Genomic DNA, 221,417 nt, shown 5'->3' with positions numbered 1-221,417 from the left:
GTTTCTGTCCAACACCAATCTTCATTGGTTTCCTGTGAGGTGTTTCGGATCCCCATCTCTTGCTATGAACTGACAAAACAGCAGAATCCCCTTGACAATCTTGATTTCTCAAGGGAAATGGGAGAACACTATACACCATCCAAGATATTAAAATATTGTCAAGGCCGAACACTGATGAATACTCTGAGGAGATGGCCTGTGAGGCGCCGCCTTTCAACTTTTCCTCCTTTGTATGGTGGTCAGTAACATGCGGGAGACTGCGGAGGGGGTCATTTTTTTAATTGTGAACTGATGTGCTTTTACTCAATTCGGGAACCTCACAAGCCAAATTTGTAGTATTTTGCACGAATTGCAAGAGATGTTTGAATGTTGAAGGTTGAAGTGGAAGCTCGTATTGAGCTTGCTAGAGACTGATTTGCCAAGCCTTCGATATCTCAGTTGGTAGAGCGGAGGACTGGTAAAACAGGCATCCTTAGGTCGCTGGTTCAAATCCGGCTCGAAGGACTTTTGCCAAATGCACATTTTATTGAATACTTGGAAAGTAAAATACTTGGAAAGTAAAATAACAGACAATTTATAATTATATTATATTTCATCACTGAAAATAGATGCCTTTTGCTTTGAGGCTGTGACCACGTTGTTTTAATGTCCAAACGAATCTTCATTGGTTTCCTGTGAGGTGTTTTGGATCCCCATCTCTTGCTATGAACTGGCAAAACAGCAGAATCCCCTTGACAATCTTGATTTCTCAAGAGAAATGAGAGAACACTATACACCATCCAAGATATTAAAATATTGTCAAGGCCCAACGCGGCTGAATACTCTGAGGAGATGGCCTGTGAGGTGCCGCCTTTCAACTTTTCCCCCTTAGTATGGTGGTCAGTAACATGCGGGCGACTGCGGAGGGGGTCATTTTTTTAATTGGGAACTGATGTGCTTTTACTCAATTCGGGAACCTCACAAGCCAAATTTGTAGTATTTTGCACGAATTGCAAGAGATGTTTACAAGTCGACGGTTGAAGTGGAAGCTCGTATTGAGTTTGCTAGAGTTGCTTTGCCAAGCCTTCGATAGCTCAGGTGGTAGAGCGGAGGACTGTAGTGGTAAAACAGGCATCCTTAGATTGCTGGTTCAAATCCAGCTCGAAGGACTCTTGCCAAATGCACATTTTATTGAATACTAGGAAAGTAAAATACTTGGAAAGTAAAATAACAGACAATTTATAATTATATTATATTTCATCACTGAAAATAGATGCCTTTTGCTTTGAGGCTGTGGCCACGTTATATTTCTGTCCAACACGAATCTTCATTGGTTTCCTGTCAGGTATTTTGGATCCCCATCTCTTGCTATGAACTGGCAAAACAGCAGAATCCCCTTGACAATCTTGATTTCTCAAGGGAAATGAGAGAACACTATATACCATCCAAGATATTAAAATATTGTCAAGGCCCAACGCGGCTGAATACTCTGAGGAGATGGCCTGTGAGGTGCCGCCTTTCAACTTTTCCCCCTTTGTATGGTGGTCAGTAACATGCGGGCGACTGCAGAGGGGGTCATTTTTTTAATTGGGAACTGATGTGCTTTTACTCAATTCGGGAACCTCACAAGCCAAATTTGTAGTATTTTGCACGAATTGCAAGAGATGTTTACAAGTCGACGGTTGAAGTGGAAGCTCGTATTGAGTTTGCTAGAGTTGATTTGCCAAGCCTTCGATAGCTCAGTTGGTAGAGCGGAGGTCTGTAGTGGTAAAACAGGCATCCTTAGGTCGTTGGTTCAAATCCGGCTCTTAGGACTCTTGCCAAATGCACATTTTATTGAATACTTGGAAAGTAAAATACTTGGAAAGTAAAATAACAGACAATTTATAATTATATTATATTTCATCACTGAAAATAGATGCCTTTTGCTTTGAGGCTGTGGCCACGTTATATTTCTGTCCAACACGAATCTTCATTGGTTTCCTGTCAGGTATTTTGGATCCCCATCTCTTGCTATGAACTGGCAAAACAGCAGAATCCCCTTGACAATCTTGATTTCTCAAGGGAAATGAGAGAACACTATACACCATCCAAGATATTAAAATATTGACAAGGCCCAACACGGCTGAATACTCTGAGGAGATGGCCTGTGAGGCGCCGCCTTTCAACTTTTCCCCCTTAGTATAGTGGTCATTAACATGCGGGAGACTGCGGAGGGGGTCATTTTTTTAATTGTGAACTGATGTGCTTTTACTCAATTCGGGAACCTCACAAGCCAAATTTTTAGTATTTTGCACGAATTGCAAGAGATGTTTGAATGTCGAAGGTTGAAGTGGAAGCTCGTATTGAGCTTGCTAGAGACTGATTTTCCAAGCCTTCGATAGCTCAGTTGGTAGAGCGGAGAACTGTAGTGGTAAAACAGGCATCCTTAGGTCGCTGGTTCAAATGCGGCTCGAAGGACTTTTGCCAAATGCACATTTTATTGAATACTTGGAAAGTAAAATACTTGGAAAGTAAAATAACAGACAATTTATAATTATATTATATTTCATCACTGAAAATAGATGCCTTTTGCTTTGAGGCTGTGACCACGTTATTTTTCTGTCCAACACGAATCTTCATTGGTTTCCTGTCAGGTATTTTGGATCCCCATCTCTTGCTATGAACTTGCAAAACAGCAGAATCCCCTTGACAATCTTGATTTCTCAAGAGAAATGAGAGAACACTATACACCATCCAAGATATTAAAATATTGTCAAGGCCCAACGCGGCTGAATACTCTGAGGAGATGGCCTGTGAGGTGCCGCCTTTCAACTTTTCCCCCTTAGTATGGTGGTCAGTAACATGCGGGCGACTGCGGAGGGGGTCATTTTTTTAATTGGGAACTGATGTGCTTTTACTCAATTCGGGAACCTCACAAGCCAAATTTGTGGTATTTTGCACGAATTGCAAGAGATGTTTACAAGTCGACGGTTGAAGTGGAAGCTCGTATTGAGTTTGCTAGAGTTGTCTTGCCAAGCCTTCGATAGCTCAGTTGGTAGAGCGGAGGTCTGTAGTGGTAAAACAGGCATCCTTAGGTTGCTGGTTCAAATCCGGCTCTTAGGACTCTTGCCAAATGCACATTTTATTGAATACTAGGAAAGTAAAATACTTGGAAAGTAAAATAACAGACAATTTATAATTATATTATATTTCATCACTGAAAATAGATGCCTTTTGCTTTGAGGCTGTGGCCACGTTATATTTCTGTCCAACACGAATCTTCATTGGTTTCCTGTCAGGTATTTTGGATCCCCATCTCTTGCTATGAACTGGCAAAACAGCAGAATCCCCTTGACAATCTTGATTTCTCAAGGGAAATGAGAGAACACTATACACCATCCAAGATATTAAAATATTGTCAAGGTCCAACGCGGCTGAATACTCTGAGGAGATGGCCTGTGAGGTGCCGCCTTTCAACTTTTCCCCCTTAGTATGGTGGTCAGTAACATGCGGGCGACTGCGGAGGGGGTCATTTTTTTAATTGGGAACTGATGTGCTTTTACTCAATTCGGGAACCTCACAAGCCAAATTTGTAGTATTTTGCACGAATTGCAAGAGATGTTTACAAGTCGACGGTTGAAGTTGAAGCTCGTATTGAGTTTGCTAGAGTTGATTTGCCAAGCCTTCGATAGCTCAGTTGGTAGAGCGGAGGTCTGTAGTGGTAAAACAGGCATCCTTAGGTCGTTGGTTCAAATCCGGCTCTTAGGACTCTTGCCAAATGCACATTTTATTGAATACTTGGAAAGTAAAATACTTGGAAAGTAAAATAACAGACAATTTATAATTATATTATATTTCATCACTGAAAATAGATGCCTTTTGCTTTGAGGCTGTGGCCACGTTATATTTCTGTCCAACACGAATCTTCATTGGTTTCCTGTCAGGTATTTTGGATCCCCATCTCTTGCTATGAACTGGCAAAACAGCAGAATCCCCTTGACAATCTTGATTTCTCAAGGGAAATGAGAGAACACTATACACCATCCAAGATATTAAAATATTGACAAGGCCCAACACGGCTGAATACTCTGAGGAGATGGCCTGTGAGGCGCCGCCTTTCAACTTTTCCCCCTTAGTATAGTGGTCATTAACATGCGGGAGACTGCGGAGGGGGTCATTTTTTTAATTGGGAACTGATGTGCTTTTACTCAATTCGGGAACCTCACAAGCCAAATTTGTAGTATTTTGCACGAATTGCAAGAGATGTTTACAAGACGACGGTTGAAGTGGAAGCTCGTATTGAGTTTGTTAGAGAATGATTTGCCAAGCCTTCGATAGCTCATTTGGTAGAGCGGAGGACTGTAGTGGTAAAACAGGCATCCTTAGGTCACTGGTTCAAATCTGGCTCGAAGGACTTTTGCCAAATGCAAATTTTATTGAATACTTGGAAAGTAAAATACTTGGAAAGTAAAATAACAGACAATTTATAATTATATTATATTTCATCACTGAAAATAGATGCCTTTTGCTTTGAGGCTGTGGCCACGTTATTTTTCTGTCCGACACCAATCCTCGTTGGTTTCCTGTGAGGTGTTTTGGATCCCCATCTCTTGCTATGAACTGACAAAACAGCAGAATCCCCTTGACAATCTTGATTTCTCAAGGGAAATGGGAGAACACCATACACCATCCAAGACATTAAAATATTGTCAAGGCCCAACACGGCTGAATACTCTGAGGAGATGGCCTGTGAGGCGCGCCTTTCAACTTTTCCCCCTTAGTATGGTGGTCAGTAACATGCGGGAGACTGCGGAGGGGGGCATTTTTTTAATTGGGAACTGATGTGCTTTTACTCAATTCGGGAACCTCACAAGCCAAATTTGTAGTATTTTGCACGAATTGCAAGATATGTTTGCATGTCGACGGTTGAAGTGGAAGCTCGAATTGAGCTTGCTAGAGAGTGGTTTGCCAAGCCTTCGATAGCTCAGTTGGTAGAGGAGAGGACTGTAGTGGTAAAACAGGCATCCTTAGGTCGCTGGTTCAAATCCAGATTGAAGGACTTTTGCCAAATGCAAATTTTATTGAATACTTGGAAAGTAAAATGCTTGGAAAATAAAATAACAGACAATTTATAATTATATTATATTTCATCACTGAAAATAGATGCCTTTTGCTTTGAGGCTGTGGCCACGTTATGTTTCTGTCCGACACCAATCTTCTTTGGTTTCCTGTGAGGTGTTTTGGATCCCCATCTCTTGCTATGAACTGACAAAACAGCAGAATCCCCTTGACAATCTTGATTTCTCAAGGGAAATGGGAGAACACTATACACCATCCAAGACATTAAAATATTGTCAAGGCCCAACACGGCTGAATACTCTGAGGAGATGGCCTGTGAGGCGCGCCTTTCAACTTTTCCCCCTTAGTATGGTGGTCATTAACATGCGGGAGACTGCGGAGGGGGTCATTTTTTTAATTGGGAACTGATGTGCTTTTACTCAATTCGGGAACCTCACAAGCCAAATTTGTAGTATTTTGCACGAATTGCAAGAGATGTTTACAAGTCGACGGTTGAAGTGGAAGCTCGTATTGAGTTTGCTAGAGAATGATTTGCCAAGCCTTCGAAAGCTCAGTTGGTAGAGCGGAGGACTGTAGTGGTAAAACAGGCATCCTTAGGTCACTGGTTCAAATCCGGCTCGAAGGACTTTTGCCAAATGCACATTTTGGAAAGTAAAATACTTGGAAAGTAAAATAACAGACAATTTAGAATTATATTATATTTCATCACTGAAAATAGATGCCTTTTGCTTTGAGGCTGTGGCCACGTTATTTTTCTGTCCAACACGAATCTTCATTGGTTTCCTGTCAGGTGTTTTGGATCCCCATCTCTTGCTATGAACTGGCAAAACAGCAGAATCCCCTTGACAATCTTGATTTCTCAAGGGAAATGAGAGAACACTATACACCATCCAAGATATTAAAATATTGTCAAGGCCCAACACGGCTGAATACTCTGAGGAGATGGCCTGTGAGGCGCCGCATTTCAACTTTTCCCCCTTAGTATGGTGGTCATTAACATGCGGGAGACTGCGGAGGGGGTCATTTTTTTAATTGGGAACTGATGTGCTTTTACTCAATTCGGGAACCTCACAAGCCAAATTTGTAGTATTTTGCACGAATTGCAAGAGATGTTTACAAGTCGACGGTTGAAGTGGAAGCTCGTATTGAGTTTGCTAGAGAATGATTTGCCAAGCCTTCGAAAGCTCAGTTGGTAGAGCGGAGGACTGTAGTGGTAAAACAGGCATCCTTAGGTTGCTGGTTCAAATCCGGCTCGAAGGACTTTTGCCAAATGCACATTTTGGAAAGTAAAATACTTGGAAAGTAAAATAACAGACAATTTAGAATTATATTATATTTCATCACTGAAAATAGATGCCTTTTGCTTTGAGGCTGTGGCCACGTTATTTTTCTGTCCAACACGAATCTTCATTGGTTTCCTGTCAGGTGTTTTGGATCCCCATCTCTTGCTATGAACTGGCAAAACAGCAGAATCCCCTTGACAATCTTGATTTCTCAAGGGAAATGAGAGAACACTATACACCATCCAAGATATTAAAATATTGTCAAGGCCCAACACGGCTGAATACTCTGAGGAGATGGCCTGTGAGGCGCCGCCTTTCAACTTTTCCTCCTTAGTATGGTGGTCAGTAACATGCGGGAGACTGCGGAGGGGGTCATTTTTTTAATTGTGAACTGATGTGCTTTTACTCAATTCGGGAACCTCACAAGCCAAATTTGTAGTATTTTGCACGAATTGCAAGAGATGTTTGAATGTCGACGGTTGAAGTGGAAGCTCGTATTGAGATTGCTAGAGACTGATTTGCCAAGCCTTCGATAGCTCAGTTGGTACAGCGGAGGACTGTAGTGGTAAAACAGGCATCCTTAGGTCGCTGGTTAAAATCCGGCTCGAAGGACTTTTGCCAAATGCACATTTTATTGAATACTTGGAAAGTAAAATACTTGGAAAGTAAAATAACAGACAATTTATAATTATATTATATTTCATCACTGAAAATAGATGCCTTTTGCTTTGAGGCTGTGACCATGTTATTTTTCTGTCCAACACCAATCTTCATTGGTTTCCTGTGAGGTGTTTCGGATCCCCATCTCTTGCTATGAACTGGCAAAACAGCAGAATCCCCTTGACAATCTTGATTTCTCAAGGGAAATGAGAGAACACTATACACCATCCAAGATATTAAAATATTGTCAAGGCCCAACACGGCTGAATACTCTGAGGAGATGGCCTGTGAGGCGCCGCCTTTCAACTTTTCCCCCTTAGTATAGTGGTCATTAACATGCGGGAGACTGCGGAGGGGGTCATTTTTTTGATTGGGAACTGATGTGCTTTTACTCAATTCGGGAACCTCACAAGCCAAATTTGTAGTATTTTGCACGAATTGCAAGAGATGTTTACAAGTCGACGGTTGAAGTGGAAGCTCGTATTGAGTTTGCTAGAGAATGATTTGCCAAGCCTTTGATAGCTCAGTTGGTAGAGCGAAGGACTGTAGTGGTAAAACAGGCATCCTTAGGTCGCTGGTTCAAATCCGGCTCGAAGGCCTTTTGCCAAATGCACATTTTGGAAAGTAAAATACTTGGAAAGTAAAATAACAGACAATTTAGAATTATATTATATTTCATCACTGAAAATAGATGCCTTTTGCTTTGAGGCTGTGGCCACGTTATTTTTCTATCCAACACGAATCTTCATTGGTTTCCTGTCAGGTGTTTTGGATCCCCATCTCTTGCTATGAACTGGCAAAACAGCAGAATCCCCTTGACAATCTTGATTTCTCAAGGGAAATGAGAGAACACTATACACCATCCAAGATATTAAAATATTGTCAAGGCCCAACACGGCTGAATACTCTGAGGAGATGGCCTGTGAGGCGCCGCCTTTCAACTTTTCCCCCTTAGTATGGTGGTCATTAACATGCGGGAGTCTGCGGAGGGGGTCATTTTTTTAATTGGGAACTGATGTGCTTTTACTCAATTCGGGAACCTCACTTGCCAAATTTGTAGTATTTTGCACGAATTGCAAGAGATGTTTACAAGTCGACGGTTGAAGTGGAAGCTCGTATTGAGTTTGCTAGAGAATGATTTGCCAAGCCTTCGAAAGCTCAGTTGGTAGAGCGGAGGACTGTAGTGGTAAAACAGGCATCCTTAGGTCGCTGGTTCAAATCCGGCTCGAAGGACTTTTGCCAAATGCAAATTTTATTGAATACTTGGAAAGTAAAATACTTGGAAAATAAAATAACAGACAATTTATAATTATATTATATTTCATCACTGAAAATAGATGCCTTTTGCTTTGAGGCTGTGGCCACGTTATGTTTCTGTCCAACACCAATCTTCATTGGTTTCCTGTGAGGTGTTTCGGATCCCCATCTCTTGCTATGAACTGACAAAACAGCAGAATCCCCTTGACAATCTTGATTTCTCAAGGGAAATGGGAGAACACTATACACCATCCAAGATATTAAAATATTGTCAAGGCCGAACACTGATGAATACTCTGAGGAGATGGCCTGTGAGGCGCCGCCTTTCAACTTTTCCTCCTTTGTATGGTGGTCAGTAACATGCGGGAGACTGCGGAGGGGGTCATTTTTTTAATTGTGAACTGATGTGCTTTTACTCAATTCGGGAACCTCACAAGCCAAATTTGTAGTATTTTGCACGAATTGCAAGAGATGTTTGAATGTTGAAGGTTGAAGTGGAAGCTCGTATTGAGCTTGCTAGAGACTGATTTGCCAAGCCTTCGATATCTCAGTTGGTAGAGCGGAGGACTGGTAAAACAGGCATCCTTAGGTCGCTGGTTCAAATCCGGCTCGAAGGACTTTTGCCAAATGCACATTTTATTGAATACTTGGAAAGTAAAATACTTGGAAAGTAAAATAACAGACAATTTATAATTATATTATATTTCATCACTGAAAATAGATGCCTTTTGCTTTGAGGCTGTGACCACGTTGTTTTAATGTCCAAACGAATCTTCATTGGTTTCCTGTGAGGTGTTTTGGATCCCCATCTCTTGCTATGAACTGGCAAAACAGCAGAATCCCCTTGACAATCTTGATTTCTCAAGAGAAATGAGAGAACACTATACACCATCCAAGATATTAAAATATTGTCAAGGCCCAACGCGGCTGAATACTCTGAGGAGATGGCCTGTGAGGTGCCGCCTTTCAACTTTTCCCCCTTAGTATGGTGGTCAGTAACATGCGGGCGACTGCGGAGGGGGTCATTTTTTTAATTGGGAACTGATGTGCTTTTACTCAATTCGGGAACCTCACAAGCCAAATTTGTAGTATTTTGCACGAATTGCAAGAGATGTTTACAAGTCGACGGTTGAAGTGGAAGCTCGTATTGAGTTTGCTAGAGTTGCTTTGCCAAGCCTTCGATAGCTCAGGTGGTAGAGCGGAGGACTGTAGTGGTAAAACAGGCATCCTTAGATTGCTGGTTCAAATCCAGCTCGAAGGACTCTTGCCAAATGCACATTTTATTGAATACTAGGAAAGTAAAATACTTGGAAAGTAAAATAACAGACAATTTATAATTATATTATATTTCATCACTGAAAATAGATGCCTTTTGCTTTGAGGCTGTGGCCACGTTATATTTCTGTCCAACACGAATCTTCATTGGTTTCCTGTCAGGTATTTTGGATCCCCATCTCTTGCTATGAACTGGCAAAACAGCAGAATCCCCTTGACAATCTTGATTTCTCAAGGGAAATGAGAGAACACTATATACCATCCAAGATATTAAAATATTGTCAAGGCCCAACGCGGCTGAATACTCTGAGGAGATGGCCTGTGAGGTGCCGCCTTTCAACTTTTCCCCCTTTGTATGGTGGTCAGTAACATGCGGGCGACTGCAGAGGGGGTCATTTTTTTAATTGGGAACTGATGTGCTTTTACTCAATTCGGGAACCTCACAAGCCAAATTTGTAGTATTTTGCACGAATTGCAAGAGATGTTTACAAGTCGACGGTTGAAGTGGAAGCTCGTATTGAGTTTGCTAGAGTTGATTTGCCAAGCCTTCGATAGCTCAGTTGGTAGAGCGGAGGTCTGTAGTGGTAAAACAGGCATCCTTAGGTCGTTGGTTCAAATCCGGCTCTTAGGACTCTTGCCAAATGCACATTTTATTGAATACTTGGAAAGTAAAATACTTGGAAAGTAAAATAACAGACAATTTATAATTATATTATATTTCATCACTGAAAATAGATGCCTTTTGCTTTGAGGCTGTGGCCACGTTATATTTCTGTCCAACACGAATCTTCATTGGTTTCCTGTCAGGTATTTTGGATCCCCATCTCTTGCTATGAACTGGCAAAACAGCAGAATCCCCTTGACAATCTTGATTTCTCAAGGGAAATGAGAGAACACTATACACCATCCAAGATATTAAAATATTGACAAGGCCCAACACGGCTGAATACTCTGAGGAGATGGCCTGTGAGGCGCCGCCTTTCAACTTTTCCCCCTTAGTATAGTGGTCATTAACATGCGGGAGACTGCGGAGGGGGTCATTTTTTTAATTGTGAACTGATGTGCTTTTACTCAATTCGGGAACCTCACAAGCCAAATTTTTAGTATTTTGCACGAATTGCAAGAGATGTTTGAATGTCGAAGGTTGAAGTGGAAGCTCGTATTGAGCTTGCTAGAGACTGATTTTCCAAGCCTTCGATAGCTCAGTTGGTAGAGCGGAGAACTGTAGTGGTAAAACAGGCATCCTTAGGTCGCTGGTTCAAATGCGGCTCGAAGGACTTTTGCCAAATGCACATTTTATTGAATACTTGGAAAGTAAAATACTTGGAAAGTAAAATAACAGACAATTTATAATTATATTATATTTCATCACTGAAAATAGATGCCTTTTGCTTTGAGGCTGTGACCACGTTATTTTTCTGTCCAACACGAATCTTCATTGGTTTCCTGTCAGGTATTTTGGATCCCCATCTCTTGCTATGAACTTGCAAAACAGCAGAATCCCCTTGACAATCTTGATTTCTCAAGAGAAATGAGAGAACACTATACACCATCCAAGATATTAAAATATTGTCAAGGCCCAACGCGGCTGAATACTCTGAGGAGATGGCCTGTGAGGTGCCGCCTTTCAACTTTTCCCCCTTAGTATGGTGGTCAGTAACATGCGGGCGACTGCGGAGGGGGTCATTTTTTTAATTGGGAACTGATGTGCTTTTACTCAATTCGGGAACCTCACAAGCCAAATTTGTGGTATTTTGCACGAATTGCAAGAGATGTTTACAAGTCGACGGTTGAAGTGGAAGCTCGTATTGAGTTTGCTAGAGTTGTCTTGCCAAGCCTTCGATAGCTCAGTTGGTAGAGCGGAGGTCTGTAGTGGTAAAACAGGCATCCTTAGGTTGCTGGTTCAAATCCGGCTCTTAGGACTCTTGCCAAATGCACATTTTATTGAATACTAGGAAAGTAAAATACTTGGAAAGTAAAATAACAGACAATTTATAATTATATTATATTTCATCACTGAAAATAGATGCCTTTTGCTTTGAGGCTGTGGCCACGTTATATTTCTGTCCAACACGAATCTTCATTGGTTTCCTGTCAGGTATTTTGGATCCCCATCTCTTGCTATGAACTGGCAAAACAGCAGAATCCCCTTGACAATCTTGATTTCTCAAGGGAAATGAGAGAACACTATACACCATCCAAGATATTAAAATATTGTCAAGGTCCAACGCGGCTGAATACTCTGAGGAGATGGCCTGTGAGGTGCCGCCTTTCAACTTTTCCCCCTTAGTATGGTGGTCAGTAACATGCGGGCGACTGCGGAGGGGGTCATTTTTTTAATTGGGAACTGATGTGCTTTTACTCAATTCGGGAACCTCACAAGCCAAATTTGTAGTATTTTGCACGAATTGCAAGAGATGTTTACAAGTCGACGGTTGAAGTTGAAGCTCGTATTGAGTTTGCTAGAGTTGATTTGCCAAGCCTTCGATAGCTCAGTTGGTAGAGCGGAGGTCTGTAGTGGTAAAACAGGCATCCTTAGGTCGTTGGTTCAAATCCGGCTCTTAGGACTCTTGCCAAATGCACATTTTATTGAATACTTGGAAAGTAAAATACTTGGAAAGTAAAATAACAGACAATTTATAATTATATTATATTTCATCACTGAAAATAGATGCCTTTTGCTTTGAGGCTGTGGCCACGTTATATTTCTGTCCAACACGAATCTTCATTGGTTTCCTGTCAGGTATTTTGGATCCCCATCTCTTGCTATGAACTGGCAAAACAGCAGAATCCCCTTGACAATCTTGATTTCTCAAGGGAAATGAGAGAACACTATACACCATCCAAGATATTAAAATATTGACAAGGCCCAACACGGCTGAATACTCTGAGGAGATGGCCTGTGAGGCGCCGCCTTTCAACTTTTCCCCCTTAGTATAGTGGTCATTAACATGCGGGAGACTGCGGAGGGGGTCATTTTTTTAATTGGGAACTGATGTGCTTTTACTCAATTCGGGAACCTCACAAGCCAAATTTGTAGTATTTTGCACGAATTGCAAGAGATGTTTACAAGACGACGGTTGAAGTGGAAGCTCGTATTGAGTTTGTTAGAGAATGATTTGCCAAGCCTTCGATAGCTCATTTGGTAGAGCGGAGGACTGTAGTGGTAAAACAGGCATCCTTAGGTCACTGGTTCAAATCTGGCTCGAAGGACTTTTGCCAAATGCAAATTTTATTGAATACTTGGAAAGTAAAATACTTGGAAAGTAAAATAACAGACAATTTATAATTATATCATATTTCATCACTGAAAATAGATGCCTTTTGCTTTGAGGCTGTGGCCACGTTATTTTTCTGTCCGACACCAATCCTCGTTGGTTTCCTGTGAGGTGTTTTGGATCCCCATCTCTTGCTATGAACTGACAAAACAGCAGAATCCCCTTGACAATCTTGATTTCTCAAGGGAAATGGGAGAACACCATACACCATCCAAGACATTAAAATATTGTCAAGGCCCAACACGGCTGAATACTCTGAGGAGATGGCCTGTGAGGCGCGCCTTTCAACTTTTCCCCCTTAGTATGGTGGTCAGTAACATGCGGGAGACTGCGGAGGGGGGCATTTTTTTAATTGGGAACTGATGTGCTTTTACTCAATTCGGGAACCTCACAAGCCAAATTTGTAGTATTTTGCACGAATTGCAAGATATGTTTGCATGTCGACGGTTGAAGTGGAAGCTCGAATTGAGCTTGCTAGAGAGTGGTTTGCCAAGCCTTCGATAGCTCAGTTGGTAGAGGAGAGGACTGTAGTGGTAAAACAGGCATCCTTAGGTCGCTGGTTCAAATCCAGATTGAAGGACTTTTGCCAAATGCAAATTTTATTGAATACTTGGAAAGTAAAATGCTTGGAAAATAAAATAACAGACAATTTATAATTATATTATATTTCATCACTGAAAATAGATGCCTTTTGCTTTGAGGCTGTGGCCACGTTATGTTTCTGTCCGACACCAATCTTCTTTGGTTTCCTGTGAGGTGTTTTGGATCCCCATCTCTTGCTATGAACTGACAAAACAGCAGAATCCCCTTGACAATCTTGATTTCTCAAGGGAAATGGGAGAACACTATACACCATCCAAGACATTAAAATATTGTCAAGGCCCAACACGGCTGAATACTCTGAGGAGATGGCCTGTGAGGCGCGCCTTTCAACTTTTCCCCCTTAGTATGGTGGTCATTAACATGCGGGAGACTGCGGAGGGGGTCATTTTTTTAATTGGGAACTGATGTGCTTTTACTCAATTCGGGAACCTCACAAGCCAAATTTGTAGTATTTTGCACGAATTGCAAGAGATGTTTACAAGTCGACGGTTGAAGTGGAAGCTCGTATTGAGTTTGCTAGAGAATGATTTGCCAAGCCTTCGAAAGCTCAGTTGGTAGAGCGGAGGACTGTAGTGGTAAAACAGGCATCCTTAGGTCACTGGTTCAAATCCGGCTCGAAGGACTTTTGCCAAATGCACATTTTGGAAAGTAAAATACTTGGAAAGTAAAATAACAGACAATTTAGAATTATATTATATTTCATCACTGAAAATAGATGCCTTTTGCTTTGAGGCTGTGGCCACGTTATTTTTCTGTCCAACACGAATCTTCATTGGTTTCCTGTCAGGTGTTTTGGATCCCCATCTCTTGCTATGAACTGGCAAAACAGCAGAATCCCCTTGACAATCTTGATTTCTCAAGGGAAATGAGAGAACACTATACACCATCCAAGATATTAAAATATTGTCAAGGCCCAACACGGCTGAATACTCTGAGGAGATGGCCTGTGAGGCGCCGCATTTCAACTTTTCCCCCTTAGTATGGTGGTCATTAACATGCGGGACACTGCGGAGGGGGTCATTTTTTTAATTGGGAACTGATGTGCTTTTACTCAATTCGGGAACCTCACTTGCCAAATTTGTAGTATTTTGCACGAATTGCAAGAGATGTTTACAAGTCGACGGTTGAAGTGGAAGCTCGTATTGAGTTTGCTAGAGAATGATTTGCTAAGCCTTCGAAAGCTCAGTTGGTAGAGCGGAGGACTGTAGTGGTAAAACAGGCATCCTTAGGTCGCTGGTTCAAATCCGGCTCGAAGGACTTTTGCCAAATGCAAATTTTATTGAATACTTGGAAAGTAAAATACTTGGAAAATAAAATAACAGACAATTTATAATTATATTATATTTCATCACTGAAAATAGATGCCTTTTGCTTTGAGGCTGTGGCCACGTTATGTTTCTGTCCAACACCAATCTTCATTGGTTTCCTGTGAGGTGTTTCGGATCCCCATCTCTTGCTATGAACTGACAAAACAGCAGAATCCCCTTGACAATCTTGATTTCTCAAGGGAAATGGGAGAACACTATACACCATCCAAGATATTAAAATATTGTCAAGGCCGAACACTGATGAATACTCTGAGGAGATGGCCTGTGAGGCGCCGCCTTTCAACTTTTCCTCCTTTGTATGGTGGTCAGTAACATGCGGGAGACTGCGGAGGGGGTCATTTTTTTAATTGTGAACTGATGTGCTTTTACTCAATTCGGGAACCTCACAAGCCAAATTTGTAGTATTTTGCACGAATTGCAAGAGATGTTTGAATGTCGAAGGTTGAAGTGGAAGCTCGTATTGAGCTTGCTAGAGACTGATTTGCCAAGCCTTCGATAGCTCAGTTGGTAGAGCGGAGAACTGTAGTGGTAAAACAGGCATCCTTAGGTCGCTGGTTCAAATCTGGCTCGAAGGACTTTTGCCAAATGCACATTTTATTGAATACTTGGAAAGTAAAATACTTGGAAAGTAAAATAACAGACAATTTATAATTATATTATATTTCATCACTGAAAATAGATGCCTTTTGCTTTGAGGCTGTGACCACGTTATTTTTCTGTCCAACACGAATCTTCATTGGTTTCCTGTGAGGTGTTTTGGATCCCCATCTCTTGCTATGAACTTGCAAAACAGCAGAATCCCCTTGACAATCTTGATTTCTCAAGAGAAATGAGAGAACACTATACACCATCCAAGATATTAAAATATTGTCAAGGCCCAACGCGGCTGAATACTCTGAGGAGATGGCCTGTGAGGTGCCGCCTTTCAACTTTTCCCCCTTAGTATGGTGGTCAGTAACATGCGGGCGACTGCGGAGGGGGTCATTTTTTTAATTGGGAACTGATGTGCTTTTACTCAATTCGGGAACCTCACAAGCCAAATTTGTAGTATTTTGCACGAATTGCAAGAGATGTTTACAAGTCAACGGTTGAAGTGGAAGCTCGTATTGAGTTTGCTAGAGTTGATTTGCCAAGCCTTCGATAGCTCAGTTGGTAGAGCGGAGGTCTGTAGTGATAAAACAGGCATCCTTAGGTCGTTGGTTCAAATCCGGCTCTTAGGACTCTTGCCAAATGCACATTTTATTGAATACTTGGAAAGTAAAATACTTGGAAAGTAAAATAACAGACAATTTATAATTATATTATATTTCATCACTGAAAATAGATGCCTTTTGCTTTGAGGCTGTGGCCACGTTATATTTCTGTCCAACACGAATCTTCATTGGTTTCCTGTCAGGTATTTTGGATCGCCATCTCTTGCTATGAACTGGCAAAACAGCAGAATCCCCTTGACAATCTTGATTTCTCAAGGGAAATGAGAGAACACTATACACCATCCAAGATATTAAAATATTGACAAGGCCCAACACGGCTGAATACTCTGAGGAGATGGCCTGTGAGGCGCCGCCTTTCAACTTTTCCCCCTTAGTATAGTGGCCATTAACATGCGGGAGACAGCGGAGGGGGTCATTTTTTTAATTGGGAACTGATGTGCTTTTACTCAATTCGGGAACGTCAGAAGCCAAATTTGTAGTATTTTGCACGAATTGCAAGAGATGTTTGAATGTCGAAGGTTGAAGTGGAAGCTCGTATTGAGCTTGCTAGAGACTGATTTGCCAAGCCTTCGATAGCTCAGTTGGTAGAGCGGAGGACTGTAGTGGTAAAACAGGCATCCTTAGGTCGCTGGTTCAAATCCGGCTCGAAGGACTTTTGCCAAATGCACAATTTATTGAATACTTGGAAAGTAAAATACTTGGAAAGTAAAATAACAGACAATTTATAATTATATTATATTTCATCACTGAAAATAGATGCCTTTTGCTTTGAGGCTGTGGCCACGTTATTTTTCTGTCCGACACCAATCTTCGTTGGTTTCCTGTGAGGTATTTTGGATCCCCATCTCTTGCTATGAACTGACAAAACAGCAGAATCCCCTTGACAATCTTGATTTCTCAAGGGAAATGGGAGAACACTATTCACCATCCAAGATATTAAAATATTGTCAAGGCCGAACACTGATGAATACTCTGAGGAGACGGCCTGTGAGGCGCCGCCTTTCAACTTTTCCTCCTTTGTATGGTGGTCAGTAACATGCGGGAGACTGCGGAGGGGGTCATTTTTTTAATTGTGAACTGATGTGCTTTTACTCAATTCGGGAACCTCACAAGCCAAATTTGTAGTATTTTGCACGAATTGCAAGAGATGTTTGAATGTCGAAGGTTGAAGTGGAAGCTCGTATTGAGCTTGCTAGAGACTGATTTGCCAAGCCTTCGATAGCTCAGTTGGTAGAGCGGAGGACTGTAGTGGTAAAACAGGCATCCTTAGGTCGCTGGTTCAATTCCGGCTCGAAGGACTTTTGCCAAATGCACATTTTATTGAATACTTGGAAAGTAAAATACTTGGAAAGTAAAATAACAGACAATTTATAATTATATTATATTTCGTCACTGAAAATAGATGCCTTTTGCTTTGAGGCTGTGGCCACGTTATTTTTCTGTCCGACACCAATCTTCGTTGGTTTCCTGTGAGGTGTTTTGGATCCCCATCTCTTGCTATGAACTGACAAAACAGCAGAATCCCCTTGACAATCTTGATTTCTCAAGGGAAATGGGAGAACACCATACACCATCCAAGATATTAAAATATTGTCAAGGCCGAACACTGATGAATACTCTGAGGAGATGGCCTGTGAGGCGCCGACTTTCAACTTTTCCTCCTTAGTATGGTGGTCAGTAACATGCGGGAGACTGCGGAGGCGGTCATTTTTTTAATTGGGAATTGATGTGCTTTTACTCAATTCGGGAACCTCACAAGCCAAATTTGTAGTATTTTGCACGAATTGCAAGAGATGTTTGCATGTCGACGGTTGAAGTGGAAGCTCGAAGTGAGCTTGCTAGAGAACGGTTTGTCAAGCCTTCGATAGCTCAGTTGGTAGAGGAGAGGACTGTAGTGGTAAAACAGGCATCCTTAGGTCGCTGGTTCAAATCTGGCTCGAAGGACTTTTGCCAAATGCAAATTTTATTGAATACTTGGAAAGTAAAATACTTGGAAAATAACATAACAGACAATTTATAATTATATTATATTTCATCACTGAAAATAGATGCCTTTTGCTTTGAGGCTGTGGCCACATTATTTTTCTGTCCAACACCAATCTTCTTTGGTTTCCTGTGAGGTGTTTTTTGATCCCCATCTCTTGCTATGAACTGGCAAAACAGCATAATCCCCTTGACAATCTTGATTTCTCAAGGAAAATGAGAGAACACTATACACCATCCAAGATATTAAAATATTGTCAAGGCCCAACGCGGCTGAATACTCTAAGGAGATGGCCTGTGAGGCGCCGCCTTTCAACTTTTCCCCCTAAGTATGGTGGTCATTAACATGCGGGAGACTGCGGAGGGGGTCATTTTTTTAATTGGGAACTGATGTGCTTTTACTCAATTCGGGAACCTCACAAGCCAAATTTGTAGTATTTTGCACGAATTGCAAGAGATGTTTACAAGTCGACGGTTGAAGTGGAAGCTCGTATTGAGTTTGCTAGAGACTGATTTGCCAAGCCTTCGATAGCTCAGTTGGTAGAGCGGAGGACTGTAGTGGTAAAACAGGCATCCTTAGGTCGCTGGTTCAATTCCGGCTCGAAGGACTTTTGCCAAATGCACATTTTATTGAATACTTGGAAAGTAAAATACTTGGAAAGTAAAATAACAGACAATTTATAATTATATTATATTTCATCACTGAAAATAGATGCCTTTTGCTTTGAGGCTGTGACCACGTTATTTTTCTGTCCAACACGAATCTTCATTGGTTTCCTGTGAGGTGTTTTGGATCCCCATCTCTTGCTATGAACTTGCAAAACAGCAGAATCCCCTTGACAATCTTGATTTCTCAAGAGAAATGAGAGAACACTATACACCATCCAAGATATTAAAATATTGTCAAATATTTACAAGTCGACGGTTGAAGTGGAAGCTCTTATTGAGTTTGCTAGAGAATGATTTGCCAAGCCTTCGATAGCTCAGTTGGTAGAGCGGAGGACTGTAGTGGTAAAACAGGCATCCTTAGGTCGCTGGTTCAAATCCGGCTCGAAGGACTTTTGCCAAATGCAAATTTTATTGAATACTTGGAAAGTAAAATACTTGGAAAGTAAAATAACAGACAATTTATAATTATATTATATTTCGTCACTGAAAATAGATGCCTTTTGCTTTGAGGCTGTGGCCACGTTATTTTTCTGTCCGACACCAATCTTCGTTGGTTTCCTGTGAGGTGTTTTGGATCCCCATCTCTTGCTATGAACTGACAAAACAGCAGAATCCCCTTGACAATCTTGATTTCTCAAGGGAAATGGGAGAACACCATACACCATCCAAGATATTAAAATATTGTCAAGGCCGAACACTGATGAATACTCTGAGGAGATGGCCTGTGAGGCGCCGACTTTCAACTTTTCCTCCTTAGTATGGTGGTCAGTAACATGCGGGAGACTGCGGAGGCGGTCATTTTTTTAATTGGGAATTGATGTGCTTTTACTCAATTCGGGAACCTCACAAGCCAAATTTGTAGTATTTTGCACGAATTGCAAGAGATGTTTGCATGTCGACGGTTGAAGTGGAAGCTCGAAGTGAGCTTGCTAGAGAACGGTTTGTCAACCCTTCGATAGCTCAGTTGGTAGAGGAGAGGACTGTAGTGGTAAAACAGGCATCCTTAGGTCGCTGGTTCAAATCTGGCTCGAAGGACTTTTGCCAAATGCAAATTTTATTGAATACTTGGAAAGTAAAATACTTGGAAAATAACATAACAGACAATTTATAATTATATTATATTTCATCACTGAAAATAGATGCCTTTTGCTTTGAGGCTGTGGCCACATTATTTTTCTGTCCTACACCAATCTTCTTTGGTTTCCTGTGAGGTGTTTTTTGATCCCCATCTCTTGCTATGAACTGGCAAAACAGCATAATCCCCTTGACAATCTTGATTTCTCAAGGAAAATGAGAGAACACTATACACCATCCAAGATATTAAAATATTGTCAAGGCCCAACGCGGCTGAATACTCTAAGGAGATGGCCTGTGAGGCGCCGCCTTTCAACTTTTCCCCCTAAGTATGGTGGTCATTAACATGCGGGAGACTGCGGAGGGGGTCATTTTTTTAATTGGGAACTGATGTGCTTTTACTCAATTCGGGAACCTCACAAGCCAAATTTGTAGTATTTTGCACGAATTGCAAGAGATGTTTACAAGTCGACGGTTGAAGTGGAAACTCGTATTGAGTTTGCTAGAGTTGATTTGCCAAGCCTTTGATAGCTCAGTTGGTAGAGCGGAGGACTGTAGTGGTAAAACAGGCATCCTTAGGTAGCTCGTTCTAATCCGGCTCAAAGGACTTTTGCCAAATGCACATTTTATTGAATACTTGGAAAGTAAAATACTTGGAAAGTAAAATAACAGACAATTTATAATTATATTATATTTCATCACTGAAAATAGATGCCTTTTGCTTTGAGGCTGTGGCCACGTTATTTTTCTGTCCAACACGAATCTTCATTGGTTTCCTGTCAGGTGTTTTGGGTCCCCATCTCTTGCTATGAACTGGCAAAACAGCAGAATCCCCTTGACAATCTTGATTTCTCAAGGGAAATGAGAGAACACTATACACCATCCAAGATATTAAAATATTGTCAAGGCCCAACACGGCTGAATACTCTGAGGAGATGGCCTGTGAGGCGCCGCCTTTCAACTTTTCCCCCTTAGTATGGTGGTCATTAACATGCGGGAGACTGCGGAGGGGGTCATTTTTTTAATTGGGAACTGATGTGCTTTTACTCAATTCGGGAACCTCACAAGCCAAATTTGTAGTATTTTGCACGAATTGCAAGAGATGTTTACAAGTCGACGGTTGAAGTGGAAGCTCGTATTGAGTTTGCTAGAGAATGATTTGCCAAGCCTTCGAAAGCTCAGTTGGTAGAGCGGAGGACTGTAGTGGTAAAACAGGCATCCTTAGGTCGCTGGTTCAAATCTGGCTCGAAGGACTTTTGCCAAATGCAAATTTTATTGAATACTTGGAAAGTAAAATACTTGGAAAATAAAATAACAGACAATTTATAATTATATTATATTTCATCACTGAAAATAGATGCCTTTTGCTTTGAGGCTGTGGCCACGTTATGTTTCTGTCCAACACCAATCTTCATTGGTTTCCTGTGAGGTGTTTCGGATCCCCATCTCTTGCTATGAACTGGCAAAACAGCAGAATCCCCTTGACAATCTTGATTTCTCAAGGGAAATGGGAGAACACTATACACCATCCAAGATATTAAAATATTGTCAAGGCCGAACACTGATGAATACTCTGAGGAGATGGCCTGTGAGGCGCCGCCTTTCAACTTTTCCTCCTTTGTATGGTGGTCAGTAACATGCGGGAGACTGCGGAGGGGGTCATTTTTTTAATTGTGAACTGATGTGCTTTTACTCAATTCGGGAACCTCACAAGCCAAATTTGTAGTATTTTGCACGAATTGCAAGAGATGTTTGAATGTCGACGGTTGAAGTGGAAGCTCGTATTGAGCTTGCTAGAGACTGATTGGCTAAGCCTTCGATAGCTCAGTTGGTAGAGCGGAGGACTGTAGTGGTAAAACAGGCATCCTTCGGTCGCTGGTTCAAATCCGGCTCGAAGGACTTTTGCCAAATGCAAATTTTATTGAATACTTGGAAAGTAAAATACTTGGAAAATAAAATAACAGACAATTTATAATTATATTATATTTCATCACTGAAAATAGATGCCTTTTGCTTTGAGGCTGTGGCCACGTTATGTTTCTGTCCAACACCAATCTTCATTGGTTTCCTGTGAGGTGTTTCGGATCCCCATCTCTTGCTATGAACTGGCAAAACAGCAGAATCCCCTTGACAATCTTGATTTCTCAAGGGAAATGGGAGAACACTATACACCATCCAAGATATTAAAATATTGTCAAGGACGAACACTGATGAATACTCTGAGGAGATGGCCTGTGAGGCGCCGCCTTTCAACTTTTCCTCCTTTGTATGGTGGTCAGTAACATGCGGGAGACTGCGGAGGGGGTCATTTTTTTAATTGTGAACTGATGTGCTTTTACTCAATTCGGGAACCTCACAAGCCAAATTTGTAGTATTTTGCACGAATTGCAAGAGATGTTTGAATGTCGACGGTTGAAGTGGAAGCTCGTATTGAGCTTGCTTGAGACTGATTTGCCAAGCCTTCGATAGCTCAGTTGGTAGAGCGGAGGACTGTAGTGGTAAAACAGGCATCCTTAGGTCGCGGGTTCAAATCCGGCTCGAAGGACTTTTGCCAAATGCAAATTTTATTGAATACTTGGAAAGTAAAATTCTTGGAAAATAACATAACAGACAATTTATAATTATATTATATTTCATCACTGAAAATAGATGCCTTTTGCATTGAGGCTGTGGCCACATTATTTTTCTGTCCAACACCAATCTTCTTTGGTTTCCTGTGAGGTGTTTTGGATCCCCATCTCTTGCTATGAACTGGCAAAACAGCAGAATCCCCTTGACAATCTTGATTTCTCAAGGGAAATGAGAGAACACTATACACCATCCAAGATATTAAAATATTGTGAAGGCATAACACGGCTGAATACTCTGAGGAGATGGCCTGTGAGGTGCCGCCTTTCAACTTTTCCCCCTTAGTATGGTGGTCAGTAACATGCGGGAGACTGCGGAGGGGGTCATTTTTTTAATTGGGAACTGATGTGCTTTTACTCAATTCGGGAACCTCACAAGCCAAATTTGTAGTATTTTGCACGAATTGCAAGAGATGTTTACAAGTCGACGGTTGAAATGGAAGCTCGTATTGAGTTTGCTAGACAATGATTTGCCAAGCCTTCGATAGCTCAGTTGGTAGAGCGGAGGACTGTAGTGGTACAACAAGCATCCTTAGGTCGCTGGTTCAAATCTGGCTCGAAGGACTTTTGCCAAATGCAAATTTTATTGAATACTTGGAAAGTAAAATACTTGGAAAATAAAATAACAGACAATTTATAATTATATTATATTTCATCACTGAAAATAGATGCCTTTTGCTTTGAGGCTGTGGCCACGTTATGTTTCTGTCCAACACCAATCTTCATTGGTTTCCTGTGAGGTGTTTCGGATCCCCATCTCTTGCTATGAACTGGCAAAACAGCAGAATCCCCTTGACAATCTTGATTTCTCAAGGGAAATGGGAGAACACTATACACCATCCAAGATATTAAAATATTGTCAAGGCCGAACACTGATGAATACTCTGAGGAGATGGCCTGTGAGGCGCCGCCTTTCAACTTTTCCTCCTTTGTATGGTGGTCAGTAACATGCGGGAGACTGCGGAGGGGGTCATTTTTTTAATTGTGAACTGATGTGCTTTTACTCAATTCGGGAACCTCACAAGCCAAATTTGTAGTATTTTGCACGAATTGCAAGAGATGTTTGAATGTCGACGGTTGAAGTGGAAGCTCGTATTGAGCTTGCTAGAGACTGATTGGCTAAGCCTTCGATAGCTCAGTTGGTACAGCGGAGGACTGTAGTGGTAAAACAGGCATCCTTAGGTCGCTGGTTAAAATCCGGCTCGAAGGACTTTTGCCAAATGCACATTTTATTGAATACTTGGAAAGTAAAATACTTGGAAAGTAAAATAACAGACAATTTATAATTATATTATATTTCATCACTGAAAATAGATGCCTTTTGCTTTGAGGCTGTGACCATGTTATTTTTCTGTCCAACACGAATCTTCATTGGTTTCCTATGAGGTGTTTTGGATCCCCATCTCTTGCTATGAACTGGCAAAACAGCAGAATCCCCTTGACAATCTTGATTTCTCAAGGGAAATGAGAGAACACTATACACCATCCAAGATATTAAAATATTGTCAAGGCCCAACGCGGCTGAATACTCTGAGGAGATGGCCTGTGAGGTGCCGCCTTTCAACTTTTCCCCCTTAGTATGGTGGTCAGTAACATGCGGGAGACTGCGGAGGGGGTCATTTTTTTAATTGGGAACTGATGTGCTTTTACTCAATTCAGGAACCTCACTTGCCAAATTTGTAGTATTTTGCACGAATTGCAAGAGATGTTTACAAGTCGACGGTTGAAGTGGAAGCTCGTATTGAGTTTGCTAGAGAATGATTTGCTAAGCCTTCGAAAGCTCAGTTGGTAGAGCGGAGGACTGTAGTGGTAAAACAGGCGTCCTTAGGTCGCTGGTTCAAATCCGGCTCGAAGGACTTTTGCCAAATGCAAATTTTATTGAATACTTGGAAAGTAAAATACTTGGAAAATAAAATAACAGACAATTTATAATTATATTATATTTCATCACTGAAAATAGATGCCTTTTGCTTTGAGGCTGTGGCCACGTTATGTTTCTGTCCAACACCAATCTTCATTGGTTTCCTGTGAGGTGTTTCGGATCCCCATCTCTTGCTATGAACTGGCAAAACAGCAGAATCCCCTTGACAATCTTGATTTCTCAAGGGAAATGAGAGAACAGTATACACCATCCAAGATATTAAAATATTGTCAAGGCCCAACACGGCTGAATACTCTGAGGAGATGGCCTGTGAGGCGCCGCCTTTCAACTTTTCCCCCTTAGTATGGTGGTCAGTAACATGCGGGAGAATGCGGAGGGGGTCATTTTTTTAATTGGGAACTGATGTGCTTTTACTCAATTCGGGAACGTCACAAGCCAAATTTGTAGTATTTTGCACGAATTGCAAGAGATGTTTACAAGTCGACGGTTGAAGTGAAAGCTCGTATTGAGTTTGCTAGAGAACGATTTGCCAAGCCTTCGATAGCTCAGTTGGTAGAGCGGAGGACTGTAGTGGTAAAACAGGCATCCTTAGGTCGCTGGTTCAAATCCGGCTCGAAGGACTTTTGCCAAATGCACATTTTATTGAATACTTGGAAAGTAAAATACTTGGAAAGTAAAATAACAGACAATTTATAATTATATTATATTTCATCACTGAAAATAGATGCCTTTTGCTTTGAGGCTGTGGCCACGTTATGTTTCTGTCCAACACCAATCTTCATTGGTTTCCTGTGAGGTGTTTCGGATCCCCATCTCTTGCTATGAACTGGCAAAACAGCAGAATCCCCTTGACAATCTTGATTTCTCAAGGGAAATGAGAGAACAGTATACACCATCCAAGATATTAAAATATTGTCAAGGCCCAACACGGCTGAATACTCTGAGGAGATGGCCTGTGAGGCGCCGCCTTTCAACTTTTCCCCCTTAGTATGGTGGTCAGTAACATGCGGGAGAATGCGGAGGGGGTCATTTTTTTAATTGGGAACTGATGTGCTTTTACTCAATTCGGGAACGTCACAAGCCAAATTTGTAGTATTTTGCACGAATTGCAAGAGATGTTTACAAGTCGACGGTTGAAGTGAAAGCTCGTATTGAGTTTGCTAGAGAACGATTTGCCAAGCCTTCGATAGCTCAGTTGGTAGAGCGGAGGACTGTAGTGGTAAAACAGGCATCCTTAGGTCGCTGGTTCAAATCCGGCTCGAAGGACTTTTGCCAAATGCACATTTTATTGAATACTTGGAAAGTAAAATACTTGGAAAGTAAAATAACAGACAATTTATAATTATATTATATTTCATCACTGAAAATAGATGCCTTTTGCTTTGAGGCTGTGGCCACGTTATTTTTCTGTCCGACACCAATCTTCGTTGGTTTCCTGTGAGGTATTTTGGATCCCCATCTCTTGCTATGAACTGACAAAACAGCAGAATCCCCTTGACAATCTTGATTTCTCAAGGGAAATGGGAGAACACTATACACCATCCAAGATATTAAAATATTGTCAAGGCCGAACACTGATGAATACTCTGAGGAGATGGCCTGTGAGGCGCCGCCTTTCAACTTTTCCTCCTTTGTATGGTGGTCAGTAACATGCGGGAGACTGCGGAGGGGGTCATTTTTTTAATTGTGAACTGATGTGCTTTTACTCAATTCGGGAACCTCACAAGCCAAATTTGTAGTATTTTGCACGAATTGCAAGAGATGTTTGAATGTCGAAGGTTGAAGTGGAAGCTCGTATTGAGCTTGCTAGAGACTGATTTGCCAAGCCTTCGATAGCTCAGTTGGTAGAGTGGAGAACTGTAGTGGTAAAACAGGCATCCTTAGGTCGCTGGTTCAAATCCGGCTCGAAGGACTTTTGCCAAATGCACATTTTATTGAATACTTGGAAAGTAAAATACTTGGAAAGTAAAATAACAGACAATTTATAATTATATTATATTTCATCACTGAAAATAGATGCCTTTTGCTTTGAGGCTGTGACCACGTTATTTTTCTGTCCAACACGAATCTTCATTGGTTTCCTGTGAGGTGTTTTGGATCCCCATCTCTTGCTATGAACTTGCAAAACAGCAGAATCCCCTTGACAATCTTGATTTCTCAAGAGAAATGAGAGAACACTATACACCATCCAAGATATTAAAATATTGTCAAGGCCCAACGCGGCTGAATACTCTGAGGAGATGGCCTGTGAGGTGCCGCCTTTCAACTTTTCCCCCTTAGTATGGTGGTCAGTAACATGCGGGCGACTGCGGAGGGGGTCATTTTTTTAATTGGGAACTGATGTGCTTTTACTCAATTCGGGAACCTCACAAGCCAAATTTGTAGTATTTTGCACGAATTGCAAGAGATGTTTACAAGTCAACGGTTGAAGTGGAAGCTCGTATTGAGTTTGCTAGAGTTGATTTGCCAAGCCTTCGATAGCTCAGTTGGTAGAGCGGAGGTCTGTAGTGATAAAACAGGCATCCTTAGGTCGTTGGTTCAAATCCGGCTCTTAGGACTCTTGCCAAATGCACATTTTATTGAATACTTGGAAAGTAAAATACTTGGAAAGTAAAATAACAGACAATTTATAATTATATTATATTTCATCACTGAAAATAGATGCCTTTTGCTTTGAGGCTGTGGCCACGTTATATTTCTGTCCAACACGAATCTTCATTGGTTTCCTGTCAGGTATTTTGGATCGCTATCTCTTGCTATGAACTGGCAAAACAGCAGAATCCCCTTGACAATCTTGATTTCTCAAGGGAAATGAGAGAACACTATACACCATCCAAGATATTAAAATATTGACAAGGCCCAACACGGCTGAATACTCTGAGGAGATGGCCTGTGAGGCGCCGCCTTTCAACTTTTCCCCCTTAGTATAGTGGCCATTAACATGCGGGAGACAGCGGAGGGGGTCATTTTTTTAATTGGGAACTGATGTGCTTTTACTCAATTCGGGAACGTCAGAAGCCAAATTTGTAGTATTTTGCACGAATTGCAAGAGATGTTTACAAGTCGACGGTTGAAGTGAAAGCTCGTATTGAGTTTGCTAGAGAATGATTTGCCAAGCCTTCGATAGCTCAGTTGGTAGAGTGGAGGACTGTAGTGGTAAAACAGGCATCCTTAGGTCGCTGGTTCAAATCCGGCTCGAAGGACTTTTGCCAAATGCACAATTTATTGAATACTTGGAAAGTAAAATACTTGGAAAGTAAAATAACAGACAATTTATAATTATATTATATTTCATCACTGAAAATAGATGCCTTTTGCTTTGAGGCTGTGGCCACGTTATTTTTCTGTCCGACACCAATCTTCGTTGGTTTCCTGTGAGGTATTTTGGATCCCCATCTCTTGCTATGAACTGACAAAACAGCAGAATCCCCTTGACAATCTTGATTTCTCAAGGGAAATGGGAGAACACTATTCACCATCCAAGATATTAAAATATTGTCAAGGCCGAACACTGATGAATACTCTGAGGAGATGGCCTGTGAGGCGCCGCCTTTCAACTTTTCCTCCTTTGTATGGTGGTCAGTAACATGCGGGAGACTGCGGAGGGGGTCATTTTTTTAATTGTGAACTGATGTGCTTTTACTCAATTCGGGAACCTCACAAGCCAAATTTGTAGTATTTTGCACGAATTGCAAGAGATGTTTGAATGTCGAAGGTTGAAGTGGAAGCTCGTATTGAGCTTGCTAGAGACTGATTTGCCAAGCCTTCGATAGCTCAGTTGGTAGAGCGGAGGACTGTAGTGGTAAAACAGGCATCCTTAGGTCGCTGGTTCAATTCCGGCTCGAAGGACTTTTGCCAAATGCACATTTTATTGAATACTTGGAAAGTAAAATACTTGGAAAGTAAAATAACAGACAATTTATAATTATATTATATTTCATCACTGAAAATAGATGCCTTTTGCTTTGAGGCTGTGACCACGTTATTTTTCTGTCCAACACGAATCTTCATTGGTTTCCTGTGAGGTGTTTTGGATCCCCATCTCTTGCTATGAACTTGCAAAACAGCAGAATCCCCTTGACAATCTTGATTTCTCAAGAGAAATGAGAGAACACTATACACCATCCAAGATATTAAAATATTGTCAAATATTTACAAGTCGACGGTTGAAGTGGAAGCTCTTATTGAGTTTGCTAGAGAATGATTTGCCAAGCCTTCGATAGCTCAGTTGGTAGAGCGGAGGACTGTAGTGGTAAAACAGGCATCCTTAGGTCGCTGGTTCAAATCCGGCTCGAAGGACTTTTGCCAAATGCAAATTTTATTGAATACTTGGAAAGTAAAATACTTGGAAAGTAAAATAACAGACAATTTATAATTATATTATATTTCGTCACTGAAAATAGATGCCTTTTGCTTTGAGGCTGTGGCCACGTTATTTTTCTGTCCGACACCAATCTTCGTTGGTTTCCTGTGAGGTGTTTTGGATCCCCATCTCTTGCTATGAACTGACAAAACAGCAGAATCCCCTTGACAATCTTGATTTCTCAAGGGAAATGGGAGAACACCATACACCATCCAAGATATTAAAATATTGTCAAGGCCGAACACTGATGAATACTCTGAGGAGATGGCCTGTGAGGCGCCGACTTTCAACTTTTCCTCCTTAGTATGGTGGTCAGTAACATGCGGGAGACTGCGGAGGCGGTCATTTTTTTAATTGGGAATTGATGTGCTTTTACTCAATTCGGGAACCTCACAAGCCAAATTTGTAGTATTTTGCACGAATTGCAAGAGATGTTTGCATGTCGACGGTTGAAGTGGAAGCTCGAAGTGAGCTTGCTAGAGAACGGTTTGTCAAGCCTTTGATAGCTCAGTTGGTAGAGGAGAGGACTGTAGTGGTAAAACAGGCATCCTTAGGTCGCTGGTTCAAATCTGGCTCGAAGGACTTTTGCCAAATGCAAATTTTATTGAATACTTGGAAAGTAAAATACTTGGAAAATAACATAACAGACAATTTATAATTATATTATATTTCATCACTGAAAATAGATGCCTTTTGCTTTGAGGCTGTGGCCACATTATTTTTCTGTCCAACACCAATCTTCTTTGGTTTCCTGTGAGGTGTTTTTTGATCCCCATCTCTTGCTATGAACTGGCAAAACAGCATAATCCCCTTGACAATCTTGATTTCTCAAGGAAAATGAGAGAACACTATACACCATCCAAGATATTAAAATATTGTCAAGGCCCAACGCGGCTGAATACTCTAAGGAGATGGCCTGTGAGGCGCCGCCTTTCAACTTTTCCCCCTAAGTATGGTGGTCATTAACATGCGGGAGACTGCGGAGGGGGTCATTTTTTTAATTGGGAACTGATGTGCTTTTACTCAATTCGGGAACCTCACAAGCCAAATTTGTAGTATTTTGCACGAATTGCAAGAGATGTTTACAAGTCGACGGTTGAAGTGGAAGCTCGTATTGAGTTTGCTAGAGACTGATTTGCCAAGCCTTCGATAGCTCAGTTGGTAGAGCGGAGGACTGTAGTGGTAAAACAGGCATCCTTAGGTCGCTGGTTCAATTCCGGCTCGAAGGACTTTTGCCAAATGCACATTTTATTGAATACTTGGAAAGTAAAATACTTGGAAAGTAAAATAACAGACAATTTATAATTATATTATATTTCATCACTGAAAATAGATGCCTTTTGCTTTGAGGCTGTGACCACGTTATTTTTCTGTCCAACATGAATCTTCATTGGTTTCCTGTGAGGTGTTTTGGATCCCCATCTCTTGCTATGAACTTGCAAAACAGCAGAATCCCCTTGACAATCTTGATTTCTCAAGAGAAATGAGAGAACACTATACACCATCCAAGATATTAAAATATTGTCAAATATTTACAAGTCGACGGTTGAAGTGGAAGCTCTTATTGAGTTTGCTAGAGAATGATTTGCCAAGCCTTCGATAGCTCAGTTGGCTGGTTCAAATCCGGCTCGAAGGACTTTTGCCAAATGCAAATTTTATTGAATACTTGGAAAGTAAAATACTTGGAAAGTAAAATAACAGACAATTTATAATTATATTATATTTCGTCACTGAAAATAGATGCCTTTTGCTTTGAGGCTGTGGCCACGTTATTTTTCTGTCCGACACCAATCTTCGTTGGTTTCCTGTGAGGTGTTTTGGATCCCCATCTCTTGCTATGAACTGACAAAACAGCAGAATCCCCTTGACAATCTTGATTTCTCAAGGGAAATGGGAGAACACCATACACCATCCAAGATATTAAAATATTGTCAAGGCCGAACACTGATGAATACTCTGAGGAGATGGCCTGTGAGGCGCCGACTTTCAACTTTTCCTCCTTAGTATGGTGGTCAGTAACATGCGGGAGACTGCGGAGGCGGTCATTTTTTTAATTGGGAATTGATGTGCTTTTACTCAATTCGGGAACCTCACAAGCCAAATTTGTAGTATTTTGCACGAATTGCAAGAGATGTTTGCATGTCGACGGTTGAAGTGGAAGCTCGAAGTGAGCTTGCTAGAGAACGGTTTGTCAAGCCTTCGATAGCTCAGTTGGTAGAGGAGAGGACTGTAGTGGTAAAACAGGCATCCTTAGGTCGCTGGTTCAAATCTGGCTCGAAGGACTTTTGCCAAATGCAAATTTTATTGAATACTTGGAAAGTAAAATACTTGGAAAATAACATAACAGACAATTTATAATTATATTATATTTCATCACTGAAAATAGATGCCTTTTGCTTTGAGGCTGTGGCCACATTATTTTTCTGTCCTACACCAATCTTCTTTGGTTTCCTGTGAGGTATTTTGGATCCCCATCTCTTGCTATGAACTGACAAAACAGCAGAATCCCCTTGACAATCTTGATTTCTCAAGGGAAATGGGAGAACACTATACACCATCCAAGATATTAAAATATTGTCAAGGCCGAACACTGATAAAAACTCTGAGGAGATGGCCTGTGAGGCGCCGCCTTTCAACTTTTCCTCCTTAGTATGGTGGTCAGTAACATGCGGGAGACTGCGGAGGGGGTCATTTTTTTAATTGTGAACTGATGTGCTTTTACTCAATTCGGGAACCTCACAAGCCAAATTTGTAGTATTTTGCACGAATTGCAAGAGATGTTTGAATGTCGACGGTTGAAGTGGAAGCTCGTATTGAGCTTGCTAGAGACTGATTTGCCAAGCCTTCGATAGCTCAGTTGGTACAGCGGAGGACTGTAGTGGTAAAACAGGCATCCTTAGGTCGCTGGTTAAAATCCGGCTCGAAGGACTTTTGCCAAATGCACATTTTATTGAATACTTGGAAAGTAAAATACTTGGAAAGTAAAATAACAGACAATTTATAATTATATTATATTTCATCACTGAAAATAGATGCCTTTTGCTTTGAGGCTGTGACCATGTTATTTTTCTGTCCAACACGAATCTTCATTGGTTTCCTATGAGGTGTTTTGGATCCCCATCTCTTGCTATGAACTGGCAAAACAGCAGAATCCCCTTGACAATCTTGATTTCTCAAGGGAAATGAGAGAACACTATACACCATCCAAGATATAAAAATATTGTCAAGGCCCAACGCGGCTGAATACTCTGAGGAGATGGCCTGTGAGGTGCCGCCTTTCAACTTTTCCCCCTTAGTATGGTGGTCAGTAACATGCGGGAGACTGCGGAGGGGGTCATTTTTTTAATTGGGAACTGATGTGCTTTTACTCAATTCGGGAACCTCACAAGCCAAATTTGGAGTATTTTGCACGAATTGCAAGAGATGTTTGAATGTCGACGGTTGAAGTTGAAGCTCGTATTGAGTTTGCTAGAGTTGATTTGCCAAGCCTTTGATAGCTCAGTTGGTAGAGCGGAGGACTGTAGTGGTAAAATAGGCATCCTTAGGTCGCTGGTTCAAATCCGGCTCAAAGGACTTTTGCCAAATGCACATTTTATTGAATACTTGGAAAGTAAAATACTTGGAAAGTAAAATAACAGACAATTTATAATTATATTATATTTCATCACTGAAAATAGATGCCTTTTGCTTTGAGGCTGTGGCCACGTTATTTTTCTGTCCGACACCAATCTTCGTTGGTTTCCTGTGAGGTATTTTGTATCCCCATCTCTTGCTATGAACTGACAAAACAGCAGAATCCCCTTGACAATCTTGATTTCTCAAGGGAAATGGGAGAACACTATACACCATCCAAGATATTAAAATATTGTCAAGGCCGAACACAGATGAAAACTCTGAGGAGATGGCCTGTGAGGCGCCGCCTTTCAACTTTTACTCCTTAGTATGGTGGTCAGTAACATGCGGGAGAATGCGGAGGGGGTCATTTTTTTAATTGTGAACTGATGTGCTTTTACTCAATTCGGGAACCTCACAAGCCAAATTTGTAGTATTTTGCACGAATTGCAAGAGATGTTTGAATGTCGACGGTTGAAGTGGAAGCTCGTATTGAGCTTGCTAGAGACTGATTTGCCAAGCCTTCGATAGCTCAGTTGGTACAGCGGAGGACTGTAGTGGTAAAACAGGCATCCTTAGGTCGCTGGTTAAAATCCGGCTCGAAGGACTTTTGCCAAATGCACATTTTATTCAATACTTGGAAAGTAAAATACTTGGAAAGTAAAATAACAGACAATTTATAATTATATTATATTTCATCACTGAAAATAGATGCCTTTTGCTTTGAGGCTGTGACCATGTTATTTTTCTGTCCAACACGAATCTTCATTGGTTTCCTGTGAGGTGTTTTGGATCCCAATCTCTTGCTATGAACTGGCAAAACAGCAGAATCCCCTTGACAATCTTGATTTCTCAAGGGAAATGAGAGAACACTATACACCATCCAAGATATTAAAATATTGTCAAGGCCCAACGCGGCTGAATACTCTGAGGAGATGGCCTGTGAGGTGCCGCCTTTCAACTTTTCCCCCTTAGTATGGTGGTCAGTAACATGCGGGAGACTGCGGAGGGGGTCATTTTTTTAATTGGGAACTGATGTGCTTTTACTCAATTCGGGAACCTCACAAGCCAAATTTGTAGTATTTTGCACGAATTGCAAGAGATGTTTACAAGTCGACGGTTGAAGTTGAAGCTCGTATTGAGTTTGCTAGAGTTGATTTGCCAAGCCTTTTATAGCTCAGTTGGTAGAGCGGAGGACTGTAGTGGTAAAATAGGCATCCTTAGGTCGCTGGTTCAAATCCGTCTCAAAGGACTTTTGCCAAATGCACATTTTATTGAATACTTGGAAAGTAAAATACTTGGCAAGTAAAATAACAGACAATTTATAATTATATTATATTTCATCACTGAAAATAGATGCCTTTTGCTTTGAGGCTGTGGCCACGTTATTTTTCTGTCCGACACCAATCTTCGTTGGTTTCCTGTGAGGTATTTTGGATCCCCATCTCTTGCTATGAACTGACAAAACAGCAGAATCCCCTTGACAATCTTGATTTCTCAAGGGAAATGGGAGAACACTATACACCATCCAAGATATTAAAATATTGTCAAGGCCGAACACTGATGAAAACTCTGAGGAGATGGCCTGTGAGGGGCCGCCTTTCAACTTTTCCTCCTTAGTATGGTGGTCAGTAACATGCGGGAGACTGCGGAGGGGGTCATTTTTTTAATTGTGAACTGATGTGCTTTTACTCAATTCGGAAACCTCACAAGCCAAATTTGTAGTATTTTGCACGAATTGCAAGAGATGTTTGAATGTCGACGGTTGAAGTGGAAGCTCGTATTGAGCTTGCTAGAGACTGATATGCCAAGCCTTCGATAGCTCAGTTGGTACAGCGGAGGACTGTAGTGGTAAAACAGGCATCCTTAGGTCGCTGGTTAAAATCCGGCTCGAAGGACTTTTGCCAAATGCACATTTTATTGAATACTTGGAAAGTAAAATACTTGGAAAGTAAAATAACAGACAATTTATAATTATATTATATTTCATCACTGAAAATAGATGCCTTTTGCTTTGAGGCTGTGACCATGTTATTTTTCTGTCCAACACGAATCTTCATTGGTTTCCTGTGAGGTGTTTTGGATCCCCATCTCTTGCTATGAACTGGCAAAACAGCAGAATCCCCTTGACAATCTTGATTTCTCAAGGGAAATGAGAGAACACTATACACCATCCAAGATATTAAAATATTGTCAAGGCCCAACGCGGCTGAATACTCTGAGGAGATGGCCTGTGAGGTGCCGCCTTTCAACTTTTCCCCCTTAGTATGGTGGTCAGTAACATGCGGGAGACTGCGGAGGGGGTCATTTTTTTAATTGGGAACTGATGTGCTTTTACTCAATTTGGGAACCTCACAAGCCAAATTTGTAGTATTTTGCACGAATTGCAAGAGATGTTTACAAGTCGACGGTTGAAGTGGAAGCTCGTATTGAGTTTGCTAAAGTTGATTTGCCAGGCCTTTGATAGCTCAGTTGGTAGAGCGGAGGACTGTAGTGGTAAAACAGGCATCCTTAGGTCGCTGGTTCAAATCCGGCTCAAAGGACTTTTGCCAAATGCACATTTTATTGAATACTTGGAAAGTAAAATACTTGGAAAGTAAAATAACAGACAATTTATAATTATATTATATTTCATCACTGAAAATAGATGCCTTTTGCTTTGAGGCTGTGGCCACGTTATGTTTCTGTCCAACACCAATCTTCATTGGTTTCCTGTGAGGTGTTTCGGATCCCCATCTCTTGCTATGAACTGGCAAAACAGCAGAATCCCCTTGACAATCTTGATTTCTCAAGGGAAATGGGAGAACACTATACACCATCCAAGATATTAAAATATTGTCAAGGCCCAACACGGCTGAATGCTCTGAGGAGATGGCCTGTGAGGCGCCGCCTTTCAACTTTTCCCCCTTAGTATGGTGGTCATTAACATGCGGGAGACTGCGGAGGGGGTCATTTTTTTAATTGGGAACTGATGTGCTTTTACTCAATTCGGGAACCTCACTTGCCAAATTTGTAGTATTTTGCACGAATTGCAAGAGATGTTTACAAGTCGACGGTTGAAGTGGAAGCTCGTATTGAGTTTGCTAGAGAATGATTTGCCAAGCCTTCAAAAGTTCAGTTGGTAGAGCGGAGGACTGTAGTGGTAAAACAGCCATCCTTAGGTCGCTGGTTCAAATCCGGCTCAAAGGACTTTTGCCAAATGCAAATTTTATTGAATACTTGGAAAGTAAAATACTTGGAAAATAAAATAACAGACAATTTATAATTATATTATATTTCATCACTGAAAATAGATGCCTTTTGCTTTGAGGCTGTGGCCACGTTATGTTTCTGTCCAACACCAATCTTCATTGGTTTCCTGTGAGGTGTTTCGGATCCCCATCTCTTGCTATGAACTGGCAAAACAGCAGAATCCCCTTGACAATCTTGATTTCTCAAGGGAAATGAGAGAACAGTATACACCATCCAAGATATTAAAATATTGTCAAGGCCCAACACGGCTGAATACTCTGAGGAGATGGCCTGTGAGGCGCCGCCTTTCAACTTTTCCCCCTTAGTATGGTGGTCAGTAACATGCGGGAGACTGCGGAGGGGGTCATTTTTTTAATTGGGAACTGATGTGCTTTTACTCAATTCGGGAACGTCACAAGCCAAATTTGTAGTATTTTGCACGAATTGCAAGAGATGTTTACAAGTCGACGGTTGAAGTGAAAGCTCGTATTGAGTTTGCTAGAGAACGATTTGCCAAGCCTTCGATAGCTCAGTTGGTAGAGCGGAGGACTGTAGTGGTAAAACAGGCATCCTTAGGTCGCTGGTTCAAATCCGGCTCGAAGGACTTTTGCCAAATGCACATTTTATTGAATACTTGGAAAGTAAAATACTTGGAAAGTAAAATAACAGACAATTTATAATTATATTATATTTCATCACTGAAAATAGATGCCTTTTGCTTTGAGGCTGTGGCCACGTTATGTTTCTGTCCAACACGAATCTTCATTGGTTTCCTGTGAGGTGTTTTGGATCCCCATCTCTTGCTATGAACTTGCAAAACAGCAGAATCCCCTTGACAATCTTGATTTCTCAAGGGAAATGAGAGAACACTATACACCATCCAAGATATTAAAATATTGACAAGGCCCAACACGGCTGAATACTCTGAGGAGATGGCCTGTGAGGCGCCGCCTTTCAACTTTTCCCCCTTAGTATAGTGGTCATTAACATGCGGGAGACTGCGGAGGGGGTCATTTTTTTAATTGGGAACTGATGTGCTTTTACTCAATTCGGGAACCTCACAAGCCAAATTTGTAGTATTTTGCACGAATTGCAAGAGATGTTTACAAGTCGGCGGTTGAAGTGGAAGCTCGTATTGAGTTTGCTAGAGAATGATTTGCCAAGCCTTCGATAGCTCATTTGGTAGAGCGGAGGACTGTAGTGGTAAAACAGGCATCCTTAGGTCGCTGGTTCAAATCCGGCTCGAAGGACTTTTGCCAAATGCAAATTTTATTGAATACTTGGAAAGTAAAATACTTGGAAAGTAAAATAACAGACAATTTATAATTATATTATATTTCATCACTGAAAATAGATGCCTTTTGCTTTGAGGCTGTGGCCACGTTATTTTTCTGTCCGACACCAATCCTCGGTGGTTTCCTGTGAGGTGTTTTGGATCCCCATCTCTTGCTATGAACTGACAAAACAGCAGAATCCCCTTGACAATCTTGATTTCTCAAGGGAAATGGGAGAACACCATACACCATCCAAGATATTAAAATATTGTCAAGGCCGAACACTGATGAATACTCTGAGGAGATGGCCTGTGAGGCACCGCCTTTCAACTTTTCCTCCTTAGTATGGTGGTCAGTAACATGCGGGAGACTGCGGAGGCGGTCATTTTTTTAATTGGGAACTGATGTGCTTTTACTCAATTCGGGAACCTCACAAGCCAAATTTGTAGTATTTTGCACGAATTGCAAGATATGTTTGCATGTCGACGGTTGAAGTGGAAGCTCGAATTGAGCTTGCTAGAGAGTGGTTTGCCAAGCCTTCGATAGCTCAGTTGGTAGAGGAGAGGACTGTAGTGGTAAAACAGGCATCCTTAGGTCGCTGGTTCAAATCCGGCTCGAAGGACTTTTGCCAAATGCAAATTTTATTGAATACTTGGAAAGTAAAATACTTGGAAAATAACATAACAGACAATTTATAATTATATTATATTTCATCACTGAAAATAGATGCCTTTTGCATTGAGGCTGTGGCCACATTATTTTTCTGTCCAACACCAATCTTCTTTGGTTTCCTGTGAGGTGTTTTTTTGATCCCCATCTCTTGCTATGAACTGGCAAAACAGCATAATCCCCTTGACAATCTTGATTTCTCAAGGGAAATGAGAGAACACTATACACCATCCAAGATATTAAAATATTGTCAAGGCCCAACACGGCTGAATACTCTGAGGAGATGGCCTGTGAGGCGCCGCCTTTCAACTTTTCCCCCTTAGTATGGTGGTCAGTAACATGCGGGAGACTGCGGAGGGGGTCATTTTTTTAATTGTGAACTGATGTGCTTTTACTCAATTCGGGAACCTCACAAGCCAAATTTGTAGTATTTTGCACGAATTGCAAGAGATGTTTACAAGTCGACGGTTGAAGTGGAAGCTCGTATTGAGTTTGCTAGAGAATGATTTGCCAAGCCTTCGAAAGCTCAGTTGGTAGAGCGGAGGACTGTAGTGGTAAAACAGGCATCCTTAGGTCACTGGTTCAAATCCGGCTCGAAGGACTTTTGCCAAATGCACATATTGGAAAGTAAAATACTTGGAAAGTAAAATAACAGACAATTTAGAATTATATTATATTTCATCACTGAAAATAGATGCCTTTTGCTTTGAGGCTGTGGCCACGTTATTTTTCTGTCCAACACGAATCTTCATTGGTTTCCTGTCAGGTGTTTTGGATCCCCATCTCTTGCTATGAACTGGCAAAACAGCAGAATCCCCTTGACAATCTTGATTTCTCAAGGGAAATGAGAGAACACTATACACCATCCAAGATATTAAAATATTGTCAAGGCCCAACACGGCTGAATACTCTGAGGAGATGGCCTGTGAGGCGCCGCCTTTCAACTTTTCCCCCTTAGTATGGTGGTCATTAACATGCGGGAGACTGCGGAGGGGGTCATTTTTTTAATTGGGAACTGATGTGCTTTTACTCAATTCGGGAACCTCACTTGCCAAATTTGTAGTATTTTGCACGAATTGCAAGAGATGTTTACAAGTCGACGGTTGAAGTGAAAGCTCGTATTGAGTTTGCTAGAGAACGATTTGCCAAGCCTTCGATAGCTCAGTTGGTAGAGCGGAGGACTGTAGTGGTAAAACAGGCATCCTTAGGTCGCTGGTTCAAATCCGGCTCGAAGGACTTTTGCCAAATGCACATTTTATTGAATACTTGGAAAGTAAAATACTTGGAAAGTAAAATAACAGACAATTTATAATTATATTATATTTCATCACTGAAAATAGATGCCTTTTGCTTTGAGGCTGTGGCCACGTTATTTTTCTGTCCGACACCAATCTTCGTTGGTTTCCTGTGAGGTATTTTGGATCCCCATCTCTTGCTATGAACTGACAAAACAGCAGAATCCCCTTGACAATCTTGATTTCTCAAGGGAAATGGGAGAACACTATACACCATCCAAGATATTAAAATATTGTCAAGGCCGAACACTGATGAATACTCTGAGGAGATGGCCTGTGAGGCGCCGCCTTTCAACTTTTCCTCCTTTGTATGGTGGTCAGTAACATGCGGGAGACTGCGGAGGGGGTCATTTTTTTAATTGTGAACTGATGTGCTTTGACTCAATTCGGGAACCTCACAAGCCAAATTTGTAGTATTTTGCACGAATTGCAAGAGATGTTTGAAGGTCGAAGGTTGAAGTGGAAGCTCGTATTGAGCTTGCTAGAGACTGATTTGCCAAGCCTTCGATAGCTCAGTTGGAGTGGTAAAACAGGCATCCTTAGGTCGCTGGTTCAAATCCGGCTCGAAGGACTTTTGCCAAATGCACATTTTATTGAATACTTGGAAAGTAAAATACTTGGAAAGTAAAATAACAGACAATTTATAATTATATTATATTTCATCACTGAAAATAGATGCCTTTTGCTTTGAGGCTGTGACCACGTTATTTTTCTGTCCAACACGAATCTTCATTGGTTTACTGTGAGGTGTTTTGGATCCCCATCTCTTGCTATGAACTTGCAAAACAGCAGAATCCCCTTGACAATCTTGATTTCTCAAGAGAAATGAGAGAACACTATACACCATCCAAGATATTAAAATATTGTCAAGGCCCAACGCGGCTGAATACTCTGAGGAGATGGCCTGTGAGGTGCCGTCTTTCAACTTTTCCCCCTTAGTATGGTGGTCAGTAACATGCGGGCGACTGCGGAGGGGGTCATTTTTTTAATTGGGAACTGATGTGCTTTTACTCAATTCGGGAACCTCACAAGCCAAATTTGTAGTATTTTGCACGAATTGCAAGAGATGTTTACAAGTCGACGGTTGAAGTGGAAGCTCGTATTGAGTTTGCTAGAATTGATTTGCCAAGCCTTCGATAGCTCAGTTGGTAGAGCGGAGGTCTGTAGTGGTAAAACAGGCATCCTTAGGTCGCTGGTTCAAATCCAGCTCTAAGGACTCTTGCCAAATGCACATTTTATTGAATACTTGGAAAGTAAAATACTTGGAAAGTAAAATAACAGACAATTTATAATTATATTATATTTCATCACTGAAAATAGATGCCTTTTGCTTTGAGGCTGTGGCCACGTTATATTTCTGTCCAACACGAATCTTCATTGGTTTCCTGTCAGGTATTTTGGATCCCCATCTCTTGCTATGAACTGGCAAAACAGCAGAATCCCCTTGACAATCTTGATTTCTCAAGGGAAATGAGAGAACACTATACACCATCCAAGATATTAAAATATTGTCAAGGCCCAACACGGCTGAATACTCTGAGGAGATGGCCTGTGAGGCGCCGCCTTTCAACTTTTCCCCCTTAGTATAGTGGTCATTAACATGCGGGAGACTGCGGAGGGGGTCATTTTTTTAATTGGGAACTGATGTGCTTTTACTCAATTCGGGAACCTCACAAGCCAAATTTGTAGTATTTTGCACGAATTGCAAGAGATGTTTACAAGTCGACGGTTGAAGTGGAAGCTCTTATTGAGTTTGCTAGAGAATGATTTGCCAAGCCTTTGATAGCTCAGTTGGTAGAGCGGAGGACTGTAGTGGTAAAACAGGCATCCTTAGGTCGCTGGTTCAAATCTGGCTCAAAGGACTTTTGCCAAATGCACATTTTGGAAAGTAAAATACTTGGAAAGTAAAATAACAGACAATTTAGAATTATATTATATTTCATCACTGAAAATAGATGCCTTTTGCTTTGAGGCTGTGGCCACGTTATTTTTCTGTCCAACACGAATCTTCATTGCTTTCCTGTGAGGTGTTTCGGATCCCCATCTCTTGCTATGAACTGGCAAAACAGCAGAATCCCCTTGACAATCTTGATTTCTCAAGGGAAATGAGAGAACAGTATACACCATCCAAGATATTAAAATATTGTCAAGGCCCAACACGGCTGAATACTCTGAGGAGATGGCCTGTGAGGCGCGCCTTTCAACTTTTCCCCCTTAGTATGGTGGTCAGTAACATGCGGGAGACTGCGGAGGGGGTCATTTTTTTGGAACTGATGTGCTTTTACTCAATTCGGGAACCTCACAATCCAAATTTGTAGTATTTTGCACGAATTGCAAGAGATGTTTACAAGTCGACGGTTGAAGTGGAAGCTCGTAGTGAGTTTGCTAGAGAACGATTTGCCATGCCTTCGATAGCTCAGTTGGTAGAGCGGAGGACTGTAGTGGTAAAACAGGCATCCTTAGGTCGCTGGTTCAAATCCGGCTCGAAGGACTTTTGCCAAATGCACATTTTATTGAATACTTGGAAAGTAAAATACTTGGAAAGTAAAATAACAGACAATTTATAATTATATTATATTTCATCACTGAAAATAGATGCCTTTTGCTTTGAGGCTGTGGCCATGTTATTTTTCTGTCCGACACCAATCTTAGTTGGTTTCCTGTGAGGTATTTTGGATCCCCATCTCTTGCTATGAACTGACAAAACAGCAGAATCCCCTTGACAATCTTGATTTCTCAAGGGAAATGGGAGAACACTATACACCATCCAAGATATTAAAATATTGTCAAGGCCGAACACTGATGAATACTCTGAGGAGATGGCCTGTGAGGCGCCGCCTTTCAACTTTTCCTCCTTTGTATGGTGGTCAGTAACATGCGGGAGACTGCGGAGGGGGTCATTTTTTTAATTGTGAACTGATGTGCTTTTACTCAATTCGGGAACCTCACAAGCCAAATTTGTAGTATTTTGCACGAATTGCAAGAGATGTTTACAAGTCGACGGTTGAAGTGGAAGCTCGTATTGAGTTTGCTAGAGAATGATTTGCCAAGCCTTCGATAGCTCGTCGCTGGTTCAAATCCGGCTCAAAGGACTTTTGCCAAATGCACATTTTATTGAATACTTGGAAAGTAAAATACTTGGAAAGTAAAATAACAGACAATTTATAATTATATTATATTTCATCACTGAAAATAGATGCCTTTTGCTTTGAGGCTGTGGCCACGTTATTTTTCTGTCCGACACCAATCTTCGTTGGTTTCCTGTGAGGTATTTTGGATCCCCATCTCTTGCTATGAACTGACAAAACAGCAGAATCCCCTTGACAATCTTGATTTCTCAAGGGAAATGGGAGAACACTATACACCATCCAAGATATTAAAATATTGTCAAGGCCGAACACTGATGAAAACTCTGAGGAGATGGCCTGTGAGGCGCCGCCTTTCAACTTTTTCTACTTAGTATGGTGGTCAGTAACATGCGGGAGACTGCGGAGGGGGTCATTTTTTTAATTGTGAACTGATGTGCTTTTACTCAATTCGGGAACCTCACAAGCCAAATTTGTAGTATTTTGCACGAATTGCAAGAGATGTTTGAATGTCGACGGTTGAAGTGGAAGCTCGTATTGAGCTTGCTAGAGACTGATTTGCCAAGCCTTCGATAGCTCAGTTGGTACAGCGGAGGACTGTAGTGGTAAAACAGGCATCCTTAGGTCGCTGGTTAAAATCCGGCTCGAAGGACTTTTGCCAAATGCACATTTTATTGAATACTTGGAAAGTAAAATACTTGGAAAGTAAAATAACAGACAATTTATAATTATATTATATTTCATCACTGAAAATAGATGGCTTTTGCTTTGAGGCTGTGACCATGTTATTTTTCTGTCCAACACGAATCTTCATTGGTTTCCTGTGAGGTGTTTTGGATCCCCATCTCTTGCTATGAACTGGCAAAACAGCAGAATCCCCTTGACAATCTTGATTTCTCAAGGGAAATGAGAGAACACTATACACCATCCAAGATATTAAAATATTGTCAAGGCCCAACGCGGCTGAATACTCTGAGGAGATGGCCTGTGAGGTGCCGCCTTTCAACTTTTCCCCCTTAGTATGGTGGTCAGTAATATGCGGGAGACTGCGGAGGGGGTCATTTTTTTAATTGGGAACTGATGTGCTTTTACTCAATTCGGGAACCTGACAAGCCAAATTTGTAGTATTTTGCACGAATTGCAAGAGATGTTTACAAGTCGACGGTTGAAGTGGAAGCTCGTATTGAGTTTGCTAGAAAATGATTTGCCAAGCCTTTGATAGCTCAGTTGGTAGAGCGGAGGACTGTAGTGGTAAAACAGGCATCCTTAGGTCGCTGGTTCAAATCCGGCTCGAAGGACTTTTGCCAAATGCACATTTTGGAAAGTAAAATACTTGGAAAGTAAAATAACAGACAATTTAGAATTATATTATATTTCATCACTGAAAATAGATGCCTTTTGCTTTGAGGCTGTGGCCACGTTATTTTTCTGTACAACACGAATCTTCATTGCTTTCCTGTGAGGTGTTTCGGATCCCCATCTCTTGCTATGAACTGGCAAAACAGCAGAATCCCCTTGACAATCTTGATTTCTCAAGGGAAATGAGAGAACAGTATACACCATCCAAGATATTAAAATATTGTCAAGGCCCAACACGGCTGAATACTCTGAGGAGATGGCCTGTGAGGCGCGCCTTTCAACTTTTCCCCCTTAGTATGGTGGTCAGTAACATGCGGGAGACTGCGGAGGGGGTCATTTTTTTAATTGTGAACTGATGTGCTTTGACTCAATTCGGGAACCTCACAAGCCAAATTTGTAGTATTTTGCACGAATTGCAAGAGATGTTTGAAGGTCGAAGGTTGAAGTGGAAGCTCGTATTGAGCTTGCTAGAGACTTATTTGCCAAGCCTTCGATAGCTCAGTTGGTAGAGCGGAGGACTGTAGTGGTAAAACAGGCATCCTTAGGTCGCTGGTTCAAATCCGGCTCGAAGGACTTTTGCCAAATGCACATTTTATTGAATACTTGGAAAGTAAAATACTTGGAAAGTAAAATAACAGACAATTTATAATTATATTATATTTCATCACTGAAAATAGATGCCTTTTGCTTTGAGGCTGTGACCACGTTATTTTTCTGTCCAACACGAATCTTCATTGGTTTCCTGTGAGGTGTTTTGGATCCCCATCTCTTGCTATGAACTTGCAAAACAGCAGAATCCCCTTGACAATCTTGATTTCTCAAGAGAAATGAGAGAACACTATACACCATCCAAGATATTAAAATATTGTCAAGGCCCAACGCGGCTGAATACTCTGAGGAGATGGCCTGTGAGGTGCCGCCTTTCAACTTTTCCCCCTTAGTATGGTGGTCAGTAACATGCGGGCGACTGCGGAGGGGGTCATTTTTTTAATTGGGAACTGATGTGCTTTTACTCAATTCGGGAACCTCACAAGCCAAATTTGTAGTATTTTGCACGAATTGCAAGAGATGTTTACAAGTCGACGGTTGAAGTGGAAGCTCGTATTGAGTTTGCTAGAGAATGATTTGCCAAGCCTTTGATAGCTCAGTTGGTAGAGCGGAGGACTGTAGTGGTAAAACAGGCATCCTTAGGTCGCTGGTTCAAATCCGGCTCGAAGGACTTTTGCCAAATGCACATTTTGGGAAGTAAAATACTTGGAAAGTAAAATAACAGACAATTTAGAATTATATTATATTTCATTACTGAAAATAGATGCCTTTTGCTTTGAGGCTGTGGCCACGTTATTTTTCTGTCCAACACGAATCTTCATTGGTTTCCTGTCAGGTGTTTTGGATCACCATCTCTTGCTATGAACTGGCAAAACAGCAGAATCCCCTTGACAATCTTGATTTCTCAAGGGAAATGAGAGAACACTATACACCATCCAAGATATTAAAATATTGTCAAGGCCCAACACGGCTGAATACTCTGAGGAGATGGCCTGTGAGGCGCCGCCTTTCAACTTTTCCCCCTTAGTATGGTGGTCATTAACATGCGGGAGACTGCGGAGGGGGTCATTTTTTTAATTGGGAACTGATGTGCTTTTACTCAATTCGGGAACCTCACAAGCCAAATTTGTAGTATTTTGCACGAATTGCAAGAGATGTTTACAAGTCGACGGTTGAAGTGGAAGCTCGTATTGAGTTGGCTAGAGAATGATTTGCCAAGCCTTCGAAAGCTCAGTTGGTAGAGCGGAGGACTGTAGTGGTAAAACAGGCATCCTTAGGTCGCTGGTCCAAATCCGGCTCGAAGGACTTTTGCCAAATGCAAATTTTATTGAATACTTGGAAAGTAAAATACTTGGATAAATAAAATAACAGACAATTTATAATTATATTATATTTCATCACTGAAAATAGATGCCTTTTGCTTTGAGGCTGTGGCCACGTTATGTTTCTGTCCAACACCAATCTTCATTGGTTTCCTGTGAGGTGTTTCGGATCCCCATCTCTTGTTATGAACTGGCAAAACAGCAGAATCCCCTTGACAATCTTGATTTCTCAAGGGAAATGAGAGAACAGTATACACCATCCAAGATATTAAAATATTGTCAAGGCCCAACACGGCTGAATACTCTGAGGAGATGGCCTGTGAGGCGCCGCCTTTCAACTTTTCCCCCTTAGTATGGTGGTCAGTAACATGCGGGAGACTGCGGAGGGGGTCATTTTTTTAATTGGGAACTGATGTGCTTTTACTCAATTCGGGAACGTCACAAGCCAAATTTGTAGTATTTTGCACGAATTGCAAGAGATGTTTACAAGTCGACGGTTGAAGTGGAAGCTCGTATTGAGTTTGCTAGAGAACGATTTGCCAAGCCTTCGATAGCTCAGTTGGTAGAGCGGAGGACTGTAGTGGTAAAACAGGCATCCTTAGGTCGCTGGTTCAAATCTGGCTCGAAGGACTTTTGCCAAATGCACATTTTATTGAATACTTGGAAAGTAAAATACTTGGAAAGTAAAATAACAGACAATTTATAATTATATTATATTTCATCACTGAAAATAGATGCCTTTTGCTTTGAGGCTGTGGCCACGTTATTTTTCTGTCCCACACCAATCTTCGTTGGTTTCCTGTGAGGTATTTTGGATCCCCCTCTCTTGCTATGAACTGACAAAACAGCAGAATCCCCTTGACAATCTTGATTTCTCAAGGGAAATGGGAGAACACTATACACCATCCAAGATATTAAAATATTGTCAAGGCCGAACACTGATGAATACTCTGAGGAGATGGCCTGTGAGGCGCCGCCTTTCAACTTTTCCTCCTTTGTATGGTGGTCAGTAACATGCGGGAGACTGCGGAGGGGGTCATTTTTTTAATTGTGAACTGATGTGCTTTGACTCAATTCGGGAACCTCACAAGCCAAATTTGTAGTATTTTGCACGAATTGCAAGAGATGTTTGAAGGTCGAAGGTTGAAGTGGAAGCTCGTATTGAGCTTGCTAGAGACTGATTTGCCAAGCCTTCGATAGCTCAGTTGGTAGAGCAGAGGACTGTAGTGGTAAAACAAGCATCCTTAGGTCGCTGGTTCAAATCCGGCTCGAAGGACTTTTGCCAAATGCACATTTTATTGAATACTTGGAAAGTAAAATACTTGGAAAGTAAAATAACAGACAATTTATAATTATATTATATTTCATCACTGAAAATAGATGCCTTTTGCTTTGAGGCTGTGGCCACGTTATATTTCTGTCCAACACGAATCTTCATTGGTTTCCTGTGAGGTATTTTGGATCCCCATCTCTTGCTATGAACTGGCAAAACAGCAGAATCCCCTTGACAATCTTGATTTCTCAAGGGAAATGAGAGAACACTATACACAATCCAAGATATTAAAATATTGTCAAGGCCCAACACGGCTGAATACTCTGAGGAGATGGCCTGTGAGGCGCCGCCTTTCAACTTTTCCCCCTTAGTATAGTGGTCATTAACATGCGGGAGACTGCGGAGGGGGTCATTTTTTTAATTGGGAACTGATGTGCTTTTACTCAATTCGGGAACCTCACAAGCCAAATTTGTAGTATTTTGCACGAATTGCAAGAGATGTTTGAATGTCGACGGTTGAAGTGGAAGCTCGTATTGAGCTTGCTAGAGACTGATTTAGCAAGCCTTCGATAGCTCAGTTGGTAGAGCGGAGGACTGTAGTGGTAAAACAGGCATCCTTAGGTCGCTTGTTCAAATCCGGCTCGAAGGACTTTTGCCAAATGCACATTTTATTGAATACTTGGAAAGTAAAATACTTGGAAAGTAAAATAACAGACAATTTATAATTATATTATATTTCATCACTGAAAATAGATGCCTTTTGCTTTGAGGCTGTGGCCATGTTATTTTTCTGTCCGACACCAATCTTAGTTGGTTTCCTGTGAGGTATTTTGGATCCCCATCTCTTGCTATGAACTGACAAAACAGCAGAATCCCCTTGACAATCTTGATTTCTCAAGGGAAATGGGAGAACACTATACACCATCCAAGATATTAAAATATTGTCAAGGCCGAACACTGATGAATACTCTGAGGAGATGGCCTGTGAGGCGCCGCCTTTCAACTTTTCCTCCTATGCATGGTGGTCAGTAACATGCGGGAGACTGCGGAGGGGGTCATTTTTTTAATTGTGAACTGATGTGCTTTTACTCAATTCGGGAACCTCACAAGCCAAATTTGTAGTATTTTGCACGAATTGCAAGAGATGTTTACAAGTCGACGGTTGAAGTGGAAGCTCGTATTGAGTTTGCTAGAGAATGATTTGCCAAGCCTTCGATAGCTCGTCGCTGGTTCAAATCCGGCTCAAAGGACTTTTGCCAAATGCACATTTTATTGAATACTTGGAAAGTAAAATACTTGGAAAGTAAAATAACAGACAATTTATAATTATATTATATTTCATCACTGAAAATAGATGCCTTTTGCTTTGAGGCTGTGGCCACGTTATTTTTCTGTCCGACACCAATCTTCGTTGGTTTCCTGTGAGGTATTTTGGATCCCCATCTCTTGCTATGAACTGACAAAACAGCAGAATCCCCTTGACAATCTTGATTTCTCAAGGGAAATGGGAGAACACTATACACCATCCAAGATATTAAAATATTGTCAAGGCCGAACACTGATGAAAACTCTGAGGAGATGGCCTGTGAGGCGCCGCCTTTCAACTTTTCCTCCTTAGTATGGTGGTCAGTAACATGCGGGAGACTGCGGAGTGGGTCATTTGTTTAATTGTGAACTGATGTGCTTTTACTCAATTCGGGAACCTCACAAGCCAAATTTGTAGTATTTTGCACGAATTGCAAGAGATGTTTGAATGTCGACGGTTGAAGTGGAAGCTCGTATTGAGCTTGCTAGAGACTGATTTGCCAAGCCTTCGATAGCTCAGTTGGTACAGCGGAGGACTGTAGTGGTAAAACAGGCATCCTTAGGTCGCTGGTTAAAATCCGGCTCGAAGGACTTTTGCCAAATGCACATTTTATTGAATACTTGGAAAGTAAAATACTTGGAAAGTAAAATAACAGACAATTTATAATTATATTATATTTCATCACTGAAAATAGATGGCTTTTGCTTTGAGGCTGTGACCATGTTATTTTTCTGTCCAACACGAATCTTCATTGGTTTCCTGTGAGGTGTTTTGGATCCCCATCTCTTGCTATGAACTGGCAAAACAGCAGAATCCCCTTGACAATCTTGATTTCTCAAGGGAAATGAGAGAACACTATACACCATCCAAGATATTAAAATATTGTCAAGGCCCAACGTGGCTGAATACTCTGAGGAGATGGCCTGTGAGGTGCTGCCTTTCAACTTTTCCCCCTTAGTATGGTGGTCAGTAATATGCGGGAGACTGCGGAGGGGGTCATTTTTTTAATTGGGAACTGATGTGCTTTTACTCAATTCGGGAACCTGACAAGCCAAATTTGTAGTATTTTGCACGAATTGCAAGAGATGTTTACAAGTCGACGGTTGAAGTGGAAGCTCGTATTGAGTTTGCTAGTGTTGATTCGCCAAGCCTTTGATAGCTCAGTTGGTAGAGCGGAGGACTGTAGTGGTAAAACAGGCATCCTTAGTTCGCTGGTTCAAATCCTGCTCAAAGGACTTTTGCCAAATGCACATTTTATTGAATACTTGGAAAGTAAAATACTTGGAAAGTAAAATAACAGACAATTTATAATTATATTATATTTCATCACTGAAAATAGATGCCTTTTGCTTTGAGGCTGCGGCCACGTTATTTTTCTGTCCAACACAAATCTTCATTGGTTTCCTGTCAGGTATTTTGGATCCCCATCTCTTGCTATGAACTGGCAAAACAGCAGAATCCCCTTGACAATCTTGATTTCTCAAGGGAAATGAGAGAACACTATACACCATCCAAGATATTAAAATATTGTCAAGGCCCAACACGGCTGAATACTCTGAGGAGATGGCCTGTGAGGCGCCGCCTTTCAACTTTTCCCCCTTAGTATAGTGGTCATTAACATGCGGGAGACTGCGGAGGGGGTCATTTTTTTAATTGGGAACTGATGTGCTTTTACTCAATTTCGGGAACCTCACAAGCCAAATTTGTAGTATTTTGCACGAATTGCAAGAGATGTTTACAAGTCGAAGGTTGAAGTGGAAGCTCGTATTGAGTTTGCTAGAGAATGATTTGCCAAGCCTTTGATAGCTCAGTTGGTAGAGCGGAGGACTGTAGTCGTAAAACAGGCATCCTTAGGTCGCTGGTTCAAATCCGGCTCGAAGGACTTTTGCCAAATGCACATTTTGGAAAGTAAAATACTTGGAAAGTAAAATAACAGACAATTTATAATTATATTATATTTCATCACTGAAAATAGATGCCTTTTGCTTTGAGGCTGTGGCCACGTTATTTTTCTGTCCAACACAAATCTTCATTGGTTTCCTGTCAGGTATTTTGGATCCCCATCTCTTGCTATGAACTGGCAAAACAGCAGAATCCCCTTGACAATCTTGATTTCTCAAGGGAAATGAGAGAACACTATACACCATCCAAGATATTAAAATATTGTCAAGGCCCAACACGGCTGAATACTCTGAGGAGATGGCCTGTGAGGCGCCGCCTTTCAACTTTTCCCCCTTAGTATAGTGGTCATTAACATGCGGGAGACTGCGGAGGGGGTCATATTTTTAATTGGGAACTGATGTGCTTTTACTCAATTCGGGAACCTCACAAGCCAAATTTGTAGTATTTTGCACGAATTGCAAGAGATGTTTACAAGTCGACGGTTGAAGTGGAAGCTCGTATTGAGTTTGCTAGAAAATGATTTGCCAAGCCTTTGATAGCTCAGTTGGTAGAGCGGAGGACTGTAGTGGTAAAACAGGCATCCTTAGGTCGCTGGTTCAAATCCGGCTCGAAGGACTTTTGCCAAATGCACATTTTGGAAAGTAAAATACTTGGAAAGTAAAATAACAGACAATTTAGAATTATATTATATTTCATCACTGAAAATAGATGCCTTTTGCTTTGAGGCTGTGGCCACGTTATTTTTCTGTCCAACACGAATCTTCATTGCTTTCCTGTGAGGTGTTTCGGATCCCCATCTCTTGCTATGAACTGGCAAAACAGCAGAATCCCCTTGACAATCTTGATTTCTCAAGGGAAATGAGAGAACAGTATACACCATCCAAGATATTAAAATATTGTCAAGGCCCAACACGGCTGAATACTCTGAGGAGATGGCCTGTGAGGCGCGCCTTTCAACTTTTCCCCCTTAGTATGGTGGTCAGTAACATGCGGGAGACTGCGGAGGGGGTCATTTTTTTAATTGTGAACTGATGTGCTTTGACTCAATTCGGGAACCTCACAAGCCAAATTTGTAGTATTTTGCACGAATTGCAAGAGATGTTTGAAGGTCGAAGGTTGAAGTGGAAGCTCGTATTGAGCTTGCTAGAGACTGATTTGCCAAGCCTTCGATAGCTCAGTTGGTAGAGCGGAGGACTGTAGTGGTAAAACAGGCATCCTTAGGTCGCTGGTTCAAATCCGGCTCGAAGGACTTTTGCCAAATGCACATTTTATTGAATACTTGGAAAGTAAAATACTTGGAAAGTAAAATAACAGACAATTTATAATTATATTATATTTCATCACTGAAAATAGATGCCTTTTGCTTTGAGGCTGTGACCACGTTATTTTTCTGTCCAACACGAATCTTCATTGGTTTCCTGTGAGGTGTTTTGGATCCCCATCTCTTGCTATGAACTTGCAAAACAGCAGAATCCCCTTGACAATCTTGATTTCTCAAGAGAAATGAGAGAACACTATACACCATCCAAGATATTAAAATATTGTCAAGGCCCAACGCGGCTGAATACTCTGAGGAGATGGCCTGTGAGGTGCCGCCTTTCAACTTTTCCCCCTTAGTATGGTGGTCAGTAACATGCGGGCGACTGCGGAGGGGGTCATTTTTTTAATTGGGAACTGATGTGCTTTTACTCAATTCGGGAACCTCACAAGCCAAATTTGTAGTATTTTGCACGAATTGCAAGAGATGTTTACAAGTCGACGGTTGAAGTGGAAGCTCGTATTGAGTTTGCTAGAGAATGATTTGCCAAGCCTTTGATAGCTCAGTTGGTAGAGCGGAGGACTGTAGTGGTAAAACAGGCATCCTTAGGTCGCTGGTTCAAATCCGGCTCGAAGGACTTTTGCCAAATGCACATTTTGGAAAGTAAAATACTTCGAAAGTAAAATAACAGACAATTTAGAATTATATTATATTTCATTACTGAAAATAGATGCCTTTTGCTTTGAGGCTGTGGCCACGTTATTTTTCTGTCCAACACGAATCTTCATTGGTTTCCTGTCAGGTGTTTTGGATCACCATCTCTTGCTATGAACTGGCAAAACAGCAGAATCCCCTTGACAATCTTGATTTCTCAAGGGAAATGAGAGAACACTATACACCATCCAAGATATTAAAATATTGTCAAGGCCCAACACGGCTGAATACTCTGAGGAGATGGCCTGTGAGGCGCCGCCTTTCAACTTTTCCCCCTTAGTATGGTGGTCATTAACATGCGGGAGACTGCGGAGGGGGTCATTTTTTTAATTGGGAACTGATGTGCTTTTACTCAATTCGGGAACCTCACAAGCCAAATTTGTAGTATTTTGCACGAATTGCAAGAGATGTTTACAAGTCGACGGTTGAAGTGGAAGCTCGTATTGAGTTGGCTAGAGAATGATTTGCCAAGCCTTCGAAAGCTCAGTTGGTAGAGCGGAGGACTGTAGTGGTAAAACAGGCATCCTTAGGTCGCTGGTCCAAATCCGGCTCGAAGGACTTTTGCCAAATGCAAATTTTATTGAATACTTGGAAAGTAAAATACTTGGAAAATAAAATAACAGACAATTTATAATTATATTATATTTCATCACTGAAAATAGATGCCTTTTGCTTTGAGGCTGTGGCCACTTTATGTTTCTGTCCAACACCAATCTTCATTGGTTTCCTGTGAGGTGTTTCGGATCCCCATCTCTTGTTATGAACTGGCAAAACAGCAGAATCCCCTTGACAATCTTGATTTCTCAAGGGAAATGAGAGAACAGTATACACCATCCAAGATATTAAAATATTGTCAAGGCCCAACACGGCTGAATACTCTGAGGAGATGGCCTGTGAGGCGCCGCCTTTCAACTTTTCCCCCTTAGTATGGTGGTCAGTAACATGCGGGAGACTGCGGAGGGGGTCATTTTTTTAATTGGGAACTGATGTGCTTTTACTCAATTCGGGAACGTCACAAGCCAAATTTGTAGTATTTTGCACGAATTGCAAGAGATGTTTACAAGTCGACGGTTGAAGTGGAAGCTCGTATTGAGTTTGCTAGAGAACGATTTGCCAAGCCTTCGATAGCTCAGTTGGTAGAGCAGAGGACTGTAGTGGTAAAACAGGCATCCTTAGGTCGCTGGTTCAAATCTGGCTCGAAGGACTTTTGCCAAATGCACATTTTATTGAATACTTGGAAAGTAAAATACTTGGAAAGTAAAATAACAGACAATTTATAATTATATTATATTTCATCACTGAAAATAGATGCCTTTTGCTTTGAGGCTGTGGCCACGTTATTTTTCTGTCCGACACCAATCTTCGTTGGTTTCCTGTGAGGTATTTTGGATCCCCCTCTCTTGCTATGAACTGACAAAACAGCAGAATCCCCTTGACAATCTTGATTTCTCAAGGGAAATGGGAGAACACTATACACCATCCAAGATATTAAAATATTGTCAAGGCCGAACACTGATGAATACTCTGAGGAGATGGCCTGTGAGGCGCCGCCTTTCAACTTTTCCTCCTTTGTATGGTGGTCAGTAACATGCGGGAGACTGCGGAGGGGGTCATTTTTTTAATTGTGAACTGATGTGCTTTGACTCAATTCGGGAACCTCACAAGCCAAATTTGTAGTATTTTGCACGAATTGCAAGAGATGTTTGAAGGTCGAAGGTTGAAGTGGAAGCTCGTATTGAGCTTGCTAGAGACTGATTTGCCAAGCCTTCGATAGCTCAGTTGGTAGAGCAGAGGACTGTAGTGGTAAAACAAGCATCCTTAGGTCGCTGGTTCAAATCCGGCTCGAAGGACTTTTGCCAAATGCACATTTTATTGAATACTTGGAAAGTAAAATACTTGGAAAGTAAAATAACAGACAATTTATAATTATATTATATTTCATCACTGAAAATAGATGCCTTTTGCTTTGAGGCTGTGGCCATGTTATTTTTCTGTCCGACACCAATCTTAGTTGGTTTCCTGTGAGGTATTTTGGATCCCCATCTCTTGCTATGAACTGACAAAACAGCAGAATCCCCTTGACAATCTTGATTTCTCAAGGGAAATGGGAGAACACTATACACCATCCAAGATATTAAAATATTGTCAAGGCCGAACACTGATGAATACTCTGAGGAGATGGCCTGTGAGGCGCCGCCTTTCAACTTTTCCTCCTTTGTATGGTGGTCAGTAACATGCGGGAGACTGCGGAGGGGGTCATTTTTTTAATTGTGAACTGATGTGCTTTTACTCAATTCGGGAACCTCACAAGCCAAATTTGTAGTATTTTGCACGAATTGCAAGAGATGTTTACAAGTCGACGGTTGAAGTGGAAGCTCGTATTGAGTTTGCTAGAGAATGATTTGCCAAGCCTTCGATAGCTCGTCGCTGGTTCAAATCCGGCTCAAAGGACTTTTGCCAAATGCACATTTTATTGAATACTTGGAAAGTAAAATACTTGGAAAGTAAAATAACAGACAATTTATAATTATATTATATTTCATCACTGAAAATAGATGCCTTTTGCTTTGAGGCTGTGGCCACGTTATTTTTCTGTCCGACACCAATCTTCGTTGGTTTCCTGTGAGGTATTTTGGATCCCCATCTCTTGCTATGAACTGACAAAACAGCAGAATCCCCTTGACAATCTTGATTTCTCAAGGGAAATGGGAGAACACTATACACCATCCAAGATATTAAAATATTGTCAAGGCCGAACACTGATGAAAACTCTGAGGAGATGGCCTGTGAGGCGCCGCCTTTCAACTTTTCCTCCTTAGTATGGTGGTCAGTAACATGCGGGAGACTGCGGAGTGGGTCATTTGTTTAATTGTGAACTGATGTGCTTTTACTCAATTCGGGAACCTCACAAGCCAAATTTGTAGTATTTTGCACGAATTGCAAGAGATGTTTGAATGTCGACGGTTGAAGTGGAAGCTCGTATTGAGCTTGCTAGAGACTGATTTGCCAAGCCTTCGATAGCTCAGTTGGTACAGCGGAGGACTGTAGTGGTAAAACAGGCATCCTTAGGTCGCTGGTTAAAATCCGGCTCGAAGGACTTTTGCCAAATGCACATTTTATTGAATACTTGGAAAGTAAAATACTTGGAAAGTAAAATAACAGACAATTTATAATTATATTATATTTCATCACTGAAAATAGATGGCTTTTGCTTTGAGGCTGTGACCATGTTATTTTTCTGTCCAACACGAATCTTCATTGGTTTCCTGTGAGGTGTTTTGGATCCCCATCTCTTGCTATGAACTGGCAAAACAGCAGAATCCCCTTGACAATCTTGATTTCTCAAGGGAAATGAGAGAACACTATACACCATCCAAGATATTAAAATATTGTCAAGGCCCAACGCGGCTGAATACTCTGAGGAGATGGCCTGTGAGGTGCCGCCTTTCAACTTTTCCCCCTTAGTATGGTGGTCAGTAATATGCGGGAGACTGCGGAGGGGGTCATTTTTTTAATTGGGAACTGATGTGCTTTTACTCAATTCGGGAACCTGACAAGCCAAATTTGTAGTATTTTGCACGAATTGCAAGAGATGTTTACAAGTCGACGGTTGAAGTGGAAGCTCGTATTGAGTTTGCTAGTGTTGATTCGCCAAGCTTTTGATAGCTCAGTTGGTAGAGCGGAGGACTGTAGTGGTAAAACAGGCATCCTTAGTTCGCTGGTTCAAATCCTGCTCAAAGGACTTTTGCCAAATGCACATTTTATTGAATACTTGGAAAGTAAAATACTTGGAAAGTAAAATAACAGACAATTTATAATTATATTATATTTCATCACTGAAAATAGATGCCTTTTGCTTTGAGGCTGCGGCCACGTTATTTTTCTGTCCAACACAAATCTTCATTGGTTTCCTGTCAGGTATTTTGGATCCCCATCTCTTGCTATGAACTGGCAAAACAGCAGAATCCCCTTGACAATCTTGATTTCTCAAGGGAAATGAGAGAACACTATACACCATCCAAGATATTAAAATATTGTCAAGGCCCAACACGGCTGAATACTCTGAGGAGATGGCCTGTGAGGCGCCGCCTTTCAACTTTTCCCCCTTAGTATAGTGGTCATTAACATGCGGGAGACTGCGGAGGGGGTCATTTTTTTAATTGGGAACTGATGTGCTTTTACTCAATTTCGGGAACCTCACAAGCCAAATTTGTAGTATTTTGCACGAATTGCAAGAGATGTTTACAAGTCGACGGTTGAAGTGGAAGCTCGTATTGAGTTTGCTAGAGAATGATTTGCCAAGCCTTTGATAGCTCAGTTGGTAGAGCGGAGGACTGTAGTCGTAAAACAGGCATCCTTAGGTCGCTGGTTCAAATCCGGCTCGAAGGACTTTTGCCAAATGCACATTTTGGAAAGTAAAATACTTGGAAAGTAAAATAACAGACAATTTAGAATTATATTATATTTCATCACTGAAAATAGATGCCTTTTGCTTTGAGGCTGTGGCCACGTTATTTTTCTGTCCAACACGAATCTTCATTGCTTTCCTGTGAGGTGTTTCGGATCCCCATCTCTTGCTATGAACTGGCAAAACAGCAGAATCCCCTTGACAATCTTGATTTCTCAAGGGAAATGAGAGAACAGTATACACCATCCAAGATATTAAAATATTGTCAAGGCCCAACACGGCTGAATACTCTGAGGAGATGGCCTGTGAGGCGCGCCTTTCAACTTTTCCCCCTTAGTATGGTGGTCAGTAACATGCGGGAGACTGCGGAGGGGGTCATTTTTTTAATTGTGAACTGATGTGCTTTGACTCAATTCGGGAACCTCACAAGCCAAATTTGTAGTATTTTGCAGGAATTGCAAGAGATGTTTGAAGGTCGAAGGTTGAAGTGGAAGCTCGTATTGAGCTTGCTAGAGACTGATTTGCCAAGCCTTCGATAGCTCAGTTGGTAGAGCGGAGGACTGTAGTGGTAAAACAGGCATCCTTAGGTCGCTGGTTCAAATCCGGCTCGAAGGACTTTTGCCAAATGCACATTTTATTGAATACTTGGAAAGTAAAATACTTGGAAAGTAAAATAACAGACAATTTATAATTATATTATATTTCATCACTGAAAATAGATGCCTTTTGCTTTGAGGCTGTGACCACGTTATTTTTCTGTCCAACACGAATCTTCATTGGTTTCCTGTGAGGTGTTTTGGATCCCCATCTCTTGCTATGAACTTGCAAAACAGCAGAATCCCCTTGACAATCTTGATTTCTCAAGAGAAATGAGAGAACACTATACACCATCCAAGATATTAAAATATTGTCAAGGCCCAACGCGGCTGAATACTCTGAGGAGATGGCCTGTGAGGTGCCGCCTTTCAACTTTTCCCCCTTAGTATGGTGGTCAGTAACATGCGGGCGACTGCGGAGGGGGTCATTTTTTTAATTGGGAACTGATGTGCTTTTACTCAATTCGGGAACCTCACAAGCCAAATTTGTAGTATTTTGCACGAATTGCAAGAGATGTTTACAAGTCGACGGTTGAAGTGGAAGCTCGTATTGAGTTTGCTAGAGAATGATTTGCCAAGCCTTTGATAGCTCAGTTGGTAGAGCGGAGGACTGTAGTGGTAAAACAGGCATCCTTAGGTCGCTGGTTCAAATCCGGCTCAAAGGACTTTTGCCAAATGCACATTTTGGAAAGTAAAATACTTCGAAAGTAAAATAACAGACAATTTAGAATTATATTATATTTCATTACTGAAAATAGATGCCTTTTGCTTTGAGGCTGTGGCCACGTTATTTTTCTGTCCAACACGAATCTTCATTGGTTTCCTGTCAGGTGTTTTGGATCACCATCTCTTGCTATGAACTGGCAAAACAGCAGAATCCCCTTGACAATCTTGATTTCTCAAGGGAAATGAGAGAACACTATACACCATCCAAGATATTAAAATATTGTCAAGGCCCAACACGGCTGAATACTCTGAGGAGATGGCCTGTGAGGCGCCGCCTTTCAACTTTTCCCCCTTAGTATGGTGGTCATTAACATGCGGGAGACTGCGGAGGGGGTCATTTTTTTAATTGGGAACTGATGTGCTTTTACTCAATTCGGGAACCTCACAAGCCAAATTTGTAGTATTTTGCACGAATTGCAAGAGATGTTTACAAGTCGACGGTTGAAGTGGAAGCTCGTATTGAGTTGGCTAGAGAATGATTTGCCAAGCCTTCGAAAGCTCAGTTGGTAGAGCGGAGGACTGTAGTGGTAAAACAGGCATCCTTAGGTCGCTGGTCCAAATCCGGCTCGAAGGACTTTTGCCAAATGCAAATTTTATTGAATACTTGGAAAGTAAAATACTTGGAAAATAAAATAACAGACAATTTATAATTATATTATATTTCATCACTGAAAATAGATGCCTTTTGCTTTGAGGCTGTGGCCACGTTATGTTTCTGTCCAACACCAATCTTCATTGGTTTCCTGTGAGGTGTTTCGGATCCCCATCTCTTGTTATGAACTGGCAAAACAGCAGAATCCCCTTGACAATCTTGATTTCTCAAGGGAAATGAGAGAACAGTATACACCATCCAAGATATTAAAATATTGTCAAGGCCCAACACGGCTGAATACTCTGAGGAGATGGCCTGTGAGGCGCCGCCTTTCAACTTTTCCCCCTTAGTATGGTGGTCAGTAACATGCGGGAGACTGCGGAGGGGGTCATTTTTTTAATTGGGAACTGATGTGCTTTTACTCAATTCGGGAACGTCACAAGCCAAATTTGTAGTATTTTGCACGAATTGCAAGAGATGTTTACAAGTCGACGGTTGAAGTGGAAGCTCGTATTGAGTTTGCTAGAGAACGATTTGCCAAGCCTTCGATAGCTCAGTTGGTAGAGCGGAGGACTGTAGTGGTAAAACAGGCATCCTTAGGTCGCTGGTTCAAATCTGGCTCGAAGGACTTTTGCCAAATGCACATTTTATTGAATACTTGGAAAGTAAAATACTTGGAAAGTAAAATAACAGACAATTTATAATTATATTATATTTCATCACTGAAAATAGATGCCTTTTGCTTTGAGGCTGTGGCCACGTTATTTTTCTGTCCGACACCAATCTTCGTTGGTTTCCTGTGAGGTATTTTGGATCCCCCTCTCTTGCTATGAACTGACAAAACAGCAGAATCCCCTTGACAATCTTGATTTCTCAAGGGAAATGGGAGAACACTATACACCATCCAAGATATTAAAATATTGTCAAGGCCGAACACTGATGAATACTCTGAGGAGATGGCCTGTGAGGCGCCGCCTTTCAACTTTTCCTCCTTTGTATGGTGGTCAGTAACATGCGGGAGACTGCGGAGGGGGTCATTTTTTTAATTGTGAACTGATGTGCTTTGACTCAATTCGGGAACCTCACAAGCCAAATTTGTAGTATTTTGCACGAATTGCAAGAGATGTTTGAAGGTCGAAGGTTGAAGTGGAAGCTCGTATTGAGCTTGCTAGAGACTGATTTGCCAAGCCTTCGATAGCTCAGTTGGTAGAGCAGAGGACTGTAGTGGTAAAACAAGCATCCTTAGGTCGCTGGTTCAAATCCGGCTCGAAGGACTTTTGCCAAATGCACATTTTATTGAATACTTGGAAAGTAAAATACTTGGAAAGTAAAATAACAGACAATTTATAATTATATTATATTTCATCACTGAAAATAGATGCCTTTTGCTTTGAGGCTGTGGCCACGTTATATTTCTGTCCAACACGAATCTTCATTGGTTTCCTGTGAGGTATTTTGGATCCCCATCTCTTGCTATGAACTGGCAAAACAGCAGAATCCCCTTGACAATCTTGATTTCTCAAGGGAAATGAGAGAACACTATACACCATCCAAGATATTAAAATATTGTCAAGGCCCAACACGGCTGAATACTCTGAGGAGATGGCCTGTGAGGCGCCGCCTTTCAACTTTTCCCCCTTAGTATAGTGGTCATTAACATGCGGGAGACTGCGGAGGGGGTCATTTTTTTAATTGGGAACTGATGTGCTTTTACTCAATTCGGGAACCTCACAAGCCAAATTTGTAGTATTTTGCACGAATTGCAAGAGATGTTTGAATGTCGACGGTTGAAGTGGAAGCTCGTATTGAGTTTGCTAGAGAACGATTTGCCACGCCTTCGATAGCTCAGTTGGTAGAGCGGAGGACTGTAGTGGTAAAACAGGCATCCTTAGGTCGCTGGTTCAAATCCGGCTCGAAGGACTTTTGCCAAATGCACATTTTATTGAATACTTGGAAAGTAAAATACTTGGAAAGTAAAATAACAGACAATTTATAATTATATTATATTTCATCACTGAAAATAGATGCCTTTTGCTTTGAGGCTGTGGCCATGTTATTTTTCTGTCCGACACCAATCTTAGTTGGTTTCCTGTGAGGTATTTTGGATCCCCATCTCTTGCTATGAACTGACAAAACTGCAGAATCCCCTTGACAATCTTGATTTCTCAAGGGAAATGGGAGAACACTATACACCATCCAAGATATTAAAATATTGTCAAGGCCGAACACTGATGAATACTCTGAGGAGATGGCCTGTGAGGCGCCGCCTTTCAACTTTTCCTCCTTTGTATGGTGGTCAGTAACATGCGGGAGACTGCGGAGGGGGTCATTTTTTTAATTGTGAACTGATGTGCTTTTACTCAATTCGGGAACCTCACAAGCCAAATTTGTAGTATTTTGCACGAATTGCAAGAGATGTTTACAAGTCGACGGTTGAAGTGGAAGCTCGTATTGAGTTTGCTAGAGAATGATTTGCCAAGCCTTCGATAGCTCGTCGCTGGTTCAAATCCGGCTCAAAGGACTTTTGCCAAATGCACATTTTATTGAATACTTGGAAAGTAAAATACTTGGAAAGTAAAATAACAGACAATTTATAATTATATTATATTTCATCACTGAAAATAGATGCCTTTTGCTTTGAGGCTGTGGCCACGTTATTTTTCTGTCCGACACCAATCTTCGTTGGTTTCCTGTGAGGTATTTTGGATCCCCATCTCTTGCTATGAACTGACAAAACAGCAGAATCCCCTTGACAATCTTGATTTCTCAAGGGAAATGGGAGAACACTATACACCATCCAAGATATTAAAATATTGTCAAGGCCGAACACTGATGAAAACTCTGAGGAGATGGCCTGTGAGGCGCCGCCTTTCAACTTTTCCTCCTTAGTATGGTGGTCAGTAACATGCGGGAGACTGCGGAGTGGGTCATTTGTTTAATTGTGAACTGATGTGCTTTTACTCAATTCGGGAACCTCACAAGCCAAATTTGTAGTATTTTGCACGAATTGCAAGAGATGTTTGAATGTCGACGGTTGAAGTGGAAGCTCGTATTGAGCTTGCTAGAGACTGATTTGCCAAGCCTTCGATAGCTCAGTTGGTACAGCGGAGGACTGTAGTGGTAAAACAGGCATCCTTAGGTCGCTGGTTAAAATCCGGCTCGAAGGACTTTTGCCAAATGCACATTTTATTGAATACTTGGAAAGTAAAATACTTGGAAAGTAAAATAACAGACAATTTATAATTATATTATATTTCATCACTGAAAATAGATGGCTTTTGCTTTGAGGCTGTGACCATGTTATTTTTCTGTCCAACACGAATCTTCATTGGTTTCCTGTGAGGTGTTTTGGATCCCCATCTCTTGCTATGAACTGGCAAAACAGCAGAATCCCCTTGACAATCTTGATTTCTCAAGGGAAATGAGAGAACACTATACACCATCCAAGATATTAAAATATTGTCAAGGCCCAACGCGGCTGAATACTCTGAGGAGATGGCCTGTGAGGTGCCGCCTTTCAACTTTTCCCCCTTAGTATGGTGGTCAGTAATATGCGGGAGACTGCGGAGGGGGTCATTTTTTTAATTGGGAACTGATGTGCTTTTACTCAATTCGGGAACCTGACAAGCCAAATTTGTAGTATTTTGCACGAATTGCAAGAGATGTTTACAAGTCGACGGTTGAAGTGGAAGCTCGTATTGAGTTTGCTAGTGTTGATTCGCCAAGCCTTTGATAGCTCAGTTGGTAGAGCGGAGGACTGTAGTGGTAAAACAGGCATCCTTAGTTCGCTGGTTCAAATCCTGCTCAAAGGACTTTTGCCAAATGCACATTTTATTGAATACTTGGAAAGTAAAATACTTGGAAAGTAAAATAACAGACAATTTATAATTATATTATATTTCATCACTGAAAATAGATGCCTTTTGCTTTGAGGCTGCGGCCACGTTATTTTTCTGTCCAACACAAATCTTCATTGGTTTCCTGTCAGGTATTTTGGATCCCCATCTCTTGCTATGAACTGGCAAAACAGCAGAATCCCCTTGACAATCTTGATTTCTCAAGGGAAATGAGAGAACACTATACACCATCCAAGATATTAAAATATTGTCAAGGCCCAACACGGCTGAATACTCTGAGGAGATGGCCTGTGAGGCGCCGCCTTTCAACTTTTCCCCCTTAGTATAGTGGTCATTAACATGCGGGAGACTGCGGAGGGGGTCATTTTTTTAATTGGGAACTGATGTGCTTTTACTCAATTTCGGGAACCTCACAAGCCAAATTTGTAGTATTTTGCACGAATTGCAAGAGATGTTTACAAGTCGACGGTTGAAGTGGAAGCTCGTATTGAGTTTGCTAGAGAATGATTTGCCAAGCCTTTGATAGCTCAGTTGGTAGAGCGGAGGACTGTAGTCGTAAAACAGGCATCCTTAGGTCGCTGGTTCAAATCCGGCTCGAAGGACTTTTGCCAAATGCACATTTTGGAAAGTAAAATACTTCGAAAGTAAAATAACAGACAATTTAGAATTATATTATATTTCATCACTGAAAATAGATGCCTTTTGCTTTGAGGCTGTGGCCACGTTATTTTTCTGTCCAACACGAATCTTCATTGGTTTCCTGTCAGGTGTTTTGGATCACCATCTCTTGCTATGAACTGGCAAAACAGCAGAATCCCCTTGACAATCTTGATTTCTCAAGGGAAATGAGAGAACACTATACACCATCCAAGATATTAAAATATTGTCAAGGCACAACACGGCTGAATACTCTGAGGAGATGGCCTGTGAGGCGCCGCCTTTCAACTTTTCCGCCTTAGTATGGTGGTCATTAACATGCGGGAGACTGCGGAGGGGGTCATTTTTTTAATTGGGAACTGATGTGCTTTTACTCAATTCGGGAACCTCACAAGCCAAATTTGTAGTATTTTGCACGAATTGCAAGAGATGTTTACAAGTCGACGGTTGAAGTGGAAGCTCGTATTGAGTTGGCTAGAGAATGATTTGCCAAGCCTTCGAAAGCTCAGTTGGTAGAGCGGAGGACTGTAGTGGTAAAAGAGGCATCCTTAGGTCGCTGGTTCAAATCCGGCTCGAAGGACTTTTGCCAAATGCAAATTTTATTGAATACTTGGAAAGTAAAATACTTGGAAAATAAAATAACAGACAATTTATAATTATATTATATTTCATCACTGAAAATAGATGCCTTTTGCTTTGAGGCTGTGGCCACGTTATGTTTCTGTCCAACACCAATCTTCATTGGTTTCCTGTGAGGTGTTTCGGATCCCCATCTCTTGTTATGAACTGGCAAAACAGCAGAATCCCCTTGACAATCTTGATTTCTCAAGGGAAATGAGAGAACAGTATACACCATCCAAGATATTAAAATATTGTCAAGGCCCAACACGGCTGAATACTCTGAGGAGATGGCCTGTGAGGCGCCGCCTTTCAACTTTTCCCCCTTAGTATGGTGGTCAGTAACATGCGGGAGACTGCGGAGGGGGTCATTTTTTTAATTGGGAACTGATGTGCTTTTACTCAATTCGGGAACGTCACAAGCCAAATTTGTAGTATTTTGCACGAATTGCAAGAGATGTTTACAAGTCGACGGTTGAAGTGGAAGCTCGTATTGAGTTTGCTAGAGAACGATTTGCCAAGCCTTCGATAGCTCAGTTGGTAGAGCGGAGGACTGTAGTGGTAAAACAGGCATCCTTAGGTCGCTGGTTCAAATCTGGCTCGTTTTATTGAATACTTGGAAAGTAAAATACTTGGAAAGTAAAATAACAGACAATTTATAATTATATTATATTTCATCACTGAAAATAGATGCCTTTTGCTTTGAGGCTGTGGCCACGTTATTTTTGTGTCCGACACCAATCTTCGTTGGTTTCCTGTGAGGTATTTTGGATCCAGCTCTCTTGCTATGAACTGACAAAACAGCAGAATCCCCTTGACAATCTTGATTTCTCGAGGGAAATGGGAGAACACTATACACCATCCAAGATATTAAAATATTGTCAAGGCCGAACACTGATGAATACTCTGAGGAGATGGCCTGTGAGGCGCCGCCTTTCAACTTTTCCTCCTTTGTATGGTGGTCAGTAACATGCGGGAGACTGTGGAGGGGGTCATTTTTTTAATTGTGAACTGATGTGCTTTGACTCAATTCGGGAACCTCACAAGCCAAATTTGTAGTATTTTGCACAAATTGCAAGAGATGTTTGAAGGTCGAAGGTTGAAGTGGAAGCTCGTATTGAGCTTGCTAGAGACTGATTTGCCAAGCCTTCGATAGCTCAGTTGGTAGAGCGGAGGTCTGTAGTGGTAAAACAAGCATCCTTAGGTCGCTGGTTCAAATCCGGCTCGAAGGACTTTTGCCAAATGCACATTTTATTGAATACTTGGAAAGTAAAATACTTGGAAAGTAAAATAACAGACAATTTATAATTATATTATATTTCATCACTGAAAATAGATGCCTTTTGCTTTGAGGCTGTGACCACGTTATTTTTCTGTCCAACACGAATCTTCATTGGTTTCCTGTGAGGTGTTTTGGATCCCTATCTCTTGCTATGAACTGGCAAAACAGCAGAATCCCCTTGACAATCTTGATTTCTCAAGAGAAATGAGAGAACACTATACACCATCCAAGATATTAAAATATTGTCAAGGCCCAACGCGGCTGAATACTCTGAGGAGATGGCCTGTGAGGTGCCGCCTTTCAACTTTTCCCCCTTAGTATGGTGGTCAGTAACATGCGGGCGACAGCGGAGGGTGTCATTTTTTTAATTGGGAACTGATGTGCTTTTACTCAATTCGGGAACCTCACAAGCCAAATTTGTAGTATTTTGCACGAATTGCAAGAGATGTTTACATGTCGACGGTTGAAGTGGAAGCTCGTATTGAGTTTGCTAGAGAATGATTTGCCAAGCCTTTGATAGCTCAGTTGGTAGAGCGGAGGACTGTAGTGGTAAAACAGGCATCCTTAGGTCGCTGGTTCAAATCCGGCTCAAAGGACTTTTGCCAAATGCACATTTTGGAAAGTAAAATACTTGGAAAGTAAAATAACAGACAATTTAGAATTATATTATATTTCATCACTGAAAATAGATGCCTTTTGCTTTGAGGCTGTGGCCACGTTATTTTTCTGTACAACACGAATCTTCATTGCTTTCCTGTCAGGTGTTTTGGATCACCATCTCTTGCTATGAACTGGCAAAACGGCAGAATCCCCTTGACAATCTTGATTTCTCAAGGGAAATGAGAGAACACTATACACCATCCAAGATATTAAAATATTGTCAAGGCCCAACACGGCTGAATACTCTGAGGAGATGGCCTGTGAGGCGCCGCCTTTCAACTTTTCCCCCTTAGTATGGTGGTCATTAACATGCGGGAGACTGCGGAGGGGGTCATTTTTTTAATTGGGAACTGATGTGCTTTTACTCAATTCGGGAACCTCACAAGCCAAATTTGTAGTATTTTGCACGAATTGCAAGAGATGTTTACAAGTCGACGGTTGAAGTGGAAGCTCGTATTGAGTTGGCTAGAGAATGATTTGCCAAGCCTTCGAAAGCTCAGTTGGTAGAGCGGAGGACTGTAGTGATAAAACAGGCATCCTTAGGTCGCTGGTTCAAATCCGGCTCGGAGGACTTTTGCCAAATGCAAATTTTATTGAATACTTGGAAAATAAAATAACAGACAATTTATAATTATATTATATTTCATCACTGAAAATAGATGCCTTTTGCTTTGAGGCTGTGGCCACGTTATGTTTCTGTCCAACACCAATCTTCATTGGTTTCCTGTGAGGTGTTTCGGATCCCCATCTCTTGTTATGAACTGGCAAAACAGCAGAATCCCCTTGACAATCTTGATTTCTCAAGGGAAATGAGAGAACAGTATACACCATCCAAGATATTAAAATATTGTCAAGGCCCAACACGGCTGAATACTCTGAGGAGATGGCCTGTGAGGCGCCGCCTTTCAACTTTTCCCCCTTAGTATGGTGGTCAGTAACATGCGGGAGACTGCGGAGGGGGTCATTTTTTTAATTGGGAACTGATGTGCTTTTACTCAATTCGGGAACGTCACAAGCCAAATTTGTAGTATTTTGCACGAATTGCAAGAGATGTTTACAAGTCGATGGTTGAAGTGGAAGCTCGTATTGAGTTTGCTAGAGAACGATTTGCCAAGCCTTCGATAGCTCAGTTGGTAGAGGGGAGGACTGTAGTGGTAAAACAGGCATCCTTAGGTCGCTGGTTCAAATCCGGCTCGAAGGACTTTTGCCAAATGCACATTTTATTGAATACTTGGAAAGTAAAATACTTGGAAAGTAAAATAACAGACAATTTATAATTATATTATATTTCATCACTGAAAATAGATGCCTTTTGCTTTGAGGCTGTGGCCACGTTATTTTTCTGTCCGACACCAATCTTTGTTGGTTTCCTGTGAGGTATTTTGGATCCCCATCTCTTGCTATGAACTGACAAAACAGCAGAATCCCCTTGACAATCTTGATTTCTCAAGGGAAATGGGAGAACACTATACACCATCCAAGATATTAAAATATTGTCAAGGCCGAACACTGATGAATACTCTGAGGAGATGGCCTGTGAGGCGCCGCCTTTCAACTTTTCCTCCTTTGTATGGTGGTCAGTAACATGCGGGAGACTGCGGAGGGGGTCATTTTTTTAATTGTGAACTGATGTGCTTTGACTCAATTCGGGAACCTCACAAGCCAAATTTGTAGTATTTTGCACGAATTGCAAGAGATGTTTGAAGGTCGAAGGTTGAAGTGGAAGCTCGTATTGAGTTTGCTAGAGAACGATTTGCCAAGCCTTCGATAGCTCAGTTGGTAGAGCGGAGGACTGTAGTGGTAAAACAGGCATCCTTAGGTCGCTGGTTCAAATCCGGCTCGAAGGACTTTTGCCAAATGCACATTTTATTGAATACTTGGAAAGTAAAATACTTGGAAAGTAAAATAACAGACTATTTATAATTATATTATATTTCATCACTGAAAATAGATGCCTTTTGCTTTGAGGCTGTGACCACGTTATTTTTCTGTCCAACACGAATCTTCATTGGTTTCCTGTGAGGTGTTTTGGATCCCCATCTCTTGCTATGAACTTGCAAAACAGCAGAATCCCCTTGACAATCTTGATTTCTCAAGAGAAATGAGAGAACACTATACACCATCCAAGATATTAAAATATTGTCAAGGCCCAACGCGGCTGAATACTCTGAGGAGATGGCCTGTGAGGTGCCGCCTTTCAACTTTTCCCCCTTAGTATGGTGGTCAGTAACATGCGGGCGACTGCGGAGGGGGTCATTTTTTTAATTGGGAACTGATGTGCTTTTACTCAATTCGGGAACCTCACAAGCCAAATTTGTAGTATTTTGCACGAATTGCAAGAGATGTTTACAAGTCGACGGTTGAAGTGGAAGCCCGTATTGAGTTTGCTAGAGTTGATTTGCCAAGCTTTCGATAGCTCAGTTGGTAGAGCGGAGGTCTGTAGTGGTAAAACAGGCATCCTTAGGTCGCTGGTTCAAATCCAGCTCGAAGGACTTTTGCCAAATGCAAATTTTATTGAATAATTGGAAAGTAAAATACTTGGAAAATAAAATAACAGACAATTTATAATTATATTATATTTCATCACTGAAAATAGATGCCTTTTGCTTTGAGGCTGTGGCCACGTTATGTTTCTGTCCAACACCAATCTTCATTGGTTTCCTGTGAGGTGTTTCGGATCCCCATCTCTTGCTATGAGCTGGCAAAACAGCAGAATCCCCTTGACAATCTTGATTTCTCAAGGGAAATGAGAGAACAGTATACACCATCCAAGATATTAAAATATTGTCAAGGCCCAACACGGCTGAATACTCTGAGGAGATGGCCTGTGAGGCGCCGCCTTTCAACTTTTCCCCCTTAGTATGGTGGTCAGTAACATGCGGGAGACTGCGAAGGGGGTCATTTTTTTAATTGGGAACTGATGTGCTTTTACTCAATTCGGGAACGTCACAAGCCAAATTTGTAGTATTTTGCACGAATTGCAAGAGATGTTTACAAGTCGACGGTTGAAGTGGAAGCTCGTATTGAGTTTGCTAGATAACGATTTGCCAAGCCTTCGATAGCTCAGTTGGTAGAGCGGAGGACTGTAGTGGTAAAACAGGCATCCTTAGGTCGCTGGTTCAAATCCGGCTCGAAGGACTTTTGCCAAATGCACATTTTATTGAATGCTTGGAAAGTAAAATACTTGGAAAGTAAAATAACAGACAATTTATAATTATATTATATTTCATCACTGAAAATAGATGCCTTTTGCTTTGAGGCTGTGGCCACGTTATTTTTCTGTCCGACACCAATCTTCGTTGGTTTCCTGTGAGGTATTTTGGATCCCCATCTCTTGCTATGAACTGACAAAACAGCAGAATCCCCTTAACAATCTTGATTTCTCAAGGGAAATGGGAGAACACTATACACCATCCAAGATATTAAAATATTGTCAAGGCCGAACACTGATGAATACTATGAGGAGATGGCCTGTGAGGCGCCGCCTTTCAACTTTTCCTCCTTTGTATGGTGGTCAGTAACATGCGGGAGACTGCGGAGGGGGTCATTTTTTTAATTGGGAACTGATGTGCTTTTACTCAATTCGGGAACGTCACAAGCCAAATTTGTAGTATTTTGCACGAATTGCAAGAGATGTTTACAAGTCGACGGTTGAAGTGGAAGCTCGTATTGAGTTTGCTAGAGAACAATTTGCCAAGCCTTCGATAGCTCAGTTGGTAGAGCGGAGGACTGTAGTGGTAAAACAGGCATCCTTAGGTCGCTGGTTCAAAACCGGCTCGAAGGACTTTTGCCAAATGCACATTTTATTGAATACTTGGAAAGTAAAATACTTGGAAAGTAAAATAACAGACAATTTATAATTATATTATATTTCATCACTGAAAATAGATGCCTTTTGCTTTGAGGCTGTGGCCACGTTATTTTTCTGTCCGACACCAATCTTCGTTGGTTTCCTGTGAGGTATTTTGGATCCCCATCTCTTGCTATGAACTGACAAAACAGCAGAATCCCCTTGACAATCTTGATTTCTCAAGGGAAATGGGAGAACACTATACACCATCCAAGATATTAAAATATTGTCAAGGCCGAACACTGATGAATACTCTGAGGAGATGGCCTGTGAGGCGCTGCCTTTCAACTTTTCCTCCTTTGTATGGTGGTCAGTAACATGCGGGAGACTGCGGAGGGGGTCATTTTTTTAATTGTGAACTGATGTGATTTTACTCAATTCGGGAACCTCACAAGCCAAATTTGTAGTATTTTGCACGAATTGCAAGAGATGTTTGAATGTCGAAGGTTGAAGTGGAAGCTCGTATTGAGCTTGCTAGAGACTGATTTGCCAAGCCTTCGATAGCTCAGTTGGTAGAGCGGAGGACTGTAGTGGTAAAACAGGCATCCTTAGGTCGCTGGTTCAAATCCGGTTCGAAGGACTTTTGCCAAATGCACATTTTATTGAATACTTGGAAAGTAAAATACTTGGAAAGTAAAATAACAGACAATTTATAATTATATTATATTTCATCACTGAAAATAGATGCCTTTTGCTTTGAGGCTGTGACCACGTTATTTTTCTGTCCAACACGAATCTTCATTGGTTTCCTGTGAGGTGTTTTGGATCCCCATCTCTTGCTATGAACTGGCAAAACAGCAGAATCCCCTTGACAATCTTGATTTCTCAAGAGAAATGAGAGAACACTATACACCATCCAAGATATTAAAATATTGTCAAGGCCCAACGCGGCTGAATACTCTGAGGAGATGGCCTGTGAGGTGCCGCCTTTCAACTTTTCCCCCTTAGTATGGTGGTCAGTAACATGCGGGCGACTGTGGAGGGGGTCATTTTTTTAATTGGGAACTGATGTGCTTTTACTCAATTCGGGAACCTCACAAGCCAAATTTGTAGTATTTTGCACGAATTGCAAGAGATGTTTACAAGTCGACGGTTGAAGTGGAAGCTCGTATTGAGTTTGCTAGAGATGATTGGCCAAGCCTTCGATAGCTCAGTTGGTAGAGTGGAGGTCTGTAGTGGTAAAACAGGCATCCTTAGGTCGCTGGTTCAAATCCGGCTCGAAGGACTTTTGCCAAATGCACATTTTATTGAATACTTGGAAAGTAAAATACTTGGAAAGTAAAATAACAGACAATGTATAATTATATTATATTTCATCACTGAAAATAGATGCCTTTTGCTTTGAGGCTGTGGCCACGTTATATTTCTGTCCAACACGAATCTTCATTGGTTTCCTGTCAGGTATTTTGGATCCCCATCTCTTGCTATGAACTGGCAAAACAGCAGAATCCCCTTGACAATCTTGATTTCTCAAGGGAAATGAGAGAACACTATACACCATCCAAGATATTAAAATATTGTCAAGGCCCAACACGGCTGAATACTCTGAGGAGATGGCCTGTGAGGCGCCGCCTTTCAACTTTTCCCCCTTAGTATAGTGGTCATTAACATGCGGGAGACTGCGGAGGGGGTCATTTTTTTAATTGGGAACTGATGTGCTTTTACTCAATTCGGGAACCTCACAAGCCAAATTTGTAGTATTTTGCACGAATTGCAAGAGATGTTTACAAGTCGACGGTTGAAGTGGAAGCTCGTATTGAGTTGGCTAGAGAATGATTTGCCAAGCCTTCGAAAGCTCAGTTGGTAGAGCGGAGGACTGTAGTGGTAAAACAGGCATCCTTAGGTCGCTGGTTCAAATCCGGCTCGAAGGACTTTTGCCAAATGCAAATTTTATTGAATACTTGGAAAGTAAAATACTTGGAAAATAAAATAACAGACAATTTATAATTATATTATATTTCATCACTGAAAATAGATGCCTTTTGCTTTGAGGCTGTGGCCACGTTATGTTTCTGTCCAACACCAATCTTCATTGGTTTCCTGTGAGGTGTTTCGGATCCCCATCTCTTGTTATGAACTGGCAAAACAGCAGAATCCCCTTGACAATCTTGATTTCTCAAGGGAAATGAGAGAACAGTATACACCATCCAAGATGTTAAAATATTGTCAAGGCCCAACACGGCTGAATACTCTGAGGAGATGGCCTGTGAGGCGCCGCCTTTCAACTTTTCCCCCTTAGTATGGTGGTCAGTAACATGCGGGCGACTGCGGAGGGGGTCATTTTTTTAATTGGGAACTGATGTACTTTTACTCAATTCGGGAACCTCACAAGCCAAATTTGTAGTATTTTGCACGAATTGCAAGAGATGTTTACAAGTCGACGGTTGAAGTGGAAGCTCGTATTGAGTTTGCTAGAGTTGATTTGCCAAGCCTTCGATAGCTCAGTTGGTAGAGCGGAGGTCTGTAGTGGTAAAACAGGCATCCTTAGGTCGCTGGTTCAAATCCGGCTCGAAGGACTTTTGCCAAATGCAAATTTTATTGAATACTTGGAAAGTAAAATACTTGGAAAATAAAATAACAGACAATTTATAATTATATTATATTTCATCACTGAAAATAGATGCCTTTTGCTTTGAGGCTGTGGCCACGTTATGTTTCTGTCCAACACCAATCTTCATTGGTTTCCTGTGAGGTGTTTCGGATCCCCATCTCTTGCTATGAACTGGCAAAACAGCAGAATCCCCTTGACAATCTTGATTTCTCAAGGGAAATGAGAGAACAGTATACACCATCCAAGATATTAAAATATTGTCAAGGCGCAACACGGCTGAATACTCTGAGGAGATGGCCTGTGAGGCGCCGCCTTTCAACTTTTCCCCCTTAGTATGGTGGTCAGTAACATGCGGGAGACTGCGGAGGGGGTCATTTTTTTAATTGGGAACTGATGTGCTTTTACTCAATTCGGGAACGTCACAAGCCAAATTTGTAGTATTTTGCACGAATTGCAAGAGATGTTTACAAGTCGACGGTTGAAGTGGAAGCTTGTATTGAGTTTGCTAGATAACGATTTGCCAAGCCTTCGATAGCTCAGTTGGTAGAGCGGAGGACTGTAGTGGTAAAACAGGCATCCTTAGGTCGCTGGTTCAAATCCGGCTCGAAGGACTTATGCCAAATGCACATTTTATTGAACACTTGGAAAGTAAAATACTTGGAAAGTAAAATAACAGACAATTTATAATTATATTATATTTCATCACTGAAAATAGATGCCTTTTGCTTTGAGGCTGTGGCCACGTTATTTTTCTGTCCGACACCAATCTTCGTTGGTTTCCTGTGAGGTATTTTGGATCCCCATCTCTTGCTATGAACTGACAAAACAGCAGAATCCCCTTAACAATCTTGATTTCTCAAGGGAAATGGGAGAACACTATACACCATCCAAGATATTAAAATATTGTCAAGGCCGAACACTGATGAATACTATGAGGAGATGGCCTGTGAGGCGCCGCCTTTCAACTTTTCCTCCTTTGTATGGTGGTCAGTAACATGCGGGAGACTGCGGAGGGGGTCATTTTTTTAATTGGGAACTGATGTGCTTTTACTCAATTCGGGAACGTCACAAGCCAAATTTGTAGTATTTTGCACGAATTGCAAGAGATGTTTACAAGTCGACGGTTGAAGTGGAAGCTCGTATTGAGTTTGCTAGAGAACAATTTGCCAAGCCTTCGATAGCTCAGTTGGTAGAGCGGAGGACTGTAGTGGTAAAACAGGCATCCTTAGGTCGCTGGTTCAAATCCGGTTCGAAGGACTTTTGCCAAATGCACATTTTATTGAATACTTGGAAAGTAAAATACTTGGAAAGTAAAATAACAGACAATTTATAATTATATTATATTTCATCACTGAAAATAGATGCCTTTTGCTTTGAGGCTGTGACCACGTTATTTTTCTGTCCAACACGAATCTTCATTGGTTTCCTGTGAGGTGTTTTGGATCCCCATCTCTTGCTATGAACTTGCAAAACAGCAGAATCCCCTTGACAATCTTGATTTCTCAAGAGAAATGAGAGAACACTATGCACCATCCAAGATATTAAAATATTGTCAAGGCCCAACGCGGCTGAATACTCTGAGGAGATGGCCTGTGAGGTGCCGCCTTTCAACTTTTCCCCCTTAGTATGGTGGTCAGTAACATGCGGGCGACTGCGGAGGGGGTCATTTTTTTAATTGGGAACTGATGTGCTTTTACTCAATTCGGGAACGTCACAAGCCAAATTTGTAGTATTTTGCACGAATTGCAAGAGATGTTTACATGTCGACGGTTGAAGTGGAAGCTTGTATTGAGTTTGCTAGATAACGATTTGCCAAGCCTTCGATAGCTCAGTTGGTAGAGTGGAGGACTGTAGTGGTAAAACAGGCATCCTTATGTCGCTGGTTCAAATCCGGCTCGAAGGACTTTTGCCAAATGCACATTTTATTGAATACTTGGAAAGTGAAATACTTGGAAAGTAAAATAACAGACAATTTATAATTATATTATATTTCATCACTGAAAATAGATGCCTTTTGCTTTGAGGCTGTGACCACGTTATTTTTCTGTCCAACACGAATCTTCATTGGTTTCCTGTGAGGTGTTTTGGATCCCCATCTCTTGCTATGAACTTGCAAAACAGCAGAATCCCCTTGACAATCTTGATTTCTCAAGAGAAATGAGAGAACACTATACACCATCCAAGATATTAAAATATTGTCAAGGCCCAACGCGGCTGAATACTCTGAGGAGATGGCCTGTGAGGTGCCGCCTTTCAACTTTTCCCCCTTAGTATGGTGGTCAGTAACATGCGGGAGACTGCGGAGGCGGTCATTTTTTTAATTGGGAACTGATGTGCTTTTACTCAATTCGGGAACCTCACAAGCCAAATTTGTAGTATTTTGCACGAATTGCAAGAGATGTTTACAAGTCGACGGTTGAAGTGGAAGCTCGTATTGAGTTTGCTAGAGAATGATTTGCCAAGCCTTTGATAGCTCAGTTGGTAGAGCGGAGGACTGTAGTGGTAAAACAGGCATCCTTAGGTCGCTGGTTCAAATCCGGCTCGAAGGACTTTTGCCAAATGCACATTTTGGAAAGTAAAATACTTCGAAAGTAAAATAACAGACAATTTAGAATTATATTATATTTCATTACTGAAAATAGATGCCTTTTGCTTTGAGGCTGTGGCCACGTTATTTTTCTGTCCAACACGAATCTTCATTGGTTTCCTGTCAGGTGTTTTGGATCACCATCTCTTGCTATGAACTGGCAAAACAGCAGAATCCCCTTGACAATCTTGATTTCTCAAGAGAAATGAGAGAACACTATACACCATCCAAGATATTAAAATATTGTCAAGGCCCAACGCGGCTGAATACTCTGAGGAGATGGCCTGTGAGGTGCCGCCTTTCAACTTTTCCCCCTTAGTATGGTGGTCAGTAACATGCGGGCGACTGTGGAGGGGGTCATTTTTTAAATTGGGAACTGATGTGCTTTTACTCAATTCGGGAACCTCACCAGCCAAATTTGTAGTATTTTGCACGAATTGCAAGAGATGTTTACAAGTCGACGGTTGAAGTGGAAGCTCGTATTGAGTTTGCTAGAGATGATTGGCCAAGCCTTCGATAGCTCAGTTGGTAGAGGAGAGGACTGTAGTGGTAAAACAGGCATCCTTAGGTCGCTGGTTCAAAACCGGCTCGAAGGACTTTTGCCAAATGCACATTTTATTGAATACTTGGAAAGTAAAATACTTGGAAAGTAAAATAACAGACAATTTATAATTATATTATATTTCATCACTGAAAATAGATGCCTTTTGCTTTGAGGCTGTGGCCACGTTATTTTTCTGTCCGACACCAATCTTCGTTGGTTTCCTGTGAGGTATTTTGGATCCCCATCTATTGCTATGAACTGACAAAACAGCAGAATCCCCTTGACAATCTTGATTTCTCAAGGGAAATGGGAGAACACTATACACCATCCAAGATATTAAAATATTGTCAAGGCCGAACACTGATGAATACTCTGAGGAGATGGCCTGTGAGGCGCCGCCTTTCAACTTTTCCTCCTTTGTATGGTGGTCAGTAACATGCGGGAGACTGCGGAGGGGGTCATTTTTTTAATTGTGAACTGATGTGCTTTTACTCAATTCGGGAACCTCACAAGCCAAATTTGTAGTATTTTGCACGAATTGCAAGAGATGTTTGAATGTCGAAGGTTGAAGTGGAAGCTCGTATTGAGCTTGCTAGAGACTGATGTGCTAAGCCTTCGATAGCTCAGTTGGTAGAGCGGAGGACTGTAGTGGTAAAACAGGCATCCTTAGGTCGCTGGTTCAAATCCGGTTCGAAGGACTTTTGCCAAATGCACATTTTATTGAATACTTGGAAAGTAAAATACTTGGAAAGTAAAATAACAGACAATTTATAATTATATTATATTTCATCACTGAAAATAGATGCCTTTTGCTTTGAGGCTGTGGCCACGTTATTTTTCTGTCCGACACCAATCTTCGTTGGTTTCCTGTGAGGTATTTTGGATCCCCATCTCTTGCTATGAACTGACAAAACAGCAGAATCCCCTTGACAATCTTGATTTCTCAAGGGAAATGAGAGAACACTATACACCATCCAAGATATTAAAATATTGTCAAGGCCCAACACGGCTGAATACTCTGAGGAGATGGCCTGTGAGGCGCCGCCTTTCAACTTTTCCCCCTTAGTATAGTGGTCATTAACATGCGGGAGACTGCGGAGGGGGTCATATTTTTAATTGGGAACTGATGTGCTTTTACTCAATTCGGGAACCTCACAAGCCAAATTTGTAGTATTTTGCACGAATTGCAAGAGATGTTTACAAGTCGACGGTTGAAGTGGAAGCTCGTATTGAGTTTGCTAGAAAATGATTTGCCAAGCCTTTGATAGCTCAGTTGGTAGAGCGGAGGACTGTAGTGGTAAAACAGGCATCCTTAGGTCGCTGGTTCAAATCCGGCTCGAAGGACTTTTGCCAAATGCACATTTTGGAAAGTAAAATACTTGGAAAGTAAAATAACAGACAATTTAGAATTATATTATATTTCATCACTGAAAATAGATGCCTTTTGCTTTGAGGCTGTGGCCACGTTATTTTTCTGTCCAACACGAATCTTCATTGCTTTCCTGTGAGGTGTTTCGGATCCCCATCTCTTGCTATGAACTGGCAAAACAGCAGAATCCCCTTGACAATCTTGATTTCTCAAGGGAAATGAGAGAACAGTATACACCATCCAAGATATTAAAATATTGTCAAGGCCCAACACGGCTGAATACTCTGAGGAGATGGCCTGTGAGGCGCGCCTTTCAACTTTTCCCCCTTAGTATGGTGGTCAGTAACATGCGGGAGACTGCGGAGGGGGTCATTTTTTTAATTGTGAACTGATGTGCTTTGACTCAATTCGGGAACCTCACAAGCCAAATTTGTAGTATTTTGCACGAATTGCAAGAGATGTTTGAAGGTCGAAGGTTGAAGTGGAAGCTCGTATTGAGCTTGCTAGAGACTGATTTGCCAAGCCTTCGATAGCTCAGTTGGTAGAGCGGAGGACTGTAGTGGTAAAACAGGCATCCTTAGGTCGCTGGTTCAAATCCGGCTCGAAGGACTTTTGCCAAATGCACATTTTATTGAATACTTGGAAAGTAAAATACTTGGAAAGTAAAATAACAGACAATTTATAATTATATTATATTTCATCACTGAAAATAGATGCCTTTTGCTTTGAGGCTGTGACCACGTTATTTTTCTGTCCAACACGAATCTTCATTGGTTTCCTGTGAGGTGTTTTGGATCCCCATCTCTTGCTATGAACTTGCAAAACAGCAGAATCCCCTTGACAATCTTGATTTCTCAAGAGAAATGAGAGAACACTATACACCATCCAAGATATTAAAATATTGTCAAGGCCCAACGCGGCTGAATACTCTGAGGAGATGGCCTGTGAGGTGCCGCCTTTCAACTTTTCCCCCTTAGTATGGTGGTCAGTAACATGCGGGAGACTGCGGAGGCGGTCATTTTTTTAATTGGGAACTGATGTGCTTTTACTCAATTCGGGAACCTCACAAGCCAAATTTGTAGTATTTTGCACGAATTGCAAGAGATGTTTACAAGTCGACGGTTGAAGTGGAAGCTCGTATTGAGTTTGCTAGAGAATGATTTGCCAAGCCTTTGATAGCTCAGTTGGTAGAGCGGAGGACTGTAGTGGTAAAACAGGCATCCTTAGGTCGCTGGTTCAAATCCGGCTCGAAGGACTTTTGCCAAATGCACATTTTGGAAAGTAAAATACTTCGAAAGTAAAATAACAGACAATTTAGAATTATATTATATTTCATTACTGAAAATAGATGCCTTTTGCTTTGAGGCTGTGGCCACGTTATTTTTCTGTCCAACACGAATCTTCATTGGTTTCCTGTCAGGTGTTTTGGATCACCATCTCTTGCTATGAACTGGCAAAACAGCAGAATCCCCTTGACAATCTTGATTTCTCAAGGGAAATGAGAGAACACTATACACCATCCAAGATATTAAAATATTGTCAAGGCCCAACACGGCTGAATACTCTGAGGAGATGGCCTGTGAGGCGCCGCCTTTCAACTTTTCCCCCTTAGTATGGTGGTCATTAACATGCGGGAGACTGCGGAGGGGGTCATTTTTTTAATTGGGAACTGATGTGCTTTTACTCAATTCGGGAACCTCACAAGCCAAATTTGTAGTATTTTGCACGAATTGCAAGAGATGTTTACAAGTCGACGGTTGAAGTGGAAGCTCGTATTGAGTTGGCTAGAGAATGATTTGCCAAGCCTTCGAAAGCTCAGTTGGTAGAGCGGAGGACTGTAGTGGTAAAACAGGCATCCTTAGGTCGCTGGTCCAAATCCGGCTCGAAGGACTTTTGCCAAATGCAAATTTTATTGAATACTTGGAAAGTAAAATACTTGGAAAATAAAATAACAGACAATTTATAATTATATTATATTTCATCACTGAAAATAGATGCCTTTTGCTTTGAGGCTGTGGCCACGTTATGTTTCTGTCCAACACCAATCTTCATTGGTTTCCTGTGAGGTGTTTCGGATCCCCATCTCTTGTTATGAACTGGCAAAACAGCAGAATCCCCTTGACAATCTTGATTTCTCAAGGGAAATGAGAGAACAGTATACACCATCCAAGATATTAAAATATTGTCAAGGCCCAACACGGCTGAATACTCTGAGGAGATGGCCTGTGAGGCGCCGCCTTTCAACTTTTCCCCCTTAGTATGGTGGTCAGTAACATGCGGGAGACTGCGGAGGGGGTCATTTTTTTAATTGGGAACTGATGTGCTTTTACTCAATTCGGGAACGTCACAAGCCAAATTTGTAGTATTTTGCACGAATTGCAAGAGATGTTTACAAGTCGACGGTTGAAGTGGAAGCTCGTATTGAGTTTGCTAGAGAACGATTTGCCAAGCCTTCGATAGCTCAGTTGGTAGAGCGGAGGACTGTAGTGGTAAAACAGGCATCCTTAGGTCGCTGGTTCAAATCTGGCTCGAAGGACTTTTGCCAAATGCACATTTTATTGAATACTTGGAAAGTAAAATACTTGGAAAGTAAAATAACAGACAATTTATAATTATATTATATTTCATCACTGAAAATAGATGCCTTTTGCTTTGAGGCTGTGGCCACGTTATTTTTCTGTCCGACACCAATCTTCGTTGGTTTCCTGTGAGGTATTTTGGATCCCCCTCTCTTGCTATGAACTGACAAAACAGCAGAATCCCCTTGACAATCTTGATTTCTCAAGGCAAATGGGAGAACACTATACACCATCCAAGATATTAAAATATTGTCAAGGCCGAACACTGATGAATACTCTGAGGAGATGGCCTGTGAGGCGCCGCCTTTCAACTTTTCCTCCTTTGTATGGTGGTCAGTAACATGCGGGAGACTGCGGAGGGGGTCATTTTTTTAATTGTGAACTGATGTGCTTTGACTCAATTCGGGAACCTCACAAGCCAAATTTGTAGTATTTTGCACGAATTGCAAGAGATGTTTGAAGGTCGAAGGTTGAAGTGGAAGCTCGTATTGAGCTTGCTAGAGACTGATTTGCCAAGCCTTCGATAGCTCAGTTGGTAGAGCGGAGGACTGTAGTGGTAAAACAGGCATCCTTAGATTGCTGGTTCAAATCCAGCTCGAAGGACTCTTGCCAAATGCACATTTTATTGAATACTAGGAAAGTAAAATACTTGGAAAGTAAAATAACAGACAATTTATAATTATATTATATTTCATCACTGAAAATAGATGCCTTTTGCTTTGAGGCTGTGGCCACGTTATATTTCTGTCCAACACGAATCTTCATTGGTTTCCTGTGAGGTATTTTGGATCCCCATCTCTTGCTATGAACTGGCAAAACAGCAGAATCCCCTTGACAATCTTGATTTCTCAAGGGAAATGAGAGAACACTATACACCATCCAAGATATTAAAATATTGTCAAGGCCCAACACGGCTGAATACTCTGAGGAGATGGCCTGTGAGGCGCCGCCTTTCAACTTTTCCCCCTTAGTATAGTGGTCATTAACATGCGGGAGACTGCGGAGGGGGTCATTTTTTTAATTGGGAACTGATGTGCTTTTACTCAATTCGGGAACCTCACAAGCCAAATTTGTAGTATTTTGCACGAATTGCAAGAGATGTTTGAATGTCGACGGTTGAAGTGGAAGCTCGTATTGAGTTTGCTAGAGAACGGTTTGCCACGCCTTCGATAGCTCAGTTGGTAGAGCGGAGGACTGTAGTGGTAAAACAGGCATCCTTAGGTCGCTGGTTCAAATCCGGCTCGAAGGACTTTTGCCAAATGCACATTTTATTGAATACTTGGAAAGTAAAATACTTGGAAAGTAAAATAACAGACAATTTATAATTATATTATATTTCATCACTGAAAATAGATGCCTTTTGCTTTGAGGCTGTGGCCATGTTATTTTTCTGTCCGACACCAATCTTAGTTGGTTTCCTGTGAGGTATTTTGGATCCCCATCTCTTGCTATGAACTGACAAAACAGCAGAATCCCCTTGACAATCTTGATTTCTCAAGGGAAATGGGAGAACACTATACACCATCCAAGATATTAAAATATTGTCAAGGCCGAACACTGATGAATACTCTGAGGAGATGGCCTGTGAGGCGCCGCCTTTCAACTTTTCCTCCTTTGTATGGTGGTCAGTAACATGCGGGAGACTGCGGAGGGGGTCATTTTTTTAATTGTGAACTGATGTGCTTTTACTCAATTCGGGAACCTCACAAGCCAAATTTGTAGTATTTTGCACGAATTGCAAGAGATGTTTACAAGTCGACGGTTGAAGTGGAAGCTCGTATTGAGTTTGCTAGAGAATGATTTGCCAAGCCTTCGATAGCTCGTCGCTGGTTCAAATCCGGCTCAAAGGACTTTTGCCAAATGCACATTTTATTGAATACTTGGAAAGTAAAATACTTGGAAAGTAAAATAACAGACAATTTATAATTATATTATATTTCATCACTGAAAATAGATGCCTTTTGCTTTGAGGCTGTGGCCACGTTATTTTTCTGTCCGACACCAATCTTCGTTGGTTTCCTGTGAGGTATTTTGGATCCCCATCTCTTGCTATGAACTGACAAAACAGCAGAATCCCCTTGACAATCTTGATTTCTCAAGGGAAATGGGAGAACACTATACACCATCCAAGATATTAAAATATTGTCAAGGCCGAACACTGATGAAAACTCTGAGGAGATGGCCTGTGAGGCGCCGCCTTTCAACTTTTCCTCCTTAGTATGGTGGTCAGTAACATGCGGGAGACTGCGGAGTGGGTCATTTGTTTAATTGTGAACTGATGTGCTTTTACTCAATTCGGGAACCTCACAAGCCAAATTTGTAGTATTTTGCACGAATTGCAAGAGATGTTTGAATGTCGACGGTTGAAGTGGAAGCTCGTATTGAGCTTGCTAGAGACTGATTTGCCAAGCCTTCGATAGCTCAGTTGGTACAGCGGAGGACTGTAGTGGTAAAACAGGCATCCTTAGGTCGCTGGTTAAAATCCGGCTCGAAGGACTTTTGCCAAATGCACATTTTATTGAATACTTGGAAAGTAAAATACTTGGAAAGTAAAATAACAGACAATTTATAATTATATTATATTTCATCACTGAAAATAGATGGCTTTTGCTTTGAGGCTGTGACCATGTTATTTTTCTGTCCAACACGAATCTTCATTGGTTTCCTGTGAGGTGTTTTGGATCCCCATCTCTTGCTATGAACTGGCAAAACAGCAGAATCCCCTTGACAATCTTGATTTCTCAAGGGAAATGAGAGAACACTATACACCATCCAAGATATTAAAATATTGTCAAGGCCCAACGCGGCTGAATACTCTGAGGAGATGGCCTGTGAGGTGCCGCCTTTCAACTTTTCCCCCTTAGTATGGTGGTCAGTAATATGCGGGAGACTGCGGAGGGGGTCATTTTTTTAATTGGGAACTGATGTGCTTTTACTCAATTCGGGAACCTGACAAGCCAAATTTGTAGTATTTTGCACGAATTGCAAGAGATGTTTACAAGTCGACGGTTGAAGTGGAAGCTCGTATTGAGTTTGCTAGTGTTGATTCGCCAAGCCTTTGATAGCTCAGTTGGTAGAGCGGAGGACTGTAGTGGTAAAACAGGCATCCTTAGTTCGCTGGTTCAAATCCTGCTCAAAGGACTTTTGCCAAATGCACATTTTATTGAATACTTGGAAAGTAAAATACTTGGAAAGTAAAATAACAGACAATTTATAATTATATTATATTTCATCAATAAAAATAGATGCCTTTTGCTTTGAGGCTGCGGCCACGTTATTTTTCTGTCCAACACAAATCTTCATTGGTTTCCTGTCAGGTATTTTGGATCCCCATCTCTTGCTATGAACTGGCAAAACAGCAGAATCCCCTTGACAATCTTGATTTCTCAAGGGAAATGAGAGAACACTATACACCATCCAAGATATTAAAATATTGTCAAGGCCCAACACGGCTGAATACTCTGAGGAGATGGCCTGTGAGGCGCCGCCTTTCAACTTTTCCCCCTTAGTATAGTGGTCATTAACATGCGGGAGACTGCGGAGGGGGTCATTTTTTTAATTGGGAACTGATGTGCTTTTACTCAATTTCGGGAACCTCACAAGCCAAATTTGTAGTATTTTGCACGAATTGCAAGAGATGTTTACAAGTCGACGGTTGAAGTGGAAGCTCGTATTGAGTTTGCTAGAGAATGATTTGCCAAGCCTTTGATAGCTCAGTTGGTAGAGCGGAGGACTGTAGTCGTAAAACAGGCATCCTTAGGTCGCTGGTTCAAATCCGGCTCGAAGGACTTTTGCCAAATGCACATTTTGGAAAGTAAAATACTTCGAAAGTAAAATAACAGACAATTTAGAATTATATTATATTTCATCACTGAAAATAGATGCCTTTTGCTTTGAGGCTGTGGCCACGTTATTTTTCTGTCCAACACGAATCTTCATTGGTTTCCTGTCAGGTGTTTTGGATCACCATCTCTTGCTATGAACTGGCAAAACAGCAGAATCCCCTTGACAATCTTGATTTCTCAAGGGAAATGAGAGAACACTATACACCATCCAAGATATTAAAATATTGTCAAGGCACAACACGGCTGAATACTCTGAGGAGATGGCCTGTGAGGCGCCGCCTTTCAACTTTTCCGCCTTAGTATGGTGGTCATTAACATGCGGGAGACTGCGGAGGGGGTCATTTTTTTAATTGGGAACTGATGTGCTTTTACTCAATTCGGGAACCTCACAAGCCAAATTTGTAGTATTTTGCACGAATTGCAAGAGATGTTTACAAGTCGACGGTTGAAGTGGAAGCTCGTATTGAGTTGGCTAGAGAATGATTTGCCAAGCCTTCGAAAGCTCAGTTGGTAGAGCGGAGGACTGTAGTGGTAAAACAGGCATCCTTAGGTCGCTGGTTCAAATCCGGCTCGAAGGACTTTTGCCAAATGCAAATTTTATTGAATACTTGGAAAGTAAAATACTTGGAAAATAAAATAACAGACAATTTATAATTATATTATATTTCATCACTGAAAATAGATGCCTTTTGCTTTGAGGCTGTGGCCACGTTATGTTTCTGTCCAACACCAATCTTCATTGGTTTCCTGTGAGGTGTTTCGGATCCCCATCTCTTGCTATGAACTGACAAAACAGCAGAATCCCCTTGACAATCTTGATTTCTCGAGGGAAATGGGAGAACACTATACACCATCCAAGATATTAAAATATTGTCAAGGCCGAACACTGATGAATACTCTGAGGAGATGGCCTGTGAGGCGCCGCCTTTCAACTTTTCCTCCTTTGTATGGTGGTCAGTAACATGCGGGAGACTGTGGAGGGGGTCATTTTTTTAATTGTGAACTGATGTGCTTTGACTCAATTCGGGAACCTCACAAGCCAAATTTGTAGTATTTTGCACGAATTGCAAGAGATGTTTGAAGGTCGAAGGTTGAAGTGGAAGCTCGTATTGAGCTTGCTAGAGACTGATTTGCCAAGCCTTCGATAGCTCAGTTGGTAGAGCGGAGGACTGTAGTGGTAAAACAAGCATCCTTAGGTCGCTGGTTCAAATCCGGCTCGAAGGACTTTTGCCAAATGCACATTTTATTGAATACTTGGAAAGTAAAATACTTGGAAAGTAAAATAACAGACAATTTATAATTATATTATATTTCATCACTGAAAATAGATGCCTTTTGCTTTGAGGCTGTGACCACGTTATTTTTCTGTCCAACACGAATCTTCATTGGTTTCCTGTGAGGTGTTTTGGATCCCCATCTCTTGCTATGAACTTGCAAAACAGCAGAATCCCCTTGACAATCTTGATTTCTCAAGAGAAATGAGAGAACACTATACACCATCCAAGATATTAAAATATTGTCAAGGCCCAACGCGGCTGAATACTCTGAGGAGATGGCCTGTGAGGTGCCGCCTTTCAACTTTTCCCCCTTAGTATGGTGGTCAGTAACATGCGGGCGACAGCGGAGGGGGTCATTTTTTTAATTGGGAACTGATGTGCTTTTACTCAATTCGGGAACCTCACAAGCCAAATTTGTAGTATTTTGCACGAATTGCAAGAGATGTTTACAAGTCGACGGTTGAAGTGGAAGCTCGTATTGAGTTTGCTAGAGAATGATTTGCCAAGCCTTTGATAGCTCAGTTGGTAGAGCGGAGGACTGTAGTGGTAAAACAGGCATCCTTAGGTCGCTGGTTCAAATCCGGCTCAAAGGACTTTTGCCAAATGCACATTTTGGAAAGTAAAATACTTGGAAAGTAAAATAACAGACAATTTAGAATTATATTATATTTCATCACTGAAAATAGATGCCTTTTGCTTTGAGGCTGTGGCCACGTTATTTTTCTGTACAACACGAATCTTCATTGCTTTCCTGTCAGGTGTTTTGGATCACCATCTCTTGCTATGAACTGGCAAAACGGCAGAATCCCCTTGACAATCTTGATTTCTCAAGGGAAATGAGAGAACACTATACACCATCCAAGATATTAAAATATTGTCAAGGCCCAACACGGCTGAATACTCTGAGGAGATGGCCTGTGAGGCGCCGCCTTTCAACTTTTCCCCCTTAGTATGGTGGTCATTAACATGCGGGAGACTGCGGAGGGGGTCATTTTTTTAATTGGGAACTGATGTGCTTTTACTCAATTCGGGAACCTCACAAGCCAAATTTGTAGTATTTTGCACGAATTGCAAGAGATGTTTACAAGTCGACGGTTGAAGTGGAAGCTCGTATTGAGTTGGCTAGAGAATGATTTGCCAAGCCTTCGAAAGCTCAGTTGGTAGAGCGGAGGACTGTAGTGATAAAACAGGCATCCTTAGGTCGCTGGTTCAAATCCGGCTCGGAGGACTTTTGCCAAATGCAAATTTTATTGAATACTTGGAAAATAAAATAACAGACAATTTATAATTATATTATATTTCATCACTGAAAATAGATGCCTTTTGCTTTGAGGCTGTGGCCACGTTATGTTTCTGTCCAACACCAATCTTCATTGGTTTCCTGTGAGGTGTTTCGGATCCCCATCTCTTGTTATGAACTGGCAAAACAGCAGAATCCCCTTGACAATCTTGATTTCTCAAGGGAAATGAGAGAACAGTATACACCATCCAAGATATTAAAATATTGTCAAGGCCCAACACGGCTGAATACTCTGAGGAGATGGCCTGTGAGGCGCCGCCTTTCAACTTTTCCCCCTTAGTATGGTGGTCAGTAACATGCGGGAGACTGCGGAGGGGGTCATTTTTTTAATTGGGAACTGATGTGCTTTTACTCAATTCGGGAACGTCACAAGCCAAATTTGTAGTATTTTGCACGAATTGCAAGAGATGTTTACAAGTCGACGGTTGAAGTGGAAGCTCGTATTGAGTTTGCTAGAGAACGATTTGCCAAGCCTTCGATAGCTCAGTTGGTAGAGGGGAGGACTGTAGTGGTAAAACAGGCATCCTTAGGTCGCTGGTTCAAATCCGGCTCGAAGGACTTTTGCCAAATGCACATTTTATTGAATACTTGGAAAGTAAAATACTTGGAAAGTAAAATAACAGACAATTTATAATTATATTATATTTCATCACTGAAAATAGATGCCTTTTGCTTTGAGGCTGTGGCCACGTTATTTTTCTGTCCGACACCAATCTTTGTTGGTTTCCTGTGAGGTATTTTGGATCCCCATCTCTTGCTATGAACTGACAAAACAGCAGAATCCCCTTGACAATCTTGATTTCTCAAGGGAAATGGGAGAACACTATACACCATCCAAGATATTAAAATATTGTCAAGGCCGAACACTGATGAATACTCTGAGGAGATGGCCTGTGAGGCGCCGCCTTTCAACTTTTCCTCCTTTGTATGGTGGTCAGTAACATGCGGGAGACTGCGGAGGGGGTCATTTTTTTAATTGTGAACTGATGTGCTTTGACTCAATTCGGGAACCTCACAAGCCAAATTTGTAGTATTTTGCACGAATTGCAAGAGATGTTTGAAGGTCGAAGGTTGAAGTGGAAGCTCGTATTGAGTTTGCTAGAGAACGTTTTGCCAAGCCCTCGATAGCTCAGTTGGTAGAGCGGAGGACTGTAGTGGTAAAACAGGCATCCTTAGGTCGCTGGTTCAAATCCGGCTCGAAGGACTTTTGCCAAATGCACATTTTATTGAATACTTGGAAAGTAAAATACTTGGAAAGTAAAATAACAGACTATTTATAATTATATTATATTTCATCACTGAAAATAGATGCCTTTTGCTTTGAGGCTGTGACCACGTTATTTTTCTGTCCAACACGAATCTTCATTGGTTTCCTGTGAGGTGTTTTGGATCCCCATCTCTTGCTATGAACTTGCAAAACAGCAGAATCCCCTTGACAATCTTGATTTCTCAAGAGAAATGAGAGAACACTATACACCATCCAAGATATTAAAATATTGTCAAGGCCCAACGCGGCTGAATACTCTGAGGAGATGGCCTGTGAGGTGCCGCCTTTCAACTTTTCCCCCTTAGTATGGTGGTCAGTAACATGCGGGCGACTGCGGAGGGGGTCATTTTTTTAATTGGGAACTGATGTGCTTTTACTCAATTCGGGAACCTCACAAGCCAAATTTGTAGTATTTTGCACGAATTGCAAGAGATGTTTACAAGTCGACGGTTGAAGTGGAAGCCCGTATTGAGTTTGCTAGAGTTGATTTGCCAAGCTTTCGATAGCTCAGTTGGTAGAGCGGAGGTCTGTAGTGGTAAAACAGGCATCCTTAGGTCGCTGGTTCAAATCCGGCTCGAAGGACTTTTGCCAAATGCAAATTTTATTGAATAATTGGAAAGTAAAATACTTGGAAAATAAAATAACAGACAATTTATAATTATATTATATTTCATCACTGAAAATAGATGCCTTTTGCTTTGAGGCTGTGGCCACGTTATGTTTCTGTCCAACACCAATCTTCATTGGTTTCCTGTGAGGTGTTTCGGATCCCCATCTCTTGCTATGAACTGGCAAAACAGCAGAATCCCCTTGACAATCTTGATTTCTCAAGGGAAATGAGAGAACAGTATACACCATCCAAGATATTAAAATATTGTCAAGGCCCAACACGGCTGAATACTCTGAGGAGATGGCCTGTGAGGCGCCGCCTTTCAACTTTTCCCCCTTAGTATGGTGGTCAGTAACATGCGGGAGACTGCGGAGGGGGTCATTTTTTTAATTGGGAACTGATGTGCTTTTACTCAATTCGGGAACGTCACAAGCCAAATTTGTAGTATTTTGCACGAATTGCAAGAGATGTTTACAAGTCGACGGTTGAAGTGGAAGCTCGTATTGAGTTTGCTAGATAACGATTTGCCAAGCCTTCGATAGCTCAGTTGGTAGAGCGGAGGACTGTAGTGGTAAAACAGGCATCCTTAGGTCGCTGGTTCAAATCTGGCTCGAAGGACTTTTGCCAAATGCACATTTTATTGAATACTTGGAAAGTAAAATACTTGGAAAGTAAAATAACAGACAATTTATAATTATATTATATTTCATCACTGAAAATAGATGCCTTTTGCTTTGAGGCTGTGGCCACGTTATTTTTCTGTCCGACACCAATCTTCGTTGGTTTCCTGTGAGGTATTTTGGATCCCCATCTCTTGCTATGAACTGACAAAACAGCAGAATCCCCTTAACAATCTTGATTTCTCAAGGGAAATGGGAGAACACTATACACCATCCAAGATATTAAAATATTGTCAAGGCCGAACACTGATGAATACTATGAGGAGATGGCCTGTGAGGCGCCGCCTTTCAACTTTTCCTCCTTTGTATGGTGGTCAGTAACATGCGGGAGACTGCGGAGGGGGTCATTTTTTTAATTGGGAACTGATGTGCTTTTACTCAATTCGGGAACGTCACAAGCCAAATTTGTAGTATTTTGCACGAATTGCAAGAGATGTTTACAAGTCGACGGTTGAAGTGGAAGCTCGTATTGAGTTTGCTAGAGAACAATTTGCCAAGCCTTCGATAGCTCAGTTGGTAGAGCGGAGGACTGTAGTGGTAAAACAGGCATCCTTAGGTCGCTGGTTCAAAACCGGCTCGAAGGACTTTTGCCAAATGCACATTTTATTGAATACTTGGAAAGTAAAATACTTGGAAAGTAAAATAACAGACAATTTATAATTATATTATATTTCATCACTGAAAATAGATGCCTTTTGCTTTGAGGCTGTGGCCACGTTATTTTTCTGTCCGACACCAATCTTCGTTGGTTTCCTGTGAGGTATTTTGGATCCCCATCTCTTGCTATGAACTGACAAAACAGCAGAATCCCCTTGACAATCTTGATTTCTCAAGGGAAATGGGAGAACACTATACACCATCCAAGATATTAAAATATTGTCAAGGCCGAACACTGATGAATACTCTGAGGAGATGGCCTGTGAGGCGCTGCCTTTCAACTTTTCCTCCTTTGTATGGTGGTCAGTAACATGCGGGAGACTGCGGAGGGGGTCATTTTTTTAATTGTGAACTGATGTGATTTTACTCAATTCGGGAACCTCACAAGCCAAATTTGTAGTATTTTGCACGAATTGCAAGAGATGTTTGAATGTCGAAGGTTGAAGTGGAAGCTCGTATTGAGCTTGCTAGAGACTGATTTGCCAAGCCTTCGATAGCTCAGTTGGTAGAGCGGAGGACTGTAGTGGTAAAACAGGCATCCTTAGGTCGCTGGTTCAAATCCGGTTCGAAGGACTTTTGCCAAATGCACATTTTATTGAATACTTGGAAAGTAAAATACTTGGAAAGTAAAATAACAGACAATTTATAATTATATTATATTTCATCACTGAAAATAGATGCCTTTTGCTTTGAGGCTGTGACCACGTTATTTTTCTGTCCAACACGAATCTTCATTGGTTTCCTGTGAGGTGTTTTGGATCCCCATCTCTTGCTATGAACTGGCAAAACAGCAGAATCCCCTTGACAATCTTGATTTCTCAAGAGAAATGAGAGAACACTATACACCATCCAAGATATTAAAATATTGTCAAGGCCCAACGCGGCTGAATACTCTGAGGAGATGGCCTGTGAGGTGCCGCCTTTCAACTTTTCCCCCTTAGTATGGTGGTCAGTAACATGCGGGCGACTGTGGAGGGGGTCATTTTTTTAATTGGGAACTGATGTGCTTTTACTCAATTCGGGAACCTCACAAGCCAAATTTGTAGTATTTTGCACGAATTGCAAGAGATGTTTACAAGTCGACGGTTGAAGTGGAAGCTCGTATTGAGTTTGCTAGAGATGATTGGCCAAGCCTTCGATAGCTCAGTTGGTAGAGTGGAGGTCTGTAGTGGTAAAACAGGCATCCTTAGGTCGCTGGTTCAAATCCGGCACTAAGGACTTTTGCCAAATGCACATTTTATTGAATACTTGGAAAGTAAAATACTTGGAAAGTAAAATAACAGACAATTTATAATTATATTATATTTCATCACTGAAAATAGATGCCTTTTGCTTTGAGGCTGTGGCCACGTTATATTTCTGTCCAACACGAATCTTCATTGGTTTCCTGTCAGGTATTTTGGATCCCCATCTCTTGCTATGAACTGGCAAAACAGCAGAATCCCCTTGACAATCTTGATTTCTCAAGGGAAATGAGAGAACACTATACACCATCCAAGATATTAAAATATTGTCAAGGCCCAACACGGCTGAATACTCTGAGGAGATGGCCTGTGAGGCGCCGCCTTTCAACTTTTCCCCCTTAGTATAGTGGTCATTAACATGCGGGAGACTGCGGAGGGGGTCATTTTTTTAATTGGGAACTGATGTGCTTTTACTCAATTCGGGAACCTCACAAGCCAAATTTGTAGTATTTTGCACGAATTGCAAGAGATGTTTACAAGTCGACGGTTGAAGTGGAAGCTCGTATTGAGTTGGCTAGAGAATGATTTGCCAAGCCTTCGAAAGCTCAGTTGGTAGAGCGGAGGACTGTAGTGGTAAAACAGGCATCCTTAGGTCGCTGGTTCAAATCCGGCTCGAAGGACTTTTGCCAAATGCAAATTTTATTGAATACTTGGAAAGTAAAATACTTGGAAAATAAAATAACAGACAATTTATAATTATATTATATTTCATCACTGAAAATAGATGCCTTTTGCTTTGAGGCTGTGGCCACGTTATGTTTCTGTCCAACACCAATCTTCATTGGTTTCCTGTGAGGTGTTTCGGATCCCCATCTCTTGTTATGAACTGGCAAAACAGCAGAATCCCCTTGACAATCTTGATTTCTCAAGGGAAATGAGAGAACAGTATACACCATCCAAGATATTAAAATATTGTCAAGGCCCAACACGGCTGAATACTCTGAGGAGATGGCCTGTGAGGCGCCGCCTTTCAACTTTTCCCCCTTAGTATGGTGGTCAGTAACATGCGGGCGACTGCGGAGGGGGTCATTTTTTTAATTGGGAACTGATGTACTTTTACTCAATTCGGGAACCTCACAAGCCAAATTTGTAGTATTTTGCACGAATTGCAAGAGATGTTTACAAGTCGACGGTTGAAGTGGAAGCTCGTATTGAGTTTGCTAGAGTTGATTTGCCAAGCCTTCGATAGCTCAGTTGGTAGAGCGGAGGTCTGTAGTGGTAAAACAGGCATCCTTAGGTCGCTGGTTCAAATCCGGCTCGAAGGACTTTTGCCAAATGCAAATTTTATTGAATACTTGGAAAGTAAAATACTTGGAAAATAAAATAACAGACAATTTATAATTATATTATATTTCATCACTGAAAATAGATGCCTTTTGCTTTGAGGCTGTGGCCACGTTATGTTTCTGTCCAACACCAATCTTCATTGGTTTCCTGTGAGGTGTTTCGGATCCCCATCTCTTGCTATGAACTGGCAAAACAGCAGAATCCCCTTGACAATCTTGATTTCTCAAGGGAAATGAGAGAACAGTATACACCATCCAAGATATTAAAATATTGTCAAGGCGCAACACGGCTGAATACTCTGAGGAGATGGCCTGTGAGGCGCCGCCTTTCAACTTTTCCCCCTTAGTATGGTGGTCAGTAACATGCGGGAGACTGCGGAGGGGGTCATTTTTTTAATTGGGAACTGATGTGCTTTTACTCAATTCGGGAACGTCACAAGCCAAATTTGTAGTATTTTGCACGAATTGCAAGAGATGTTTACAAGTCGACGGTTGAAGTGGAAGCTTGTATTGAGTTTGCTAGATAACGATTTGCCAAGCCTTCGATAGCTCAGTTGGTAGAGCGGAGGACTGTAGTGGTAAAACAGGCATCCTTAGGTCGCTGGTTCAAATCCGGCTCGAAGGACTTATGCCAAATGCACATTTTATTGAATACTTGGAAAGTAAAATACTTGGAAAGTAAAATAACAGACAATTTATAATTATATTATATTTCATCACTGAAAATAGATGCCTTTTGCTTTGAGGCTGTGGCCACGTTATTTTTCTGTCCGACACCAATCTTCGTTGGTTTCCTGTGAGGTATTTTGGATCCCCATCTCTTGCTATGAACTGACAAAACAGCAGAATCCCCTTAACAATCTTGATTTCTCAAGGGAAATGGGAGAACACTATACACCATCCAAGATATTAAAATATTGTCAAGGCCGAACACTGATGAATACTATGAGGAGATGGCCTGTGAGGCGCCGCCTTTCAACTTTTCCTCCTTTGTATGGTGGTCAGTAACATGCGGGAGACTGCGGAGGGGGTCATTTTTTTAATTGGGAACTGATGTGCTTTTACTCAATTCGGGAACGTCACAAGCCAAATTTGTAGTATTTTGCACGAATTGCAAGAGATGTTTACAAGTCGACGGTTGAAGTGGAAGCTCGTATTGAGTTTGCTAGAGAACAGTTTGCCAAGCCTTCGATAGCTCAGTTGGTAGAGCGGAGGACTGTAGTGGTAAAACAGGCATCCTTAGGTCGCTGGTTCAAATCCGGCTCGAAGGACTTTTGCCAAATGCACATTTTATTGAATACTTGGAAAGTAAAATACTTGGAAAGTAAAATAACAGACAATTTATAATTATATTATATTTCATCACTGAAAATAGATGCCTTTTGCTTTGAGGCTGTGGCCACGTTATTTTTCTGTCCGACACCAATCTTCGTTGGTTTCCTGTGAGGTATTTTGGATCCCCATCTCTTGCTATGAACTGACAAAACAGCAGAATCCCCTTGACAATCTTGATTTCTCAAGGGAAATGGGAGAACACTATACACCATCCAAGATATTAAAATATTGTCAAGGCCGAACACTGATGAATACTCTGAGGAGATGGCCTGTGAGGCGCCGCCTTTCAACTTTTCCTCCTTTGTATGGTGGTCAGTAACATGCGGGAGACTGCGGAGGGGGTCATTTTTTTAATTGTGAACTGATGTGCTTTTACTCAATTCGGGAACCTCACAAGCCAAATTTGTAGTATTTTGCACGAATTGCAAGAGATGTTTGAATGTCGAAGGTTGAAGTGGAAGCTCGTATTGAGCTTGCTAGAGACTGATTTGCCAAGCCTTCGATAGCTCAGTTGGTATAGCGGAGGACTGTAGTGGTAAAACAGGCATCCTTAGGTCGCTGGTTCAAATCCGGTTCGAAGGACTTTTGCCAAATGCACATTTTATTGAATACTTGGAAAGTAAAATACTTGGAAAGTAAAATAACAGACAATTTATAATTATATTATATTTCATCACTGAAAATAGATGCCTTTTGCTTTGAGGCTGTGACCACGTTATTTTTCTGTCCAACACGAATCTTCATTGGTTTCCTGTGAGGTGTTTTGGATCCCCATCTCTTGCTATGAACTTGCAAAACAGCAGAATCCCCTTGACAATCTTGATTTCTCAAGAGAAATGAGAGAACACTATGCACCATCCAAGATATTAAAGTATTGTCAAGGCCCAACGCGGCTGAATACTCTGAGGAGATGGCCTGTGAGGTGCCGCCTTTCAACTTTTCCCCCTTAGTATGGTGGTCAGTAACATGCGGGCGACTGCGGAGGGGGTCATTTTTTTAATTGGGAACTGATGTGCTTTTACTCAATTCGGGAACGTCACAAGCCAAATTTGTAGTATTTTGCACGAATTGCAAGAGATGTTTACAAGTCGACGGTTGAAGTGGAAGCTTGTATTGAGTTTGCTAGATAACGATTTGCCAAGCCTTCGATAGCTCAGTTGGTAGAGCGGAGGACTGTAGTGGTAAAACAGGCATCCTTATGTCGCTGGTTCAAATCCGGCTCGAAGGACTTTTGCCAAATGCACATTTTATTGAATACTTGGAAAGTGAAATACTTGGAAAGTAAAATAACAGACAATTTATAATTATATTATATTTCATCACTGAAAATAGATGCCTTTTGCTTTGAGGCTGTGGCCACGTTATTTTTCTGTCCGACACCAATCTTCGTTGGTTTCCTGTGAGGTATTTTGGATCCCCATCTCTTGCTATGAACTGACAAAACAGCAGAATCCCCTTAACAATCTTGATTTCTCAAGGGAAATGGGAGAACACTATACACCATCCAAGATATTAAAATATTGTCAAGGCCGAACACTGATGAATACTATGAGGAGATGGCCTGTGAGGCGCCGCCTTTCAACTTTTCCTCCTTTGTATGGTGGTCAGTAACATGCGGGAGACTGCGGAGGGGGTCATTTTTTTAATTGGGAACTGATGTGCTTTTACTCAATTCGGGAACGTCACAAGCCAAATTTGTAGTATTTTGCACGAATTGCAAGAGATGTTTACAAGTCGACGGTTGAAGTGGAAGCTCGTATTGAGTTTGCTAGAGAACAATTTGCCAAGCCTTCGATAGCTCAGTTGGTAGAGCGGAGGACTGTAGTGGTAAAACAGGCATCCTTAGGTCGCTGGTTCAAATCCGGCTCGAAGGACTTTTGCCAAATGCACATTTTATTGAATACTTGGAAAGTAAAATACTTGGAAAGTAAAATAACAGACAATTTATAATTATATTATATTTCATCACTGAAAATAGATGCCTTTTGCTTTGAGGCTGTGGCCACGTTATTTTTCTGTCCGACACCAATCTTCGTTGGTTTCCTGTGAGGTATTTTGGATCCCCATCTCTTGCTATGAACTGACAAAACAGCAGAATCCCCTTGACAATCTTGATTTCTCAAGGGAAATGGGAGAACACTATACACCATCCAAGATATTAAAATATTGTCAAGGCCGAACACTGATGAATACTCTGAGGAGATGGCCTGTGAGGCGCCGCCTTTCAACTTTTCCTCCTTTGTATGGTGGTCAGTAACATGCGGGAGACTGCGGAGGGGGTCATTTTTTTAATTGTGAACTGATGTGCTTTTACTCAATTCGGGAACCTCACAAGCCAAATTTGTAGTATTTTGCACGAATTGCAAGAGATGTTTGAATGTCGAAGGTTGAAGTGGAAGCTCGTATTGAGCTTGCTAGAGATTGATTTGCCAAGCCTTCGATAGCTCAGTTGGTAGAGCGGAGGACTGTAGTGGTAAAACAGGCATCCTTAGGTCGCTGGTTCAAATCCGGTTCGAAGGACTTTTGCCAAATGCACATTTTATTGAATACTTGGAAAGTAAAATACTTGGAAAGTAAAATAACAGACAATTTATAATTATATTATATTTCATCACTGAAAATAGATGCCTTTTGCTTTGAGGCTGTGACCACGTTATTTTTCTGTCCAACACGAATCTTCATTGGTTTCCTGTGAGGTGTTTTGGATCCCCATCTCTTGCTATGAACTGGCAAAACAGCAGAATCCCCTTGACAATCTTGATTTCTCAAGAGAAATGAGAGAACACTATACACCATCCAAGATATTAAAATATTGTCAAGGCCCAACACGGCTGAATACTCTGAGGAGATGGCCTGTGAGGCGCCGCCTTTCAACTTTTCCCCCTTAGTATGGTGGTCATTAACATGCGGGAGACTGCGGAGGGGGTCATTTTTTTAATTGGGAACTGATGTGCTTTTACTCAATTCGGGAACCTCACAAGCCAAATTTGTAGTATTTTGCACGAATTGCAAGAGATGTTTACAAGTCGACGGTTGAAGTGGAAGCTCGTATTGAGTTTGCTAGAGAATGATTTGCCAAGCCTTCGAAAGCTCAGTTGGTAGAGCGGAGGACTGTAGTGGTAAAACAGGCATCCTTAGGTCGCTGGTTCAAATCCGGCTTGAAGGACTTTTGCCAAATGCACATTTTATTGAATACTTGGAAAGTAAAATACTTGGAAAGTAAAATAACAGACAATTTATAATTATATTATATTTCATCACTGAAAATAGATGCCTTTTGCTTTGAGGCTGTGACCACGTTATTTTTCTGTCCAACACGAATCTTCATTGGTTTCCTGTGAGGTGTTTTGGATCCCCATCTCTTGCTATGAACTTGCAAAACAGCAGAATCCCCTTGACAATCTTGATTTCTCAAGAGAAATGAGAGAACACTATGCACCATCCAAGATATTAAAATATTGTCAAGGCCCAACGCGGCTGAATACTCTGAGGAGATGGCCTGTGAGGTGCCGCCTTTCAACTTTTCCCCCTTAGTATGGTGGTCAGTAACATGCGGGCGACTGCGGAGGGGGTCATTTTTTTAATTGGGAACTGATGTGCTTTTACTCAATTCGGGAACCTCACAAGCCAAATTTGTAGTATTTTGCACGAATTGCAAGAGATGTTTACAAGTCGACGGTTGAAGTGGAAGCTCGTATTGAGTTTGCTAGAGTTGATTTGCCAAGCCTTCGATAGCTCAGTTGGTAGAGCGGAGGTCTGTAGTGGTAAAACAGGCATCCCTAGGTTGCTGGTTCAAATCCGGCTCTAAGGACTCTTGCCAAATGCACATTTTATTGAATACTTGGAAAGTAAAATAACAGACAATTTATAATTATATTATATTTCATCAATGAAAATAGATGCCTTTTGCTTTGAGGCTGTGGCCACGTTATATTTCTGTCCAACACGAATCTTCATTGGTTTCCTGTCAGGTATTTTGGATCCCCATCTCTTGCTATGAACTGGCAAAACAGCAGAATCCCCTTGACAATCTTGATTTCTCAAGGGAAATGAGAGAACACTATACACCATCCAAGATATTAAAATATTGTCAAGGCCCAACACGGCTGAATACTCTGAGGAGATGGCCTGTGAGGCGCCGCCTTTCAACTTTTCCCCCTTAGTATGGTGGTCAGTAACATGCGGGAGACTGCGGAGGGGGTCATTTTTTTAATTGGGAACTGATGTGCTTTTACTCAATTCGGGAACGTCACAAGCCAAATTTGTAGTATTTTGCACGAATTGCAAGAGATGTTTACAAGTCGACGGTTGAAGTGGAAGCTCGTATTGAGTTTGCTAGAGAATGATTTGCCAAGCCTTCGAAAGCTCAGTTGGTAGAGCGGAGGACTGTAGTGGTAAAACAGGCATCCTTAGGTCGCTGGTTCAAATCCGTCTCGAAGGACTTTTGCCAAATGCACATTTTATTGAATACTTGGAAAGTAAAATACTTGGAAAGTAAAATAACAGACAATTTATAATTATATTATATTTCATCACTGAAAATAGATGCCTTTTGCTTTGAGGCTGTGGCCACGTTATTTTTCTGTCCGACACCAATCTTCGTTGGTTTCCTGTGAGGTATTTTGGATCCCCATCTCTTGCAATGAACTGACAAAACAGCAGAATCCCCTTGACAATCTTGATTTCTCAAGGGAAATGGGAGAACACTATACACCATCCAAGATATTAAAATATTGTCAAGGCCGAACACTGATGAATACTATGAGGAGATGGCCTGTGAGGCGCCGCCTTTCAACTTTTCCTCCTTTGTATGGTGGTCAGTAACATGCGGGAGACTGCGGAGGGGGTCATTTTTTTAATTGTGAACTGATGTGCTTTTACTCAATTCGGGAACCTCACAAGCCAAATTTGTAGTATTTTGCACGAATTGCAAGAGATGTTTGAATGTCGAAGGTTGAAGTGGAAGCTCGTATTGAGCTTGCTAGAGACTGATTTGCCAAGCCTTCGATAGCTCAGTTGGTAGAGCTGAGGACTGTAGTGGTAAAACAGGCATCCTTAGGTCGCTGGTTCAAATCCGGTTCGAAGGACTTTTGCCAAATGCACATTTTATTGAATACTTGGAAAGTAAAATACTTGGAAAGTAAAATAACAGACAATTTATAATTATATTATATTTCATCACTGAAAATAGATGCCTTTTGCTTTGAGGCTGTGACCACGTTATTTTTCTGTCCAACACGAATCTTCATTGGTTTCCTGTGAGGTGTTTTGGATCCCCATCTCTTGCTATGAACTTGCAAAACAGCAGAATCCCCTTGACAATCTTGATTTCTCAAGAGAAATGAGAGAACACTATACACCATCCAAGATATTAAAATATTGTCAAGGCCCAACGCGGCTGAATACTCTGAGGAGATGGCCTGTGAGGTGCCGCCTTTCAACTTTTCCCCCTTAGTATGGTGGTCAGTAACATGCGGGCGACTGTGGAGGGGGTCATTTTTTTAATTGGGAACTGATGTGCTTTTACTCAATTCGGGAACCTCACAAGCCAAATTTGTAGTATTTTGCACGAATTGCAAGAGATGTTTACAAGTCGACGGTTGAAGTGGAAGCTCGTATTGAGTTTGCTAGAGTTGATTTGCCAAGCCTTCGATAGCTCAGTTGGTAGAGCGGAGGTCTGTAGTGGTAAAACAGGCATCCTTAGGTCGCTGGTTCAAATCTGGCTCTAAGGACTCTTGCCAAATGCACATTTTATTGAATACTTGGAAAGTAAAATACTTGGAAAGTAAAATAACAGACAATTTATAATTATATTATATTTCATCACTGAAAATAGATGCCTTTTGCTTTGAGGCTGTGGCCACGTTATATTTCTGTCCAACACGAATCTTCATTGGTTTCCTGTCAGGTATTTTGGATCCCCATCTCTTGCTATGAACTGGCAAAACAGCAGAATCCCCTTGACAATCTTGATTTCTCAAGGGAAATGAGAGAACACTATACACCATCCAAGATATTAAAATATTGTCAAGGCGCAACACGGCTGAATACTCTGAGGAGATGGCCTGTGAGGCGCCGCCTTTCAACTTTTCCTCCTTAGTATGGTGGTCAGTAACATGCGGGAGACTGCGGAGGCGGTCATTTTTTTAATTGGGAACTGATGTGCTTTTACTCAATTCGTGAACCTCACAAGCCAAATTTGTAGTATTTTGCACGAATTGCAAGAGATGTTTACAAGTCGACGGTTGAAGTGGAAGCTCGTATTGAGTTTGCTAGAGAATGATTTGCCAAGCCTTCGATAGCTCAGACTGTAGTGGTAAAACAGGCATCCTTAGGTCGCTGGTTCAAATCCGGCTCGAAGGACTTTTGCCAAATGCAAATTTTATTGAATACTTGGAAAGTAAAATACTTGGAAAGTAAAATAACAGACAATTTATAATTATATTATATTTCATCACTGAAAATAGATGCCTTTTGCTTTGAGGCTGTGGCCACGTTATTTTTCTGTCCGACACCAATCTTCGTTGGTTTCCTGTGAGGTGTTTTGGATCCCCGTCTCTTGCTATGAACTGGCAAAACAGCAGAATCCCCTTGACAATCTTGATTTCTCAAGGGAAATGAGAGAACACTATACACCATCTAAGATATTAAAATATTGTCAAGGCCCAACACGGCTGAATACTCTCAGGAGATGGCCTGTGAGGCGCCGCCTTTCAACTTTTCCCCCTTAGTATAGTGGTCATTAACATGCGGGAGACTGCGGAGGGGGTCATTTTTTTAATTGGGAACTGATGTGCTTTTACTCAATTCGGGAACCTCACAAGCCAAATTTGTAGTATTTTGCACGAATTGCAAGAGATGTTTACAAGTCGACGGTTGAAGTGGAAGCTCGTATTGAGTTTGCTAGAGAATGATTTGCCAAGCCTTTGATAGCACAGTTGGTAGAGCGGAGGACTGTAGTGGTAAAACAGGCATCCTTAGGTCGCTGGTTCAAATCCGGCTCGAAGGACTTTTGCCAAATGCAAATTGTATTGAATACTTGGAAAGTAAAATACTTGGAAAGTAAAATAACAGACAATTTATAATTATATTATATTTCATCACTGAAAATAGATGCCTTTTGCTTTGAGGCTGTGGCCACGTTATTTTTCTGTCCGACACCAATCTTCGTTGGTTTCCTGTGAGGTGTTTTGGATCCCCATCTCTTGCTATGAACTGACAAAACAGCAGAATCCCCTTGACAATCTTGATTTCTCAAGGGAAATGGGAGAACACCATACACCATTCAAGATATTAAAATATTGTCAAGGCCGAACACTGATGAATACTCTGAGGAGATGGCCTGTGAGGCGCCGCCTTTCAACTTTTCCTCCTTAGTATGGTGGTCAGTAACATGCGGGAGACTGCGGAGGCGGTCATTTTTTAAATTGGGAACTGATGTGCTTTTACTCAATTCGGGAACCTCACAAGCCAAATTTGTAGTATTTTGCACGAATTGCAAGAGATGTTTGCATGTCGACGGTTGAAGTGGAAGCTCGAATTGAGCTTGCTAGAGAACGGTTTGCCAAGCCTTCGATAGCTCAGTTGGTAGAGGAGAGGACTGTAGTGGTAAAACAGGCATCCTTAGGTCGCTGGTTCAAATCCGGCTCGATGGACTTTTGCCAAATGCAAATTTTATTGAATACTTGGAAAGTAAAATACTTGGAAAATAAAATAACAGACAATTTATAATTATATTATATTTCATCACTAAAAATAGATGCCTTTTGCATTGAGGCTGTGGCCACATTATTTTTCTGTCCAACACCAATCTTCTTTGGTTTCCTGTGAGGTGTTTTTTTGATCCCCATCTCTTGCTATGAACTGGCAAAACAGCATAATCCCCTTGACAATCTTGATTTCTCAAGGAAAATGAGAGAACACTATACACCATCCAAGATATTAAAATATTGTCAAGGCCCAACGCGGCTGAATACTCTGAGGAGATGGCCTGTGAGGTGCCGCCTTTCAACTTTTCCCCCTTAGTATGGTGGTCAGTAACATGCGGGAGACTGCGGAGGGGGTCATTTTTTTAATTGGGAACTGATGTGCTTTTACTCAATTCGGGAACCTCACAAGCCAAATTTGTAGTATTTTGCACGAATTGCAAGAGATGTTTACAAGTCGACGGTTGAAATGGAAGCTCGTATTGAGTTTGCTAGAGAACGACTTGCCAAGCCTTCGATAGCTCAGTTGGTAGAGTGGAGGACTGTAGTGGTACAACAGGCATCCTTAGGTCGCTGGTTCAAATCCGGCTCAAAGGACTTTTGCCAAATGCAAATTTTATTGAATACTTGGAAAGTAAAATACTTGGAAAATAACATAACAGACAATTTATAATTATATTATATTTCATCACTGAAAATAGATGCCTTTTGCATTGAGGCTGTGGCCACATTATTTTTCTGTCCAACACCAATCTTCATTGGTTTCATGTGAGGTGTTTTTTTGATCCCCATCTCTTGCTATGAACTGGCAAAACAGCATAATCCCCTTGACAATCTTGATTTCTCAAGGGAAATGAGAGAACACTATACACCATCCAAGATATTAAAATATTGTCAAGGCCCAACGCGGCTGAATACTCTGAGGAGATGGCCTGTGAGGTGCCGCCTTTCAACTTTTCCCCCTTAGTATGGTGGTCAGTAACATGCGGGAGACTGCGGAGGGGGTCATTTTTTTAATTGGGAACTGATGTGCTTTTACTCAATTCGGGAACCTCACAAGCCAAATTTGTAGTATTTTGCACGAATTGCAAGAGATGTTTACAAGTCGACGGTTGAAGTGGAAGCTCGTATTGAGTTTGCCAGAGAATGATTTGCCAAGCCTTCGATAGCTCAGTTGGTAGAGCGGAGGACTGTAGTGGTAAAACAGGCATACTTAGGGCGCTGGTTCAAATCCGACTCGAAGGACTTTTGCCAAATGCACATTTTGGAAAGTAAAATACTTGGAAAGTAAAATAACAGATAATTTAGAATTATATTATATTTCATCACTGAAAATAGATGCCTTTTGCTTTGAGGCTGTGGCCACGTTATTTTTCTGTCCAACACGAATCTTCATTGGTTTCCTGTCAGGTGTTTTGGATCCCCATCTCTTGCTATGAACTGGCAAAACAGCAGAATCCCCTTGACAATCTTGATTTCTCAAGGGAAATGAGAGAACACTACACACCATCCAAGATATTAAAATAATGTCAAGGCCCAACACGGCTGAATACTCTGAGGAGATGGCCTGTGAGGCGCCGCCTTTCAACTTTTCCCCCTTAGTATGGTGGTCATTAACATGCGGGAGACTGCGGAGGGGGTCATTTTTTTAATTGGGAACTGATGTGCTTTTACTCAATTCGGGAACCTCACAAGCCAAATTTGTAGTATTTTGCACGAATTGCAAGAGATGTTTACAAGTCGACGGTTGAAGTGGAAGCTCGTATTGAGTTTGCTAGAGAATGATTTGCCAAGCCTTCGAAAGCTCAGTTGGTAGAGCGGAGGACTGTAGTGGTAAAACAGGCATCCTTAGGTCGCTGGTTCAAATCCGGCTCGAAGGACTTTTGCCAAATGCAAATTTTATTGAATACTTGGAAAGTAAAATACTTGGAAAATAAAATAACAGACAATTTATAATTATATTATATTTCATCACTGAAAATAGATGCCTTTTGCTTTGAGGCTGTGGCCACGTTATGTTTCTGTCCAACACCAATCTTCATTGGTTTCCTGTGAGGTGTTTCGGATCCCCATCTCTTGCTATGAACTGGCAAAACAGCAGAATCCCCTTGACAATCTTGATTTCTCAAGGGAAATGAGAGAACAGTATACACCATCCAAGATATTAAAATATTGTCAAGGCCCAACACGGCTGAATACTCTGAGGAGATGGCCCGTGAGGCGCCGCCTTTCAACTTTTCCCCCTTAGTATGGTGGTCAGTAACATGCGGGAGACTGCGCAGGGGGTCATTTTTTTAATTGGGAACTGATGTGCTTTTACTCAATTCGGGAACGTCACAATCCAAATTTGTAGTATTTTGCACGAATTGCAAGAGATGTTTACAAGTCGACGGTTGAAGTGGAAGCTCGTATTGAGTTTGCTAGAGAGCGATTTGCCACGCCTTCGATAGCTCAGTTGGTAGAGCGGAGGACTGTAGTAGTAAAACAGGCATCCTTAGGTCGCTGGTTCAAATCCGGCTCGAAGGACTTTTGCCAAATGCACATTTTATTGAATACTTGGAAAGTAAAATACTTGGAAAGTAAAATAACAGACAATTTATAATTATATTATATTTCATCACTGAAAATAGATGCCTTTTGCTTTGAGGCTGTGGCCACGTTATTTTTCTGTCCGACACCAATCTTCGTTGGTTTCCTGTGAGGTATTTTGGATCCCCATCTCTTGCTATGAACTGACAAAACAGCAGAATCCCCTTGACAATCTTGATTTCTCAAGGGAAATGGGAGAACACTATACACCATCCAAGATATTAAAATATTGTCAAGGCCGAACACTGATGAATACTCTGAGGAGATGGCCTGTGAGGCGCCGCCTTTCAACTTTTCCTCCTTTGTATGGTGGTCAGTAACATGCGGGAGACTGCGGAGGGGGTCATTTTTTTAATTGTGAACTGATGTGCTTTTACTCAATTCGGGAACCTCACAAGCCAAATTTGTAGTATTTTGCACGAATTGCAAGAGATGTTTCAATGTCGACGGTTGAAGTGGAAGCTCGTATTGAGCTTGCTAGAGACTGATTTGCCAAGCCTTCGATAGCTCAGTTGGTAGAGCGGAGGACTGTAGTGGTAAAACAAGCATCCTTAGGTCGCTGGTTCAAATCCGGCTCGAAGGACTTTTGCCAAATGCACATTTTATTGAATACTTGGAAAGAAAATTCTTGGAAAGTAAAATAACAGACAATTTATAATTATATTATATTTCATCACTGAAAATAGATGCCTTTTGCTTTGAGGCTGTGACCACGTTATTTTTCTGTCCAACACAAATCTTCATTGGTTTCCTGTGAGGTGTTTTGGATCCCCATCTCTTGCTATGAACTGGCAAAACAGCAGAATCCCCTTGACAATCTTGATTTCTCAAGAGAAATGAGAGAACACTATACACCATCCAAGATATTAAAATATTGTCAAGGCCCAACGCGGCTGAATACTCTGAGGAGATGGCCTGTGAGGTGCCGCCTTTCAACTTTTCCCCCTTAGTATGGTGGTCAGTAACATGCGGGCGACTGCGGAGGGGGTCATTTTTTTAATTGGGAACTGATGTGCTTTTACTCAATTCGGGAACCTCACAAGCCAAATTCGTAGTATTTTGCACGAATTGCAAGAGATGTTTACAAGTCGACGGTTGAAGTGGAAGCTCGTATTGAGTTTGCTAGAGTTGATTTGCTAAGCCTTGGATAGCTCAGTTGGTAGAGCGGAGGACTGTAGTGGTAAAACAGGCATCCTTAGGTCGCTGGTTCAAATCCAGCTCTAAGGACTCTTGCCAAATGCACATTTTATTGAATAATTGGAAAGTAAAATACTTGGAAAGTAAAATAACAGACAATTTATAATTATATTATATTTCATCACTGAAAATAAATGCCTTTTGCTTTGAGGCTGTGGCCACGTTATATTTCTGTCCAACACGAATCTTCATTGGTTTCCTGTCAGGTATTTTGGATCCCCATCTCTTGCTATGAACTGGCAAAACAGCAGAATCCCCTTGACAATCTTGATTTCTCAAGGGAAATGAGAGAACACTATACACCATCTAAGATATTAAAATATTGTCAAGGCCCAACACGGCTGAATACTCTCAGGAGATGGCCTGTGAGGCGCCGCCTTTCAACTTTTCCCCCTTAGTATAGTGGTCATTAACATGCGGGAGACTGCGGAGGGGGTCATTTTTTTAATTGGGAACTGATGTGCTTTTACTCAATTCGGGAACCTCACAAGCCAAATTTGTAGTATTTTGCACGAATTGCAAGAGATGTTTACAAGTCGACGGTTGAAGTGGAAGCTCGTATTGAGTTTTCTAGAGAATGATTTGCCAAGCCTTTGATAGCACAGTTGGTAGAGCGGAGGACTGTAGTGGTAAAACAGGCATCCTTAGGTCCCTGGTTCAAATCCGGCTCGAAGGACTTTTGCCAAATGCAAATTTTATTGAATACTTGGAAAGTAAAATACTTGGAAAGTAAAATAACAGACAATTTATAATTATATTATATTTCATCACTGAAAATAGATGCCTTTTGCTTTGAGGCTGTGGCCACGTTATTTTTCTGTCCGACACCAATCTTCGTTGGTTTCCTGTGAGGTGTTTTGGATCCCCATCTCTTGCTATGAACTGACAAAACAGCAGAATCCCCTTGACAATCTTGATTTCTCAAGGGAAATGGGAGAACACCATACACCATCCAAGATATTAAAATATTGTCAAGGCCGAACACTGATGAATACTCTGAGGAGATGGCCTGTGAGGCGCCGCCTTTCAACTTTTCCTCCTTAGTATGGTGGTCAGTAACATGCGGGAGACTGCGGAGGCGGTCATTTTTTAAATTGGGAACTGATGTGCTTTTACTCAATTCGGGAACCTCACAAGCCAAATTTGTAGTATTTTGCACGAATTGCAAGAGATGTTTGCATGTCGACGGTTGAAGTGGAAGCTCGAATTGAGCTTGCTAGAGATCGGTTTGCCAAGCCTTCGATAGCTCAGTTGGTAGAGCAGAGGACTGTAGTGCTAAAACTGGCATCCTTAGGTCGCTGGTTCAAATCTGGCTCGATGGACTTTTGCCAAATGCAAATTTTATTGAATACTTGGAAAGTAAAATACTTGGAAAATAACATAACAGACAATTTATAATTATATTATATTTCATCACTGAAAATAGATGCCTTTTGCATTGAGGCTGTGGCCACATTATTTTTCTGTCCAACACCAATCTTCTTTGGTTTCCTGTGAGGTGTTTTTTTGATCCCCATCTCTTGCTATGAACTGGCAAAACAGCATAATCCCCTTGACAATCTTGATTTCTCAAGGGAAATGAGAGAACACTATACACCATCCAAGATATTAAAATATTGTCAAGGCCCAACACGGCTGAATACTCTGAGGAGATGGCCTGTGAGGCGCCGCCTTTCAACTTTTCCCCCTTAGTATGGTGGTCAGTAACATGCGGGCGACTGCGGAGGGGGTCATTTTTTTAATTGGGAACTGATGTGCTTTTACTCAATTCGGGAACGTCACAAGCCAAATTTGTAGTATTTTGCACGAATTGCAAGAGATGTTTACAAGTCGACGGTTGAAGTGGAAGCTCGTATTGAGTTTGCTAGAGAACAATTTGCCAAGCCTTCGATAGCTCAGTTGGTAGAGCGGAGGACTGTAGTGGTAAAACAGGCATCCTTAGGTCGCTGGTTCAAAACCGGCTCGAAGGACTTTTGCCAAATGCACATTTTATTGAATACTTGGAAAGTAAAATACTTGGAAAGTAAAATAACAGACAATTTATAATTATATTATATTTCATCACTGAAAATAGATGCCTTTTGCTTTGAGGCTGTGGCCACGTTATTTTTCTGTCCGACACCAATCTTCGTTGGTTTCCTGTGAGGTATTTTGGATCCCCATCTCTTGCTATGAACTGACAAAACAGCAGAATCCCCTTGACAATCTTGATTTCTCAAGGGAAATGGGAGAACACTATACACCATCCAAGATATTAAAATATTGTCAAGGCCGAACACTGATGAATACTCTGAGGAGATGGCCTGTGAGGCGCTGCCTTTCAACTTTTCCTCCTTTGTATGGTGGTCAGTAACATGCGGGAGACTGCGGAGGGGGTCATTTTTTTAATTGTGAACTGATGTGATTTTACTCAATTCGGGAACCTCACAAGCCAAATTTGTAGTATTTTGCACGAATTGCAAGAGATGTTTGAATGTCGAAGGTTGAAGTGGAAGCTCGTATTGAGCTTGCTAGAGACTGATTTGCCAAGCCTTCGATAGCTCAGTTGGTAGAGCGGAGGACTGTAGTGGTAAAACAGGCATCCTTAGGTCGCTGGTTCAAATCCGGTTCGAAGGACTTTTGCCAAATGCACATTTTATTGAATACTTGGAAAGTAAAATACTTGGAAAGTAAAATAACAGACAATTTATAATTATATTATATTTCATCACTGAAAATAGATGCCTTTTGCTTTGAGGCTGTGACCACGTTATTTTTCTGTCCAACACGAATCTTCATTGGTTTCCTGTGAGGTGTTTTGGATCCCCATCTCTTGCTATGAACTGGCAAAACAGCAGAATCCCCTTGACAATCTTGATTTCTCAAGAGAAATGAGAGAACACTATACACCATCCAAGATATTAAAATATTGTCAAGGCCCAACGCGGCTGAATACTCTGAGGAGATGGCCTGTGAGGTGCCGCCTTTCAACTTTTCCCCCTTAGTATGGTGGTCAGTAACATGCGGGCGACTGTGGAGGGGGTCATTTTTTTAATTGGGAACTGATGTGCTTTTACTCAATTCGGGAACCTCACAAGCCAAATTTGTAGTATTTTGCACGAATTGCAAGAGATGTTTACAAGTCGACGGTTGAAGTGGAAGCTCGTATTGAGTTTGCTAGAGATGATTGGCCAAGCCTTCGATAGCTCAGTTGGTAGAGTGGAGGTCTGTAGTGGTAAAACAGGCATCCTTAGGTCGCTGGTTCAAATCCGGCACTAAGGACTTTTGCCAAATGCACATTTTATTGAATACTTGGAAAGTAAAATACTTGGAAAGTAAAATAACAGACAATTTATAATTATATTATATTTCATCACTGAAAATAGATGCCTTTTGCTTTGAGGCTGTGGCCACGTTATATTTCTGTCCAACACGAATCTTCATTGGTTTCCTGTCAGGTATTTTGGATCCCCATCTCTTGCTATGAACTGGCAAAACAGCAGAATCCCCTTGACAATCTTGATTTCTCAAGGGAAATGAGAGAACACTATACACCATCCAAGATATTAAAATATTGTCAAGGCCCAACACGGCTGAATACTCTGAGGAGATGGCCTGTGAGGCGCCGCCTTTCAACTTTTCCCCCTTAGTATAGTGGTCATTAACATGCGGGAGACTGCGGAGGGGGTCATTTTTTTAATTGGGAACTGATGTGCTTTTACTCAATTCGGGAACCTCACAAGCCAAATTTGTAGTATTTTGCACGAATTGCAAGAGATGTTTACAAGTCGACGGTTGAAGTGGAAGCTCGTATTGAGTTGGCTAGAGAATGATTTGCCAAGCCTTCGAAAGCTCAGTTGGTAGAGCGGAGGACTGTAGTGGTAAAACAGGCATCCTTAGGTCGCTGGTTCAAATCCGGCTCGAAGGACTTTTGCCAAATGCAAATTTTATTGAATACTTGGAAAGTAAAATACTTGGAAAATAAAATAACAGACAATTTATAATTATATTATATTTCATCACTGAAAATAGATGCCTTTTGCTTTGAGGCTGTGGCCACGTTATGTTTCTGTCCAACACCAATCTTCATTGGTTTCCTGTGAGGTGTTTCGGATCCCCATCTCTTGTTATGAACTGGCAAAACAGCAGAATCCCCTTGACAATCTTGATTTCTCAAGGGAAATGAGAGAACAGTATACACCATCCAAGATATTAAAATATTGTCAAGGCCCAACACGGCTGAATACTCTGAGGAGATGGCCTGTGAGGCGCCGCCTTTCAACTTTTCCCCCTTAGTATGGTGGTCAGTAACATGCGGGCGACTGCGGAGGGGGTCATTTTTTTAATTGGGAACTGATGTACTTTTACTCAATTCGGGAACCTCACAAGCCAAATTTGTAGTATTTTGCACGAATTGCAAGAGATGTTTACAAGTCGACGGTTGAAGTGGAAGCTCGTATTGAGTTTGCTAGAGTTGATTTGCCAAGCCTTCGATAGCTCAGTTGGTAGAGCGGAGGTCTGTAGTGGTAAAACAGGCATCCTTAGGTCGCTGGTTCAAATCCGGCTCGAAGGACTTTTGCCAAATGCAAATTTTATTGAATACTTGGAAAGTAAAATACTTGGAAAATAAAATAACAGACAATTTATAATTATATTATATTTCATCACTGAAAATAGATGCCTTTTGCTTTGAGGCTGTGGCCACGTTATGTTTCTGTCCAACACCAATCTTCATTGGTTTCCTGTGAGGTGTTTCGGATCCCCATCTCTTGCTATGAACTGGCAAAACAGCAGAATCCCCTTGACAATCTTGATTTCTCAAGGGAAATGAGAGAACAGTATACACCATCCAAGATATTAAAATATTGTCAAGGCGCAACACGGCTGAATACTCTGAGGAGATGGCCTGTGAGGCGCCGCCTTTCAACTTTTCCCCCTTAGTATGGTGGTCAGTAACATGCGGGAGACTGCGGAGGGGGTCATTTTTTTAATTGGGAACTGATGTGCTTTTACTCAATTCGGGAACGTCACAAGCCAAATTTGTAGTATTTTGCACGAATTGCAAGAGATGTTTACAAGTCGACGGTTGAAGTGGAAGCTTGTATTGAGTTTGCTAGATAACGATTTGCCAAGCCTTCGATAGCTCAGTTGGTAGAGCGGAGGACTGTAGTGGTAAAACAGGCATCCTTAGGTCGCTGGTTCAAATCCGGCTCGAAGGACTTATGCCAAATGCACATTTTATTGAATACTTGGAAAGTAAAATACTTGGAAAGTAAAATAACAGACAATTTATAATTATATTATATTTCATCACTGAAAATAGATGCCTTTTGCTTTGAGGCTGTGGCCACGTTATTTTTCTGTCCGACACCAATCTTCGTTGGTTTCCTGTGAGGTATTTTGGATCCCCATCTCTTGCTATGAACTGACAAAACAGCAGAATCCCCTTAACAATCTTGATTTCTCAAGGGAAATGGGAGAACACTATACACCATCCAAGATATTAAAATATTGTCAAGGCCGAACACTGATGAATACTATGAGGAGATGGCCTGTGAGGCGCCGCCTTTCAACTTTTCCTCCTTTGTATGGTGGTCAGTAACATGCGGGAGACTGCGGAGGGGGTCATTTTTTTAATTGGGAACTGATGTGCTTTTACTCAATTCGGGAACGTCACAAGCCAAATTTGTAGTATTTTGCACGAATTGCAAGAGATGTTTACAAGTCGACGGTTGAAGTGGAAGCTCGTATTGAGTTTGCTAGAGAACAGTTTGCCAAGCCTTCGATAGCTCAGTTGGTAGAGCGGAGGACTGTAGTGGTAAAACAGGCATCCTTAGGTCGCTGGTTCAAATCCGGCTCGAAGGACTTTTGCCAAATGCACATTTTATTGAATACTTGGAAAGTAAAATACTTGGAAAGTAAAATAACAGACAATTTATAATTATATTATATTTCATCACTGAAAATAGATGCCTTTTGCTTTGAGGCTGTGGCCACGTTATTTTTCTGTCCGACACCAATCTTCGTTGGTTTCCTGTGAGGTATTTTGGATCCCCATCTCTTGCTATGAACTGACAAAACAGCAGAATCCCCTTGACAATCTTGATTTCTCAAGGGAAATGGGAGAACACTATACACCATCCAAGATATTAAAATATTGTCAAGGCCGAACACTGATGAATACTCTGAGGAGATGGCCTGTGAGGCGCCGCCTTTCAACTTTTCCTCCTTTGTATGGTGGTCAGTAACATGCGGGAGACTGCGGAGGGGGTCATTTTTTTAATTGTGAACTGATGTGCTTTTACTCAATTCGGGAACCTCACAAGCCAAATTTGTAGTATTTTGCACGAATTGCAAGAGATGTTTGAATGTCGAAGGTTGAAGTGGAAGCTCGTATTGAGCTTGCTAGAGACTGATTTGCCAAGCCTTCGATAGCTCAGTTGGTATAGCGGAGGACTGTAGTGGTAAAACAGGCATCCTTAGGTCGCTGGTTCAAATCCGGTTCGAAGGACTTTTGCCAAATGCACATTTTATTGAATACTTGGAAAGTAAAATACTTGGAAAGTAAAATAACAGACAATTTATAATTATATTATATTTCATCACTGAAAATAGATGCCTTTTGCTTTGAGGCTGTGACCACGTTATTTTTCTGTCCAACACGAATCTTCATTGGTTTCCTGTGAGGTGTTTTGGATCCCCATCTCTTGCTATGAACTTGCAAAACAGCAGAATCCCCTTGACAATCTTGATTTCTCAAGAGAAATGAGAGAACACTATGCACCATCCAAGATATTAAAGTATTGTCAAGGCCCAACGCGGCTGAATACTCTGAGGAGATGGCCTGTGAGGTGCCGCCTTTCAACTTTTCCCCCTTAGTATGGTGGTCAGTAACATGCGGGCGACTGCGGAGGGGGTCATTTTTTTAATTGGGAACTGATGTGCTTTTACTCAATTCGGGAACGTCACAAGCCAAATTTGTAGTATTTTGCACGAATTGCAAGAGATGTTTACAAGTCGACGGTTGAAGTGGAAGCTTGTATTGAGTTTGCTAGATAACGATTTGCCAAGCCTTCGATAGCTCAGTTGGTAGAGCGGAGGACTGTAGTGGTAAAACAGGCATCCTTATGTCGCTGGTTCAAATCCGGCTCGAAGGACTTTTGCCAAATGCACATTTTATTGAATACTTGGAAAGTGAAATACTTGGAAAGTAAAATAACAGACAATTTATAATTATATTATATTTCATCACTGAAAATAGATGCCTTTTGCTTTGAGGCTGTGGCCACGTTATTTTTCTGTCCGACACCAATCTTCGTTGGTTTCCTGTGAGGTATTTTGGATCCCCATCTCTTGCTATGAACTGACAAAACAGCAGAATCCCCTTAACAATCTTGATTTCTCAAGGGAAATGGGAGAACACTATACACCATCCAAGATATTAAAATATTGTCAAGGCCGAACACTGATGAATACTATGAGGAGATGGCCTGTGAGGCGCCGCCTTTCAACTTTTCCTCCTTTGTATGGTGGTCAGTAACATGCGGGAGACTGCGGAGGGGGTCATTTTTTTAATTGGGAACTGATGTGCTTTTACTCAATTCGTGAACGTCACAAGCCAAATTTGTAGTATTTTGCACGAATTGCAAGAGATGTTTACAAGTCGACGGTTGAAGTGGAAGCTCGTATTGAGTTTGCTAGAGAACAATTTGCCAAGCCTTCGATAGCTCAGTTGGTAGAGCGGAGGACTGTAGTGGTAAAACAGGCATCCTTAGGTCGCTGGTTCAAATCCGGCTCGAAGGACTTTTGCCAAATGCACATTTTATTGAATACTTGGAAAGTAAAATACTTGGAAAGTAAAATAACAGACAATTTATAATTATATTATATTTCATCACTGAAAATAGATGCCTTTTGCTTTGAGGCTGTGGCCACGTTATTTTTCTGTCCGACACCAATCTTCGTTGGTTTCCTGTGAGGTATTTTGGATCCCCATCTCTTGCTATGAACTGACAAAACAGCAGAATCCCCTTGACAATCTTGATTTCTCAAGGGAAATGGGAGAACACTATACACCATCCAAGATATTAAAATATTGTCAAGGCCGAACACTGATGAATACTCTGAGGAGATGGCCTGTGAGGCGCCGCCTTTCAACTTTTCCTCCTTTGTATGGTGGTCAGTAACATGCGGGAGACTGCGGAGGGGGTCATTTTTTTAATTGTGAACTGATGTGCTTTTACTCAATTCGGGAACCTCACAAGCCAAATTTGTAGTATTTTGCACGAATTGCAAGAGATGTTTGAATGTCGAAGGTTGAAGTGGAAGCTCGTATTGAGCTTGCTAGAGACTGATTTGCCAAGCCTTCGATAGCTCAGTTGGTAGAGCGGAGGACTGTAGTGGTAAAACAGGCATCCTTAGGTCGCTGGTTCAAATCCGGTTCGAAGGACTTTTGCCAAATGCACATTTTATTGAATACTTGGAAAGTAAAATACTTGGAAAGTAAAATAACAGACAATTTATAATTATATTATATTTCATCACTGAAAATAGATGCCTTTTGCTTTGAGGCTGTGACCACGTTATTTTTCTGTCCAACACGAATCTTCATTGGTTTCCTGTGAGGTGTTTTGGATCCCCATCTCTTGCTATGAACTGGCAAAACAGCAGAATCCCCTTGACAATCTTGATTTCTCAAGAGAAATGAGAGAACACTATACACCATCCAAGATATTAAAATATTGTCAAGGCCCAACACGGCTGAATACTCTGAGGAGATGGCCTGTGAGGCGCCGCCTTTCAACTTTTCCCCCTTAGTATGGTGGTCATTAACATGCGGGAGACTGCGGAGGGGGTCATTTTTTTAATTGGGAACTGATGTGCTTTTACTCAATTCGGGAACCTCACAAGCCAAATTTGTAGTATTTTGCACGAATTGCAAGAGATGTTTACAAGTCGACGGTTGAAGTGGAAGCTCGTATTGAGTTTGCTAGAGAATGATTTGCCAAGCCTTCGAAAGCTCAGTTGGTAGAGCGGAGGACTGTAGTGGTAAAACAGGCATCCTTAGGTCGCTGGTTCAAATCCGGCTTGAAGGACTTTTGCCAAATGCACATTTTATTGAATACTTGGAAAGTAAAATACTTGGAAAGTAAAATAACAGACAATTTATAATTATATTATATTTCATCACTGAAAATAGATGCCTTTTGCTTTGAGGCTGTGACCACGTTATTTTTCTGTCCAACACGAATCTTCATTGGTTTCCTGTGAGGTGTTTTGGATCCCCATCTCTTGCTATGAACTTGCAAAACAGCAGAATCCCCTTGACAATCTTGATTTCTCAAGAGAAATGAGAGAACACTATGCACCATCCAAGATATTAAAATATTGTCAAGGCCCAACGCGGCTGAATACTCTGAGGAGATGGCCTGTGAGGTGCCGCCTTTCAACTTTTCCCCCTTAGTATGGTGGTCAGTAACATGCGGGCGACTGCGGAGGGGGTCATTTTTTTAATTGGGAACTGATGTGCTTTTACTCAATTCGGGAACCTCACAAGCCAAATTTGTAGTATTTTGCACGAATTGCAAGAGATGTTTACAAGTCGACGGTTGAAGTGGAAGCTCGTATTGAGTTTGCTAGAGTTGATTTGCCAAGCCTTCGATAGCTCAGTTGGTAGAGCGGAGGTCTGTAGTGGTAAAACAGGCATCCCTAGGTTGCTGGTTCAAATCCGGCTCTAAGGACTCTTGCCAAATGCACATTTTATTGAATACTTGGAAAGTAAAATAACAGACAATTTATAATTATATTATATTTCATCAATGAAAATAGATGCCTTTTGCTTTGAGGCTGTGGCCACGTTATATTTCTGTCCAACACGAATCTTCATTGGTTTCCTGTCAGGTATTTTGGATCCCCATCTCTTGCTATGAACTGGCAAAACAGCAGAATCCCCTTGACAATCTTGATTTCTCAAGGGAAATGAGAGAACACTATACACCATCCAAGATATTAAAATATTGTCAAGGCCCAACACGGCTGAATACTCTGAGGAGATGGCCTGTGAGGCGCCGCCTTTCAACTTTTCCCCCTTAGTATGGTGGTCAGTAACATGCGGGAGACTGCGGAGGGGGTCATTTTTTTAATTGGGAACTGATGTGCTTTTACTCAATTCGGGAACGTCACAAGCCAAATTTGTAGTATTTTGCACGAATTGCAAGAGATGTTTACAAGTCGACGGTTGAAGTGGAAGCTCGTATTGAGTTTGCTAGAGAATGATTTGCCAAGCCTTCGAAAGCTCAGTTGGTAGAGCGGAGGACTGTAGTGGTAAAACAGGCATCCTTAGGTCGCTGGTTCAAATCCGTCTCGAAGGACTTTTGCCAAATGCACATTTTATTGAATACTTGGAAAGTAAAATACTTGGAAAGTAAAATAACAGACAATTTATAATTATATTATATTTCATCACTGAAAATAGATGCCTTTTGCTTTGAGGCTGTGGCCACGTTATTTTTCTGTCCGACACCAATCTTCGTTGGTTTCCTGTGAGGTATTTTGGATCCCCATCTCTTGCAATGAACTGACAAAACAGCAGAATCCCCTTGACAATCTTGATTTCTCAAGGGAAATGGGAGAACACTATACACCATCCAAGATATTAAAATATTGTCAAGGCCGAACACTGATGAATACTATGAGGAGATGGCCTGTGAGGCGCCGCCTTTCAACTTTTCCTCCTTTGTATGGTGGTCAGTAACATGCGGGAGACTGCGGAGGGGGTCATTTTTTTAATTGTGAACTGATGTGCTTTTACTCAATTCGGGAACCTCACAAGCCAAATTTGTAGTATTTTGCACGAATTGCAAGAGATGTTTGAATGTCGAAGGTTGAAGTGGAAGCTCGTATTGAGCTTGCTAGAGACTGATTTGCCAAGCCTTCGATAGCTCAGTTGGTAGAGCTGAGGACTGTAGTGGTAAAACAGGCATCCTTAGGTCGCTGGTTCAAATCCGGTTCGAAGGACTTTTGCCAAATGCACATTTTATTGAATACTTGGAAAGTAAAATACTTGGAAAGTAAAATAACAGACAATTTATAATTATATTATATTTCATCACTGAAAATAGATGCCTTTTGCTTTGAGGCTGTGACCACGTTATTTTTCTGTCCAACACGAATCTTCATTGGTTTCCTGTGAGGTGTTTTGGATCCCCATCTCTTGCTATGAACTTGCAAAACAGCAGAATCCCCTTGACAATCTTGATTTCTCAAGAGAAATGAGAGAACACTATACACCATCCAAGATATTAAAATATTGTCAAGGCCCAACGCGGCTGAATACTCTGAGGAGATGGCCTGTGAGGTGCCGCCTTTCAACTTTTCCCCCTTAGTATGGTGGTCAGTAACATGCGGGCGACTGTGGAGGGGGTCATTTTTTTAATTGGGAACTGATGTGCTTTTACTCAATTCGGGAACCTCACAAGCCAAATTTGTAGTATTTTGCACGAATTGCAAGAGATGTTTACAAGTCGACGGTTGAAGTGGAAGCTCGTATTGAGTTTGCTAGAGTTGATTTGCCAAGCCTTCGATAGCTCAGTTGGTAGAGCGGAGGTCTGTAGTGGTAAAACAGGCATCCTTAGGTCGCTGGTTCAAATCTGGCTCTAAGGACTCTTGCCAAATGCACATTTTATTGAATACTTGGAAAGTAAAATACTTGGAAAGTAAAATAACAGACAATTTATAATTATATTATATTTCATCACTGAAAATAGATGCCTTTTGCTTTGAGGCTGTGGCCACGTTATATTTCTGTCCAACACGAATCTTCATTGGTTTCCTGTCAGGTATTTTGGATCCCCATCTCTTGCTATGAACTGGCAAAACAGCAGAATCCCCTTGACAATCTTGATTTCTCAAGGGAAATGAGAGAACACTATACACCATCCAAGATATTAAAATATTGTCAAGGCGCAACACGGCTGAATACTCTGAGGAGATGGCCTGTGAGGCGCCGCCTTTCAACTTTTCCTCCTTAGTATGGTGGTCAGTAACATGCGGGAGACTGCGGAGGCGGTCATTTTTTTAATTGGGAACTGATGTGCTTTTACTCAATTCGTGAACCTCACAAGCCAAATTTGTAGTATTTTGCACGAATTGCAAGAGATGTTTACAAGTCGACGGTTGAAGTGGAAGCTCGTATTGAGTTTGCTAGAGAATGATTTGCCAAGCCTTCGATAGCTCAGACTGTAGTGGTAAAACAGGCATCCTTAGGTCGCTGGTTCAAATCCGGCTCGAAGGACTTTTGCCAAATGCAAATTTTATTGAATACTTGGAAAGTAAAATACTTGGAAAGTAAAATAACAGACAATTTATAATTATATTATATTTCATCACTGAAAATAGATGCCTTTTGCTTTGAGGCTGTGGCCACGTTATTTTTCTGTCCGACACCAATCTTCGTTGGTTTCCTGTGAGGTGTTTTGGATCCCCGTCTCTTGCTATGAACTGGCAAAACAGCAGAATCCCCTTGACAATCTTGATTTCTCAAGGGAAATGAGAGAACACTATACACCATCTAAGATATTAAAATATTGTCAAGGCCCAACACGGCTGAATACTCTCAGGAGATGGCCTGTGAGGCGCCGCCTTTCAACTTTTCCCCCTTAGTATAGTGGTCATTAACATGCGGGAGACTGCGGAGGGGGTCATTTTTTTAATTGGGAACTGATGTGCTTTTACTCAATTCGGGAACCTCACAAGCCAAATTTGTAGTATTTTGCACGAATTGCAAGAGATGTTTACAAGTCGACGGTTGAAGTGGAAGCTCGTATTGAGTTTGCTAGAGAATGATTTGCCAAGCCTTTGATAGCACAGTTGGTAGAGCGGAGGACTGTAGTGGTAAAACAGGCATCCTTAGGTCGCTGGTTCAAATCCGGCTCGAAGGACTTTTGCCAAATGCAAATTGTATTGAATACTTGGAAAGTAAAATACTTGGAAAGTAAAATAACAGACAATTTATAATTATATTATATTTCATCACTGAAAATAGATGCCTTTTGCTTTGAGGCTGTGGCCACGTTATTTTTCTGTCCGACACCAATCTTCGTTGGTTTCCTGTGAGGTGTTTTGGATCCCCATCTCTTGCTATGAACTGACAAAACAGCAGAATCCCCTTGACAATCTTGATTTCTCAAGGGAAATGGGAGAACACCATACACCATTCAAGATATTAAAATATTGTCAAGGCCGAACACTGATGAATACTCTGAGGAGATGGCCTGTGAGGCGCCGCCTTTCAACTTTTCCTCCTTAGTATGGTGGTCAGTAACATGCGGGAGACTGCGGAGGCGGTCATTTTTTAAATTGGGAACTGATGTGCTTTTACTCAATTCGGGAACCTCACAAGCCAAATTTGTAGTATTTTGCACGAATTGCAAGAGATGTTTGCATGTCGACGGTTGAAGTGGAAGCTCGAATTGAGCTTGCTAGAGAACGGTTTGCCAAGCCTTCGATAGCTCAGTTGGTAGAGGAGAGGACTGTAGTGGTAAAACAGGCATCCTTAGGTCGCTGGTTCAAATCCGGCTCGATGGACTTTTGCCAAATGCAAATTTTATTGAATACTTGGAAAGTAAAATACTTGGAAAATAAAATAACAGACAATTTATAATTATATTATATTTCATCACTAAAAATAGATGCCTTTTGCATTGAGGCTGTGGCCACATTATTTTTCTGTCCAACACCAATCTTCTTTGGTTTCCTGTGAGGTGTTTTTTTGATCCCCATCTCTTGCTATGAACTGGCAAAACAGCATAATCCCCTTGACAATCTTGATTTCTCAAGGAAAATGAGAGAACACTATACACCATCCAAGATATTAAAATATTGTCAAGGCCCAACGCGGCTGAATACTCTGAGGAGATGGCCTGTGAGGTGCCGCCTTTCAACTTTTCCCCCTTAGTATGGTGGTCAGTAACATGCGGGAGACTGCGGAGGGGGTCATTTTTTTAATTGGGAACTGATGTGCTTTTACTCAATTCGGGAACCTCACAAGCCAAATTTGTAGTATTTTGCACGAATTGCAAGAGATGTTTACAAGTCGACGGTTGAAATGGAAGCTCGTATTGAGTTTGCTAGAGAACGACTTGCCAAGCCTTCGATAGCTCAGTTGGTAGAGTGGAGGACTGTAGTGGTACAACAGGCATCCTTAGGTCGCTGGTTCAAATCCGGCTCAAAGGACTTTTGCCAAATGCAAATTTTATTGAATACTTGGAAAGTAAAATACTTGGAAAATAACATAACAGACAATTTATAATTATATTATATTTCATCACTGAAAATAGATGCCTTTTGCATTGAGGCTGTGGCCACATTATTTTTCTGTCCAACACCAATCTTCATTGGTTTCATGTGAGGTGTTTTTTTGATCCCCATCTCTTGCTATGAACTGGCAAAACAGCATAATCCCCTTGACAATCTTGATTTCTCAAGGGAAATGAGAGAACACTATACACCATCCAAGATATTAAAATATTGTCAAGGCCCAACGCGGCTGAATACTCTGAGGAGATGGCCTGTGAGGTGCCGCCTTTCAACTTTTCCCCCTTAGTATGGTGGTCAGTAACATGCGGGAGACTGCGGAGGGGGTCATTTTTTTAATTGGGAACTGATGTGCTTTTACTCAATTCGGGAACCTCACAAGCCAAATTTGTAGTATTTTGCACGAATTGCAAGAGATGTTTACAAGTCGACGGTTGAAGTGGAAGCTCGTATTGAGTTTGCCAGAGAATGATTTGCCAAGCCTTCGATAGCTCAGTTGGTAGAGCGGAGGACTGTAGTGGTAAAACAGGCATACTTAGGGCGCTGGTTCAAATCCGACTCGAAGGACTTTTGCCAAATGCACATTTTGGAAAGTAAAATACTTGGAAAGTAAAATAACAGATAATTTAGAATTATATTATATTTCATCACTGAAAATAGATGCCTTTTGCTTTGAGGCTGTGGCCACGTTATTTTTCTGTCCAACACGAATCTTCTTTGGTTTCCTGTCAGGTGTTTTGGATCCCCATCTCTTGCTATGAACTGGCAAAACAGCAGAATCCCCTTGACAATCTTGATTTCTCAAGGGAAATGAGAGAACACTACACACCATCCAAGATATTAAAATAATGTCAAGGCCCAACACGGCTGAATACTCTGAGGAGATGGCCTGTGAGGCGCCGCCTTTCAACTTTTCCCCCTTAGTATGGTGGTCATTAACATGCGGGAGACTGCGGAGGGGGTCATTTTTTTAATTGGGAACTGATGTGCTTTTACTCAATTCGGGAACCTCACAAGCCAAATTTGTAGTATTTTGCACGAATTGCAAGAGATGTTTACAAGTCGACGGTTTAAGTGGAAGCTCGTATTGAGTTTGCTAGAGAATGATTTGCCAAGCCTTCGAAAGCTCAGTTGGTAGAGCGGAGGACTGTAGTGGTAAAACAGGCATCCTTAGGTCGCTGGTTCAAATCCGGCTCGAAGGACTTTTGCCAAATGCAAATTTTATTGAATACTTGGAAAGTAAAATACTTGGAAAATAAAATAACAGACAATTTATAATTATATTATATTTCATCACTGAAAATAGATGCCTTTTGCTTTGAGGCTGTGGCCACGTTATGTTTCTGTCCAACACCAATCTTCATTGGTTTCCTGTGAGGTGTTTCGGATCCCCATCTCTTGCTATGAACTGGCAAAACAGCAGAATCCCCTTGACAATCTTGATTTCTCAAGGGAAATGAGAGAACAGTATACACCATCCAAGATATTAAAATATTGTCAAGGCCCAACACGGCTGAATACTCTGAGGAGATGGCCCGTGAGGCGCCGCCTTTCAACTTTTCCCCCTTAGTATGGTGGTCAGTAACATGCGGGAGACTGCGCAGGGGGTCATTTTTTTAATTGGGAACTGATGTGCTTTTACTCAATTCGGGAACGTCACAATCCAAATTTGTAGTATTTTGCACGAATTGCAAGAGATGTTTACAAGTCGACGGTTGAAGTGGAAGCTCGTATTGAGTTTGCTAGAGAGCGATTTGCCACGCCTTCGATAGCTCAGTTGGTAGAGCGGAGGACTGTAGTAGTAAAACAGGCATCCTTAGGTCGCTGGTTCAAATCCGGCTCGAAGGACTTTTGCCAAATGCACATTTTATTGAATACTTGGAAAGTAAAATACTTGGAAAGTAAAATAACAGACAATTTATAATTATATTATATTTCATCACTGAAAATAGATGCCTTTTGCTTTGAGGCTGTGGCCACGTTATTTTTCTGTCCGACACCAATCTTCGTTGGTTTCCTGTGAGGTATTTTGGATCCCCATCTCTTGCTATGAACTGACAAAACAGCAGAATCCCCTTGACAATCTTGATTTCTCAAGGGAAATGGGAGAACACTATACACCATCCAAGATATTAAAATATTGTCAAGGCCGAACACTGATGAATACTCTGAGGAGATGGCCTGTGAGGCGCCGCCTTTCAACTTTTCCTCCTTTGTATGGTGGTCAGTAACATGCGGGAGACTGCGGAGGGGGTCATTTTTTTAATTGTGAACTGATGTGCTTTTACTCAATTCGGGAACCTCACAAGCCAAATTTGTAGTATTTTGCACGAATTGCAAGAGATGTTTCAATGTCGACGGTTGAAGTGGAAGCTCGTATTGAGCTTGCTAGAGACTGATTTGCCAAGCCTTCGATAGCTCAGTTGGTAGAGCGGAGGACTGTAGTGGTAAAACAAGCATCCTTAGGTCGCTGGTTCAAATCCGGCTCGAAGGACTTTTGCCAAATGCACATTTTATTGAATACTTGGAAAGAAAATTCTTGGAAAGTAAAATAACAGACAATTTATAATTATATTATATTTCATCACTGAAAATAGATGCCTTTTGCTTTGAGGCTGTGACCACGTTATTTTTCTGTCCAACACAAATCTTCATTGGTTTCCTGTGAGGTGTTTTGGATCCCCATCTCTTGCTATGAACTGGCAAAACAGCAGAATCCCCTTGACAATCTTGATTTCTCAAGAGAAATGAGAGAACACTATACACCATCCAAGATATTAAAATATTGTCAAGGCCCAACGCGGCTGAATACTCTGAGGAGATGGCCTGTGAGGTGCCGCCTTTCAACTTTTCCCCCTTAGTATGGTGGTCAGTAACATGCGGGCGACTGCGGAGGGGGTCATTTTTTTAATTGGGAACTGATGTGCTTTTACTCAATTCGGGAACCTCACAAGCCAAATTCGTAGTATTTTGCACGAATTGCAAGAGATGTTTACAAGTCGACGGTTGAAGTGGAAGCTCGTATTGAGTTTGCTAGAGTTGATTTGCTAAGCCTTGGATAGCTCAGTTGGTAGAGCGGAGGACTGTAGTGGTAAAACAGGCATCCTTAGGTCGCTGGTTCAAATCCAGCTCTAAGGACTCTTGCCAAATGCACATTTTATTGAATAATTGGAAAGTAAAATACTTGGAAAGTAAAATAACAGACAATTTATAATTATATTATATTTCATCACTGAAAATAAATGCCTTTTGCTTTGAGGCTGTGGCCACGTTATATTTCTGTCCAACACGAATCTTCATTGGTTTCCTGTCAGGTATTTTGGATCCCCATCTCTTGCTATGAACTGGCAAAACAGCAGAATCCCCTTGACAATCTTGATTTCTCAAGGGAAATGAGAGAACACTATACACCATCTAAGATATTAAAATATTGTCAAGGCCCAACACGGCTGAATACTCTCAGGAGATGGCCTGTGAGGCGCCGCCTTTCAACTTTTCCCCCTTAGTATAGTGGTCATTAACATGCGGGAGACTGCGGAGGGGGTCATTTTTTTAATTGGGAACTGATGTGCTTTTACTCAATTCGGGAACCTCACAAGCCAAATTTGTAGTATTTTGCACGAATTGCAAGAGATGTTTACAAGTCGACGGTTGAAGTGGAAGCTCGTATTGAGTTTTCTAGAGAATGATTTGCCAAGCCTTTGATAGCACAGTTGGTAGAGCGGAGGACTGTAGTGGTAAAACAGGCATCCTTAGGTCCCTGGTTCAAATCCGGCTCGAAGGACTTTTGCCAAATGCAAATTTTATTGAATACTTGGAAAGTAAAATACTTGGAAAGTAAAATAACAGACAATTTATAATTATATTATATTTCATCACTGAAAATAGATGCCTTTTGCTTTGAGGCTGTGGCCACGTTATTTTTCTGTCCGACACCAATCTTCGTTGGTTTCCTGTGAGGTGTTTTGGATCCCCATCTCTTGCTATGAACTGACAAAACAGCAGAATCCCCTTGACAATCTTGATTTCTCAAGGGAAATGGGAGAACACCATACACCATCCAAGATATTAAAATATTGTCAAGGCCGAACACTGATGAATACTCTGAGGAGATGGCCTGTGAGGCGCCGCCTTTCAACTTTTCCTCCTTAGTATGGTGGTCAGTAACATGCGGGAGACTGCGGAGGCGGTCATTTTTTAAATTGGGAACTGATGTGCTTTTACTCAATTCGGGAACCTCACAAGCCAAATTTGTAGTATTTTGCACGAATTGCAAGAGATGTTTGCATGTCGACGGTTGAAGTGGAAGCTCGAATTGAGCTTGCTAGAGATCGGTTTGCCAAGCCTTCGATAGCTCAGTTGGTAGAGCAGAGGACTGTAGTGCTAAAACTGGCATCCTTAGGTCGCTGGTTCAAATCTGGCTCGATGGACTTTTGCCAAATGCAAATTTTATTGAATACTTGGAAAGTAAAATACTTGGAAAATAACATAACAGACAATTTATAATTATATTATATTTCATCACTGAAAATAGATGCCTTTTGCATTGAGGCTGTGGCCACATTATTTTTCTGTCCAACACCAATCTTCTTTGGTTTCCTGTGAGGTGTTTTTTTGATCCCCATCTCTTGCTATGAACTGGCAAAACAGCATAATCCCCTTGACAATCTTGATTTCTCAAGGGAAATGAGAGAACACTATACACCATCCAAGATATTAAAATATTGTCAAGGCCCAACACGGCTGAATACTCTGAGGAGATGGCCTGTGAGGCGCCGCCTTTCAACTTTTCCCCCTTAGTATGGTGGTCAGTAACATGCGGGAGACTGCGGAGGGGGTCATTTTATTAATTGTGAACTGATGTGCTTTTACTCAATTCGGGAACCTCACAAGCCAAATTTGTAGTATTTTGCACGAATTGCAAGAGATGTTTGAATGTCGACGGTTGAAGTGGAAGCTCGTATTGAGCTTGCTAGAGACTGATTTAGCAAGCCTTCGATAGCTCAGTTGGTAGAGCAGAGGACTGTAGTGCTAAAACAGGCATCCTTAGGTCGCTGGTTCAAATCCAGATTGAAGGACTTTTGCCAAATGCAAATTTTATTGAATACTTGGAAAGTAAAATGCTTGGAAAATAAAATAACAGACAATTTATAATTATATTATATTTCATCACTGAAAATAGATGCCTTTTGCTTTGAGGCTGTGGCCACGTTATGTTTCTGTCCGACACCAATCTTCGTTGGTTTCCTGTGAGGTGTTTTGGATCCCCATCTCTTGCTATGAACTGACAAAACAGCAGAATCCCCTTGACGATCTTGATTTCTCAAGGGAAATGGGAGAACACTATACACCATCCAAGACATTAAAATATTGTCAAGGCCCAACACGGCTGAATACTCTGAGGAGATGGCCTGTGAGGCGCGCCTTTCAACTTTTCCCCCTTAGTATGGTGGTCAGTAACATGCGGGAGACTGCGGAGGGGGGCATTTTTTTAATTGGGAACTGATGTGCTTTTACTCAATTCGGGAACCTCACAAGCCAAATTTGTAGTATTTTGCACGAATTGCAAGAGATGTTTACAAGTCGACGGTTGAAGTGGAAGCTCGTATTGAGTTTGCTAGAGAATGATTTGCCAAGCCTTCGATAGCTCGTCGCTGGTTCAAATCCGGCTCAAAGGACTTTTGCCAAATGCACATTTTATTGAATACTTGGAAAGTAAAATACTTGGAAAGTAAAATAACAGACAATTTATAATTATATTATATTTCATCACTGAAAATAGATGCCTTTTGCTTTGAGGCTGAGGCCACGTTATTTTTCTGTCCGACACCAATCTTCGTTGGTTTCCTGTGAGGTATTTTGGATCCCCATCTCTTGCTATGAACTGACAAAACAGCAGAATCCCCTTGACAATCTTGATTTCTCAAGGGAAATGGGAGAACACTATACACCATCCAAGATATTAAAATATTGTCAAGGCCGAACACTGATGAAAACTCTGAGGAGATGGCCTGTGAGGCGCCGCCTTTCAACTTTTCCTCCTTAGTATGGTGGTCAGTAACATGCGGGAGACTGCGGAGGGGGTCATTTTTTTAATTGTGAACTGATGTGCTTTTACTCAATTCGGGAACCTCACAAGCCAAATTTGTAGTATTTTGCACGAATTGCAAGAGATGTTTGAATGTCGACGGTTGAAGTGGAAGCTCGTATTGAGTTTGCTAGAGTTGATTTGCCAAGCCTTTGATAGCTCAGTTGGTAGAGCGGAGGACTGTAGTGGTAAAACAGGCATCCTTAGGTCGCTGGTTCAAATCCGGCTCAAAGGACTTCTGCCAAATGCACATTTTATTGAATACTTGGAAAGTAAAATACTTGGAAAGTAAAATAACAGACAATTTATAATTATATTATATTTCATCACTGAAAATAGATGCCTTTTGCTTTGAGGGTGTGGCCACGTTATTTTTCTGTCCAACACGAATCTTCATTGGTTTCCTGTCAGGTATTTTGGATCCCCATCTCTTGCTATGAACTGGCAAAACAGCAGAATCCCCTTGACAATCTTGATTTCTCAAGGGAAATGAGAGAACACTATACACCAACTAAGATATTAAAATATTGTCAAGGCCCAACACGGCTGAATACTCTGAGGAGATGGCCTGTGAGGCGCCGCCTTTCAACTTTTCCCCCTTAGTATAGTGGTCATTAACATGCGGGAGACTGCGGAGGGGGTCATTTTTTTAATTGGGAACTGATGTGCTTTTACTCAATTCGGGAACCTCACAAGCCAAATTTGTAGTATTTTGCACAAATTGCAAGAGATGTTTACAAGTCGACGGTTGAAGTGGAAGCTCGTATTGAGTTTGATAGAGATTGATTTGCCAAGCCTTTGATAGCACAGTTGGTAGAGCAGAGGACTGTAGTGGTAAAACAGGCATCCTTAGGTTGCTGGTTCAAATCCGGCTCGAAGGACTTTTGCCAAATGCAAATTTTATTGAATACTTGGAAAGTAAAATACTTGGAAAGTAAAATAACAGACAATTTATAATTATATTATATTTCATCACTGAAAATAGATGCCTTTTGCTTTGAGGCTGTGGCCACGTTATTTTTCTGTCCGACACCAATCTTCGTTGGTTTCCTGTGAGGTGTTTTGGATCCCCATCTCTTGCTATGAACTGACAAAACAGCAGAATCCCCTTGACAATCTTGATTTCTCAAGGGAAATGGGAGAACACCATACACCATCCAAGATATTAAAATATTGTCAAGGCCGAACACTGATGAATACTCTGAGGAGATGGCCTGTGAGGCGCCGCCTTTCAACTTTTCCTCCTTAGTATGATGGTCAGTAACATGCGGGAGACTGCGGAGGCGGTCATTTTTTAAATTGGGAACTGATGTGCTTTTACTCAATTCGGGAACCTCACAAGCCAAATTTGTAGTATTTTGCACGAATTGCAAGAGATGTTTGCATGTCGACGGTTGAAGTGGAAGCTCGAATTGAGCTTGCTAGTGAACGGTTTGCCAAGCCTTCGATAGCTCAGTTGGTAGAGCAGAGGACTGTAGTGGTAAAACAGGCATCCTTAGGTCGCTGGTTCAAATCCAGATTGAAGGACTTTTGCCAAATGCAAATTTTATTGAATACTTGGAAAGTAAAATGCTTGGAAAATAAAATAACAGACAATTTATAATTATATTATATTTCATCACTGAAAATAGATGCCTTTTGCTTTGAGGCTGTGGCCACGTTATGTTTCTGTCCGACACCAATCTTCGTTGGTTTACTGTGAGGTGTTTTGGATCCCCATCTCTTGCTATGAACTGACAAAACAGCAGAATCCCCTTGACAATCTTGATTTCTCAAGGGAAATGGGAGAACACTATACACCATCCAAGACATTAAAATATTGTCAAGGCCCAACACGGCTGAATACTCTGAGGAGATGGCCTGTGAGGCGCGCCTTTCAACTTTTCCCCCTTAGTATGGTGGTCAGTAACATGCGGGAGACTGCGGAGGGGGGCATTTTTTTAATTGGGAACTGATGTGCTTTTACTCAATTCGGGAACCTCACAAGCCAAATTTGTAGTATTTTGCACGAATTGAAAGAGATGTTTACAAGTCGACGGTTGAAGTGGAAGCTCGTATTGAGTTTGCTAGAGAATGATTTGCCAAGCCTTCGATAGCTCGTTGCTGGTTCAAATCCGGCTCAAAGGACTTTTGCCAAATGCACATTTTATTGAATACTTGGAAAGTAAAATACTTGGAAAGTAAAATAACAGACAATTTATAATTATATTATATTTCATCACTGAAAATAGATGCCTTTTGCTTTGAGGGTGTGGCCACGTTATTTTTCTGTCCAACACGAATCTTCATTGGTTTCCTGTCAGGTATTTTGGATCCCCATCTCTTGCTATGAACTGGCAAAACAGCAGAATCCCCTTGACAATCTTGATTTCTCAAGGGAAATGAGAGAACACTATACACCATCTAAGATATTAAAATATTGTCAAGGCCCAACACGGCTGAATACTCTGAGGAGATGGCCTGTGAGGCGCCGCCTTTCAACTTTTCCTCCTTTGTATGGTGGTCAGTAACATGCGGGAGACTGCGGAGGGGGTCATTTTTTTAATTGGGAACTGATGTGCTTTTACTCAATTCGGGAACGTCACAAGCCAAATTTGTAGTATTTTGCACGAATTGCAAGAGATGTTTACAAGTCGACGGTTGAAGTGGAAGCTCGTATTGAGTTTGCTAGAGAACAGTTTGCCAAGCCTTCGATAGCTCAGTTGGTAGAACGGAGGACTGTAGTGGTAAAACAGGCATCCTTAGGTCGCTGGTTCAAATCCGGCTCGAAGGACTTTTGCCAAATGCACATTTTATTGAATACTTGGAAAGTAAAATACTTGGAAAGTAAAATAACAGACAATTTATAATTATATTATATTTCATCACTGAAAATAGATGCCTTTTGCTTTGAGGCTGTGGCCACGTTATTTTTCTGTCCGACACCAATCTTCGTTGGTTTCCTGTGAGGTATTTTGGATCCCCATCTCTTGCTATGAACTGACAAAACAGCAGAATCCCCTTGACAATCTTGATTTCTCAAGGGAAATGGGAGAACACTATACACCATCCAAGATATTAAAATATTGTCAAGGCCGAACACTGATGAATACTCTGAGGAGATGGCCTGTGAGGCGCCGCCTTTCAACTTTTCCTCCTTTGTATGGTGGTCAGTAACATGCGGGAGACTGCGGAGGGGGTCATTTTTTTAATTGTGAACTGATGTGCTTTTACTCAATTCGGGAACCTCACAAGCCAAATTTGTAGTATTTTGCACGAATTGCAAGAGATGTTTGAATGTCGAAGGTTGAAGTGGAAGCTCGTATTGAGCTTGCTAGAGACTGATTTGCCAAGCCTTCGATAGCTCAGTTGGTAGAGCGGAGGACTGTAGTGGTAAAACAGGCATCCTTAGGTCGCTGGTTCAAATCCGGTTCGAAGGACTTTTGCCAAATGCACATTTTATTGAATACTTGGAAAGTAAAATACTTGGAAAGTAAAATAACAGACAATTTATAATTATATTATATTTCATCACTGAAAATAGATGCCTTTTGCTTTGAGGCTGTGACCACGTTATTTTTCTGTCCAACACGAATCTTCATTGGTTTCCTGTGAGGTGTTTTGGATCCCCATCTCTTGCTATGAACTTGCAAAACAGCAGAATCCCCTTGACAATCTTGATTTCTCAAGAGAAATGAGAGAACACTATGCACCATCCAAGATATTAAAATATTGTCAAGGCCCAACGCGGCTGAATACTCTGAGGAGATGGCCTGTGAGGTGCCGCCTTTCAACTTTTCCCCCTTAGTATGGTGGTCAGTAACATGCGGGCGACTGCGGAGGGGGTCATTTTTTTAATTGGGAACTGATGTGCTTTTACTCAATTCGGGAACGTCACAAGCCAAATTTGTAGTATTTTGCACGAATTGCAAGAGATGTTTACAAGTCGACGGTTGAAGTGGAAGCTTGTATTGAGTTTGCTAGATAACGATTTGCCAAGCCTTCGATAGCTCAGTTGGTAGAGCGGAGGACTGTAGTGGTAAAACAGGCATCCTTATGTCGCTGGTTCAAATCCGGCTCGAAGGACTTTTGCCAAATGCACATTTTATTGAATACTTGGAAAGTGAAATACTTGGAAAGTAAAATAACAGACAATTTATAATTATATTATATTTCATCACTGAAAATAGATGCCTTTTGCTTTGGCTTTGAGGCTGTGGCCACGTTATTTTTCTGTCCGACACCAATCTTCGTTGGTTTCCTGTGAGGTATTTTGGATCCCCATCTCTTGCTATGAACTGACAAAACAGCAGAATCCCCTTAACAATCTTGATTTCTCAAGGGAAATGGGAGAACACTATACACCATCCAAGATATTAAAATATTGTCAAGGCCGAACACTGATGAATACTATGAGGAGATGGCCTGTGAGGCGCCGCCTTTCAACTTTTCCTCCTTTGTATGGTGGTCAGTAACATGCGGGAGACTGCGGAGGGGGTCATTTTTTTAATTGGGAACTGATGTGCTTTTACTCAATTCGGGAACGTCACAAGCCAAATTTGTAGTATTTTGCACGAATTGCAAGAGATGTTTACAAGTCGACGGTTGAAGTGGAAGCTCGTATTGAGTTTGCTAGAGAACAATTTGCCAAGCCTTCGATAGCTCAGTTGGTAGAGCGGAGGACTGTAGTGGTAAAACAGGCATCCTTAGGTCGCTGGTTCAAATCCGGCTCGAAGGACTTTTGCCAAATGCACATTTTATTGAATACTTGGAAAGTAAAATACTTGGAAAGTAAAATAACAGACAATTTATAATTATATTATATTTCATCACTGAAAATAGATGCCTTTTGCTTTGAGGCTGTGGCCACGTTATTTTTCTGTCCGACACCAATCTTCGTTGGTTTCCTGTGAGGTATTTTGGATCCCCATCTCTTGCTATGAACTGACAAAACAGCAGAATCCCCTTGACAATCTTGATTTCTCAAGGGAAATGGGAGAACACTATACACCATCCAAGATATTAAAATATTGTCAAGGCCGAACACTGATGAATACTCTGAGGAGATGGCCTGTGAGGCGCCGCCTTTCAACTTTTCCTCCTTTGTATGGTGGTCAGTAACATGCGGGAGACTGCGGAGGGGGTCATTTTTTTAATTGTGAACTGATGTGCTTTTACTCAATTCGGGAACCTCACAAGCCAAATTTGTAGTATTTTGCACGAATTGCAAGAGATGTTTGAATGTCGAAGGTTGAAGTGGAAGCTCGTATTGAGCTTGCTAGAGACTGATTTGCCAAGCCTTCGATAGCTCAGTTGGTAGAGCGGAGGACTGTAGTGGTAAAACAGGCATCCTTAGGTCGCTGGTTCAAATCCGGTTCGAAGGACTTTTGCCAAATGCACATTTTATTGAATACTTGGAAAGTAAAATACTTGGAAAGTAAAATAACAGACAATTTATAATTATATTATATTTCATCACTGAAAATAGATGCCTTTTGCTTTGAGGCTGTGACCACGTTATTTTTCTGTCCAACACGAATCTTCATTGGTTTCCTGTGAGGTGTTTTGGATCCCCATCTCTTGCTATGAACTGGCAAAACAGCAGAATCCCCTTGACAATCTTGATTTCTCAAGAGAAATGAGAGAACACTATACACCATCCAAGATATTAAAATATTGTCAAGGCCCAACGCGGCTGAATACTCTGAGGAGATGGCCTGTGAGGTGCCGCCTTTCAACTTTTCCCCCTTAGTATGGTGGTCAGTAACATGCGGGCGACTGTGGAGGGGGTCATTTTTTAAATTGGGAACTGATGTGCTTTTACTCAATTCGGGAACCTCACAAGCCAAATTTGTAGTATTTTGCACGAATTGCAAGAGATGTTTACAAGTCGACGGTTGAAGTGGAAGCTCGTATTGAGTTTGCTAGAGATGATTGGCCAAGCCTTCGATAGCTCAGTTGGTAGAGGAGAGGACTGTAGTGGTAAAACAGGCATCCTTAGGTCGCTGGTTCAAAACCGGCTCGAAGGACTTTTGCCAAATGCACATTTTATTGAATACTTGGAAAGTAAAATACTTGGAAAGTAAAATAACAGACAATTTATAATTATATTATATTTCATCACTGAAAATAGATGCCTTTTGCTTTGAGGCTGTGGCCACGTTATTTTTCTGTCCGACACCAATCTTCGTTGGTTTCCTGTGAGGTATTTTGGATCCCCATCTATTGCTATGAACTGACAAAACAGCAGAATCCCCTTGACAATCTTGATTTCTCAAGGGAAATGGGAGAACACTATACACCATCCAAGATATTAAAATATTGTCAAGGCCGAACACTGATGAATACTCTGAGGAGATGGCCTGTGAGGCGCCGCCTTTCAACTTTTCCTCCTTTGTATGGTGGTCAGTAACATGCGGGAGACTGCGGAGGGGGTCATTTTTTTAATTGTGAACTGATGTGCTTTTACTCAATTCGGGAACCTCACAAGCCAAATTTGTAGTATTTTGCACGAATTGCAAGAGATGTTTGAATGTCGAAGGTTGAAGTGGAAGCTCGTATTGAGCTTGCTAGAGACTGATGTGGCAAGCCTTCGATAGCTCAGTTGGTAGCGCGGAGGACTGTAGTGGTAAAACAGGCATCCTTAGGTCGCTGGTTCAAATCCGGTTCGAAGGACTTTTGCCAAATGCACATTTTATTGAATACTTGGAAAGTAAAATACTTGGAAAGTAAAATAACAGACAATTTATAATTATATTATATTTCATCACTGAAAATAGATGCCTTTTGCTTTGAGGCTGTGGCCACGTTATTTTTCTGTCCGACACCAATCTTCGTTGGTTTCCTGTGAGGTATTTTGGATCCCCATCTCTTGCTATGAACTGACAAAACAGCAGAATCCCCTTGACAATCTTGATTTCTCAAGGGAAATGAGAGAACACTATACACCATCCAAGATATTAAAATATTGTCAAGGCCCAACACGGCTGAATACTCTGAGGAGATGGCCTGTGAGGCGCCGCCTTTCAACTTTTCCCCCTTAGTATGGTGGTCATTAACATGCGGGAGACTGCGGAGGGGGTCATTTTTTTAATTGGGAACTGATGTGCTTTTACTCAATTCGGGAACCTCACAAGCCAAATTTGTAGTATTTTGCACGAATTGCAAGAGATGTTTACAAGTCGAGGGTTGAAGTGGAAGCTCGTATTGAGTTTGCTAGAGAATGATTTGCCAAGCCTTCGAAAGCTCAGTTGGTAGAGCGGAGGACTGTAGTGGTAAAACAGGCATCCTTAGGTCGCTGGTTCAAATCCGGCTTGAAGGACTTTTGCCAAATGCACATTTTATTGAATACTTGGAAAGTAAAATACTTGGAAAGTAAAATAACAGACAATTTATAATTATATTATATTTCATCACTGAAAATAGATGCCTTTTGCTTTGAGGCTGTGACCACGTTATTTTTCTGTCCAACACGAATCTTCATTGGTTTCCTGTGAGGTGTTTTGGATCCCCATCTCTTGCTATGAACTTGCAAAACAGCAGAATCCCCTTGACAATCTTGATTTCTCAAGAGAAATGAGAGAACACTATGCACCATCCAAGATATTAAAATATTGTCAAGGCCCAACGCGGCTGAATACTCTGAGGAGATGGCCTGTGAGGTGCCGCCTTTCAACTTTTCCCCCTTAGTATGGTGGTCAGTAACATGCGGGCGACTGCGGAGGGGGTCATTTTTTTAATTGGGAACTGATGTGCTTTTACTCAATTCGGGAACCTCACAAGCCAAATTTGTAGTATTTTGCACGAATTGCAAGAGATGTTTACAAGTCGACGGTTGAAGTGGAAGCTCGTATTGAGTTTGCTAGAGTTGATTTGCCAAGCCTTCGATAGCTCAGTTGGTAGAGAGGAGGTCTGTAGTGGTAAAACAGGCATCCCTAGGTCGCTGGTTCAAATCCGGCTCTAAGGACTCTTGCCAAATGCACATTTTATTGAATACTTGGAAAGTAAAATAACAGACAATTCATAATTATATTATATTTCATCAATGAAAATAGATGCCTTTTGCTTTGAGGCTGTGGCCACGTTATATTTCTGTCCAACACGAATCTTCATTGGTTTCCTGTCAGGTATTTTGGATCCCCATCTCTTGCTATGAACTGGCAAAACAGCAGAATCCCCTTGACAATCTTGATTTCTCAAGGGAAATGAGAGAACACTATACACCATCCAAGATATTAAAATATTGTCAAGGCCCAACACGGCTGAATACTCTGAGGAGATGGCCTGTGAGGCGCCGCCTTTCAACTTTTCCCCCTTAGTATAGTGGTCATTAACATGCGGGAGACTGCGGAGGGGGTCATTTTTTTAATTGTGAACTGATGTGCTTTTACTCAATTCGGGAACCTCACAAGCCAAATTTGGAGTATTTTGCACGAATTGCAAGAGATGTTTACAAGTCGACGGTTGAAGTGGAAGCTCGTATTGAGTTTGCTAGAGAATGATTTGCTCAGCCTTCGAAAGCTCAGTTGGTAGAGCGGAGGACTGTAGTGGTAAAACAGGCATCCTTAGGTCGCTGGTTCAAATCCGGCTCGAAGGACTTTTGCCAAATGCAAATTTTATTGAATACTTGGAAAGTAAAATACTTGGAAAATAAAATAACAGACAATTTATAATTATATTATATTTCCTCACTGAAAATAGATGCCTTTTGCTTTGAGGCTGTGGCCACGTTATGTTTCTGTCCAACACCAATCTTCATTGGTTTCCTGTGAGGTGTTTCGGATCCCCATCTCTTGCTATGAACTGGCAAAACAGCAGAATCCCCTTGACAATCTTGATTTCTGAAGGGAAATGAGAGAACAGTATACACCATCCAAGATATTAAAATATTGTCAAGGCCCAACACGGCTGAATACTCTGAGGAGATGGCCTGTGAGGCGCCGCCTTTCAACTTTTCCCCCTTAGTATGGTGGTCAGTAACATGCGGGAGACTGCGGAGGGGGTCATTTTTTTAATTGGGAACTGATGTGCTTTTACTCAATTCGGGAACGTCACAAGCCAAATTTGTAGTATTTTGCACGAATTGCAAGAGATGTTTACAAGTCGACGGTTGAAGTGGAAGCTCGTATTGAGTTTGCTAGAGAATGATTTGCCAAGCCTTCGAAAGCTCAGTTGGTAGAGCGGAGGACTGTAGTGGTAAAACAGGCATCCTTAGGTCGCTGGTTCAAATCCGTCTCGAAGGACTTTTGCCAAATGCACATTTTATTGAATACTTGGAAAGTAAAATACTTGGAAAGTAAAATAACAGACAATTTATAATTATATTATATTTCATCACTGAAAATAGATGCCTTTTGCTTTGAGGCTGTGGCCACGTTATTTTTCTGTCCGACACCAATCTTCGTTGGTTTCCTGTGAGGTATTTTGGATCCCCATCTCTTGCAATGAACTGACAAAACAGCAGAATCCCCTTGACAATCTTGATTTCTCAAGGGAAATGGGAGAACACTATACACCATCCAAGATATTAAAATATTGTCAAGGCCGAACACTGATGAATACTATGAGGAGATGGCCTGTGAGGCGCCGCCTTTCAACTTTTCCTCCTTTGTATGGTGGTCAGTAACATGCGGGAGACTGCGGAGGGGGTCATTTTTTTAATTGTGAACTGATGTGCTTTTACTCAATTCGGGAACCTCACAAGCCAAATTTGTAGTATTTTGCACGAATTGCAAGAGATGTTTGAATGTCGAAGGTTGAAGTGGAAGCTCGTATTGAGCTTGCTAGAGACTGATTTGCCAAGCCTTCGATAGCTCAGTTGGTAGAGCTGAGGACTGTAGTGGTAAAACAGGCATCCTTAGGTCGCTGGTTCAAATCCGGTTCGAAGGACTTTTGCCAAATGCACATTTTATTGAATACTTGGAAAGTAAAATACTTGGAAAGTAAAATAACAGACAATTTATAATTATATTATATTTCATCACTGAAAATAGATGCCTTTTGCTTTGAGGCTGTGACCACGTTATTTTTCTGTCCAACACGAATCTTCATTGGTTTCCTGTGAGGTGTTTTGGATCCCCATCTCTTGCTATGAACTTGCAAAACAGCAGAATCCCCTTGACAATCTTGATTTCTCAAGAGAAATGAGAGAACACTATACACCATCCAAGATATTAAAATATTGTCAAGGCCCAACGCGGCTGAATACTCTGAGGAGATGGCCTGTGAGGTGCCGCCTTTCAACTTTTCCCCCTTAGTATGGTGGTCAGTAACATGCGGGCGACTGTGGAGGGGGTCATTTTTTTAATTGGGAACTGATGTGCTTTTACTCATTTCGGGAACCTCACAAGCCAAATTTGTAGTATTTTGCACGAATTGCAAGAGATGTTTACAAGTCGACGGTTGAAGTGGAAGCTCGTATTGAGTTTGCTAGAGTTGATTTGCCAAGCCTTCGATAGCTCAGTTGGTAGAGCGGAGGTCTGTAGTGGTAAAACAGGCATCCTTAGGTCGCTGGTTCAAATCTGGCTCTAAGGACTCTTGCCAAATGCACATTTTATTGAATACTTGGAAAGTAAAATACTTGGAAAGTAAAATAACAGACAATTTATAATTATATTATATTTCATCACTGAAAATAGATGCCTTTTGCTTTGAGGCTGTGGCCACGTTATATTTCTGTCCAACACGAATCTTCATTGGTTTCCTGTCAGGTATTTTGGATCCCCATCTCTTGCTATGAACTGGCAAAACAGCAGAATCCCCTTGACAATCTTGATTTCTCAAGGGAAATGAGAGAACACTATACACCATCCAAGATATTAAAATATTGTCAAGGCGCAACACGGCTGAATACTCTGAGGAGATGGCCTGTGAGGCGCCGCCTTTCAACTTTTCCTCCTTAGTATGGTGGTCAGTAACATGCGGGAGACTGCGGAGGCGGTCATTTTTTTAATTGGGAACTGATGTGCTTTTACTCAATTCGTGAACCTCACAAGCCAAATTTGTAGTATTTTGCACGAATTGCAAGAGATGTTTACAAGTCGACGGTTGAAGTGGAAGCTCGTATTGAGTTTGCTAGAGAATGATTTGCCAAGCCTTCGATAGCTCAGACTGTAGTGGTAAAACAGGCATCCTTAGGTCGCTGGTTCAAATCCGGCTCGAAGGACTTTTGCCAAATGCAAATTTTATTGAATACTTGGAAAGTAAAATACTTGGAAAGTAAAATAACAGACAATTTATAATTATATTATATTTCATCACTGAAAATAGATGCCTTTTGCTTTGAGGCTGTGGCCACGTTATTTTTCTGTCCGACACCAATCTTCGTTGGTTTCCTGTGAGGTGTTTTGGATCCCCGTCTCTTGCTATGAACTGGCAAAACAGCAGAATCCCCTTGACAATCTTGATTTCTCAAGGGAAATGAGAGAACACTATACACCATCTAAGATATTAAAATATTGTCAAGGCCCAACACGGCTGAATACTCTCAGGAGATGGCCTGTGAGGCGCCGCCTTTCAACTTTTCCCCCTTAGTATAGTGGTCATTAACATGCGGGAGACTGCGGAGGGGGTCATTTTTTTAATTGGGAACTGATGTGCTTTTACTCAATTCGGGAACCTCACAAGCCAAATTTGTAGTATTTTGCACGAATTGCAAGAGATGTTTACAAGTCGACGGTTGAAGTGGAAGCTCGTATTGAGTTTGCTAGAGAATGATTTGCCAAGCCTTTGATAGCACAGTTGGTAGAGCGGAGGACTGTAGTGGTAAAACAGGCATCCTTAGGTCGCTGGTTCAAATCCGGCTCGAAGAACTTTTGCCAAATGCAAATTTTATTGAATACTTGGAAAGTAAAATACTTGGAAAGTAAAATAACAGACAATTTATAATTATATTATATTTCATCACTGAAAATAGATGCCTTTTGCTTTGAGGCTGTGGCCACGTTATTTTTCTGTCCGACACCAATCTTCGTTGGTTTCCTGTGAGGTGTTTTGGATCCCCATCTCTTGCTATGAACTGACAAAACAGCAGAATCCCCTTGACAATCTTGATTTCTCAAGGGAAATGGGAGAACACCATACACCATTCAAGATATTAAAATATTGTCAAGGCCGAACACTGATGAATACTCTGAGGAGATGGCCTGTGAGGCGCCGCCTTTCAACTTTTCCTCCTTAGTATGGTGGTCAGTAACATGCGGGAGACTGCGGAGGCGGTCATTTTTTAAATTGGGAACTGATGTGCTTTTACTCAATTCGGGAACCTCACAAGCCAAATTTGTAGTATTTTGCACGAATTGCAAGAGTTGTTTGCATGTCGACGGTTGAAGTGGAAGCTCGAATTGAGCTTGCTAGAGAACGGTTTGCCAAGCCTTCGATAGCTCAGTTGGTAGAGGAGAGGACTGTAGTGGTAAAACAGGCATCCTTAGGTCGCTGGTTCAAATCCGGCTCGATGGACTTTTGCCAAATGCAAATTTTATTGAATACTTGGAAAGTAAAATACTTGGAAAATAAAATAACAGACAATTTATAATTATATTATATTTCATCACTAAAAATAGATGCCTTTTGCATTGAGGCTGTGGCCACATTATTTTTCTGTCCAACACCAATCTTCTTTGGTTTCCTGTGAGGTGTTTTTTTGATCCCCATCTCTTGCTATGAACTGGCAAAACAGCATAATCCCCTTGACAATCTTGATTTCTCAAGGAAAATGAGAGAACACTATACACCATCCAAGATATTAAAATATTGTCAAGGCCCAACGCGGCTGAATACTCTGAGGAGATGGCCTGTGAGGTGCCGCCTTTCAACTTTTCCCCCTTAGTATGGTGGTCAGTAACATGCGGGAGACTGCGGAGGGGGTCATTTTTTTAATTGGGAACTGATGTGCTTTTACTCAATTCGGGAACCTCACAAGCCAAATTTGTAGTATTTTGCACGAATTGCAAGAGATGTTTACAAGTCGACGGTTGAAATGGAAGCTCGTATTGAGTTTGCTAGAGAATGACTTGCCAAGCCTTCGATAGCTCAGTTGGTAGAGTGGAGGACTGTAGTGGTACAACAGGCATCCTTAGGTCGCTGGTTCAAATCCGGCTCAAAGGACTTTTGCCAAATGCAAATTTTATTGAATACTTGGAAAGTAAAATACTTGGAAAATAACATAACAGACAATTTATAATTATATTATATTTCATCACTGAAAATAGATGCCTTTTGCATTGAGGCTGTGGCCACATTATTTTTCTGTCCAACACCAATCTTCATTGGTTTCATGTGAGGTGTTTTTTTGATCCCCATCTCTTGCTATGAACTGGCAAAACAGCATAATCCCCTTGACAATCTTGATTTCTCAAGGGAAATGAGAGAACACTATACACCATCCAAGATATTAAAATATTGTCAAGGCCCAACGCGGCTGAATACTCTGAGGAGATGGCCTGTGAGGTGCCGCCTTTCAACTTTTCCCCCTTAGTATGGTGGTCAGTAACATGCGGGAGACTGCGGAGGGGGTCATTTTTTTAATTGGGAACTGATGTGCTTTTACTCAATTCGGGAACCTCACAAGCCAAATTTGTAGTATTTTGCACGAATTGCAAGAGATGTTTACAAGTCGACGGTTGAAGTGGAAGCTCGTATTGAGTTTGCCAGAGAATGATTTGCCAAGCCTTCGATAGCTCAGTTGGTAGAGCGGAGGACTGTAGTGGTAAAACAGGCATACTTAGGGCGCTGGTTCAAATCCGACTCGAAGGACTTTTGCCAAATGCACATTTTGGAAAGTAAAATACTTGGAAAGTAAAATAACAGATAATTTAGAATTATATTATATTTCATCACTGAAAATAGATGCCTTTTGCTTTGAGGCTGTGGCCACGTTATTTTTCTGTCCAACACGAATCTTCATTGGTTTCCTGTCAGGTGTTTTGGATCCCCATCTCTTGCTATGAACTGGCAAAACAGCAGAATCCCCTTGACAATCTTGATTTCTCAAGGGAAATGAGAGAACACTACACACCATCCAAGATATTAAAATAATGTCAAGGCCCAACACGGCTGAATACTCTGAGGAGATGGCCTGTGAGGCGCCGCCTTTCAACTTTTCCCCCTTAGTATGGTGGTCATTAACATGCGGGAGACTGCGGAGGGGGTCATTTTTTTAATTGGGAACTGATGTGCTTTTACTCAATTCGGGAACCTCACAAGCCAAATTTGTAGTATTTTGCACAAATTGCAAGAGATGTTTACAAGTCGACGGTTGAAGTGGAAGCTCGTATTGAGTTTGCTAGAGAATGATTTGCCAAGCCTTCGAAAGCTCAGTTGGTAGAGCGGAGGACTGTAGTGGTAAAACAGGCATCCTTAGGTCGCTGGTTCAAATCCGGCTCGAAGGACTTTTGCCAAATGCAAATTTTATTGAATACTTGGAAAGTAAAATACTTGGAAAATAAAATAACAGACAATTTATAATTATATTATATTTCATCACTGAAAATAGATGCCTTTTGCTTTGAGGCTGTGGCCACGTTATGTTTCTGTCCAACACCAATCTTCATTGGTTTCCTGTGAGGTGTTTCGGATCCCCATCTCTTGCTATGAACTGGCAAAACAGCAGAATCCCCTTGACAATCTTGATTTCTCAAGGGAAATGAGAGAACAGTATACACCATCCAAGATATTAAAATATTGTCAAGGCCCAACACGGCTGAATACTCTGAGGAGATGGCCCGTGAGGCGCCGCCTTTCAACTTTTCCCCCTTAGTATGGTGGTCAGTAACATGCGGGAGACTGCGCAGGGGGTCATTTTTTTAATTGGGAACTGATGTGCTTTTACTCAATTCGGGAACGTCACAATCCAAATTTGTAGTATTTTGCACGAATTGCAAGAGATGTTTACAAGTCGACGGTTGAAGTGGAAGCTCGTATTGAGTTTGCTAGAGAGCGATTTGCCACGCCTTCGATAGCTCAGTTGGTAGAGCGGAGGACTGTAGTAGTAAAACAGGCATCCTTAGGTCGCTGGTTCAAATCCGGCTCGAAGGACTTTTGCCAAATGCACATTTTATTGAATACTTGGAAAGTAAAATACTTGGAAAGTAAAATAACAGACAATTTATAATTATATTATATTTCATCACTGAAAATAGATGCCTTTTGCTTTGAGGCTGTGGCCACGTTATTTTTCTGTCCGACACCAATCTTCGTTGGTTTCCTGTGAGGTATTTTGGATCCCCATCTCTTGCTATGAACTGACAAAACAGCAGAATCCCCTTGACAATCTTGATTTCTCAAGGGAAATGGGAGAACACTATACACCATCCAAGATATTAAAATATTGTCAAGGCCGAACACTGATGAATACTCTGAGGAGATGGCCTGTGAGGCGCCGCCTTTCAACTTTTCCTCCTTTGTATGGTGGTCAGTAACATGCGGGAGACTGCGGAGGGGGTCATTTTTTTAATTGTGAACTGATGTGCTTTTACTCAATTCGGGAACCTCACAAGCCAAATTTGTAGTATTTTGCACGAATTGCAAGAGATGTTTCAATGTCGACGGTTGAAGTGGAAGCTCGTATTGAGCTTGCTAGAGACTGATTTGCCAAGCCTTCGATAGCTCAGTTGGTAGAGCGAAGGACTGTAGTGGTAAAACAAGCATCCTTAGGTCGCTGGTTCAAATCCGGCTCGAAGGACTTTTGCCAAATGCACATTTTATTGAATACTTGGAAAGAAAATTCTTGGAAAGTAAAATAACAGACAATTTATAATTATATTATATTTCATCACTGAAAATAGATGCCTTTTGCTTTGAGGCTGTGACCACGTTATTTTTCTGTCCAACACAAATCTTCATTGGTTTCCTGTGAGGTGTTTTGGATCCCCATCTCTTGCTATGAACTGGCAAAACAGCAGAATCCCCTTGACAATCTTGATTTCTCAAGAGAAATGAGAGAACACTATACACCATCCAAGATATTAAAATATTGTCAAGGCCCAACGCGGCTGAATACTCTGAGGAGATGGCCTGTGAGGTGCCGCCTTTCAACTTTTCCCCCTTAGTATGGTGGTCAGTAACATGCGGGCGACTGCGGAGGGGGTCATTTTTTTAATTGGGAACTGATGTGCTTTTACTCAATTCGGGAACCTCACAAGCCAAATTCGTAGTATTTTGCACGAATTGCAAGAGATGTTTACAAGTCGACGGTTGAAGTGGAAGCTCGTATTGAGTTTGCTAGAGTTGATTTGCTAAGCCTTGGATAGCTCAGTTGGTAGAGCGGAGGACTGTAGTGGTAAAACAGGCATCCTTAGGTCGCTGGTTCAAATCCAGCTCTAAGGACTCTTGCCAAATGCACATTTTATTGAATAATTGGAAAGTAAAATACTTGGAAAGTAAAATAACAGACAATTTATAATTATATTATATTTCATCACTGAAAATAAATGCCTTTTGCTTTGAGGCTGTGGCCACGTTATATTTCTGTCCAACACGAATCTTCATTGGTTTCCTGTCAGGTATTTTGGATCCCCATCTCTTGCTATGAACTGGCAAAACAGCAGAATCCCCTTGACAATCTTGATTTCTCAAGGGAAATGAGAGAACACTATACACCATCTAAGATATTAAAATATTGTCAAGGCCCAACACGGCTGAATACTCTCAGGAGATGGCCTGTGAGGCGCCGCCTTTCAACTTTTCCCCCTTAGTATAGTGGTCATTAACATGCGGGAGACTGCGGAGGGGGTCATTTTTTTAATTGGGAACTGATGTGCTTTTACTCAATTCGGGAACCTCACAAGCCAAATTTGTAGTATTTTGCACGAATTGCAAGAGATGTTTGCATGTCGACGGTTGAAGTGGAAGCTCGAATTGAGCTTGCTAGAGAACGGTTTGCCAAGCCTTCGATAGCTCAGTTGGTAGAGCAGAGGACTGTAGTGCTAAAACTGGCATCCTTAGGTCCCTGGTTCAAATCCGGCTCGATGGACTTTTGCCAAATGCAAATTTTATTGAATACTTGGAAAGTAAAATACTTGGAAAATAACATAACAGACAATTTATAATTATATTATATTTCATCACTGAAAATAGATGCCTTTTGCATTGAGGCTGTGGCCACATTATTTTTCTGTCCAACACCAATCTTCTTTGGTTTCCTGTGAGGTGTTTTTTTGATCCCCATCTCTTGCTATGAACTGGCAAAACAGCATAATCCCCTTGACAATCTTGATTTCTCAAGGGAAATGAGAGAACACTATACACCATCCAAGATATTAAAATATTGTCAAGGCCCAACACGGCTGAATACTCTGAGGAGATGGCCTGTGAGGCGCCGCCTTTCAACTTTTCCCCCTTAGTATGGTGGTCAGTAACATGCGGGAGACTGCGGAGGGGGTCATTTTATTAATTGTGAACTGATGTGCTTTTACTCAATTCGGGAACCTCACAAGCCAAATTTGTAGTATTTTGCACGAATTGCAAGAGATGTTTGAATGTCGACGGTTGAAGTGGAAGCTCGTATTGAGCTTGCTAGAGACTGATTTAGCAAGCCTTCGATAGCTCAGTTGGTAGAGCAGAGGACTGTAGTGCTAAAACAGGCATCCTTAGGTCGCTGGTTCAAATCCAGATTGAAGGACTTTTGCCAAATGCAAATTTTATTGAATACTTGGAAAGTAAAATGCTTGGAAAATAAAATAACAGACAATTTATAATTATATTATATTTCATCACTGAAAATAGATGCCTTTTGCTTTGAGGCTGTGGCCACGTTATGTTTCTGTCCGACACCAATCTTCGTTGGTTTCCTGTGAGGTGTTTTGGATCCCCATCTCTTGCTATGAACTGACAAAACAGCAGAATCCCCTTGACGATCTTGATTTCTCAAGGGAAATGGGAGAACACTATACACCATCCAAGACATTAAAATATTGTCAAGGCCCAACACGGCTGAATACTCTGAGGAGATGGCCTGTGAGGCGCGCCTTTCAACTTTTCCCCCTTAGTATGGTGGTCAGTAACATGCGGGAGACTGCGGAGGGGGGCATTTTTTTAATTGGGAACTGATGTGCTTTTACTCAATTCGGGAACCTCACAAGCCAAATTTGTAGTATTTTGCCCGAATTGCAAGAGATGTTTACAAGTCGACGGTTGAAGTGGAAGCTCGTATTGAGTTTGCTAGAGAATGATTTGCCAAGCCTTCGATAGCTCGTCGCTGGTTCAAATCCGGCTCAAAGGACTTTTGCCAAATGCACATTTTATTGAATACTTGGAAAGTAAAATACTTGGAAAGTAAAATAACAGACAATTTATAATTATATTATATTTCATCACTGAAAATAGATGCCTTTTGCTTTGAGGCTGTGGCCACGTTATTTTTCTGTCCGACACCAATCTTCGTTGGTTTCCTGTGAGGTATTTTGGATCCCCATCTCTTGCTATGAACTGACAAAACAGCAGAATCCCCTTGACAATCTTGATTTCTCAAGGGAAATGGGAGAACACTATACACCATCCAAGATATTAAAATATTGTCAAGGCCGAACACTGATGAAAACTCTGAGGAGATGGCCTGTGAGGCGCCGCCTTTCAACTTTTCCTCCTTAGTATGGTGGTCAGTAACATGCGGGAGACTGCGGAGGGGGTCATTTTTTTAATTGTGAACTGATGTGCTTTTACTCAATTCGGGAACCTCACAAGCCAAATTTGTAGTATTTTGCACGAATTGCAAGAGATGTTTGAATGTCGACGGTTGAAGTGGAAGCTCGTATTGAGCTTGCTAGAGACTGATTTGGCAAGCCTTCGATAGCTCAGTTGGTACAGCGGAGGACTGTAGTGGTAAAACAGGCATCCTTAGGTCGCTGGTTCAAATCCGGCTCGAAGAACTTCTGCCAAATGCACATTTTATTGAATACTTGGAAAGTAAAATACTTGGAAAGTAAAATAACAGACAATTTATAATTATATTATATTTCATCACTGAAAATATATGCCTTTTGCTTTGAGGCTGTGACCATGTTATTTTTCTGTCCAACACGAATCTTCATTGGTTTCCTGTGAGGTGTTTTGGATCCCCATCTCTTGCTATGAATTGGCAAAACAGCAGAATCCCCTTGACAATCTTGATTTCTCAAGGGAAATGAGAGAACACTATACACCATCCAAGATATTAAAATATTGTCAAGGCCCAACGCGGCTGAATACTCTGAGGAGATGGCCTGTGAGGTGCCGCCTTTCAACTTTTCCCCCTTAGTATGGTGGTCAGTAACATGCGGGAGACTGCGGAGGGGGTCATTTTTTTAATTGGGAACTGATGTGCTTTTACTCAATTCGGGAACCTCACAAGCCAAATTTGTAGTATTTTGCACGAATTGCAAGAGATGTTTACAAGTCGACGGTTGAAGTGGAAGCTCGTATTGAGTTTGCTAGAGTTGATTTGCCAAGCCTTTGATAGCTCAGTTGGTAGAGCGGAGGACTGTAGTGGTAAAACAGGCATCCTTAGGTCGCTGGTTCAAATCCGGCTCAAAGGACTTCTGCCAAATGCACATTTTATTGAATACTTGGAAAGTAAAATACTTGGAAAGTAAAATAACAGACAATTTATAATTATATTATATTTCATCACTGAAAATAGATGCCTTTTGCTTTGAGGGTGTGGCCACGTTATTTTTCTGTCCAACACGAATCTTCATTGGTTTCCTGTCAGGTATTTTGGATCCCCATCTCTTGCTATGAACTGGCAAAACAGCAGAATCCCCTTGACAATCTTGATTTCTCAAGGGAAATGAGAGAACACCATACACCATCTAAGATATTAAAATATTGTCAAGGCCCAACACGGCTGAATACTCTGAGGAGATGGCCTGTGAGGCGCCGCCTTTCAACTTTTCCCCCTTAGTATAGTGGTCATTAACATGCGGGAGACTGCGGAGGGGGTCATTTTTTTAATTGGGAACTGATGTGCTTTTACTCAATTCGGGAACCTCACAAGCCAAATTTGTAGTATTTTGCACAAATTGCAAGAGATGTTTACAAGTCGACGGTTGAAGTGGAAGCTCGTATTGAGTTTGCTAGAGATTGATTTGCCAAGCCTTTGATAGCACAGTTGGTAGAGCAGAGGACTGTAGTGGTAAAACAGGCATCCTTAGGTTGCTGGTTCAAATCCGGCTCGAAGGACTTTTGCCAAATGCAAATTTTATTGAATACTTGGAAAGTAAAATACTTGGAAAGTAAAATAACAGACAATTTATAATTATATTATATTTCATCACTGAAAATAGATGCCTTTTGCTTTGAGGCTGTGGCCACGTTATTTTTCTGTCCGACACCAATCTTCGTTGGTTTCCTGTGAGGTGTTTTGGATCCCCATCTCTTGCTATGAACTGACAAAACAGCAGAATCCCCTTGACAATCTTGATTTCTCAAGGGAAATGGGAGAACACCATACACCATCCAAGATATTAAAATATTGTCAAGGCCGAACACTGATGAATACTCTGAGGAGATGGCCTGTGAGGCGCCGCCTTTCAACTTTTCCTCCTTAGTATGATGGTCAGTAACATGCGGGAGACTGCGGAGGCGGTCATTTTTTAAATTGGGAACTGATGTGCTTTTACTCAATTCGGGAACCTCACAAGCCAAATTTGTAGTATTTTGCACGAATTGCAAGAGATGTTTGCATGTCGACGGTTGAAGTGGAAGCTCGAATTGAGCTTGCTAGTGAACGGTTTGCCAAGCCTTCGATAGCTCAGTTGGTAGAGCAGAGGACTGTAGTGGTAAAACAGGCATCCTTAGGTCGCTGGTTCAAATCCAGATTGAAGGACTTTTGCCAAATGCAAATTTTATTGAATACTTGGAAAGTAAAATGCTTGGAAAATAAAATAACAGACAATTTATAATTATATTATATTTCATCACTGAAAATAGATGCCTTTTGCTTTGAGGCTGTGGCCACGTTATGTTTCTGTCCGACACCAATCTTCGTTGGTTTACTGTGAGGTGTTTTGGATCCCCATCTCTTGCTATGAACTGACAAAACAGCAGAATCCCCTTGACAATCTTGATTTCTCAAGGGAAATGGGAGAACACTATACACCATCCAAGACATTAAAATATTGTCAAGGCCCAACACGGCTGAATACTCTGAGGAGATGGCCTGTGAGGCGCGCCTTTCAACTTTTCCCCCTTAGTATGGTGGTCAGTAACATGCGGGAGACTGCGGAGGGGGGCATTTTTTTAATTGGGAACTGATGTGCTTTTACTCAATTCGGGAACCTCACAAGCCAAATTTGTAGTATTTTGCACGAATTGAAAGAGATGTTTACAAGTCGACGGTTGAAGTGGAAGCTCGTATTGAGTTTGCTAGAGAATGATTTGCCAAGCCTTCGATAGCTCGTCGCTGGTTCAAATCCGGCTCAAAGGACTTTTGCCAAATGCACATTTTATTGAATACTTGGAAAGTAAAATACTTGGAAAGTAAAATAACAGACAATTTATAATTATATTATATTTCATCACTGAAAATAGATGCCTTTTGCTTTGAGGCTGTGGCCACGTTATTTTTCTGTCCGACACCAATCTTCGTTGGCTTCCTGTGAGGTATTTTGGATCCCCATCTCTTGCTATGAACTGACAAAACAGCAGAATCCCCTTGACAATCTTGATTTCTCAAGGGAAATGGGAGAACACTATACACCATCCAAGATATTAAAATATTGTCAAGGCCGAACACTGATGAAAACTCTGAGGAGATGGCCTGTGAGGCGCCGCCTTTCAACTTTTCCTCCTTAGTATGGTGGTCAGTAACATGCGGGAGACTGCGGAGGGGGTCATTTTTTTAATTGTGAACTGATGTGCTTTTACTCAATTCGGGAACCTCACAAGCCAAATTTGTAGTATTTTGCACGAATTGCAAGAGATGTTTACAAGTCGACGGTTGAAGTGGAAGCTCGTATTGAGTTTGCTAGAGAATGATTTGCCAAGCCTTCGATAGCTCGTCGCTGGTTCAAATCCGGCTCAAAGGACTTTTGCCAAATGCACATTTTATTGAATACTTGGAAAGTAAAATACTTGGAAAGTAAAATAGCAGACAATTTATAATTATATTATATTTCATCACTGAAAATAGATGCCTTTTGCTTTGAGGCTGTGACCATGTTATTTTTCTGTCCAACACGAATCTTCATTGGTTTCCTGTGAGGTGTTTTGGATCCCCATCTCTTGCTATGAACTGGCAAAACAGCAGAATCCCCTTGACAATCTTGATTTCTCAAGGGAAATGAGAGAACACTATACACCATCTAAGATATTAAAATATTGTCAAGGCCCAACACGGCTGAATACTCTCAGGAGATGGCCTGTGAGGCGCCGCCTTTCAACTTTTCCCCCTTAGTATAGTGGTCATTAACATGCGGGAGACTGCGGAGGGGGTCATTTTTTTAATTGGGAACTGATGTGCTTTTACTCAATTCGGGAACCTCACAAGCCAAATTTGTAGTATTTTGCACGAATTGCAAGAGATGTTTGCATGTCGACGGTTGAAGTGGAAGCTCGAATTGAGCTTGCTAGAGAACGGTTTGCCAAGCCTTCGATAGCTCAGTTGGTAGAGCAGAGGACTGTAGTGCTAAAACTGGCATCCTTAGGTCCCTGGTTCAAATCCGGCTCGATGGACTTTTGCCAAATGCAAATTTTATTGAATACTTGGAAAGTAAAATACTTGGAAAATAACATAACAGACAATTTATAATTATATTATATTTCATCACTGAAAATAGATGCCTTTTGCATTGAGGCTGTGGCCACATTATTTTTCTGTCCAACACCAATCTTCTTTGGTTTCCTGTGAGGTGTTTTTTTGATCCCCATCTCTTGCTATGAACTGGCAAAACAGCATAATCCCCTTGACAATCTTGATTTCTCAAGGGAAATGAGAGAACACTATACACCATCCAAGATATTAAAATATTGTCAAGGCCCAACACGGCTGAATACTCTGAGGAGATGGCCTGTGAGGCGCCGCCTTTCAACTTTTCCCCCTTAGTATGGTGGTCAGTAACATGCGGGAGACTGCGGAGGGGGTCATTTTATTAATTGTGAACTGATGTGCTTTTACTCAATTCGGGAACCTCACAAGCCAAATTTGTAGTATTTTGCACGAATTGCAAGAGATGTTTGAATGTCGACGGTTGAAGTGGAAGCTCGTATTGAGCTTGCTAGAGACTGATTTAGCAAGCCTTCGATAGCTCAGTTGGTAGAGCAGAGGACTGTAGTGCTAAAACAGGCATCCTTAGGTCGCTGGTTCAAATCCAGATTGAAGGACTTTTGCCAAATGCAAATTTTATTGAATACTTGGAAAGTAAAATGCTTGGAAAATAAAATAACAGACAATTTATAATTATATTATATTTCATCACTGAAAATAGATGCCTTTTGCTTTGAGGCTGTGGCCACGTTATGTTTCTGTCCGACACCAATCTTCGTTGGTTTCCTGTGAGGTGTTTTGGATCCCCATCTCTTGCTATGAACTGACAAAACAGCAGAATCCCCTTGACGATCTTGATTTCTCAAGGGAAATGGGAGAACACTATACACCATCCAAGACATTAAAATATTGTCAAGGCCCAACACGGCTGAATACTCTGAGGAGATGGCCTGTGAGGCGCGCCTTTCAACTTTTCCCCCTTAGTATGGTGGTCAGTAACATGCGGGAGACTGCGGAGGGGGGCATTTTTTTAATTGGGAACTGATGTGCTTTTACTCAATTCGGGAACCTCACAAGCCAAATTTGTAGTATTTTGCCCGAATTGCAAGAGATGTTTACAAGTCGACGGTTGAAGTGGAAGCTCGTATTGAGTTTGCTAGAGAATGATTTGCCAAGCCTTCGATAGCTCGTCGCTGGTTCAAATCCGGCTCAAAGGACTTTTGCCAAATGCACATTTTATTGAATACTTGGAAAGTAAAATACTTGGAAAGTAAAATAACAGACAATTTATAATTATATTATATTTCATCACTGAAAATAGATGCCTTTTGCTTTGAGGCTGTGGCCACGTTATTTTTCTGTCCGACACCAATCTTCGTTGGTTTCCTGTGAGGTATTTTGGATCCCCATCTCTTGCTATGAACTGACAAAACAGCAGAATCCCCTTGACAATCTTGATTTCTCAAGGGAAATGGGAGAACACTATACACCATCCAAGATATTAAAATATTGTCAAGGCCGAACACTGATGAAAACTCTGAGGAGATGGCCTGTGAGGCGCCGCCTTTCAACTTTTCCTCCTTAGTATGGTGGTCAGTAACATGCGGGAGACTGCGGAGGGGGTCATTTTTTTAATTGTGAACTGATGTGCTTTTACTCAATTCGGGAACCTCACAAGCCAAATTTGTAGTATTTTGCACGAATTGCAAGAGATGTTTGAATGTCGACGGTTGAAGTGGAAGCTCGTATTGAGCTTGCTAGAGACTGATTTGGCAAGCCTTCGATAGCTCAGTTGGTACAGCGGAGGACTGTAGTGGTAAAACAGGCATCCTTAGGTCGCTGGTTCAAATCCGGCTCGAAGAACTTCTGCCAAATGCACATTTTATTGAATACTTGGAAAGTAAAATACTTGGAAAGTAAAATAACAGACAATTTATAATTATATTATATTTCATCACTGAAAATATATGCCTTTTGCTTTGAGGCTGTGACCATGTTATTTTTCTGTCCAACACGAATCTTCATTGGTTTCCTGTGAGGTGTTTTGGATCCCCATCTCTTGCTATGAATTGGCAAAACAGCAGAATCCCCTTGACAATCTTGATTTCTCAAGGGAAATGAGAGAACACTATACACCATCCAAGATATTAAAATATTGTCAAGGCCCAACGCGGCTGAATACTCTGAGGAGATGGCCTGTGAGGTGCCGCCTTTCAACTTTTCCCCCTTAGTATGGTGGTCAGTAACATGCGGGAGACTGCGGAGGGGGTCATTTTTTTAATTGGGAACTGATGTGCTTTTACTCAATTCGGGAACCTCACAAGCCAAATTTGTAGTATTTTGCACGAATTGCAAGAGATGTTTACAAGTCGACGGTTGAAGTGGAAGCTCGTATTGAGTTTGCTAGAGTTGATTTGCCAAGCCTTTGATAGCTCAGTTGGTAGAGCGGAGGACTGTAGTGGTAAAACAGGCATCCTTAGGTCGCTGGTTCAAATCCGGCTCAAAGGACTTCTGCCAAATGCACATTTTATTGAATACTTGGAAAGTAAAATACTTGGAAAGTAAAATAACAGACAATTTATAATTATATTATATTTCATCACTGAAAATAGATGCCTTTTGCTTTGAGGGTGTGGCCACGTTATTTTTCTGTCCAACACGAATCTTCATTGGTTTCCTGTCAGGTATTTTGGATCCCCATCTCTTGCTATGAACTGGCAAAACAGCAGAATCCCCTTGACAATCTTGATTTCTCAAGGGAAATGAGAGAACACCATACACCATCTAAGATATTAAAATATTGTCAAGGCCCAACACGGCTGAATACTCTGAGGAGATGGCCTGTGAGGCGCCGCCTTTCAACTTTTCCCCCTTAGTATAGTGGTCATTAACATGCGGGAGACTGCGGAGGGGGTCATTTTTTTAATTGGGAACTGATGTGCTTTTACTCAATTCGGGAACCTCACAAGCCAAATTTGTAGTATTTTGCACAAATTGCAAGAGATGTTTACAAGTCGACGGTTGAAGTGGAAGCTCGTATTGAGTTTGCTAGAGATTGATTTGCCAAGCCTTTGATAGCACAGTTGGTAGAGCAGAGGACTGTAGTGGTAAAACAGGCATCCTTAGGTTGCTGGTTCAAATCCGGCTCGAAGGACTTTTGCCAAATGCAAATTTTATTGAATACTTGGAAAGTAAAATACTTGGAAAGTAAAATAACAGACAATTTATAATTATATTATATTTCATCACTGAAAATAGATGCCTTTTGCTTTGAGGCTGTGGCCACGTTATTTTTCTGTCCGACACCAATCTTCGTTGGTTTCCTGTGAGGTGTTTTGGATCCCCATCTCTTGCTATGAACTGACAAAACAGCAGAATCCCCTTGACAATCTTGATTTCTCAAGGGAAATGGGAGAACACCATACACCATCCAAGATATTAAAATATTGTCAAGGCCGAACACTGATGAATACTCTGAGGAGATGGCCTGTGAGGCGCCGCCTTTCAACTTTTCCTCCTTAGTATGATGGTCAGTAACATGCGGGAGACTGCGGAGGCGGTCATTTTTTAAATTGGGAACTGATGTGCTTTTACTCAATTCGGGAACCTCACAAGCCAAATTTGTAGTATTTTGCACGAATTGCAAGAGATGTTTGCATGTCGACGGTTGAAGTGGAAGCTCGAATTGAGCTTGCTAGTGAACGGTTTGCCAAGCCTTCGATAGCTCAGTTGGTAGAGCAGAGGACTGTAGTGGTAAAACAGGCATCCTTAGGTCGCTGGTTCAAATCCAGATTGAAGGACTTTTGCCAAATGCAAATTTTATTGAATACTTGGAAAGTAAAATGCTTGGAAAATAAAATAACAGACAATTTATAATTATATTATATTTCATCACTGAAAATAGATGCCTTTTGCTTTGAGGCTGTGGCCACGTTATGTTTCTGTCCGACACCAATCTTCGTTGGTTTACTGTGAGGTGTTTTGGATCCCCATCTCTTGCTATGAACTGACAAAACAGCAGAATCCCCTTGACAATCTTGATTTCTCAAGGGAAATGGGAGAACACTATACACCATCCAAGACATTAAAATATTGTCAAGGCCCAACACGGCTGAATACTCTGAGGAGATGGCCTGTGAGGCGCGCCTTTCAACTTTTCCCCCTTAGTATGGTGGTCAGTAACATGCGGGAGACTGCGGAGGGGGGCATTTTTTTAATTGGGAACTGATGTGCTTTTACTCAATTCGGGAACCTCACAAGCCAAATTTGTAGTATTTTGCACGAATTGAAAGAGATGTTTACAAGTCGACGGTTGAAGTGGAAGCTCGTATTGAGTTTGCTAGAGAATGATTTGCCAAGCCTTCGATAGCTCGTCGCTGGTTCAAATCCGGCTCAAAGGACTTTTGCCAAATGCACATTTTATTGAATACTTGGAAAGTAAAATACTTGGAAAGTAAAATAACAGACAATTTATAATTATATTATATTTCATCACTGAAAATAGATGCCTTTTGCTTTGAGGCTGTGGCCACGTTATTTTTCTGTCCGACACCAATCTTCGTTGGCTTCCTGTGAGGTATTTTGGATCCCCATCTCTTGCTATGAACTGACAAAACAGCAGAATCCCCTTGACAATCTTGATTTCTCAAGGGAAATGGGAGAACACTATACACCATCCAAGATATTAAAATATTGTCAAGGCCGAACACTGATGAAAACTCTGAGGAGATGGCCTGTGAGGCGCCGCCTTTCAACTTTTCCTCCTTAGTATGGTGGTCAGTAACATGCGGGAGACTGCGGAGGGGGTCATTTTTTTAATTGTGAACTGATGTGCTTTTACTCAATTCGGGAACCTCACAAGCCAAATTTGTAGTATTTTGCACGAATTGCAAGAGATGTTTACAAGTCGACGGTTGAAGTGGAAGCTCGTATTGAGTTTGCTAGAGAATGATTTGCCAAGCCTTCGATAGCTCGTCGCTGGTTCAAATCCGGCTCAAAGGACTTTTGCCAAATGCACATTTTATTGAATACTTGGAAAGTAAAATACTTGGAAAGTAAAATAGCAGACAATTTATAATTATATTATATTTCATCACTGAAAATAGATGCCTTTTGCTTTGAGGCTGTGACCATGTTATTTTTCTGTCCAACACGAATCTTCATTGGTTTCCTGTGAGGTGTTTTGGATCCCCATCTCTTGCTATGAACTGGCAAAACAGCAGAATCCCCTTGACAAACTTGATTTCTCAAGGGAAATGAGAGAACACTATACACCATCCAAGATATTAAAATATTGTCAAGGCCCAACGCGGCTGAATACTCTGAGGAGATGGCCTGTGAGGTGCCGCCTTTCAACTTTTCCCCCTTAGTATGGTGGTCAGTAACATGCGGGAGACTGCGGAGGGGGTCATTTTTTTAATTGGGAACTGATGTGCTTTTACTCAATTCGGGAACCTCACAAGCCAAATTTGTAGTATTTTGCACGAATTGCAAGAGATGTTTGAATGTCGACGGTTGAAGTGGAAGCTCGTATTGAGCTTGCTAGAGACTGATTTGCCAAGCCTTAGATAGCTCAGTTGGTAGAGCAGAGGACTGTAGTGGTAAAACAGGCATCCTTAGGTCGCTGGTTCAAATCCAGATTGAAGGACTTTTGCCAAATGCAAATTTTATTGAATACTTGGAAAGTAAAATGCTTGGAAAATAAAATAACAGACAATTTATAATTATATTATATTTCATCACTGAAAATATATGCCTTTTGCTTTGAGGCTGTGACCACGTTATGTTTCTGTCCGACACCAATCTTCGTTGGTTTACTGTGAGGTGTTTTGGATCCCCATCTCTTGCTATGAACTGACAAAACAGCAGAATCCCCTTGACAATCTTGATTTCTCAAGGGAAATGGGAGAACACTATACACCATCCAAGACATTAAAATATTGTCAAGGCCCAACACGGCTGAATACTCTGAGGAGATGGCCTGTGAGGCGCGCCTTTCAACTTTTCCCCCTTAGTATGGTGGTCAGTAACATGCGGGAGACTGCGGAGGGGGGCATTTTTTTAATTGGGGACTGATGTGCTTTTACTCAATTCGGGAACCTCACAAGCCAAATTTGTAGTATTTTGCACGAATTGCAAGAGATGTTTACAAGTCGACGGTTGAAGTGGAAGCTCGTATTGAGTTTGCTAGAGTTGATTTGCCAAGCCTTTGATAGCTCAGTTGGTAGAGCGGAGGACTGTAGTGGTAAAACAGGCATCCTTAGGTCGCTGGTTCAAATCCGGCTCGAAGGACTCTTGCCAAATGCACATTTTATTGAATACTTGGAAAGTAAAATACTTGGAAAGTAAAATAACAGACAATTTATAATTATATTATATTTCATCACTGAAAATAGATGCCTTTTGCTTTGAGGCTGTGGCCACGTTATTTTTCTGTCCAACACGAATCTTCATTGGTTTCCTGTCAGGTGTTTTGGATCCCCATCTCTTGCTATGAACTGGCAAAACAGCAGAATCCCCTTGACAATCTTGATTTCTCAAGGGAAATGAGAGAACACTATACACCATCCAAGATATTAAAATATTGTCAAGGCCCAACACGGCTGAATACTCTGAGGAGATGGCCTGTGAGGCGCCGCCTTTCAACTTTTCCCCCTTAGTATGGTGGTCATTAACATGCGGGAGACTGCGGAGGGGGTCATTTTTTTAATTGGGGACTGATGTGCTTTTACTCAATTCGGGAACCTCACAAGCCAAATTTGTAGTATTTTGCACGAATTGCAAGAGATGTTTACAAGTCGACGGTTGAAGTGGAAGCTCGTATTGAGTTTGCTAGAGAATGATTTGCCAAGCCTTCGAAAGCTCAGTTGGTAGAGCGGAGGACTGTAGTGGTAGAACAGGCATCCTTAGGTCGCTGGTTCAAATCCGGCTCGAAGGACTTTTGCCAAATGCAAATTTTATTGAATACTTGGAAAGTAAAATACTTGGAAAATAAAATAACAGACAATTTATAATTATATAATATATCATCACTGAAAATAGATGCCTTTTGCTTTGAGGCTGTGGCCACGTTATGTTTCTGTCCAACACCAATCTTCATTGGTTTCCTGTGAGGTGTTTCGGATCCCCATCTCTTGCTATGAACTGGCAAAACAGCAGAATCCCCTTGAAAATCTTGATTTCTCAAGGGAAATGAGAGAACAGTATACACCATCCAAGATATTAAAATATTGTCAAGGCCGAACACTGATGAATACTCTGAGGAGATGGCCTGTGAGGCGCCACCTTTCAACTTTTCCTCCTTTGTATGGTGGTCAGTAACATGCGGGAGACTGCGGAGGGGGTCATTTTTTTAATTGGGAACTGATGTGCTTTTACTCAATTCGGGAACGTCACAAGCCAAATTTGTAGTATTTTGCACGAATTGCAAGAGATGTTTACAAGTCGACGGTTGAAGTGGAAGCTCGTATTGAGTTTGCTAGAGACTGATTTGCCAAGCCTTAGATAGCTCAGTTGGTAAAGCAGAGGACTGTAGTGGTAAAACAGGCATCCTTAGGTTGCTGGTTCAAATCCAGATTGAAGGACTTTTGCCAAATGCAAATTTTATTGAATACTTGGAAAGTAAAATGCTTGGAAAATAAAATAACAGACAATTTATAATTATATTATATTTCATCACTGAAAATAGATGCCTTTTGCTTTGAGGCTGTGGCCACGTTATGTTTCTGTCCGACACCAATCTTTGTTGGTTTGCTGTGAGGTGTTTTGGATCCCCATCTCTTGCTATGAACTGGCAAAACAGCAGAATCCCCTTGACAATCTTGATTTCTCAAGGGAAATGAGACAACACTATACACCATCCAAGATATTAAAATATTGTCAAGGCCCAACGCGGCTGAATACTCTGAGGAGATGGCCTGTGAGGTGCCGCCTTTCAACTTTTCCCCCTTAGTATGGTAGTCAGTAACATGCGGGAGACTGCGGAGGGGGTCATTTTTTTAATTGGGAACTGATGTGCTTTTACTCAATTCGGGAACCTCACAAGCCAAATTTGTAGTATTTTGCACGAATTGCAAGAGATGTTTACAAGTCGACGGTTGAAGTGGAAGCTCGTATTGAGTTTGCTAGAGTTGATTTGCCAAGCCTTCGATAGCTCAGTTGGTAGAGTGGAGGACTGTAGTGGTAAAACAGGCATCCTTAGGTCGCTGGTTCAAATCCGGCTCGAAGGACTCTTGCCAAATGCACATTTTATTGAATACTTGGAAAGTAAAATACTTGGAAAGTAAAATAACAGACAATTTATAATTATATTATATTTCATCACTGAAAATAGATGCCTTTTGCTTTGAGGCTGTGGCCACGTTATTTTTCTGTCCAACACGAATCTTCATTGGTTTCCTGTCAGGTGTTTTGGATCCCCATCTCTTGCTATGAACTGGCAAAACAGCAGAATCCCCTTGACAATCTTGATTTCTCAAGGGAAATGAGAGAACACTATACACCATCCAAGATATTAAAATATTGTCAAGGCCCAACACGGCTGAATACTCTGAGGAGATGGCCTGTGAAGCGCCGCCTTTCAACTTTTCCCCCTTAGTATGGTGGTCATTAACATGCGGGAGACTGCGGAGGGGGTCATTTTTTTAATTGGGAACTGATGTGCTTTTACTCAATTCGGGAACCTCACAAGCCAAATTTGTAGTATTTTGCACACATTGCAAGAGATGTTTACAAGTCGACGGTTGAAGTGGAAGCTCGTATTGAGTTTGCTAGAGAATGATTTGCCAAGCCTTTGAAAGCTCAGTTGGTAGAGCGGAGGACTGTAGTGGTAGAACAGGCATCCTTAGGTCGCTGGTTCAAATCCGGCTCGAAGGACTTTTGCCAAATGCAAATTTTATTGAATACTTGGAAAGTAAAATACTTGGAAAATAAAATAACAGACAATTTATAATTATATTATATTTCATCACTGAAAATAGATGCCTTTTGCTTTGAGGCTGTGGCCACGTTATTTTTCTGTCCGACACCAATCTTCGTTGGTTTCCTGTGAGGTGTTTTGGATCCCCATCTCTTGCTATGAACTGACAAAACAGCAGAATCCCCTTGACAATCTTGATTTCTCAAGGGAAATGGGAGAACACCATACACCATCCAAGATATTAAAATATTGTCAAGGCCGAACACTGATGAATACTCTGAGGAGATGGCCTGTGAGGCGCCGCCTTTCAACTTTTCCCCCTTAGTATGGTGGTCATTAACATGCGGGAGACTGCGGAGGGGGTCATTTTTTTAATTGGGAACTGATGTGCTTTTACTCAATTCGGGAACCTCACAAGCCAAATTTGTAGTATTTTGCACGAATTGCAAGAGATGTTTGCATGTCGACGGTTGAAGTGGAAGCTCGAATTGAGCTTGCTAGAAAACGGTTTGCCAAGCCTTCGATAGCTCAGTTGGTAGAGCAGAGGACTGTAGTGCTAAAACAGGCATCCTTAGGTCGCTGGTTCAAATCCGGCTCGATGGACTTTTGCCAAATGCAAATTTTATTGAATACTTGGAAAGTAAAATACTTGGAAAATAACATAACAGACAATTTATAATTATATTATATTTCATCACTGAAAATAGATGCCTTTTGCATTGAGGCTGTGGCCACATTATTTTTCTGTCCAACACCAATCTTCTTTGGTTTCCTGTGAGGTGTTTTTTTTGATCCCCATCTCTTGCTATGAACTGGCAAAACAGCATAATCCCCTTGACAATCTTGATTTCTCAAGGGAAATGAGAGAACACTATACACCATCCAAGATATTAAAATATTGTCAAGGCCCAACACGGCTGAATACTCTGAGGAGATGGCCTGTGAGGCGCCGCCTTTCAACTTTTCCCCCTTAGTATGGTGGTCAGTAACATGCGGGAGACTGCGGAGGGGGTCATTTTATTAATTGTGAACTGATGTGCTTTTACTCAATTCGGGAACCTCACAAGCCAAATTTGTAGTATTTTGCACGAATTGCAAGAGATGTTTGAATGTCGACGGTTGAAGTGGAAGCTCGTATTGAGCTTGCTAGAGACTGATTTAGCAAGCCTTCGATAGCTCAGTTGGTAGAGCAGAGGACTGTAGTGCTAAAACAGGCATCCTTAGGTCGCTGGTTCAAATCCAGATTGAAGGACTTTTGCCAAATGCAAATTTTATTGAATACTTGGAAAGTAAAATACTTGGAAAATAACATAACAGACAATTTATAATTATATTATATTTCATCACTGAAAATAGATGCCTTTTGCTTTGAGGCTGTGGCCACGTTATGTTTCTGTCCGACACCAATCTTCGTTGATTTCCTGTGAGGTGTTTTGGATCCCCATCTCTTGCTATGAACTGACAAAACAGCAGAATCCCCTTGACGATCTTGATTTCTCAAGGGAAATGGGAGAACACTATACACCATCCAAGACATTAAAATATTGTCAAGGCCCAACACGGCTGAATACTCTGAGGAGATGGCCTGTGAGGCGCGCCTTTCAACTTTTCCCCCTTAGTATGGTGGTCAGTAACATGCGGGAGACTGCGGAGGGGGGCATTTTTTTAATTGGGAACTGATGTGCTTTTACTCAATTCGGGAACCTCACAAGCCAAATTTGTAGTATTTTGCACGAATTGCAAGAGATGTTTACAAGTCGACGGTTGAAGTGGAAGCTCGTATTGAGTTTGCTAGAGAATGATTTGCCAAGCCTTCGATAGCTCGTCGCTGGTTCAAATCCGGCTCAAAGGACTTTTGCCAAATGCACATTTTATTGAATACTTGGAAAGTAAAATACTTGGAAAGTAAAATAACAGACAATTTATAATTATATTATATTTCATCACTGAAAATAGATGCCTTTTGCTTTGAGGCTGTGGCCACGTTATTTTTCTGTCCGACACCAATCTTCGTTGGTTTCCTGTGAGGTATTTTGGATCCCCATCTCTTGCTATGAACTGACAAAACAGCAGAATCCCCTTGACAATCTTGATTTCTCAAGGGAAATGGGAGAACACTATACACCATCCAAGATATTAAAATATTGTCAAGGCCGAACACTGATGAAAACTCTGAGGAGATGGCCTGTGAGGCGCCGCCTTTCAACTTTTCCTCCTTAGTATGGTGGTCAGTAACATGCGGGAGACTGCGGAGGGGGTCATTTTTTTAATTGTGAACTGATGTGCTTTTACTCAATTCGGGAACCTCACAAGCCAAATTTGTAGTATTTTGCACGAATTGCAAGAGATGTTTGAATGTCGACGGTTGAAGTGGAAGCTCGTATTGAGCTTGCTAGAGACTGATTTGGCAAGCCTTCGATAGCTCAGTTGGTACAGCGGAGGACTGTAGTGGTAAAACAGGCATCCTTAGGTCGCTGGTTCAAATCCGGCTCGAAGAACTTCTGCCAAATGCACGTTTTATTGAATACTTGGAAAGTAAAATACTTGGAAAGTAAAATAACAGACAATTTATAATTATATTATATTTCATCACTGAAAATATATGCCTTTTGCTTTGAGGCTGTGACCATGTTATTTTTCTGTCCAACACGAATCTTCATTGGTTTCCTGTGAGGTGTTTTGGATCCCCATCTCTTGCTATGAACTGGCAAAACAGCAGAATCCCCTTGACAATCTTGATTTCTCAAGGGAAATGAGAGAACACTATACACCATCCAAGATATTAAAATATTGTCAAGGCCCAACACGGCTGAATACTCTGAGGAGATGGCCTGTGAGGTGCCGCCTTTCAACTTTTCCCCCTTAGTATGGTGGTCAGTAACATGCGGGAGACTGCGGAGGGGGTCATTTTTTTAATTGGGAACTGATGTGCTTTTACTCAATTCGGGAACCTCACAAGCCAAATTTGTAGTATTTTGCACGAATTGCAAGAGATGTTTACAAGTCGACGGTTGAAGTGGAAGCTCGTATTGAGTTTGCTAGAGTTGATTTGCCAAGCCTTTGATAGCTCAGTTGGTAGAGCGGAGGACTGTAGTGGTAAAACAGGCATCCTTAGGTCGCTGGTTCAAATCCGGCTCAAAGGACTTCTGCCAAATGCACATTTTATTGAATACTTGGAAAGTAAAATACTTGGAAAGTAAAATAACAGACAATTTATAATTATATTATATTTCATCACTGAAAATAGATGCCTTTTGCTTTGAGGGTGTGGCCACGTTATTTTTCTGTCCAACACGAATCTTCATTGGTTTCCTGTCAGGTATTTTGGATCCCCATCTCTTGCTATGAACTGGCAAAACAGCAGAATCCCCTTGACAATCTTGATTTCTCAAGGGAAATGAGAGAACACTATACACCATCTAAGATATTAAAATATTGTCAAGGCCCAACACGGCTGAATACTCTGAGGAGATGGCCTGTGAGGCGCCGCCTTTCAACTTTTCCCCCTTAGTATAGTGGTCATTAACATGCGGGAGACTGCGGAGGGGGTCATTTTTTTAATTGGGAACTGATGTGCTTTTACTCAATTCGGGAACCTCACAAGCCAAATTTGTAGTATTTTGCACAAATTGCAAGAGATGTTTACAAGTCGACGGTTGAAGTGGAAGCTCGTATTGAGTTTGCTAGAGATTGATTTGCCAAGCCTTTGATAGCACAGTTGGTAGAGCAGAGGACTGTAGTGGTAAAACAGGCATCCTTAGGTTGCTGGTTCAAATCCGGCTCGAAGGACTTTTGCCAAATGCAAATTTTATTGAATACTTGGAAAGTAAAATACTTGGAAAGTAAAATAACAGACAATTTATAATTATATTATATTTCATCACTGAAAATAGATGCCTTTTGCTTTGAGGCTGTGGCCACGTTATTTTTCTGTCCGACACCAATCTTCGTTGGTTTCCTGTGAGGTGTTTTGGATCCCCATCTCTTGCTATGAACTGACAAAACAGCAGAATCCCCTTGACAATCTTGATTTCTCAAGGGAAATGGGAGAACACCATACACCATCCAAGATATTAAAATATTGTCAAGGCCGAACACTGATGAATACTCTGAGGAGATGGCCTGTGAGGCGCCGCCTTTCAACTTTTCCTCCTTAGTATGATGGTCAGTAACATGCGGGAGACTGCGGAGGCGGTCATTTTTTAAATTGGGAACTGATGTGCTTTTACTCAATTCGGGAACCTCACAAGCCAAATTTGTAGTATTTTGCACGAATTGCAAGAGATGTTTGCATGTCGACGGTTGAAGTGGAAGCTCGAATTGAGCTTGCTAGTGAACGGTTTGCCAAGCCTTCGATAGCTCAGTTGGTAGAGCAGAGGACTGTAGTGGTAAAACAGGCATCCTTAGGTCGCTGGTTCAAATCCAGATTGAAGGACTTTTGCCAAATGCAAATTTTATTGAATACTTGGAAAGTAAAATGCTTGGAAAATAAAATAACAGACAATTTATAATTATATTATATTTCATCACTGAAAATAGATGCCTTTTGCTTTGAGGCTGTGGCCACGTTATGTTTCTGTCCGACACCAATCTTCGTTGGTTTACTGTGAGGTGTTTTGGATCCCCATCTCTTGCTATGAACTGACAAAACAGCAGAATCCCCTTGACAATCTTGATTTCTCAAGGGAAATGGGAGAACACTATACACCATCCAAGACATTAAAATATTGTCAAGGCCCAACACGGCTGAATACTCTGAGGAGATGGCCTGTGAGGCGCGCCTTTCAACTTTTCCCCCTTAGTATGGTGGTCAGTAACATGCGGGAGACTGCGGAGGGGGGCATTTTTTTAATTGGGAACTGATGTGCTTTTACTCAATTCGGGAACCTCACAAGCCAAATTTGTAGTATTTTGCACGAATTGAAAGAGATGTTTACAAGTCGACGGTTGAAGTGGAAGCTCGTATTGAGTTTGCTAGAGAATGATTTGCCAAGCCTTCGATAGCTCGTCGCTGGTTCAAATCCGGCTCAAAGGACTTTTGCCAAATGCACATTTTATTGAATACTTGGAAAGTAAAATACTTGGAAAGTAAAATAACAGACAATTTATAATTATATTATATTTCATCACTGAAAATAGATGCCTTTTGCTTTGAGGCTGTGGCCACGTTATTTTTCTGTCCGACACCAATCTTCGTTGGCTTCCTGTGAGGTATTTTGGATCCCCATCTCTTGCTATGAACTGACAAAACAGCAGAATCCCCTTGACAATCTTGATTTCTCAAGGGAAATGGGAGAACACTATACACCATCCAAGATATTAAAATATTGTCAAGGCCGAACACTGATGAAAACTCTGAGGAGATGGCCTGTGAGGCGCCGCCTTTCAACTTTTCCTCCTTAGTATGGTGGTCAGTAACATGCGGGAGACTGCGGAGGGGGTCATTTTTTTAATTGTGAACTGATGTGCTTTTACTCAATTCGGGAACCTCACAAGCCAAATTTGTAGTATTTTGCACGAATTGCAAGAGATGTTTGAATGTCGACGGTTGAAGTGGAAGCTCGTATTGAGCTTGCTAGAGACTGATTTGTCAAGCCTTCGATAGCTCAGTTGGTACAGCGGAGGACTGTAGTGGTAAAACAGGCATCCTTAGGTCGCTGGTTCAAATCCAGCTCGAAGGACTTTTGCCAAATGCACATTTTATTGAATACTTGGAAAGTAAAATACTTGGAAAGTAAAATAACAGACAATTTATAATTATATTATATTTCATCACTGAAAATAGATGCCTTTTGCTTTGAGGCTGTGACCATGTTATTTTTCTGTCCAACACAAATCTTCATTGGTTTCCTGTGAGGTGTTTTGGATCCCCATCTCTTGCTATGAACTGGCAAAACAGCAGAATCCCCTTGACAATCTTGATTTCTCAAGGGAAATGAGAGAACACTATACACCATCCAAGATATTAAAATATTGTCAAGGCCCAACGCGGCTGAATACTCTGAGGAGATGGCCTGTGAGGTGCCGCCTTTCAACTTTTCCCCCTTAGTATGGTGGTCAGTAACATGCGGGAGACTGCGGAGGGGGTCATTTTTTTAATTGGGAACTGATGTGCTTTTACTCAATTCGGGAACCTCACAAGCCAAATTTGTAGTATTTTGCACGAATTGCAAGAGATGTTTACAAGTCGACGGTTGAAGTGGAAGCTCGTATTGAGTTTGCTAGAGTTAATTTGCCAAGCCTTTGATAGCTCAGTTGGTAGAGCGGAGGACTGTAGTGGTAAAACAGGCATCCTTAGGTCGCTGGTTCAAATGCAGCTCAAAGGACTTTTGCCAAATGCAAATTTTATTAAATACTTGGAAAGTAAAATAACAGACAATTTATAATTATATTATATTTCATCACTGAAAATAGATGCCTTTTGCTTTGAGGCTGTGGCCACGTTATTTTTCTGTCCAACACGAATCTTCATTGGTTTCCTGTCAGGTGTTTTGGATCCCCATCTCTTGCTATGAACTGGCAAAACAGCAGAATCCCCTTGACAATCTTGATTTCTCAAGGGAAATGAGAGAACACTATACACCATCCAAGATATTAAAATATTGTCAAGGCCCAACACGGCTGAATACTCTGAGGAGATGGCCTGTGAGGCGCCGCCTTTCAACTTTTCCCCCTTAGTATGGTGGTCATTAACATGCGGGAGACTGCGGAGGGGGTCATTTTTTTAATTGGGAACTGATGTGCTTTTACTCAATTCGGGAACCTCACAAGCCAAATTTGTAGTATTTTGCACGAATTGCAAGAGATGTTTGAATGTCGACGGTTGAAGTGGAAGCTCGTATTGAGCTTGCTAGAGACTGATTTGCCAAGCCTTCGATAGCTCAGTTGGTAGAGCAGAGGACTGTAGTGGTAAAACAGGCATCCTTAGGTCGCTGGTTCAAATCCAGATTGAAGGACTTTTGCCAAATGCAAATTTTATTGAATACTTGGAAAGTAAAATGCTTGGAAAATAAAATAACAGACAATTTATAATTATATTATATTTCATCACTGAAAATAGATGCCTTTTGCTTTGAGGCTGTGGCCACGTTATGTTTCTGTCCAACACCAATCTTCATTGGTTTCCTGTGAGGTGATTCAGATCCCCATCTCTTGCTATGAACTGGCAAAACAGCAGAATCCCCTTGACAATCTTGATTTCTCAAGGGAAATGAGAGAACAGTATACACCATCCAAGATATTAAAATATTGTCAAGGCCCAACACGGCTGAATACTCTGAGGAGATGGCCTGTGAGGCGCCGCCTTTCAACTTTTCCCCCTTAGTATGGTGGTCAGTAACATGCGGGAGACTGCGGAGGGGGTCATTTTTTTTCATTGGGAACTGATGTGCTTTTACTCAATTCGGGAACGTCACAAGCCAAATTTGTAGTATTTTGCACGAATTGCAAGAGATGTTTACAAGTCGACGGTTGAAGTGGAAGCTCGTATTGAGTTTGCTAGAGAACGATTTGCCAAGCCTTCGATAGCTCAGTTGGTAGAGCGGAGGACTGTAGTGGTAAAACAGGCATCCTTAGGTCGCTGGTTCAAATCCGGCTCGAAGGACTTTTGCCAAATGCACATTTTATTGAATACTTGGAAAGTAAAATACGTAAAATAACAGACAATTTATAATTATATTATATTTCATCACTGAAAATAGATGCCTTTTGCTTTGAGGCTGTGGCCACGTTATTTTTCTGTCCGACACCAATCTTCGTTGGTTTCCTGTGAGGTATTTTGGATCCCCATCTCTTGCTATGAACTGACAAAACAGCAGAATCCCCTTGACAATCTTGATTTCTCAAGGGAAATGGGAGAACACTATACACCATCCAAGATATTAAAATATTGTCAAGGCCCAACACAGCTGAATACTCTGAGGAGATGGCCTGTGAGGCGCCGCCTTTCAACTTTTCCCCCTTAGTATGGTGGTCATTAACATGCGGGAGACTGCGGAGGGGGTCATTTTTTTAATTGGGAACTGATGTGCTTTTACTCAATTCGGGAACCTCACAAGCCAAATTTGTAGTATTTTGCACGAATTGCAAGAGATGTTTACAAGTCGACGGTTGAAGTGGAAGCTCGTATTGAGTTTGCTAGAGTTGATTTTCCAAGCCTTTGATAGCTCAGTTGGTAGAGCAGAGGACTGTAGTGGTAAAACAGGCATCCTTAGGTCGCTGGTTCAAATCTGGCTCAAAGGACTTTTGCCAAATGCACATTTTATTGAATACTTGGAAAGTAAAATACTTGGAAAGTAAAATAACAGACAATTTATAATTATATTATATTTCATCACTGAAAATAGATGCCTTTTGCTTTGAGGCTGTGGCCACGTTATTTTTCTGTCCAACACGAATCTTCATTGGTTTCCTGTCAGGTGTTTTGGATCCCCATCTCTTGCTATGAACTGGCAAAACAGCAGAATCCCCTTGACAATCTTGATTTCTCAAGGGAAATGAGAGAACACTATACACCATCCAAGATATTAAAATATTGTCAAGGCCCAACACGGCTGAATACTCTGAGGAGATGGCCTGTGAGGCGCCGCCTTTCAACTTTTCCCCCTTAGTATGGTGGTCATTAACATGCGGGAGACTGCGGAGGGGGTCATTTTTTTAATTGGGGACTGATGTGCTTTTACTCAATTCGGGAACCTCACAAGCCAAATTTGTAGTATTTTGCACGAATTGCAAGAGATGTTTACAAGTCGACGGTTGAAGTGGAAGCTCGTATTGAGTTTGCTAGAGAATGATTTGCCAAGCCTTCGAAAGCTCAGTTGGTAGAGCGGAGGACTGTAGTGGTAGAACAGGCATCCTTAGGTCGCTGGTTCAAATCCGGCTCGAAGGACTTTTGCCAAATGCAAATTTTATTGAATACTTGGAAAGTAAAATACTTGGAAAATAAAATAACAGACAATTTATAATTATATTATATATCATCACTGAAAATAGATGCCTTTTGCTTTGAGGCTGTGGCCACGTTATGTTTCTGTCCAACACCAATCTTCATTGGTTTCCTGTGAGGTGTTTCGGATCCCCATCTCTTGCTATGAACTGGCAAAACAGCAGAATCCCCTTGACAATCTTGATTTCTCAAGGGAAATGAGAGAACAGTATACACCATCCAAGATATTAAAATATTGTCAAGGCCGAACACTGATGAATACTCTGAGGAGATGGCCTGTGAGGCGCCGCCTTTCAACTTTTCCCCCTTAGTATGGTGGTCAGTAACATGCGGGAGACTGCGGAGGGGGTCATTTTTTTAATTGGGAACTGATGTGCTTTTACTCAATTCGGGAACCTCACAAGCCAAATTTGTAGTATTTTGCACGAATTGCAAGAGATGTTTGAATGTCGACGGTTGAAGTGGAAGCTCGTATTGAGCTTGCTAGAGACTGATTTGCCAAGCCTTAGATAGCTCAGTTGGTAGAGCAGAGGACTGTAGTGGTAAAACAGGCATCCTTAGGTCGCTGGTTCAAATCCAGATTGAAGGACTTTTGCCAAATGCAAATTTTATTGAATACTTGGAAAGTAAAATGCTTGGAAAATAAAATAACAGACAATTTATAATTATATTATAATTCATCACTGAAAATAGATGCCTTTTGCTTTGAGGCTGTGGCCACGTTATGTTTCTGTCCGACACCAATCTTCGTTGGTTTCCTGTGAGGTGTTTTGGATCCCCATCTCTTGCTATGAACTGGCAAAACAGCAGAATCCCCTTGACAATCTTGATTTCTCAAGGGAAATGAGACAACACTATACACCATCCAAGATATTAAAATATTGTCAAGGCCCAACGCGGCTGAATACTCTGAGGAGATGGCCTGTGAGGTGCCGCCTTTCAACTTTTCCCCCTTAGTATGGTAGTCAGTAACATGCGGGAGACTGCGGAGGGGGTCATTTTTTTAATTGGGAACTGATGTGCTTTTACCCAATTCGGGAACCTCACAAGCCAAATTTGTAGTATTTTGCACGAATTGCAAGAGATGTTTACAAGTCGACGGTTGAAGTGGAAGCTCGTATTGAGTTTGCTAGAGTTGATTTGCCAAGCCTTCGATAGCTCAGTTGGTAGAGTGGAGGACTGTAGTGGTAAAACAGGCATCCTTAGGTCGCTGGTTCAAATCCGGCTCGAAGGACTCTTGCCAAATGCACATTTTATTGAATACTTGGAAAGTAAAATACTTGGAAAGTAAAATAACAGACAATTTATAATTATATTATATTTCATCACTGAAAATAGATGCCTTTTGCTTTGAGGCTGTGGCCACGTTATTTTTCTGTCCAACACGAATCTTCATTGGTTTCCTGTCAGGTGTTTTGGATCCCCATCTCTTGCTATGAACTGGCAAAACAGCAGAATCCCCTTGACAATCTTGATTTCTCAAGGGAAATGAGAGAACACTATACACCATCCAAGATATTAAAATATTGTCAAGGCCCAACACGGCTGAATACTCTGAGGAGATGGCCTGTGAGGCGCCGCCTTTCAACTTTTCCCCCTTAGTATGGTGGTCATTAACATGCGGGAGACTGCGGAGGGGGTCATTTTTTTAATTGGGGACTGATGTGCTTTTACTCAATTCGGGAACCTCACAAGCCAAATTTGTAGTATTTTGCACGAATTGCAAGAGATGTTTACAAGTCGACGGTTGAAGTGGAAGCTCGTATTGAGTTTGCTAGAGAATGATTTGCCAAGCCTTCGAAAGCTCAGTTGGTAGAGCGGAGGACTGTAGTGGTAGAACAGGCATCCTTAGGTCGCTGGTTCAAATCCGGCTCGAAGGACTTTTGCCAAATGCAAATTTTATTGAATACTTGGAAAGTAAAATACTTGGAAAATAAAATAACAGACAATTTATAATTATATTATATATCATCACTGAAAATAGATGCCTTTTGCTTTGAGGCTGTGGCCACGTTATGTTTCTGTCCAACACCAATCTTCATTGGTTTCCTGTGAGGTGTTTCGGATCCCCATCTCTTGCTATGAACTGGCAAAACAGCAGAATCCCCTTGACAATCTTGATTTCTCAAGGGAAATGAGAGAACAGTATACACCATCCAAGATATTAAAATATTGTCAAGGCCGAACACTGATGAATACTCTGAGGAGATGGCCTGTGAGGCGCCACCTTTCAACTTTTCCTCCTTTGTATGGTGGTCAGTAACATGCGGGAGACTGCGGAGGGGGTCATTTTTTTAATTGGGAACTGATGTGCTTTTACTCAATTCGGGAACGTCACAAGCCAAATTTGTAGTATTTTGCACGAATTGCAAGAGATGTTTACAAGTCGACGGTTGAAGTGGAAGCTCGTATTGAGTTTGCTAGAGACTGATTTGCCAAGCCTTAGATAGCTCAGTTGGTAAAGCAGAGGACTGTAGTGGTAAAACAGGCATCCTTAGGTTGCTGGTTCAAATCCAGATTGAAGGACTTTTGCCAAATGCAAATTTTATTGAATACTTGGAAAGTAAAATGCTTGGAAAATAAAATAACAGACAATTTATAATTATATTATATTTCATCACTGAAAATAGATGCCTTTTGCTTTGAGGCTGTGGCCACGTTATGTTTCTGTCCGACACCAATCTTCGTTGGTTTCCTGTGAGGTGTTTTGGATCCCCATCTCTTGCTATGAACTGGCAAAACAGCAGAATCCCCTTGACAATCTTGATTTCTCAAGGGAAATGAGACAACACTATACACCATCCAAGATATTAAAATATTGTCAAGGCCCAACGCGGCTGAATACTCTGAGGAGATGGCCTGTGAGGTGCCGCCTTTCAACTTTTCCCCCTTAGTATGGTAGTCAGTAACATGCGGGAGACTGCGGAGGGGGTCATTTTTTTAATTGGGAACTGATGTGCTTTTACTCAATTCGGGAACCTCACAAGCCAAATTTGTAGTATTTTGCACGAATTGCAAGAGATGTTTACAAGTCGACGGTTGAAGTGGAAGCTCGTATTGAGTTTGCTAGAGTTGATTTGCCAAGCCTTCGATAGCTCAGTTGGTAGAGTGGAGGACTGTAGTGGTAAAACAGGCATCCTTAGGTCGCTGGTTCAAATCCGGCTCGAAGGACTCTTGCAAATTTTCATTTTATTGAATACTTGGAAAGTAAAATACTTGGAAAGTAAAATAACAGACAATTTATAATTATATTATATTTCATCACTGAAAATAGATGCCTTTTGCTTTGAGGCTGTGGCCACGTTATTTTTCTGTCCAACACGAATCTTCATTGGTTTCCTGTCAGGTGTTTTGGATCCCTATCTCTTGCTATGAACTGGCAAAACAGCAGAATCCCCTTGACAATCTTGATTTCTCAAGGGAAATGAGAGAACACTATACACCATCCAAGATATTAAAATATTGTCAAGGCCCAACACGGCTGAATACTCTGAGGAGATGGCCTGTGAGGCGCCGCCTTTCAACTTTTCCCCCTTAGTATGGTGGTCATTAACATGCGGGAGACTGCGGAGGGGGTCATTTTTTTAATTGGGAACTGATGTGCTTTTACTCAATTCGGGAACCTCACAAGCCAAATTTGTAGTATTTTGCACACATTGCAAGAGATGTTTACAAGTCGACGGTTGAAGTGGAAGCTCGTATTGAGTTTGCTAGAGAATGATTTGCCAAGCCTTTGAAAGCTCAGTTGGTAGAGCGGAGGACTGTAGTGGTAGAACAGGCATCCTTAGGTCGCTGGTTCAAATCCGGCTCGAAGGACTTTTGCCAAATGCAAATTTTATTGAATACTTGGAAAGTAAAATACTTGGAAAATAAAATAACAGACAATTTATAATTATATTATATTTCATCACTGAAAATAGATGCCTTTTGCTTTGAGGCTGTGGCCACGTTATTTTTCTGTCCGACACCAATCTTCGTTGGTTTCCTGTGAGGTGTTTTGGATCCCCATCTCTTGCTATGAACTGACAAAACAGCAGAATCCCCTTGACAATCTTGATTTCTCAAGGGAAATGGGAGAACACCATACACCATCCAAGATATTAAAATATTGTCAAGGCCGAACACTGATGAATACTCTGAGGAGATGGCCTGTGAGGCGCCGCCTTTCAACTTTTCCTCCTTAGTATGGTGGTCAGTAACATGCGGGAGACTGCGGAGGCGGTTATTTTTTAAATTGGGAACTGATGTGCTTTTACTCAATTCGGGAACCTCACAAGCCAAATTTGTAGTATTTTGCACGAATTGCAAGAGATGTTTGCATGTCGACGGTTGAAGTGGAAGCTCGAATTGAGCTTGCTAGAGAACGGTTTGCCAAGCCTTCGATAGCTCAGTTGGTAGAGCAGAGGACTGTAGTGCTAAAACAGGCATCCTTAGGTCGCTGGTTCAAATCCGGCTCGATGGACTTTTGCCAAATGCAAATTTTATTGAATACTTGGAAAGTAAAATACTTGGAAAATAACATAACAGACAATTTATAATTATATTATATTTCATCACTGAAAATAGATGCCTTTTGCATTGAGGCTGTGGCCACATTATTTTTCTGTCCAACACCAATCTTCTTTGGTTTCCTGTGAGGTGTTTTTTTGATCCCCATCTCTTGCTATGAACTGGCAAAACAGCATAATCCCCTTGACAATCTTGATTTCTCAAGGGAAATGAGAGAACACTATACACCATCCAAGATATTAAAATATTGTCAAGGCCCAACACGGCTGAATACTCTGAGGAGATGGCCTGTGAGGCGCCGCCTTTCAACTTTTCCCCCTTAGTATGGTGGTCAGTAACATGCGGGAGACTGCGGAGGGGGTCATTTTATTAATTGTGAACTGATGTGCTTTTACTCAATTCGGGAACCTCACAAGCCAAATTTGTAGTATTTTGCACGAATTGCAAGAGATGTTTGAATGTCGACGGTTGAAGTGGAAGCTCGTATTGAGCTTGCTAGAGACTGATTTAGCAAGCCTTCGATAGCTCAGTTGGTAGAGCAGAGGACTGTAGTGCTAAAACAGGCATCCTTAGGTCGCTGGTTCAAATCCAGATTGAAGGACTTTTGCCAAATGCAAATTTTATTGAATACTTGGAAAGTAAAATACTTGGAAAATAACATAACAGACAATTTATAATTATATTATATTTCATCACTGAAAATAGATGCCTTTTGCTTTGAGGCTGTGGCCACGTTATGTTTCTGTCCGACACCAATCTTCGTTGGTTTCCTGTGAGGTGTTTTGGATCCCCATCTCTTGCTATGAACTGACAAAACAGCAGAATCCCCTTGACGATCTTGATTTCTCAAGGGAAATGGGAGAACACTATACACCATCCAAGACATTAAAATATTGTCAAGGCCCAACACGGCTGAATACTCTGAGGAGATGGCCTGTGAGGCGCGCCTTTCAACTTTTCCCCCTTAGTATGGTGGTCAGTAACATGCGGGAGACTGCGGAGGGGGGCATTTTTTTAATTGGGAACTGATGTGCTTTTACTCAATTCGGGAACCTCACAAGCCAAATTTGTAGTATTTTGCACGAATTGCAAGAGATGTTTACAAGTCGACGGTTGAAGTGGAAGCTCGTATTGAGTTTGCTAGAGAATGATTTGCCAAGCCTTCGATAGCTCGTCGCTGGTTCAAATCCGGCTCAAAGGACTTTTGCCAAATGCACATTTTATTGAATACTTGGAAAGTAAAATACTTGGAAAGTAAAATAACAGACAATTTATAATTATATTATATTTCATCACTGAAAATAGATGCCTTTTGCTTTGAGGCTGTGGCCACGTTATTTTTCTGTCCGACACCAATCTTCGTTGGTTTCCTGTGAGGTATTTTGGATCCCCATCTCTTGCTATGAACTGACAAAACAGCAGAATCCCCTTGACAATCTTGATTTCTCAAGGGAAATGGGAGAACACTATACACCATCCAAGATATTAAAATATTGTCAAGGCCGAACACTGATGAAAACTCTGAGGAGATGGCCTGTGAGGCGCCGCCTTTCAACTTTTCCTCCTTAGTATGGTGGTCAGTAACATGCGGGAGACTGCGGAGGGGGTCATTTTTTTAATTGTGAACTGATGTGCTTTTACTCAATTCGGGAACCTCACAAGCCAAATTTGTAGTATTTTGCACGAATTGCAAGAGATGTTTGAATGTCGACGGTTGAAGTGGAAGCTCGTATTGAGCTTGCTAGAGGCTGATTTGGCAAGCCTTCGATAGCTCAGTTGGTACAGCGGAGGACTGTAGTGGTAAAACAGGCATCCTTAGGTCGCTGGTTCAAATCCGGCTCGAAGAACTTCTGCCAAATGCACATTTTATTGAATACTTGGAAAGTAAAATACTTGGAAAGTAAAATAACAGACAATTTATAATTATATTATATTTCATCACTGAAAATATATGCCTTTTGCTTTGAGGCTGTGACCATGTTATTTTTCTGTCCAACACGAATCTTCATTGGTTTCCTGTGAGGTGTTTTGGATCCCCATCTCTTGCTATGAACTGGCAAAACAGCAGAATCCCCTTGACAATCTTGATTTCTCAAGGGAAATGAGAGAACACTATACACCATCCAAGATATTAAAATATTGTCAAGGCCCAACGCGGCTGAATACTCTGAGGAGATGGCCTGTGAGGTGCCGCCTTTCAACTTTTCCCCCTTAGTATGGTGGTCAGTAACATGCGGGAGACTGCGGAGGGGGTCATTTTTTTAATTGGGAACTGATGTGCTTTTACTCAATTCGGGAACCTCACAAGCCAAATTTGTAGTATTTTGCACGAATTGCAAGAGATGTTTACAAGTCGACGGTTGAAGTGGAAGCTCGTATTGAGTTTGCTAGAGTTGATTTGCCAAGCCTTTGATAGCTCAGTTGGTAGAGCGGAGGACTGTAGTGGTAAAACAGGCATCCTTAGGTCGCTGGTTCAAATCCGGCTCAAAGGACTTCTGCCAAATGCACATTTTATTGAATACTTGGAAAGTAAAATACTTGGAAAGTAAAATAACAGACAATTTATAATTATATTATATTTCATCACTGAAAATAGATGCCTTTTGCTTTGAGGGTGTGGCCACGTTATTTTTCTGTCCAACACGAATCTTCATTGGTTTCCTGTCAGGTATTTTGGATCCCCATCTCTTGCTATGAACTGGCAAAACAGCAGAATCCCCTTGACAATCTTGATTTCTCAAGGGAAATGAGAGAACACTATACACCATCTAAGATATTAAAATATTGTCAAGGCCCAACACGGCTGAATACTCTGAGGAGATGGCCTGTGAGGCGCCGCCTTTCAACTTTTCCCCCTTAGTATAGTGGTCATTAACATGCGGGAGACTGCGGAGGGGGTCATTTTTTTAATTGGGAACTGATGTGCTTTTACTCAATTCGGGAACCTCACAAGCCAAATTTGTAGTATTTTGCACAAATTGCAAGAGATGTTTACAAGTCGACGGTTGAAGTGGAAGCTCGTATTGAGTTTGCTAGAGATTGATTTGCCAAGCCTTTGATAGCACAGTTGGTAGAGCAGAGGACTGTAGTGGTAAAACAGGCATCCTTAGGTTGCTGGTTCAAATCCGGCTCGAAGGACTTTTGCCAAATGCAAATTTTATTGAATACTTGGAAAGTAAAATACTTGGAAAGTAAAATAACAGACAATTTATAATTATATTATATTTCATCACTGAAAATAGATGCCTTTTGCTTTGAGGCTGTGGCCACGTTATTTTTCTGTCCGACACCAATCTTCGTTGGTTTCCTGTGAGGTGTTTTGGATCCCCATCTCTTGCTATGAACTGACAAAACAGCAGAATCCCCTTGACAATCTTGATTTCTCAAGGGAAATGGGAGAACACCATACACCATCCAAGATATTAAAATATTGTCAAGGCCGAACACTGATGAATACTCTGAGGAGATGGCCTGTGAGGCGCCGCCTTTCAACTTTTCCTCCTTAGTATGATGGTCAGTAACATGCGGGAGACTGCGGAGGCGGTCATTTTTTAAATTGGGAACTGATGTGCTTTTACTCAATTCGGGAACCTCACAAGCCAAATTTGTAGTATTTTGCACGAATTGCAAGAGATGTTTGCATGTCGACGGTTGAAGTGGAAGCTCGAATTGAGCTTGCTAGTGAACGGTTTGCCAAGCCTTCGATAGCTCAGTTGGTAGAGCAGAGGACTGTAGTGGTAAAACAGGCATCCTTAGGTCGCTGGTTCAAATCCAGATTGAAGGACTTTTGCCAAATGCAAATTTTATTGAATACTTGGAAAGTAAAATGCTTGGAAAATAAAATAACAGACAATTTATAATTATATTATATTTCATCACTGAAAATAGATGCCTTTTGCTTTGAGGCTGTGGCCACGTTATGTTTCTGTCCGACACCAATCTTCGTTGGTTTACTGTGAGGTGTTTTGGATCCCCATCTCTTGCTATGAACTGACAAAACAGCAGAATCCCCTTGACAATCTTGATTTCTCAAGGGAAATGGGAGAACACTATACACCATCCAAGACATTAAAATATTGTCAAGGCCCAACACGGCTGAATACTCTGAGGAGATGGCCTGTGAGGCGCGCCTTTCAACTTTTCCCCCTTAGTATGGTGGTCAGTAACATGCGGGAGACTGCGGAGGGGGGCATTTTTTTAATTGGGAACTGATGTGCTTTTACTCAATTCGGGAACCTCACAAGCCAAATTTGTAGTATTTCGCACGAATTGAAAGAGATGTTTACAAGTCGACGGTTGAAGTGGAAGCTCGTATTGAGTTTGCTAGAGAATGATTTGCCAAGCCTTCGATAGCTCGTCGCTGGTTCAAATCCGGCTCAAAGGACTTTTGCCAAATGCACATTTTATTGAATACTTGGAAAGTAAAATACTTGGAAAGTAAAATAACAGACAATTTATAATTATATTATATTTCATCACTGAAAATAGATGCCTTTTGCTTTGAGGCTGTGGCCACGTTATTTTTCTGTCCGACACCAATCTTCGTTGGCTTCCTGTGAGGTATTTTGGATCCCCATCTCTTGCTATGAACTGACAAAACAGCAGAATCCCCTTGACAATCTTGATTTCTCAAGGGAAATGGGAGAACACTATACACCATCCAAGATATTAAAATATTGTCAAGGCCGAACACTGATGAAAACTCTGAGGAGATGGCCTGTGAGGCGCCGCCTTTCAACTTTTCCTCCTTAGTATGGTGGTCAGTAACATGCGGGAGACTGCGGAGGGGGTCATTTTTTTAATTGTGAACTGATGTGCTTTTACTCAATTCGGGAACCTCACAAGCCAAATTTGTAGTATTTTGCACGAATTGCAAGAGATGTTTGAATGTCGACGGTTGAAGTGGAAGCTCGTATTGAGCTTGCTAGAGACTGATTTGTCAAGCCTTCGATAGCTCAGTTGGTACAGCGGAGGACTGTAGTGGTAAAACAGGCATCCTTAGGTCGCTGGTTCAAATCCAGCTCGAAGGACTTTTGCCAAATGCACATTTTATTGAATACTTGGAAAGTAAAATACTTGGAAAGTAAAATAACAGACAATTTATAATTATATTATATTTCATCACTGAAAATAGATGCCTTTTGCTTTGAGGCTGTGACCATGTTATTTTTCTGTCCAACACAAATCTTCATTGGTTTCCTGTGAGGTGTTTTGGATCCCCATCTCTTGCTATGAACTGGCAAAACAGCAGAATCCCCTTGACAATCTTGATTTCTCAAGGGAAATGAGAGAACACTATACACCATCCAAGATATTAAAATATTGTCAAGGCCCAACGCGGCTGAATACTCTGAGGAGATGGCCTGTGAGGTGCCGCCTTTCAACTTTTCCCCCTTAGTATGGTGGTCAGTAACATGCGGGAGACTGCGGAGGGGGTCATTTTTTTAATTGGGAACTGATGTGCTTTTACTCAATTCGGGAACCTCACAAGCCAAATTTGTAGTATTTTGCACGAATTGCAAGAGATGTTTACAAGTCGACGGTTGAAGTGGAAGCTCGTATTGAGTTTGCTAGAGTTAATTTGCCAAGCCTTTGATAGCTCAGTTGGTAGAGCGGAGGACTGTAGTGGTAAAACAGGCATCCTTAGGTCGCTGGTTCAAATCCAGCTCAAAGGACTTTTGCCAAATGCAAATTTTATTAAATACTTGGAAAGTAAAATAACAGACAATTTATAATTATATTATATTTCATCACTGAAAATAGATGCCTTTTGCTTTGAGGCTGTGGCCACGTTATTTTTCTGTCCAACACGAATCTTCGTTGGTTTCCTGTGAGGTGTTTTGGATCCCCATCTCTTGCTATGAACTGGCAAAACAGCAGAATCCCCTTGACAATCTTGATTTCTCAAGGGAAATGAGACAACACTATACACCATCCAAGATATTAAAATATTGTCAAGGCCCAACGCGGCTGAATACTCTGAGGAGATGGCCTGTGAGGTGCCGCCTTTCAACTTTTCCCCCTTAGTATGGTAGTCAGTAACATGCGGGAGACTGCGGAGGGGGTCATTTTTTTAATTGGGAACTGATGTGCTTTTACTCAATTCGGGAACCTCACAAGCCAAATTTGTAGTATTTTGCACGAATTGCAAGAGATGTTTACAAGTCGACGGTTGAAGTGGAAGCTCGTATTGAGTTTGCTAGAGTTGATTTGCCAAGCCTTCGATAGCTCAGTTGGTAGAGTGGAGGACTGTAGTGGTAAAACAGGCATCCTTAGGTCGCTGGTTCAAATCCGGCTCGAAGGACTCTTGCCAAATGCACATTTTATTGAATACTTGGAAAGTAAAATACTTGGAAAGTAAAATAACAGACAATTTATAATTATATTATATTTCATCACTGAAAATAGATGCCTTTTGCTTTGAGGCTGTGGCCACGTTATTTTTCTGTCCAACACGAATCTTCATTGGTTTCCTGTCAGGTGTTTTGGATCCCCATCTCTTGCTATGAACTGGCAAAACAGCAGAATCCCCTTGACAATCTTGATTTCTCAAGGGAAATGAGAGAACACTATACACCATCCAAGATATTAAAATATTGTCAAGGCCCAACACGGCTGAATACTCTGAGGAGATGGCCTGTGAGGCGCCGCCTTTCAACTTTTCCCCCTTAGTATGGTGGTCATTAACATGCGGGAGACTGCGGAGGGGGTCATTTTTTTAATTGGGAACTGATGTGCTTTTACTCAATTCGGGAACCTCACAAGCCAAATTTGTAGTATTTTGCACACATTGCAAGAGATGTTTACAAGTCGACGGTTGAAGTGGAAGCTCGTATTGAGTTTGCTAGAGAATGATTTGCCAAGCCTTTGAAAGCTCAGTTGGTAGAGCGGAGGACTGTAGTGGTAGAACAGGCATCCTTAGGTCGCTGGTTCAAATCCGGCTCGAAGGACTTTTGCCAAATGCAAATTTTATTGAATACTTGGAAAGTAAAATACTTGGAAAATAAAATAACAGACAATTTATAATTATATTATATTTCATCACTGAAAATAGATGCCTTTTGCTTTGAGGCTGTGGCCACGTTATTTTTCTGTCCGACACCAATCTTCGTTGGTTTCCTGTGAGGTGTTTTGGATCCCCATCTCTTGCTATGAACTGACAAAACAGCAGAATCCCCTTGACAATCTTGATTTCTCAAGGGAAATGGGAGAACACCATACACCATCCAAGATATTAAAATATTGTCAAGGCCGAACACTGATGAATACTCTGAGGAGATGGCCTGTGAGGCGCCGCCTTTCAACTTTTCCTCCTTAGTATGGTGGTCAGTAACATGCGGGAGACTGCGGAGGCGGTTATTTTTTAAATTGGGAACTGATGTGCTTTTACTCAATTCGGGAACCTCACAAGCCAAATTTGTAGTATTTTGCACGAATTGCAAGAGATGTTTGCATGTCGACGGTTGAAGTGGAAGCTCGAATTGAGCTTGCTAGAGAACGGTTTGCCAAGCCTTCGATAGCTCAGTTGGTAGAGCAGAGGACTGTAGTGCTAAAACAGGCATCCTTAGGTCGCTGGTTCAAATCCGGCTCGATGGACTTTTGCCAAATGCAAATTTTATTGAATACTTGGAAAGTAAAATACTTGGAAAATAACATAACAGACAATTTATAATTATATTATATTTCATCACTGAAAATAGATGCCTTTTGCATTGAGGCTGTGGCCACATTATTTTTCTGTCCAACACCAATCTTCTTTGGTTTCCTGTGAGGTGTTTTTTTGATCCCCATCTCTTGCTATGAACTGGCAAAACAGCATAATCCCCTTGACAATCTTGATTTCTCAAGGGAAATGAGAGAACACTATACACCATCCAAGATATTAAAATATTGTCAAGGCCCAACACGGCTGAATACTCTGAGGAGATGGCCTGTGAGGCGCCGCCTTTCAACTTTTCCCCCTTAGTATGGTGGTCAGTAACATGCGGGAGACTGCGGAGGGGGTCATTTTATTAATTGTGAACTGATGTGCTTTTACTCAATTCGGGAACCTCACAAGCCAAATTTGTAGTATTTTGCACGAATTGCAAGAGATGTTTGAATGTCGACGGTTGAAGTGGAAGCTCGTATTGAGCTTGCTAGAGACTGATTTAGCAAGCCTTCGATAGCTCAGTTGGTAGAGCAGAGGACTGTAGTGCTAAAACAGGCATCCTTAGGTCGCTGGTTCAAATCCAGATTGAAGGACTTTTGCCAAATGCAAATTTTATTGAATACTTGGAAAGTAAAATACTTGGAAAATAACATAACAGACAATTTATAATTATATTATATTTCATCACTGAAAATAGATGCCTTTTGCTTTGAGGCTGTGGCCACGTTATGTTTCTGTCCGACACCAATCTTCGTTGGTTTCCTGTGAGGTGTTTTGGATCCCCATCTCTTGCTATGAACTGACAAAACAGCAGAATCCCCTTGACGATCTTGATTTCTCAAGGGAAATGGGAGAACACTATACACCATCCAAGACATTAAAATATTGTCAAGGCCCAACACGGCTGAATACTCTGAGGAGATGGCCTGTGAGGCGCGCCTTTCAACTTTTCCCCCTTAGTATGGTGGTCAGTAACATGCGGGAGACTGCGGAGGGGGGCATTTTTTTAATTGGGAACTGATGTGCTTTTACTCAATTCGGGAACCTCACAAGCCAAATTTGTAGTATTTTGCACGAATTGCAAGAGATGTTTACAAGTCGACGGTTGAAGTGGAAGCTCGTATTGAGTTTGCTAGAGAATGATTTGCCAAGCCTTCGATAGCTCGTCGCTGGTTCAAATCCGGCTCAAAGGACTTTTGCCAAATGCACATTTTATTGAATACTTGGAAAGTAAAATACTTGGAAAGTAAAATAACAGACAATTTATAATTATATTATATTTCATCACTGAAAATAGATGCCTTTTGCTTTGAGGCTGTGGCCACGTTATTTTTCTGTCCGACACCAATCTTCGTTGGTTTCCTGTGAGGTATTTTGGATCCCCATCTCTTGCTATGAACTGACAAAACAGCAGAATCCCCTTGACAATCTTGATTTCTCAAGGGAAATGGGAGAACACTATACACCATCCAAGATATTAAAATATTGTCAAGGCCGAACACTGATGAAAACTCTGAGGAGATGGCCTGTGAGGCGCCGCCTTTCAACTTTTCCTCCTTAGTATGGTGGTCAGTAACATGCGGGAGACTGCGGAGGGGGTCATTTTTTTAATTGTGAACTGATGTGCTTTTACTCAATTCGGGAACCTCACAAGCCAAATTTGTAGTATTTTGCACGAATTGCAAGAGATGTTTGAATGTCGACGGTTGAAGTGGAAGCTCGTATTGAGCTTGCTAGAGACTGATTTGGCAAGCCTTCGATAGCTCAGTTGGTACAGCGGAGGACTGTAGTGGTAAAACAGGCATCCTTAGGTCGCTGGTTCAAATCCGGCTCGAAGAACTTCTGCCAAATGCACATTTTATTGAATACTTGGAAAGTAAAATACTTGGAAAGTAAAATAACAGACAATTTGTAATTATATTATATTTCATCACTGAAAATATATGCCTTTTGCTTTGAGGCTGTGACCATGTTATTTTTCTGTCCAACACGAATCTTCATTGGTTTCCTGTGAGGTGTTTTGGATCCCCATCTCTTGCTATGAACTGGCAAAACAGCAGAATCCCCTTGACAATCTTGATTTCTCAAGGGAAATGAGAGAACACTATACACCATCCAAGATATTAAAATATTGTCAAGGCCCAACGCGGCTGAATACTCTGAGGAGATGGCCTGTGAGGTGCCGCCTTTCAACTTTTCCCCCTTAGTATGGTGGTCAGTAACATGCGGGAGACTGCGGAGGGGGTCATTTTTTTAATTGGGAACTGATGTGCTTTTACTCAATTCGGGAACCTCACAAGCCAAATTTGTAGTATTTTGCACGAATTGCAAGAGATGTTTACAAGTCGACGGTTGAAGTGGAAGCTCGTATTGAGTTTGCTAGAGTTGATTTGCCAAGCCTTTGATAGCTCAGTTGGTAGAGCGGAGGACTGTAGTGGTAAAACAGGCATCCTTAGGTCGCTGGTTCAAATCCGGCTCAAAGGACTTCTGCCAAATGCACATTTTATTGAATACTTGGAAAGTAAAATACTTGGAAAGTAAAATAACAGACAATTTATAATTATATTATATTTCATCACTGAAAATAGATGCCTTTTGCTTTGAGGGTGTGGCCACGTTATTTTTCTGTCCAACACGAATCTTCATTGGTTTCCTGTCAGGTATTTTGGATCCCCATCTCTTGCTATGAACTGGCAAAACAGCAGAATCCCCTTGACAATCTTGATTTCTCAAGGGAAATGAGAGAACACTATACACCATCTAAGATATTAAAATATTGTCAAGGCCCAACACGGCTGAATACTCTGAGGAGATGGCCTGTGAGGCGCCGCCTTTCAACTTTTCCCCCTTAGTATAGTGGTCATTAACATGCGGGAGACTGCGGAGGGGGTCATTTTTTTAATTGGGAACTGATGTGCTTTTACTCAATTCGGGAACCTCACAAGCCAAATTTGTAGTATTTTGCACAAATTGCAAGAGATGTTTACAAGTCGACGGTTGAAGTGGAAGCTCGTATTGAGTTTGCTAGAGATTGATTTGCCAAGCCTTTGATAGCTCAGTTGGTAGAGCAGAGGACTGTAGTGGTAAAACAGGCATCCTTAGGTCGCTGGTTCAAATCCAGATTGAAGGACTTTTGCCAAATGCAAATTTTATTGAATACTTGGAAAGTAAAATGCTTGGAAAATAAAATAACAGACAATTTATAATTATATTATATTTCATCACTGAAAATAGATGCCTTTTGCTTTGAGGCTGTGGCCACGTTATGTTTCTGTCCGACACCAATCTTCGTTGGTTTACTGTGAGGTGTTTTGGATCCCCATCTCTTGCTATGAACTGGCAAAACAGCAGAATCCCCTTGACAATCTTGATTTCTCAAGGGAAATGAGAGAACACTATACACCATCCAAGATATTAAAATATTGTCAAGGCCCAACGCGGCTGAATACTCTGAGGAGATGGCCTGTGAGGTGCCGCCTTTCAACTTTTCCCCCTTAGTATGGTGGTCAGTAACATGCGGGAGACTGCGGAGGGGGTCATTTTTTTAATTGGGAACTGATGTGCTTTTACTCAATTCGGGAACCTCACAAGCCAAATTTGTAGTATTTTGCACGAATTGCAAGAGATGTTTACAAGTCGACGGTTGAAGTGGAAGCTCGTATTGAGTTTGCTAGAGTTGATTTGCCAAGCCTTTGATAGCTCAGTTGGTAGAGCGGAGGACTGTAGTGGTAAAACAGGCATCCTTAGGTCGCTGGTTCAAATCCGGCTCAAAGGACTTCTGCCAAATGCACATTTTATTGAATACTTGGAAAGTAAAATACTTGGAAAGTAAAATAACAGACAATTTATAATTATATTATATTTCATCACTGAAAATAGATGCCTTTTGCTTTGAGGGTGTGGCCACGTTATTTTTCTGTCCAACACGAATCTTCATTGGTTTCCTGTCAGGTATTTTGGATCCCCATCTCTTGCTATGAACTGGCAAAACAGCAGAATCCCCTTGACAATCTTGATTTCTCAAGGGAAATGAGAGAACACTATACACCATCTAAGATATTAAAATATTGTCAAGGCCCAACACGGCTGAATACTCTGAGGAGATGGCCTGTGAGGCGCCGCCTTTCAACTTTTCCCCCTTAGTATAGTGGTCATTAACATGCGGGAGACTGCGGAGGGGGTCATTTTTTTAATTGGGAACTGATGTGCTTTTACTCAATTCGGGAACCTCACAAGCCAAATTTGTAGTATTTTGCACAAATTGCAAGAGATGTTTACAAGTCGACGGTTGAAGTGGAAGCTCGTATTGAGTTTGCTAGAGATTGATTTGCCAAGCCTTTGATAGCTCAGTTGGTAGAGCAGAGGACTGTAGTGGTAAAACAGGCATCCTTAGGTCGCTGGTTCAAATCCAGATTGAAGGACTTTTGCCAAATGCAAATTTTATTGAATACTTGGAAAGTAAAATGCTTGGAAAATAAAATAACAGACAATTTATAATTATATTATATTTCATCACTGAAAATAGATGCCTTTTGCTTTGAGGCTGTGGCCACGTTATGTTTCTGTCCGACACCAATCTTCGTTGGTTTACTGTGAGGTGTTTTGGATCCCCATCTCTTGCTATGAACTGACAAAACAGCAGAATCCCCTTGACAATCTTGATTTCTCAAGGGAAATGGGAGAACACTATACACCATCCAAGACATTAAAATATTGTCAAGGCCCAACACGGCTGAATACTCTGAGGAGATGGCCTGTGAGGCGCGCCTTTCAACTTTTCCCCCTTAGTATGGTGGTCAGTAACATGCGGGAGACTGCGGAGGGGGGCATTTTTTTAATTGGGAACTGATGTGCTTTTACTCAATTCGGGAACCTCACAAGCCAAATTTGTAGTATTTTGCACGAATTGAAAGAGATGTTTACAAGTCGACGGTTGAAGTGGAAGCTCGTATTGAGTTTGCTAGAGAATGATTTGCCAAGCCTTCGATAGCTCGTCGCTGGTTCAAATCCGGCTCAAAGGACTTTTGCCAAATGCACATTTTATTGAATACTTGGAAAGTAAAATACTTGGAAAGTAAAATAACAGACAATTTATAATTATATTATATTTCATCACTGAAAATAGATGCCTTTTGCTTTGAGGCTGTGACCATGTTATTTTTCTGTCCAACACAAATCTTCATTGGTTTCCTGTGAGGTGTTTTGGATCCCCATCTCTTGCTATGAACTGGCAAAACAGCAGAATCCCCTTGACAATCTTGATTTCTCAAGGGAAATGAGAGAACACTATACACCATCCAAGATATTAAAATATTGTCAAGGCCCAACGCGGCTGAATACTCTGAGGAGATGGCCTGTGAGGTGCCGCCTTTCAACTTTTCCCCCTTAGTATGGTGGTCAGTAACATGCGGGAGACTGCGGAGGGGGTCATTTTTTTAATTGGGAACTGATGTGCTTTTACTCAATTCGGGAACCTCACAAGCCAAATTTGTAGTATTTTGCACGAATTGCAAGAGATGTTTACAAGTCGACGGTTGAAGTGGAAGCTCGTATTGAGTTTGCTAGAGTTAATTTGCCAAGCCTTTGATAGCTCAGTTGGTAGAGCGGAGGACTGTAGTGGTAAAACAGGCATCCTTAGGTCGCTGGTTCAAATCCAGCTCAAAGGACTTTTGCCAAATGCAAATTTTATTAAATACTTGGAAAGTAAAATAACAGACAATTTATAATTATATTATATTTCATCACTGAAAATAGATGCCTTTTGCTTTGAGGCTGTGGCCACGTTATTTTTCTGTCCAACACGAATCTTCATTGGTTTCCTGTCAGGTGTTTTGGATCCCCATCTCTTGCTATGAACTGGCAAAACAGCAGAATCCCCTTGACAATCTTGATTTCTCAAGGGAAATGAGAGAACACTATACACCATCCAAGATATTAAAATATTGTCAAGGCCCAACACGGCTGAATACTCTGAGGAGATGGCCTGTGAGGCGCCGCCTTTCAACTTTTCCCCCTTAGTATGGTGGTCATTAACATGCGGGAGACTGCGGAGGGGGTCATTTTTTTAATTGGGAACTGATGTGCTTTTACTCAATTCGGGAACCTCACAAGCCAAATTTGTAGTATTTTGCACACATTGCAAGAGATGTTTACAAGTCGACGGTTGAAGTGGAAGCTCGTATTGAGTTTGCTAGAGAATGATTTGCCAAGCCTTCGAAAGCTCAGTTGGTAGAGCGGAGGACTGTAGTGGTAGAACAGGCATCCTTAGGTCGCTGGTTCAAATCCGGCTCGAAGGACTTTTGCCAAATGCAAATTTTATTGAATACTTGGAAAGTAAAATACTTGGAAAATAAAATAACAGACAATTTATAATTATATTATATTTCATCACTGAAAATAGATGCCTTTTGCTTTGAGGCTGTGGCCACGTTATTTTTCTGTCCGACACCAATCTTCGTTGGTTTCCTGTGAGGTGTTTTGGATCCCCATCTCTTGCTATGAACTGACAAAACAGCAGAATCCCCTTGACAATCTTGATTTCTCAAGGGAAATGGGAGAACACCATACACCATCCAAGATATTAAAATATTGTCAAGGCCGAACACTGATGAATACTCTGAGGAGATGGCCTGTGAGGCGCCGCCTTTCAACTTTTCCTCCTTAGTATGGTGGTCAGTAACATGCGGGAGACTGCGGAGGCGGTCATTTTTTAAATTGGGAACTGATGTGCTTTTACTCAATTCGGGAACCTCACAAGCCAAATTTGTAGTATTTTGCACGAATTGCAAGAGATGTTTGCATGTCGACGGTTGAAGTGGAAGCTCGAATTGAGCTTGCTAGAGAACGGTTTGCCAAGCCTTCGATAGCTCAGTTGGTAGAGCAGAGGACTGTAGTGCTAAAACAGGCATCCTTAGGTCGCTGGTTCAAATCCGGCTCGATGGACTTTTGCCAAATGCAAATTTTATTGAATACTTGAAAAGTAAAATACTTGGAAAATAACATAACAGACAATTTATAATTATATTATATTTCATCACTGAAAATAGATGCCTTTTGCATTGAGGCTGTGGCCACATTATTTTTCTGTCCAACACCAATCTTCTTTGGTTTCCTGTGAGGTGTTTTTTTGATCCCCATCTCTTGCTATGAACTGGCAAAACAGCATAATCCCCTTGACAATCTTGATTTCTCAAGGGAAATGAGAGAACACTATACACCATCCAAGATATTAAAATATTGTCAAGGCCCAACACGGCTGAATACTCTGAGGAGATGGCCTGTGAGGCGCCGCCTTTCAACTTTTCCCCCTTAGTATGGTGGTCAGTAACATGCGGGAGACTGCGGAGGGGGTCATTTTATTAATTGTGAACTGATGTGCTTTTACTCAATTCGGGAACCTCACAAGCCAAATTTGTAGTATTTTGCACGAATTGCAAGAGATGTTTGAATGTCGACGGTTGAAGTGGAAGCTCGTATTGAGCTTGCTAGAGACTGATTTAGCAAGCCTTCGATAGCTCAGTTGGTAGAGCAGAGGACTGTAGTGCTAAAACAGGCATCCTTAGGTCGCTGGTTCAAATCCAGATTGAAGGACTTTTGCCAAATGCAAATTTTATTGAATACTTGGAAAGTAAAATACTTGGAAAATAACATAACAGACAATTTATAATTATATTATATTTCATCACTGAAAATAGATGCCTTTTGCTTTGAGGCTGTGGCCACGTTATGTTTCTGTCCGACACCAATCTTCGTTGGTTTCCTGTGAGGTGTTTTGGATCCCCATCTCTTGCTATGAACTGACAAAACAGCAGAATCCCCTTGACGATCTTGATTTCTCAAGGGAAATGGGAGAACACTATACACCATCCAAGACATTAAAATATTGTCAAGGCCCAACACGGCTGAATACTCTGAGGAGATGGCCTGTGAGGCGCGCCTTTCAACTTTTCCCCCTTAGTATGGTGGTCAGTAACATGCGGGAGACTGCGGAGGGGGGCATTTTTTTAATTGGGAACTGATGTGCTTTTACTCAATTCGGGAACCTCACAAGCCAAATTTGTAGTATTTTGCACGAATTGCAAGAGATGTTTACAAGTCGACGGTTGAAGTGGAAGCTCGTATTGAGTTTGCTAGAGAATGATTTGCCAAGCCTTCGATAGCTCGTCGCTGGTTCAAATCCGGCTCAAAGGACTTTTGCCAAATGCACATTTTATTGAATACTTGGAAAGTAAAATACTTGGAAAGTAAAATAACAGACAATTTATAATTATATTATATTTCATCACTGAAAATAGATGCCTTTTGCTTTGAGGCTGTGGCCACGTTATTTTTCTGTCCGACACCAATCTTCGTTGGTTTCCTGTGAGGTATTTTGGATCCCCATCTCTTGCTATGAACTGACAAAACAGCAGAATCCCCTTGACAATCTTGATTTCTCAAGGGAAATGGGAGAACACTATACACCATCCAAGATATTAAAATATTGTCAAGGCCGAACACTGATGAAAACTCTGAGGAGATGGCCTGTGAGGCGCCGCCTTTCAACTTTTCCTCCTTAGTATGGTGGTCAGTAACATGCGGGAGACTGCGGAGGGGGTCATTTTTTTAATTGTGAACTGATGTGCTTTTACTCAATTCGGGAACCTCACAAGCCAAATTTGTAGTATTTTGCACGAATTGCAAGAGATGTTTGAATGTCGACGGTTGAAGTGGAAGCTCGTATTGAGCTTGCTAGAGGCTGATTTGGCAAGCCTTCGATAGCTCAGTTGGTACAGCGGAGGACTGTAGTGGTAAAACAGGCATCCTTAGGTCGCTGGTTCAAATCCGGCTCGAAGAACTTCTGCCAAATGCACATTTTATTGAATACTTGGAAAGTAAAATACTTGGAAAGTAAAATAACAGACAATTTATAATTATATTATATTTCATCACTGAAAATATATGCCTTTTGCTTTGAGGCTGTGACCATGTTATTTTTCTGTCCAACACGAATCTTCATTGGTTTCCTGTGAGGTGTTTTGGATCCCCATCTCTTGCTATGAACTGGCAAAACAGCAGAATCCCCTTGACAATCTTGATTTCTCAAGGGAAATGAGAGAACACTATACACCATCCAAGATATTAAAATATTGTCAAGGCCCAACGCGGCTGAATACTCTGAGGAGATGGCCTGTGAGGTGCCGCCTTTCAACTTTTCCCCCTTAGTATGGTGGTCAGTAACATGCGGGAGACTGCGGAGGGGGTCATTTTTTTAATTGGGAACTGATGTGCTTTTACTCAATTCGGGAACCTCACAAGCCAAATTTGTAGTATTTTGCACGAATTGCAAGAGATGTTTACAAGTCGACGGTTGAAGTGGAAGCTCGTATTGAGTTTGCTAGAGTTGATTTGCCAAGCCTTTGATAGCTCAGTTGGTAGAGCGGAGGACTGTAGTGGTAAAACAGGCATCCTTAGGTCGCTGGTTCAAATCCGGCTCAAAGGACTTCTGCCAAATGCACATTTTATTGAATACTTGGAAAGTAAAATACTTGGAAAGTAAAATAACAGACAATTTATAATTATATTATATTTCATCACTGAAAATAGATGCCTTTTGCTTTGAGGGTGTGGCCACGTTATTTTTCTGTCCAACACGAATCTTCATTGGTTTCCTGTCAGGTATTTTGGATCCCCAATTCTTGCTATGAACTGGCAAAACAGCAGAATCCCCTTGACAATCTTGATTTCTCAAGGGAAATGAGAGAACACTATACACCATCTAAGATATTAAAATATTGTCAAGGCCCAACACGGCTGAATACTCTGAGGAGATGGCCTGTGAGGCGCCGCCTTTCAACTTTTCCCCCTTAGTATAGTGGTCATTAACATGCGGGAGACTGCGGAGGGGGTCATTTTTTTAATTGGGAACTGATGTGCTTTTACTCAATTCGGGAACCTCACAAGCCAAATTTGTAGTATTTTGCACAAATTGCAAGAGATGTTTACAAGTCGACGGTTGAAGTGGAAGCTCGTATTGAGTTTGCTAGAGATCGATTTGCCAAGCCTTTGATAGCACAGTTGGTAGAGCAGAGGACTGTAGTGGTAAAACAGGCATCCTTAGGTTGCTGGTTCAAATCCGGCTCGAAGGACTTTTGCCAAATGCAAATTTTATTGAATACTTGGAAAGTAAAATACTTGGAAAGTAAAATAACAGACAATTTATAATTATATTATATTTCATCACTGAAAATAGATGCCTTTTGCTTTGAGGCTGTGGCCACGTTATTTTTCTGTCCGACACCAATCTTCGTTGGTTTCCTGTGAGGTGTTTTGGATCCCCATCTCTTGCTATGAACTGACAAAACAGCAGAATCCCCTTGACAATCTTGATTTCTCAAGGGAAATGGGAGAACACCATACACCATCCAAGATATTAAAATATTGTCAAGGCCGAACACTGATGAATACTCTGAGGAGATGGCCTGTGAGGCGCCGCCTTTCAACTTTTCCTCCTTAGTATGATGGTCAGTAACATGCGGGAGACTGCGGAGGCGGTCATTTTTTAAATTGGGAACTGATGTGCTTTTACTCAATTCGGGAACCTCACAAGCCAAATTTGTAGTATTTTGCACGAATTGCAAGAGATGTTTGCATGTCGACGGTTGAAGTGGAAGCTCGAATTGAGCTTGCTAGTGAACGGTTTGCCAAGCCTTCGATAGCTCAGTTGGTAGAGCAGAGGACTGTAGTGGTAAAACAGGCATCCTTAGGTCGCTGGTTCAAATCCAGATTGAAGGACTTTTGCCAAATGCAAATTTTATTGAATACTTGGAAAGTAAAATGCTTGGAAAATAAAATAACAGACAATTTATAATTATATTATATTTCATCACTGAAAATAGATGCCTTTTGCTTTGAGGCTGTGGCCACGTTATGTTTCTGTCCGACACCAATCTTCGTTGGTTTACTGTGAGGTGTTTTGGATCCCCATCTCTTGCTATGAACTGACAAAACAGCAGAATCCCCTTGACAATCTTGATTTCTCAAGGGAAATGGGAGAACACTATACACCATCCAAGACATTAAAATATTGTCAAGGCCCAACACGGCTGAATACTCTGAGGAGATGGCCTGTGAGGCGCGCCTTTCAACTTTTCCCCCTTAGTATGGTGGTCAGTAACATGCGGGAGACTGCGGAGGGGGGCATTTTTTTAATTGGGAACTGATGTGCTTTTACTCAATTCGGGAACCTCACAAGCCAAATTTGTAGTATTTTGCACGAATTGAAAGAGATGTTTACAAGTCGACGGTTGAAGTGGAAGCTCGTATTGAGTTTGCTAGAGAATGATTTGCCAAGCCTTCGATAGCTCGTCGCTGGTTCAAATCCGGCTCAAAGGACTTTTGCCAAATGCACATTTTATTGAATACTTGGAAAGTAAAATACTTGGAAAGTAAAATAACAGACAATTTATAATTATATTATATTTCATCACTGAAAATAGATGCCTTTTGCTTTGAGGCTGTGGCCACGTTATTTTTCTGTCCGACACCAATCTTCGTTGGCTTCCTGTGAGGTATTTTGGATCCCCATCTCTTGCTATGAACTGACAAAACAGCAGAATCCCCTTGACAATCTTGATTTCTCAAGGGAAATGGGAGAACACTATACACCATCCAAGATATTAAAATATTGTCAAGGCCGAACACTGATGAAAACTCTGAGGAGATGGCCTGTGAGGCGCCGCCTTTCAACTTTTCCTCCTTAGTATGGTGGTCAGTAACATGCGGGAGACTGCGGAGGGGGTCATTTTTTTAATTGTGAACTGATGTGCTTTTACTCAATTCGGGAACCTCACAAGCCAAATTTGTAGTATTTTGCACGAATTGCAAGAGATGTTTGAATGTCGACGGTTGAAGTGGAAGCTCGTATTGAGCTTGCTAGAGACTGATTTGTCAAGCCTTCGATAGCTCAGTTGGTACAGCGGAGGACTGTAGTGGTAAAACAGGCATCCTTAGGTCGCTGGTTCAAATCCAGCTCGAAGGACTTTTGCCAAATGCACATTTTATTGAATACTTGGAAAGTAAAATACTTGGAAAGTAAAATAACAGACAATTTATAATTATATTATATTTCATCACTGAAAATAGATGCCTTTTGCTTTGAGGCTGTGACCATGTTATTTTTCTGTCCAACACAAATCTTCATTGGTTTCCTGTGAGGTGTTTTGGATCCCCATCTCTTGCTATGAACTGGCAAAACAGCAGAATCCCCTTGACAATCTTGATTTCTCAAGGGAAATGAGAGAACACTATACACCATCCAAGATATTAAAATATTGTCAAGGCCCAACGCGGCTGAATACTCTGAGGAGATGGCCTGTGAGGTGCCGCCTTTCAACTTTTCCCCCTTAGTATGGTGGTCAGTAACATGCGGGAGACTGCGGAGGGGGTCATTTTTTTAATTGGGAACTGATGTGCTTTTACTCAATTCGGGAACCTCACAAGCCAAATTTGTAGTATTTTGCACGAATTGCAAGAGATGTTTACAAGTCGACGGTTGAAGTGGAAGCTCGTATTGAGTTTGCTAGAGTTAATTTGCCAAGCCTTTGATAGCTCAGTTGGTAGAGCGGAGGACTGTAGTGGTAAAACAGGCATCCTTAGGTCGCTGGTTCAAATCCAGCTCAAAGGACTTTTGCCAAATGCAAATTTTATTAAATACTTGGAAAGTAAAATAACAGACAATTTATAATTATATTATATTTCATCACTGAAAATAGATGCCTTTTGCTTTGAGGCTGTGGCCACGTTATTTTTCTGTCCAACACGAATCTTCGTTGGTTTCCTGTGAGGTGTTTTGGATCCCCATCTCTTGCTATGAACTGGCAAAACAGCAGAATCCCATTGACAATCTTGATTTCTCAAGGGAAATGAGACAACACTATACACCATCCAAGATATTAAAATATTGTCAAGGCCCAACGCGGCTGAATACTCTGAGGAGATGGCCTGTGAGGTGCCGCCTTTCAACTTTTCCCCCTTAGTATGGTAGTCAGTAACATGCGGGAGACTGCGGAGGGGGTCATTTTTTTAATTGGGAACTGATGTGCTTTTACTCAATTCGGGAAGCTCACAAGCCAAATTTGTAGTATTTTGCACGAATTGCAAGAGATGTTTACAAGTCGACGGTTGAAGTGGAAGCTCGTATTGAGTTTGCTAGAGTTGATTTGCCAAGCCTTCGATAGCTCAGTTGGTAGAGTGGAGGACTGTAGTGGTAAAACAGGCATCCTTAGGTCGCTGGTTCAAATCCGGCTCGAAGGACTCTTGCCAAATGCACATTTTATTGAATACTTGGAAAGTAAAATACTTGGAAAGTAAAATAACAGACAATTTATAATTATATTATATTTCATCACTGAAAATAGATGCCTTTTGCTTTGAGGCTGTGGCCACGTTATTTTTCTGTCCAACACGAATCTTCATTGGTTTCCTGTCAGGTGTTTTGGATCCCCATCTCTTGCTATGAACTGGCAAAACAGCAGAATCCCCTTGACAATCTTGATTTCTCAAGGGAAATGAGAGAACACTATACACCATCCAAGATATTAAAATATTGTCAAGGCCCAACACGGCTGAATACTCTGAGGAGATGGCCTGTGAGGCGCCGCCTTTCAACTTTTCCCCCTTAGTATGGTGGTCATTAACATGCGGGAGACTGCGGAGGGGGTCATTTTTTTAATTGGGAACTGATGTGCTTTTACTCAATTCGGGAACCTCACAAGCCAAATTTGTAGTATTTTGCACACATTGCAAGAGATGTTTACAAGTCGACGGTTGAAGTGGAAGCTCGTATTGAGTTTGCTAGAGAATGATTTGCCAAGCCTTTGAAAGCTCAGTTGGTAGAGCGGAGGACTGTAGTGGTAGAACAGGCATCCTTAGGTCGCTGGTTCAAATCCGGCTCGAAGGACTTTTGCCAAATGCAAATTTTATTGAATACTTGGAAAGTAAAATACTTGGAAAATAAAATAACAGACAATTTATAATTATATTATATTTCATCACTGAAAATAGATGCCTTTTGCTTTGAGGCTGTGGCCACGTTATTTTTCTGTCCGACACCAATCTTCGTTGGTTTCCTGTGAGGTGTTTTGGATCCCCATCTCTTGCTATGAACTGACAAAACAGCAGAATCCCCTTGACAATCTTGATTTCTCAAGGGAAATGGGAGAACACCATACACCATCCAAGATATTAAAATATTGTCAAGGCCGAACACTGATGAATACTCTGAGGAGATGGCCTGTGAGGCGCCGCCTTTCAACTTTTCCTCCTTAGTATGGTGGTCAGTAACATGCGGGAGACTGCGGAGGCGGTTATTTTTTAAATTGGGAACTGATGTTTTTTTTTTTCTCAATTCGGGAACCTCACAAGCCAAATTTGTAGTATTTTGCACGAATTGCAAGAGATGTTTGCATGTCGACGGTTGAAGTGGAAGCTCGAATTGAGCTTGCTAGAGAACGGTTTGCCAAGCCTTCGATAGCTCAGTTGGTAGAGCAGAGGACTGTAGTGCTAAAACAGGCATCCTTAGGTCGCTGGTTCAAATCCGGCTCGATGGACTTTTGCCAAATGCAAATTTTATTGAATACTTGGAAAGTAAAATACTTGGAAAATAACATAACAGACAATTTATAATTATATTATATTTCATCACTGAAAATAGATGCCTTTTGCATTGAGGCTGTGGCCACATTATTTTTCTGTCCAACACCAATCTTCTTTGGTTTCCTGTGAGGTGTTTTTTTGATCCCCATCTCTTGCTATGAACTGGCAAAACAGCATAATCCCCTTGACAATCTTGATTTCTCAAGGGAAATGAGAGAACACTATACACCATCCAAGATATTAAAATATTGTCAAGGCCCAACACGGCTGAATACTCTGAGGAGATGGCCTGTGAGGCGCCGCCTTTCAACTTTTCCCCCTTAGTATGGTGGTCAGTAACATGCGGGAGACTGCGGAGGGGGTCATTTTATTAATTGTGAACTGATGTGCTTTTACTCAATTCGGGAACCTCACAAGCCAAATTTGTAGTATTTTGCACGAATTGCAAGAGATGTTTGAATGTCGACGGTTGAAGTGGAAGCTCGTATTGAGCTTGCTAGAGACTGATTTAGCAAGCCTTCGATAGCTCAGTTGGTAGAGCAGAGGACTGTAGTGCTAAAACAGGCATCCTTAGGTCGCTGGTTCAAATCCAGATTGAAGGACTTTTGCCAAATGCAAATTTTATTGAATACTTGGAAAGTAAAATACTTGGAAAATAACATAACAGACAATTTATAATTATATTATATTTCATCACTGAAAATAGATGCCTTTTGCTTTGAGGCTGTGGCCACGTTATGTTTCTGTCCGACACCAATCTTCGTTGGTTTCCTGTGAGGTGTTTTGGATCCCCATCTCTTGCTATGAACTGACAAAACAGCAGAATCCCCTTGACGATCTTGATTTCTCAAGGGAAATGGGAGAACACTATACACCATCCAAGACATTAAAATATTGTCAAGGCCCAACACGGCTGAATACTCTGAGGAGATGGCCTGTGAGGCGCGCCTTTCAACTTTTCCCCCTTAGTATGGTGGTCAGTAACATGCGGGAGACTGCGGAGGGGGGCATTTTTTTAATTGGGAACTGATGTGCTTTTACTCAATTCGGGAACCTCACAAGCCAAATTTGTAGTATTTTGCACGAATTGCAAGAGATGTTTACAAGTCGACGGTTGAAGTGGAAGCTCGTATTGAGTTTGCTAGAGAATGATTTGCCAAGCCTTCGAAAGCTCAGTTGGTAGAGCGGAGGACTGTAGTGGTAGAACAGGCATCCTTAGGTCGCTGGTTCAAATCCGGCTCGAAGGACTTTTGCCAAATGCAAATTTTATTGAATACTTGGAAAGTAAAATACTTGGAAAATAAAATAACAGACAATTTATAATTATATTATATTTCATCACTGAAAATAGATGCCTTTTGCTTTGAGGCTGTGGCCACGTTATTTTTCTGTCCGACACCAATCTTCGTTGGTTTCCTGTGAGGTGTTTTGGATCCCCATCTCTTGCTATGAACTGACAAAACAGCAGAATCCCCTTGACAATCTTGATTTCTCAAGGGAAATGGGAGAACACCATACACCATCCAAGATATTAAAATATTGTCAAGGCCGAACACTGATGAATACTCTGAGGAGATGGCCTGTGAGGCGCCGCCTTTCAACTTTTCCTCCTTAGTATGGTGGTCAGTAACATGCGGGAGACTGCGGAGGCGGTCATTTTTTAAATTGGGAACTGATGTGCTTTTACTCAATTCGGGAACCTCACAAGCCAAATTTGTAGTATTTTGCACGAATTGCAAGAGATGTTTGCATGTCGACGGTTGAAGTGGAAGCTCGAATTGAGCTTGCTAGAGAACGGTTTGCCAAGCCTTCGATAGCTCAGTTGGTAGAGCAGAGGACTGTAGTGCTAAAACAGGCATCCTTAGGTCGCTGGTTCAAATCCGGCTCGATGGACTTTTGCCAAATGCAAATTTTATTGAATACTTGAAAAGTAAAATACTTGGAAAATAACATAACAGACAATTTATAATTATATTATATTTCATCACTGAAAATAGATGCCTTTTGCATTGAGGCTGTGGCCACATTATTTTTCTGTCCAACACCAATCTTCTTTGGTTTCCTGTGAGGTGTTTTTTTGATCCCCATCTCTTGCTATGAACTGGCAAAACAGCATAATCCCCTTGACAATCTTGATTTCTCAAGGGAAATGAGAGAACACTATACACCATCCAAGATATTAAAATATTGTCAAGGCCCAACACGGCTGAATACTCTGAGGAGATGGCCTGTGAGGCGCCGCCTTTCAACTTTTCCCCCTTAGTATGGTGGTCAGTAACATGCGGGAGACTGCGGAGGGGGTCATTTTATTAATTGTGAACTGATGTGCTTTTACTCAATTCGGGAACCTCACAAGCCAAATTTGTAGTATTTTGCACGAATTGCAAGAGATGTTTGAATGTCGACGGTTGAAGTGGAAGCTCGTATTGAGCTTGCTAGAGACTGATTTAGCAAGCCTTCGATAGCTCAGTTGGTAGAGCAGAGGACTGTAGTGCTAAAACAGGCATCCTTAGGTCGCTGGTTCAAATCCAGATTGAAGGACTTTTGCCAAATGCAAATTTTATTGAATACTTGGAAAGTAAAATACTTGGAAAATAACATAACAGACAATTTATAATTATATTATATTTCATCACTGAAAATAGATGCCTTTTGCTTTGAGGCTGTGGCCACGTTATGTTTCTGTCCGACACCAATCTTCGTTGGTTTCCTGTGAGGTGTTTTGGATCCCCATCTCTTGCTATGAACTGACAAAACAGCAGAATCCCCTTGACAATCTTGATTTCTCAAGGGAAATGGGAGAACACTATACACCATCCAAGATATTAAAATATTGTCAAGGCCGAACACTGATGAAAACTCTGAGGAGATGGCCTGTGAGGCGCCGCCTTTCAACTTTTCCTCCTTAGTATGGTGGTCAGTAACATGCGGGAGACTGCGGAGGGGGTCATTTTTTTAATTGTGAACTGATGTGCTTTTACTCAATTCGGGAACCTCACAAGCCAAATTTGTAGTATTTTGCACGAATTGCAAGAGATGTTTGAATGTCGACGGTTGAAGTGGAAGCTCGTATTGAGCTTGCTAGAGACTGATTTGTCAAGCCTTCGATAGCTCAGTTGGTACAGCGGAGGACTGTAGTGGTAAAACAGGCATCCTTAGGTCGCTGGTTCAAATCCAGCTCGAAGGACTTTTGCCAAATGCACATTTTATTGAATACTTGGAAAGTAAAATACTTGGAAAGTAAAATAACAGACAATTTATAATTATATTATATTTCATCACTGAAAATAGATGCCTTTTGCTTTGAGGCTGTGACCATGTTATTTTTCTGTCCAACACAAATCTTCATTGGTTTCCTGTGAGGTGTTTTGGATCCCCATCTCTTGCTATGAACTGGCAAAACAGCAGAATCCCCTTGACAATCTTGATTTCTCAAGGGAAATGAGAGAACACTATACACCATCCAAGATATTAAAATATTGTCAAGGCCCAACGCGGCTGAATACTCTGAGGAGATGGCCTGTGAGGTGCCGCCTTTCAACTTTTCCCCCTTAGTATGGTGGTCAGTAACATGCGGGAGACTGCGGAGGGGGTCATTTTTTTAATTGGGAACTGATGTGCTTTTACTCAATTCGGGAACCTCACAAGCCAAATTTGTAGTATTTTGCACGAATTGCAAGAGATGTTTACAAGTCGACGGTTGAAGTGGAAGCTCGTATTGAGTTTGCTAGAGTTAATTTGCCAAGCCTTTGATAGCTCAGTTGGTAGAGCGGAGGACTGTAGTGGTAAAACAGGCATCCTTAGGTCGCTGGTTCAAATCCAGCTCAAAGGACTTTTGCCAAATGCAAATTTTATTAAATACTTGGAAAGTAAAATAACAGACAATTTATAATTATATTATATTTCATCACTGAAAATAGATGCCTTTTGCTTTGAGGCTGTGGCCACGTTATTTTTCTGTCCAACACGAATCTTCGTTGGTTTCCTGTGAGGTGTTTTGGATCCCCATCTCTTGCTATGAACTGGCAAAACAGCAGAATCCCCTTGACAATCTTGATTTCTCAAGGGAAATGAGACAACACTATACACCATCCAAGATATTAAAATATTGTCAAGGCCCAACGCGGCTGAATACTCTGAGGAGATGGCCTGTGAGGTGCCGCCTTTCAACTTTTCCCCCTTAGTATGGTAGTCAGTAACATGCGGGAGACTGCGGAGGGGGTCATTTTTTTAATTGGGAACTGATGTGCTTTTACTCAATTCGGGAACCTCACAAGCCAAATTTGTAGTATTTTGCACGAATTGCAAGAGATGTTTACAAGTCGACGGTTGAAGTGGAAGCTCGTATTGAGTTTGCTAGAGTTGATTTGCCAAGCCTTCGATAGCTCAGTTGGTAGAGTGGAGGACTGTAGTGGTAAAACAGGCATCCTTAGGTCGCTGGTTCAAATCCGGCTCGAAGGACTCTTGCCAAATGCACATTTTATTGAATACTTGGAAAGTAAAATACTTGGAAAGTAAAATAACAGACAATTTATAATTATATTATATTTCATCACTGAAAATAGATGCCTTTTGCTTTGAGGCTGTGGCCACGTTATTTTTCTGTCCAACACGAATCTTCATTGGTTTCCTGTCAGGTGTTTTGGATCCCCATCTCTTGCTATGAACTGGCAAAACAGCAGAATCCCCTTGACAATCTTGATTTCTCAAGGGAAATGAGAGAACACTATACACCATCCAAGATATTAAAATATTGTCAAGGCCCAACACGGCTGAATACTCTGAGGAGATGGCCTGTGAGGCGCCGCCTTTCAACTTTTCCCCCTTAGTATGGTGGTCATTAACATGCGGGAGACTGCGGAGGGGGTCATTTTTTTAATTGGGAACTGATGTGCTTTTACTCAATTCGGGAACCTCACAAGCCAAATTTGTAGTATTTTGCACACATTGCAAGAGATGTTTACAAGTCGACGGTTGAAGTGGAAGCTCGTATTGAGTTTGCTAGAGAATGATTTGCCAAGCCTTTGAAAGCTCAGTTGGTAGAGCGGAGGACTGTAGTGGTAGAACAGGCATCCTTAGGTCGCTGGTTCAAATCCGGCTCGAAGGACTTTTGCCAAATGCAAATTTTATTGAATACTTGGAAAGTAAAATACTTGGAAAATAAAATAACAGACAATTTATAATTATATTATATTTCATCACTGAAAATAGATGCCTTTTGCTTTGAGGCTGTGGCCACGTTATTTTTCTGTCCGACACCAATCTTCGTTGGTTTCCTGTGAGGTGTTTTGGATCCCCATCTCTTGCTATGAACTGACAAAACAGCAGAATCCCCTTGACAATCTTGATTTCTCAAGGGAAATGGGAGAACACCATACACCATCCAAGATATTAAAATATTGTCAAGGCCGAACACTGATGAATACTCTGAGGAGATGGCCTGTGAGGCGCCGCCTTTCAACTTTTCCTCCTTAGTATGGTGGTCAGTAACATGCGGGAGACTGCGGAGGCGGTTATTTTTTAAATTGGGAACTGATGTGCTTTTACTCAATTCGGGAACCTCACAAGCCAAATTTGTAGTATTTTGCACGAATTGCAAGAGATGTTTGCATGTCGACGGTTGAAGTGGAAGCTCGAATTGAGCTTGCTAGAGAACGGTTTGCCAAGCCTTCGATAGCTCAGTTGGTAGAGCAGAGGACTGTAGTGCTAAAACAGGCATCCTTAGGTCGCTGGTTCAAATCCGGCTCGATGGACTTTTGCCAAATGCAAATTTTATTGAATACTTGGAAAGTAAAATACTTGGAAAATAACATAACAGACAATTTATAATTATATTATATTTCATCACTGAAAATAGATGCCTTTTGCATTGAGGCTGTGGCCACATTATTTTTCTGTCCAACACCAATCTTCTTTGGTTTCCTGTGAGGTGTTTTTTTGATCCCCATCTCTTGCTATGAACTGGCAAAACAGCATAATCCCCTTGACAATCTTGATTTCTCAAGGGAAATGAGAGAACACTATACACCATCCAAGATATTAAAATATTGTCAAGGCCCAACACGGCTGAATACTCTGAGGAGATGGCCTGTGAGGCGCCGCCTTTCAACTTTTCCCCCTTAGTATGGTGGTCAGTAACATGCGGGAGACTGCGGAGGGGGTCATTTTATTAATTGTGAACTGATGTGCTTTTACTCAATTCGGGAACCTCACAAGCCAAATTTGTAGTATTTTGCACGAATTGCAAGAGATGTTTGAATGTCGACGGTTGAAGTGGAAGCTCGTATTGAGCTTGCTAGAGACTGATTTAGCAAGCCTTCGATAGCTCAGTTGGTAGAGCAGAGGACTGTAGTGCTAAAACAGGCATCCTTAGGTCGCTGGTTCAAATCCAGATTGAAGGACTTTTGCCAAATGCAAATTTTATTGAATACTTGGAAAGTAAAATACTTGGAAAATAACATAACAGACAATTTATAATTATATTATATTTCATCACTGAAAATAGATGCCTTTTGCTTTGAGGCTGTGGCCACGTTATGTTTCTGTCCGACACCAATCTTCGTTGGTTTCCTGTGAGGTGTTTTGGATCCCCATCTCTTGCTATGAACTGACAAAACAGCAGAATCCCCTTGACGATCTTGATTTCTCAAGGGAAATGGGAGAACACTATACACCATCCAAGACATTAAAATATTGTCAAGGCCCAACACGGCTGAATACTCTGAGGAGATGGCCTGTGAGGCGCGCCTTTCAACTTTTCCCCCTTAGTATGGTGGTCAGTAACATGCGGGAGACTGCGGAGGGGGGCATTTTTTTAATTGGGAACTGATGTGCTTTTACTCAATTCGGGAACCTCACAAGCCAAATTTGTAGTATTTTGCACGAATTGCAAGAGATGTTTACAAGTCGACGGTTGAAGTGGAAGCTCGTATTGAGTTTGCTAGAGAATGATTTGCCAAGCCTTCGATAGCTCGTCGCTGGTTCAAATCCGGCTCAAAGGACTTTTGCCAAATGCACATTTTATTGAATACTTGGAAAGTAAAATACTTGGAAAGTAAAATAACAGACAATTTATAATTATATTATATTTCATCACTGAAAATAGATGCCTTTTGCTTTGAGGCTGTGGCCACGTTATTTTTCTGTCCGACACCAATCTTCGTTGGTTTCCTGTGAGGTATTTTGGATCCCCATCTCTTGCTATGAACTGACAAAACAGCAGAATCCCCTTGACAATCTTGATTTCTCAAGGGAAATGGGAGAACACTATACACCATCCAAGATATTAAAATATTGTCAAGGCCGAACACTGATGAAAACTCTGAGGAGATGGCCTGTGAGGCGCCGCCTTTCAACTTTTCCTCCTTAGTATGGTGGTCAGTAACATGCGGGAGACTGCGGAGGGGGTCATTTTTTTAATTGTGAACTGATGTGCTTTTACTCAATTCGGGAACCTCACAAGCCAAATTTGTAGTATTTTGCACGAATTGCAAGAGATGTTTGAATGTCGACGGTTGAAGTGGAAGCTCGTATTGAGCTTGCTAGAGACTGATTTGGCAAGCCTTCGATAGCTCAGTTGGTACAGCGGAGGACTGTAGTGGTAAAACAGGCATCCTTAGGTCGCTGGTTCAAATCCGGCTCGAAGAACTTCTGCCAAATGCACATTTTATTGAATACTTGGAAAGTAAAATACTTGGAAAGTAAAATAACAGACAATTTATAATTATATTATATTTCATCACTGAAAATATATGCCTTTTGCTTTGAGGCTGTGACCATGTTATTTTTCTGTCCAACACGAATCTTCATTGGTTTCCTGTGAGGTGTTTTGGATCCCCATCTCTTGCTATGAACTGGCAAAACAGCAGAATCCCCTTGACAATCTTGATTTCTCAAGGGAAATGAGAGAACACTATACACCATCCAAGATATTAAAATATTGTCAAGGCCCAACGCGGCTGAATACTCTGAGGAGATGGCCTGTGAGGTGCCGCCTTTCAACTTTTCCCCCTTAGTATGGTGGTCAGTAACATGCGGGAGACTGCGGAGGGGGTCATTTTTTTAATTGGGAACTGATGTGCTTTTACTCAATTCGGGAACCTCACAAGCCAAATTTGTAGTATTTTGCACGAATTGCAAGAGATGTTTACAAGTCGACGGTTGAAGTGGAAGCTCGTATTGAGTTTGCTAGAGTTGATTTGCCAAGCCTTTGATAGCTCAGTTGGTAGAGCGGAGGACTGTAGTGGTAAAACAGGCATCCTTAGGTCGCTGGTTCAAATCCGGCTCAAAGGACTTCTGCCAAATGCACATTTTATTGAATACTTGGAAAGTAAAATACTTGGAAAGTAAAATAACAGACAATTTATAATTATATTATATTTCATCACTGAAAATAGATGCCTTTTGCTTTGAGGGTGTGGCCACGTTATTTTTCTGTCCAACACGAATCTTCATTGGTTTCCTGTCAGGTATTTTGGATCCCCATCTCTTGCTATGAACTGGCAAAACAGCAGAATCCCCTTGACAATCTTGATTTCTCAAGGGAAATGAGAGAACACTATACACCATCTAAGATATTAAAATATTGTCAAGGCCCAACACGGCTGAATACTCTGAGGAGATGGCCTGTGAGGCGCCGCCTTTCAACTTTTCCCCCTTAGTATAGTGGTCATTAACATGCGGGAGACTGCGGAGGGGGTCATTTTTTTAATTGGGAACTGATGTGCTTTTACTCAATTCGGGAACCTCACAAGCCAAATTTGTAGTATTTTGCACAAATTGCAAGAGATGTTTACAAGTCGACGGTTGAAGTGGAAGCTCGTATTGAGTTTGCTAGAGATTGATTTGCCAAGCCTTTGATAGCACAGTTGGTAGAGCAGAGGACTGTAGTGGTAAAACAGGCATCCTTAGGTTGCTGGTTCAAATCCGGCTCGAAGGACTTTTGCCAAATGCAAATTTTATTGAATACTTGGAAAGTAAAATACTTGGAAAGTAAAATAACAGACAATTTATAATTATATTATATTTCATCACTGAAAATAGATGCCTTTTGCTTTGAGGCTGTGGCCACGTTATTTTTCTGTCCGACACCAATCTTCGTTGGTTTCCTGTGAGGTGTTTTGGATCCCCATCTCTTGCTATGAACTGACAAAACAGCAGAATCCCCTTGACAATCTTGATTTCTCAAGGGAAATGGGAGAACACCATACACCATCCAAGATATTAAAATATTGTCAAGGCCGAACACTGATGAATACTCTGAGGAGATGGCCTGTGAGGCGCCGCCTTTCAACTTTTCCTCCTTAGTATGATGGTCAGTAACATGCGGGAGACTGCGGAGGCGGTCATTTTTTAAATTGGGAACTGATGTGCTTTTACTCAATTCGGGAACCTCACAAGCCAAATTTGTAGTATTTTGCACGAATTGCAAGAGATGTTTGCATGTCGACGGTTGAAGTGGAAGCTCGAATTGAGCTTGCTAGTGAACGGTTTGCCAAGCCTTCGATAGCTCAGTTGGTAGAGCAGAGGACTGTAGTGGTAAAACAGGCATCCTTAGGTCGCTGGTTCAAATCCAGATTGAAGGACTTTTGCCAAATGCAAATTTTATTGAATACTTGGAAAGTAAAATGCTTGGAAAATAAAATAACAGACAATTTATAATTATATTATATTTCATCACTGAAAATAGATGCCTTTTGCTTTGAGGCTGTGGCCACGTTATGTTTCTGTCCGACACCAATCTTCGTTGGTTTACTGTGAGGTGTTTTGGATCCCCATCTCTTGCTATGAACTGACAAAACAGCAGAATCCCCTTGACAATCTTGATTTCTCAAGGGAAATGGGAGAACACTATACACCATCCAAGACATTAAAATATTGTCAAGGCCCAACACGGCTGAATACTCTGAGGAGATGGCCTGTGAGGCGCGCCTTTCAACTTTTCCCCCTTAGTATGGTGGTCAGTAACATGCGGGAGACTGCGGAGGGGGGCATTTTTTTAATTGGGAACTGATGTGCTTTTACTCAATTCGGGAACCTCACAAGCCAAATTTGTAGTATTTTGCACGAATTGAAAGAGATGTTTACAAGTCGACGGTTGAAGTGGAAGCTCGTATTGAGTTTGCTAGAGAATGATTTGCCAAGCCTTCGATAGCTCGTCGCTGGTTCAAATCCGGCTCAAAGGACTTTTGCCAAATGCACATTTTATTGAATACTTGGAAAGTAAAATACTTGGAAAGTAAAATAACAGACAATTTATAATTATATTATATTTCATCACTGAAAATAGATGCCTTTTGCTTTGAGGCTGTGGCCACGTTATTTTTCTGTCCGACACCAATCTTCGTTGGCTTCCTGTGAGGTATTTTGGATCCCCATCTCTTGCTATGAACTGACAAAACAGCAGAATCCCCTTGACAATCTTGATTTCTCAAGGGAAATGGGAGAACACTATACACCATCCAAGATATTAAAATATTGTCAAGGCCGAACACTGATGAAAACTCTGAGGAGATGGCCTGTGAGGCGCCGCCTTTCAACTTTTCCTCCTTAGTATGGTGGTCAGTAACATGCGGGAGACTGCGGAGGGGGTCATTTTTTTAATTGTGAACTGATGTGCTTTTACTCAATTCGGGAACCTCACAAGCCAAATTTGTAGTATTTTGCACGAATTGCAAGAGATGTTTGAATGTCGACGGTTGAAGTGGAAGCTCGTATTGAGCTTGCTAGAAACTGATTTGTCAAGCCTTCGATAGCTCAGTTGGTACAGCGGAGGACTGTAGTGGTAAAACAGGCATCCTTAGGTCGCTGGTTCAAATCCAGCTCGAAGGACTTTTGCCAAATGCACATTTTATTGAATACTTGGAAAGTAAAATACTTGGAAAGTAAAATAACAGACAATTTATAATTATATTATATTTCATCACTGAAAATAGATGCCTTTTGCTTTGAGGCTGTGACCATGTTATTTTTCTGTCCAACACAAATCTTCATTGGTTTCCTGTGAGGTGTTTTGGATCCCCATCTCTTGCTATGAACTGGCAAAACAGCAGAATCCCCTTGACAATCTTGATTTCTCAAGGGAAATGAGAGAACACTATACACCATCCAAGATATTAAAATATTGTCAAGGCCCAACGCGGCTGAATACTCTGAGGAGATGGCCTGTGAGGTGCCGCCTTTCAACTTTTCCCCCTTAGTATGGTGGTCAGTAACATGCGGGAGACTGCGGAGGGGGTCATTTTTTTAATTGGGAACTGATGTGCTTTTACTCAATTCGGGAACCTCACAAGCCAAATTTGTAGTATTTTGCACGAATTGCAAGAGATGTTTACAAGTCGACGGTTGAAGTGGAAGCTCGTATTGAGTTTGCTAGAGTTAATTTGCCAAGCCTTTGATAGCTCAGTTGGTAGAGCGGAGGACTGTAGTGGTAAAACAGGCATCCTTAGGTCGCTGGTTCAAATCCAGCTCAAAGGACTTTTGCCAAATGCAAATTTTATTAAATACTTGGAAAGTAAAATAACAGACAATTTATAATTATATTATATTTCATCACTGAAAATAGATGCCTTTTGCTTTGAGGCTGTGGCCACGTTATTTTTCTGTCCAACACGAATCTTCATTGGTTTCCTGTCAGGTGTTTTGGATCCCCATCTCTTGCTATGAACTGGCAAAACAGCAGAATCCCCTTGACAATCTTGATTTCTCAAGGGAAATGAGAGAACACTATACACCATCCAAGATATTAAAATATTGTCAAGGCCCAACACGGCTGAATACTCTGAGGAGATGGCCTGTGAGGCGCCGCCTTTCAACTTTTCCCCCTTAGTATGGTGGTCATTAACATGCGGGAGACTGCGGAGGGGGTCATTTTTTTAATTGGGAACTGATGTGCTTTTACTCAATTCGGGAACCTCACAAGCCAAATTTGTAGTATTTTGCACACATTGCAAGAGATGTTTACAAGTCGACGGTTGAAGTGGAAGCTCGTATTGAGTTTGCTAGAGAATGATTTGCCAAGCCTTCGAAAGCTCAGTTGGTAGAGCGGAGGACTGTAGTGGTAGAACAGGCATCCTTAGGTCGCTGGTTCAAATCCGGCTCGAAGGACTTTTGCCAAATGCAAATTTTATTGAATACTTGGAAAGTAAAATACTTGGAAAATAAAATAACAGACAATTTATAATTATATTATATTTCATCACTGAAAATAGATGCCTTTTGCTTTGAGGCTGTGGCCACGTTATTTTTCTGTCCGACACCAATCTTCGTTGGTTTCCTGTGAGGTGTTTTGGATCCCCATCTCTTGCTATGAACTGACAAAACAGCAGAATCCCCTTGACAATCTTGATTTCTCAAGGGAAATGGGAGAACACCATACACCATCCAAGATATTAAAATATTGTCAAGGCCGAACACTGATGAATACTCTGAGGAGATGGCCTGTGAGGCGCCGCCTTTCAACTTTTCCTCCTTAGTATGGTGGTCAGTAACATGCGGGAGACTGCGGAGGCGGTCATTTTTTAAATTGGGAACTGATGTGCTTTTACTCAATTCGGGAACCTCACAAGCCAAATTTGTAGTATTTTGCACGAATTGCAAGAGATGTTTGCATGTCGACGGTTGAAGTGGAAGCTCGAATTGAGCTTGCTAGAGAACGGTTTGCCAAGCCTTCGATAGCTCAGTTGGTAGAGCAGAGGACTGTAGTGCTAAAACAGGCATCCTTAGGTCGCTGGTTCAAATCCGGCTCGATGGACTTTTGCCAAATGCAAATTTTATTGAATACTTGAAAAGTAAAATACTTGGAAAATAACATAACAGACAATTTATAATTATATTATATTTCATCACTGAAAATAGATGCCTTTTGCATTGAGGCTGTGGCCACATTATTTTTCTGTCCAACACCAATCTTCTTTGGTTTCCTGTGAGGTGTTTTTTTGATCCCCATCTCTTGCTATGAACTGGCAAAACAGCATAATCCCCTTGACAATCTTGATTTCTCAAGGGAAATGAGAGAACACTATACACCATCCAAGATATTAAAATATTGTCAAGGCCCAACACGGCTGAATACTCTGAGGAGATGGCCTGTGAGGCGCCGCCTTTCAACTTTTCCCCCTTAGTATGGTGGTCAGTAACATGCGGGAGACTGCGGAGGGGGTCATTTTATTAATTGTGAACTGATGTGCTTTTACTCAATTCGGGAACCTCACAAGCCAAATTTGTAGTATTTTGCACGAATTGCAAGAGATGTTTGAATGTCGACGGTTGAAGTGGAAGCTCGTATTGAGCTTGCTAGAGACTGATTTAGCAAGCCTTCGATAGCTCAGTTGGTAGAGCAGAGGACTGTAGTGCTAAAACAGGCATCCTTAGGTCGCTGGTTCAAATCCAGATTGAAGGACTTTTGCCAAATGCAAATTTTATTGAATACTTGGAAAGTAAAATACTTGGAAAATAACATAACAGACAATTTATAATTATATTATATTTCATCACTGAAAATAGATGCCTTTTGCTTTGAGGCTGTGGCCACGTTATGTTTCTGTCCGACACCAATCTTCGTTGGTTTCCTGTGAGGTGTTTTGGATCCCCATCTCTTGCTATGAACTGACAAAACAGCAGAATCCCCTTGACGATCTTGATTTCTCAAGGGAAATGGGAGAACACTATACACCATCCAAGACATTAAAATATTGTCAAGGCCCAACACGGCTGAATACTCTGAGGAGATGGCCTGTGAGGCGCGCCTTTCAACTTTTCCCCCTTAGTATGGTGGTCAGTAACATGCGGGAGACTGCGGAGGGGGGCATTTTTTTAATTGGGAACTGATGTGCTTTTACTCAATTCGGGAACCTCACAAGCCAAATTTGTAGTATTTTGCACGAATTGCAAGAGATGTTTACAAGTCGACGGTTGAAGTGGAAGCTCGTATTGAGTTTGCTAGAGAATGATTTGCCAAGCCTTCGATAGCTCGTCGCTGGTTCAAATCCGGCTCAAAGGACTTTTGCCAAATGCACATTTTATTGAATACTTGGAAAGTAAAATACTTGGAAAGTAAAATAACAGACAATTTATAATTATATTATATTTCATCACTGAAAATAGATGCCTTTTGCTTTGAGGCTGTGGCCACGTTATTTTTCTGTCCGACACCAATCTTCGTTGGTTTCCTGTGAGGTATTTTGGATCCCCATCTCTTGCTATGAACTGACAAAACAGCAGAATCCCCTTGACAATCTTGATTTCTCAAGGGAAATGGGAGAACACTATACACCATCCAAGATATTAAAATATTGTCAAGGCCGAACACTGATGAAAACTCTGAGGAGATGGCCTGTGAGGCGCCGCCTTTCAACTTTTCCTCCTTAGTATGGTGGTCAGTAACATGCGGGAGACTGCGGAGGGGGTCATTTTTTTAATTGTGAACTGATGTGCTTTTACTCAATTCGGGAACCTCACAAGCCAAATTTGTAGTATTTTGCACGAATTGCAAGAGATGTTTGAATGTCGACGGTTGAAGTGGAAGCTCGTATTGAGCTTGCTAGAGGCTGATTTGGCAAGCCTTCGATAGCTCAGTTGGTACAGCGGAGGACTGTAGTGGTAAAACAGGCATCCTTAGGTCGCTGGTTCAAATCCGGCTCGAAGAACTTCTGCCAAATGCACATTTTATTGAATACTTGGAAAGTAAAATACTTGGAAAGTAAAATAACAGACAATTTATAATTATATTATATTTCATCACTGAAAATATATGCCTTTTGCTTTGAGGCTGTGACCATGTTATTTTTCTGTCCAACACGAATCTTCATTGGTTTCCTGTGAGGTGTTTTGGATCCCCATCTCTTGCTATGAACTGGCAAAACAGCAGAATCCCCTTGACAATCTTGATTTCTCAAGGGAAATGAGAGAACACTATACACCATCCAAGATATTAAAATATTGTCAAGGCCCAACGCGGCTGAATACTCTGAGGAGATGGCCTGTGAGGTGCCGCCTTTCATCTTTTCCCCCTTAGTATGGTGGTCAGTAACATGCGGGAGACTGCGGAGGGGGTCATTTTTTTAATTGGGAACTGATGTGCTTTTACTCAATTCGGGAACCTCACAAGCCAAATTTGTAGTATTTTGCACGAATTGCAAGAGATGTTTACAAGTCGACGGTTGAAGTGGAAGCTCGTATTGAGTTTGCTAGAGTTGATTTGCCAAGCCTTTGATAGCTCAGTTGGTAGAGCGGAGGACTGTAGTGGTAAAACAGGCATCCTTAGGTCGCTGGTTCAAATCCGGCTCAAAGGACTTCTGCCAAATGCACATTTTATTGAATACTTGGAAAGTAAAATACTTGGAAAGTAAAATAACAGACAATTTATAATTATATTATATTTCATCACTGAAAATAGATGCCTTTTGCTTTGAGGGTGTGGCCACGTTATTTTTCTGTCCAACACGAATCTTCATTGGTTTCCTGTCAGGTATTTTGGATCCCCATCTCTTGCTATGAACTGGCAAAACAGCAGAATCCCCTTGACAATCTTGATTTCTCAAGGGAAATGAGAGAACACTATACACCATCTAAGATATTAAAATATTGTCAAGGCCCAACACGGCTGAATACTCTGAGGAGATGGCCTGTGAGGCGCCGCCTTTCAACTTTTCCCCCTTAGTATAGTGGTCATTAACATGCGGGAGACTGCGGAGGGGGTCATTTTTTTAATTGGGAACTGATGTGCTTTTACTCAATTCGGGAACCTCACAAGCCAAATTTGTAGTATTTTGCACAAATTGCAAGAGATGTTTACAAGTCGACGGTTGAAGTGGAAGCTCGTATTGAGTTTGCTAGAGATTGATTTGCCAAGCCTTTGATAGCACAGTTGGTAGAGCAGAGGACTGTAGTGGTAAAACAGGCATCCTTAGGTTGCTGGTTCAAATCCGGCTCGAAGGACTTTTGCCAAATGCAAATTTTATTGAATACTTGGAAAGTAAAATACTTGGAAAGTAAAATATCAGACAATTTATAATTATATTATATTTCATCACTGAAAATAGATGCCTTTTGCTTTGAGGCTGTGGCCACGTTATTTTTCTGTCCGACACCAATCTTCGTTGGTTTCCTGTGAGGTGTTTTGGATCCCCATCTCTTGCTATGAACTGACAAAACAGCAGAATCCCCTTGACAATCTTGATTTCTCAAGGGAAATGGGAGAACACCATACACCATCCAAGATATTAAAATATTGTCAAGGCCGAACACTGATGAATACTCTGAGGAGATGGCCTGTGAGGCGCCGCCTTTCAACTTTTCCTCCTTAGTATGATGGTCAGTAACATGCGGGAGACTGCGGAGGCGGTCATTTTTTAAATTGGGAACTGATGTGCTTTTACTCAATTCGGGAACCTCACAAGCCAAATTTGTAGTATTTTGCACGAATTGCAAGAGATGTTTGCATGTCGACGGTTGAAGTGGAAGCTCGAATTGAGCTTGCTAGTGAACGGTTTGCCAAGTCTTCGATAGCTCAGTTGGTAGAGCAGAGGACTGTAGTGGTAAAACAGGCATCCTTAGGTCGCTGGTTCAAATCCAGATTGAAGGACTTTTGCCAAATGCAAATTTTATTGAATACTTGGAAAGTAAAATGCTTGGAAAATAAAATAACAGACAATTTATAATTATATTATATTTCATCACTGAAAATAGATGCCTTTTGCTTTGAGGCTGTGGCCACGTTATGTTTCTGTCCGACACCAATCTTCGTTGGTTTACTGTGAGGTGTTTTGGATCCCCATCTCTTGCTATGAACTGACAAAACAGCAGAATCCCCTTGACAATCTTGATTTCTCAAGGGAAATGGGAGAACACTATACACCATCCAAGACATTAAAATATTGTCAAGGCCCAACACGGCTGAATACTCTGAGGAGATGGCCTGTGAGGCGCGCCTTTCAACTTTTCCCCCTTAGTATGGTGGTCAGTAACATGCGGGAGACTGCGGAGGGGGGCATTTTTTTAATTGGGAACTGATGTGCTTTTACTCAATTCGGGAACCTCACAAGCCAAATTTGTAGTATTTTGCACGAATTGAAAGAGATGTTTACAAGTCGACGGTTGAAGTGGAAGCTCGTATTGAGTTTGCTAGAGAATGATTTGCCAAGCCTTCGATAGCTCGTCGCTGGTTCAAATCCGGCTCAAAGGACTTTTGCCAAATGCACATTTTATTGAATACTTGGAAAGTAAAATACTTGGAAAGTAAAATAACAGACAATTTATAATTATATTATATTTCATCACTGAAAATAGATGCCTTTTGCTTTGAGGCTGTGGCCACGTTATTTTTCTGTCCGACACCAATCTTCGTTGGCTTCCTGTGAGGTATTTTGGATCCCCATCTCTTGCTATGAACTGACAAAACAGCAGAATCCCCTTGACAATCTTGATTTCTCAAGGGAAATGGGAGAACACTATACACCATCCAAGATATTAAAATATTGTCAAGGCCGAACACTGATGAAAACTCTGAGGAGATGGCCTGTGAGGCGCCGCCTTTCAACTTTTCCTCCTTAGTATGGTGGTCAGTAACATGCGGGAGACTGCGGAGGGGGTCATTTTTTTAATTGTGAACTGATGTGCTTTTACTCAATTCGGGAACCTCACAAGCCAAATTTGTAGTATTTTGCACGAATTGCAAGAGATGTTTGAATGTCGACGGTTGAAGTGGAAGCTCGTATTGAGCTTGCTAGAGACTGATTTGTCAAGCCTTCGATAGCTCAGTTGGTACAGCGGAGGACTGTAGTGGTAAAACAGGCATCCTTAGGTCGCTGGTTCAAATCCAGCTCGAAGGACTTTTGCCAAATGCACATTTTATTGAATACTTGGAAAGTAAAATACTTGGAAAGTAAAATAACAGACAATTTATAATTATATTATATTTCATCACTGAAAATAGATGCCTTTTGCTTTGAGGCTGTGACCATGTTATTTTTCTGTCCAACACAAATCTTCATTGGTTTCCTGTGAGGTGTTTTGGATCCCCATCTCTTGCTATGAACTGGCAAAACAGCAGAATCCCCTTGACAATCTTGATTTCTCAAGGGAAATGAGAGAACACTATACACCATCCAAGATATTAAAATATTGTCAAGGCCCAACGCGGCTGAATACTCTGAGGAGATGGCCTGTGAGGTGCCGCCTTTCAACTTTTCCCCCTTAGTATGGTGGTCAGTAACATGCGGGAGACTGCGGAGGGGGTCATTTTTTTAATTGGGAACTGATGTGCTTTTACTCAATTCGGGAACCTCACAAGCCAAATTTGTAGTATTTTGCACGAATTGCAAGAGATGTTTACAAGTCGACGGTTGAAGTGGAAGCTCGTATTGAGTTTGCTAGAGTTAATTTGCCAAGCCTTTGATAGCTCAGTTGGTAGAGCGGAGGACTGTAGTGGTAAAACAGGCATCCTTAGGTCGCTGGTTCAAATCCAGCTCAAAGGACTTTTGCCAAATGCAAATTTTATTAAATACTTGGAAAGTAAAATAACAGACAATTTATAATTATATTATATTTCATCACTGAAAATAGATGCCTTTTGCTTTGAGGCTGTGGCCACGTTATTTTTCTGTCCAACACGAATCTTCGTTGGTTTCCTGTGAGGTGTTTTGGATCCCCATCTCTTGCTATGAACTGGCAAAACAGCAGAATCCCCTTGACAATCTTGATTTCTCAAGGGAAATGAGACAACACTATACACCATCCAAGATATTAAAATATTGTCAAGGCCCAACGCGGCTGAATACTCTGAGGAGATGGCCTGTGAGGTGCCGCCTTTCAACTTTTCCCCCTTAGTATGGTAGTCAGTAACATGCGGGAGACTGCGGAGGGGGTCATTTTTTTAATTGGGAACTGATGTGCTTTTACTCAATTCGGGAACCTCACAAGCCAAATTTGTAGTATTTTGCACGAATTGCAAGAGATGTTTACAAGTCGACGGTTGAAGTGGAAGCTCGTATTGAGTTTGCTAGAGTTGATTTGCCAAGCCTTCGATAGCTCAGTTGGTAGAGTGGAGGACTGTAGTGGTAAAACAGGCATCCTTAGGTCGCTGGTTCAAATCCGGCTCGAAGGACTCTTGCCAAATGCACATTTTATTGAATACTTGGAAAGTAAAATACTTGGAAAGTAAAATAACAGACAATTTATAATTATATTATATTTCATCACTGAAAATAGATGCCTTTTGCTTTGAGGCTGTGGCCACGTTATTTTTCTGTCCAACACGAATCTTCATTGGTTTCCTGTCAGGTGTTTTGGATCCCCATCTCTTGCTATGAACTGGCAAAACAGCAGAATCCCCTTGACAATCTTGATTTCTCAAGGGAAATGAGAGAACACTATACACCATCCAAGATATTAAAATATTGTCAAGGCCCAACACGGCTGAATACTCTGAGGAGATGGCCTGTGAGGCGCCGCCTTTCAACTTTTCCCCCTTAGTATGGTGGTCATTAACATGCGGGAGACTGCGGAGGGGGTCATTTTTTTAATTGGGAACTGATGTGCTTTTACTCAATTCGGGAACCTCACAAGCCAAATTTGTAGTATTTTGCACACATTGCAAGAGATGTTTACAAGTCGACGGTTGAAGTGGAAGCTCGTATTGAGTTTGCTAGAGAATGATTTGCCAAGCCTTTGAAAGCTCAGTTGGTAGAGCGGAGGACTGTAGTGGTAGAACAGGCATCCTTAGGTCGCTGGTTCAAATCCGGCTCGAAGGACTTTTGCCAAATGCAAATTTTATTGAATACTTGGAAAGTAAAATACTTGGAAAATAAAATAACAGACAATTTATAATTATATTATATTTCATCACTGAAAATAGATGCCTTTTGCTTTGAGGCTGTGGCCACGTTATTTTTCTGTCCGACACCAATCTTCGTTGGTTTCCTGTGAGGTGTTTTGGATCCCCATCTCTTGCTATGAACTGACAAAACAGCAGAATCCCCTTGACAATCTTGATTTCTCAAGGGAAATGGGAGAACACCATACACCATCCAAGATATTAAAATATTGTCAAGGCCGAACACTGATGAATACTCTGAGGAGATGGCCTGTGAGGCGCCGCCTTTCAACTTTTCCTCCTTAGTATGGTGGTCAGTAACATGCGGGAGACTGCGGAGGCGGTTATTTTTTAAATTGGGAACTGATGTGCTTTTACTCAATTCGGGAACCTCACAAGCCAAATTTGTAGTATTTTGCACGAATTGCAAGAGATGTTTGCATGTCGACGGTTGAAGTGGAAGCTCGAATTGAGCTTGCTAGAGAACGGTTTGCCAAGCCTTCGATAGCTCAGTTGGTAGAGCAGAGGACTGTAGTGCTAAAACAGGCATCCTTAGGTCGCTGGTTCAAATCCGGCTCGATGGACTTTTGCCAAATGCAAATTTTATTGAATACTTGGAAAGTAAAATACTTGGAAAATAACATAACAGACAATTTATAATTATATTATATTTCATCACTGAAAATAGATGCCTTTTGCATTGAGGCTGTGGCCACATTATTTTTCTGTCCAACACCAATCTTCTTTGGTTTCCTGTGAGGTGTTTTTTTGATCCCCATCTCTTGCTATGAACTGGCAAAACAGCATAATCCCCTTGACAATCTTGATTTCTCAAGGGAAATGAGAGAACACTATACACCATCCAAGATATTAAAATATTGTCAAGGCCCAACACGGCTGAATACTCTGAGGAGATGGCCTGTGAGGCGCCGCCTTTCAACTTTTCCCCCTTAGTATGGTGGTCAGTAACATGCGGGAGACTGCGGAGGGGGTCATTTTATTAATTGTGAACTGATGTGCTTTTACTCAATTCGGGAACCTCACAAGCCAAATTTGTAGTATTTTGCACGAATTGCAAGAGATGTTTGAATGTCGACGGTTGAAGTGGAAGCTCGTATTGAGCTTGCTAGAGACTGATTTAGCAAGCCTTCGATAGCTCAGTTGGTAGAGCAGAGGACTGTAGTGCTAAAACAGGCATCCTTAGGTCGCTGGTTCAAATCCAGATTGAAGGACTTTTGCCAAATGCAAATTTTATTGAATACTTGGAAAGTAAAATACTTGGAAAATAACATAACAGACAATTTATAATTATATTATATTTCATCACTGAAAATAGATGCCTTTTGCTTTGAGGCTGTGGCCACGTTATGTTTCTGTCCGACACCAATCTTCGTTGGTTTCCTGTGAGGTGTTTTGGATCCCCATCTCTTGCTATGAACTGACAAAACAGCAGAATCCCCTTGACGATCTTGATTTCTCAAGGGAAATGGGAGAACACTATACACCATCCAAGACATTAAAATATTGTCAAGGCCCAACACGGCTGAATACTCTGAGGAGATGGCCTGTGAGGCGCGCCTTTCAACTTTTCCCCCTTAGTATGGTGGTCAGTAACATGCGGGAGACTGCGGAGGGGGGCATTTTTTTAATTGGGAACTGATGTGCTTTTACTCAATTCGGGAACCTCACAAGCCAAATTTGTAGTATTTTGCACGAATTGCAAGAGATGTTTACAAGTCGACGGTTGAAGTGGAAGCTCGTATTGAGTTTGCTAGAGAATGATTTGCCAAGCCTTCGATAGCTCGTTGCTGGTTCAAATCCGGCTCAAAGGACTTTTGCCAAATGCACATTTTATTGAATACTTGGAAAGTAAAATACTTGGAAAGTAAAATAACAGACAATTTATAATTATATTATATTTCATCACTGAAAATAGATGCCTTTTGCTTTGAGGCTGTGGCCACGTTATTTTTCTGTCCGACACCAATCTTCGTTGGTTTCCTGTGAGGTATTTTGGATCCCCATCTCTTGCTATGAACTGACAAAACAGCAGAATCCCCTTGACAATCTTGATTTCTCAAGGGAAATGGGAGAACACTATACACCATCCAAGATATTAAAATATTGTCAAGGCCGAACACTGATGAAAACTCTGAGGAGATGGCCTGTGAGGCGCCGCCTTTCAACTTTTCCTCCTTAGTATGGTGGTCAGTAACATGCGGGAGACTGCGGAGGGGGTCATTTTTTTAATTGTGAACTGATGTGCTTTTACTCAATTCGGGAACCTCACAAGCCAAATTTGTAGTATTTTGCACGAATTGCAAGAGATGTTTGAATGTCGACGGTTGAAGTGGAAGCTCGTATTGAGCTTGCTAGAGACTGATTTGGCAAGCCTTCGATAGCTCAGTTGGTACAGCGGAGGACTGTAGTGGTAAAACAGGCATCCTTAGGTCGCTGGTTCAAATCCGGCTCGAAGAACTTCTGCCAAATGCACATTTTATTGAATACTTGGAAAGTAAAATACTTGGAAAGTAAAATAACAGACAATTTATAATTATATTATATTTCATCACTGAAAATATATGCCTTTTGCTTTGAGGCTGTGACCATGTTATTTTTCTGTCCAACACGAATCTTCATTGGTTTCCTGTGAGGTGTTTTGGATCCCCATCTCTTGCTATGAACTGGCAAAACAGCAGAATCCCCTTGACAATCTTGATTTCTCAAGGGAAATGAGAGAACACTATACACCATCCAAGATATTAAAATATTGTCAAGGCCCAACGCGGCTGAATACTCTGAGGAGATGGCCTGTGAGGTGCCGCCTTTCAACTTTTCCCCCTTAGTATGGTGGTCAGTAACATGCGGGAGACTGCGGAGGGGGTCATTTTTTTAATTGGGAACTGATGTGCTTTTACTCAATTCGGGAACCTCACAAGCCAAATTTGTAGTATTTTGCACGAATTGCAAGAGATGTTTACAAGTCGACGGTTGAAGTGGAAGCTCGTATTGAGTTTGCTAGAGTTGATTTGCCAAGCCTTTGATAGCTCAGTTGGTAGAGCGGAGGACTGTAGTGGTAAAACAGGCATCCTTAGGTCGCTGGTTCAAATCCGGCTCAAAGGACTTCTGCCAAATGCACATTTTATTGAATACTTGGAAAGTAAAATACTTGGAAAGTAAAATAACAGACAATTTATAATTATATTATATTTCATCACTGAAAATAGATGCCTTTTGCTTTGAGGGTGTGGCCACGTTATTTTTCTGTCCAACACGAATCTTCATTGGTTTCCTGTCAGGTATTTTGGATCCCCATCTCTTGCTATGAACTGGCAAAACAGCAGAATCCCCTTGACAATCTTGATTTCTCAAGGGAAATGAGAGAACACTATACACCATCTAAGATATTAAAATATTGTCAAGGCCCAACACGGCTGAATACTCTGAGGAGATGGCCTGTGAGGCGCCGCCTTTCAACTTTTCCCCCTTAGTATAGTGGTCATTAACATGCGGGAGACTGCGGAGGGGGTCATTTTTTTAATTGGGAACTGATGTGCTTTTACTCAATTCGGGAACCTCACAAGCCAAATTTGTAGTATTTTGCACAAATTGCAAGAGATGTTTACAAGTCGACGGTTGAAGTGGAAGCTCGTATTGAGTTTGCTAGAGATTGATTTGCCAAGCCTTTGATAGCACAGTTGGTAGAGCAGAGGACTGTAGTGGTAAAACAGGCATCCTTAGGTTGCTGGTTCAAATCCGGCTCGAAGGACTTTTGCCAAATGCAAATTTTATTGAATACTTGGAAAGTAAAATACTTGGAAAGTAAAATAACAGACAATTTATAATTATATTATATTTCATCACTGAAAATAGATGCCTTTTGCTTTGAGGCTGTGGCCACGTTATTTTTCTGTCCGACACCAATCTTCGTTGGTTTCCTGTGAGGTGTTTTGGATCCCCATCTCTTGCTATGAACTGACAAAACAGCAGAATCCCCTTGACAATCTTGATTTCTCAAGGGAAATGGGAGAACACCATACACCATCCAAGATATTAAAATATTGTCAAGGCCGAACACTGATGAATACTCTGAGGAGATGGCCTGTGAGGCGCCGCCTTTCAACTTTTCCTCCTTAGTATGATGGTCAGTAACATGCGGGAGACTGCGGAGGCGGTCATTTTTTAAATTGGGAACTGATGTGCTTTTACTCAATTCGGGAACCTCACAAGCCAAATTTGTAGTATTTTGCACGAATTGCAAGAGATGTTTGCATGTCGACGGTTGAAGTGGAAGCTCGAATTGAGCTTGCTAGTGAACGGTTTGCCAAGCCTTCGATAGCTCAGTTGGTAGAGCAGAGGACTGTAGTGGTAAAACAGGCATCCTTAGGTCGCTGGTTCAAATCCAGATTGAAGGACTTTTGCCAAATGCAAATTTTATTGAATACTTGGAAAGTAAAATGCTTGGAAAATAAAATAACAGACAATTTATAATTATATTATATTTCATCACTGAAAATAGATGCCTTTTGCTTTGAGGCTGTGGCCACGTTATGTTTCTGTCCGACACCAATCTTCGTTGGTTTACTGTGAGGTGTTTTGGATCCCCATCTCTTGCTATGAACTGACAAAACAGCAGAATCCCCTTGACAATCTTGATTTCTCAAGGGAAATGGGAGAACACTATACACCATCCAAGACATTAAAATATTGTCAAGGCCCAACACGGCTGAATACTCTGAGGAGATGGCCTGTGAGGCGCGCCTTTCAACTTTTCCCCCTTAGTATGGTGGTCAGTAACATGCGGGAGACTGCGGAGGGGGGCATTTTTTTAATTGGGAACTGATGTGCTTTTACTCAATTCGGGAACCTCACAAGCCAAATTTGTAGTATTTTGCACGAATTGAAAGAGATGTTTACAAGTCGACGGTTGAAGTGGAAGCTCGTATTGAGTTTGCTAGAGAATGATTTGCCAAGCCTTCGATAGCTCGTCGCTGGTTCAAATCCGGCTCAAAGGACTTTTGCCAAATGCACATTTTATTGAATACTTGGAAAGTAAAATACTTGGAAAGTAAAATAACAGACAATTTATAATTATATTATATTTCATCACTGAAAATAGATGCCTTTTGCTTTGAGGCTGTGGCCACGTTATTTTTCTGTCCGACACCAATCTTCGTTGGCTTCCTGTGAGGTATTTTGGATCCCCATCTCTTGCTATGAACTGACAAAACAGCAGAATCCCCTTGACAATCTTGATTTCTCAAGGGAAATGGGAGAACACTATACACCATCCAAGATATTAAAATATTGTCAAGGCCGAACACTGATGAAAACTCTGAGGAGATGGCCTGTGAGGCGCCGCCTTTCAACTTTTCCTCCTTAGTATGGTGGTCAGTAACATGCGGGAGACTGCGGAGGGGGTCATTTTTTTAATTGTGAACTGATGTGCTTTTACTCAATTCGGGAACCTCACAAGCCAAATTTGTAGTATTTTGCACGAATTGCAAGAGATGTTTGAATGTCGACGGTTGAAGTGGAAGCTCGTATTGAGCTTGCTAGAAACTGATTTGTCAAGCCTTCGATAGCTCAGTTGGTACAGCGGAGGACTGTAGTGGTAAAACAGGCATCCTTAGGTCGCTGGTTCAAATCCAGCTCGAAGGACTTTTGCCAAATGCACATTTTATTGAATACTTGGAAAGTAAAATACTTGGAAAGTAAAATAACAGACAATTTATAATTATATTATATTTCATCACTGAAAATAGATGCCTTTTGCTTTGAGGCTGTGACCATGTTATTTTTCTGTCCAACACAAATCTTCATTGGTTTCCTGTGAGGTGTTTTGGATCCCCATCTCTTGCTATGAACTGGCAAAACAGCAGAATCCCCTTGACAATCTTGATTTCTCAAGGGAAATGAGAGAACACTATACACCATCCAAGATATTAAAATATTGTCAAGGCCCAACGCGGCTGAATACTCTGAGGAGATGGCCTGTGAGGTGCCGCCTTTCAACTTTTCCCCCTTAGTATGGTGGTCAGTAACATGCGGGAGACTGCGGAGGGGGTCATTTTTTTAATTGGGAACTGATGTGCTTTTACTCAATTCGGGAACCTCACAAGCCAAATTTGTAGTATTTTGCACGAATTGCAAGAGATGTTTACAAGTCGACGGTTGAAGTGGAAGCTCGTATTGAGTTTGCTAGAGTTAATTTGCCAAGCCTTTGATAGCTCAGTTGGTAGAGCGGAGGACTGTAGTGGTAAAACAGGCATCCTTAGGTCGCTGGTTCAAATCCAGCTCAAAGGACTTTTGCCAAATGCAAATTTTATTAAATACTTGGAAAGTAAAATAACAGACAATTTATAATTATATTATATTTCATCACTGAAAATAGATGCCTTTTGCTTTGAGGCTGTGGCCACGTTATTTTTCTGTCCAACACGAATCTTCATTGGTTTCCTGTCAGGTGTTTTGGATCCCCATCTCTTGCTATGAACTGGCAAAACAGCAGAATCCCCTTGACAATCTTGATTTCTCAAGGGAAATGAGAGAACACTATACACCATCCAAGATATTAAAATATTGTCAAGGCCCAACACGGCTGAATACTCTGAGGAGATGGCCTGTGAGGCGCCGCCTTTCAACTTTTCCCCCTTAGTATGGTGGTCATTAACATGCGGGAGACTGCGGAGGGGGTCATTTTTTTAATTGGGAACTGATGTGCTTTTACTCAATTCGGGAACCTCACAAGCCAAATTTGTAGTATTTTGCACGAATTGCAAGAGATGTTTGAATGTCGACGGTTGAAGTGGAAGCTCGTATTGAGCTTGCTAGAGACTGATTTGCCAAGCCTTCGATAGCTCAGTTGGTAGAGCAGAGGACTGTAGTGGTAAAACAGGCATCCTTAGGTCGCTGGTTCAAATCCAGATTGAAGGACTTTTGCCAAATGCAAATTTTATTGAATACTTGGAAAGTAAAATGCTTGGAAAATAAAATAACAGACAATTTATAATTATATTATATTTCATCACTGAAAATAGATGCCTTTTGCTTTGAGGCTGTGGCCACGTTATGTTTCTGTCCAACACCAATCTTCATTGGTTTCCTGTGAGGTGATTCAGATCCCCATCTCTTGCTATGAACTGGCAAAACAGCAGAATCCCCTTGACAATCTTGATTTCTCAAGGGAAATGAGAGAACAGTATACACCATCCAAGATATTAAAATATTGTCAAGGCCCAACACGGCTGAATACTCTGAGGAGATGGCCTGTGAGGCGCCGCCTTTCAACTTTTCCCCCTTAGTATGGTGGTCAGTAACATGCGGGAGACTGCGGAGGGGGTCATTTTTTTTCATTGGGAACTGATGTGCTTTTACTCAATTCGGGAACGTCACAAGCCAAATTTGTAGTATTTTGCACGAATTGCAAGAGATGTTTACAAGTCGACGGTTGAAGTGGAAGCTCGTATTGAGTTTGCTAGAGAACGATTTGCCAAGCCTTCGATAGCTCAGTTGGTAGAGCGGAGGACTGTAGTGGTAAAACAGGCATCCTTAGGTCGCTGGTTCAAATCCGGCTCGAAGGACTTTTGCCAAATGCACATTTTATTGAATACTTGGAAAGTAAAATACGTAAAATAACAGACAATTTATAATTATATTATATTTCATCACTGAAAATAGATGCCTTTTGCTTTGAGGCTGTGGCCACGTTATTTTTCTGTCCGACACCAATCTTCGTTGGTTTCCTGTGAGGTATTTTGGATCCCCATCTCTTGCTATGAACTGACAAAACAGCAGAATCCCCTTGACAATCTTGATTTCTCAAGGGAAATGGGAGAACACTATACACCATCCAAGATATTAAAATATTGTCAAGGCCCAACACAGCTGAATACTCTGAGGAGATGGCCTGTGAGGCGCCGCCTTTCAACTTTTCCCCCTTAGTATGGTGGTCATTAACATGCGGGAGACTGCGGAGGGGGTCATTTTTTTAATTGGGAACTGATGTGCTTTTACTCAATTCGGGAACCTCACAAGCCAAATTTGTAGTATTTTGCACGAATTGCAAGAGATGTTTACAAGTCGACGGTTGAAGTGGAAGCTCGTATTGAGTTTGCTAGAGTTGATTTGCCAAGCCTTTGATAGCTCAGTTGGTAGAGCAGAGGACTGTAGTGGTAAAACAGGCATCCTTAGGTCGCTGGTTCAAATCTGGCTCAAAGGACTTTTGCCAAATGCACATTTTATTGAATACTTGGAAAGTAAAATACTTGGAAAGTAAAATAACAGACAATTTATAATTATATTATATTTCATCACTGAAAATAGATGCCTTTTGCTTTGAGGCTGTGGCCACGTTATTTTTCTGTCCAACACGAATCTTCATTGGTTTCCTGTCAGGTGTTTTGGATCCCCATCTCTTGCTATGAACTGGCAAAACAGCAGAATCCCCTTGACAATCTTGATTTCTCAAGGGAAATGAGAGAACACTATACACCATCCAAGATATTAAAATATTGTCAAGGCCCAACACGGCTGAATACTCTGAGGAGATGGCCTGTGAGGCGCCGCCTTTCAACTTTTCCCCCTTAGTATGGTGGTCATTAACATGCGGGAGACTGCGGAGGGGGTCATTTTTTTAATTGGGGACTGATGTGCTTTTACTCAATTCGGGAACCTCACAAGCCAAATTTGTAGTATTTTGCACGAATTGCAAGAGATGTTTACAAGTCGACGGTTGAAGTGGAAGCTCGTATTGAGTTTGCTAGAGAATGATTTGCCAAGCCTTCGAAAGCTCAGTTGGTAGAGCGGAGGACTGTAGTGGTAGAACAGGCATCCTTAGGTCGCTGGTTCAAATCCGGCTCGAAGGACTTTTGCCAAATGCAAATTTTATTGAATACTTGGAAAGTAAAATACTTGGAAAATAAAATAACAGACAATTTATAATTATATTATATATCATCACTGAAAATAGATGCCTTTTGCTTTGAGGCTGTGGCCACGTTATGTTTCTGTCCAACACCAATCTTCATTGGTTTCCTGTGAGGTGTTTCGGATCCCCATCTCTTGCTATGAACTGGCAAAACAGCAGAATCCCCTTGACAATCTTGATTTCTCAAGGGAAATGAGAGAACAGTATACACCATCCAAGATATTAAAATATTGTCAAGGCCGAACACTGATGAATACTCTGAGGAGATGGCCTGTGAGGCGCCACCTTTCAACTTTTCCTCCTTTGTATGGTGGTCAGTAACATGCGGGAGACTGCGGAGGGGGTCATTTTTTTAATTGGGAACTGATGTGCTTTTACTCAATTCGGGAACGTCACAAGCCAAATTTGTAGTATTTTGCACGAATTGCAAGAGATGTTTACAAGTCGACGGTTGAAGTGGAAGCTCGTATTGAGTTTGCTAGAGACTGATTTGCCAAGCCTTAGATAGCTCAGTTGGTAGAGCAGAGGACTGTAGTGGTAAAACAGGCATCCTTAGGTTGCTGGTTCAAATCCAGATTGAAGGACTTTTGCCAAATGCAAATTTTATTGAATACTTGGAAAGTAAAATGCTTGGAAAATAAAATAACAGACAATTTATAATTATATTATATTTCATCACTGAAAATAGATGCCTTTTGCTTTGAGGCTGTGGCCACGTTATGTTTCTGTCCGACACCAATCTTCGTTGGTTTCCTGTGAGGTGTTTTGGATCCCCATCTCTTGCTATGAACTGGCAAAACAGCAGAATCCCCTTGACAATCTTGATTTCTCAAGGGAAATGAGACAACACTATACACCATCCAAGATATTAAAATATTGTCAAGGCCCAACGCGGCTGAATACTCTGAGGAGATGGCCTGTGAGGTGCCGCCTTTCAACTTTTCCCCCTTAGTATGGTAGTCAGTAACATGCGGGAGACTGCGGAGGGGGTCATTTTTTTAATTGGGAACTGATGTGCTTTTACTCAATTCGGGAACCTCACAAGCCAAATTTGTAGTATTTTGCACGAATTGCAAGAGATGTTTACAAGTCGACGGTTGAAGTGGAAGCTCGTATTGAGTTTGCTAGAGTTGATTTGCCAAGCCTTCGATAGCTCAGTTGGTAGAGTGGAGGACTGTAGTGGTAAAACAGGCATCCTTAGGTCGCTGGTTCAAATCCGGCTCGAAGGACTCTTGCCAAATGCACATTTTATTGAATACTTGGAAAGTAAAATACTTGGAAAGTAAAATAACAGACAATTTATAATTATATTATATTTCATCACTGAAAATAGATGCCTTTTGCTTTGAGGCTGTGGCCACGTTATTTTTCTGTCCAACACGAATCTTCATTGGTTTCCTGTCAGGTGTTTTGGATCCCCATCTCTTGCTATGAACTGGCAAAACAGCAGAATCCCCTTGACAATCTTGATTTCTCAAGGGAAATGAGAGAAGACTATACACCATCCAAGATATTAAAATATTGTCAAGGCCCAACACGGCTGAATACTCTGAGGAGATGGCCTGTGAGGCGCCGCCTTTCAACTTTTCCCCCTTAGTATGGTGGTCATTAACATGCGGGAGACTGCGGAGGGGGTCATTTTTTTAATTGGGAACTGATGTGCTTTTACTCAATTCGGGAACCTCACAAGCCAAATTTGTAGTATTTTGCACACATTGCAAGAGATGTTTA

At 41.4% G+C, this 221,417-nt stretch overlaps 90 non-coding genes across 90 annotated transcripts; all 90 read left to right on the top strand.

Moving 5' to 3' along the window:
• Positions 1-423: 423 nt before the first annotated feature.
• TRNAT-GGU (transfer RNA threonine (anticodon GGU)) lies at positions 424-504 on the top strand. The gene is given in 2 exon segments: positions 424-460; positions 469-504. It is a non-coding gene; the product is annotated as a tRNA-Thr (tRNA).
• An 8,272-nt stretch (positions 505-8,776) lies between these two features.
• Positions 8,777-8,857, top strand: TRNAT-GGU (transfer RNA threonine (anticodon GGU)). Its single transcript is given in 2 exon segments — positions 8,777-8,813; positions 8,822-8,857. It is a non-coding gene; the product is annotated as a tRNA-Thr (tRNA).
• A 7,647-nt stretch (positions 8,858-16,504) lies between these two features.
• Positions 16,505-16,590, top strand: TRNAY-GUA (transfer RNA tyrosine (anticodon GUA)). The gene is given in 2 exon segments: positions 16,505-16,541; positions 16,555-16,590. It is a non-coding gene; the product is annotated as a tRNA-Tyr (tRNA).
• A 560-nt stretch (positions 16,591-17,150) lies between these two features.
• On the top strand, positions 17,151-17,236 carry TRNAY-GUA (transfer RNA tyrosine (anticodon GUA)). The gene is given in 2 exon segments: positions 17,151-17,187; positions 17,201-17,236. It is a non-coding gene; the product is annotated as a tRNA-Tyr (tRNA).
• Positions 17,237-18,443: 1,207 nt separating this feature from the next.
• TRNAY-GUA (transfer RNA tyrosine (anticodon GUA)) lies at positions 18,444-18,529 on the top strand. The gene is given in 2 exon segments: positions 18,444-18,480; positions 18,494-18,529. It is a non-coding gene; the product is annotated as a tRNA-Tyr (tRNA).
• A 364-nt stretch (positions 18,530-18,893) lies between these two features.
• TRNAY-GUA (transfer RNA tyrosine (anticodon GUA)) lies at positions 18,894-18,979 on the top strand. The gene is given in 2 exon segments: positions 18,894-18,930; positions 18,944-18,979. It is a non-coding gene; the product is annotated as a tRNA-Tyr (tRNA).
• Positions 18,980-21,477: 2,498 nt separating this feature from the next.
• TRNAY-GUA (transfer RNA tyrosine (anticodon GUA)) lies at positions 21,478-21,563 on the top strand. The gene is given in 2 exon segments: positions 21,478-21,514; positions 21,528-21,563. It is a non-coding gene; the product is annotated as a tRNA-Tyr (tRNA).
• Positions 21,564-24,707: 3,144 nt separating this feature from the next.
• TRNAY-GUA (transfer RNA tyrosine (anticodon GUA)) lies at positions 24,708-24,793 on the top strand. The gene is given in 2 exon segments: positions 24,708-24,744; positions 24,758-24,793. It is a non-coding gene; the product is annotated as a tRNA-Tyr (tRNA).
• A 560-nt stretch (positions 24,794-25,353) lies between these two features.
• Positions 25,354-25,439, top strand: TRNAY-GUA (transfer RNA tyrosine (anticodon GUA)). The gene is given in 2 exon segments: positions 25,354-25,390; positions 25,404-25,439. It is a non-coding gene; the product is annotated as a tRNA-Tyr (tRNA).
• A 1,851-nt stretch (positions 25,440-27,290) lies between these two features.
• On the top strand, positions 27,291-27,376 carry TRNAY-GUA (transfer RNA tyrosine (anticodon GUA)). Its single transcript is given in 2 exon segments — positions 27,291-27,327; positions 27,341-27,376. It is a non-coding gene; the product is annotated as a tRNA-Tyr (tRNA).
• A 560-nt stretch (positions 27,377-27,936) lies between these two features.
• On the top strand, positions 27,937-28,022 carry TRNAY-GUA (transfer RNA tyrosine (anticodon GUA)). The gene is given in 2 exon segments: positions 27,937-27,973; positions 27,987-28,022. It is a non-coding gene; the product is annotated as a tRNA-Tyr (tRNA).
• A 364-nt stretch (positions 28,023-28,386) lies between these two features.
• On the top strand, positions 28,387-28,472 carry TRNAY-GUA (transfer RNA tyrosine (anticodon GUA)). The gene is given in 2 exon segments: positions 28,387-28,423; positions 28,437-28,472. It is a non-coding gene; the product is annotated as a tRNA-Tyr (tRNA).
• A 1,207-nt stretch (positions 28,473-29,679) lies between these two features.
• On the top strand, positions 29,680-29,765 carry TRNAY-GUA (transfer RNA tyrosine (anticodon GUA)). Its single transcript is given in 2 exon segments — positions 29,680-29,716; positions 29,730-29,765. It is a non-coding gene; the product is annotated as a tRNA-Tyr (tRNA).
• A 2,258-nt stretch (positions 29,766-32,023) lies between these two features.
• Positions 32,024-32,109, top strand: TRNAY-GUA (transfer RNA tyrosine (anticodon GUA)). Its single transcript is given in 2 exon segments — positions 32,024-32,060; positions 32,074-32,109. It is a non-coding gene; the product is annotated as a tRNA-Tyr (tRNA).
• Positions 32,110-34,605: 2,496 nt separating this feature from the next.
• TRNAY-GUA (transfer RNA tyrosine (anticodon GUA)) lies at positions 34,606-34,691 on the top strand. Its single transcript is given in 2 exon segments — positions 34,606-34,642; positions 34,656-34,691. It is a non-coding gene; the product is annotated as a tRNA-Tyr (tRNA).
• Positions 34,692-35,897: 1,206 nt separating this feature from the next.
• TRNAY-GUA (transfer RNA tyrosine (anticodon GUA)) lies at positions 35,898-35,983 on the top strand. Its single transcript is given in 2 exon segments — positions 35,898-35,934; positions 35,948-35,983. It is a non-coding gene; the product is annotated as a tRNA-Tyr (tRNA).
• Positions 35,984-38,472: 2,489 nt separating this feature from the next.
• Positions 38,473-38,558, top strand: TRNAY-GUA (transfer RNA tyrosine (anticodon GUA)). The gene is given in 2 exon segments: positions 38,473-38,509; positions 38,523-38,558. It is a non-coding gene; the product is annotated as a tRNA-Tyr (tRNA).
• Positions 38,559-41,022: 2,464 nt separating this feature from the next.
• TRNAY-GUA (transfer RNA tyrosine (anticodon GUA)) lies at positions 41,023-41,108 on the top strand. The gene is given in 2 exon segments: positions 41,023-41,059; positions 41,073-41,108. It is a non-coding gene; the product is annotated as a tRNA-Tyr (tRNA).
• A 1,807-nt stretch (positions 41,109-42,915) lies between these two features.
• Positions 42,916-43,001, top strand: TRNAY-GUA (transfer RNA tyrosine (anticodon GUA)). Its single transcript is given in 2 exon segments — positions 42,916-42,952; positions 42,966-43,001. It is a non-coding gene; the product is annotated as a tRNA-Tyr (tRNA).
• A 548-nt stretch (positions 43,002-43,549) lies between these two features.
• Positions 43,550-43,635, top strand: TRNAY-GUA (transfer RNA tyrosine (anticodon GUA)). The gene is given in 2 exon segments: positions 43,550-43,586; positions 43,600-43,635. It is a non-coding gene; the product is annotated as a tRNA-Tyr (tRNA).
• Positions 43,636-44,195: 560 nt separating this feature from the next.
• TRNAY-GUA (transfer RNA tyrosine (anticodon GUA)) lies at positions 44,196-44,281 on the top strand. The gene is given in 2 exon segments: positions 44,196-44,232; positions 44,246-44,281. It is a non-coding gene; the product is annotated as a tRNA-Tyr (tRNA).
• Positions 44,282-46,123: 1,842 nt separating this feature from the next.
• On the top strand, positions 46,124-46,209 carry TRNAY-GUA (transfer RNA tyrosine (anticodon GUA)). The gene is given in 2 exon segments: positions 46,124-46,160; positions 46,174-46,209. It is a non-coding gene; the product is annotated as a tRNA-Tyr (tRNA).
• Positions 46,210-49,308: 3,099 nt separating this feature from the next.
• On the top strand, positions 49,309-49,394 carry TRNAY-GUA (transfer RNA tyrosine (anticodon GUA)). Its single transcript is given in 2 exon segments — positions 49,309-49,345; positions 49,359-49,394. It is a non-coding gene; the product is annotated as a tRNA-Tyr (tRNA).
• A 549-nt stretch (positions 49,395-49,943) lies between these two features.
• TRNAY-GUA (transfer RNA tyrosine (anticodon GUA)) lies at positions 49,944-50,029 on the top strand. Its single transcript is given in 2 exon segments — positions 49,944-49,980; positions 49,994-50,029. It is a non-coding gene; the product is annotated as a tRNA-Tyr (tRNA).
• A 548-nt stretch (positions 50,030-50,577) lies between these two features.
• Positions 50,578-50,663, top strand: TRNAY-GUA (transfer RNA tyrosine (anticodon GUA)). The gene is given in 2 exon segments: positions 50,578-50,614; positions 50,628-50,663. It is a non-coding gene; the product is annotated as a tRNA-Tyr (tRNA).
• A 560-nt stretch (positions 50,664-51,223) lies between these two features.
• TRNAY-GUA (transfer RNA tyrosine (anticodon GUA)) lies at positions 51,224-51,309 on the top strand. Its single transcript is given in 2 exon segments — positions 51,224-51,260; positions 51,274-51,309. It is a non-coding gene; the product is annotated as a tRNA-Tyr (tRNA).
• Positions 51,310-53,150: 1,841 nt separating this feature from the next.
• TRNAY-GUA (transfer RNA tyrosine (anticodon GUA)) lies at positions 53,151-53,236 on the top strand. Its single transcript is given in 2 exon segments — positions 53,151-53,187; positions 53,201-53,236. It is a non-coding gene; the product is annotated as a tRNA-Tyr (tRNA).
• A 2,453-nt stretch (positions 53,237-55,689) lies between these two features.
• Positions 55,690-55,775, top strand: TRNAY-GUA (transfer RNA tyrosine (anticodon GUA)). Its single transcript is given in 2 exon segments — positions 55,690-55,726; positions 55,740-55,775. It is a non-coding gene; the product is annotated as a tRNA-Tyr (tRNA).
• Positions 55,776-56,323: 548 nt separating this feature from the next.
• On the top strand, positions 56,324-56,409 carry TRNAY-GUA (transfer RNA tyrosine (anticodon GUA)). The gene is given in 2 exon segments: positions 56,324-56,360; positions 56,374-56,409. It is a non-coding gene; the product is annotated as a tRNA-Tyr (tRNA).
• A 560-nt stretch (positions 56,410-56,969) lies between these two features.
• TRNAY-GUA (transfer RNA tyrosine (anticodon GUA)) lies at positions 56,970-57,055 on the top strand. The gene is given in 2 exon segments: positions 56,970-57,006; positions 57,020-57,055. It is a non-coding gene; the product is annotated as a tRNA-Tyr (tRNA).
• A 1,841-nt stretch (positions 57,056-58,896) lies between these two features.
• TRNAY-GUA (transfer RNA tyrosine (anticodon GUA)) lies at positions 58,897-58,982 on the top strand. The gene is given in 2 exon segments: positions 58,897-58,933; positions 58,947-58,982. It is a non-coding gene; the product is annotated as a tRNA-Tyr (tRNA).
• A 560-nt stretch (positions 58,983-59,542) lies between these two features.
• TRNAY-GUA (transfer RNA tyrosine (anticodon GUA)) lies at positions 59,543-59,628 on the top strand. Its single transcript is given in 2 exon segments — positions 59,543-59,579; positions 59,593-59,628. It is a non-coding gene; the product is annotated as a tRNA-Tyr (tRNA).
• A 2,453-nt stretch (positions 59,629-62,081) lies between these two features.
• On the top strand, positions 62,082-62,167 carry TRNAY-GUA (transfer RNA tyrosine (anticodon GUA)). The gene is given in 2 exon segments: positions 62,082-62,118; positions 62,132-62,167. It is a non-coding gene; the product is annotated as a tRNA-Tyr (tRNA).
• Positions 62,168-64,632: 2,465 nt separating this feature from the next.
• Positions 64,633-64,718, top strand: TRNAY-GUA (transfer RNA tyrosine (anticodon GUA)). The gene is given in 2 exon segments: positions 64,633-64,669; positions 64,683-64,718. It is a non-coding gene; the product is annotated as a tRNA-Tyr (tRNA).
• Positions 64,719-66,543: 1,825 nt separating this feature from the next.
• On the top strand, positions 66,544-66,629 carry TRNAY-GUA (transfer RNA tyrosine (anticodon GUA)). Its single transcript is given in 2 exon segments — positions 66,544-66,580; positions 66,594-66,629. It is a non-coding gene; the product is annotated as a tRNA-Tyr (tRNA).
• Positions 66,630-67,834: 1,205 nt separating this feature from the next.
• On the top strand, positions 67,835-67,920 carry TRNAY-GUA (transfer RNA tyrosine (anticodon GUA)). The gene is given in 2 exon segments: positions 67,835-67,871; positions 67,885-67,920. It is a non-coding gene; the product is annotated as a tRNA-Tyr (tRNA).
• Positions 67,921-71,708: 3,788 nt separating this feature from the next.
• Positions 71,709-71,794, top strand: TRNAY-GUA (transfer RNA tyrosine (anticodon GUA)). The gene is given in 2 exon segments: positions 71,709-71,745; positions 71,759-71,794. It is a non-coding gene; the product is annotated as a tRNA-Tyr (tRNA).
• A 1,852-nt stretch (positions 71,795-73,646) lies between these two features.
• TRNAY-GUA (transfer RNA tyrosine (anticodon GUA)) lies at positions 73,647-73,732 on the top strand. The gene is given in 2 exon segments: positions 73,647-73,683; positions 73,697-73,732. It is a non-coding gene; the product is annotated as a tRNA-Tyr (tRNA).
• Positions 73,733-75,572: 1,840 nt separating this feature from the next.
• TRNAY-GUA (transfer RNA tyrosine (anticodon GUA)) lies at positions 75,573-75,658 on the top strand. Its single transcript is given in 2 exon segments — positions 75,573-75,609; positions 75,623-75,658. It is a non-coding gene; the product is annotated as a tRNA-Tyr (tRNA).
• Positions 75,659-76,206: 548 nt separating this feature from the next.
• Positions 76,207-76,292, top strand: TRNAY-GUA (transfer RNA tyrosine (anticodon GUA)). Its single transcript is given in 2 exon segments — positions 76,207-76,243; positions 76,257-76,292. It is a non-coding gene; the product is annotated as a tRNA-Tyr (tRNA).
• Positions 76,293-76,852: 560 nt separating this feature from the next.
• Positions 76,853-76,938, top strand: TRNAY-GUA (transfer RNA tyrosine (anticodon GUA)). Its single transcript is given in 2 exon segments — positions 76,853-76,889; positions 76,903-76,938. It is a non-coding gene; the product is annotated as a tRNA-Tyr (tRNA).
• A 2,487-nt stretch (positions 76,939-79,425) lies between these two features.
• TRNAY-GUA (transfer RNA tyrosine (anticodon GUA)) lies at positions 79,426-79,511 on the top strand. Its single transcript is given in 2 exon segments — positions 79,426-79,462; positions 79,476-79,511. It is a non-coding gene; the product is annotated as a tRNA-Tyr (tRNA).
• Positions 79,512-81,964: 2,453 nt separating this feature from the next.
• TRNAY-GUA (transfer RNA tyrosine (anticodon GUA)) lies at positions 81,965-82,050 on the top strand. The gene is given in 2 exon segments: positions 81,965-82,001; positions 82,015-82,050. It is a non-coding gene; the product is annotated as a tRNA-Tyr (tRNA).
• Positions 82,051-83,245: 1,195 nt separating this feature from the next.
• On the top strand, positions 83,246-83,331 carry TRNAY-GUA (transfer RNA tyrosine (anticodon GUA)). The gene is given in 2 exon segments: positions 83,246-83,282; positions 83,296-83,331. It is a non-coding gene; the product is annotated as a tRNA-Tyr (tRNA).
• Positions 83,332-83,891: 560 nt separating this feature from the next.
• TRNAY-GUA (transfer RNA tyrosine (anticodon GUA)) lies at positions 83,892-83,977 on the top strand. The gene is given in 2 exon segments: positions 83,892-83,928; positions 83,942-83,977. It is a non-coding gene; the product is annotated as a tRNA-Tyr (tRNA).
• A 6,990-nt stretch (positions 83,978-90,967) lies between these two features.
• TRNAY-GUA (transfer RNA tyrosine (anticodon GUA)) lies at positions 90,968-91,053 on the top strand. The gene is given in 2 exon segments: positions 90,968-91,004; positions 91,018-91,053. It is a non-coding gene; the product is annotated as a tRNA-Tyr (tRNA).
• Positions 91,054-91,613: 560 nt separating this feature from the next.
• TRNAY-GUA (transfer RNA tyrosine (anticodon GUA)) lies at positions 91,614-91,699 on the top strand. The gene is given in 2 exon segments: positions 91,614-91,650; positions 91,664-91,699. It is a non-coding gene; the product is annotated as a tRNA-Tyr (tRNA).
• Positions 91,700-93,551: 1,852 nt separating this feature from the next.
• Positions 93,552-93,637, top strand: TRNAY-GUA (transfer RNA tyrosine (anticodon GUA)). The gene is given in 2 exon segments: positions 93,552-93,588; positions 93,602-93,637. It is a non-coding gene; the product is annotated as a tRNA-Tyr (tRNA).
• An 8,272-nt stretch (positions 93,638-101,909) lies between these two features.
• Positions 101,910-101,995, top strand: TRNAY-GUA (transfer RNA tyrosine (anticodon GUA)). Its single transcript is given in 2 exon segments — positions 101,910-101,946; positions 101,960-101,995. It is a non-coding gene; the product is annotated as a tRNA-Tyr (tRNA).
• A 560-nt stretch (positions 101,996-102,555) lies between these two features.
• Positions 102,556-102,641, top strand: TRNAY-GUA (transfer RNA tyrosine (anticodon GUA)). The gene is given in 2 exon segments: positions 102,556-102,592; positions 102,606-102,641. It is a non-coding gene; the product is annotated as a tRNA-Tyr (tRNA).
• Positions 102,642-103,199: 558 nt separating this feature from the next.
• Positions 103,200-103,285, top strand: TRNAY-GUA (transfer RNA tyrosine (anticodon GUA)). Its single transcript is given in 2 exon segments — positions 103,200-103,236; positions 103,250-103,285. It is a non-coding gene; the product is annotated as a tRNA-Tyr (tRNA).
• Positions 103,286-108,367: 5,082 nt separating this feature from the next.
• Positions 108,368-108,453, top strand: TRNAY-GUA (transfer RNA tyrosine (anticodon GUA)). Its single transcript is given in 2 exon segments — positions 108,368-108,404; positions 108,418-108,453. It is a non-coding gene; the product is annotated as a tRNA-Tyr (tRNA).
• Positions 108,454-109,013: 560 nt separating this feature from the next.
• On the top strand, positions 109,014-109,099 carry TRNAY-GUA (transfer RNA tyrosine (anticodon GUA)). Its single transcript is given in 2 exon segments — positions 109,014-109,050; positions 109,064-109,099. It is a non-coding gene; the product is annotated as a tRNA-Tyr (tRNA).
• A 1,852-nt stretch (positions 109,100-110,951) lies between these two features.
• On the top strand, positions 110,952-111,037 carry TRNAY-GUA (transfer RNA tyrosine (anticodon GUA)). The gene is given in 2 exon segments: positions 110,952-110,988; positions 111,002-111,037. It is a non-coding gene; the product is annotated as a tRNA-Tyr (tRNA).
• Positions 111,038-119,309: 8,272 nt separating this feature from the next.
• On the top strand, positions 119,310-119,395 carry TRNAY-GUA (transfer RNA tyrosine (anticodon GUA)). The gene is given in 2 exon segments: positions 119,310-119,346; positions 119,360-119,395. It is a non-coding gene; the product is annotated as a tRNA-Tyr (tRNA).
• A 560-nt stretch (positions 119,396-119,955) lies between these two features.
• On the top strand, positions 119,956-120,041 carry TRNAY-GUA (transfer RNA tyrosine (anticodon GUA)). Its single transcript is given in 2 exon segments — positions 119,956-119,992; positions 120,006-120,041. It is a non-coding gene; the product is annotated as a tRNA-Tyr (tRNA).
• A 558-nt stretch (positions 120,042-120,599) lies between these two features.
• On the top strand, positions 120,600-120,685 carry TRNAY-GUA (transfer RNA tyrosine (anticodon GUA)). The gene is given in 2 exon segments: positions 120,600-120,636; positions 120,650-120,685. It is a non-coding gene; the product is annotated as a tRNA-Tyr (tRNA).
• Positions 120,686-123,784: 3,099 nt separating this feature from the next.
• TRNAY-GUA (transfer RNA tyrosine (anticodon GUA)) lies at positions 123,785-123,870 on the top strand. Its single transcript is given in 2 exon segments — positions 123,785-123,821; positions 123,835-123,870. It is a non-coding gene; the product is annotated as a tRNA-Tyr (tRNA).
• Positions 123,871-128,266: 4,396 nt separating this feature from the next.
• TRNAY-GUA (transfer RNA tyrosine (anticodon GUA)) lies at positions 128,267-128,352 on the top strand. Its single transcript is given in 2 exon segments — positions 128,267-128,303; positions 128,317-128,352. It is a non-coding gene; the product is annotated as a tRNA-Tyr (tRNA).
• Positions 128,353-138,561: 10,209 nt separating this feature from the next.
• TRNAY-GUA (transfer RNA tyrosine (anticodon GUA)) lies at positions 138,562-138,647 on the top strand. Its single transcript is given in 2 exon segments — positions 138,562-138,598; positions 138,612-138,647. It is a non-coding gene; the product is annotated as a tRNA-Tyr (tRNA).
• Positions 138,648-139,207: 560 nt separating this feature from the next.
• On the top strand, positions 139,208-139,293 carry TRNAY-GUA (transfer RNA tyrosine (anticodon GUA)). Its single transcript is given in 2 exon segments — positions 139,208-139,244; positions 139,258-139,293. It is a non-coding gene; the product is annotated as a tRNA-Tyr (tRNA).
• A 558-nt stretch (positions 139,294-139,851) lies between these two features.
• TRNAY-GUA (transfer RNA tyrosine (anticodon GUA)) lies at positions 139,852-139,937 on the top strand. Its single transcript is given in 2 exon segments — positions 139,852-139,888; positions 139,902-139,937. It is a non-coding gene; the product is annotated as a tRNA-Tyr (tRNA).
• A 3,099-nt stretch (positions 139,938-143,036) lies between these two features.
• On the top strand, positions 143,037-143,122 carry TRNAY-GUA (transfer RNA tyrosine (anticodon GUA)). The gene is given in 2 exon segments: positions 143,037-143,073; positions 143,087-143,122. It is a non-coding gene; the product is annotated as a tRNA-Tyr (tRNA).
• A 5,592-nt stretch (positions 143,123-148,714) lies between these two features.
• TRNAY-GUA (transfer RNA tyrosine (anticodon GUA)) lies at positions 148,715-148,800 on the top strand. Its single transcript is given in 2 exon segments — positions 148,715-148,751; positions 148,765-148,800. It is a non-coding gene; the product is annotated as a tRNA-Tyr (tRNA).
• A 3,697-nt stretch (positions 148,801-152,497) lies between these two features.
• TRNAY-GUA (transfer RNA tyrosine (anticodon GUA)) lies at positions 152,498-152,583 on the top strand. The gene is given in 2 exon segments: positions 152,498-152,534; positions 152,548-152,583. It is a non-coding gene; the product is annotated as a tRNA-Tyr (tRNA).
• Positions 152,584-154,434: 1,851 nt separating this feature from the next.
• Positions 154,435-154,520, top strand: TRNAY-GUA (transfer RNA tyrosine (anticodon GUA)). Its single transcript is given in 2 exon segments — positions 154,435-154,471; positions 154,485-154,520. It is a non-coding gene; the product is annotated as a tRNA-Tyr (tRNA).
• Positions 154,521-158,266: 3,746 nt separating this feature from the next.
• On the top strand, positions 158,267-158,352 carry TRNAY-GUA (transfer RNA tyrosine (anticodon GUA)). Its single transcript is given in 2 exon segments — positions 158,267-158,303; positions 158,317-158,352. It is a non-coding gene; the product is annotated as a tRNA-Tyr (tRNA).
• Positions 158,353-162,726: 4,374 nt separating this feature from the next.
• Positions 162,727-162,812, top strand: TRNAY-GUA (transfer RNA tyrosine (anticodon GUA)). Its single transcript is given in 2 exon segments — positions 162,727-162,763; positions 162,777-162,812. It is a non-coding gene; the product is annotated as a tRNA-Tyr (tRNA).
• Positions 162,813-165,301: 2,489 nt separating this feature from the next.
• Positions 165,302-165,387, top strand: TRNAY-GUA (transfer RNA tyrosine (anticodon GUA)). The gene is given in 2 exon segments: positions 165,302-165,338; positions 165,352-165,387. It is a non-coding gene; the product is annotated as a tRNA-Tyr (tRNA).
• Positions 165,388-167,238: 1,851 nt separating this feature from the next.
• Positions 167,239-167,324, top strand: TRNAY-GUA (transfer RNA tyrosine (anticodon GUA)). The gene is given in 2 exon segments: positions 167,239-167,275; positions 167,289-167,324. It is a non-coding gene; the product is annotated as a tRNA-Tyr (tRNA).
• A 3,744-nt stretch (positions 167,325-171,068) lies between these two features.
• TRNAY-GUA (transfer RNA tyrosine (anticodon GUA)) lies at positions 171,069-171,154 on the top strand. Its single transcript is given in 2 exon segments — positions 171,069-171,105; positions 171,119-171,154. It is a non-coding gene; the product is annotated as a tRNA-Tyr (tRNA).
• Positions 171,155-174,251: 3,097 nt separating this feature from the next.
• On the top strand, positions 174,252-174,337 carry TRNAY-GUA (transfer RNA tyrosine (anticodon GUA)). Its single transcript is given in 2 exon segments — positions 174,252-174,288; positions 174,302-174,337. It is a non-coding gene; the product is annotated as a tRNA-Tyr (tRNA).
• Positions 174,338-174,880: 543 nt separating this feature from the next.
• On the top strand, positions 174,881-174,966 carry TRNAY-GUA (transfer RNA tyrosine (anticodon GUA)). The gene is given in 2 exon segments: positions 174,881-174,917; positions 174,931-174,966. It is a non-coding gene; the product is annotated as a tRNA-Tyr (tRNA).
• A 3,745-nt stretch (positions 174,967-178,711) lies between these two features.
• TRNAY-GUA (transfer RNA tyrosine (anticodon GUA)) lies at positions 178,712-178,797 on the top strand. Its single transcript is given in 2 exon segments — positions 178,712-178,748; positions 178,762-178,797. It is a non-coding gene; the product is annotated as a tRNA-Tyr (tRNA).
• Positions 178,798-180,002: 1,205 nt separating this feature from the next.
• Positions 180,003-180,088, top strand: TRNAY-GUA (transfer RNA tyrosine (anticodon GUA)). The gene is given in 2 exon segments: positions 180,003-180,039; positions 180,053-180,088. It is a non-coding gene; the product is annotated as a tRNA-Tyr (tRNA).
• Positions 180,089-181,893: 1,805 nt separating this feature from the next.
• TRNAY-GUA (transfer RNA tyrosine (anticodon GUA)) lies at positions 181,894-181,979 on the top strand. The gene is given in 2 exon segments: positions 181,894-181,930; positions 181,944-181,979. It is a non-coding gene; the product is annotated as a tRNA-Tyr (tRNA).
• A 3,729-nt stretch (positions 181,980-185,708) lies between these two features.
• TRNAY-GUA (transfer RNA tyrosine (anticodon GUA)) lies at positions 185,709-185,794 on the top strand. Its single transcript is given in 2 exon segments — positions 185,709-185,745; positions 185,759-185,794. It is a non-coding gene; the product is annotated as a tRNA-Tyr (tRNA).
• A 3,097-nt stretch (positions 185,795-188,891) lies between these two features.
• Positions 188,892-188,977, top strand: TRNAY-GUA (transfer RNA tyrosine (anticodon GUA)). The gene is given in 2 exon segments: positions 188,892-188,928; positions 188,942-188,977. It is a non-coding gene; the product is annotated as a tRNA-Tyr (tRNA).
• A 543-nt stretch (positions 188,978-189,520) lies between these two features.
• On the top strand, positions 189,521-189,606 carry TRNAY-GUA (transfer RNA tyrosine (anticodon GUA)). Its single transcript is given in 2 exon segments — positions 189,521-189,557; positions 189,571-189,606. It is a non-coding gene; the product is annotated as a tRNA-Tyr (tRNA).
• A 5,087-nt stretch (positions 189,607-194,693) lies between these two features.
• TRNAY-GUA (transfer RNA tyrosine (anticodon GUA)) lies at positions 194,694-194,779 on the top strand. Its single transcript is given in 2 exon segments — positions 194,694-194,730; positions 194,744-194,779. It is a non-coding gene; the product is annotated as a tRNA-Tyr (tRNA).
• Positions 194,780-195,322: 543 nt separating this feature from the next.
• On the top strand, positions 195,323-195,408 carry TRNAY-GUA (transfer RNA tyrosine (anticodon GUA)). Its single transcript is given in 2 exon segments — positions 195,323-195,359; positions 195,373-195,408. It is a non-coding gene; the product is annotated as a tRNA-Tyr (tRNA).
• A 3,745-nt stretch (positions 195,409-199,153) lies between these two features.
• Positions 199,154-199,239, top strand: TRNAY-GUA (transfer RNA tyrosine (anticodon GUA)). The gene is given in 2 exon segments: positions 199,154-199,190; positions 199,204-199,239. It is a non-coding gene; the product is annotated as a tRNA-Tyr (tRNA).
• A 3,097-nt stretch (positions 199,240-202,336) lies between these two features.
• On the top strand, positions 202,337-202,422 carry TRNAY-GUA (transfer RNA tyrosine (anticodon GUA)). Its single transcript is given in 2 exon segments — positions 202,337-202,373; positions 202,387-202,422. It is a non-coding gene; the product is annotated as a tRNA-Tyr (tRNA).
• A 3,729-nt stretch (positions 202,423-206,151) lies between these two features.
• On the top strand, positions 206,152-206,237 carry TRNAY-GUA (transfer RNA tyrosine (anticodon GUA)). Its single transcript is given in 2 exon segments — positions 206,152-206,188; positions 206,202-206,237. It is a non-coding gene; the product is annotated as a tRNA-Tyr (tRNA).
• Positions 206,238-209,334: 3,097 nt separating this feature from the next.
• On the top strand, positions 209,335-209,420 carry TRNAY-GUA (transfer RNA tyrosine (anticodon GUA)). Its single transcript is given in 2 exon segments — positions 209,335-209,371; positions 209,385-209,420. It is a non-coding gene; the product is annotated as a tRNA-Tyr (tRNA).
• Positions 209,421-209,963: 543 nt separating this feature from the next.
• On the top strand, positions 209,964-210,049 carry TRNAY-GUA (transfer RNA tyrosine (anticodon GUA)). Its single transcript is given in 2 exon segments — positions 209,964-210,000; positions 210,014-210,049. It is a non-coding gene; the product is annotated as a tRNA-Tyr (tRNA).
• Positions 210,050-213,794: 3,745 nt separating this feature from the next.
• Positions 213,795-213,880, top strand: TRNAY-GUA (transfer RNA tyrosine (anticodon GUA)). The gene is given in 2 exon segments: positions 213,795-213,831; positions 213,845-213,880. It is a non-coding gene; the product is annotated as a tRNA-Tyr (tRNA).
• A 3,097-nt stretch (positions 213,881-216,977) lies between these two features.
• TRNAY-GUA (transfer RNA tyrosine (anticodon GUA)) lies at positions 216,978-217,063 on the top strand. The gene is given in 2 exon segments: positions 216,978-217,014; positions 217,028-217,063. It is a non-coding gene; the product is annotated as a tRNA-Tyr (tRNA).
• A 1,191-nt stretch (positions 217,064-218,254) lies between these two features.
• Positions 218,255-218,340, top strand: TRNAY-GUA (transfer RNA tyrosine (anticodon GUA)). Its single transcript is given in 2 exon segments — positions 218,255-218,291; positions 218,305-218,340. It is a non-coding gene; the product is annotated as a tRNA-Tyr (tRNA).
• A 2,489-nt stretch (positions 218,341-220,829) lies between these two features.
• TRNAY-GUA (transfer RNA tyrosine (anticodon GUA)) lies at positions 220,830-220,915 on the top strand. The gene is given in 2 exon segments: positions 220,830-220,866; positions 220,880-220,915. It is a non-coding gene; the product is annotated as a tRNA-Tyr (tRNA).
• The last annotated feature ends 502 nt before the right edge of the window (positions 220,916-221,417 follow it).

The sequence above is a fragment of the Ambystoma mexicanum genome, chromosome 1p (genome assembly GCF_040938575.1).
Source record: "Ambystoma mexicanum isolate Mex_15411 chromosome 1p, UKY_AmexF1_1, whole genome shotgun sequence".
NCBI classification, from domain to species: domain Eukaryota; kingdom Metazoa; phylum Chordata; class Amphibia; order Caudata; family Ambystomatidae; genus Ambystoma; species Ambystoma mexicanum.
The sequence above is the reverse complement of the archived record's forward strand: the minus strand, read 5'-3'. Positions and strand labels throughout refer to the sequence as shown.